At 40.1% G+C, this 288,358-nt stretch overlaps 2 protein-coding genes and 1 pseudogene across 3 annotated transcripts; 2 read left to right on the top strand and 1 right to left on the bottom strand.

The window, feature by feature from the left end:
• Positions 1 to 2,893: 2,893 nt before the first annotated feature.
• On the top strand, positions 2,894 to 10,404 carry CTXN3 (cortexin 3; the record flags this gene model as incomplete). Its single annotated transcript, XM_079797260.1, has 2 exons — positions 2,894 to 2,995; positions 10,060 to 10,404. The coding sequence occupies exon 2, from the start codon at positions 10,159 to 10,161 to the stop codon at positions 10,402 to 10,404; it is 246 nt and encodes an 81-aa protein (XP_079653386.1). The 5' UTR covers positions 2,894 to 2,995; positions 10,060 to 10,158.
• Positions 10,405 to 32,648: 22,244 nt separating this feature from the next.
• Positions 32,649 to 33,672, bottom strand: LOC307109817 (26S proteasome non-ATPase regulatory subunit 7-like; annotated as a pseudogene). The gene has a single exon. The product of its transcript is annotated as a 26S proteasome non-ATPase regulatory subunit 7-like (transcript).
• A 23,071-nt stretch (positions 33,673 to 56,743) lies between these two features.
• CCDC192 (coiled-coil domain containing 192) lies at positions 56,744 to 262,721 on the top strand (the record flags this gene model as incomplete). Its single annotated transcript, XM_079795696.1, has 7 exons — positions 56,744 to 56,805; positions 61,696 to 61,747; positions 84,071 to 84,178; positions 118,890 to 119,021; positions 119,864 to 119,920; positions 192,557 to 192,689; positions 262,435 to 262,721. The coding sequence occupies 7 exons, from the start codon at positions 56,744 to 56,746 to the stop codon at positions 262,719 to 262,721; spliced, it is 831 nt and encodes a 276-aa protein (XP_079651822.1).
• Between the last annotated feature and the right edge of the window lie 25,637 nt (positions 262,722 to 288,358).

Genomic DNA, 288,358 nt, shown 5'->3' with positions numbered 1-288,358 from the left:
ATAATAACACTGCCTGTAATGGCATAAATCTTGGTGACTCATGAAGCCTTTTTCATATTCATTGTCTATTTCTTCATGGAAAAGTGCAGTGTAGGACATTTAGGAAAGAACTGTAACCTAAAGCACATGACAGGTGAGACTTGAAATTAGAATGTAGGGAAAGTTCTTAAAATAGATTTCTAACTAGCTGAAGTCATGATGTTGTGTGGTTAAAAAGAAAGACTGAATTAACACACAAGAATAACTCGAGATCAGAATGGGTAAGAGAAGCATAGCAGGTATAACCTGCGATATCATCCCATTTCATCACAATTCCATGTTAGTCTGAGCTTTATACAGCTCTGTGTAGCAGTCTAGGCTCTCCATTTAAAAACTGGGCCAGAGGGCAAAAATTTAAGGAAGAATTCACAAAAGAGCTTTAAAGATTATTAAAGACTAAAGAAATAGGACCTACTATGAAATAGTCAAAGAACTAGACTTTTCCTAAACCCTTAGTCATTGTTTCAGAATTCATGATGATTCACATAATGTAACGGCATGGGGGAAGGGCTGATTCCAATAATCCAATTACAATTATTTTATAAAAGAAATATCCAAACTCAGCTGCAGATCTTGGTATCGGCAGATCTTTGCCCAAGGCTTTTTGGTTTGCCTGGTTCAGTTTCCTTTGGGGAAGAGCATTCTAACAAGATTTTGTGGGGGTTAATGACTGTGGGGGTTTTGCAGCAAGGGTAGAATAAAAGGAAAATGGGTTTATTTAGACTAAGTAAGCAATGGAGGAGTTAGTTTAAACAGAAGTTGTCAGAGGGGGTTGTGGAGCCTACTTCTCTGGAGAGTTTAAAAATAGGCCACGCACTCATCTTTCTGGGATGGTTTCAGCCTGCAGAGAAGCTAGAGGACAGCCACAGCCCTCTCGCGTTCCCGTCCACCTCTCTGAGTCTAGAGGCTAAAACAATATCCAAGGAGGCCGCCAGGGCAGGGTCAGTTGTTCCTAACTAGAGTACTTTCTGGCCACGTGGAATGATAAGTATATAAGGGAGAGTGGGGTCAGAATGTTCCCTGAACCTCACTCTGTCGGCATTACACCGAGGCAGGGTCTTCTACCTACCAGCACCATCTGCCGAGAAGCACAGAGGATGCCAGTTAGTACTAAATGATACTGCTCTGTCGGCTTTTATTTGTCCCATTGTAGTGTGAGTGAGTGTGTGTGTGTGTGTGTGTGTGTGTGTGTGTGAGAAAATACAGTAAACAAAACTAATTGGAAAGGAAACTCAGTTAAAAATCCAGAAAACAGACCAGTGGGTGTGGCACAGTGGTTGAGCATTGACCTATGAACCAGGAGGTCACAGTTTACTTCCCAGTCAGAGCACATGCTCAGCTTGCAGCTCGATCCCCAGGGTGGGGCGTGCAGGAGGCAGCTGATCAATGATTCTCATCATTGATGTTTCTATCTCTCTCTCCCTCTCCCTTCCTCTCTGAAATCAATAATGTGTGTGTGTGTGTGTGTGTGTGTGTGTGTGTGTGTGTGTATATATATATATATATATATATTTTTTTTTTTTTTTTTTTTTTTAATCCAGAAAACATAAATGGGGAAAAGACCTTCATGTCATTTTGAGGTTAGGGTCTAATGTCAAGCATTAGATTCTGACTTTAAAGCCTAACATTCAGTATTTGAATTTCCTTGGGTTTGAGGCCTGTGTCTAGGACTCTTTTTTGTTGCCAGCACAGGGGGGTTTCCTCTTAGAAAATGATCTGTGTTCCAGTCCCCTAAGGCTGCTGGGTAATGGCCTTCGTCTCACACCAGCTGAAGAGACAGCAGAGCCCACAGGCACAGTCAGAGTTAGCTTTAAGTATCATGTGCCCCATCATTTGGTGGGTGGGTGTTGTCGCTAACTACACTTCCACCTCAACAAAGAAAGTGGTGAGTTGCCAAAAAACAAGGATGTTCCAACTTAAGGATTATGCTGAATTCTTTCTAGAGGACCACTTTTTATAAAAAGATAAGTTTTATCCTAAAATATTTTCTAAATTTACTTAGGCACTCTATCCAAGGAAAATAGTTTAAGTATTGCACCATGTAACTACTATCTGCAGAATTGGAACAACTTTCTCTCAACAAAGGTCTATCTTTATTCATCAAGTGGTCTCAGATGGCCTGTGTGGGGTGGGGAACCTGCCAAGGTCACAATTATGCAGGTTGACCCAAGGAGACACTGGACAGGCACCCTACAGCCTGGCAAATTTATAAACAGGTGGTGAAAATACGATTTTGTTCTTTTTAAATTGTTCTTGTTGCTTCCCATAATTGCTGCTTTTCTGAAAGGTCAGTTTTGTTTCCTTTAGGAAAAGGAGACTTTTTTTTTTCCATCTCCCAAATGCTAGGTTGATGCCCTTCCCTAGAAGTCTTCCCATTAATTAAGTTGGCCTGAAGGTCATACTGGTCAACCATAATCAATATGGAGGCTGGTGGCTGCAAGGTGCTCATTGACATCCCCAAAGAGGGAGAGTGTCCACAATCAATAGGGAAGAGAGCAGAACCCTGGTAGATTTATGGCTTTGATTTTGAAAAGGTATGGGAATGCCCTGTGATGCTCCCCCTCCACCCCTGTACTCCTTTTGAATGTTAATGCTTTCTTGGGGATGATTTCAGACACACTGCTAGGATACTGCCTCTACTCACTGAAGCAGAATCCTCGGAGGAGTTGCTGAGGCAGAACTGAAATCATGGCTCGCCTCAGAGAAGCAGCCGTGTTGGCCGCTAATGATGCCTCACCCAGAAAGACGATGCTCCTTTAACTCGAGGCTTTTAATGGGAAGTTTCTAAGCCTGAAACAACAGCTTTAGATCTGGGGTGTGCCGCCAGCTGCGTGCGGCTCCCACTGTCTCCTGCTTTAACACAGCCGGGTCGGGAGAATGGAAACTAAAGAAGCTTGTAACTACCTGTAACTGTTCCACCAGGAAATGGATCAAGTGTTTGTTCAGCCAGACTCAGGTACCTGACCGAAACTGTGTCTGTGACAGGCTAGTTAAATGTTTCTCTCTAACTTTACAATTTGTGCATGAGCAATAATTGCATAGATGCCTTTTGGATCTCAGGTCTGAATTCAGAGCTCGCTGTCAGATAAAGTGTAATTAAACAGCTGCTCGGTGAAGTTAATGTGGGGGAGGCGGCGAAATGTAATGATGCCTTTATTTTTAAAGCATGCTTAAGTTTATAATGCTACTGACACTGGATAAAGGAGCAGTAAAATAGACTTATTTCTTGGTTAAGCTGCAGTAAATTATTCTTGAAAGCTATTTGGCCATGACAGTATTTCCCCCCCCCCCCCCCCCCCCTTACCTAAAATATCCTGTCTTCCAAAATGTCATAGGGATGTTTTAATTTGTTTACAAAGGATCGCAACTCAACAACTCATAATGATAGTGCTGACTGTCCCTGGTGTCCCCGGGTGATGAGCAGTGTGCAGCCTTCGCCCTTTGAGTATCAGCAGGCACTCCTTTTCACTTGGAAACATAAGGAAAACTGGGTAGCATAGTAATGTTTGTTGCTTGACGTTAAAAGTTCCAGTTTGCTAAGGGTGCCTTTTGCTACCCCCAGTTACGGACTGAGACTAGGTGGTATTTTCCTGATGTTCTCAGCTAGGCTGCAGGCTTGCCCTTCTGTCCCTTTAAGACTCTTCAAGCAGATGTTAGGAAGAAGAGGAAGATAGGGAAGAAGTAAAGATGAGGTTAGGACTCAGGCTGAAGAGAAAGGTCTCCTGCTGACTCAGAGCTGGCAGGGTCCACTCCCAAATCCAAGCCGAACTGTCTGCAGGCTGACTTTGCAGAGACGCCCGGCCCGGCCAGAGGGACTAGACCTCCCCTGCAGCAGCGGGGGCTGGCAACAGTTCTGAAACTGCCTGTTGACATTTGTAGCTGACCACATTCGCATGTCTTTAAAATCATCGTTTATGGGCTTCCTAGTAGCCTGGGGTCTATTATCTGAGTGTGTAAACTAGTATTTACTCTTAGCCGTCCTGTGAATTCTAAAGCATCAGGGCTATTGTATTGGAACTGGGGAGCTGTATTTGGAAAAAGAGGAATAGGGAAGTTGCCATGTATTTATGTGAGTCAAAAAAAGGGGGGTGGTTAAAATGCACGAAGTACCTGGAAAGAGCCAGGAAATGTTTCCCGGAAGTTCTTGGCTGGTCACCAAGAGGGCCACACATTGCATGAATTGATAGGAAACATTTTGCGTCTCTGTGTGTATCTCCTGGAATGCAAGTTACTATTCACAGGGCTCACACACAGAATTTCTGCCAGAGTCATAGGAATCCACAAGATTCATTTGCTTCTAAGTGATTTGATTGCTTAGATGATGAGGTGGATTTTGTGGAGGGCTCACAACTGTGGGGAAAGAGGTACAATAGTCCTGACTGGGATGTTCACATGTCTTGTGGCAGGGGAGTGGAGGGGGGTGGGCCTCCCGAGGCGCCAGTTATGTAAACGGCAATGCAGCCGAGGCTTCTTTTAGCTCTGAAAGTAGAGAATAACTTTATTGAGCATCAGTCTCAGGACATGTATTATTTTAATCACTGAAAGCCACGTTAACATTTCAACAGTGAGCTTCAGAACTGTGGCGGAATAATGCTGCACTTTGAGGAAGGCTGTCTCTGCCAGTTGTTGCAAATTCAGTCCTGCTCACCTAGTCAGTTCCCTGCCTGTAGCAGCCCAAGACTGGGCTCGCTAGTCTGCTGGGTAATTATAAATAAGGCACACAGGGTGTCTCTGCAGGACAACGCGTCCTGTCTGACACGTGTGAAAGTAAACTGGACAAGCCTGCGAGTGTTCTTGCTCAATGGACGAACTGTTTTTACACCTACTTTTGAAAACATGTCAAGTCACATAACTAGGTTTCTGGCCTAGAAGTTTTAAAAAATCAGGCACAGCAATTATGTGGTTGAGGAGTACTTGAATACAGACAGCGGTGCTTAACTGCACCCTGCATGCCCTTAGCGGCCAAGAGAGTTAGCGGCCGAGAGACGACGACTTTCTATTCGCTCCAACGTGCCAGAGAGAAACTTGCGACCCAGCATCCTTAGGCGGATGCTGCTCTCTTGGTAAAGGATGTTTCTTTTTATTTGGGGCAATTGACTTAGAATCTCTCTTGCTTTGTGTGCTTACTTGCATAACAGAAGTCAGAAATAAATCTTATTTTGCACAAAAATGGTCTAAAGAGAATACACTCATTCGTCTTTGCCTGTTTACGGACCACTCACTGTGCCAGGCAGGACTGCACATGTGCTGCATCTGCCGCAACTATTATTGCAACCGACTGCAGGAGGGCTGGCCCCCGGGCCGGGCCGAGGACCACAAAAGTGAGATGGCGGAATGAAATGCCAGTGTGTTTGCCAAATGCACTTAACGATTCTACTGATGTCACTTCAAAAATGAAAAGAAACATGTCATTGCGTTAAGGATATATTTTCTTCAGATAACGTACGTTTCCTTACTGTGAAATTGTTTCATGAGATGCTAGTGAAATGAAATGGCCGAAGGAAGGACCCAAGCTTGAGAAGGTACATGTTGACATTTATAGTTTCCATGTAAGACATTTGCACTCAGGATATTTTAAAATGGCTGCCCTTCCAGGCCAGAGAAGCAGATTAGGGTGGAAGGGGCTGACCCCTTACGTAAGGGAAACTGCTTATCTCCAGTTGATTTTTATATTCCAGATCCCACCGATCTGCACTGAGGCCCAGGAAAATTTAAAGGGCCGAATAACTGCTTTTCAAATCATGAGATCAGTGGCTGTTAAAGTGCCATTGTGGCTCCGACTACCTGTGATTCTTGGAAACAACCTCTGTTTCAAACACAGTGGTCTGACCTCTTACTTTTACCCCCTGTCTGTGTCAGCCGGACCCTGAAGTTTGAATCCAGTTCCCTGGACTGAAAGGGGCTAGGGATTTGAGTCAGCCTCTGTTGAAAGAGGCAAAGATCCCAGAACAGCAAGAATTCCTCAAGGGGCCTGCTTTTGACTGAGGGGAAGGAGATGAACCCTGTGGAGACCTGTCCTGTAACAGGTGCTGCCACAGAGACGCAGGTGAAGTGCTCCTGGGGGCGGAGCAAAAGCACCGTTCCCTTTGGTGAAGGGCCAGGTGTAGGTCCCCCTGAGGGGGTGCTGTTTGGTGTGGCCCCTGGGGGGAGAGGAGAGACCCGCAGGTGGGAAGAGGGCAAGGAGGAGAGCATCGCGACTCGAAGCTCACAGGTGGGAAACCGCAGGTGCTCCAGCAACAGCAGGTGCTGGGTGAAGCTGCCGAGCAGGCCTTCTCCCCAGGTGGCTGCAGATTCAATTACAGGGCGGTCTGTTCTTATCAATACATTGGTCATTTCACTCAAAGCCAATGTGATTTGATGTTGGCTCCTTTTTTTTTTATTGTGAAAATAAATTAATATCTTAGAACAATTCCATTGTCAGAATATGACCTGATTTGTGATCCGAAAAACAGGGGCAACAGGTCCAAAAGGGGGTGAATGGGCGGGCTAGGGTCTTGGCCATTGGAGGACAGAGGCTTTCTGAAGGGAGGAGAGGTAAGATCTGAGCACAGAAAGATGAATCCTGATGTGGGATGGAGGAAGGATGGGAAGGAGAGAGCCTCTTTGCAAATTACCCTTAAGCACGTGGCTAATAGTGAGAACAGCTGCGGCTAAGTGGACTGCTCACAAGGGTCTTCGTAAGTAATTCAAGGTATTTTTACACTTTGTGAATATCAGGGTTCGGGAAGCCTGACTTGAGAAAAGAGATATATTATAGGATTTTTTTAATGGCATGTTTTAATTAAGGTTTCCTTGGCCCAATATTAAAATTAGACGTTATTTCCCGAGCACACAGAAATGGATTAGCAAAGGGAAGACACGGAGGTACTGTGGGAGGGGGAAGCCAGTCAGGATTAAAATGCTGCTGCAAGTAACTGCTCCTTCTTATCCTGAAATAACTGCCTTTGTTATTATTAACACAGGAAGGCTGTGTCAGAATCTTCGGCAGTAATTTACTCGCCCAGATTCCACTATTTATCTAAAAGAAGATTTCATTATTCCGCTAAAAGCAATTGTGAACATTTCCTAAGAACCATTTGTACCGAAAAGGGACATTTTAGTCTAAGATGGACATTTTTAAAATGCACGTTTTTTTAAAAAAATATTTTTGTATTGTGGTTACATGTAGTTCTTTTTGTGCATCTTATTGTATCTGATGATGTTTCCTTTAACTTGAAACATGCTGTTGAACTTTCCAAATGTGTACATTATTGATTAGCTGGTTGTGGGATTTTTAAAAGAAAAGCAGACTCTTCCAAGGATTTCAATCAGACCTGGGCAAAACTATGAAATAGCTGGCGTTTCTTCCCGGATCTCTGTGTCCCTAAATCCCTTTAAACCATTACCTATTTTCTCATCTGTACCTGTCATCTCCATCCTCCCCAAGGCTCTCCAGCTGGGTCACCTGCTCCCCCCAGTCCGCTCCAGCAGCCTCACTCCCAGCAAGATCTTCCTTCAGTCCCCTTTCTATCACCCATTTTCCCCATCCTTCAAGTTTTCATAGACAAATCCCTACTGTGCCAATGTGTCACTTTCCTTGGTAAACTACTACAATTTAATATCCTTTAGTGGTTTGACCAAATGAAGTAATTTTAATAGGAACTTGGGCACCACAGTTTCCTGGGAGGGAAGAGGCTTGTAATGTATAAAGAATTATGGAATCGTCAAAACACCTAGTCTGGCTGCAAAGAGAGTTTAGCATATCCTTGCATCAGCCTTTTAATCAGAATAAGGTGGTAAAGCTGCAAATTAAAACTGATTTTTAAATCATTCTAATCAGAATCAGATGACGAGGTTATTTGCTGGGGCTTCCTGGGATGGTTGTCCATCACTGAAGACCCCAAATGAATAGCGCAACGGCTCTAAAACCTGAGTTGTGGGAAAAGCCTAGGAAGTATGAGATGTTGCGATAGGAGAAAAGAATTTGGCATTTGCCTCGTACTAAGGACAACGCTGGGGAAAACTGCACCTGGGTGTCAACATGGCTCTTAACAGGAGGAGGTGAGGGGTGGGAAGGGAGGGACTGAACAAGGTATTACTATCCTTGTCAGCCAGCCCATGGATCGGGAGTAATTATCACAGGCTCATAAGGCCCTATACCCCATTCTTTACTTTGAATTCCACAAATCTAGGAATATATTTTGTACATTTATCCGGGGGTGGGGAACGTCCAGCCCGTGGGCCGTATAAGGCCCATGAAATCATTTGGTCTGGCCCTGCCGAGGCATTCAGGGTGAGTTAATTAAATGTCTGACCAAATGCAACAGGTTAATTTTTAAGGTGATAATTTTGTATGGCCCGTGAATGATGTTATAAATATCCAAATGGCCCTTGGCAGGAAACAGGTTCCCTACCCCTGATGTACACAGTTAATGATCTTTACTTTTTCTATATTTCCTTTTTGATTCATGGAGTGTTTTCATAAGAGATTTCCTGAAAATGCAAACCTGTATTGAGAATAGAAAAAGAAGGACTCTGCCCTCATTTGGGAAAATGGACCTAGACTGGGACCTAGTAAGTGGGCGGGAGGGAGGGCAGGGATGGAAGTGTGGGGATCCTCAGAGGGACACGAAAAGGCAAGAGGGAACATGGCTAGGACATCTATTCTTCTGCCACGACATGGCTTTCTCTTGACCCAGCCCCGGGAGAATTTTACACTTGGTATGAGTAAGTCCAGCCTGGGCACTTGGGGAGAGTACAGGTGGCCCCAGTCAGAAGCAGTAAGGGGAGCTGCATGGGAAGCTCTGGCCACATTTCCTGCCCCCTCCCCACGCCTCAGTTACCTAGCGATTAGCAGCCACGCAAACCAAAACCAAGCCCAACCCATGAACATCCTCTATAGTCCTAAGGAACTTATTTTTTAAAAATACAGTCAAATTTTATTCCAGTCTTACTTCAAACTAAAAATGAAGCATAAATGAATCCATTGCAACTATTTCGGTCTGAATTTTTTTTTAAAATTCAGTCATGGAACTGCAAAATAGTCTTTCCCCCCCAAACTGGTAACTCCTTCCTCCCACGTACTGCTTGCCATTCCCTTTATAAGCTGGTTTTTTAAACTGTGATTTTATTAACTGTGAAGTGTCAACATTCATGCAAACTGCCGTGATAACTACTGCCATACTTCAATGTAATGATTATAAGTTAGCTAAAGAAATATTGCATTAATGCCTTAGCTCATAATTTCTAGTTTATTTGGTTGCTTATTTTTATTGAGCATAATTTTTTGAATCCATGTTAATTTTCATACCTGACTACTCTGCTATGCAATTTTTCCAATAGACAGATTTATAAATCAATGCATCATATGATTTTTTCTATAGAGTAATGTGTAATATAGATGCTCTTCTTTACACACTTTGAGTTAAATAGATTGAGTTCAATATCTGGAGCTTTTAGTGGTCTTTGTGTATACTTCAATTTGTCTTGCAAGACAAACAGTAATACCCATAATCCTTAGTTTTTTCCCACCAGTAAAATGTCCTACTCTTTTCTCTCCACCAAATGGTCTTAAACAGTAGGAAGCCACTGTAAGCTTTAACAAGAAGGCAGTCAATCAATTCCTTTTTCCTAGCTCAGTTCTCTGAGTGCTTCCCAGGGTCGGGTACTGAACCTGGCCTGGGCTTTCTGCAGAGAAAAGCAGCTGCAGGACCGTGATGGTTTGGACATCTGAGATGCCTCCTTTCTCTCTTGGCTCAGGCAAGAGAAAGCAAAGAAGCACCACAGCTCCTTAGTCATGTCCTAAGTGAAGCAACACTTTGTTGTTCTTCTCTGTGTACTTTTCAAAGGCATTCATCCTCATTATAGCAATCGGAGATACACAGGCACTTCTTCTTCCATCCTTACAGTGTAGTGACCTCTCCAAGGTCCCACACTTACTTAGCAATAAAGTTGAGGACAGAGGCTGGAGCCCAGGACCTAGAAGTAAAGTTGCTCTTTGTTAGCTACTTCCTTTTCCCACCTCTTTCTTTCTTCCTGCAGAGAACTCAGCCTCTGCCAGGTGCAAACACCATGATCTCAGCAGACTGACGATGGAAGGAGAGGACACGGGGCGATCCTGCGCTCGGGTTTCCCTGGACAATGGGTGGAGGACAGCCCGTCCCTTCGCCCCCAGTGCCCTTTGGGAACACACTGTCAGATTCTAGCATGTCTCTGGAGCAAAAAACCACATTTGCTTTTGTGATTTTGCTGTTTATTTTCTTGGGCGTCCTCATCGTCAGGTGCTTCCGGATTCTTCTGGACCCATATCGGAGCATGCCAACCTCGACGTGGACGGATGGACTAGAAGGCCTGGAGAAAGGGCAGTTTGACCATGCCCTGGCTTAGCAGGGCGGGAGCAGGACCCCCTACTGAGGAGGGGAACTGCTTCATGTCTTGGCAAGGAACTCTCTATCGTCAATGTTCTCAACAAATAATCAAGTCTTAGTGACATCTGGTCCTAAGACCACAACCCATTACTCAGTAAACATGCTGTTGGGTTAAGACATTTAAGCATATTGGAAATGGAGACTTATATTACTAACCCAAAATAGAAAGGTTTCAATTTCTGTGTTTACTCAATGAATGAATGTTGTCCCATGTGGGATGGTGAAACCAAGAGCACCGATGCTGACATAAACTTTGCCATAAAACTTTGAAGCACTATCCGGCCTGATCAGAGAATAAAGACTAGAAAGGGTCGGACCTGAATCTGGTGACAGGGCCAAGAAGAGACTTCCTTGCTTTAATCGTGTCCCTCACATTATTTTATTTTCATGGACATCTGGGTCCCAGGCAGAGAGTGAGGAAGATTATGCTGAGTGGACCAAAGTATGGGGAGGCCAGGGGAGGGCTGAGAAGACCTGGTTCCATCCTGGGAAAATACTGAGGATGATATTTTATTTTTAAAATAAAACTGAGTTCAAAGGCTTATAGAGGTTTAAAACTGTTTACCAGGCCAGGTACATTCTATATATTCATATTAATAACATGTATAGAGGTAGCTATACATAACCTGAATTTACTTTCTTTATACAAATAAGTGAAATAATAGGTTAGAAGGGCAGCTTCAAGTTGTGGGGGTTTTGTGTGTGTGTGTGTTGCTTTTTTTAAATAAAAAGTTAAGTGTTTAGAGGAGGAGACTTTTACAGTCTCAAGAGAACTGTGTGTTTATGACTGAATATAGAAACCAAATAAAACTCTTCAAGGCACAGAAGCGGCTCCTCTTTTATTTCTCTGAGACTACGTGCCTGGAGGCCATGTGGTATACCCAGTGCCGAGGGTCTGAGTGTTCTGAGAGTGAGAGAAAAAGCAAAGACCATGAAAGGTCATCGGATTCGTCCCTCTGCCCTTTCAGGAAAGGCTCCTACAAATGGTCTGGTACCTATAAAACCTATTTAAGCACTATTTAATTCCACCAAAAGGAGAGATGTAAAAACCTCTTATTCTGACTTCCCTTGGTGAGAAAAACCTTGTGTCTAAACTAAACCCCTCAGGCTGTATTTATAGTCTATGTCTTTTAATTTTCTCCTCAGCTAGCCATCATTTTTTTTTTAATAAAACAAAAATTAAAAAGATAATTATGCCTAAAAAGGCAGCCCTTAGTAAAACTGCTTTCTTGTTTCCTTTTTTAAAAAACATTCTTTGGGGATCCTGCTGCCTAGATTTCTCCCTCCCCATGTCCCCTTGATTTTCTTCCTTTACTTAAATAAAATAGCTTTATTGCAATATAATTTGCATACATAACATTTACCTTTTTAAAGTCTACAATTCAGGCTGAAACTGGTTTGGCTCAGTGGATAGAGCATCGGCCTGCGGACTCAAGGGTCCCGGGTTCGATTCCGGTCAAGGGCATGTACCTTGGTTGCGGGCACATCCCCAGTAGGGGGTGTGCAAGAGGCAGCTGATCGATGTTTCTCTCTCATCAATGTTTCTAACTCTCTATCACTCTCTCTTCCTCTCTGTAAAAAATCAATAAAATATATATTTTTTAAAGTCTACAATTCAGGCCCTGGCCAGTGTGGCTCTGTGGGTGGAGCATCATTCCATGTACCAGAAGGTCATGGGTTCATACCTAGTCAGGGCACATACCTAGGTTGCAGGTTGGATCCCTAGTCTAGACAATATGGAAGATAACCAATGTTTCTCTCTCTCTCTCTCTCGCTCTCTCTCCCTCCCTACATCCCTCCCTCCCTCCCTCCCTCCCTCCCTCCCTCCCTCCTTCCCTTTCTAAAAATCAATTTTAAAACATTTAAAGTATACAATTCAGGACTTTTATTATATTCACAGAATTGTGCAATTATCACCACTAATTCTAGAATTTAGAATTCTATATCTACTAGCAGTCATATCCCCCTTCCTCTCAGCCCCTAGCAATCTCTAATCTGCTTTCTGTCTCCATGGATTTGCTAATTCTGGATATTTCATACAAATGAAGTTGTAGAATATGTGGCCTTTTATGTCTGGTTTCTTTCACTAGCATGTTTTCAAGGTAAGTTAATTTATGTTGTAGCATGCTCAGTATTTCATTCCTCTGTATGGCCAAATAATATTCCATTGTTTGGCTATACCATGTTTTGTTTACTCATTGGCTATCCTGTTTACTCATTGGCTAGTGTGAAGAATGCTGCTATGAACATTTGTGCATGTTTCTGTATGGATATGTATTTTCAATTCTTGTGTCTATTCCTAGGAATGGATTTGCTGGGTGACATGCTAACTCTATGTTTAACTTTTTGAAGAACTGTGAGACTATTTCTCAAAGTGGCTGCATCATTTAAATTCCCATCAGGAATGTAGGAGAGTTTTGATTCATTTCTTATCTCTCTCCAACTACTCAAATTTCTTCTTTTGCTATAGAATTTATAATTAAACACATTGCTTCAAGAATGAGTCCGATGAAAAAGAGCAAACCACCTTGTGGGTTTCTACATGCTAAAAGTTTAGTGATGCCTTCCAAGATCCTTTGCTTCTAGATCTAAAGCAAAACACTGATGCTGATATGTGGTCATCCTGTGGTTGATTAAGCCACCTGAGTATTTTTGGTGTCTTAACAATACATAGTTCCTTTACCCACTAATTATAACGTTTTCTTTTTTTTCCCTTCAAATGTACCATGCCATGTATGTCCTTATTAATTTTTTTCTTATTTTATTGGGAGGCTAATCAAACCCATTCACATATTTACTGAGTACCTGCTTTGAGCCTGGCATTTCTAGCACTGGAGAGAGAGAAAAAGCAGAGGGTTAGTTCCTGCTCTTGAGTACCTCTCTACCTTGTTGAAGAGCTAAGCCATGAAAGAAGGTATGTGCTTGAATCATTGTTCAAATGATTAAGATGGACCAATGGTTGTCATAGCATTAGAATCATCTGGGAATTATATATATCTCCACAAACTAATTTTTATTTTACAAGTTGTACATTGTCATGGTAAAAAAGATGTAGAAACAATATGGAAAAATATCAAGTAAATGGCAACAGTCAAAATTCTGCTTCCTTAGGTCACTCCTCGGTTTCTCCCAGGGAGCTTGGTGAAAATGTAGATTACTACAGCCTCCCATCCCTAGAGGTTGATTCTAGTAGAATTAGGTCAGTGAACAAATGCTTTAGGAGATAGAATATGGGAAAGATGAATGTAGGCTAAGATAGGCAAGGAAATGTTGTGGGAGACTATGGTTTGGATATGATAGTACATATTTAAGTGTTTGGTATAAAGCTTTATGCCCATGTAAGTTGTCATTATTATGAAAAAAATATTTTGACCAAGGAGATGGAGGTGTTTTAGATATGTGCAAAGGAAGAGAGGAGGTAAAACCAAAGAATAAGGAAAAGGAGGTTAGGTGTGGGACTTACAGCTTAGCTGGAGAACATGGTTGGAGGCGTAGCTGGAGCTCACGTGGGAAGGATAAAGTGGAGCTGAACATCAGAGGGTCCTAAACGGCAAAACAAAGTGTGGGAGTCGCTGTAGATTCATGAGAAAGAACATGACATGAAGCGTGGTTGTCAACTTCAGTTTCCACCCTTCCTCGGGGCAACACTAGAATCCAGGTCTATAACGGGAACAGACTGAAATAGCCACCTGCCCTCTATGAGGCCTGTGGGCACAGGACCGCCAACAAGTGCCATAGGGCCTCCCGAAGCCTGCTCTTCTTTCTTTCCTCCCTGTATTCCCCGCTCTATTTTTGTTTTTCCTTCTCAGATTACTGCTCCTGTTCATCCTCCCCTCACTGGGTCTCTGTCTCCATCCCTCCCTTGTCCAGATCAAGAGTACCATAACAAGTGAGAAAAGGCTTTGGGCTAGTCAGAGTAAATTGATCCCTCCTGTGTGAAGTGCTAACACTGTTTTAATTACTCAGGGCTTCTTGGGGCGAACAGAATATTCTGGAAAGGTCACATAAGCCGTCTCTGTCCTGGCTTTCTGGCTACAGGAGTTACAGTACAGCGTTTTGCCTACCTTACAAGATATTTATAACGAGTGCAGCTGCCCTCTACCGTTTATATCTGCATCCCAGGATGAAAAAAGTACTTTCCCAAGGTTACTCTGGAAGACAGCTGCCTTTTGATTCAGAAAAATGTGGCAAACTCATTCTCAGTCTGAGTCCTGGACTGGTTTTGCCCCCAAGAGACCCCAAGTTCTAGGTCAACAGTGCTCTCTCCAAGAGAGCTTTTTAAAATATCTTAAATACTGAGTAAAGTAAGTCTAACACGGGGTGTGAAAGAGATTAACTTGACTCCTGCTGTTAAACTAATGAACATTCCAAGCCAGATCATTCTCTCACTATTTCTAAGGGTTAAAGCTGAAACAAAATAAGCAACAGTTTTAGGAGGCAGAAGTTAGATCAGATGCTTATAAATATATAAGAAAAAAAAAAGCATTCTAATTCCTTTTTTATTGGACTCATTACATCATCTTTTACTGAAACACTGAGGCTTTTATATTGTAAGTATATTGATAAATTTGATGTGATGAGAAATTTTGCTTTTCCACCATAAATCATTTTTAAAAAACTTTGTAGTTTCAAGATGTCGACTTTCAGAATTGACATGTAGAATATACTGAAACACAATTATTTAAAAAAAATACTTTAAGCCCCAAAGAATTGAGTAAATTGTGAGACATGATCTGTGACATCTGAGATGTGTGTCTTCTGAGACAAATTGTGCAAGAGGAGTCTCTCAATTATTGATTAATCACAAAGTTGTAGAGTAGGGCCATGATCTCCAGAAAAAGTACCCAAATTACTATATGTGCATATGCAATCTGGGAGCAAGCTGGCCTGTGTCAGAAGAGGTTATTTGTTTTGAGATGCAAAAGAAGGACCTGGTAAACTTTGTATCTCCTATTTCTTTTTTTTTTTTCTCCCTCCCTCTCCCTCTCCCTCTTCTCCTGTTTCTTAAAAGAATAAATGAATTATTTTCAGATAGATGTCTACCTCTTCAGAAGCAAGGCCTCCTCATCCTACACGGCCCAACACATCAGCCAGTCTGGGGCCTTTTCCAAGGTTATTATTATTATTTTTTTTAAGAATAGGATTCCCTGTGGAATTTAATATAGAGTGAAAATTTTCCATTATTTCCTGACATAAATTGCACTCATGTCTTGTTCTAAAGCACTACAAGAAACTCTATATCCCTCCATCCCAGAGCCTTTCCCAGTAGCCTGATGGATGTTCCTATGCTTTAGGATAAGGGAGATTCCTTTTAAACCATAATTTCCATCCTTATTTTCTCCTAAGCCCTGTTACCTACTTCCCTAGAGCTCCAAATTTATGGCAGCTTTTAAGAAAAGAAGGTAAGTCTTCCTAGATCCTTTGGAGTTTGAAAAGCTGGAAAGAAACACTGCTATCATCTATTTCAACTCCCTCACTTTACATATAAAAAATAGAGAATCAAAGAGGTCAAATAGCATGCCCACAGTCTCTTCTCCACCTATTTGTTATAGTTTCATCATCTTATATATGTGGTATACAGTTGTCTTCAAAGAGCATGAGTAGTTAATAAATCCACGAAGTGAAAAATGTACATTTTCTAATTGACAGGACAGTTATTCTTAAATCATATCTCTCTCTCTGTTGTTGTTGTTGTTGTTTTTTTTTTGGGGGGGGCGACAAATGTGTTTTGTTTCTTTAAAATACTCCTATGAGCAATGTATTTTCTTTTGAGATATTTCCAAACTTTGGTTTAAGTATCTAGATTACCAGAAGTATTTCCAGGTAAATTATAAAGAATTCCTTAGCAAAGATTCTATTTCTCAACACCTAGGATAATCAATCTAGAATAAAGCTTCAGACTTTCTTTATTTTCAAATAGAACTTTGAACTTTTTATCTTTTTTAACTGAAGAGGCCTGACAAAGGAGATGACAGCATGGAGTTCATAAAGGCTATGGATGTGGCTCTGTGTGTAGTTTATCAAAGAGATGTCTGGATCCTCTTGGGACACAGATAGAGCATCGGAAGACAGACAGTAAAGTATTTAAAGTTTGAAAGAAGCCTTTTTTCTTTTCTGTCGTGCATTTTTTCCTAGTTACTTCATTTCTTTCTTCCTTCTATTTTCTGAGAAGTGAAGTGCTAGAAGAAGCTTAATGTAAAATTAAATGCAGGATTTCTTTGGCATGTGACTACTTTCTCAAGTCACAACAAATGGCTGCCTGACTTCTTCCTGAACATGTCTAGCTTCTGAAGGAGTCCATCCCATTCTGAGTTTGTTCTGTTTTTTATAAACTACTAGGGCCGGGGGAGGGGGGGTCCCCCTCAGCCCAGCCTGCACCCTCTCCAATCCAGGACCCCTTGAGGGATGTCTGACAGCCAGTTCCACAGGATTGGGCCTAAACCCTAAACCAGCAATCGGACATCCCTCTCACAATCCAGGACTGCTGGCTCCTAACTTCTCACTTGCCTGCCTGCCTGATCGCACCTAACTGCCCCCGCCCCCCTGCAGGCCTGGTCACCCCCAACTGCCCCCCCTGCAGGCATAGTCATCCCCAACTGCCCCCCTGACCAGTGTGGTCGCCCCCAACTGCCCGCCCCCCCCCACCCCCCCCCGCCAACCTAGTCGCCCCACGCAGCCTGCTGCTGAGTTGTTTGGTCGCCCCTCACTAAACCCTGCTGGCCTAGTTGCCCCACGCAGCCTGCTGCTTGGTCATTTGGTTGCCCCTCACTAAACCCCCTGCTGGCCTGGTCACCCCACACAGCCTGTTTAGTCATCCGTTCAGTTGTTTCAGATGCAATGGTTGCTTAGCCTTTTACATATATAGATTTCCTTATCTGTGCATCTTTCAGTAATTTCCACCAGTTGGCCATTGTTTGTTTGTTTGTTTTTCTTAAGTGACAACGTTCTACTACTCTTTAACAAGACAACCCTTGAGGTCTTTCCTCTTTCTGCAGGTCTTTTCAGCAGAGGCACAGATAGCATTTTGTTCTTTCAGACATTTGTTTAGAGATAGTACATCCCTTCCCCTAGGGGGAAAGATTTGATTTCAGCCTATTATAAAAGACTAGAGGCCTGGTGCATGAAAATCATGCACTGGGTGGGTCCCTCAGCCCAGCCTGTGCCCTCTCGCAGTCTGGGACCCCTTGGGGGATGTCTGCCTGCCGGCTTAGGGCTGCTCCCTCTGGGGATCAGGCCTATGATGGCAGTCAGACATCCCTCTCGCAGTCCAGGACCCCTCGCTCCTTACTGCCCACCACAGCTGCTGCTTGCCAGCCATGAACCCAGCTTCTGGCTGAGCGGTGCTCCCCCATGGGAGCACACTGACCACCAGGGGGCAGCTCCTGCATTGAGCGTCTGCCTCCTGGTGGTCAGTGCACGTCATAGCGACCGGTTGTTCTGCCATTCAGTCAATTTGCATATTAGCCTTTTATTATATAGGATTGGGATTTCCTAAACTCCGGGTTCCTTTCTGCTGATGCAATCAACTGTGTGTACAAGTGTCATCTGGTCTTTTTTGTATTGCCCTGTGGGTATTGGCGCTTAAGGACCTGCCACATATTTGGGTACTGTGATCACTGTGAGTAATAAACTGTCCTCTGTCTCTAAGTCTTGTGTCTTCCACCAGCATCCATAAAACGGTGTCAGGCTAACTTGTCAGCTTGCAAATGTGGTAAAATCTTAGCTCCTTATAGTTCTTGACAGTTATGATTAATCCCCAGAATAAAAATTCCAGTTCCTTCAACCATACTTTATATTGTCATAGCTTTTGAATCATCTCTTGTTCTTATCAAACACTCTGGATGCTCTTCAGTTTAACTATGCCCCTACTACATAGAAAGGAAAATAATAGTCCATATGTAGTCTGATTAAGATGAGTGGAACCAAATGATCATTCATTTTGTTCTGAAAACCACATTTATTTTGTTCTGCAAACCACACTTCAAGATGAAATACTCTTTTTTATGGCCACATTACTGTTAACTCATATAAAATTCACAGTCAGCCTAAACTCTTGGGCATTTTTACCTATGCCAAAATAGAAATTTACCTATGCCAATGTTATGTCAAACACAAATTCCCATCCTATTCTTGTACAGTTTACACATTTTGTACCTAAGTCCAGGAATTTAAAATTTACTTTTCTTAAAATTTTACTCTATTATATTTGGCCCATATTGTAGACTTTTTACGACCTGATTCTCTCATTATCATATTCAGTGTGCTCACCATCTTTGCGTCATCTATCAGTTGGCTCAGCAAGCCATCTATATATTTATCCACATTAATGATAAAACTTTGAACATATCAGAGCCAAGGAGAAAGCCCCGAGCCAGGCTGCAGAGATTTCAATGCATTTAAGGAGTTTGTGGCAGCAGTAATTGTAAGCAACTGTTCCCCACGGGAAACTCCATGGAGATGTTTCATGTAGATACCACCGAGGGGAAATCCATGACGTCTAAGGACTCATTTTTGCCTGCAGCAAAGCTTCAGAAGACAGGAAAACCACCCAAGTGATGCTTGTGTAACTTTCTGAGCTCCGCTGAAATGGTATGGATCCAAACGGGCAAGTGGGAGTCACACAAATGGCAATGAGGGACTTGATCCACATTTGCTAGAGCTTAAAACTCAAAGGCAGTAAACAGACTTTTGTCCACATCTACCTCTCTGCCCAGCATGTATCTCTGGTTATACATAAAAATAATCATGCAATATCTGCCTGAGGAAAACTTCTGGTGACAGAGATCATCAATCATATACTAATGCACTTCAAAATAGCACGGGGCAGTGGAAGAGCACATGCCGGGACTCTGGCAGCGTGGGCTCATTACCAGTTCTGCAAGGAGCTGCTGAGGGGCTTTTTAAAGTTACTTCATTCCTCTGGGCCTCACTTTCTTCACTTGCAAATTGAGATGCTGGGACTAGTTAATCTCCAAAATACCCTTCCTAAAAAAAACCTTATAGCTAGAAATTTGGGAACCATTCACTGAATACTAACATGAAAGGGACTTGAAGAACTTAGATAGTATGCCCCAGATCACATGGCCAGTGTGAGGCAAAGTGAGCATTTGAATTCAGTTTGCCATGAATACTTTTCTATCTACAAAATAGCAGTAGGTAGAAATCAAGCCAATAGCAAAGACTCTAGCAATAGGTATAAGGGTTACTAGACATACTAAACTGAATCAACATTCTGCTGAAGTTTTTGTTGTGATTATTGTTATTTTTAAGAAACCTCTTGGAAAAGAGGTTTTGTGGGCTAAAAATAGCCTTTGACAGGCTGTGAGGTGGACTAGATATACTGAGTTTTATTTTGTTTCAGATACTCAGCTTGTTTACATTTGGCTTCCAACCCTTGCTAATTTTGTGATTGTGGGAAAATGAGCTAATTTTTTATACTTAATTTTTGCATCTGTAAAATGGGCATGATATTAATAGCATCTCCCCCATATGGTTTTTCTTACAAGGACTAAATGAGATGAAAATAGCAACTGATTCACAAGCTTTCAACAAATATTGGCTTAATATTATATTGCAGGAGGGGCCTTTTCTAAAATATATTTTTATTGATTTCAGAGAGGAAGGGAGAGGGAGAGAGAGATAGAAACATCAGTGATGGGAGAGCATCATTGATCGGCTGTCTCCTGCATGTCCCACATTGGGGATCAAGCCCGCAACATAGGCATGTGTCCTGACCAGGAATCGAACCATGACCTCCTGGTTCATAGGTCGATGCTCAACCACTGAGCCCCGCTGGCTGGGTGGGGATGGATCTTTTACATGCATACCTCCCTGAGATACTAAGTTATTTATTTATTTACTAGAGGCTGACTTTCGTGCATGGGGGGTGAGGGGGTGGGGTTTAAGGCCTAAACTGGCAGTCAGACATCCCTCTCACAATCCTGGACCACTGGCTTCTAACCACTCACCTGCCTGCCTGCCTGATCACCTCTAACCGCCCCCCCTGCCAGCCAGATCACCCCTAAATGCCTCTGTCTTCTGGCTTGATCGCCCCTAGCTGCCCCCCTGCCAGCCTGATCACCCCTAACTGCCCCCCCCTGCTGGCCTGGTCACCCCTAACTGCTCCCCCTGCTGTCTGGTTGCCCCTAACTGCCCTCCCTCCCCCCCGCCAGCCAGGTCACCCCTAACTGCCCCCGTCTACCGGCCTGGTTGCTCCTCACTGCCCCCGCTGCCGGCCTGGTCACCCCACACAGCCTGCTGTTCAGTTGTTTGGTCATCCCTCACTGCTCCCCCTGCAGGCCTGGTCATCCCACGCAGCCTGCTGTTCGGTCAAACAGTTGTTTTGGTCGTCACAGTCACTGCATTATATATATATATATATATATTTATTTCAAATTATAAGAGCAGGTTTACTCAGAAAGTTTCAGAGGCAGTAGAAGGGCCCTTGAAGCTTAGGGGAGAGAGAGAAAGTCTAAGTTATTTAAATATGTGCCCCAGACACGAAACATTGCCATTAAAATTAGACTATTAAAATTGTGCTTCTGTAATTATTTAAATTGGTTTTTGTTCAATATCAAGATATAATAAGGAAAATGGCCAATAGAAGTGAAGATTAATTTGAGCTTGGTGGCTAAAATAAAAAAGCTCTATCTAGGCATTGAAAGACAGGTTTCTCTTTTTCATTCCCAGAAGTGCTCTTTCATCACACAATTTTTTTTCTTTACATGAGCCAAGATATTTCAAAATATTTGGAAGCAGAAAGAATTCACTCTCAGGTTTCTTGTCATTGCTTTGCTGGTGACCTTGGTAAAGTCAATTGAATTCCTTCATGTTCTCCATAGAATGGAAATAATAGGACTACTTAGCAAATAAATCAATGATCTTTTGCATACTTAAAATCCTGATAAAATATTAAATATGAAAGTATAAATATTTAAAAATTATTAATTTCTGTTCTTTATTTCTTTTTATGCTCCAAAAAGAAATAAATTAAGCATACATTTTGTTGATAAAACAAGATACATTGCACATGTGACAAAAATACTACTTCATAGTCCCCAGGTAACATATTCACTGCTAAAACATTGGAGAATTTTTTGTGGACATTCTCTAGCAGTATCATCCCTGCTTCATGCCAGCCTGCTTCCCCTCTAAGATAAGTACAAGCAGTTGCAGCTATTTTTAGTTTTAAGTTAGTTTTAAATAGAGAAAATATTAATCTTGTAATTACCCTCCTGCTAGAGTTCCAAGACTGAGCTCCCATGAAGGTCACCCTGTTCCTTTGAGTAATCTGTAACTGAAGTTTCAAAGAATACCCAGCTAGTGAGTACAGGAATGAAATTATGTGTTTATTTAAATATCTCACCAAGGAGGGTAACATATGAGAATGGTATGTCCTCTAACTTCTGCAAAGGAATTCTTGGCAATCAATCTCGTTGATGCTTTAGAATTGGATAGCTCCACTCAGCATGTTCGACAGTTTTCCAGGATATCAGGTTATTGGCCACAGCTTCTGGTGGTGAGGCCTGTGGGGTAAACACCTCTGGGGGGAGATCTACAATTGGTGAGTCCTTCAGGACATCACTGGAGGTTGAATGGAGTAACCCCTGCGGTCAGCAACCTTCTCCCAGCAACTCTTCTCAAAAATATAACTTCTCTTTTTTGCCCTGGGAAACACCTGCCTATTTTCTTAGACTGTTGTGCATTACTGAGACATTCTCTATTTTTGCTTACTTTTCTGGATAAAAGAAGTAAAAGTTGCTAAATGCTACAAAGTATCAATTAATTCATTCATCCACATACATTATTTAGTGCCTATGGGTACCAGGCATTGTACTAGGCTCTCATTAGGTTCACAGAAATAAAAACAGAGAACCTTCTCTTGGGGAGTATATATTCTACTGGGTAAGCAGGAAAAGGTTCAGCTTCTGTCTATTTACTACTTAGTAGTTTTTGAAGAAGCTACAGTTTGATAAAATTTTGCTCAAGATGCCCTTTAAGTTTGATTTGTGTTTTCACTTACCTCCTAGAAACAAAATTATTCTCCAGTAGTTTTTCAGTAAATATAATTTTAAAGCATTTCATAAAACATGATACATGAGTAAATATTATTGAAATGTGAAAATGTCTAAAATGAGGTCTTTTCTTTTTTTCAACCCTCACCTGAGGATATGTTTTTATTGATTTGAGAAAGAGAGAGCAAGGGGGAGAGGGAAAGAGAAAGAGAGAGAGAAACATCAATGTGAGACACATTGACTGGATGGTTACCTCCTATATACACCCCAACTGGGGATTGAACCCTCAATCTAGGTATGTAACCTGACCAGGACTGGAACCCGCAACCTTTTAGTGTACAGGACGATGCTCCAACCAGCTGAGCAACGTGGCCAGGCCTTAAATGAGGTCTTTAGATCCCAGAACTAGCCAATGTTTCATTCCTGGAAATGTCTTTTAAGGTAAATTTAAAGAAAACCCTTGCATTTAAGCCAAATGAAGAACCATAGTTCTAGGAAGCTAAGTTAAATCAGTGAAAATGGTGACAACACAGAGTCACCCAGGTAATTCAGAGCCCTTTCCCCTCAGGAATCAGAGCTAAAATCTATATGGGGACGGAGCTGTTATTCAGAGCAGCAGATGTATAAACAGTATCCACACTGCGTGAAACCCCTGGTTAATCTGAGGATATAAATTAGTTGTAATCATCTTTATTTACCTCATATTTCCTAGCCAGCACACTGACTGAGATATAAGGATTATTCATTAATTATCCGTCCCATATCATAGAAGTAAATTTAATTAAGTGCCCAAATATCTTCTGATAAACTTGCACACTCCAGATTTGTAGGTCAAAACGTGGAAGGCCTGCCACGCCTTTTTCTTTCTTTCTCTTCACCCCTCTCGTAGGGCCTCCGTGAGAGGGTCTTGTCTTTCATATGGGGATTTTCCTCAGGGCTAATTTTCACTTGGGGATAAGTTTTACTTTCTAGCTACACCGTAAGCCCCATGTAAGCAACATTTTAAAATAGAAATAAATTGATGGTTTTGTTTCTTTTAATTCAATCTTATATGAAATTTCTGCTTTTTAAAAGTCACCCCCTCACTCTAGTTTGAAGTAGAATTTAGTATAATAAACATTTACTTAATAAGTACACCAGGGCAGAGGAATTGGGGTGATGGATGATCTCACAGTTAAACATCCACTGGCAAAAGCTAACCAACTCTTTTTCAATTTAACTTGACTGAATATATTTGGCCGGCAGCCTTTCTACACTCAGCTAACTGGCACTCTTCATATTTTAAAGAGACACATGCATTTCCAAACCAAATCTTTAAATCCCTAATAGCTTGGTCTCTGCTATAATTCACTAATTCCCCTCTGCTTGTTCTATTGAAGGAAAAGGCATAAAGAGGAGGGATGAAATTATTTTTTAAAATCAATAACAAACCTTGAAATGAATGTGGAGCCTTTTTGTTCAAGGAGATGAAAATGCATTACATTATGGCTTATACTTTTTTACATTTCCATGCATCCATTTTCTCATATGACAGAGTTAGTAGCAAAGGCTCAGAGTTGCTATGTTGCTTTCCTTTGTTCAATTGTTTACTTGACAAAAATGCATGGAGAGTTTCCTATGTGGAAGGCATTTTATGGGACATACATTGTGTCAGATAGCATCATGGCTTCAATATGTTTAAAATCCAAAAAGGGCACCAAGGATCACAACATCCAGCAAGTTACTGGCTGAGTGTGGGCAAAGAAGGATGGGTCTCTGTTGGTTAATCACAATGAAGGAGCTGCCATTTATCTTAGATCTTGAGGAACAGGTGAGACTTCAACATACAAAACCAGAAGAAAGAGGAACAAGGAATGATGTAATGTAAAAGGCACAGGACTAGAAAGTGGCAGATCTGGGTTCTGGCCACTGTGAGAAATTCACTTCATGAGCTCAGGACCTCAGGGTCTTCATTTGTAAAACAAAGAATTGGGTTAGCTGAGCTCCAACTTCCTTCCAAACTCTACCATTCTGTGGCCTTGAATGGTCTGGAATAAACAGTAATCAGAATGAGCTGGTAAAGGAAAAAGTGGTAGGTTTTGGTCTTGGAAATCAAACTGAGTCAATTACCTTAAACATAATAATAACAGAGTCTAATATTAAAATGGTATTAGATTTTAGTTTGGAAGAACAAAAACTTTTGAGTCTGCTCCACCCATCATTGGGCATTCAAAAAATAGTATTGAATGGCCAGATATTTGCATGAAGTTTTGTCACTCTTGCCTTTGTACTTCAGTTGCTCCAATTGTTTCAGAAAAGTTGGGTTATTTCTTGCTCTTCTCAGAAAGGAACCAGTCCCACTGGTGGGTAAAACTTAGGAGTTTTGGACCTTTAAGACACAAGATTATCAATTTTGGCATCTCCAAGGAGGAGCCAAGCCCCTTTAGTGGCATCAGGAATCCCTCCTTCTATCCTGTTTTTATAAAAGTTGCTGGGTTTTGTGAACAGGTTGGTGGCTTGGGAAACTCATGGAAGAAAATATATTATTTCAGCTTATAAAATATTTACAAAAGAAAACTTTCTCTGAGCCAAGTTAAAGTCGTTGACCAGCCCTTATGGAGATGCCAGTGACTCCCACTCCCCCACCCTGCCCCCGGTTGAAAAAGAAGTCTTCAAGCTAAACAGAACTTCATCTGGCCTTGCATTACCTTGTTATCCCCAGGCATCACAGCTAATATGTGAAGGAGCAACAAGCCGGGGGCTATACCTTTATTTGAGGACAGAGAGAAGCAATTGGTTTGTATTTTTTAGTAGGGAATGGTTTGATTTGAACCTTTCATTAGGAAGATGGATTTGGAGCCAGCATGCAGCATGGATGAGGACGCTGGAGGAGAGAGATTGTGCAGGCAGAGAAACCTGCAAGGATGCACTGTAAGAAGCTGGAACAGACATTAGTGTGAGACTGAAATGGGAGAGATCCAAGAAATGTTGCGAAGGAAAATGCTGCCCAATAGAAATATAAAGCAATCCATATGTAATTTAAATGTTATGATGGCTACATTAAAACAAAACAAAAAGAAATAGGAAAAAATTAATTTTAAAAATATATATGATTCAATCCAATATATCCAAAATATTATCATTTCAACATATAATTAATATAAAAAATTGAGATATTTTATATTCTTATTTACTGTACTAAGAGAAGAGTTCAAAATCTGCTGTGCACTTCACACTTACAGCTCATCTCAGTTCAGACCAGCCGCGTTTCAAGTGCTCAACAGCTGTGTGTGGCTGGTGGCTGCCATGCTATTCGGTGCCGCTCCAGAATGACAGCAAGTCACACATAGATTGGAGGCTGGAGGGAGAGAGGGGAGAGCATCTGAGGGCTTGAGTCTAAGGAAGTAGGACCTTTATTAAAACTGGAAATGTTAGAAGATGCCTCTGGCTGAGGAAAGAAAATGGAGAGAGAGAAAACAAGTAATGATTCCATCATTTCGATTTAAAAGTGCCAGTAAAACAGCTACTGGGAAATATGTAGCAGGTAAATGCAAAGGCAGGGTTAGAAGACAGCATGGAAGACGGAATCAGAATGGGGATACAGACTTGGGAACTGATTGGAATGGCGATATTCAATGTGGTTACCAAGTGCAGGGAGAGGGGGGAGCCTTGGCAACACTCAATTGGAGGTCACAAGAAGGAAGGCAAACTGGTAAACAAAAGGGTCACAGCCAGAGGCCTGGAAGGAGAGCCAGGTCAGGCAGTGCCAGAGTGAGGGGCCACTGAGCTGAAGTCCACCCAGGGTTCAGAAGGCATAGAAAACAGGAGGAAAATGGAGGCACAGTAGGGACGTTGTGGTAAGAAATGCATGTTTCAAGTTTAAGTTTCATTCTGCCATGAACTGACTTCAGAGTAACTACTGTTTTTCTGAGTTTTCATTTTCAATGTAATCATCCTATATAATAAAAGCCTAATATGCAAATCGACCGAACGGCAGAACAACCAGTGGAATGACTGGTCACTATGATGCCCACTGACCACCAGGGGGCAGACACTCAATGCAGGAGCTGCCCCCAGCCCGCAGGCCCCAGGCCAGCCAAGGTGGGTGCCAGCAGGGGCCCCCCAATCACCCTGCTGTTTGCCCCGCAGATCAGCCCTGATCACAGCCCAGGCCTAGGGACCCTACCCATGCATGATTTTCGTGCAGCAGGCCTCTAGTAAAATAATAAAAGATAACACATATTACTTGCTTCCTCTTCTAGGTGGCAAACACTGTGCTAAGAGCTTTATAAACATTGTCTTATTTAGCTTTCACAAATGCCTTATGAAATACACTAGAAGCCCATTGCATGAAGTTTCGTGCAATAGACTTTCCTTCACCTGGCTGCCAGCACCAGTTTTCCGCCAGCACCAGTTTTTGTCTGGCCATCCCTGATCGAAGCGCCTCCTGAAGGCTGAGGGCGGGACCCGGGAGGCGCGCCGATGGGGGGCGGTGGCCAGAGGAAAACTGGTGCTGGCGGAAAACTGGTGCCGGCAGCCATGCAATCGGCCACCGGTGTCTTCCGCCGCCACCAGCGTCTTCCGCGGGCCCCATGGGTCCTCCCGCAGCACCAGCCGTTTAGGCCTGCGGGAGGAGCGGGGAACGGGGACTCGCGAGTCCCCGCCCCCTGCTCCTACTGCCAGCCAATCGGCCACCCTGAGTCCCGCCCCCCGCACCTCCAGCCGGCCCAATTGTGGGCGTAGCGGAGTGATGCAATTTGCATATTGCCTTTTTATTATGTAGGATTTTAGGGGTTATGCTGTGATACGGCACTATTAGATGATGATATGGCCAAGGGATCCATTTACAACTTATCCTGGACAACTTTTCTCTGAATGAGGCTCTCAAGAGGCAGACAGTGACACATGAGATATGACAAATAGCAGATTCATAAATTTGTGAATTTATTTGTCATATATATACATATATAGGGTGTCCCCCCAAAATGTATACATACTTAATAGCTGATAGCTCAATTGATGTTTCTTTCTTTTCAGATTTAATCCATTGGAATTAATAATTATTCAAAGTGTGTATACATTTTGGGGGGAATATCCTATATATTTTATCCCCTCCCTGTAAAAATAAACACCATTCTATCAGCTTAGCTACATGCTTTCTTAGGCTATTAGGCATATTAACTCCCTAACACCAAGTTATTATATTTGGGTTGTTCCTGAAATCAACTTTGCCATACTAATTTGGTCTAAACTCTCTTAGGTAAATGTCTAGGCCTGGGGAAAGGCATGCCATTTTAGGCTTTTGGCACAGGCTAACATTGATCATTCTTGCCTTGTGTTTGGCATAAACTTCCTGTGATTAATTCAGACCTCTCTTCCCCATATCTTCTTAAATAGATTATTTATATTCTAGAAACTGAACATAAAATGATATTGTTTTTTTCAAATCACTAATAGCCAACTTTATGCAAGTTGCCAATCTCTATATATAAAAGGCTAATATGCAAATTGTCCCTGCCGAGTTCGACTGGGAGACCGATTGCTCACTATGATGTGCGCTGACCACCAGGGGGCAGCGCAGAATGAAGGAAGGCCCTGGCTGGCAGCTGGGGAAGGGAGGCCCTGGCCAGCAATGGGCAGCCAGGGAAGGGAGGCCCTGACTGGCAGCCAGCAGCTAGAGAAGGGAGGCCCCAGCCGGCAGCCTGAAGGAAGGCTCTGGCCGGCAGCTGGAAGGCCTTGATCAGCCCTGATCGCTGGCCAGGCCTAGGGACCCTACCCAGGCACGAATTTCATGCACCGGGCCTCTAGTTTATAAATAAAAAAACATGACTTTCATTCAACATGGCAGAATAGTCAGCACCTACTGAGTGCTTTCTATGTACCACATATTCTCTATGCTGAGTGTGAATTATTTTGTTTAATTATCCCAGGATTCTGTGAGTTAGATGCTCTCATTATCCCTTTTTTATAAAGCAAGTCTAGGCAGAGGACATTTATGTTACTTGCTCAAGATCACACAATTAGTAAATTGGAGATCTGGGATTCAAAAATAGTGAGGCTTTAACCACTAAGCTATATTGTATTTCAAATTAAGGACATGGGTGTCTGAAAAGAACAAAAACATTCTAAAAAGTGTAGGCCCCAATGTAAGAACCTATTTTAATTACTTAATCAAAATTACAAGCTCATCAGAATTTTGTTATTTCATTACATCAATGCTCATTTATTTAGCACCCATGACACAGCATAGCAACAGAGGATGTGACAATGCATAATGATAATAGTGAGTGCTTGCCCTTGAGTCATCTATGATCTGGTTGGGGAGACAAAACTGACACATAGGATATTCATAGAGCAATCAACATGTGTAGTAAAATGCTAAGTCATGTGTTGTATTAAATTGTATATTAGAAGGGCATCAAGAAGAGGAAGAATGCAGAGGGCCAGTGTGGGTTGGAAAATACTCACAAAGGATCTTAATGATAGAGAGAAGCTGGATGAGGAGAGGGGGTAGAAGGATACACCTGTCAAGAAGAGCAGGATGAAGACAAATGGAAGCTCAGAGAGGGGAACGAGCATGGTATGCTGGTTTCTATGCTTTACTCCTTCCTTTCCCTTTCCACCCCCTCCTCTGCTCTGTACACACATATACAAGGTGGGACAAAAGTAGGTTTACAGTTGTTTTCATGAAAAATAATACAATAATTAATAAATAATACAAGAATAGACTCTGTGTTTTGCGCTCACAACTATAAGCCTACTTTTCCCCACCCTGTATACATCCATCCATGTATACACACATGCTTTTGGCTGTATATGAGTGTGCATATAAATATATACACATAGATTTACCTCCAAATAACATTTGCCTTCCTTACATCAGTGTCAAAATGTTTCTGATAAACTCAGAAATATGATGGGTTGCTGGAGATGACAATTTGTAATTCTTAAATCTGCAATGGCTCACGCATAAAGTAAGAGGATATGAGAGAGAAATGAGGTATTGGTTACCCTTGACTATATTTAGCAAAACCATCCTCTTTTCAGAAATTGATGGCAGGTCAATACTCACACCAGGAAGATATTTTTACTAAAAAATAACTCTTTATATGGCAAATTTGATTGTTTTTTGATTGACACTCTTACTTATACACATTTTGGGTTTATTGTTAATATGGGAAATAAAAAGAAAATTGTTCTGTAATATTATTCCTCTGTGTTTAATAATAAAATTCAAGAAAAATAAAATATTCCTCCAGTACAGTGAGTTGGGTGACTAAGATGAAAACCCTCAGTTTTATGGGTTGAAGTAGAGTTCTGAGTCATGGGTGTTGTTACCAAAAAAAGCTAGGTTTCTAAGACCAGGATAAGGAATTCTTATATAAATCAATGTCTTTGCTGATTCAGTTTTGTAAAACAAAGGAACCAAAATTCTGGGTTTTAATTTTGAGACATAATGAATTGGATTTGTTTTCTATAGGATGTTTACAATTGGTAAAAATATGCTACTTCATATTTAACTGACAACAACTATAATTCAAAGACTAGGACTTAAAAGTTATCTATTCTCATGTCAATTGAATTAAATATCTTTGTTTTATTATTAGACGTTTAACAATCCTCCATGAGCAATTTGTGGGGGAATAGTCACATCTGTATTCTGCAGACATACTCAACCAGGCCAATTCTGTTTGGGCACCATCTTATCTGGGAGTTCACTCATATAGTAGAACCAGGTGGCAAAATTGATTCTCCCCTCTTATTTTTTACAAAACCCATCATGAACTTACAGATGTGATAAAAAGCATTAGTAGTAACATTGATTCTGATTTCATCAACAGAAGGTATATCTGTATGTGAATCTCTGTGTCTGGATATGTACCCAAGACATTCGCCTCTCAGCTTTAATTTCCCAAGCCACTTTTTCTTTAATATTTAACAAAAAGTTCATGACTCCTCTTCTCATATATTGTTGGAAACCCAGCATATTTTCCAATAGCTACAATGACATCTGTTGGGTTGGTTAGTAAGAGATGTCGCTTATATTTTTATGCTGACTTTTGACTTCTAGTTAGTTCTTGCTGCATTAAATTCTCGATCTTTTCTCTGCCCTTCACTTGCTATCTTTCAGGCCTCTTTCCTGCACTATTTTGCTCTGCTTTACATGGTTTTAATTACTGTACTACTAAAATGACACTGTCTAGGTTATATGTAGAGCGGGTATTTTTCTGAAAAACTTGGGGACTAAAGAAGAGTTATATAAAATATGCAGCATATTTGATGAAATCTAACCTTCAAGGTTAGACAGGCTTGTTCTTAAATGTGATCATTCCCATACAGACCCATGAAACTAAAGATCTAGCTTATCTGCTCCTCACACACTCAACACACAATAGTGGAATGGGCATAGGATAACCATTATAAACATTACTGGTCAAAAAAGGGGGGAAATAGGAGCCATAAAGGAGGCTTTGATACATAGCAGTTCTGAAATCTAAGCAGAAAATGTTGGAAATGTCCTAATTAGGTCCAGCGATCATTCTTTTGGCTCAGCCCTCTGGGCGTCTATTAATTGGCTCAGACTGCCATAACAGTCCCACAGACTGGGTGATTAAGTAACAGAAATGTATTTTTTAGCACTTCTGGAAGCCATAAGTCCAACATGTCTGCTGAGACCTGTCTTCCTGGTGTGCAGATGACTGCCTTCATGCTGTGTCCTCACCTGGCCTTTCCTCTGTGCTCGTGTAGTGAGAGAGAGAGAGAGAGAGAGAGAGAGAGAGAGAGAGAGAGATTTGGTATCCCTCCCACTTTTTAGGAAGATGCCAGTCCTATCTAATTAGGCCTTTATTTTATGACCACATATTAAACTTTAATTACCTCCTTAAAGGTCCTATCATTGAGGGCTAGGGCTTTATATAAATTTTGGGGACACAATTCAGTCCATAACAGTGCTCTTCTTGGTTCTGCCTGCTGAGTCATCTTCCCTTCTCATGAAAGACATTACTTTTGCCAATGAGTAGTTTTCCCAGGCTACTTTCCGATATTTTGGGGGATCCAGTTGCCTTTTTGTACATTTATGCTGTCCCGATACTTTTCAACTTAAGGTGGCAGTGGCACACCTTTACTTTCAAAGGGCCTTTTGTATGACTGAAGAGTTCTCTGAGGTCTTAAGAAAAGACTTTGCAGTCACACCCTTGGCTTCACCTCTAGACGAAGGGCACAATATCATGTCTTTGATATTTTTTGCCAGACATGTACAACTGTATTTAATCATGAGGAAACATCAGACAGACCCAAAGTGAAAGGTATTCTATAAAACAACTAGCCAATACTCTTCAAGAAAGTCAGGTCATGAAAGATAAAAGAGACAAAAGAGATGTGACAACTGAATACAACATGGGGTCTAGACGGGATTCTAGACTAGAAAATTGTCCAAGGAATGTGTAATCTGAAATATAGTTTAGGTTTGTGCTGTTATTCAATGTTACTCACCAATCTGATGAGTCTGAAAAAGGCACTTTTAGATAGCCCTGATTCAAAATCATAGTAGGGGTTAGATCAATATGAACCATCCAGTTTAGCCAATTGGGAGAGCACGGTACATGACTATGTTATTTTCTGGAGGATAATAATTAACTTAAAAAGGGTAGGCAGGGGTAATTAAGTATAAAATAATCATTAGAACAATTTTATCATCAAATTTGGCTATGCCCCTTTTGGATATGAGCTTTGGAATGGTAACTATTAATTCTATTTTTTTTTAAACCAAGCCATTTAATTGTCTTTAAGGTAAACAATACATGGAGCTGGATCCCAAGCCCCAAGAATGCCAGAGCTCAAGGTCCAAGTGTCCCGTGGTGTGGTATTCTCAACGGAGTTCAGAAGGGTCAGAACTCAGAGGTGTTCGAGGCAGAGCACTTTTGGAATTCATACATTCCACTAAGCAATTTTGCAAACTGCCAGAAACAGATCCCAAGAGTCTTTTGAGATGGGGAAAATTCAACTCCTGGTTTTAGAGATAAAAGAATGAAGAGCACCAAAAGTGTTGTTTACTTTTGTCACACACTCTGAAGCCTGAGCTGTCATAATCCCAATTCACAGTGTCCTATGCTGCAGTTTAGGTACGAGATCAGTCCCTCTCTCCATTCACTTCCATGTAATGTCACAGCAAGAGTGACCTGGGGCGAAGAGCTCTTACCAATACAGCTTTTTAACCAGCACTTAAGTGAAAAGAACCCTCTGGTGGCACACAAGTTAGTTTATAAGATTTTAATTTACAAATTAAAAAGCTACATGTTTTATTGTTTCTTCTTTTTCTCTTATTTATATCACTCTTTCCCTTATCTTTCTCTTTGTCATCTTTTCTATCCTTTATGCTCTCTTCTTTTTCCTGCCCTTCTTTCTTCGCTGCATCCCGGTTGGCAATCTTGTTGATGAGGTTGTGCAGGGCAACCACTGAACGGATCAGGGAGGCCAAATACACCACAACCATCTGGTCTTTGGTCTTTAGGTAAAAGGCCTTGACTAACTCCTGCAGGCTAACATCTGGCAGCAGGATGAAGACATCCTGCAGCTGGTAGATGATTTGGTGGTTGATGGGAAGCTTGCCTGTAGCTACTTTCTCCAGGTAGCCATTGATATCCAGAAGTTTGGAGTTCAGTCCCTTCAAACCATGCGCCTGGTTTGTGATCACAGTAGTGTCTTTGATGTCTCGTAACAAGTGTTCAACCCCAACTTCTTCAGCTTCCTCTGCTCCAATTTCACTGGTCACGTGCTCAAATGTTTTTGAAGTTGGAGTTCCATCATGAACTTCTTCCACTGAAATATATGCTTCTGTGGGCAGTCCCAGGTCCTTTGGTTTCACATCAATGGTGACTAATAGTTAGGGCAGTATCTTTGCATGAGTTCATTGATGGCGATGTCATTCTTGTGTAGTTTAGGGCCTATGTGGTACCATCCAACTATTCTTCCTCTGGCATTGACCTTCTTAAACATTCCATACATGTTTTCCAAATAATCATGGTCTAAAAACCAGACGGAATCATCTTTGTCATCTTCATCAAAAGGGACTGCAAAACTGTTGGATACATCCAGTACTTTCTTTTGCCATGACCCCAAAAGCACACCAACAACACGCTTCTGGTTTTCAACCTTACCTATTCGGTTAAAATGATCCACCACACTGAGCAGCACCAGGGGTGGACCACCACCTTCTGCACCGTCAGCTCCAGCATCGTGACACACCCCGCCAGCCAGGTTCCGCTCTCTGCGACCCGCAAACACAGGCAGCCACAGCGCAGGGACACTCCTGATAACTATTAATTATGACCCTTAGTCTTAGCGTAATAAAACCTACCTCAAAATTGTTGTACAGATTAAATGAAGAGTTGCATATCAAGAGTATGACACATAGTAAGCATTCAATTAAAGACAGGCTTTGTTTATAGCATGCTGATGGTGATGGTGATGGTAGGCCACATCTAAGCAGACTAGTATTTTGGGCAGAGGTATCGCACAAAGACACTAGATAACAGTACAGATAAAAGAAAAAAGTCAAAAGAACTTTCATGACAATTTGTGAATATTCTATGAGTTAAGGGCAAGAGTTATAGGTTGATGACCTTGGATGTTTCAGGGTTCCATTCAGACAATACAGATATTTGGCTGGATCCAGAAAGACTATTTCTTGTCTCTCCACCCACAGGTAGAAATGGAACTAATATGTTCATTTTATCACTCAGGAAATGAAGAGAAATTAGCTACAGCAGGGTTTCTCAACAGCGGCACTATTGATAATTTGGGTTAGATAACTCTGAGCCTTGGTCCCCTGAAGGGTGTGTGGGTGGAGAAAGCCAAAGGGGAGCGTGATGAATTTAGCAGGCTTGCATTTCAAGGGCATGGACTGAAGTTCAAAAATGTAACACTATTTTCTATAATCAAAATACATTTTCTGGCTCGAACATAATCATAATTTAGTCTAGGTATATTCTGTGAAAATACGTAATTTCTCAGGCACTCTTAGTTTATAACCAGGACACATTTTGGATGAAACTTTATCTTTGGCTTTTCTCCCTGTATTTGAGTCTAAATTGGAGGAATGGGGTAGGCTGTTAAAGAATCTTGCTCATAAGCCATTCAATAGTATTGGGAAAGAAGCCATTTGCTTCTTATTTTGATGTGTTTGATCCTATGCAGATATCTTTGAGCATTAACAAATCTGCTTTGATTTTCAGGCACACATCATGTTTTTCACCTAACAAAATGTTAATCAGAGTTTGGCCATCAGCATCTCCCCAGGGTTTACCAATTTAGAAGTTTGTGAGTTGCCATGTTCTCTGGTTGTCATGCTGCATTTTCATTGGCCCAATCTTTTGGTCTTCTTTTCCATGTCCTAGTTATCTCCCCACATCTTGAGATTCAGGGTTCAGGGATGCTGAAAGGATCTCACTGTGTCCCTAACACTGTCTCTTATCCATCTCTGCTCTATTATCAGCAATTCTATTTTCATGAAGAACATTGGCTTGATCACTAACTGGAGTTTAGACTGAACCAGTGAGGTATTTTGTTTCATCATGATGGTGCCAGGGACTTCCCTAGGAAGGTTGCTCTTTCATTGAGTCTCACCCAGGGTGCAAGAGATGTGTCTCTTTTGTTACCAGAAACCAAAATTTAAATGACAATTCTATTGTATCTTTCCCCACCTTCACTGTGGGGAGAATGATGGAGGAGAGTCAGGGTCAGGGCACAAAGGAAAAGTCTATAGGTTTTTGATTCTCTTCCAAATTTGCTCCCATTTCCTACACAGCTTAAATGGTTTTGTGGTCTGAGAGCTGGGGTAGAAGTGTGGATATATTTTGCCATATTGCTTTTTCTTTCAAATCTTTTTGAAATCATACACTACACTTGCATTGAGGCTTTTGAATTTAGAAGCCAAGAATTCAGAGTCTTTGCTCTCCAGCCTCATCAGAGAACTGGTCCTAGGTGAATGACAGCCCATATGTCAAGACCCATAATGGGCACAGAAGGAAAGAAAAAAATTAATATTTCAAATTACTTCCCTGATAAGTGAATGTTGTTAAGGTTTAACTTGGCTTCCAATAGAAATCTTTCCTTCCATTCGCAACTCTGCTAACAATAAATAGATGATAGCATGCTCTAGAAGGGGTTCCCGTATCCCATACACTTTTCTGATAAAGCACCACCAGTTCTCCCTGGGCCAGTATTCTGATTTCACTCATGCCATGTGCATTCCCCTCTCTGTTGTCAAGTTCCTTCTGTCTAATGTGCCACACCTCCTTTCATTTTCCTGGATCATATCTGTAAGACATAAGGTCAGATTCAACCACCTCATGACATCTTTCCCAAGCATCTTTTTTTTTCCTAATTAGCTAAGACTTAATTTTGAGTTGTTATTTGTTTCATAATTGTCAGTTACATTTTTTTTTTGCCCTATAAGAAATATGTTACTTGAATATACTCTACTCTACATACTGTGAAATCTTTAGCACAGTGTTGGTAGATAGTAGATGATAAATATTGATTCATTGTTCTATACTGATTTAAAAAAATACGAAAGTCTAAGAACTGTTCTAATTTATTTTCTGAGTCTTTACAACAGTTTAACTTCTATTTTCTAGAGACATAAAAGGCTTTTGAAAAATAAAAATTAATAAACCTAATTTTCTAAATTTTTATCATACAATTTACAATGAAATAATGATCATAGATATGACAAGTTTTAAAATTGCCAAGCAAACAGTCTGGTTTGCTTTGTGCATTTGCCATTGCTATTTTTCAGCATTTTATGTAGTTTTCAGAGTCAGTTGTCCTCACCATTATAAAGTTCTCTTTAACAGAGATGAGTCTGAAAATATGTTTAATAAAGAAAAGAAAGGCCAGAACAGAACAAATACAGAGATTAGAAAAACAATTAGATATATTATCAATATCAAATATAATAATAGTTTCCTAGAATGTCTTTCTTGTAGATAAAGATAAAATCACTAAAAATTTACTAGATAAATCAAAATCATGTTTAATTATAAAAAGAATTATATAATTGTATTATTATTTATATCTTACTAATAAGACTTTGTCAATATTCCATTCTTCTATTAATTCATTCAACAAATGAATATTAACCACTTACTACTTGCTGGGTATTAAAGTTACAATGATCCCTGTCTCCACTGAACTTACAAATTTCAGTTCTTAATTCTATAAAGTAATTTAATTTTTATGTAAGAAAGAACTATAATTGAAATAAGAACTTTTTCAGGCATCTTATAGACTCTCTAAATGGTTTCATTTTTGTACATACTTTTAAAAACTTACTATTTTTTAAATTTTAAAAGTATTTCATAACCATGCCTAAAAGTTAAAAGGACAATAGATATATGAATAAATTTAATTTTAATTTTAAATATATTTGCTCTTTTACTTCTGGCCAGGAAGACACTTGTGATTTATGTTGAAAAAGTAGCCCAGTGATTTGTAAGGTAATTTCCCTTATGGAAGACTCTAGAAGAAGAGAAATGCTCAGAAACCCCCTGGCTCACTGTTGCCTGAATCAAGAGCTTCGTTTGAATGTTAGCACTCGGAAGATAAACACTAGCCTCCAAGGGAGGCGATGTTCACTGGATATCATCTGACTCCACGTGGGAGGATAGAGAAACTACTGAGATGTTGACAAGTCGAGGCAAACAAACATTTATACCAGAAATGTACGCACTTACTATCATAACATCGTCCCTACTCCTCTGCCCTGGTAGGTAAATAGAGATGTTTAGATTCCTCCCAGAAATATGGCGTTGGTAGGATTTAAATTTAAATAGCTTTCTGTAGGATGTGGAAGAGGGTCTCTACACAGACAAATATTCCAGATATCTAATAATTCTTTGGATAACTTAACAGAGCCTCACCCAACATTCCTCATGGCCAGAGACTGGCATTTGACCGGGCACAACTATCCCCAGCACCTCTGTTCTTGTCAGCATGCTCTGCTCTGCTAATGTCTGGCACACAGGGTGCTCTGCTGACCTGGGAGAGTATTACTAAACACTAGGAATGCCTTGCTGCCCTACATTCATTTTGACAAATAAAACACAGTCCTAAGGAAAGAACTGCTCTTCCGCAGTCCCACCTTCTGGGCCATTACTGAATGCAGAATCCCTCTTTTCCCTTTGCTACAAATCTCACATAAATTGTTAATCTCCCTTCTAAACTTCTAACGTGATCCAACAACTAAAATGTATCTCTGTTTAAAAAGCGTTAGAGCCTAATTGCTCAGCTTTTTTCTTTTTTCTTCAAAGCTGAACTATGTATTTTTACACAGCGTTCTCATTAGAGGATTTTTTGTAAGCTTGCTTTGATGCTTTGCCTTTGATTCTCTGGATACTCAGTTGGGCCCTGGTCAAGATATTTTAGTTCATTTAACAAAGCCCACATAATGATGTTCTCAGTATAGGTAACGAGTTCTAGTTAACTAATAACATCCATGAATTGCATCCATCGCAATTACTTTTGAGATGTGACATGCTAATAACAATTCTTTAGGACCACATTAAATGGGTCATGAGTGAATGTTACACCACCTGATACATGACTATGCGAATAAGGAAAATATGCCACTGGAAGGGGGCTAAAGAATAGAGAGATTTTTCTTGAATTTATGAATACTGGTTAGATTCTTTGGTGGGAAGTATTAAATATTAAGTTGCAGGAGCCTTAATATGGCCAAGACTCTTCCCCTCACTGCAGCCACAGAAGAACAAAGGACAGATCCCCAGTTCACCTGAGTGGTGGTCTGCATTTCTCATCTCATTTGAATGGAACCACAGGTAATTTCTTTCAATCAAGTCTTCACTTTGCCAGATATCTTAGAATGGAAGAAAACAAAACTGCCATACAAGTCAGGGAAAAGGAAACATTGGTTTCTCATTGTATAGGTTGTGATGAGATCCTCTGTTTTTATCATAAACACTACGTAACATAAAATGACTGGAAGACAAATTACCAAATGTCTCAGAAGCCCATTTGAGAAAATATAAAATGAGAAAAAGCTTTTTGAAACCTCTCCTAATGTATCTCTTAGGACTAAAAGAACTATAACTGTTTTAGGCCTGCCCTTCTGACCCCACTTTCCTTCTAGCAAGTCAACGGAATTCAATAATCACAAGCTTCAAAGGATGCCAGAAAGTCTGACATCATTCCCAGGGACGGTTATTGGAGTTACTTCTGGGGAGAGACAGAAACCAGAGGTGCGTCTTTGTTGCATCTAGGTCTGACTCAAAACCAGAGGAAAACCATAAAAGCACGAGGCCAAGAAGACAACTGTATGTTTGACCTTCCTGTAGAGACAATGGTATAACGATTAGGCTTCCACATTTCAAAGCAAGTCTCTGGATTTTATTTACCAGAAATTCCATTTCTGAGACTTTCAGAGCAGCACACATTCAAGGACAAGACGCCGTGAAAAAAAAATACAAGGTTTAATTAGGAACTCAGGAGGTGGTGAAGATTTAGTATTATGCAATCAAATTAAATATTCTTCCACAGCGTTTTGTTTTCTTAGCAACTTAGGAAAGTTACTTAGAATATAATAAATCCAATGAAGAATAAAACCAAGTGATTAAATCAATAATGGCAAACCTTTTCAGAGAATACTTGGTTTTCCATTTTTGCATGGATCCATTCCAAGATGAAATAATGTGGAAAATTATTTGATCCAGTGTGTAAAACTCAGGGTTTTGTCAGAAAGAATGAAATTGTGCCTTTATGTCTGAGAATTTAGTGAGTACTATTTCAGTGAGTTAACCTTTAAAAGTTTTAAGTGTCCACTGTTGACTAACTAGGAAAGCTCTGGGATAGAGTTCTGACTTTGTTCATTAATTTGTTTCTTCACTCATTCATTCACTCACTCACCCACTCACACTACTATGTGCCAGGCACAGTGCTAGGCACCAGTGATACCATGTTGATAAAAACAGACAGCCTTTGTCCTTCAGAGATTGTCAGTCTAATGAAGAGGGAACATATGCTACCAACTGATTACTATATTATAAACTTATCTAAAGGAACATGAGACGGGAGACCTCAACCAGTCTGGGCACTGATAGAAGGTTTCCTTGAAGAAGCAAGATTTAAGCTGAGATCTGAAGGATGAGTAGGAAGAGTTCACTGTGGGGAGGAGGGAAGAGCGTTCTAGGTAGAGGGAACAACGTATACAAAAGCCTTAGGCAGGAGAGAGCATGGTGTTTTGGAAAAGTTTTTTTAAAAAAAAGCCCAGTGTGATTGGAAGCAGGAACAATCCTAAAAGTGTCTGGATCTTGGTTTCTAAATACCATTTTTCACTAACAAAAAAAAAACAGGACTCTCTGGAAAAATGGCCAGTTCCAGGGCTGGGGAAGAGAAAGGACACAATGAACTCAGGACATCTTGCTGTGTCATAAAGTAAGAAAGTGCTCTAAGAGTAGAGGGTATTGTCAAAATAATGCTGAGGCAAAGCCAGCATTATGAAGTTCCCTTTGACCAAATTCTTGGCAATTGGAATATTAAAATAAATAATGATAATAGTATATTACGAAGCATTGAATAACACAGGAAACAAGTCCATACTGATATATATGCATGAATAAATTTAAAGTTGGTGAGGAATGAGATATTTACATAGTTTCTTACTTTCCAATAAAGTATTTGTTAATCACAAAGGGAAAAAGAATACTTTACAATGGAGAACCTTGGCAGACACCAACTTAAGTAATCAAAGTTAACATGATTAGTAATCATAAAAATTGAAATTATGTGCTATTTTATAGTAATCAATGAGAAGAACACAATATTATTTCTTTAGTATTTTTGCCAAAATGAACAACTATCATACTTATAGACCAATCCAAATTGAGGGACATTATCCAAAATAACTGGCCTGTAATCCTCAAGTTTCAAGATGATGAAAGCCAAGGAGAGAATGATAAATTGTTCCAAGTGGAAGGAGATTAAAGAGGCATGACAACTAAACACAGTATGTAACTCCAAACTGGATCTCCTGCTATAAAGGAAATTGTCTGGATACTTTGTGAAAATGGAATGGGATCTGAGAGAGGAATTGATGTAAAGTTCCTGATTTCAATGACTGTATTGTAAATATGCAGGGGAATGTCTTTGTTTATAAGAAATGCACTAAAGTATCATTGGGCAACACATCAGCAATATATGTACCCACATGGTTAAGAAAAAAAACAACACACCTTCCAACTTTTCTACAAGTTTGAGATTGTTTGAAACTAAAACATAATTCAATTAATCAAAAAAGGAAAAAATCCACTAGGGCTAGAAATCTTGGCCCTCTATTTCACCATGTGAACAATAAGGAGGGTAGTTGAAATCTATGGATCTCAGTTAAAGTTATACTGTAGTGTATTAACTAGTTCCCAGGAATAACATACAAATGAAAAATTGCTGTGTAACCAATGACCCCAAACTTGGTAGCTTTAAATAATATCCCTTTATTATCTCACAGTTCTCTAATCTAGAAGTCTAGATGGCATGACTAGGTTCTCTGCTGACGGCTAAAATCAAGGTGGCAGCTCTGCATTTGCACCTGAAGCTTGGGGTGTTCTCTTACAAACTCGTTCCTGTACTATTGGCCGAATTCAGTTCCCTGAGGTTGTAGGACTGAAGTCCCATTTTCTTGTGACAAACTGCTCTCAGCTCCTAGAGAATGCTCTGAGGTCCTTGCCCCATGGCGCCTTCTATTTCAGCAACAGAGAGCCTTCCTCTCTCACATTTTGAATCTCTCGGACTTTCTCTTCCGCGACTATCTGGAAAAATATGTTCTGCTTTTAAAGGGTTTATGCTGATTAGGTTAGGCTATGCAGATCATTTTTCTATCTTGAAGTCAATGAATTAGAATAACCTTAACTATATCTGCAAAATCCCTTTTATAACAAAACACAATCATGGGAGTAACATCAGGGGGCAAAATTGTGGGGCTATCTTAGAATTCTGCCTACAGGATGGAAGAAAGAAATGTGTTTGAGTTTGCTGTCAAAAAATATATATAGGTAAAGAAGGGAAGGTAAAAATCTACTTCCTGATTCATGAATTGGGGGTTGGGGAATTCTGGACTTTGAAGACATCTTCCCCAGTGAATTCTTTGCTTTGTTGTCATGAGGCTGTAAGAGCAGGCACAGTGTGTTTCTGATTTACTATTGCATTCCCAGCACTGCTTAGAATGTCTGATACATAGTAGATACTAAAAATATGTTGAGGGTATGAAGAATAAGTGATGAGTGAATAATTAGCTGTAGCAACCAAAGATTTATTTTCTTATTTAACTCATCAAAATCGTAATTCCTGGTCCCTCGGTGAGTTATTCTTCCAGAATAGCCAGGCTAAGGAGAAACCTGACAGTTAATTTCTAGTTCCCTTTTGATTGATGGTATTTGTGTGTATAGAGAATTTGAGGTGTGTGTTGTTGTTTTTTTAAGTAAGTATATGTTTCCAAGAAGCTTGGAACATATTCATGTATCAATAGAAGTAGCTATTACATTCAGAATGAAAGGATCTCATGATGCTATGTGGTTTTGATTAACATATGATAAAAGCTTAGAACATTCCTATATAGGGTTATAGGAGGAAAGTGTATTAAATATTATTTTGAAAACAGTCCTATTGCTTTGTTTCATTATACAATGTAAATATGCTCAAAGTAAAAAAAAAAAAAAGGAAAAATATAGGAAAGTATGAAAAAGAAAATAAAGATCATCCATAACCCCACAACTCAAAGATAAACAACTATTAATATTTTGATCGATATTCTTTCAGGTTTTTTCCCTGTGTCGCAATGGATGACACCAGCACACACATATATACTTCTACATAAATAATTCTGCCTGTCACAAGATGGAAGAGTTTTTATAATCTGCCCTTTTAGTTTAGAAATATATCATAGACATAGTTCCATGATTATAAATTATATATGAACCATCTTTAACAGTTGCAATATATTTTATTATGTGGTTGTATTAACATATTTTATTTAGCTGATCCTTCCTGATGGACTTTTAAATCATCTCCATTATTTTTTAGAAGTATACATATCACTGCAACAAACAGCCTGGTACATAAATCTTTATACATTGGTTTAATGATTTCTGTAAAATAAGTACCCAGAAGTACTATTGATAAGTCAAAAGGTATGTAAATCTTGATGTTACCAGATTGCCTTCAGATGAGTTTAATCTCACAGGCAGATTATAAAGTATCTGTTTATCCTTGCCAACGAGGATTATCAATTAAATATTTAATCTTTTTAAACTTGACACATAAAGATAATTTATTGTTTCAAATGCATATCTTTTTTATGTAGCTATTTTACATCTTTGTTTGGAGTTTTATAATATATTTTAAGGTGAGGTTGTTAAAATGGCTATTAGGCATTATTTTTTCTTATTATTTGTCAAAAGTATATTTTTTTACCTCTGTAAATATTTAAGTCATTATCTGGGTGATTTTTGAAATGCATTAGTATAGTAGGCAGCCCTTAGGATGGTCTCCAATGATCCCAGCATCTGGTATTCACAACCTTCTGAAATTTTCTCCGCTTGAGTGTGAGCTAGCCCTGTGACTCTCTTCTTCGTCCTGCCAATAAAATATGGCAAAACGGGCGGGAGGGGGGATTCCACTTCCATGATTAGGTTATTAAACACTGAGACTTCCATCTTGTGAGCAGATTCTCCCTATTGCCTTCTGGGCTGCCTGATTTGATGAAACAAGCTGCCGAGTTGTAGAGACCTACCCGACAAGGAGCCAAGGGGACACTCTGGCCAAGAGCCAACAAAGAACTGATGCTGAGGAAGCGAATCCTATCAACAACCGTGTGGGCTTGGGGACAGATCTTCTCCCAGGTGCGTCTTCAGATGAGACCACAGGCCTGACCGACACTTTGACTACACCCATAGCTGTACCACCTCCATTGTACTAAACTGTCTCACAAGGAGACTCCCTCTGTGGCATATTCTCTCTCCTTACTTTACAATGTAGACTTTTCGGTGTATAGAAATGTAACTTTAACATGCTGTATCTTAAAGCACAGAGATCAAATATTGATTTTGAAATTCCTATATAATATTATCACATACTGTATGGCAACACGGGGGTTTTAGAATTGCCGAAAGGAGCCTTGGTCTCAGGTTTGTTTATTTTTGACAAAGAAGGTTGATGACAGCGCTTGTACCTGTGCTTGTTATTTTAAAGAATTAACTCCCTTCCTTTAGCACCAGGATTCTAAGGTCGCTCCTCTGGTTTGATTTCACAATAAGGATTAGAAATTCTACACTAACTTATTTGCCTGAACTTGTATTTGTATAGATTTAAGGATCTCCTTATGTATGTCCTGGCTTGTGTAGATTCTCTGATAGATAAAAAGAGATAATATCTTACTTCTTGATGCTGGGATGCACAATCCCCCTAGGAAATGTTTCTTGGGGAAGGCTGGGGCTTGTATAAGGCACACTCATTCTGCCTCCAGAGGATCCGAGGGCGCCTCTGTTTCCTCCTCTAGAATAACAATACCCACTCACCAATTCTGTGTTAATGTGGGTGAAAGATTAAAAACTTTAAGCCTTCTCCTAATGCAAGGAATTGATCCACAAATGTCTCATTTGGCCCTTTGCTTATGAGGCATCATCAGGGATCTAGAAATTTTCATTTTTGGGGAAAAGAAAGCCTCTGTTCCCATTCCACATTGTCTCCACCTCCTTGACTCCTTGACGTCTGCCTTCTCCACATTAAATGCCGTCTCAAAGGATTCCTTTGGAAGGGGAATAGCATTATTTTCTTCTGCTTATTTAAATGTTTTTTATTATGCAAGTTAGAGGAAACATTTAATAACACCCTCTAGGGATTTTATTCACACATTCATTAAGTTTAGTAAGGCACCATATTTTCACAAAACAATGAATTCAAGCAGTGAACAAAACAAGTTAATCTTTTTATCAAACAAATATTATTTTCTCAAACAAAGGAATGTGACAACACAAGAATTTGAAAGGTGAGAGTTAGAGGTAGACTGAAATGGGATGGAGGAAGATCCCAGATTGGGGAGATGGATTGAGAAGGGGGAACATACCACCTCATTTGCAATATTACCCTGGTCAAGCCACATTTGAGTGACAGCTACACATTCTGTTTAAAAAAAACACACAAAAACAACAAAAAACAGAGCAGTTGCTTCATCTTCTGCCCAAAGTCAGATTCCCTATTCATATTACCAATTTTTACTATCTTATTTTGATTAATTAAGAGAAGTCCAGAAATATGTGTGAAAGGCTAAGAGAGTTCTCAGCCTTGGCAATTCAAAAGAAATAAAACTTATGATGCCTCCTATGGAGGAGTTGATAGATTATTTTACTTGTAGACATGAGCCACAAATACGAGGGGAATGACTGTTGTCAATAGAAAGTTCAACAGAATTACACCTCCATAGAAGGCTGGGGACCGGTCCACTAAGAGTAGCTCCAGTCCTCATTCACAGAGCATTTATACTTAATCATTCCACATAAGAGAAATGCTGTCCAGGATTTTCCCTGAGGAGTGATGCAGATCTAAGTAGGGGCAATCAGAGTTTTACCTCTTCCTTCTCCATTTGGTGACTTTCAGAATGACCAGATATGCCATGCAATATAGGCAGAGAGAGGATATAACTTGGAATCAGAATACTTGGATTCCACCCAGTACTTCTACCTAGTGAGCAAGTCACTGAATCTCTTTAAACCTCAGTTTCCTCATTAGTTATAATCTCACCAGGTTGTTTTAAAATCCATTGAGTTAAAAGGTGTGAAATATATTGTCCTACAGATTATGCTTTTGATTTTTACTGCTACATATGTGTTCAAACTCCAGAAGATTCCAAGAGAAGCAACATGACTTAGCTGTCCAAACACAGATGTTATCACAGAAATGTAACTCTGCCACTCATAAGCAGCATGAAGGATTTAAATCTTCACTCCCTTCCTTTAGGATGTATCCAAAGATGTGCCTGGCACACAGTATCCCTGGGAAGTTTTTTCAGTTGACATGAAAGGAAGTCTTTCAGGTTCACTACGTAAATTTTTAAAAAAGGAATTTAACTAAAATAGTTTTCCTAAAAGTGTATTTATTTAATTCTACAATACACACACACATTCTCACACACACACACACACACACACACACACACACACACCAAACAAACACAAATAAATCTGGCCAGTTGTTTACATAAATGTCAACTCTGTTTGATGACATGAGTTTTAAGAGAAACCTAATTTGGAATTAAGTTGCCATGCCTTTTGCCTCCAACAGAAAGTAAGTGCAAAAAAAAAAAAAAAAAAGAAAGAAAGAAAGAAAGAAAAAGATACGTGAGGTCATACTTGCTAATATTTGTTTCTGAAAAGATGTGAGGGAGTGGGACTGGAGGGAAGGCAAATAAAACCCACTTCTCCGTTTCCAGAAGAATATATGTACTGTGATTATCGGGCCTCTGATTAAATATTCAGTAGATGAATTTGAGTACTCCATGACCTACAATATCTGCAGTAATATTTTGACTGGTAGAGGGCTATAGGAAATGCATTCTAGCAGAGTGATGAAGAGTATGGATTTTAGTTCCACAAAGACATGTGGTATATCGGAATTTCAGGCCCTCTAGTTACTAGCTGTAAGATCTTGGGTAAATAGTTTAACTTCTGCAGGTCTTGGTTTCTTCATGAGAATGGGAAATAATTGTAATGATTGTCACCATAGCGTTTCAAAATTTAAAATGAAATACTATAAATAGGGGTAGGAAATGTTTTTTTCTGCCTTGGGCCATACAAAATTATCAACTTAAAAATTAGCCTGCTATATTTGCTCAAACATTTAATTAACTCACCCCTAATGCCTTGTGGGGACCTTATACAGCCTGTGGGCCAGATGTTCCCCACCCCTGCTATAAATAGAACTAAGTCTGGCATATTGTATATTGTAAGATCTTAGTAGCTCTGCTTATATTGCTATCTTCTATGCACCATTAAGAATTATGTTTAAAAATAAGATATTGTAATATATTTTAATGATATTCCTAAGGTTTTGAGTTCATTTATTCTCATAATCAACACACGTATATATTTTTTCATTTTATAGCAGCATTTTTTCTTATGTGGGCATACTCTCTTTTGCAAAACAAATCAACATTTTGTAAATTATATTTGATGATGAGGGGTGGATATTACACTAAAGAAACATAATTCTTAAACTTTATTGAAACATATATTTTTTTTAAAATCTGATGACAACAGTGTATCCTCTTTCTGGCCAAATGTACAAATATTCATGTGCACAAAAGTTTGTGAATAATTAAAAAGAAACATGGACCTCCCCGGAAAAAGCTGAGATTTTTAATGACATGAATAAACTTTCAATATTGCAAATAAACCAATCCTTAATTTAGCTATTGTATAAATTCAAATTTCTATACAGTAGCTTTTAATGAAGTACCTTATATAGATTATCAATGTTTAATGCAGCCTGAAACATAGTTATATGCCATTATGTTTGCTAGATAAAGTTATTTTTAACCCAGGCTTATTAAGTATGCTGTACTTAGCAGTTTGTACACAGTGAAAAGTCACTGATATACCATTAATATTAGTGTCAGGTTGTAATATCGAATTACACCATATGGATGAATGCTTTTTTTAATGCTTTTTCTATAGCAAAGAACCAGCAAACACAATGATTGTTTTTTCAGAACAGTTTTTTTTTTACTTTATATTTTCAATAAGTATCTTTTAGAAATTCATATAAAGTACTTATTTCCCTAGCATGTCAATATCTAATGGGAGTAATTGAACATTTGAATCATAAAATCCATCAGGAAGGTGACAAGTTTACCATTAGATTCATGGCTTTGCTCCTGTGCTCAATACTATCTTAATGTAATGTAGTGTTTCAATTATTTTAAAACAACAAATGGTTAATAGATTCTGAAGAATTCCCTGCCAGCAAAATTTGATGTTTCTGCTAATAAAACAAAATCATAATAATATCTTCTAAATAAATGTTTAAAGATAAGTTTCAAAAGAGGTAAAAAAAAAAAATCTTGAGAAAATATAATTTAGCTATTAAGCAACCCAGAAAAATATTTATTTCTGAAGTTGTAAATTAACCAGAAAAATGACTTACTTTGATGAGAGGTTATCAATCTGGGATAACCTACACTATCATCTCATTTGTGATTTTGATCTCTTTTATATCTCCCAACTTCAACTAATGGAGTGCTGACTATTTGTTCATATTTTTTTTTGGTAAGTTGTGGGATTTTCATAATCCATTAATGGTGTTTTTTTGTTTGTTTTTAATGTCGTTAGGCAAATCAAGAGGCAAATGCAAGCAGTTCCTGTAGAGGCAGTGAGAAACGACCTCCACTAGCAGGAGTTTTGTCTGGTTGCTGATCGGCTGCATCTGCTGTGTGCGAAATGACGGAAGGATTATTCAGGAAATTCAATACACCCACAGAGAGAAGCCAAACATGACAGCTTATTTTGGGAACCATTCTATCATGAGGATACATTTGTTCTTGGAGCAGCCTCAGAAAGCCTCCCTTTCATCGAACTAGGTCTTGATTAAAGAGACTGCTGATGCCTGCTACATAGAGAATGATTTTCTCTTGACAAAGTTGTCTTATTTTAGTCAATTTTTTTTTACTATTATAAGGAAGATATTTTATTGTTAAATATTTGGTAATTGTTTGCAGTAGCACAGATTGGAAGATGATTCCTGGAAGGCCATAACAATCATCTGATAAATGTCAAATAGTAAATCCTTATAATAATGTTTATGGCATTTTTTTCTTGTAAATATGCTTCTAAAGGAGGCATGGCAATGTAATTGCTATATGTTCATATTTTTATTTGTAATATTTACAGTTGTAGTATAGTCCATAAACATTTATTTAGTTACTAAAATTTAGAAATCAATTCAGAAGCTGTTGTGTTTTTATCAGGACATTTATATAAAAGCAAATAATAAATAGTATGTTAGTTGTAGCTAAAAATTAAGAATGACATCTGTTAAGGCACTTAATCATGCTTTTTGCATCTTTCATTCTCTTAAATGGTTTTCTTTCTTTTACCTAAAATTGCTACCCAGTCTTGGGATTTATTGGTCATGTAACTTCTTTTGCTAATGCAGGTCAGGATGGCCAAAATAATCCTTTGTAAATTATAGCAAATGTGATATATTCGGAGTGGGTATGTAGCTCTATCTTACCAGTTTCTGGGACTCACACTTGTGGAACTGATTTCAGATTCAGCAAGCATCTCACAAATCTCACAGAATCATAAATAATAATCAACATCTTACAAACACAGCAATAATTCATTGCATTGAGATGTGTTGGTAGGTTGTGAGCATAATGAACACTAAGAACACTGACAAAACCACTTGCCTTTTTGAGTTGGTCTATTTAAAACCTTTTTCCTGGTGTTTGACTTGCCACACATTAAAACCTTTCCAAGGGTCAAATTTCTTCCTCTTTTGATTGTGTTTCAATTAATAATTCTTTTCTTCCCTAAAATTAAAGCTACAAATACAACAGTTCTCAACACTTTTTAGTTATTTCAGTTTTACTGATTTTTGAATAATTTCCATATGTTGTCTATGAAGCAAATACTGTCTGTCCTGTGCTGAAATGGGCAGATTCTAAGAAGAAGCTTTTCTCCATCAGGCTGATGGCTCAGAATGATTAATACTTTTAGAATAGCGAACAAAACGTTCCCTGCATTGAATACGTACAGATGGTGCTGATTGTCTTTTCTGCCTGTCATTTACTTTCGACTCACATTCACATCAAGTCCTAGAGTGCTGTCGTCTTGGTGAAGGATAATGATGAGGATGTGACCTCCAGGGTAAGGATGCAACTTGTTGGTCGTGTTTAGACTCTGGTATTTGGAGTTGAGAACTCAGCAGCCTGGCATTAGTACTTTTGTAAGGGGCATACGTGTACTTTTTTTTTTTTTTTATCACATCTCTGTTCTCTCCCGATTCTGAATTTTCTAACCTCTCCTTCAATGTTCTATGCACTTCAGGAAGGGTATAGAAACCTCTCAAAATCCGTGTCCATCTGTGCAAGCAACACACACACACACACACACACACACACACACACACACACACACGTACTCAGTATCTAACAGAGTGCCTGGCACAGAGTCAGTATTCAATCAAGGGAATAAACTCAATGAATGTTTGGAAAAATAAATGAATAACTAATGAAATGAACTACATTGAAATCTGAAGAAACATTTCAGTGAAATTTTGAACTGATCAAGATGTTTCGTTTTGTTGCTGGTTCTATGAAGGTAAAGAAAAAGACTCAAAATTCTTTGCAATAGAGAGATTAAAACAGATGTCATTTTTAAGTTAAATAAACACATCATTAGACATGTAAATATCAAAATAATTTCTAAACTATAACTCCACATTGATAGGTAATTTCATAAACATAATAAGATTAGTGAGTACAAAGTATTTTAATGGTAATATTATATTCTGAAAATAAAGTATATGTAAGCTACTATTAGTTACTGTTTATTGACTTCATAGTTTTGTATAACACAGAGATTCTCAAATTATATTTCAGATAACAATTGTAAGTGTCCTTCTCACCCTTTCTTTAACATTTTGTTTCCCTTTACGGTATATACCTTATTAAGAAAGAATAAAAATACAGAAACAGGGAAATAATGACCTATGAGTTTTAATAATAAATTAATCTTATTGAATATTTTCCTAGTTTATATAATATGAAAAATATGTAAAGCACTTAAATGGTAACACCCTATATTAGTAAGACATGATTGCTATTATTTCTATCATTAAATAATCAAATAAGAAATACGTATGTGAATTATACACAGATTATGTATGCAAATGTACACCTGCTTTGGATGATGTTGGAGACTCCCAAATATATTTCATCCTTCCCCACTATGCAGTAGCCACAGAATTTGAATGGAATTCATCCCACCCCCAGTTCTAAGGATGGGTTCTGATGATAATCCTTTTCCTTTGCCACAGTGGTTGGTTTGGGTGTGGGCATATATTTCAGATTTAAGTCAATCAACATTTGCCAGGTGTAGTGATCCAGCTATTTAGGATCACCCAATTAGAATAAAACATATGACTTTTGTTCCAAGGTTATGGAAGGCAACCCTCTTTCTCTATCTTTAGTCACGAACAAAGTCACCTCCAGTCTCAGTTACCACTGGCAGCCATTCTATGCCCATGAGGGAAGCAAGCCTTCAGAAGAAGCCAATCCTGTTGACAGAAGAATGGCAAGATGGAAAGATACTGTGTGCTGATAATATCACGGATTAACTTTGAAGAACCTTGAAACTTCTGGACCTTCTAGTCACATGAGCCAGCATTACTTACAACTTAACTACTATGAGTTGCTCTTTCCGTCACCTGTGAAATACCTTTCACAGCACAATATACATCAAAACATGTTCATTCATTTGGCTTTGAGCCAGGAGAAAATCCTAGTGGAGATGACTTTTCTGAAAATGGCTTCTTAAGATTCCCTACCATCACCTTGTTAAGTTTTATTTATTTGACACTAGATTCTATATTAGAATAATGAGAACATTATTAAAGAAATAAAAATATAATACTTGGATAAATTATAGTATTTAATGCTATGGCTAATGAATCTCTAAGAAATTTTAACAGTGACATAAACAGCATAGATTCTATTGAGCTTAGAGTAGCAAAGCATTAGGGAAAAAAAACCATGAAGAATATTTTAAAATATAGTAACAATAGAAACAACCTAAAAGAGAAATTTCTCAATAGTATACCAGTCTAACAAATATGTCTAGGAACTATGGCTATTATTATTATTATTATTATTATTATTGATTTCAGAGATGAAGCGAGAGGGAGAGGGAAACATCAATGATGAGAGAGAATCATTGATCGGCTGCCTCCTGCACTCCCCCTACTGGGGATCGAGCCTGCAACCTGGGCATGTGCCCTGGACCAGAATTGAACCTGGGACCTTTCAGTCCACAGGCCAATGCTCTATCCACTGAGCCAAACTGGCTAGGGCTAGGAACTATGGCTTTTTAAAATTATACCAATATCTAGCATTGTGATAGGCTCATCCATAATAATAAATGTTTTTAAATGAATAAATTATTTACTCTCAAGAAGTGAAGAAGTGTAAGAAAACACTTGAGAGAGAGAGAGAATCATTGATTGTTTATCTCCTGCATGCCCTACACTGGGAACTGAGCCCACAACCCTGGCATGTGCCCTGACCAGGAAGCAAACCAGGACCTCTTGGTTCATAGGTCTACACGCCACCACTGAATCACATCAGCTGGTGAAGTTTGTCTTTTGTTACTGCTACTTAGCATGTTTCTATGACATTGACACTGAACCACTGGAAAGAACACTCCTCCCTGCAAAAGTTCCTGGGCTGCTTCCTTCCCATGCTTCATGTCTTAGATCTATGTTACGGCTTGCTCCTAGCTGTGTACCCTTGTTGTATTTTCTGTACAGTACTAGTCCCTGTCTGAAATCACCTCCTGTACTTGTTTGATTGCCTCCATGGACTAGAGGTGGTCGGCAAACCACGGCTCGCGAGCCACATGTGGCTCTTTGGCCCCTTGAGTGTGGCTCTTCCACAAAATACCACAGCCTGGGCGAGTCTATTTTGAAGAAGTGGCATTAGAAGAAGTTTAAGTTAAAAAAATTTGGCTCTCAAAAGAAATTTCAATCGTTGTACTGTTGATATGAGTTTGCCGACCACTGGACTAGAATATGAAATTTAAAGACTGGCAACTTTGTCTTGCTTACCACTGTACCGACCACCAGCATCGAGAAAAGTGCCTGTCACGCAGCCAAGCTTCACCAAGCATTTATCAGGTAAATAAATAAGCAAACAGATAGCTAGAAATTCAACTGTTTCATCCATTCTTCTATCTCTTATTTGAGACCCAAAGTCCCAGGATCAAGTTGCTAAGTAGCCAAGTTCAGATGCTGTGCAGTCCTTTGTCTGGACAGGGATTTTCCTTCCTTGGGTTATACAGAGTGGGGCAAAAGTAGATCTACAGTTGTTCTTATGGAAAATAATACAATAATTAATACATAAAAATACAAGAATAAACACTGTGTATATGAATTTACTGTCCTATCAAAACGGAATATGTGGCGGGAGAGGCAATTCCCACTGGGAAATTAGGATTTCCTATGCTCACCGTAGTACACAACTGTAAGGAGGGAGGAGGAATGTGTTTCTTCTTGCCATTAAAAATGCCATAGATGAAAAGTTTGCATTCCTGCCCATCAATTAACAGCTTTCAATTTCTTTCCTATGTTTCCTGAAGAAAGTCTTTAGGACCTGGGGTAGGTAAGTCTCTCTGCTCACACTGATAAACATTCCTCTCCATTAAAATAGGCGGGAAGCCTGGAGATAATTACACCCACCTGTGTCAAGCAATCAGCAGCACAGGGAAGAGGTCACAAATAAACAATGATAAAAGAGCTGGCTAATACTTGAGAGAAACAGAAGGAAAACCCCTGCAATCAGCTGAAAAGTGTTTTGGTTGCTGTGGTTCATAGACTCATCTGTTATTTGTATAATGTAACTTTGGTTTCTGTCTCACCATCACCATCTTTTCTTGTCCTCCTCCAGCAAAAACACACCCAGACACCCAGGCATAGGCATAGTCATCTTATGTCCATCACAATAAAAGCATAGTGAACTTCCCTCAGTCAATTCTGTAAAAGCAGTCACTTACCTCCACAAGAGGAACACCTATGAGGTATTTCTTTTTGCTTTTATTTATTTACTAGAGGCCCAGTGCACGGATTTGTGCACTCAGCCTGGCCTGCGTCCTCTCTCAATCTGGGACACCTCAGAAATGTAGCAGTGCACAAAGTGGCAGGTGGCCAGGGAGGAGCCCAAGCTGGGGCGGGCGCCACGCAGCTCCTGCTCATCCCAGCCCCACTGTGCCTGCTGCCGACTTCGCTTAGTAGTGCTGCCGTGGAGGCGGGAGAGCTGCTGCACCTGCGCTGTCCAGCCATGAGCCCAGCTTCTGGCTGAGCAGCGCTCCTCCTATGGGAGCACACTGACCACGAGGGGACAGCTCCTGGGTTGAGCGTCTGACCCCTGGTGATCAGTGTGCATTATAGCAACTAGTCGTTCGGTCATTTGGTCATTCGGTCATTCGGTTGCTTAGGCTTTTATATATATAGACTAGAGGCCCGGTGCACGAATTCATGCACAGGTGGGGTCCCTCGGCCTGGCCAGCAATTGAGGCCTATTGGGGGGCTGGCCGGCTGCAGGGAGGGACCACAGGAGGTTGGCCAGTTGGTCACGGGGCTGGCGAACCATGGGGAGGGACCTCGGGAGGTTGGCTGGCTGGCCCCCCATCAGGGCCAAATGAAGGAGCTGGCCAGGCAGAGGAGGGGAGGAGCTGTGGGAGGTTGAGCATCTGCCCCTGGTGGTCAGTATGCATCACAGCAGCTGGTCGACAGGTCATTCCGGTTGTTTGGTCATAACGGTCGCTTAGGCTTTTAAATATATAGATAGATTCTTTTCAATGCTTGGGATACATCAAGTTTAAAGAGCCCTTTGAAAATCCAAGACCTGCTTCCTTTACTCTTTTTTCAATAGAACATTGATGGCTACTAGAATGATAACCTTGATACAATGATCAGCTCCACAAAATCAGGGACAGTAAGGTTTTACTCATGCCTAGCACCATGCTCTAGGACACAATGAGTTTTCAGTAAACATTTTGTAAATATGTGCATAAACAATGGAAAGTCAGTGGACAGATGAAGGCCACAGGGCTATTTCCCAAGCAGAGATTCTACAGACCTCCACTTCGGCTTTCTCTCCTCTCCTCAGCCCCACGACTTTATTGCAAATCTGCTGTCTGTCTGTCTTAATCTTTCCTCAATGCTATGTTTTTTCTTCTACCTTCCTTTCTGGTCTTACTAATACTTTGTCACCTAACTTTGATAAGGAATCCTGATAAACATTAGCATGAGAGCATACCAAGTATGCATATTCCTTGAGTTTTTTCCTTGTTATATACACATATATGATTTCTGATTCCAAGAAAAGATGCATTTTTGAAAAACCACAAGGTAAGTGTTTAAATTGTGCACAGTAGTCTACAAGAGCCCCCAAAAATGCACAATGTCTTTTTAATTTAAAGTACTGTTAATGGTGGAAGTGCCAATAATTTATATGTATTTCTAGAAGTGTTTTCTTTTAATCCTTACTGAGGATATGTTTTTATTGATTTATTTATTTTTAGAGAGAGAGCAGAAGAGAGAGAATGAAACATTGATTTGAGATAGAAACATTGATCTATTGCATCCCATACATGCCCCAATGAGGGATTAAACTTACAACCTAGTAAGGTTGTGTCCTGGTTGGAATCAAACCCACAATCCTTTGGTGTGTGGGATGATGCTCCAACCAACTGAGCCACCCAGTCAGGGCTATTTCTAGTTTTGTTATAATATCCCTGTTTACATTAGACTTAGAGGGAAAAATTACAGTTTTTCTTAAAATTCAGTTCCAGTTTTAAAAATAAGACCATTTCAGTGACTTCCATTCATAACTACTTTTTCTTAACTTGATCATAAAAGAAAATGATTGTTAATTTTATTATTTAGCCTCCTCATTCAAGAATTCTATAGACCAATATGTCTACGATAAACCTAATTAGTTCACCACCTTCTGAAATCCTTCCCCCATAGTATTCATTTAAGGAGTGGTAACAATGGAAAAGTCACTCTAATTTTTTCAAGGACTTTTTGAAAGTCCATGTTGGTGTCAGCCAATCTCCCCACCTCTCCTTTTGATTAGTGAGATGTAAGATAAGAGCAATAACCATTATAAATAATTAGTGCCTACACTACCTTTCACCAACCATTACTGAGATGACCTTCCTTTCATAAACTATTATGAACCAAATGCCTGATGAACATCTGCACATTCTTCTATCACATACTAAAGAATGACCAACTCTGTGGCTATTTTAATAAGATGGGCTACTAGGGAACAGAACAGAATGTTCGAGCTGGAAGAAATGACAGAAACAGCTCAAGTGAGACTTTTATAAATAAGAAAACTAGGGCCTAGACAGGTGAGCTGACTCTCTGAATTCTATACTGGCTGCTAACTGGTTGCAGCACCACAGTCCTTGTCTTTCCGCATCTACCTAGTTAGTGATTTTTCCAGCCAGACACCAACTGCTCAAGGTTCATAACTTTACTCATGGGATTGTTTTACCAAGGGGCTGGGGACTTAAAGTTCCTTTGGAGAAGTAACTGCTAATTACACTCTTTACTAATCATTGGTCAGTTCTAACTATACCCATTACTATTGCAGTTATTTGACCTATATGCTCTATCCCTAGAAACAAATTCTGTGATTTAAAAAACTGCTAACCAAGCCAATTTATTTTGGGATGGGCTGTGTGACTAGGTTTCGGTGAGCCCAAGAGACAAGGGAGTGATTTTCACCCATACACTGCAGAGCTCGCACATGTACTTCCTGCCAGAGCAGGAAACAAAGTGAATACAAGACTGACCTGGATCCACACGTGTGTCCGGGAAGAGATGTTGCAAAAGGCTGGGAGCAAGTGGCTGCTGTCTTCAGATGAACAACAGAGCAGCAGTGGCCGCAGATGAGTTGTGACAGGGAGCAGAAGTCCAGCTAATCAGGCATAATGTAGCACCTCTGCAATGCTGTGTCAAGAAAGAAGTCTTAATTAGGATATGGCCAGGTAGGGTTTCTGTCTGGGGCCAATGGGTCCCAGGGAAAATCATCACAATTAGGGAATCTGTGGCAAAAACCACTGGTAAGCCTGTAATCCAGTCCATTTCTGTGTCTGCACCTCTCTCTAACAAGCAGTATGACTATTTCCTTAGCACTGGTCCTGGCGGTAGCAGACTAAGGTTCGAGCACAAAACCACTGCTGCTGGCCACTCTGAATCCTTTTTTAATAAATAATGAATACGCAGTGATGCCTCATCTATAGTCATATCTGTGTCTGATTGGTGAGGGGTTTCTGAGGCTTTGTAATTGGGATTTTTTTTTTTCTTTGAGAAGTTAACTGTCTTTTCCACAGCCATTCTGGTCGCCTAGCAACAGGGGACAGCAGAGCAGTAACAGGGATTCTAAAACTCTAAGGAATGGGGATAGTTGATGTCTGTCCGATGGACAGGTAACCCCAGTGGGCCTGACTTGAGATGGGACAATGTTATAGTAGGAAATCTGTGGCCCCGGAGTCTGAAATCCCAGAGAGAATCAGGTGAGTCCACAGCTCTTCCTTTCCCAAAATAATTCATAGGATGTTGAGATAAAGTAGCCTTTGCTCAGTGCTTCCAGGAAAACCTCTCTGTAAAATCTGGGGGAAAACATTAGACAGACTTTTCGTCCTTTCTTGGGGAATGACCCCATTATGTGAACCAGGCTGTCTTCCCAGATCATAGGGCAGGACCTGAACACACAGTAGGTGTTCAACAAATATTTGTCAAATAAATAAGCTGTCTCTCACTTGCTCTTCTCAAAACCACATCCTCACCCCAACCATTTTACTGATGTAGGAAGGGGTATGTGTGTGTGGCGGGGCAGGGGGCGGGGGGAAGGGGGGTGCGCGGGCAGCCGACCTATGCCTTTTTTAGAGCCACAGCAATAAAATGTCACCTTCGCTGCTCTGTTGACAGGAGATATACACAAAAGAAGACAGGTCATTTCAACACTCCCCAAGTAAAAGCCCAAACCAAATCTAGCTACAAATATGGAAGCATAGTTCACCTCTATAATTGGTCTATGGTTAATCACTGGAAAACTTGCATGTTGGCACAATACTCATTTCCCCTTCAAACGTGGAAATACCTTCCATTTTGAATTTTCTTACACACCTTGGATGAGAGCTGGACCCAGGAGGGTGGTATCCTGTGTGTTATGGTCACATTAACCAAATCTGCTTTGTAAAGCTTTAAAATGTATTTTTTATGACATGAAATGTGTGGGTCTTGTTTTGTATTTTTACCCTTGAGTCTGCGGTCTGTGGGTGATGTGGGAAATTCACAAAGCCCCCCAAATTTTATGTGAAAAGTTTCCATGTGCAAAAGAGTGCATGAACCTCAAAAAATTAACAATCTTTGAGAGGGAGGAAATTTTGTCTGTTAAAGAAAATGAATTTAGCAAACACTCATTTTCTTTAAATTTCCCTGGACATTGCACCTAAAGAGATAATATGTCAATGTGCTGACAGTTGGAGAGGTGAGCATGTTACCAAATGGAAGAAAAATGCCCTGTGATTAACAAGTTTGAAATGAATAGCCCAGTGTACAGCCAGCAGGGCAGCCAGGTGGAGAGTCCGACTTTGCTCTCACTGCAGACGATCAGTGGTGTTTTTGTTTATTGGTATACGAAGTTCAGTGTTCTGCGCAAGGAGAGAGCAGGGCTTTGAGGCAGGAGACCGTGGATCACGCTACCTTGGTTAACCTTTACGTAGGTTCAGTTCAGCTCCTTCACTTCTAAGGAGGAATAAACTGGTCCCATTATCTACTTGCCTGCCCCACTTTCTTTCCCCTCTTCCTTTCTTCTCATGCCCTTGAGACAAACCTTCTCCAGAATTTATACAAACCAAATGGGAACTTGCTTCTAAGTTGTCAACATAAGGGAAGGGAAGGTCTGGGATGCAATTAACCTAGGGAATAAAAAAAAAAAGCATCTTCCCAGGAAACTCTTTCCTATAAAAATTGGGTACTCAATAGTTATATTTTAAAATTTTATTAAAATCATTTATTCAGAGGGACTAATTGGTGACTGATTACCAACTTCAACTCAGCACTAAAAACATAAGGTAAAAGGTTTGGAAAACAAAGATTTCACTTAAAGGAAGGAATAATGTTTATGTTCTTGTCAAGCACTGAGAAAAAATAACTGTAAGGCTTGCTTACAAGTCATATTATTATTCCCTGCCAGTAGAAATTTAAATAAGTTTTTTCAGTTTTCCCTTGAACAGTGAAGAAAACACTGCAATAAAAACAAGCTTTGTAATATATTTGTTAGTTTTAATTTGTTTTCTCTCAGGCTAATAGGCTTTACAAAGCTTTCCCCCCCTTAATTATGGTACAACATGACTTGTACTGTGTATGCTATGCTGCTATGGATACTCTGAGGCCATGACTCATGACCTTTAAATATTATTGTCAGGCAGCCAAAGGTCTCGGTCTCTCTCTCTCTCTCTCTCTCTCTCTCTCTCTCTCTCTCTCTCTCTCTCTCTTTTTAGCTCTCTCACTTTTAAACCAGTAGTTTTATTTCAGGCCCTATTAAGAGAAGGCGGTATCAAATAGTTTTTTCTTGTATATTTGTAGCACATCTGAATATAAATATGCACATAAGGGTTTTGTACTCAAATGTTTTGTTTTGTTTGGCTTCATTTAGTGACATAATATGAATTTCTTGTTCGGAATGTCATTGGGTGGCAAAAAATATAAATAAGGTATAGTCCTCATATTCCTATGAAGATGTCACTGAGAAATGCAAAGACATAAGCAAATAATTATATATATCGTGAAATGTAATAAGGGATATAAAACACAAACATCCAGAAACTACAGAGACAAGAAATACTTCTGATTGGTAGGGTCAAAGAGGCAGCTTTTGAATTATGGTGTGAGGAATGGATAAGGTTTTGACAAGCAGAGAAGAGAGCTTGAGCATTCTAGTTGGAAAAAACAACCCGAGAAAAGGATAAATACATACTCTGGAACTACTGGGTAGAGTTTGGTGGAAATATCAGTTTTGTGAGATTCACTCACTGATAGAAGATAAAATTAGTCAGAAGATAAGAGGGGCCAGCCTAGTAAGGTCTTTCCATTTGTTGTGTTGTCCAGCAACTGTGATAACTCTTTATCCATTTCATGATAAAGAGTTACTGTCAAGTAGAAAGCACCAAAATACTGGGGGGTTTTATTTAGGTATAGTGCAAGAAAAGTAATTACATCTATCAGAACCCCAGTGTGTCCTTTCACTAAGTGGGGATTTCATTAATTTTGTTCAGTAGTCACTGATTACTTTGTGACCATTTTTAAATGAATTTAAAACTTTTTATGAAGAGTGAGAGGCACGCACAGAAATATGGAAATAAAATAATACATTTGTTAGGGAGATAGTAGGATAGAAAATAATAAAAGTACCTCTGGTCTTTAAAGTAAGGTTTATTGGTTGGCTAAAGTAGAATGAGATTTATTAAGATTTAAGATTTATTAAATCATCTATTCATTCATTCATTGAAAAATATTTATAGACCTTCCAAGCTCTCTTCAGGATGCTAAGGAAAAAAAAAATTCTATTTTCAAGGAGTTTACATTTTCAGTAGGGAGGAGACACAATAAATTTAATAAATAAACAAATGATATAGCATGTTAGAAGGTTTTAAGTACTTCAGAAAAAAATAAGCAAAATCATGAGGATGGATATTTCAATTTTCAATGAGGTGCATATGGCAGGCCTCACTGAGAAAGTGATATTTGAGCAAAGAGACGAAGGAAGTGGGAAAGAACCAAGTAGACAGGTGTGGAGAAAGTATTCCTGGCAAAGGAACTTGAGATGGGAGTCTATATGGGTGGCTGAGGAAGAGTGAGGAGGCCAGTGTAACTTGCAGGGGAGGGGTGAGAAGAGAATATTACATAGGGTCAGGAGGGATTGGGATGGAACCCTATGGTGGATGGGAAGGGTGAATGGCAGAGACATCTGTAGGACCTTGTAGGCCATTATATGGACTTTTGATTTTATTCTGAGTGACATGAGATCTCTCGTTTGAGGGAAATGATTTTCCTTATGGTTGATGTATGGAAAACAGAATGTAGGGGGCAAAGGTGGAAGCAGAGAGAGCCATTTAGGAGGTTAATTCAATAGCCCAGGTAAGAACTAATGGCAGCTTGAACCAGGGTGTTAACAGTGCCAGTGGTGAGAATGGTCGGATATTGAACATATTTTGATGGTAGAACCAAGAATTTCCTGATGGATTGGATATGGGTTCTGAGACAAAAACAGGAGTCGATATTTTAGCCTGAGCAATGATGTCATCAGCTGAAATGGGGAAGACTGCAAGTAGAGAAGATTTGGGAGTAGGGATTAGGAATTAGGTTTTAGAAATGCTAAAATTAAGATATCTGTTCTTATCTCAAAAATAAGATATGAGATGTCAAGAAGGCAACTGAATGAGTGAATCTGGACTAGAGATATATATTTGGGAGTGATCAGCAATATTGATGATATTTAAAGCCAAGAGGTTGAATGAGATCACCAAGGGAGTGAATGTAACTAGAGAACAGAAGAAGTTCTAGAACCCACCAAAGTTGAGTGCTCAGGGAGATGGGAAAGGACCATCAAAGGAGACTGAAGAGCACAGGAAAGAAACCTAGGACTTTAGGGTGTCCTGGAGCCAAGTGAAGAAAGTATTTCCAGGAGGGAGTGATGAATCATGTCAAAACTCTGAAGTAAGGTGAGTTGTGACAAATGACCCTTGAATGTAGTAATGTGGAGATCACTGGTGAATTCAGTAAGTGCCGTTTCTGTGGATTATTTTAACAAACTGAATGGATTGGCTTTAACAAAAATTAGAAGGAAAGGAATTGGAGACTGTGAGCATATAGTTTTGCTATAAAGGCAGGGGGGATATTCAAGCAGAAACTAAAAGGTTAAGAGGGTTTGAGATGCAAGGAATAATAGTATGTTTGGGAACTATTACAAATGATGAGAGAGAGAGAGAGAGAGAGAGAGAGAGAGAGAGAGAGAGAGAGAGAGAGAAATTCCCCAAGCGTGCTATTTCATAGGATAATATGCTTCTCTCCCTCTACTTCTTTTTTTAGTGGAAAGACAAGATTTCGCAGGTTTACAGAACAGATTGTACTGTTTGGACTGCTTATTCTCAAGAGAACTTTTAAAGACTATTTATCTTCTCTGAGTAAAGTTTACATTCCATAGTTTTGACTTCCTTTGGAAATGTTCAGAAATTGACATTTGGAGGAAATACTTTAGGAAATTTATCTTCAATATTACAGTATAAAAACCTATTTGATGTGGTGTGTGTGTGTGTGTGTGTGTGTGTGTGTGTGTGTGTGTGTGTACAAGTGCATGAGCTCCTGAAATAAAATGTTGAAATTAAAACTCTTTATTTCAGCACCACATTTGGAAGTTCCGAGTCAGAGAAACAACAAAGAAACAAACTATCGGTAAGAAATAAAGTTTGCATAAACTATTTTAAAAAACATTAAAGTTAATAAAACTGTAACTTCCTTAATTAATGTTGAGATTTTCCTATGTTTCATTTTCATATTTTACTAAGTAAAGATTTTAAAAATAAAACATGGAATTTTCTTTCTCAAGAAAAACGAGGTAAAGTGGGCAGGTGCCAACTAAGGGATGTTGTTGGGCAGCAGGGAAGCTAGGGATGGTGTGGTGTGGCCTTTCCCATTTTCACTTGCTCTTGGTGGCCCTATGATATCATAGACATCCTGGGTTACTTCAAAACATTTACTTGTATATGAGGTAATCCTAGAATTCAGACATGATACAGATAGGGTAAATTACATTATTTGAGTTTAAATCACAGTCTACTCCAGAGCGTTCCAGTTCATGCTTTTTCAACTCAGCTGATGGCATGCCTAGTTCTGACCTCTGAGGTCTTCTCTCTTCCTGAGACAGCTGGGTCCTTTCTACCTGAGCCTCATCTAGACCCTCCTTAGGCCTCAGGTAACAACTGTGTAGGTTGCTGATAAATATTAAAACCGAGTGATTGCTACACGGGGGCTCATTATACTAGTTCTCTACTTTTAAGTTTGAGAGTTTCCCTTACAAAAAAAAAAAAAAAAGCTATCTGTTCACTGTGGATTCAGCTTTGGTAAGGATCCCCTAGACTCCAACCATAGACAATTCTGAAACAACCCTTTCAGCTCTAATGTAGAGGCAGTGTGATATAGAAGAATGACTGTAGGACTAGGAATTAGGCCCAAATCAGCCACCTCCAAGCTGTGTCATGATAGCCAAGCTAGTTAAGCTCTCTGAGCCTATTTTTCATCCATAGAATGAGGATGATGAGACTTTAACAGTCTCCAGGGATACCTTGGAGATACTGCAGTTTTGGTTCCAGACCACCACAATAGTAAAGTGAGTCACATGAATTTTTTGGTTTCCCAGTGCATATAAAATTATGTTCACACTCTACTGTAATCCAGTAAGTGTGCAATAGCAGTATGTCTAAAAAAATGTACATACCCTAATTTAAAACTACATTATCGCTAAATGCTAAACATTATGTGAGTTTTTGGTGAGTTTAATCTTTTCGCTGGTGGTGGGTCTTGCCTTGATGTTGATGGCTCCTGACTGATTAGGTGGTGGTTGCTGAAAGTTGGGGAGGTGCAGCAGTTTCTTAAAATAAAACAACAATCAAGCTTGCCACATCAATCGATTCTTTTTTCATGAAGGATTTCGCTGTAGCGTGGGATGCTGTTTGATAACATTTGGCCCACAGTAGAATTTTTTTTTTCAAAATTGGAGTCACTCCTTTCAAACCCTGCCGCTGCTTTGTCAACTAAGTTTATGTAATTTTCTAAATCCTTTGCCATTTCAACAATCTTCACAGCATCTTCACTAGAAATAGATTCCATGTTAAGAAAGCACTTTCTTTGCTCAGCCATAAGAAGTTTAAGTTTCTTACACTTCATTGGTTAAGGCTTTATCATGAGATTGCAGCAGTTCAGTCACAGCTTCAGGCTCCACCTCTAATCCCGGTTCACCACATCTGCAGTTACTCCTCCACCGAAGTCTTTAATCCTCAAAGTCACTCTTGAGGGTTGGAATCAACTTCTTCCAAACTCCTGTTAATGCTCATATTTTGACCTCTTCCCATGAGTCACGAATGTTCTTAATGGCATCTAGAATGGTGACTCCTTTCCAGGTTTTCAATTTGCTTTGCTCAGATCTATCAGAGGAATCACTATCTATAGCCTTACAAAATGAATTTCTTAAATAATAAGACGAAAGTCAAAACTGCTCCTGATCCAGGGGCTGCAGAATGGATGCTGTGTTAGCAGCATGAAAACAACAATAATCTTATTGTGCATCTCCCTCAGAGCTCTTGGGTGACCAGGTGCATTGTCAGTGAGCAGTAATATTCCATTTACAGAGCACAGGCAGATCAGATTTAATATAACTCTTCAAAGCCCTAGAAGTTTTGCAATGGTACATGAGCATTGGCTTCAACTTAAAGTCCCCAGCTGCATTACTCCTTAACAAGAGAGTCAGGCTGTCCTTTGAAGCTTTGAAGCCAGGCATTGACTTCTCTCTAGCTATGAAAGTCCTAGATAGCATCTTCTTCCAATATAAGGCTGTTTGTCAACATTGAAAAATCTGTGTTGATCTTGGCTAAATCATCTGGATAACTTGCTGCAGCTTCTACATTAGTACTTGCTGCTTCACTTTCTACTTTTATGTTACGGAGACACTTCTTTCCTTAAACTTTCAAACTTGTCTTCAGCAGCTTCTTGGCTTCTCTCAGCCTTCACAGAACTGAAGAAGTTAAGGTCTTGCTCTGGATTAGGTGTTGGCTTAAGGGAATGTTGTGGCTGGTTTGATCTTCTATCCAGACCACTAAAACTCTATCAGCAAGAAGGCTGTTTCACTGTCTTATGATTCATGTGCTCACTGGAGTAGCACTTTTAATTTCCTTCAGGAACTTTTCCTTTGTACGCACAAGTTGTTTGTACAAGAGGCCTAGCTTTTGGCCTACCTCAGCTTTTGACATGCCTTCCTCAGTGAATTAATCATTTCCAGCTTTTGATTTAAAGTGAGAGCATGTGACTCTTCCTTTCTCTTGAACATTTAACCATTGCAGAGTTACTAATTGGCCTAATTTTAGTACTGTTGTGTCTCAGGGAATAGGGAGACTAGAGGAGATGGAAAGAGATGGGAATGGTGGGTTAATGGAGCAGTCAGAACACACATTTATTATTTAAGTTCGCCATCTTATACGGGTGCTGTTTGGGGAGACTCAAAACAATTACAATAGGAACATCAGAGATCACTGGTCACAGATCACCATAAAAATATAATAATTATGGAAAAGTGAAATATTGTGAGAATTATCAAAATGTGACACAGAGACAGAGAGTGAGCAATGCTGTTGAAAGAATGACACTGATAGATTTGCTTGATGCAAGGTTGCCACAGACATTCAATTTGTAAAAAGTGCAGTATCTCCAAAGCTCAATAAAGCAATGTGCAATAAGATGAGGTATGCCTGTACCGCAAATGAGGTATTTGGAATGTGAAAGTTATTGGTTAAGGACCGACAAGTGTAAAGGAGTACAGGAGCATATTTATTGGAAATCTATAGCATTCAAATGGGCTCTCCTGTGGGCCAAGGCACCTTGCTCTTTGAATACTCTTGCTTCTTTCTGGATTCAGCAGTTCTGCTCGCCCAGCATCACCAGCTAAGAACAACTGATCTAGTGAGGTGCATATCCAGAACCTCACTTCTGAGCAATTATTTTGTTCATAAAATGTTAACAACTCTTTTCTAGGTATAATTTATTTAATCTGGCCCCAGAGAGAATGGATATACCTTTCAAATCCACCGTCATTTTCAGAAGGAGGGCTTTTGGAGAATAAATAAAAGTCAATTAGATTAGTAAAATATGACTTTAATTAAAAATGTATTTTCTAACTTGGAGGGATAGTTTAATCTTAGATTGCTTTTATTTTTCAGTTAGCAAAAGAAAACCTAATAATGAGTTTTTACTTTATGTAGTGGACCTACTTATGATCCCATTGCTCAAAGAAGGAATATCCCTCACTGGTGCTACATGAAACATTGATCTCTGGTTAGAACCCTTGGCTTAGCAATTGAATTGGGGTTTTGGAAATGGGAGACTTTAGCTCTCCCATCTGGTACTGCCTTTTCCTCTAACAATGCTAATCAATTAGCACTCTAGAGGTAACCCTGTCACTGAAAAGGACCAGGTGCCAATCACCACACTTAGGATTTTTGCCTAAGGCTCCCAATTAGCTTCCAGAGTTCAGAATCTATTTCCTTTCAATTTACATTTGACATAGTTGGGAGCCCTGGGGCTTGAAGTTGCTGGTTCTGCTTTAGTTACTGTATTTTTATATTTCTAAAAGAATACATTTAGCTAAAGGAGGCTAGGATTAGAGACCTCAAGACCATAGGATGTCCACAATTAGTGCTGCTCCCTCATTGCACAATCCTCTTTAAATTTTGGGACTCATAGAAGGATCACTCAGCAGAACCTATTATGGTCTGTACCATGAAGAACCAAATTGCAGGTGGACCTCAGATGCCTCTTTTAAATAGTTCTAGTTAGCTTTGGTAGGGAGGATTGAGATGAAGGGTGAAGTTTGTTCAATGCTGTAAAGAAGTCTTGAAAACTCACGCACAATGAATCACACTCTACCTTGTGGCACCACTGTCTGGAGACCTTGGTTCCTCATTTTCCTTTTCAGCACTGGTCTCAGAACACTCTTTTAACTTTTGGACTCCCCTGGTAACCTGTACATTCTTAGAATGAGGACTAGCCTTCACTCATCTCTGTGTTCCTGGGACAAAGTTTCTGGTACTAACAGCACTTAGTGAGTATGGTTTGAAATAGAACAAATGCATTGCAGTAGGTGATTGACAGATACCATCCCTCTGAATCCTTATAGCAACAGACAGGGGTGATGTTCAGAATCATCAGCTATTATATTGATACATTTCTTCTAATTATTATTAACATGTGAGAAATTAAGTAATTGAGATACAGAGAAGTTGAGGGAGATTTCAGCTGTTGAATGATCAATGAATATGTGTTCACTATACAGTATAGTAGGAATAATATGGGACAATCCAGTGAGAGTTAGTTTATTTATATCCACTTCTTGGGTTCCAGGTTGTCTCTGTTTATCTGGACCTTATTCCTTTGGGCCTGTTGAAGGATTAGAATGTTATTTGAACTGTTGCCTTTGCCCAATTTTAACATCCTCTGACAGAAAACAGCCAGTGCATGTAGATCAAGCATGTCAAACTCGTGGCCCGCGGACCGCATACCTCATTTATTTGACCCGAGTTAGCCTTTGAGTTTGACATGCTTGACATAGATCATCTCATTTGAAACTGTTTAGGAAATAAAAATTCTATTGCAAGGAGGCTTGGCCTCAACAGGATAGCTGGTCAGGATTTCTCCCCCTGAACTATTCCTGAGAACTGTGATGCATAGAAGTGAACAATGTAAAATATATGATGTCACTGGCCCTGTGGACTGGCACACAGTGAGAATGTGGGTATGAGTTCATTAATGCTAGAGCAGTGGTCAGCAAACTGTGGCTCGCGAGCCACATGCGGCTCTTTGGCCCCTTGAGTGTGGCTATACCACAGCCTGGGCGAGTCTATTTTGAAGAAGTGGCGTTAGAAGAAGTTTAAGTTTAAAAAATTTGGCTCTCAAAAGAAATTTCAATCATTGTACTGTTGATATTTGGTTCTGATGACTAATGAGTTTGCCGACCACTGTAGAGTATGTATAGAGTACTTCACTCACTGTGCAAAACTAAGCTTATAAAACCTCATTATGCCATTTAGCTTTCAAGTTATAATTTAGTGATGATTTCATTTAAAAAATCATTGTTAAGTGACAAATATATGAAAGCACTTTTAAAATTTTTAATTTGTAAGTCAAATTCATAACACATCATATAGGGAGTCAGCTTTACAAAATGACCTTAAAGTAGCTAAAACATTTTACATTTGATAAACTGGGGAAGTCAAGCAATGCCTTAAATTGTGTCAATTTTTATAAATTCTGTTCTTCTTTTAGTACTTGGTATAATACAGCATTATTTTTTAGGAAGCATATATTTGATAATATTTCTCACATTTCTAAAATTTAGCATTCTAAAGTGGCTTTTAGAAGATTTCTCCTTTTGATGAGCAAACTCTCAAATCATTAATGAATCACAGTTAGTGTATCACTTGTGCTTTCAATTGAACATTTCAAGTGGTTTAAGAAGACATTCCTATTTATACATAACATGAGGTCAATATAGAACTGTATTTCTGTATATATTCAAATACAAAGATTTGCTGCTGTTCTAGGAAATCGGTTATTTATTTATTTATTTTGCCATTCTATTAGGTGAGAAGTATCTCAAAACTTTTTGTTTTGGATCTTTTTTCCTACCTTTTTTCTCCCCTCCCCTCCCCCCTCTCCTGAAGCCTACTTGGCAAATTTAAAGTGTACAAGTTGATGAGCTTTGACATATGTTTACACACATGAAACAACAACCCCAGTCAATCAAGATAACGAAACTATCCATCGCCCCCAGAAGTTTCTCATTTTAATAACATTAGCTCTAGAATTTCTCATTTTAATAATAAGGTCTATTTAATTTGTGAGCAGAGACCATAAAAAAGACCTTAGCAGTTTAAAATGAGGCTGGCCAAAAACTAGAAAGTGTCCTTTAGAAAATGATCCTTTGCAAGCAACCAGCAAGACGACTTATTTTGTTTTTAACTTCTATGATAAGGTAAATGAATAAGTAACAAAAGGTCCTGTTTTCACATGCAGATGTGTTTCTTTATATTTTTTAAATGTCAACAGACAAATAAATTGAGAAAACATGGGCACTGAAGCAGATTGTTTACAGATAGGATGTTTTGCAGAATTTCCCCAACTGGCATGGGTGGCACAAAGGGCCTCCATAAACTGAAGCATTTGAGTGTCTGCAAATTTGTTTAATCAAATGCCCATGACATTTTCTCTCCATTTGGCTCCTTCAAATGGTAAAAACTTCCAGACAACAGGCATTATTTGGGAAAAGCGTGCTAATTTGTGCTGTGTAGTGCTGACATGTTTCATTTTCTGTGCTGGTGAAAATGTTGGTTGAGAAGTTAGTGTGTAGACGAGGAAGGAAGTAGTGAGATGTAAAAAGCCTACAGACGTCAAATGTGCCGTATACGTTTTGATACATAAAAGTTAAATATATATAGTTAGTTGAATTTAAGGATTACTCTGAACTAATATTCTGGATAAATTCAAGTTTCCCATACAATTTTCTCATCCTCTGAAACCTGAGTGTTTAGATCAGAGCAAGGGGGAAGTATGCTTTGGGGACTATCTGATCGATCAGTCTTTTAAAGAGCACATCAATTGCTGTCGTCTGAAGAAAAATACTTTCCCACACTTCCAAGTGTCCTTGAGAGAGAATATCCTCCAAAGGGCCTAGAAAATTATTCAATCTAGTCTTTCCCCAGGGAGTAAATCTCCCCTGGGGAGGTGCTCTTTGGATGCTTGGAGAAAAGGGAGAGCCTGGGGTGACCTTGGCGTGAGGAGCTCACGGATGCAGGCTCTGAGGCTAGAGCCGGGCCTCTGGCTGCCTTAGTCTCATCAGGCAGATTGGATAACACAGACTTCATTTGTTTTGATAGTTTTGTTAAACTGAAATTTGCTGCTGGAATAATAACCCCAAGTCATCATGTCAGTAGCTGAGCTGTTTGTATTAGATCAGGTATCAGAGTCAGTCGGTTATTTAAAAATATTTCTAATAATTTGAATCATTGTGGTGTGTTATCTGTACTTAAGGAGGTCCTGAGAAATGGAGCATTTCTCCAAGTTTTGGCTAGAGTTTGCTTCTTGCAAAAGTTGACTTTCTCCTCAAACAAAATTGTGCACTAATGCACAGAGATGAAAATATAATTTAGTCCTGAAAATTCTATACTTCATAAGAAAATTTACACTCACCACTATTTCAACCTACTTAAGAAGTATTTGTTAATATTTAAAATAAGTAATAGAAAATATTTGTAACATTTATTACAATATAATATTTTTAATATACTAAGTTCTCATAAAAATCAATGAGGAAAAGATTTACCCTTAAATAATAATAATAATAAAAAGGAATGGTTGAGCAGTGACCTATGAACCAGGAGGTCATTGTTCAATTCCTGGTCAGGGCACATGCCAGGGTTGTGGGCTCGATCCCCAGTGGGGGGGCGTGTAGGAGGCAGCCAATCAATGATTCTCTCTCATCATTGATGTTTTTATCTCTCTCTCCCTCTCCCTTCCTCTCTGAAATCAATAAAAAATATATTTTTTTAAATGGACTAAGGACACAAATCATAATTTACAAAAGAAGATATCCAATAAGATGTCCAAACTTGGTTTACCAAATAAAATGTCCAAACTTAATAGAAAACAGAGATTTTAAAAATTTTAAACTTAGATGTCATATTTAACTGTAACTTTGACAGCTATACGAACAGCCAATAGATATATGGAAAGATGTTCAACCTCACTGGCAATTACAGAAACGCAAATAAAAACTACAATGAGATACCACCTCACACCTGTTAGAGTGGCCATTATCAATAAGACAAGCATTGGAGAGGTTGTGAAAAAAAAGGGAACCCTCCTTCCCTGCTCGTGGGAATATAGACTGGTACAACCACTATGGAAAGCAGTCTGGCAACTTATCAAAAAATTGAGAATAGAACTACCATATGACCCAGCAATCCTCCTGGGTATATACTGGAAAACTTTGAATGTATTTGCAAAGATATATGCACCTCTATGTTCATTGCAGCATTATTCATGGTGGCCAAGACATGGAAACAGCCAAAGTACCCGGTGATAGAGGACTGGATAAAGAAGATGGGGTACATATATACAATGGAATACTACTCAGCCATAAGAAAGGATGAAATAGCGTCACTTGCAACAGCATGGATGGACCTTGAGAACATTATGCTAAGTGAAATAAGTCAGTAAAAGAAAGCTAATAACCATATTATTTCACTCACATGTGGGATATAAAAATGAAACTCCTGAACACAAACAGCAGTTTGGTGGTTGCCAGAGGAAAGGGGTGAGGGGAGAAGGAGATGCTAATATATGGTGATGGAAGAAGATTTGACTTTGGGTGGTGGCCACACAGTGCAATATACAGATCTTGTAACATAGAAACCCATACCTGAAACCTATATGATCATGTTTATCAATGTCACCCAAATAAATTCAATTTTAAAAAATAAAGAAAATTACTTTTAAAAGAGTATTGAAAATATTATTATAGGAAAATGTATAAGAAAACTATGATCCTCATATAGTATTGGTGGGAGTATTAATTTTGGTGATGCAATCTTAAATGTGTATCAAGATTATATTGATAACTGCTTTTTTCATATGTATTAAATAAAAAAACAAGTTAATAGATAATATAAATATGCTTATTATAAGGTTGTCCAATAGTAGGGAAACTGCATTTGTATCTAGTAAAATTTATTGTGAACATAAAAAGTTATGGTAATTTTTAAAGTTAAAAATTATAGAAAATGATATCTATCATCATTCAAATATAGATTGTACCTATGATATATTGTTCATTAAAAATGATCATAATTTAATCAGATATAACCATGTATAGTATGAATCAATGTTTTATATGCTGTGCATCTTACAGGCACACACACACACACACAGAAGTCTATAGAATAATGTACCAATTGTGGTCTTAGTCAGCTCAGGCTGCACTAAACAAAATACCACAGACCGGGTGGCTTAAACAATAGACATTTATGTATTTCTCACAGTCCTGAAGTCAGAGATTAGGGTACCAGCAAGAGTGGGTCCTGACTTGCAGATGGTTGCCTTGTTGCTTTACGCACATGGGGGGTTAGGGTGGGAGGCAGTGGAAGAGAGAGAAGGTAACAGAAGGAGAGAGCCCACTGATTTCTTCTTATAAGGACACTAATCCCATCATGAAGACCCCACCCTGATGACCTCATCCAAACTGAATAACTTCTCAGAGGCCCCAACTCCTACTATTATCACATTGGGAATCAGGGCTTCAACGTGTGAATGTGAGGCAGCAGGTGACACAAACATCAATCCATAACATGTTGCAATCTCTGGATGGTAGGATTATGAATGATTTTTCACTTTCATTTTTATACCTTTTATATTGTCTGGATTTGGGGGACCTAATATATAGAAAATCTGTGCCAAAGAGATGATGCTTAATACATGTATTTTCTCCTTTTTCCTCTCATTTTTATAGTATTGAAGTTCACTTATCTGAATATCTTTCCACCCTTTCTCAACCTTTATCCCACTGTGAGCTCCTGAAGGGTAGGGAATTTGATTAACTCATCTTTATCCTCCAGGGTTTGCCCTGGTACCTACACACAAAAAAGATGTGCATGATCTCATTGTTATTGAGTAGCTGAATACATCGCATTTTTCAGATAGGGAAGAAAATGCTCTTGATCCAAAACAAAATTAATTTGTAAGATATATTTAAATTAAATGTGGGTTAGAAACATTCTTCAGAAAGGAGTAAGTCCTGTTTTGCTTGCCTTGAATGTCCAAGAAAAATGCTATAACTCCTAGAACAGTCTGCTTACCCTAAGCGCTATCTCTGCTTAAGACACTTGATTAAAATAGAAATGCCTATGTCCTATTCATTTCTCTCCTTTTGAATAAAGCAGGACTTAGCCTTTGTGCCTTCAAATGTGTTCTTGTGTATTTTTTTAAATAATCACGAATATTTAGAAAAAAGTCTCCCATAATAACTTACTTTAGGACTGCTTAACATGTAATGCTGAGCTTCAAATGGTTAGATTTGAGAACTTAAAATAGTTTAGTATCCACAAGGTAACTTTCAAATTATTCAAGTTCTTAACCCTTAGTATACTAGAAAAACAGTCATCATCATTTACCATCTGGATCAAATAAACCCATCAAAAATTGTTTTAAAGTCATTTTTCAAATAATTTACATAAGGATAATGGCATAGTTTAAAAATCATTAGAAATTTTAATAAGAATTTAAACATAGTGAATCTTGTATCAAGTAACAATTTTGGCACATACTGGTATACATTTAAAAGAAAACCATCACACATCCTCTTAGCAAATAGGAAAAGTTCAAGTTCTTATCACCAACTATTGTGTGATAGTCTTTGCTGTATGAGATATCCTATTTCCTTTTCACTCACCAATTCATGAGTTTGAGGACATTCATCTAAGTTTCTAGGAGTCATGATCTGAAGATTCAGTCTGTTTCACTGACATAATTAATTCCACTGTCAACATTAGTATCTAGAAGAGCACTGTCCCTAGAAATATACTACAAGTCTTACATGTAATTTTAAATTGTCTAGTAGTCACATTAAAAAATTTAAATAGTCCTAACCAGTTTGGCTCAGTGGATAGAACATCAGCCTGCAGACTGAAAGGTCCCAGGTTCGATTCCGGTCATGGGCATGTACCTTGGTTGTGGGCACATCCCCAGTAGGAGCTATGCAGAAGGCGGCTGATCTATGTTTCTCTCTCATCCATTTATCCCTCTCCCTTCCTCTCTGTAAAAAATCAATAAAATATATATTTAAAAAAATTTTAAATAGCCCTGGCTGGTATTGCTAAGTGGTTAGATCATTGGCCTGTGCACAAAAGAGTCTTGGGTTCGATTCCTGGTCAAGGGCAGGTACCTGGGTTGCAGACTCAATCCCCAGCCCCAGTCAGGAAGCATGCAAGAGACAACCAATCCATGTATCTCTCTCATTGATGTTTCTCTCTCTTCTCCTCTCTCTCTCCCTTCTACACTCTCTAAAAACCAGTGGAAAAAAATATCATCAGATGAAGATTAACTAAATAAATAAATAAATAAATAAATAAATAAATAAATAAATAAATAGGTGAAAGTAAATTTTAATAATCCTATATAATAAAAGGCTAATATGCAAATTGTCCCCTAGACCAGGAGTTGACTGGGAGTTCAATCAGGGGGCAGGGCCAGGCGTGTGGCCCTGCTCCCTGGCCAACCCTTCCCCTGATTGCCCTTGACCCCAATTGGGGGTGGGGCCAGCTGGCCAACCTCCAGTGTCCCCTCCCCCTCGCCTGCTGCGATCTCCCCGATCAGGGTGGGCCGGCCAGACCCCACCTGTGCATGAATTCATGCACTGGGCCTCTAGTATATTATATTTAACCTAACATAAAAAATATTGTCATTTCAATATGCAATCAATATAAAAACATATTGAAGTATCTTACATTCTTATTTATTGTGCTAAGAAGTCTTCAAAACTCTGTGTATATTTTATACTTACAACACATCTCAATTAAAACTAACCACATTTCAAGTACTGACAAGTCACATATGATTAGTGGCTTCTGCATTGGTCAGTGCTGGTCAAGAATGCTGCTCTTCACATTCATCTTCTGATTTGTCTAAGAATTGTGAAATGTCCTCCTCTATCAATTTTCTTCTCTTTGTACATTACATATGGAAAAAAATGTAGTATTCACAGCTGTGTTTAATGAAAGCCAAGACTGTTCTATAAAAATGGTGTCTCCTCTTCTATACCTTGAAAGATGATACAATACTTCTGGCAGCACAATGAGAAAATGAAGGACGAGTATCAATTTTACTATTGTATTGTCCTCTAGGCAATTTCAATGGGGACCAAGCCCATAACCTGGGCATGTGCCCTGATCGGGAATGGAACTGTGAACTCCTGGTTCATAGGTCAACACTCAACCACTGAGCCACACCTGCTGGGCCACACTTTTTTCTTTTTAATCTTTAAAGTCTTCATTGAAAAGAATTGATGAATAATGATTAAAAAAACTCTGAGAATGATCAACAATGTGTTTCAAATATAGGAAAAATAAGATTACTGTGATCCCACAATACAGCCTAGATTTGAAAAGGCTCCAATATTTCGGTATTGTATTTGCAAGATAGAATGAGTTTTATTCTATATTATTTTGGTTTTTATAAGACTTCTTATAAAGAATAAAAGCCATGAAATATAGGTTTTTATTAACATAATGGCTCAAAAACAGAAACTCAAAACTACATTGGGTCCAATGAACATTGGTGGTATATTGAGGATTAAACTGCATTAATTAAACAGTATGTGGGGAAATTTTTCAGAGATATGTTTTTTAAAAATTTCTTTTTTTTTTCTATAAGCTTCTATCTCACATGACACCTTTCCCCAAATGTTCTCCTCAAAAGTTCCTTGGAAAACATATGAGAACATGCTCAAAGTCACTAATTATCCAAGAGATGCAAATCAAAACGACAATGAGATACCATCTCACACCTGTCAGAATGGCTATCATCAACAAATCAATAAACGACAAATGTTGGTGAGGATGTGGAGAAAAAGGAACCCTCGTGCACTGCTGGTGGGAATGCAGACTGGTGCAGCCACTGTGGAAGACAGTATGGAGTTTCCTCAAAAAACTAAAAATGGAACTCCCATTTAACCCAGTAATCCCACTTCTAGGAATATATCCCAAGGAGCTAGAAACAGCAATCAGAAAGGACATATGCACCCCTATGTTCATAGCAGCAAAATTTACCATAGCTAAGATTTGGAAACAGCCTAAATGCCCATCAGCAGATGAGTGGATTAAAAAACTGTGGTACATCTACACAATGGAATACTATGCTGCACTAAAAAAGAAGGAATTCCTACCATTTTCAACAACATGGATGGAACAGGAGAGCATTATGCTAAGTGAAATAAGCCAGTCAGAGAAAGATAAATAGCACATGATCTCACTCATCTATGGGAAATAATGAACAACATAAACTGATGAACAAAAGCAGATCCAGAGACAGGGAAGCATCGATCAGACTGTCAAACCTCAGAGGGAAGGTAGGGGAGGGTGGGGGTAAGGGGGAGAGATCAACCAAAGGACTTGTATGCATGTGTATAAGTCTAACCAGTGGACACAGACAACAGGGGGGTGAGGGCATGATTGGGGGGGGGGGGTGTTGGGAAGGTAATAGGGGGATGAGGACAGATATGTAAAACCTCAATCAATAAAGAAATTAAAATGAAAAAAAATGTTCCTTGGAAATGTATTTCCTGTATCCCTAGTCCATCCACACTCCTCTTCATTCTCTCCCTTTTCATTTCAAAAACTTAAAAGAACATGTCTAACAAGAAGGTCAAGAGAAGGAAGAAACAGAGCAGACCCAGTAAAAACCTTCCTTGGCAGGCAGAGAAGAGTACATTTTTTAATTTTTGTTCTTCTATTATGCATAGTGAATTACTTTTTCCACAAGGAGTAAACAGGCTACATATAGTTGCATAATGCCAAGACTACCAGCATTTCTAAGAGTTTGGAGTCTTTATGATCAATGATCTGGCTCTTTCTAGGCTGTGAGCTCCCAGAAGCTGTATCATCGAAACATAAAACCTAGAGCTTAAACAGAAGATGCTTTTCATGGCCCATGGACACAGACAATGGAGTGGTGAGGGCCTGGGTTGAGGATGTGCTGGAGTGGTCATTGGGGGGAAAAAGAGGACATGTGTAATACTTTCAACAATAAAGAATTATTAAAAAACTAGATGCTCAGTGCATGAAAATTCATGCACTGGAGTGGGGGATCCCTCAGCCCAGCCTGCACCCTCTCACAGTCCAGGAGCCCTCAGGGGCAGGAGGCAACCCGGCGATCAGGGGAAGGCAAGGCCCCCATCACACCTCTGCTGCTGCCACTGCCAGCAGTGCAAGCCTCAGCCAGCCCTGGTTACCTGAGCCTCGGGCCGGCCCTGTGCAGCTGGGCAGTTGACATCCAAGGCTTGCCTGTGCCTCGGGCTGGCCCTGGGTGGCTGGGGTGCTGAGGGGACTGCGGGACTCCAGAGGCAGGTGTACGGAGCGGCCAGACCCGCCTGGGGGCGGGCCCAGCCATGCCACATGCCTGCTGCCCTAGCAGGGCTCAGGGGATTGGGCACCACCATCTTGTGGCTGTGGGCGCCACCATCTTTGAGGGCATGGCAGTCAATTAGCATATTCCCTCCTTATTGGCTGTGGGTGCTGCCATCGTTGTGAGGGTGTGACAGTCAATTAGAATATTCCCTCTTTATTAGATAGGATAATAAATAAATAAAATCAATTTAAAAACACATATCCTTGGATAAGGATAAAAAATAAAAAAAAGTAAAAAATGAAATAAATAAAAAGAAGATGCTTTTTTAAAAGCTTACTTCTAAGGATCAGTCATTATGCTGAGCATTTTTCTGCATTACCACATTTAATCATCATAACAGCTCCTACTGAGTTATTATTTCTTCCATTTTTAGAGGTAAGGAATTGAAGTCTCAGAATAAAGTACTTGCTTAAAGTCACACAAACAATAAGTAATAATAAGTCAGATTCACATTTAAAATCAGCAGAACCCATTCCAGTTAGTATTTAGGAGGAAATTAATCTCAGAGGATCTCTAGGAGAATCAGAGAGTCAGGCTTGGAGAACATACACAATTACCCTGCCAGCTTCTGGTGAAGAACCAATTGCTGCTGCCACCAGACATAAGCCCACATTACTTGTTACTTCCCTGAGTATATTACTTCTAAGTCTTCTGTCACCTCAGCCTCAGAAAAAGGATGACTCTCTCAACTGGACCATTTCTACTTGACAACTGTTCCATATTCCTTTCTTCCATACTACAGTCTCAGGCTGGTGTGTCTGATTGGTGGAGACACATATGTACAGCTTGGCTGCAAAGGATGTTGTAAGAGGGAGTTCTTACTTATACTTTGGGATATGGGCTTCATGAAATGGGAAATTTTCCAGACAGGGAAAGACACTGGACCGTCAAAATGGAATGGCAAATGCCGACCAAGAGAGCAAGATGAATTAGCTATAACAGAGGCCCACTGAGTAGCTAATGTCGGGCACGCTACACAACCTTCTCTGATAATCTGGCCATGCCTCTTAGTAGTATTTTGACTGTGAGACCTTAAAAGAAGTGGAAATTCACAGCAAAAGAGAGCTCTCCCATCTGTTCTCTGCTTACCTTATCATATTGGAATGCACTATGGAAATTGTTGCTAAACTTTTATCTGATTTAAAAGAATGCCTAACACATTTCTCCTTCATATCTTGGTAAAGAAGGGAATCTGTGCAAATGCCAGGCTGGGTCACAGGGGAGAGGTGTCTCATGGAAAAAGGTTTCTCATGAAACATCAAGTTCATCAAGTTCAGTTAAGGATTCCCTTGCTAGGTTTTGAGAACAACATCATTAGAGTACAGAATTTCTTATCATTGCAGTTAAATTTCTTAGATCTTTTATTTTAAGTTTTCTTATTTAGAGCCTAAATTTTACTGGCAGAAATATTACCTTCATTCTGAATATTGTTAATGATAAAATATTTGATGTTGGTTATACACAGTTTAACAATAATTTATTCATAAAGCTAAGTTGAAAAGCCTTGGTTAATGTGGGTAGTAAAATTCTACCTCTTTACTTTTAAAATGACCTGAAAATCCTTCTTCCTTAGAGGCATATACATTTCCTACAACAGTGGGATTCAAGGAGAGGATGAAAACACTGTTGGTCAATACATCCAAGTACTCAAAACCTAAACTTATGTAAGATGTGTGAGAAAATAAATAATGCTGTCACAAAGTACTAAACTATTCAGAACATTGTCTTCACAAATGGGAAAAGCATTTGCATTATTATATGCTCCACTACTAGTAAACCAAAATTTTATTTAGCACAAACAGTATTTTTTGGTTGTTTTCTTTATCAAAGGGATCAAAATTCTTCCTTCAGTAAGATTACCTTATCATCTTTTTTTCTTTATAATGTTTTATTTTATAGTTATTATGTTCAATCTCCTTGTTTTATTTTGTTCTCACAACAATCCTGTGAAGTAGGTAAAGAGTAGTTTAATTAATTTAAAAACATTGGTTAATTCCTTCACCCTGTAATTTACCTGCTTTATACATATGTTTTATGTTGCTGTTGTTTTTTAATGTGGTAAAATACCTATAACATAAAATTGACTATTTTAACCATTTTAAGTGTGCAATTCAGTAGTATGAAGCATGTTCACATTTTTGTGTGCAACTAATCTCCATAATGTTTGCATCTCGCAAAACTAAAACGTTGTATTTATTAAATAATAACTCCTCATTTCCCTCTTTCCTCATTTTTTAAAGAAATCAAGTCTTTTCTTAATAAATTAAAATGCTCTGAACTGAATTAAAATAAGAGTTGGCCTTTTCAGAGTTTCGGGTAAGCCATTATTTATAGTTATTTATGAAGCTATCAAATGTCACGCAGTCATTCCTCTTTCACTTCCACGCCAACGATCTTTTTATAGGTTAAAATCTGGGTCAACAATTCCTTTCCAATACATGTTTCCTTTATTTTATCAGTGATGCTATAAAAATGGAAAAGTAGTTAAAACTTTTGTGAAAGTCTGACCATTGGAAACTTGTTTTTTCCTGGAAAAATAATATCTTGGAATCTTGTTAAAGTAACTTGATTATTAAATACAGGTCCATCTTGAACTTGGTCTAGAGGAATTGAGGGACCATAGTTCTGGAAAGACCACCTGATAAGACATTCAGTTCATTATTTAACAGATGACTCAGAGGGTCTCTATACTTTTAGATTTTACAAACCCATAAGGATTTTCATCCCCAAAATAATTAGGATTAGGTCTAATAGGACTGCCAACTTTTCCACTTTAACTCTAAAACACAATAATTTCCATATACTATCACCATCATTTTTGTTAAAGAAACATCCTTTTAACACCAAAATATGTAGGATGATCAAAATTCCAGAATAAAGGACAGTTCTCTAAATGGAATAAATTGGGCTTCATGAAAACTTCAAATTGGTCTTTTTAAATCTTCAGTTTTGTCTTTTTCTTGCTAACTGGTGAAAATGTTATCATAATCCAACACTGATCTATGGGCTGGCATTTGGGACCCACTAATATAATTAAGCCCCTTTGGCCTGAGGTGTCCATTTTCCCTTCCAGATTCACTTTCCACCCTTCCCCCTCCACCTCCCTCCATCCCCCCCAGTCCCTTCTTCCCCCTTTCTCCCCGCCCCCCAATATTTTCTAGGGAAGCTGGTTCCTCTGGACTTGTCATTCAGGCTCTCTTGTCCTCTGGCTTCTTGTTGGACAAGGGAGATACAGACAGAACAGAGGGTGAGAGATGAGGTGGGGCTATTGATTCCACTGATCCACCCACTGCCACTGCCTGGGCCAGGGTGGCAGGGGCTATATCCTCTACCAAAGGCTCAGCTCATTGGGGGTCCTCTCCGCAAGCTCCATCCTGTAATAATGCTCCCCCCCCTTACCTCTTCCCCTACCTCTTTAAGGTAAGGCAAATAGTACCTTCACTTCTAGGGGCTGCCTCACCATTCTTTGTTGGTGTCCTTAACTGTGTCCACACCTTGGTACATAGTCCCTTCATCAAATTCCCCTCAGTGATGCCACTGGAGTGGCCATCTGTTTCCCACTGGGACCTGACCAATACATCCATCATTTAAAGATGAAAAACTGAGGTTCCAAGAAGTGAAGCCCGAAAGTCACATAGTTCAAGTGAAACGCACAGTGAAGTCCAGAATGTGGCTGTCCGGAGTCCAGGGTTCTCCTTAGTCAGTGCTCATCTCTGTCACCCCATGGCCATCTCCTTCAGTCACATAGATGGGCACTTTCTAGAACCTTCTTTTTACTGGGCTTTGACAAAAGTTGTAGTTTGTTCAAGTTTTGAATAAAAAATACCTCATTAGGTAACTACTGAGGCAACCCCAAGCACAGAGGAATACTGTTTTCACTAGAATGAACTGAAATCAGGAAAACTGAGTTTTTAAATTGTTGCTTAAATAGAAATTGAAATTTTAGCCTAAGAAGCTATTGCAAAAGGTAAGCACAAAAGGGCAAGAGACTGATGAAAATTCTACTCTAACATGAATTCTGATCACCAAAGATGGGGGCAAGTATGACAGCAATCTGCCCGGGGTAAGGGGCTGAGCCAGGGCCCTGGGGAAAGAGTTTAACCTGTGTGAGAAATAGGAACAGGTTGTAGAAGAGTAAAGAATTTTAGAGCCCCCAGTGCCTGTCAAGCAGGGGGAGGGAGCAATAGACTGCAGTGGTGAGTAGGCAATTCATCAAGCAGAAGCTTGACCATTGCAAAGTGTGGTGAAGGCCCGTGTTATCTGGCAGGAAGTGACTGCATTACTGAGCAGGGGCTGCTGGAGCCCTGGACACTGGAACTTCAGATGGCTGGAAACATTTCATTGTAGCAAGCTGACCCATGTCAAATGCTCTTCTGTAAAGGTGAAATCGCCTGTAACCACATCTTTATTTAGCAATCTTGCCTTTAAATGAATGCACATATTTAACCTATTAACTTTGTTCTGACTGCATACTTGACTGGATTTCCCACTGCTGTCGTTTGATCATTTGCTGTTACAAAAGTGTCTCCTTGGGGAGTTTCTTTTACTGGGGTTTAAAAATAAGCTAGCAAGTTTTAATGTTAAATGGTTCTCTTTAAAGGAGCTAGGATAATGGAATTATTAATAATAACATTAATTGAACACTGCACCTGTCTAAGCAGTTACCTGCTTTACCTCATTTAATCCTCACAACAACCCTGCCATCATCACCCAACTTCTTGCTCTCTGCTGCCCTATCTTGCACCTGGTCTTGGCAAGCAGAATTTCCCAGGCTCAGAACCCTGTCAGCGTCCCAGGCTGATGCATGGAAAATATTGCTCATAGACGTAGCTGTGATAGCCTCTCCGCGTGACTGCTCCTTCTGGTGCAACCACCTTTTTGACTGCTGAGCCTTTAATCAAGAACAACTATTTTTTGAGCTCCTAGCAGATACTCAGGGCAGTGCTGTCTGACCTCTGCACTCAGGGGCTTTATAAGTGTCACACATGGATTCAGAGGAGGGTGGAGGATGTGGATCAATCAGAGACCGTTAACCAGTCTCAATGGGTGGAAGGGGTTTGTATGGCTGAGAAAGGAGAGCAAAGTCATTGTAAGACAAAGAAATACTAATGGGAGATATCTTTAATACTATTAACAATAAAAATATATTTTAAAAAAGACGAATACTAAGTTAAAAGTAAGGAAGGGGATTTGACATTGGGTGGTAAACACACAATATAATACACAGATGATGTACTTATAGACTTGTGCACTTGAAACCTATGTAATTTTATTAACCAATGTCACCCCTATAAATTTAAAAAATAAGAAGGGGGACAATGAAAAGATACTGACATGGGTTAGAGAAATCAAGAAAACTTAAATGAGAGAAAAAGAGGTTTTCCTTCAGATTCTCAAATGGAGAACCCGTGCAGCCAAAAAATAATCTACTCTACAATTTTGTATAAGATTTGTCAATTTGTAGACTGTCAACTTTAATACACATACTGTGATCAAAGAGTTTATTGAATTAATACTCTGCAGTAGTCATTTAGTTTGATCATCTTCATTATCTTAGCTACATGCCACCTGGATTACCAGCTTGATATTTAGATAGAAAATTTTAAGACAAAGAGTAGAAGTTAAAAACTAAAACTTCCATTGAATTGCTGGAATTTAAAATTTGAAAATACAGACACGGGCTCAATCCCCAAACACCTGTGTATATCATCTATTTTCAACATGTGATGTCATGTTGAATATAATTTATTCATCGATTATTTTAACCACCAAGACAGATTCATGTTGATAATAAACACAGATTGCTTTATGTAGGGTGTGTCCACATGTGCCTGAAGCAGAATGAACTTAATGGTATAAGTCCCACCCTTCTGCTCATCTGCCATTGCATCCTGCAAAATTGGGACATTGACTACCCCTAACTTTTTTAAGATCCTTGAAACCACACATCTACCTCCAAAACTCCTGGCCCAACGTGTTTACTTATTTCTAAAATTATTCTCAATTTAACTTTTATTCCTTTGTTTGGCTAATGGGAGTTGCGCCCCCCCCCCTCCCCCATTAAAAAGCACTTGCCTTTGTATAAGACATTTTTACCTCAGTGAAGATACATTTATGGACCTTTCCCTTAAGGGACAAGAAGGCAAGTCAGAGTGGGCAGAGTGATAGCTTGCAGCTGGGGTAAAGAAGACAGACTGCATTCTTCACTGTTTGCTCGGACTCTCTCTGTTCTACAACACATGACAATTTCTTAACTCTACCTGTACAAAAAGTCCTGTTATTTCGTAACAGTCTCCAGTCGAGCCTGTTTCATTTGGCATTATATACAATGCTTGTCTTACTGGAAATGGTAGTCTTTGGCCAGGGAAATTTGGGATGTTTGGAGAAAAAAGACCTAGAGAAACAAACTAGCCAATCTTACTTGGTCTACTCACAAAATATTTTTAAACTTTCTCTAAAGACCCTACATGATACCAGAAGATTCTCCTTGAAAACAGTAGCCTACCTCTGGGATTCCCAATCTTTTTGGACAAATTTGGCCTCTTGACAATTTCCCCTTTCTGCATATAATGTTTTTATAGCATGAACTACCTGTAAGTGTAAAAAACTTTGCTTTGAGGCTAGATTTTGGAGAAAAAAAAATTTGGGGGGGGGGCGGGGGGGAAATGACTTCAAATTATTGGAGTCATCATGGCATGATGAGGATCATTGGTTCATCTCTAGTATCACCATTCTAGCCCAAAATGTGCATCCCCCAAAGCCAACTTTTGGAGATTTGCAGCCACTGGGAGCCAAGCTGTTTGAGAGCTACTCCTTTGCCGCTCATCTCATGAGTGTCATTTCTATCCGAGGCCTGAGGCATGGCCCTAAGGGTCAGAGTGCTACATGAACAACTATAAGAACTGAATGAATGCTCTATTTTCATGGCTGGTTCCATTTGCCACCAGATGGCTCTATTGTATCATCAGGAAATGCACATACGTAAAATCGGTGGGCTCCTAAAGCAAAGGGAAAAAACCAGAGCAGCAAGTTTTCCGTTTTAACTTTTCATGTTGTGCATAACTTTAATTAATTATCTCAGTTGCCAAAGAGTAGGCAGTAAGCACTCCAGTCTCAGTGGGGCCAGCAACTGCTTTGTCCATGCCAATTTTGCATACTCTTCTGCTTTTAGATGAGAAAAAGCAACTTTTGAACCATTTTACACATCTGCTGATTTGAGCCGTATTAGCTGTGTTCTGGGGAAGGATGGTCTGATTCTAAACCGGGTGGTATATTTGCTTGAATGGAACCTCTGATAAGAAAATGACAGGAAACAAGAGAGTCTCTGAATTCAAATGACTGTTTCTCAAGATAGGTGAATGTTTAAAATTGTAGGCGTTCTTGGTGACATCTCTTATTAAGAACGTAAAATTTTAGTTGTAACCTCTTGAGGGAAAGTTGTTTTGTTTTGGGGTTTTTTCTTTTTTCTTTCTTTTTTTTTTTTGTATCAAGAATAAAAGTTGCCAAATGACCAAATTCCAACATGAGAAATTTTATTTGAACTTTTTAAAAACTATTCATTGTTATACTTTAATATGCATTTTTACCCTGCCTTTAGAAACTAAATGTTAAATAAGGCTATTGCTTTTGTAATGTTTCATGGTTTTATTACTGTGTTGAAGAAGAAAAAGAGATGATGTGTATGAGTTTATAAAGCCTATCCTTAGTCCATAAAGTTGTTTGAGACATGCTCAGGAAATTATCCATGTCAAACAGTAATACTTGGTTGTTATTTTAAAGAAAGAGTCCCTGGAAACTGGACAGATGACGTTTACTTTGGCACATCTCAAGTCCTTGGAGGTTTGCCTGAAGGAAGCGGAAGAAAAGGCTAAAGCTTTATCTGAGCAGGTAATGCCTATCATTGGTGATGGAAAGATTTTTCTTAGTGTTCAGTAGAGCAAGTGTCAATCTAAATACGTGCTGTAACCTCTGCAATTATTCACACACTCGCACACACGTGTGCACACATACATACAGCATTTCATTCATTTTACATAAAGCAATAATTACTTTAATCTGTATGGACCTTTTCAGCCTTTACAACTCCTTTTACGATTATATTTTGATTTTCGTTCACCACAGCCCATGAGTCAGGCAAGCAATCTTTAAGCAAGTGGTTTGCCTCAATACGTGAAGCATATTTGCATTATAAACAGGCCCAAAGGTAAGATAAAAACCTATAGGAACCACACAGAAGAAATTTTCCAAATACTGGCTTCCCTCTTGATCTTAGAAACTCACAGAAGTCAGGCAGGTCCTAGGAGGAGCCCCGCCCATGCTGGGCAGCCTGGTGCTTTAGAGGGGACCTGCGTGCACAGCAGGTCTCTGACGTCAGACACAGGGAGTGTGGGTATCGATAAAGCTCAGCCCAGGGCCTGGACCATTTCCCAATAGGATTACACTTCGCAACAGCACAGTGTGTGGTGCAAATCCCACGATTACTGTTGTCCTTTCTCCTGGGCAGGGAGCTCAGCCCCAGAGAACAAAGCTTCCTAGAGCCTGAGGCCTACAGAGCCCAGTGCTCACTGTTGGTGACAGGCAGTGGAGGAAAGTGGACAGCAGACACTCTGAAATGTTATAAACGTCTATTGACTTATCATGGATTGATACGTTTTAATAATATATTCTTAGACATTTTTGAAAAACAATTTTAAGAGTTGTTTTTGTTTTTCATAACAAAGGTTTGCCCAGCAAAATTTGATTGCATGACATTTTACAAGAATTTTTGCAGAAACTAGGGGGAAAGATGCTTGTGTTGTGAGAAAAATAAGTGTAATTAACATGGAAGGTAGTGGGACACACACATATGGCCTCTGTTTCTTTTTCAATTTACCAAAAAAGTGCATGTCTTAATTTGGGATGTGTTTTTGTATGTGCGTCTATTTTCATTGATTTTATTTATTGATTTTAGAGAAAGAGGAAAGAAGAGAGTGGAACATTGATTTGTTGTTCCAGTTATTTATGCTTTTATTGGTTGATTGTATGTGCCCTAACCAGGGACCTAACTCACAACTTTAGCAAATCGGGACAAAATGCTTTAACCTACTGAGGTACCTGGCCAGGGCCAGGATATGTGTATTGTTTACTGACTAAATGTGATTGATGCAAAGGGTCATGGGGGACTTACATCATTTAGTGAAAGGTGCTGCCCTAGGCCCAGAGCCATTTGGGAAAGTTTCCATGTCAGCAGCAAGCCATAACCCTGGCTGGCCAACTGGTCTTTTCTCTAAAATAAATAAAAACAAGCCTTCAAACTGTGCCAATATTATGAAAAAAATAATAATAATGAACATAGGCACCATTTCAAAGGAAAAAAAAACTAAGAATTTCTTAACCTCCATACTGGAAGAAATTTTGAATGGTTAACTAAAAGAGGGCACTCCAGCTGGTATTAACTTTTGCACTAAGATATACGTTTATTGTGTAATTGAATGTCTTTTAATTATTTCTCATTTAAATCAGTACAATTCAATTCACCCATAAAGTACTAAATCCTCTTATTCTTTATAAAATATTTTATTCAATACAAAGAGCCCCTAATATTTAAGATACTTAACTCAATGATCCCTTTATGTAACATCAAAAAATTAGATCCATTTTTTTCAGTGTTTAGAAGATTCAATATATGAAATGGAAACTGGATTTTATTTACCTTCTTTATACCTAGCAGGAGTAAGATGCTAGTTAGGTGTTTCAGGAAGGCTGACATATACTTGGGGATTCTCTACCCAAGAGGTTCACAACCAAAACAATCGATGAAAGATGTAGAGAGTAAAATCAGCATTTGCATGGCTCCCAGATAAACTGCACAATATCATTAAGTTGCAGAATTTGTGTTATTTTCCTGAAGTATTGTCCTTGGAGTTGCCAAATTTGCATAACCAAGTGAATTTGATTGGAAGTTGGCAATGTTTTGAGATAAAGGAGGGTACAATGGGTAAAAAAACAAAAGCACATGGCAAGCATTTTCAATATTACATTTTTAATTAAAAGTTGAGTATTTTACTAGGTTTGGCTGTCTCCACTGTTACTGTTAAAATGGGTTAATCAAATATAGACACTGTTCTCAGAGGATTTAATCCTGAAATTGTTGCTTCTTTCAGTGTTTTCGATTATTCTTTTTAAAAAATATATATTTTATTGATTTTTTTTTTACAGAGAGGAAGGGAGAGGGATAGAGAATCAGAAACATCGATGAGAGAGAAACATCAATCAGCTGCCTCCTGCACACTCCCTACTGGGTATGTGTCCGCAATCAAGGTACATGCCCTTGACCAGAATCGAACCTGGGACCCTTGAGTCCACTGGCCGACACTCTATCCACTGAGCCAAACCATTTAGGGCCGATTAGTCTTATTCTTGAAAAGGTAAGAACTCTAAGAACATTCCACTCCCCCTCCCCATTTTTAAATTCAGTAGATATTTTAAAAATGGGAAGACAGAAGGATAGTGAAAGGGAAGGGGAGCAACTGACACTTCTTAAGGTTAAGATATGAGAATATTTCAGCATGGAACACCTGTCTCAAACAGTCAAACATTTGTCCACTGGGTGCCACTCTCTTCCTTAGCAGACTATGCCACTAAGTGGTTGCAGAAAGAGAAACTGTCTTTAGTATTCAAGATAATGATGGATGTGTGTGTGTGTGTGTGTGTGTGTGTGTGTGTGTGTGTGTGTGTGTGTGAATACTTATGCCTGTATACATGTATACATCTTAAGTCTTCTTTTAAATATCATGATTTGTCACAAAGATGATGAGAATGCTAGCTGGCTTTCACCGGTAATAAAAATTGCCAGCCCTGTGGCTGAGCAAAGGCCAGATATGCCGGCCTAGTGGGCTAGAAATGGGTGGGTAGAGGAGAGCAGAGGAAATGGCGGGAACAAAGATTTGTGCTGTAACTAGGGAGTTGGAAGCTCATGGTGTGGTGAACCAGTGGATTCTGCCTTTGAGAAAAGGGAAATCTCACTATCAGCCAAAATGTTACCCCTGGCTTTGCCTCTTAGAGAAGAACAAAAAATTAACTCAGAATGAAAAGTATAGATGCCTGGGGTTTCATCTACAATAAGAATCTGTTGGTCCTGGGCCTCAAGACCAACATTGAACCTTTCTAAGGTTACTTTCAGCAAGATCTCTGTTGTTTCACTATGATTTTAAAAAAAGGAAGAAAGAAGCTTAGAAATAATGAGAAAATAAAGAGATTGTGAGGTCACATAGTAAACAGAACTCTTGTTGGCTCCCCTCTAGCTAACAATTATTCTTTATTTCTCTGCAGTCATGTCACCATTGTCAAACAGAAAAGAAATATGAGATCAGGATAATTTGCAATTATGGCTTATAATCTGGGCTATTCATAGCTATAATAAGCGAGTTTGCAGCAATTTAGTTAGTTGGACAGAGTAAAAAGGGTCATAAGAATCCAACTCTTGTCCTGGGTTACAATAGTAAAAAACATTACCAAGTTTTGCTAAAGAAAATACTTGATTGTATTTTCTACTAGAGGCCTGGTGCATGAAATTCGTGCGGGGGTGGGGGCGGTGGCAGAGAGGGTCCTCTCAGCCCAGCCTGAACCCTCTCCAATCTGGGACCCCTCGGGGGATGTCTGACTGCCAGTTTAGGCCCGATCCCGGGGATCAGGCCTAAACTGGCAATCGGACATCCCTCTCACAATCCTGGACCACTGGCTTCTAACCGCTCACCTGCCTGCCTGCCTGATTGCCCCTCACTGCCCCTCCCCTGCCCCCCCACCAGCCTGGTCGTCCCTAACTGCCCCCCTGCTGACCTGATCACTTCTAACTGCCTCTGCCTGCTGACCTGATCACCCCCAACTGCGCCCCCCCCCCCCCCACTGGCCTGGTTGCCCTACGCAGCCTGCTACTCAGTCGTTTGGTCATCCCTCACTAATGCCCCTGCCAGCCTGGTTACCCCACGCAGCCTGTTCAGTCATTCATTCAGTTGCGGTGGTTGCTTAGGTTTTTATATAGATAGATAGTTGAAGATCAGTGAAAGGAAATGCCTGGAAATGAGTAGTAGATAAAGAACTCGAAGTGGGGGGTAGGAAAAAGGGAATAGTATTAAGGAAGAGAAGGAAAGAAGAGTAAAAAGGTTTCTGGAGCAACTCATAGCAGTGGTTTTTGCATGTGTGCTGGCGTTTATTACCTGTGCAATGGGAGGGACAAAGCCGCGCTGGTGGGCTGCATTTTCAACCTTACACAAACAAACATCCCACAGCTTTTGTGCTGAGAAAATGTCAGGAAAACCCCAAGTTTCACAATGGAGCAGAGATGCAGAGACACCCCAGTGCACACGATGCACGGGTGAGACAGCTCCTGAGGTGCTTCTGGTTCCCAGCTCCCAGCAGCAGGCCCCAGAGAGCACAGGCTTTGTTCCTACTCCATTTCTTGCTAGCTTTATGACCTTGGACGATTCACGTAATTTCTCTGAGTCACAGCTGTCTTATCTAGAAGGGGGTAAACATACTGGTTTCATAGGGCAGTTGTGAGGATTAAATAAGTGTATCTGGCTCTTAGTAGGTTCTCAATACAGGTTCACTTATCTGTACTCAAGACAGTGGTCATAATTAAACTGTGTGATTCTTCATGTCATGGGCTGGTGTGTGTGTGTATGTAAGACATTTCTTTTTTTATTAATGTCTCTCAAAGTGTTTGAAAGCTACCCAAACATAACACAACAGCTCTTCCCCAGCCCTCACAATCTTACAGCCTTTCAACCGAGGAAAGTCACCCTCCCTACCCCAGCTCCCTTGTCTCCACTTGGCTTTCTCAGCACCTACTTTCTCTTCTTCTCTTTCTCAGCTTTTCACTTGGTAAAGGACTTACGTAGCTAATCATGTTCTTTTCTGCATCATCTCTTTGGCCTTTTGTTTGTTTCCCCCGTTCTCTGATTTTGCCCAGCCTGGGAGCTGAATGGGCAGTGCTTGTGTCTGGTCATTGCAGGGTTTTCTTAAGGAAATTGGAGAATGGGGTGGGGGGGATCTGTGATCATTCCCCACCAAGGAGGTGAGTCCAATAACAATGATGTAGTCAGAATTAGCTTCAAGCATCTTCTAGATACCATACCCAGTGAAATATTAGCTACATATTAATATTAGTTTACATAATAAACACTAGCTGGGAAAGAGATGTCATGATTTGATGCAAACACTAGGAAGTGGAATGTTTAGGTGCAGGGTGGGGCGAGGGGCGACTTGACCTTTACTCTAGCCTTTTATTTTCAGGTAGGAATGAGATAAGACACAGCAAGGAGAACCTTTATGACCTTTGGAGCATAAAAATAATGTTGCCCCTTTTGTTTTCATAAAGAGAGATGTATTGGTGATACCCAAAATACAAAGAAATTTCAATGGAGGTGACTGTGATCGTTTTATTTCCCAATTTTTGGAAAAACACATATGAACCTTTTTCTTACTTCTTAGTAATAGCTTATATGGCAGTGCAGTGTAATTTTTTTCCTTACCTGGTGAGGAACGTTGCCGAAGGCCAAAAATAAAACTTGTAACAGTGCCTTCCTGTATCCTCACTCTGTAGTGAACTTGACCATTTATGTAACATTCTAAGAAGATTCTTTTTCTTACCCTCCCTCTCCCCCCGCCCCCATCTCCCTGCCTAAGGTTCACCTCCATTTTAAAGAATAATAGGAGCCATAATGAGGACAAAGAGTGAAAGGGGATGCAGTGAGGGGGTGTCTAAGCTCGGATCCTGCAGGAATGTGTGCCTGCTATGCATCATAAATGATAGACAGTGAGTGAAGGAACTGACATTTATTAAGCATCTACAGTGTTCCAGGTACTCTGCTGAGATTTATAGATATTCCATGTGATCCACACAAGAACCCTCTGAGGGACTCTATTATTATAACCCCAGGAAGAAAATGAGACTTAAAAACATTAAGTCATTTGCCCAAGCCATACAGGTAATAAGCGGTGAAGCTGATGTTAGAACCGAAGTATTTTTAAAATTCAGTGCCCCCATTCTTAAGAACATGTGGTCACAGGCCAAAGCCATTTAAAAGAAGTTTTCTACTCAAGCAATTCTGAACAACAAGAACTTACCTTGGTTCCCAAACTGGAACCTGGAGGGCTTGTTAGACTGGGCTCTATTCCCAGAGTTTCCGACTCAGGAGATCTGGGGTGGGGGATCAGGAATTTTCATTTCTAGCAAGTTTCCACCCCAAGTTGAAGCTAAGTTCCAGCCCTAACACAATCCTACAGGCCCAGCTTCCTCTTCACCCTTGCCATGTGCCCCACAAACACAGGAACTGATGAATTAGGTAGGGTTAGTCTTGGGCACATAAAGCAAACAACTCAAATAAAAATGGCCTGAACAAGTAGATGTCTATCTTTCACTCATATAAAGTCAGTCTAGACACAGGCAGCTGAGGACAGGCGTGGTGGCCCCGCAATGCTCAGAGGCCTGGGCCTTGTCTCCTCAGGTATTCACAGACAAGGCTTCCAGCCTCAAAGTCCAAGATGCAGCTGTGGCTGCAGCCATTCTAGTCACATGTCGGGCAGCATGAAGAAGGAAAAGGCAAGTGCAAAACAGGCATAGACAGCTTCCAGCTGAGCAGCCCCTTTAAGTGCTTTTCTCAAAAACTCCCTTAGCAAATTTTGATATATCCCTGACCACTGCTATTCCCATGGACTAAAAAATGTGGATATTTACTTGGACACACTGCCATTCCGAGAGCATGGGGATTCTTTTATTATGAAGAGGAAAACAGATATTAGCCTGGCAAGTTGCAGTCTCTGCCTGGCTCATTCAACTCCTTGACCATACTGTTGTACATAGTGCTTTGTCCTGGTAACTTTAATGTTCTTTTGCATGTGGATATCCAGTTTTCCCAGAACCATTTGTTGAAGAGATAATTCTCTCCCCATTGTAGGGTCTTAGCAGCCTCATCAAAACTCAATTGTTTATAGATGTATAACACTTTAGACTCTCAATTCTATTCCATTGCTCTATAATGGTGACTTTCATGAGGTACTGTTGTTTGGAAACCCCAGGTAAATTTTTGAGGTGGAACTTAGATTCAGTCTCCCAGGTCCTTTACCCACACCCTTTCTTAGTATGAGAATCACAATGAACCTCTCCTACTTATGCAATAGCTGGGGTTTGAATAAATCTTCTAACTGATCGTTTACCTTTAGCACTCAGTATAATAAGCAAGCAAACACAAAGACAAAAAGACTAGTATGTTTGACTCTAATAACCAAAAGTTATTCATCATTTTATACCTAAGACTCTAAAACAAACTCCCATTATTTGCCTCTCCGTGTTCAATCTATACTTTCTTTTTAAAATTTTATCTTTATTGTTGAAAGTATTACAGATGCCCCTCTTTTTCCCCATTTGCCCTGATCCACCCCGCTTCTGCCCCACTTGCCACCCCCACCCAGGCCTTCACCACACTATGGTCTGTGTCCATGGGCCTATACATATATGCATATAAGTTCTTTGGCTAATCTCTTCCTGCCCCTCTACCCCCACCCCTTCCCTCTGAGATTTGTCAGTCTGTATTTCCTTAAGTTTAAGAACAGAAAGAATATAGATCTCCAGCAAATTTTTAGACTTTTGAATATGTGTATAAGTGGCTCAAAGAGATTTGCTGCATTTGATTTTAGATTGTCCACCCTGCGCCTCCCCCCCCCCAAAAAAAAAATGTCCTGGTTCTTTTTCATTGTTTAAATGCAACAGTGGATCTGTTGATGTCAAGTTTGTTTGAAATAAGTACTGTGCCCTTGGTAGGAGTATTCATTTCTGCAAATGCTCAGAAATTATGCTTGATATGCCAATCTGAAATCATGAGTTTTTGTGAATGAGTTTTTGTTTTCCAATCTATTTGGAAGTCTACTTTAATGCCATAAAATCACAAGCCATTTGTTTGACCTGGCATGGGTTTCCGTATCATCATAAAAATGTAGTTATTGGGAATTTTGTTAAATAATTTAATTCTAGTTAATTTTACAACCTAAGAGTTTCCTTTTAAAACATGTGTGAGTGTACACACACACACACACACACACACACACACACACACTCCTATCTAAGCAGATGTCAATCTTCACCCCCTTACTGGATTGTCAGACATCAATTGGCAGCCTCAGAGAATGTAAGGGAAAAAATCCAAGCTAGTGAAGAGATGTGTTGTTTTGAATAGAGTCAGGCACAATGACAAATGGGCTTCTGTTGTTATTGTTGTTACAGGCGGGATGCATGGACTGCTGGTTTGTTACATAACTAAAGACTTCCTTTTGCTTGTAAATGTCAAGATCAGAGGTTAGTTTAAAATAGCTGACTGGGTGCTAATAAATGTGACTTTCTTGTCTAAGAAAAAGCAAAAGGCCTTGTGCCTTATGAGTCAGGGCTCTGTTGATAAAAGTAGGGATCTTTTTGCATGGGCATAACCTGTATTTTCTTCATAAGATTTTCTCAAAGTTGGCAAACTTGCTTTCACTTTGCTTAATCTCTACAAGGAAATTAGTAAATTAGGTATATGCCTTGGTTCAATTATTCACATATTTATTCAATAAATATTTATTGAGCCTGTACGATGAGCTAAGCATTCTGCTTTGTCCGTTTATGCATTTCTCCTAAAATCCCTGGAAAATAGTGTCCCTACTACAACCCTGATGTCTGTTCTTTCTATACATTCTTCCTTAGAGACGTGCCTTTAGGGCACACAATCTGTTGAGAAGAACCAAGTCTTCATCATTAGTCTGATCTTCTTCTTGACCCCATACTCTGCCTACTAAATATCTCCACCAAGGTCAGAGTCAATGCAAGCTCCACCTGCACCTTAGCTTCCTGCCCCAGATCTGTTCCTCCGGCATATCTCCTAGGCCAGGGATAGGTGCCACCAGCCACCCTGTGGCTCATGTTACAAATCTGTGCTGCTCTGATCCTTTTCTCTTCCTCACCCCACACATCCAATCAATTGCTAAGTACTTGAATGATGATGCCTCTCTATAGTTCTTGAATTCATCTTCTTTTTTCTCTCTCTTCACCATCATTGCCCTTATCCAGGCCAGCAATTACAGAGGTCTCTCCTGATTTTACTCTTATAAAGGTCCTTGTTTAATGGCTTCTCAACACTACAGCCCGAGTGAAGATTCTTCCACACACACCTCATATTTTTCCTTGGCTTAAAGCCTAATTAGCACCCCCCCCTCCCCGCCCTTTTACTGTCAGGGTCAAATCTATACTCCTTAGCAGATCTCATAAGCATTGGTAGTCTGAACTCTCTGCTTGTTTTTCAGCTTTATTTTACACCACTCCCTGCATATCACAATTACACCAATTTTTTGAATGTACTATATTCTTCATTACCTTTCTCTTTTTTTAAAAATATATTTTATTGATTTTTTACAGAGAGGAAGGGAGAGGGATAGAGAACTAGAAACATCAATGAGAGAGAAACATCGACCAGCTGCCTCCTGCACACCCCCTACCGGGGATATGCCTGCAACCAAGGTACATGCCCTTGACCGGAATCGAACCTGGGACCTTTCAGTCTGCAGGCCAACGTTCTATCCACTGAGCCAAACAGTTTTCGGCCATTACCTTTCTCATGTATGAAGAAACAAAGGCCTTTTTTCTTAGAGCCAAGTTTTAATTAAACATTCTTCTCTCTCTGCTTCTGGCTATAATTACTCTGTTTCCACCACCTCCTCTTACCCACTTCCTGTCTACACTAATAAAAGAGAAACATGCAAATTGACCGTCCCTCCACTATGCCCACCAGCCAATCAGGAGTGAGTATGCAAATTAACCCAACAAAGATGACAGTGGCCACGGAGCTGGAGCAAGTAGGAGGCTTGGGTTGCCCCCGGCGATGAAGGAAGCCAAGCTTCCTGCCCGCCCTGGCCTCTGGTCAAGGAGGGGCTGGGAACCTGGGTTGCCAGGGGGCATGGCCAGCCTGAAAACACCCTCAGCCCCTTACCCAGGCTGGCCACGCCCCCATGGAGTAAGAGGTCCTGCTGAGGGGCCTGGCCAGCCTGCAAACAGCCATCATCCCCTCACCCAGGCTGGCCAGGCACCCCAGCAGGGACCCCCACCCTGCAGAGAGTGTGGCCAGCCTGAAAATAGCCCTCAGCCCCTCACCCAGGCTGGCCATGCCCCCATAGGGTGAAGGTCCCTGCTGGGGGCATGGCCAGCCTGCAAACAGCCATCAGCCCTTCACCCAGGCTGGCCAGGCACCCCAGCAGGAACCCCCACCCTGAAGGGGGTGTGGCCAGCTTGAAAACAGCTCACAGCCCCTCACCCAGGCTGGCCACACACCCCAGCGGGGGCCCTCACCCCCTGGGGGCGTGGCCAGCCTGCAAACCACCACAGGCCCCTTGCCCAGGCCGTCCCATGCCCCAAGCAGGGGAACCCCCACCCTGATCCGGGACACCCTTCAGGGAAAACCAGCCAACCCCCACCCATGCACCAGGCCTCTATCTATACTAATGAAAGGGTAGTATGCTAATTAGACTGGGAGACCTTCCAGGAGACCTTCCGGACATTCTTCTGGACAAAGCCATGGTGGTGGGGCCAAGGTAGAGGCAGTTAGAGGCCAAGAGGGGAGGGCAGTTGTGGGTGATCAAGCCAGGATGGGACGGCAGTTGTGGGTGATCAGGCCGGTGGGGGGGGGGGCATTGGGGGTGATCAGGCTGGCAGGGGTGTAGTTGGGGGTTAGAAGACCAGCAAGGGGATCAGTTGGGGGTGATCAAGACAGCAAGGGGAGCAGTTTGGAGTGATCAGGCCAGCAGGGGTCAGTTGGGGGCAAGCAGGCCAGTGGGGAGGGCAGGTGGGGGCAAGCAGGCCAGCAGGGGGGGGCAGTTGGGAGCAAGCAGGCTAGCAGGGGGGGCACTTGGGGGCAAGCACACTGGCACAGGGGGGCAGTTGGGGGTGATCAGATTGGCAGGGGGGCATTTGGGGGCGAGCAGGCTGGCAGGCAGAGTGGTTAGGGGCAATCAGGCAGGCAGGCAGGTGAGCGGTTAGGAGCCAGCAGTCCCGGATTGCGAGAGGGATGTCCAACTGCCGGTTTAGGCCCGATCCCTGTAAACCGACAGTAGGACATCCTTCGAAGGGTCCCAGATTGGAGAGGGTGTAGGCCAGGCTGAGGGACAGCCTCCCCCCCCCCCCCCCACCGCCGTGCACGTATTTCATGCACCAGGCCACTAGTTATCAAATAAATTCCAACAAATTTATCCATCAATTGCATGCTACTTCCTTCAAAATGCTTTTCTTCGTCCTTCAAGTTTCGATGTCCTTCCCAGGTGCTCTTATAATTCCTCTCCCAGTTCTCCACCCCCACCAACTATAATTGTCTATTTGTATCTCTACACCAAATGCCTCATGGAAGAAATACAGAGAATGACTTCTCTGAGGTCTCAAATCAAGTTAAGATTTATTCACTTATCTCCCTGATATCAAAGTTCATGCTCTTTCCATTATACCAACTGTAGCTGAGGAGACATTAAAGGGTGAGAAAGGGGATAGAAAGAAACTTTTCTTCTTCCCCCCATTTTTTAGTCCCTGGGATTTCAAAGAGAAAATTTTGCATGACCATTTGTGAATGAAGATCTCATTTTATTAGCCTCAAGAAGAGTTTAATGTTTATATTTGGGGTTGTATAAATGCAAGTCTCTCAGCATTATTGAATAGATATGTAGTGACAGGCAGTCCCTGATACCCTTCAGGGGATAATCAAAGTTGAAAATATTTGCGTAATAATACTAACAGGTTATTGGCCTTTTTCACGATTATTCTCTCACAAGTCTACAGAGAGGTTTTCCAAATGCCACATGAAAGATCGAATACTGAGCAGGTATGAGACTCTAGCAGTCAGACATTAGGAGGCTTGAGTAGAAAGGGAGACCTCTGAGAGAAACTCAAGGATAGCAGAATGTATTTCCTGAGTCAACCCTGAGAATCCTACCAACAGGGTAAGTCTGTGCCCTATCCCAAAAATGTGCTCTGAGAATGTGCTGGAATTAGAGAGACTGGCTACATTATTTGAATGGATCCCAGGCCCTTGCAATTGTTGGCTTCAATTTCTCAGAATCTGACATTATTGCTTTTGAACGTTTATATCACCGCACTTGACCTTTACATCAAAGCCAATGATTAATTGCTTCACGTTTTCCCATGTCTCATTTCTCTCTGGTATTCTTATCTATTCATAAGGCCCAAAGAATCTCTTTAGAAGATTAAAGGAATCTTAGGACTCTTTATACATGAGCCTTGCCACTATATTTCAATTACAGACATACCTTATTTTATTGTGCTTTTCTTTATTGCACTTTATAGATATTATATTTCTTACAAATTGAAGGTGTGTGGCTACCCTATATCAATCATCTATTGGTGCTGTTTTTCTAACAACATTTGCTCACTTTGTGTTTCTGTGTCACATTTTGGTAATTCTTACAATATGTAAAAAATTTTATTATTATTATATTAGTTATGGTGATCTGTGACCAGTTATCTCTGATGATACAATTGTAATTGTTTGGGGTGGAATGCCACCAATCTTGCCCATATAAAATAGCGATAAATGTTGTACATGTTCTGACTACTTCACCAACTGACCAGGCCCTGTCTCTCTCCATCTCCTTGGGCTTTCCTATTCCCTGAGACACAACAATATTAAAATTAGACCAAGTAATAACCTTAAAATGGCCTCTAAGTATTCAAGTGAAGGGAAGTGTTACAGGTCTCTCACTTTAAATCAAAAGCTAGAAATGCAGCTGGGGACTTTAAGTTGTAGATTAACTTAGTGAGTAAGGCATGTCAAAAGCTGAAATAGGCCAAAAGCTAGGCCTCTCATGCCAAACAGTGAGCCAAGTTTTGAAAGCAAAGAAAAAGTTCTTGAAGGAAATTAAAAGTGCTACTCCAGTGATTACACAATGATAAGAAAGTGAAACAACCTTATTGTAACAGGAAAAAAGTTTTAGTGGTCTGGAGAGTAGATTAAGCCAGCTACAACATTCCCTTAAGCCAACACCTAATCCAATTCTGAGAAGGCTGAGAGAAGTGAGGAAGCTGAAGAAGACAAGTTTTGAAGCTAGAAGAGGTTGGTTTGTGAGTTCTAAGGAAAGAAGCCATCTTCATACACAAAACTTCAAGGTGAAGCAGAAAGTGCTAATGTAGAAGCTACAGCAAGTTATCCAGAAGACCTAGCTAAGATAATGAAGGTGGCTATAATAAACAAGGGCTTTTCAATGTAGACAAACAGCCTTATATTGGAAGAAGATGCTATCTAGGACTTTCATAGCTAGAGAGAAGTCAATGCCTGGCTTCAAAGCTTCAAAGGATAGCCTGACTCTCTTGTTAAGGGGTAATGCAGCTGGGGACTTTAAGTTGAAGCCAATGCTCATGTACCATTGCAAAACTCTTATGGCTCTTAAGAGTTATATTAAATCTAATCTGCCTGTGCTCTATAGATGGAATAACAAAGCCTGGATGACAGAACATTTCTTTACAAAATGGTTTACTGAATATCTTAAGCCCAGTGTAGAGACTTATACTCAGGGAAAAATTTTTTTCAAAATATTACTGCTCATTGATAATACACCTGTTCACCCAGAGCTCTGAGGGAGATGCACAATAAGATTAGTGTTCTGCAGCACATGGATCAGGAGAAGTTTTAACTTTTAAGACTTATTATTTAAGAAATACATTTTGTAAGGCCATAGCTGCCACAGATAGTGATTCCTCTGATGGATCTGGGCAAAGTAAATTGGAAATCTGGAAAGGAGTCACCATTCTAGATGCCATTAAGGACATTCATGATTCATGAGAAGAGGTCAAACTATCAGCATTAACAGGAGTTTGGAAGAAGTTGATTCCAACCCTCATTGATGATTTTGAGGATTCAAGACTTGAGTGGAAGAGTTGTGCCGTGCCAGCATGGCCAAGGTTGAACCCGAGGAGGGGCGGTGAAGTATTGAAGAAAAGACAGACAGGAGAATACCACTGGGGCTGGGTGGATCTCTCATGTCTGGATGAAGACACAAAAGACCCAGCCTGCAAGCCTAATAAGAGTAGATTAACATGTATACAAGTGTTCTTGTTTTGACAACACTTGCTGCACCACCCACAGCCCATTAGCTACTTAGGAAGGAATTAGGGAGGGCTACAAAGTCAGGCTTAATTATGCTAGGAGAGCTCTGCCCTCCAGGCTGGGACTTGTTTGTGGCCCTGCCACAGGTCAGCCTGAAGCTTGACCCTAGAACCGCTCCCTACAAGAGTAACTGCGATGGAAACAGCAAGAAAACCAGAATTAGAAGGAAGCCCAAAGCTGTGGCTGTATTGCTGCAATCTCATGATAAAGCCTTAACCAATGAGGAGCTGCTTCTTATGGATGAGCAAAGAAAGTGGTTTCCTGAGATGAATGAAGATGCTATGAAGATTGTTGAAATGACAACTAAAGATTTAGAAAATTACATAAACTTAGTTGATAAACAGTGGTAGGGTATTGTAAGGATTGACTGCAATTTCGAAAGTTTTACTGTGGTAAAATGCTATCAAGCAGCATTGCATGCTATACAGAAGTCATTTGTGAAAGGAAGAGTTGATCAAACAGCAAACTTCATTGTTGTCTTATTTTAAGAAATTGTCGCAGCCACCCAGTCTCATGCAGCCATCACACCCATCAAAAGCAGCCATCAACATTATGTCAACATCAAGACAAGACCCTCCACCAGCGAAAAGATTCCAACTCACTGAAGGCTCAGATGATGGTTGGCAATATTTTTTTAGCAATAAAGTATTTTTAAATTAAGATCTGTACATTTTTTTAGACACAATGCTATTGCACACTTAATAGATTACAATATAATATAAACATAACTTTTATATGTACTGGGAAAACCAAACATTTGTGTGACCCCCATTATTGTGATACTCAGTGGTCTGGAACCGAACCCACAACAACTCTGAGGTATGCCTATATTTATTGACCTCTCATTAAATATTTCTGTTTTCACTCAGAGCTCAAATGTTCCTTCATTACCTTCTACATTTAGGGGTGTTATGGGTTCAATTGTGTCCCCTTCAAATTCAATCTCAGAATATGACTTTATCTGGAAATGGGGTTGTTGCAGATGCAATTCGTTTAGTTGAGGACATATTAGAGTAAGATGGGCCCCTAATCCAGTAGGGCTGTTGTCCTCATTAAAGTTGGAAATTTGGACACTGAAATACAGAGAGAGAGCCACATGAAGATGAAGGAAGACGAGGGTCATGCTTCTATAAGCCAAGGAACACCGATCCCCAAAAAATCACCAGCAGCTAGAGGAGAGACAGAGAAGAGATTCTTTTTCACAGCCCTCATAAGAGACCAACTGTCCTGACACCTTGATCTTAGACTTCTAGTCTCCAGAACTATGAACAATAAAGTTATTTTGCTTACGCCACCCAGTTTGTGGCGCTCTTTTACAGCAGCCCTAGCAAACTAACCCAGGGGGTAACTATGCGTCTAAATTATAGGCATTTGGAGGTCTACTTTAAGATATTCATGAACCTAGAAATGGCTGGAAATAACTTTCTAAAGGCAGAAATATTAATAAATGTTAAAGTTTGTTCTGTCTAGGATTGGGGTAGGATGAGGAATCCGTTGTTTGTTTTTAGCTGTAAAATTAAAATGAGACCAAACCAGTTCTGTGAACTAAGTGTGTATCTTCAGCCCCAGAGGTTCCTGCCCATTCCACAGATAGGTTAGGCCATTTTTAAAGTGCTTGCTTCTGTTATTTATTGCCAAAGAATTTCATAGTTTATAGTACTAGTCTAAGTCAGCTTGTGAAGCACTTAGCACAAGGGAAGCCTTTGTTTTAAAATGAAGTCACTCCTTTCTCTGTAGCATGAGCTCCAAAAGGTTTGCCAACTCAGTTTGTTTTTGAGTGGTTTCTGAGTGACACCAGAAACCTATTCTGCAGTATTAATTGCTGTGTATATGGGTGTGGGTTTGGAGGAGTACAGGCAATGAAAGGAGATGAACATAAAAATTTACATTACTTAATGGTGAGGTTTTAATCATTGCACTCTGTGATCAACTGGATGAATGGTGAGAGAAAGAGAAGTTTCAGATATATTGTGGTTTAAACATATGGATGGGTGGTTCTACTTATTGAGAGAGAGTAGTTTTGGGAAGATATATGGTAGAGTTCATTTTGAATACACTAATTTTTAGATGCTTAGTAGTATACATTCAAGTGACAATATTACTTGCGTGTGTGTGTGTGTGTGTGTGTGTGTGTGTGTGTCTGACACTATGTAAAAAAATTAAGTCATAAACATGTGACTAGCGTTTAAATCATGGCACCTAATGAAATCAGCTAGAGAATTAGTGCAGATAAGGGAGAGAGTTGGGCTAAGGACCAAACTCTCAGATTTCGATATTTAGAGGATTGGAAAAAAATGGGAAATCTAGCCAAGGAAACTGAGAATCAGGAAGAAATCCAGAGAATCATATCCTGGAAGCAGAAAGAAGAGAGTGTTTCAAGAGGCATGGGATGCTCAAACGTAATGTTTTACTGGGAGGTTAAAAAAGATGACCAGAAATCTGTCCATTACATTTGGTAAAATGTGGATTATCGGTTACTTTGACAAGATTAGTTGCAGTAGAGTTGTGGAGGACAGAAGCCAACTGAAGAGGTTAGGAGAGAAATATAATTCAGGTCAGCTCTCTTCCCGGACACTAGAAACTTTTTTCTGGAGAGAGAGAGGCCAATGATGGTAGAGTGAGAAAATTCTGAGAATCTAATTTGAGACTCAGAATCAGCTGTGCCTCTATTTCCTAGCTAAATGACCCAATACTTCTCTCTTTAAGCTAAGGCCGTGGTCGGCAAACTGCGGCTCGCGAGCCACATGCAGCTCTTTGGCCCCTTGAATGTGGCTCTTCCACAAAATACCACGGCCTGGGCGAGTCTATTTTGAAGAAGTAGCATTAGAAGAAGTTTAAATTTAAAAAATTTGGCTCTCAAAAGAAATTTCAATCGTTGTACTGTTGATATTTGGCTCTGTTGACTAATGAGTTTGCCAACCACTGATCTAAGGCAATGGATATTGTGTTTCTGTAACATAACTGAAATGGTCCTGGCAAATATAGGAATTAATGACATACCAAAACTCAAACTTAGTACAATCTCCACCAAAGGAATGCCCTCTAGCCTGTTTCTTGATTGTGGCCATAGAAGAAAAGGCTCCCTGAGGTCAGCAACAGAATCAAACATCAGAAACCTTCGTCACTGCGCTGCCCGGACAGGCTTTATTATCTCTGACTAGTAGAATATGGTGTTTGCAATAGCTTGCCACAAATGTAAGTTGTTTCCCTTGCCTTTTCCTGAAGGGGAATTTTAGACATATTAGGGAGATACATTTTCTATTTAATCTTTAGGTGCCATATGATGATGAGACTCATCTGGATTTGAGTCAGGGAGTATTACACTTAATATGGAGATCTAAATGTGAAGGTAGATGCAGTAACTTGAGATGACTTTGCGTTGTGTCCTTTCAGGAGGAGGTGAGTGCATTTTGGATTACATAGGATAGATGCACCATATTATGCGGGAGCATTTTAAGAATTGAATATACTTATGAACATAAAGGTGTAATTGTGCTGAACTGATATTTAACTGGCCTCTGTTTTTATGTCTACCTTTACTGAAGAATTGCTCCTCCTGGCTTCAATCTTGTAATAATTCTGTGACTGTCAACCACAGTATTCCTGACTAGAGGGAATGATCTTTGAGCATATGACATAGGTCCAGTCAATATGATATTTCATTTTCCTGACCATAAATATTGACCCAGGAGAGGTCATATGAACAGGCATGGGCCAAACCAAGTCCTTTTTCAATTTGTTACTGGAGAGCAAATTGTCTGACACGTGAGGTCATGAACCTGGAAGGCCATAGGTAACGTTTCCCACTGCGGTGAAGGAAGTTTGTCTGCACTGGGAAATAATGAGGCCAACACACAGGAGCAGAACCAAGATAGAGAGTTAAAAAGAGATGATACTATGAGTTCTTTGGAGTTTGTGAAATCTAGTTGTGAGTAAAACAAAAATCTATTTCTGACTTCCCAGTTATATAAGCCAATATTTTTAAAGAAAAAGAGTGAGAGTATGTAAGAAACAGTGTGGAGAGGCAATCATTTTAAGAAGTTTGAGTGTGAAAAGGAGCATAGAAATTGAATGATTAGAGATGGAGATGCAGAGGGTTCAACGGACAGCTTTCATACATCATGAGACTTGCTGTAACATGTTTATATGCTGAATAGAATCATCCAGAAAGAGTGAAATAGATAATGCAGAAATGGATTGAGGGAGCAGGGTGAAAATTCCAGAAGCAAAGGTGTTGTGACAAATGAGATGGGATTCAAAACCAATTGGAAGGATTGGCCTTTGATAGTCAGAACTCCTTCTCCATTTGTTCAATGAAGATGCTTTCTCCTTCCCGTAACAGAAGCCAAATTACAGTAGTGTCAGAAAGCCAGCTATCCTCTCACAAAAGAATAAGTCTGGAGGTGAGGCAGTTCCAGGGCTGGTTAATTCAGTGGCTCAAGAATGTTACCAAGAGCATAGGTGTTGGCCATCCTTGGCTCTGCCATCCTCAGTGTTGACTGTGCCACACTTGTAAGATATCTGCAGCAGTTTTAAGCATTATATTCAGTCAAAACATCCTGAGGAAAAGGGATGTGCTTCCTCCTGTGTGTCTTTTTTTACAAATCTGGTAAAATTTGTCTCCTCAGGCTCCAAGGATTACAGGCCCATGCTTAAAATACTCTTTTGCTAATATACCCGGAAATGAGACCAACATGGCTGGCTTAGTTCGTTGTGATTCATTCCCTGAGGCTAGACAAAGCCAAGCTCCTCTAAACACATGGCTGCTAGCTAATCCAAATCTACTGTCTGGTAGCAAGGGATAAATGGGAAACAACTCTTGGGAAACAGATTAGCAGTGTCTTCTGCAGCAAGGTTTATATACTGGCTGGTGGGAAGGTGAGGGAGTAGCCAGCCATCTGGCAGCTTCTATTTTTTCTGTGAATTATTGATGAGGTGGTCATCGGGGTGAGGGGTGAAGTGGAATTTTGAAGACAAAGTATGAAATGACATTAGATAAGAGTAGAGAGTAATAAATAGTTACCTCAGGGAAAGTTAATTTACTAGAAGAAAAACATAATGATATTTTGATTTCAGAGCATTGTTGAGTGCCTGAGATTTGTGTTCATTAATTTAAAATAAAACCAGTCAATTCAATTTTGTTATTTTTTTTTCTAAGAACATTCAATAAATGGATGTAATGCTAACAATTTTCTTGACCACTGAGAGCTAATTAGTAAGTCATTTTCTTCTATTTTTATGGAGATTAAGTTCACATAACATACAATTAACCATTTTGAAGGATGCAATTCAGTGGCATTTAGAGCCTTCAAATGTTGTGCAACCACCACCTCTCAAAAGTTTCAGCACTTTCTTGCCACCTCCAGAACACTTTGTACCCATTAAATAATCATTCCCCATCCCCCTCCTCCCATTCCCTGACAACCACTAATCTGCTTTCTGTCTCTACGGGTTGCCTATTCTGGATATTTCATATGAAAGGAATAACACAATATGTGACCTTTTGTGCCTGGCTTCTTTCACTTAGCATAATGTTTTTAAGGTTCATCCAAGTTATAGCAAGTGTCAATACTTCATTCCCCTTTGTGTCTGAGTAATATTCCATTGTATGTATAAGACACAATTTGTTTATCCATTCATCTGTTGATGAACATTGGATTTCCACCTTTAGGTATTATAAATAATGCTGCTATAAACATTTGTATACAAGTTTCTGTGTGAATATATGTTTTTATTTCTCTTGGGTACATACCTAGGAATGGAATTATTAGACTATATCGTAATTCTATTTTTAACTTTTTGATGACCCACCAAACTGTTTTCCACCAGCAATGGACAAGGGTTTTTATTTCTCCACATCTTCACCAACCCCTTTTAGTTTTCCTTTTTTAAATTACAGCCATCATAGTGACTGTGAAATGGAATCTCATTGCGACTTTGATTTGCATTTCCTTAATTAATGACCAAAGATGTTGACTTTTTTAAATTAAGAAACATTTCCACTAACCACTATACTGAATAGCTGAAACTAATAAAAAATAATATTAAATGTAAACTGTAACTGAAAATTTTTTTAAAGAAACATTTCCTATTCTATTCATAAAATTATTAATGAAAGTGGATTTATAGAGTTACATATTAATAACAAAATGGGAAGGAAATGAAAGATTCCAGAGATATTGAAATATGGTAGCAACTATACTTAGGTAAAAACTGCTGTTTAAATTTTAACCCTGCTATTCTGGCTTCTGCACTCACTTACTTGCTTAAACAATAGGGTAGTTACCTCAGCTCCAGATTGAGACCTGGAAACTCACAAAGGTCATTTTCCTGTGCCTGTGGACCAGAACCAGAGAAGATTGATGCCCACTGACTCAGTGGCTCCAGGAGTTGACTACCTTTAGAGATTATTAACCCTGCTCAGTTCTGGTTTTGTACAATCTGCTTTCGCAAGATAGATCCACATTCCAATGTATTTAGAATTTAGAACAAAGGGAAATTCTTGTGGTTTAGACCTTTAAAAGGACTGCCTACACCTAGGATGGCGCGGTCGTGAGGGTGGCCACCTGCGTGTGGTGCCCTCGCGGCTGTCCTGGCCAGTTCAATAAATCCTTGCCTGCTTTTTTAATCAATTAGCAGCCTCCGGTGGTCTTATTTTTGACTCCAGGGATCGACCCCACAACAGATATATTGCAAAATTAAACTTCATGGTGACATCTACCTGGCACTGGGAAGGCTCTTGAACATCTTTCCATGTGCTTTTGGCCATTTATATAACTTCTTTGGAGAAATGTTTATTCAAGTTCTCCCCCCATTTTTTTTATTGGATTGTCTTTTTGTTGTTGGATTATATAAATTCTTTATATATTCTGGATACTAAATCCTTATCAGATATATGATTTTCAAATATATTCTTTCATGCTATAGGTTTACTTTCACTATCTTGATAATGACCTTTGCTGTACACAATTTTAAAATTTTGATGAAGTTCAATTTAACTATTTTTATTTTGTTGCTTGTGCTTTTTTAATATATATTTTAGAGAGAGGGGAAGGGAGTGGGATAGAGAGATAGAAACATCCATCAGCTGCCTCCTGCATGCCCTCCACTGGGGATCGAGCCTCAATCTGGGCATGTGCCCTGACCAGGAATTGAACCGGAGACCTCTTGGTTCATGGATGGATGCTCAACCACTGAGCCACATTGGCAGGGCTTGTTGCTTGTGCTTTTAGTGTCAAAGAATCCACTGCCAAATCTGAGAGCTTGAAGACATTTTCCTGCTTTCTTCTAAAAGTCTTTTGGGTTTGCTAATTAGATTCATGTTAGTTAATATTGGTTTATGGAGTGAGGTAGGGTACACCTTCAGTATTTTGCATGTGGTTATCCAGTTGTTCCAGCAGCATTTATTGAAGAAACTCTTCTTTACCTATTGAATGGTCTTGGCACTATTGTTGAAACTTAATCAGTCATAAATATTTGGGTCTCAATTCTATTTCATTGGTCTGCATGTCTCTCTTTATGCCCAGTAAGACACCGTTTTGATTACTGTAGCTTTGTAGTAGTGCATTTTGAAATTGGGAAGTGTGAGTCCTCCAACTTTATTGTTCTTTTACAAGATTGTTTGGGCAATTCTGGGTCTTTGAGATTCCATGTGAATTTGAGGGTTGGCTTTCCATTTCTGCAAAGAAAGCCATTGTAATTTTAATAGGGGCTGCATTGACTCTGTAGTTTGCTATGGGAAGTATGGCCATCTTAACAACATTAACTTTTGCAATTCAGGAACGTGGAATATCTTTCCATTTATTTAGGTCTTCATTAATTCCTTCAACAATGTTTTATAGTTTTCAGTATATCACTCTTTCACCTCTTTGGTTATTTATTACTTGGTAATTTATTACTTGGTAATTTATTCTTTTGGATGCTATTGTGAATAGAATTGCTTCCTTTATAGTCATACCTTATTTTATTGTGCTTCGCTTTACTGCATTTCACTGATACATTTTTTTTTTTTTTTTTTTTTTACAAATTGAAGGTTTGTGGCAACCCTACATCAAACAAGTCTGTTGGCACTATTTTCCAATAGTATTTGTTTACTTTGTGTCTCTGTCACATTTTGGTTATTCTTGTAATATTTTAACTTTTTCATTATTATTATATTTGTTATGGTGATCTATGATTAGTGATTTTTGATGTTACTAATGTAATTTTCTGAGTCACCATGAACCATGCCCATTTAAGATGGCAAACTTAATCAACAAATGTGTGTGTTCTGACTGCCTTACCATCTGGCTGTTCCCCATCATTCCCCTTTCCTGGGGCCTCCCTATTCCCTGAGACACAATAATATTGAAATTAGGCCAATTAATAACACTACAGTGGCCTCTCAGTGTTCCAGTGAAAGGAAGAGTCACAGATTTGCTCCTGATGAAGATGCTATAAAGACTGTTGAAATGACAACAAAGGATTTAGAATATTACATAAACTTAGTTGATAAAACAGTAGTAATTCACTCAAAATCTGAAAGAAGTTCTACTGTGGGTAAAATGCTATCATACAGCATAACATGCTATAGGGCAGCAAATTTCATTGCTGTTTTATTTCAAGAAATTGCCACAGCCAACCATCCTTTAGCAACCATCCAACATCGATGCAAAAAGATTACAACTCACTGAAGGCTCAGACAATGGTTAGCATTTTTAGCAGCATGTTTTAATTAAGGTAAATACATTGTTGTTGTTTTTTAGATATAATATTATTGCACTTAATAGACTAGAGTATAGTATAAACATAACTTTTATATGTACTGGCAAACCAAAAAATTTGTGTGACTTGTTTCATTGCAATATTATCTTTATTGCTGTGATTTGGAACCAAACCTGCAATATCTCCAAGATATGCCTGTATCTCCTTTTGTAGAATGCTCATTTCTGCTTATATTAATTATGCTTTTTATATTCTGTAGTTCAGACTCTGTGACATCTGGGGTTTCACTGATCCTGGAGAGACTGTCCCTCCCAGGGTTAGCCAATTCCTAGGGATAGTAAATGGCTTGCCTGTGAGCCTGCTTTTAAGTGCAAACTAATCAATCCAAAATTCACACCCTCAGGTCATCTCCTTCAGGCTCCACACTCAGGGACACTATTCACCTGTCTTACTCACCACAACCAGACAACTAGGGACAAGTTACTCAAAACATCCTGCTTATCCTGACTCACCCCTTCCTTCCCACAGAAATTACAATAAATGCTCTTACCCACCATTTTCTTCTTGCTTCCCTTACCTCTTGGCTGATCCTGGTAATTCCCCACATCGTCTCTAACCCTCCCTCCCCGCCATGGTGTGGCATGAACCCCTCCTCCTAGGAACTGTAACAAACTATATTTTTGAAGCCAAACATCTCCTGATCTGTTGGCCTCACTATGCCTGAATAACATTAAAGCCTACATTTTAAAACACTAGTGTATAGCAACAAAGATTTTTGTGTGTTTACTTGTACTCTGAATCTTTACTAAAATCATTTATTAACGCTAGTTTTTGTGAATTGTTTGAAATTTTCTATATACAGAATCACATCTTCAAACAGAGTTTTATTTCTTCATTTTCAATTTAGATGCCTTGGGTTTTTTTCTTGCCTAATACCTCTGGGTAGGACTTCCAGTATGAGGTTGAAGAGCAGTGGAGAAAGCAGGCATTCTGGCTTGTTACTGATTTGAGGGGGAAAGCTATTCACTTTCCCCCCTGAGAATGAGATGAGCTGTGGGATTTTCATAAATGCCCTTTATCATGATGAGGAAGTTTCCTTCTATTCTTAGTTTGTTGAGTGTTTTTATCATGTTGAATTTTGAAAATTATTTTCCTGACCCTATTGAGATGCTCTTGTTGTGTGTGTGTGTTTTTTAATTCTATGAATGTGATGTATGAAAGTAATTGATTTTTTAAAATATTAAATCACCCTTGCATCCCTGGGATAAATTCAACTTGGTCATCGTGTACCAGTATATTATTTTTAATGTGCTGTTGATCCAGTTTGCTAGTATTTTGTTGAGAATTTTTATATTTATAGTCATAAAAGATATTGGTTTGTAGTTTTCTTTTCTTGTAGTATCTTTGCCTAGTGTTGGTATTAAGGTAAATATTTATTTTCTCTGGGTAATTTTATCATTTCCTCCAATGCTGCTTCTTTTGTGTTTGATTTTTTTTCCTAGTATACCATTTTGATTAGCTTTTACTTTTCTGTATCTTTTTAAATTACTTTTAGTTCTATAATATGTATGTTAATATGCTTTGTAGTATCCCATAGGTCCCTTAGAAAGTATTCCCTCTTCTATTTTTTTAGATGAGTTTGAGTAGGATTAGTGTTAATTGTCCTTGAAATGTTTAGTGAATTCACCAGTGAAGTCATCTGATCCTGAACTTTGTTGGGGGAAGTTTTTAATTCTGATTCTGTCTCCTTACTTTCTTTTAAAAAAAATTGAATTTATTGATGAGACATCCTATCTAATAATAGACAAATATGCAAATTGACCATACCTCCGACACACCCACAAGCCACGCCCACCATCCAATCAGAGCGAGTATGCAAATTAACCCAAACCAAGATGGCTACAGCCACAGAGAGCAATGTTTCCTAGGTAACAGAGGAAGCCAAGCTTTCTGCCAGCAGTTGCAGGCCTAAGCCTCCACTCAAGCTACAAAGTTTCAATTATAGAAGGTAAACAAATTCAAACAAATGGCGGCAGAATGGAGCTTGAGAGAGCAGGCCAGGGTTGCCGCCGGCAACAGGGGAAGCAAAGCTTTCCACACACCCTGGCCGGGCCCACCCGCTTAAGGCAACAAAGTTTCAATTATAACCCCAACACAAGTGACTTCGGGCCTCGGAGGGAGCCCCAGGCTTGGCTCTGCTCCAGGCTACAAAGTTTCAATTGTAGAAGGAAAATAAATTCCAGATACCAGGGCCTCCGCTTGGATTGCCAGGGGGCGTGGCCGGCCTGCAAACCACCACAGGCCCCTCGCTCAGGCCGCCCCATGCCCCAAGGGTACTCCACCCTGATCAGGGACACCCTTCAGGGCAAACCAGCTGGCCCCCACCCCTGTATCAGGCCTCTATCCTATCTAATAAAAGAGTACTATGCAGATTGATCATCACTGAAACACACAATATAGCTGCCCCCATGTGGTCAAAGATCCTGCCCCCATGTGGACACAGGATGGCCACCACAAGATGGCCAGCAGGAGAGGGCAGTTGGGAGGCACCTGGCCTGCAAGGGAGGGCAGTTGAGAGGGACCAAGCCTGCAAGGGAGGGCAGTTGGAAGTGATCAACCCTGCAGGAGAGGGCAGTTAGGGGTGACCAGGCCGGCAGAGGAGGGAAGTTGGGAGCAAACAGGCTGGCAGCAGAGTGGTTAGGGGGTGATCAGGCTGGCAGGCAGAAGCGGTTAGGGGCAATCAGGAAGGCAGGCAGGCAAGCAGTTGGGAGCCAGCAGTCCTGGATTGTGAGAGGGATGTCCGACTGCCCGTTTAGGCCCGATCCCTGGGATCGGGCCTAAACGGGCAGTCGGACATCCCTTGAGGGGTCCCAGATTGGAGAGGGTACAGGCTGGGCTGAGGGACAACCCCCCTCCATGCACGAATTTCGTGCACCGGGCCTCTAGTTGTTTAATAAAATTATATAGGTTTTAGGGATACACTTATACAATGCATCATCTATGTATTGTATTGTGTGTTCACCACCCCAAGTCAAGTCTCCTTCCATCACCATTGATCCCCGCCTTTACTCTTCCCTACTTCCTCCCACCTCCTTTCCCTCTGGTAATCACTGTATTGTTGTCTGTCTATGAAGTTGTTGTTCTTTCCTCTGCTTTTTCTTGAATCACTTTTGGTAAGTTGTGTGTTTCCAGGAATTTTGCACCTCATCTAGATAATCTTTGTTGGTATTCAATTGTCCACTGTATTCTTGTACTCCTTTTAATTTCTGTAAGGTTGGTAGTAATGCCTTCACTTTCACTTTTTTTTTCTAGTTATTTTTGTCTTTTCTCTCTCCTCTCTCTCTCTCTATCAATATAACTAAAGATATGTCAACTTTTTTTTATCATTTTCAAAAAAACAACTTTTGGTTTTTATTGATTCTCTCTACTGTTTTTCTTTCTCTATTTTGTTTATTTCTTCCATCTACCAGTGTTGGTTATTCTTTTTCTAGTTCTTCAAGGTGTGAAGTTAGATTGTTGATTTAACATACTTCTTTTTTATCCTAGGTGTTTTCAGCTATTAATTTTCCTCTAGCACTGCTGTTACTGCATTTTCTAAGTTTGGGTATGTTGTACTTTGTGTGTGTATGTGCACGTGTGTGCATCTAAGTATTTTCTAATTTCCCTTATGATTTCTTCTTCGACCATTGATTCTTTAAGAATGTGCTGTTTATTTCCATTTATTTTCAAGTTTTTCAGTTTTCCTTTTGTTACTGATTTCTAATTTCATTTCACTGTAGTCAGTGAAGGTACTTTTCAATCCTTTTAAATTTATTGAGAATTATTTTATGGCCTAACATATGGTTTATCCTGGAGAATATTTCATGTACAATTGAGAAGTATGTGTATTAAGATGTTGTTTGGTGGATTGTTTTTCATATATCTACTACATCTAGTTGGTTTGTAGTGTTGTTCACATATATTTCCTTATTGATTTTCTGTCTAGATGTTCTAACTTTTATTAAAAGTTGGTATTAAAGTCTCTATTACTATTTATTACTGTCTATTTCTTCCTTAAATTCTGTCAATAATCTTTTCACATATTCTGGGGATCTGTTGTCTGATGCATATATGTTAATAATTTTAGTGAATTAACCCTTTTATCAACTGTGTTTTCTAATGATTTTGACTTATTATCTATTTTGTTTAGTTTTAGTATAGTCTCCCCAGCTCTTTTTTGGCTACTAGTTGCATGGAATGTGTTTTTTCAACTTTTTACTTTCAACCTATTTGTTTCTTTGAATCTCAAGTTAGTCTCTTGTAAGCAGCATATTTAAATCATGTGTTTTTAATTCATTCTTCTAGTTCGTCTTTTTTAAAATTGATTTAGAGAGTGAGAAACATCGATTCACTGTCCCACTTATCTATTTATTCATTGGTTGATTCTTGTATGTGCTCTTTGGGGGATCAAACCCACAACCTTGCTGTATCGAGATAATACTCTAACTAATTGAGCTACCTGGCCAGGGCCTACTCTGTTTTTCTTTATTGGTGAGTCTAATCCACTTACTTTTAACATACTGCTGATAATGAAGCACATACTTCTTTTCCTTTGCTATTTGTTTTCTCTGGGTAATTTTATCAATTCCTCCAATGCTGCTTCTTTTGTGTTTGATTTTTTTTTCTGTATACCATTTTGATTAGCTTTTACTTTTCTGTATCTTTTTAAATTACTTTTAGTTTTATAATATGTATGTTAATATGCTTTGTAGTATCCCATAGGTCCCTTAGGCTCTGTTCATTTTCCTTAATTCTTTTTTTTTTTCTTTCTGCTCCTCAGACTGGATAATTTCAGCTATCATATCTTCAAGTTTGCTGGTTCTTTCATCTGCCTGCTTATATATGCTGTTGAACCTTCTAATGAATTTTTTATTTCAACTATTTTTCTTTTCAACTCCAGAATTTCTACTTGGTTTCCATAATTTCTATCCCTTTATTCTTATCCCCTACCTGCTCATACACCATTCTTCTTATTTGTTTTACTTCTTTGCCTGTGGTTTATTTAAGCTCTTTGAGCATATTTAAGGTAATTAATTTAAAGTACCTGTTCAGTAAATCCAAAAGTTCAGTGTCTGGATTTCCTAAAAAATAATTGTTTATCTCTTTCTTTCTTTCTTTTTGTAAACAGGTAATACCTGGCTTTGTAAGAATTATAACTTATTTGTTGATAATTAGAAATTTTAAATATTGTAATGTGGTAACTCTGTAAATCAGATTCTCCTCCCCGAGAATTGCTATTATTGCTTGCCAAGGGCTGCAGTTATATATTTGTTATTTTTCTAAAGTAATTTTGTAAAGACTGCATTGCTTATCATGTGTGGTCACTAAAGTTTCCTGTTCCATTATCTCTATCGTTAGCCAGTGACCTGACAGAGGTTTCCTTGCTTGCCAGTCTCTTTACTCATAATATTCTTCCCTGGATGCTACAACTATTCTAGACCCTAGAGTTCTGAAATGGTTAGTTCTGACAGTTCTTGTCAGCTCAATAGTTGTTTAAGTGGAGGGACCAATTTCTGGAGCTTCCTACTCTGCCATCTTCTGTGAAGTTCAAATCATTTTGTTTTAACTATTTTCTTGAGTACAATTCTAAGGTATATCAATACCCTTTCTTGACTGTATCAATACATTGTACAGCAGATACAATTTATCTTCTTTTGGTTTTAACTGCATTGCAATCTATATACATAAAACCCTAATATGCAAATAGACCAAACGGCGGAACAACCGAACAACCAGTCGTTATGATGTGTGCTTACCACCAGGGGGCATGCACAGAACATGGCAGGCATCAGCAGCAGGCAGCAGAGCGTGAAACATGGTGGGCATTGGCCACGGTGGGATGGTGGAGCAGGTGAGCGAGGGCGCCAGACCAAGGCGGGGCACTAGTCACTGTCATTGGGATGAACCTCTGGTGGTTACTGAAAATTCTTTGCTCCCACGTGCCACGGTCCCACCGGGCACTTGCACCTGTCACCAGCACCTGCACCTGCTGCCAGCACCAGCCCCGTTCACACCCACTGCTGGCGCCTGGCGCCGGCTCTGATCGCTTGGTGCTGTCAGCAGGTGCTGGAGCCACTGCTCACACCCACTGCCAGTGCCGGCCCTGCTCACACCTGCAGCCAGTGCCAGAGCCACTACTTGCACCTGCTGCTGGCACCCGGCATAGAGCGGGTGCAAGCAATGGCTGCCAGCCCTGATCGCCCCTGAGGGCTTTTCCACCTCCCCCTGCTCCTGAGTGGTGATCTAGGCATCAACCGCTGCCACTTGCACCTGCTGACGGTGCTAGCCCTGCTTGCACCCGCTGCTGGCACCAGCCCCAATCGCTCTGCGCTGTCAGTAGATGTGAGTGGGGCCGGCACCATCAGCACATGGGCGCGGCGGCAGAGGGGGCTGCTGGCAGACAGGGGACTGGGGGCTGTGGTGGGAGGGGCCAGTCAGAGGCACAGAGGTTGAGCTGAGATCCTCCCCTGTGCCCACTGCAGGCTCATGGCCCACAGTTCCTTTCAAGGTGCACAAATTCATGCACTGGGCCCCTAGTATTCTATAATGATCTTTATTGAACATTGAGGTACATATTGAAAGTTGAATTTTTTTTAATGGATTTACACAGCTTCAAGTGTATAATATGAAGTTGTCTATTTTACACAATTCTTAAGACAAATGTTGTTAATGCTTTTTAAATCACCTCTTCACTCCATAGTTGTTAGGATCATGAACAGAGGGGAAGGGGGCCTTGTCTTCAAAAGGAGTCAAAAGTAGAATATTATCTTCCCAGCATCATGTTAACTATCCATTCCAGCAAAGCTGGCTAATTAGGATTTATAAAAATCTATCCCTTCAAGACTAGGAGAATTTCTACTCTCTTTTTGTAAGCAGATACTTGATTCTAAGTTGGACTGAGCTTTTGTTTCTATGCTCTTTCAAAACTGTTACTCTATAAAACAAAGTAGTTCTTATGGAAAAAGTAAAAAAGAACAGAAAAGAAAAAAAGAAAGGAAGCAATGCCCAAGGTCCCCAGAGTTTTAAAGTTCAATTGTGATATCTTGTAGCTTCTAACTTGAATTTCCTCTTACTTACTTTGATGCCTTGTTTTCTATCCCATAATTTGAATTTAAATTTAGGCATAGATCCTAAGGGTTTCCTGAATTGAAAAGTTCTAAACCCCCATCAAAACAATGGAGTGAATTCAAAATCTTGGCAGCTAGCATTGTGACTTAATGTAAAGCACGATCTTTTATGCAGCGCTTACATTTTTAAAAAATTAAATGTATACTTTTTATTTTATTTTCCTCTCATCTCTTTCCTTTTGGACTATCAGGTTTATTTAATGGGCCGTTTTTCAAAGGGACTGGGGAAGTACCAATTTTCCTATGCTGATAAACAATTTCATTATTATGTAATGTAATCCAACAGTAAATTACTAGTTCTTGCCCCACATGAAGAGGAAATAATATCCCTTTATCCTGCTTTTGTGAGGTGATGATACATTTGCAAATTAAGACTCATAGTTTAAAAGTTAATAAATGGAACGATTTTAGCAAAGATTCTTCCTGGCCAATTTGATTATGTCTTGTTGTAAGTTTTAACCGAACTCTCCATTCAACCTTCTAGAAAATTTACCATCTAGTTTGAATACATATGACTAGAGAACTAGCATGTAAAAATATAGAAAGGTAGCATAGTAAAACCCTATTATGGGTACCAAGGTCATAGTGTCAGTGAGTTGTAGGGGGAAGACTAAAACATAGCTCTCCTGACTCCAAGTCAAGATGCTTTAGAGCTAAGCTGAACTGGAGATAAACGTATCTGAGTCAAAGAGATATGAAGACAGAAATCCCTGACAGGTGGAGAGGAATGAGATGGAGTTGGTGTCCATATAAAAAGGAAGTAAGATGACAGGTCAGAATTCTCAAGCCTTAAAAACAAAATTAATTAGCTTCAGGTAAATAAGTAAACAAACATGTGAGAAACAATGCTGAAGGCCACATAGTAAGAGGGGCGGGGGGAGTCACAGGCCTCGTCTTTGCAGACAGCCTCAGAGTTAGGGTTTGGATATAATACAGAACCCAGAGGTAGAAGCAAACCAATCTAGATCCAAATCCAACCTCTTCTTATTAGCCATGGGCAAGTTGATTCATCACTAAAAGCATCTAGTTCCTCAATCTTTAAATAATGATAATAAGAAGAAGTACAAATAAAAGTTCTTCTAGGGTTTTGAGCAATAGAATAAGGTAGCGCACATATAAATAGCACACAGCAGGTAGCTACCGAATAAATGTAGTTACTGCTGTTTTTCTATGGATTTTACTGACTTGTTGTCAAGAGCATGGAATTTCAGAATCAGACATCAAGTATTCTATTAGTAGAATGTAATAGAAAACTCAACTCCTACACAATAAGGAAACGTATTATCTCACTAAGTACAAGTCTCAAGGTAGGACATGCCTCAAGATTGCTTGATAAAACATTTCAATAATGTGAACCAGACCAGGTTTTTTCCATTCTTCCATTCAGAGTGTGGTTCTATCACATAACTGGTTTCCTGATATTAATAGGATGGCTACAGTAGCATTCATATCTGATAGATAAGAGAGAGCACTTCTCCAAATCATCAAAGTTCCTCCTATGTAGTGCGTGAGATCACATCTCCTCATACAAGGTTAACTGTTGCCAAAGAAAATCAAGGCTCTGATTGCTTTAGGCCTTGATTCCTGAACCAATCAGCAGCAATGAGAACAGGATTGTTGTGATTATCAGGCCCCTCGTCTTGAGCTGGGGTCAAATTTGGGTTTAGAGTATCAGACCCAATGTCCACTACCACAAGCTTGGGTTCCAACATTTACTTGGTACTTCCTTGGGCAAATTATACAACCAGATTGAACTTTTGAATTTTCTCATCTGAAGTCTTCAGATAAAATGAGTATGAAACTGAATTAAGATTAAATAAACATGAAAACAAAAGGTTTGGCAGAATGCCTGAGATGTACCCAGTAAATGTTAATTATGATTATTTATCTATACACTTTTATATAATAGTTTTTAAAATATTTGGTACAGTATGAGGTATTTGAAAATATGAACAATATCAGGGTGTTTTTTTTACATTTTTTACCTCCAAAGTCTTACATATAATAAATGTCCCACCTATCTCTTTAACAAATGAGTGAATAAATGAATATCTATTGAGTGAATGAATAAAAGCCTAAAACAATGAAGAGTAGATAGACAACCAAATGGTGACTAGAGGAATTACAGGATCAGGAGAAATATGGAAACAAAATAGGCCAGACTTAGAAAGAATATATTGTGAAAAAAAAATACTAGACCTAGAGACCTTTTCCCCTGATGTCTAGAGTGGTTGCAGGAAGTGAACAAAGCAAATACAATTTGAGTTTAGGGTAACCAGCTCATAGAGGCTGTGAAGTCTTCAGATATTTTGTTTTATAATTAGACTAGAGGCCCAGTGCACAAAATTTGTGCACGGGTGGGATCCCTAGCAGCTGCCGGCTGCCAGCCGGGGCCTCCCTTGGCACCCGCCTTGGCCTGGTGCCACCCACTCACCTGCTCCACCATCCCACCATGGTCCCACTCTCATCGGGGCCCATCAGGGCCGGCAGCGCCTCCACTGCCGCCTGCTGCCAGCGCCAAGTTGCCAACACCCACAATGTTCCACGCCGCCCCCTGGTGATCAGCCCACATCTAACTCCCGGTCAGTCGAACTCCCGCCCATAGAGACAATTTGCATATTAGCCTTTTATCATACAGGATAACTAATAAATATTTGGATAAAACCCATATGAGTGCTTACCGCAATCTAGAGGAAGTAGCTGAAATAATAATAGCTACTGAGTACTTGATATGTTCCAGACATTTTGAGTGTTTCCCTGTATAAACTCAAATAATCCTCAAAGCAAACCCATAAGGTAAGTACTATTTTTTCATCCCCATTCCCATGTACAGATAAGAAAACCAAGTCCAGAGAGACTGAACAACTTGCCCAAATCACATAGATAGCAAGTAGCAAAGAGATTTTTACCCAAAGGGTCTGACTCAAGAGTCTGTATGCTAAGCTGTTACTCTAAACTGTGTAATAAGATAGGGTGCTCAGAGAAACTAGGTTACATTCCCAAACCATCGTGCACCCAAGAGTTAAATGTGTTAGTGCCCACAAGGAGCACCACAGGCCCCCTAAGTCACTGAGAGTAGAAAGGCATGGCCAGTAGTACATGACATACCTGCTCGCACTGGTCCTTATATTTCACTTTCATAATCCCTAGCTGCCGGGATGAACAGATTACTCCGACACAGTTTCACTGTGGGAGAGAGGGTTAAGGGACGGCCCACTGAAGGAGCCAGGCCGCCTTGATTACCTGCCTCATTGGCCTTTTATTGTAGTTTTTATCTTTCGATACCATCAATAGGGTGAGCAATCTTGGGAGGACACATGTGTTTACATTGTCCTCTAGGCAAGGGCATCCAGGGATTAAGCATAAGGATTCCAGTAAACACCCAGGGGTCTGCACATGCAGTCTTGTTTGGAAAGGTCAAGGAATAATTAGGAGCACTGCCTTCGACACTCCCCTAAGTCTCCCCTAAGTTGGAATTCTGATAAACAGGGCAGGCGGCCTTCCAAAACACTTCCCTTTTATCAGAATGTCCACCTTACAACTTTCCAACCAAGTCTCGTGTGCTCCCCACCACCTAGCATATAGCATAATGGCTGCGGAAAGAGCTAACGAGACAAATATTTAAGTGGATGATTTGTGTAGATGGATGGATGGATGCCAGTTCCCACCTGATTTCCACAGCAGACCAACCTCTTTATGTTTGGTAAATTGTCATTAAATACTGGCTGCACTTTTCAAGATGCAACAATATGCTTCACAATAAAGCTTAGAGTAATATGAAAGCGGCATGCATACTCTGAGATGCCCGCCCAGGGGATATGCTGCACCTGGAATGAATGCAAGGCTGTGTGTCCCTGTCCAGGCACTCTCAGAATTGTTGCTGACCTACGGAGGACACGCACAGCAAGCTGCCTGGATGAAAGGAAAAGCTGGTCCAGGGCTCTCCAAGGGAATCAAGGGACTAGGGACTATCAAACTACCACTTGCCTCAAGAGGAATCTACAAACAGTAAAACAAAGACAGTCACTTCTAGACTTGGTTGTTGTTGTCAAGTTTAGCATAGACTAGCCTTTGATCAGACTTCAACTTGAAATTCCTGCATTTTTTTCCCCTTTAGCTCCATCTACCCAGCTGCTTATATGGTAATCATTTAAGGGGGTCAGACCTCCTCCTCTTTCTAGAGAGCTGTAGTCCCCCAAGAGTTCAGTTTCAAGAACCACATGGAAAGCACAGTACAGATTTCAGATACAGCTGTACAAATAAAGTGACTTTGAAACATAATAAAGATGACGGTTGAGATCACGGCATCAGAAATCTCTCTGCCTGCTGTAACTATTGGTCTCATCTCTTGCCCCAAAAATTTTTATTATGAAAAAATAAATAAAAGCAATGTTATTTTCCTCTCTATGATGTTGTTTCATCTGTCATCGATGAGGAATATTCAAGAAGCCATTTTCATATTTAATAGATATTGGTGGAGGTAATTAGTTTATAAATTGGACTTTTAAAAAGAAGCTTTTAAAAAAGTCACTGTGCCAATATACCCTTACAAGCAAATGTCTTTAGCTTTCAGCCTCCGAAGAAACAAAGACAAAACTGCTGGAGCAAATTTCCTGGCTGGAGGCAAAACTAAAGGCTCTGGACCACAAGGAACACAGTGGGGAACCGTACGAAAAAATGGTTCTTGAAAAAGACCAGGTGTGTAGTAGATGAAAGATCACCTTCATTTTAAAAGTTACCTAAACTGATATGAACTGACAATTCTGCAGTCCTTACTGGCTGGGTTGGAAGTTTTGGTTTAAGTTCAAGATGGCAAATAATATTTGTATTTGCTAAACATGCTAGTAATTGTATTCCCTGATAAATATTTATATAGTAATATTTTTAAAGTTTGTTTGACATGTATGCCTTTGAACCATATTATCTGAATACTTTATTTAGTAAATGGTATTAACTATACAAATGTTTCTTAGTTTTCAAGGTTTCAAGGTTTCAGTCAAGGAATAGTTTCTATGTAATACAACAGTGGATCAGAAGATTTGGCATATGCTTTTAATCAATTCCTTTATAAGAAGTTATTAACCTCTGGATCTCTGGACATTTATATATGGTTATTATATAAATTTACAATATATTATATAAATTTATATATGGTTATTATATGAATTTACAATATATTATATAAATTTACAATATTCTTAGAAAAACATATCCATATATATAAAATCCATTTGGCCTCATATACATGTATATAGAATATAAGATAGGTTAGCATTACCTACAGTATATGCACAAGCATTATTTTTCCCAATCATTTCTAACTCTTAACACACTCATGTACTTTATCATTGTGTTCTTCTATAGGATGGAAAAGAAATAGGGATGGATGCAATAATTTCTTTAATGAAAAATTTCAAAACTGCTAGCTGAGATAATGCCATTCAATGATTTGAGACCTGGTACATATTTATATCTGGAATACTTTGAAAATGTAAAAAGAATAGTTATATACCTGGTTTCTAAACTTTTCTCCATTTCAGTACATTGAGAAATTACAAGCTGAAGTGAAAGCTTCCCAGGAGCAACTCACAGCCCATGTAAGCACTTCTTTCCTTTTTCATCTCCTAATTTATACCACTGTTATCCTGGACGTGAGCAGAAAATTTTCAGAAGTTATAACTGTGGTCATTCAAGCCTTGGCTGGGTAGCTCAGTTAGTTAGAATGTTGTCCCAATATGCCAAGGTTTTGGGTTCAATCCCCAGTGAGGGCACATACAAGAATCAACCAATGAATGCATAAGTAAGGAGAACAAGAAATCTCTCTCTCTCTCTCTCTCTCTCTCTCTCTCTCCATCTCTCTCTCAAAATCAATATATAAAAATAAATACATAAATAATAACTATGGTGCTTTTGCTGCAAACCAAATCACAAGACTAAGAATCAGTATTTTTATACAGAGTTGCATAAAAGAATTCTGATTTATGTGAATGCTAAAACATAAAACTGAGTTCCTATATAACCAGGTGGTCTGATCAGGTACCACCAGGATAAAACAACTGGAAACAAAGAGTAGAAAGACAAGGAAACCAGGCCAGTTTAGTGAGTTACATGGAAGTGGAAATTTTAGACACATTGAATATAGGCCTACAGCAGTTCTTCTTAGTATAGCAAGAATTATCTTAAATCTTAGTATAGCAAGAATTATCTGGAAAACTTTTATTTTTCCTTATTTTTAATGTAGAAGATTTTTAAAAACACGTTGCCTAGAGATTCTGCTTCCTGTATACCTAGAGTGGAACCTGAGGCTTTGTACTGCTAGGTGATACTAGATTCAGGTAATGCTGAAACTGCCAGTCTTTCAACACTATTTCAAGCAGCACTGTTTACTGTTTTATATATATTCGTTCTGCCCCAGTCTTATGATTTTTAGCTGATCATAGAAACAAATCTGATACAGAATTGTCTATCTTCAACAGCAAGTGCATCCCTGAGAGAGACCCTATGAATTTCTAGGGTAGATTTCATTTATATTTTAGCCTAGCTTTACTCAGAGAACAACTAATGAGCAGCTCCTGCCACAATATCCTTGCGTATCCACGCACATAAATCTGCCATCACCCTGACGCTGTCCCTTCCCAAGGATCTGAACAACCTTGGTGCCCTAAGCGCTTCCTCAAAGACTTGCTCACATCCTTAGTGACCTCCTCTGCCTTCCTCCTGGGTGTCATGGGATGGCTTCTCAATTAAGAACACTGGCCAGTCATGTTAAGTGGCCAATATGAACAACAAACCTCTCTGGGGACTCTGAGTGAGACCTGAGAGGCTGCAGTCTAGGAGTCCCACAGAAAAAAAAAAAGAAAAAAGAAAAGAAAAGAAACACCCTGCAAAATAATAAATTCTAGTCACCATCCCTTGGGGATTTGAAATGAGCTGATCCAGATAAAATCACACTAATTGTCCCAGTTTTGTGCTGGGATGGAGAAGAGCTAACCGGCTGTGGCAGTTAGCAGAGCTTTTAACTCTAAATTCACAATCTTATTTGACCTGGTATGCTCATTGACCAATATTGAAAGTGACTGAGGCTGCTTTTGTGCCACTGTGACATCTTCAGACAGACAGAAGCCTATCTCATTAGCCCAGGGTTCTGTCCCCCAGGCTCTCCCCTGGCCTGCCCCTGAGGATGCTGGATAATAGCTCTTGTCAGAGGATGTGTCCTCTGGCCTGATTGATACCTATCAGATGCCCAGAGGGGGTTTAGCTCAGAATTTTTTAGGGAGAGCAAATAATTCACTAGGGTTCTGAATATTAGCTTCCAGCATCTCTTCATGAAAAACTGATGAAAAAACATAGTCATGGGTGCCTTAGGGAAATTCCTGTGGTGTCTTCTTCCCTTGCCTAGTTCCTGTGGATGCTATTCCTGTCCCCCACTGTTCCTGTCCCAGGCTTGTCTGAACTGAGATTGCTTCCTTGTTTGAGGGTATTAATACCAATGACTGAGATTTCTCCTACGTGATTGTTCCAACATTCAGATTCAATATAGCAATGTGATCATCAAAGTTTTGCTTCAACTCATCAACAATACTTTAAAAAACGATAATATGAATAACACTGATTATTGAGAGTAGATTATGTATATACTATGTGGTAGGTGCTTCATATATTCTATTTCAAATGTCAGCACAACCCATCAAGGTAGGCATTATTTTTCAGATAAGAAAACTAAGATTTAGAGATTAGATCACTTGTCACACATGTTAATTCTGAAACCCATTCTTTTTCTCTCACAATTTGCTGCCTCTCCAAATTATATTCATACATGCCATTTGCAGCATCAATCAGTGTTTATAAAGATTTTATCTCCAATCTTCTTTCTCTCTGGGTGACTCACCAGTTCATAATGCTTCAACTCTCACTTCCATGCAAATAAATCCCTCCACCCCTACCAAGTTCTTCCTATTTTAATCATCCCCTGATTACAGCTCCTTGGTGCTCCAATAAGCATTTCTTAAAACATTGTTCCTGGAAAAAACATTCCAAAAGATGTTAATAGATATTTTGGGGAAAATATGGGAAAGGCATTGGAAATTAAGTTAAATGGGTGTTTTCCTACAGGACTTACCAGTGTATAATCAATCTCCAAGAAAGGACCAGAGCGTGATATTTGTCTTTGGTGTTTGACCATAAATGGCATTTTAAACACACAGATTTGGCCTGTTACATCGAATTAAAGCACTATGCTTGCTAAATATCACCTGACTATCTTGCTGACATTCCAAGCTCAGCATATATAAAGTCAAAATTATCATCTTCTATTCCAATCTCTTAAAAATGCTCCTCTGTATTCCCTGGTCATGGTGAATAATACCACACTGCTGGCATTTATTCTAGATGGAAGAAGCAGTATTAGACCCCTACTTCTCTCTGCCTCCATTGCCAATTTAGCCTCTGGCTGTGCCCTCCCCTCCCAATCACAATGTAGCCCACTCACTTTCACATCATCAAGCCCTGGCTGAAGAGGAGAGAAAGGCTAAAATCAACATGGAAAGATTTGGGATGGGGCAGAAAACTAAACAGAGCCAAGAATTAGCACTCACAGGGAGAATGGGTGTCCCATGGAGTAGCAGAAAAGAGAAAGGGGATTAAGGAACCAAGGAGGTAGGAATGGACCCCATAAATGGGATGAAAGCTCTTTGGGGAGATTGAAAGGCTCCTGATAATAAAATAGAATGCTAACTGGATGCTTGAGATTAGGAAATGACGGAGAGTATTAATAAGAGTGTCAGGCAGTACGTGTCATGTGTAAAGTTTGGAATTCCCATTTGGGCCGTGCCTCCTAAATGTAACACTACCGTAGGCCTTGACCACTCTAGTAGTCTCCTTGTTTCCCTGACTCCACTCTGAGTGACATTTCCAAAAGACCATCCCTGCTCCTCTTCTCCCTCTTCTCACTCACTCCCCTCTCACTGGCTCTTGCTGAACAGGCCAGTAAAATGGACCTGCTGTCTTTACACATCCAGTGTCAGCTGGTGCTTGTGACATTGCTCTCTCTCTTCTCTTGGTCTATCCTTCCCTCTCCTCTTTATACAAGTAATTCTTACTCCTCTTGCATGGCTCATATCAGGGATCAACTTCTCCCTTCTCCCCCGAGTACCTTCTCTAGGCTGCCATAGTCTCCTGTACATACATCTGCATTAGCTCAAAATATGTTTTATTGACATTATCTGTTTATACATCCATCTGCCACTAGACGTGAAGGTCATTAAGGGCAGCACCAAGAATATGTTTCTGTATTCACTACCCCAAGTGCTGAATTGAATTGAATTTTACTCTGACCATGTCATTTCCGGTTTCAAAGCCTAGAGTAAGAAAACCTTTGCCCATTATCCCAGAATAAAGTCCAGCCTCCTGAAAATGAGGCCTGACTCCTTTTCCTGCCTCCTCTCCATCACACATTTGTGACCCCCAAGTACACCCATGCATTCCTGTCCTGGAGACTTTGCTCTTGGTATATTTTCCACCTAGAATATTTGTCCCCACCATTGTGTTTGCCAGAGTTTTCTCATCTTCACTGAGATTGTTCCTTCCAGGAAGTTTTCCCTCACCATCAAAGTAGAATTAATATCTCCTTCCTTGTTCTTCTCATAGATCTTCTCTGTCCCTCTCTTCGGCCACTTGTCACACTATGACCCCCAATAGATTATTTGATGTGGCCTAGCTCTTCCCCAAGACTCTGAGCCCCTGGAGAATAGGAGCAAGTCTGCTTATCTTTACACCTCTCACTGTGTCTGGCTCAGGGCCTTGTACAGATTTCATTGAAATGAAATGTTAAAATGGCTAAATTAAAAATAATGTTATTTTGGTATTTAAATATCTGGGAAAATTACTTTATGATATTTTATTCCTTAAAAATACCAGTTACGAGACCTTCGAAAGATGGCGACCGGCAGGAAGGTAGGGAGAGAGTGTGAGTGAGGAACCCATAGAGGAGAGTGTAGATGTGTGTGGTGTGTGTGTGTGTGTGTGTATGAGATAGGGTCAGTTAGATTCTGCAGGTCTTCCAAGGGGCTCCCGAACAGGGCAGCCCTAGACGGCGGAGCCCCGCGCACAAAGGGGACACTTCTCGGCGGCTGGTGCGGACGCAGAGACCACGCCATCTTGGGAAACAGAGCTGCCCGAGACTCGGATCCTGGCTTCTGACACAAACCAGGACCCTGCAGCCACTGGGGACAGAGAACTGCTATCACAGCTTCAGACAAACAAACAAGAATCCAGACTTCCCGGCAGATTTCCGTGAGTCAAAGAGCCTATCCCCCTCCTCGCAGGCGCTGATAGCGCCATAGTAACTGATAGACCCGCCCCTCCCCCAAGCTGCTGAGCGCCCACAGGCGTGCGGAAAGCGCCATAGTAACTGATAGACGCGCCCCTCGCCCAAGCTGCTCACAGGCGCGCGCACACAGACAGCGCCATAGTAACTGATAGACCGGCCCCTGGCCCAAGCTGCCAAGCTTTGCGCAGGGACGCGCTCCCTCTTAGGGAATTTGGCGCGCGCTAGCGCACGGGACAGAAGCAGCTCCCCGTCGGGGAAATCTGTCAGTGCGCACAGAGGGCTCCCCTTCGGGGAATTTGGGGGAATTTGGCTCACGGGGCACAGCTCCCCCTTCGGAGATTCTTAAAAGCGTGCACAGAGGGGCTTCCCTTTGGGGAATTTGGCGCGCAGGACGGACTCCGCCCCCCTTCTGGGACTTTGGGAGAGTGCACTGAGCCGGCTCACCTTCAGGTTTTTAAGAATGTGCGCTCTAGCCAGTTTGGCTCAGTAGAGAGAGCACACACAGGACGCAGCCCCACTTCAGGGAATTTGGCACGCCGGACACAGCTGCCTGGGATCCCTGACTCACAGCGCATTCACACTAAGAGCCAGCGACCCCAATTGTTGGTGCGTGCACACACAGGGACCCTGATTCTCAACGAGAAACCGCACAAGGCAACAGAGACTTTGACACTCGAGTCTTGGTGCAGACACAGGGAAACTCTGACTCCTGGCACATGCTAAGGATCTCATTCTCGGCACATACCAACAGTGTGGTGCAGACAGGGCCCCTGATTCTAAATGTGCACACGAGACCACACGGAACACTGGGGACACTGATCCTGGGCAAGTTTGGTTCCCACCAAACAAAGACAGTCACACGTCCTAGTGTCAGAGCACTTCAGTGAAACTAGGGTGGAGCGAAGTCCCCACAGCACACGGCCCAGGTCCACGCAAACAGAAGCTTGAGCTTTCTGGTAATAGCCAGAATGGGGAAACGAAATAACTCACAGAGGAAAGAAAATGTGGAGTCGCCAAGAAAGGAAATTAGTGAAAATGAAGCTTGCAACATGACCGAAAAGGAGTTCAGAGTAATGGTCATGGAATTTATACATCGGATGGATGAGAAAATCAACAACTTATGCAAGAATCAGGAAGAAATGAAAAGTGATATAGCTACAATCAAAAACACCATGGAAAGTTTCAACAGTAGATTACAAGAAGCAGAGGACCGAATTAGTGAGTTAGAAGATCAGGTACAGAAACAAGCTCAAGCTGAACAGCAATTGGAGAAAAAAATTAAAAAGCAGGAGGAAAGCCTAAGGGAGCTTCGGGACAACATGAAACGAAGTAACATGCGTATAATAGGGCTGCCAGAAGGACAAGAAGAGCAGCAGGGATTAGAAAATCTATTTGAAGAAATAATGACAGAAAACTTCCCGGATATGGGAAAGATAAAAGTTACGCAAGTAAAGAGAGTCCCAAGCAGGATCAACCCCAAAAGACCCACACCAAGACATGTCATAATTTCAATGGCAAATATAAATGATAAAGAGAGAATCCTAAAGGCGGCAAGAGAGAGACAGAGAGTTACCTACAAAGGAACACCCATCAGATTGTCAAATGATTACTCATCAGAAACACAACAAGCTAGAAGTGAATGGAAGGAGGTATACAAAGTGTTGCAAAGCAAAGGACTGAATCCAAGAATACTATATCCAGCAAGACTATCAATCAAAATTGAAGGGGAAATCAGGAGCTTTGCAGACAAAAAAAGCCTCAGGGAGTTTATCACCACCAAACCAGCAATGCAAGAATTGCTAAAGGGAATACTGTAAAAAGAAGAAATAAACAGGTAAGAAGGAATACAGACACAAAAATAGATATGACTGCAAACAAATACCTTTCAGTAATAACTTTAAATGTAAACGGACTAAATGCTCCAATCAAAAGACATCGAGTAGCTGAATGGATAAGAAAACACGACCCATATATATGCTGTCTACAAGAGACCCACCTCAGAACAAGAGACTCACACAGATTGAAAGTGAAGGGATGGAAAAATATCTTTCAGGCAAATGGAAATGAAAAAAAAGCTGGGGTAGCAATACTTATATCTGACAAAATAGACCTCAAAGTAAATGCCATAACAAGAGATAAGGAAGGCCACTTCATAATACTAAAGGGAGAAATCCAACAAGAAGAAATAATTCTGGTAAACATATACGCTCCCAATATAGGAGCACCCAAATACATAAAAAAACTCCTGGAGGATATCAAGGGAGAGATTAATAGCAACACAATCATAGTAGGAGACTTTAATACCCCACTATCACCACTGGACAAATCCTCTAAACAAAAAATCAGCAAAGAAACAGCAATCCTAAATGACTCACTAGACCAGATGGAATTAATTGACATCTTCAGAACATTTCACCCCAAAGCCACAGAATATACATTCTTCTCAAGTGCACATGGGTCATTTTCAAAGATAGACCATATGCTGGGTCACAGGCAAAGTCTCTTCAAATTCAAGAAGATAGAAATTATATCAAGCATCTTCTCAGATCACAGTGGCATAAAACTGGAAATCAACTACAATAAAAACAATCCAAAGAAATCAAACACATGGAGACTAAACAGCATGCTATTAAACAAGGACTGGGTCACCAGAGAGATCAAGGAAGAAATAAAAAACACCATGGCAACAAATGACAATGAAAACACAACAATCCAAAATCTATGGGACACAGCGAAAGCAGTCCTGAGAGGGAAGTTCATAGCTCTACAGGCCTATTGCAAAAAACAAGAAACAATGGTAATAAATTACTTAACCCTACAACTCAAAGAGCTAGAAAAAGAGCAGCAAGAAAAGCCCAGTGTAACCAGAAGGAAGGAAATAACAAAGATCAGAGCGGAGATAAATGACATAGAGACCAAAGAAACAATACATAAGATCAACAAAACCAAGAGCTGGTTCTTTGAAAGGATAAACAAGATTGATGGACCTCTAGCCAGGCTCACCAAGAAGCAAAGAGAGAGGACCCAAATAAACAAAATCAGAAATGAAAGAGGTGAAATAACAACAGACCCCTCTGAGATACAAAGGATTGTTACAAAATACTACGAACAACTCTATTCCAACAAACTGGACAATCTGGAGGAAATGGACATATTCCTAGAAAAATATAACCTTCCAAAAATCAATCAAGAAGAATCTAAACAGCTCAATAGGCCAATAACTATGGACGAAATTGAAGCAGTCATCAAAAAGCTTCCGGCAAACAAAAGCCCGGGGCCTGATGGCTTCACAGGAGAGTTTTACCAAACATTCAAGGAAGAACTAAAACCTATCCTCTTCAGACTATTCCAGAAAATTCAAGTGGAAGGAACACTTCCAAGCTCCTTCTATGAAGCCAGCATCACCCTAATACCAAAACCAGATAAAGACAACACAATGAAAGAGAATTACAGACCAATATCCCTCATGAACATAGATGCCAAAATTCTCAACAAAATTCTAGCAAATCGGCTCCAGCAGTACATCAGAAAGATCATACACCATGACCAAGTAGGATTTATCCCAGGAATGCAAGGATGGTACAATATCCGCAAATCAATAAACGTGATACATCACATAAACAAATTGAAAGATAAAAATCACATAGTCATATCAATTGATGCAGAAAAAGCATTTGACAAAATCCAACACCCTTTCTTGATAAAAGCTCTCAACAAGGTGGGAATAGATGGCTCATACCTCAACATAATAAAAGCTATATATGATAAACCCACAGCAAACATCATACTCAATGGACAAAAACTAAAGACATTTCCCCTAAGAACAGGAACAAGACAGGGATGCCCACTCTCACCACTCCTGTTTGACATAGTACTGGAAGTATTAGCCATTGCAATTAGACAAGAAGAAGAAATAAAAGGCATCCAGATTGGAAAAGAACAAGTAAAGCTGTCTTTATTTGCAGACGACATGATATTGTACATAAAAAATCCAAAAGACTCCGTCAAAAAACTCATAGACTTAATAAATGAATTCGGCAATGTAGCAGGATACAAAATTAACGCCAAGAAATCTATGGCCTTTCTATACACCAATAGTGAACTTACAGACAGAGAGACTAAAAAGGCAATCCCATTTACCATCGCACCAAAAAAATTAAGATACCTAGGAATAAACTTAACTAAGGAGGTAAAAGACCTATACACGGAAAACTACAGGACACTGAAAAAAGAGATAGAGGAAGACGTAAACAGATGGAAGAACATACCATGTTCATGGATTGGTAGAATCAACATCATTAAAATGTCCATACTACCCAAAGCAATCTATAGATTCAATGCACTCCCCATTAAAATACCAACGGCATATTTCACAGACCTTGAAAGAACTCTCCAAAAATTCATCTGGAATAAAAAAAGACCCCGAATAGCCACAGCAATCCTGAGAAAGAAGAATAAAGTAGGAGGGATCTCAATACCAGATTTCAAGCTGTATTACAAAGCCACTGTTCTCAAAACAGCCTGGTACTGGCACAAGAACAGACATATAGATCAATGGAACAGAATAGAGAATCCAGATATTGACCCAAACCACTATGCTCAATTAATATTTGACAAAGGAGGCATGAACATACAATGGAATAAAGACAGTCTCTTCAATAAATGGTGTTGGGAAAATTGGGCAGATACATGCAAAAAAATGAAGCTTGATCACCAACTTACGCCATACACAAAAATAAACTCAAAATGGATACAGGACTTAAACATAAGACGGGAAACCATAAAAATACTAGAGCAATCCACAGGCAGCAAAATGTCAGACATATGCCAAAAGAAATTCTTCACTGACACTGCCCCTAGGGCAATGGAAGCTAAAGAGAAAATTAACAAATGGGACTACATCAAAATAAAAAGCTTTTTCACAGCAAAAGAAACCATCAACAAAACAACAAGAAGGCCCACTGCATGGGAGAACATATTTGCAAATGGCATCACTGATAAAGGTTTAATCTCCAACATCTACAGGCAGCTTATACAACTTAATAAAAAGAAGATAAATGATCCAATAAAAAAATGGGCAACAGACCTAAATAGAATCTTTTCAAAAGAAGACAGAAGGAAGGCCAAGAGACACATGAAAACATGCTCAACGTCACTAATTATCCGAGAGATGCAAATCAAAACAACAATGCGGTACCATCTCACACCTGTCAGAATGGCTATCATCAACAAATCAACAAACGACAAGTGTTGGCGAGGATGCGGAGAAAAAGGAACCCTCGTGCACTGCTGGTGGGATTGCAGACTGGTGCAGCCACTGTGGAGAACAGTATGGAGTTTCCTCAAAAAACTGAAAATGGAACTCCCATTTGACCCAGTAATCCCACTCCTGGGAATATATCCGAAGAACCTAGAAACACCAATTAGAAAGGATATATGCACCCCTATGTTCATAGCAGCGCAATTCACCATAGCTAAGATTTGGAAACAGCCTAGGTGCCCGTCAGCAGATGACTGGATCAGAAAACTGTGGTACATCTACACAATGGAATACTATGCTGCCATAAAAAAGAAGGAATTCTCATCATTTGCAGCAACCTGGGAGGAATTGGAGAACATTATGTTAAGTGAAATAAGTCAGTCAATGAAAGAAAAATACCACATGATCTCACTCATTTATGGATAATAAAGAACATTATAAACTTGAACAAAAAGATAGATACAGAGACAGTAAAGCATCAAACAGACTGTCAAATTACAAGGGGAAGGTTAGGGAGAGGTGGGGGAGATAAGAGATCAATCAAAGGACTTGTATGCATGCATATAAGCATAACCAATGGATGCAAAACTCTGGGGGGTGGGGGCATATATGGGAGTGGGGTGTGGGGAGGGCAATGGTAAGATATGTACACATATAATACCTTAATAAAAAAATTGAAAAAAAAAATACCAGTTACATAAAGCATTACTTTAATCTGAAATTGATATTTTGAAAATATAACATGAAAGAAAAAAAGGTAATGATCTCTTAGAATAGAAATAAAAAGAAAAATAACACAGAAAGAAAACACAGTTGTAGTTCACTTTTCTAGAATCCAGTAATTGAATTACATTATTGTATAATTAAATCGACAGCTATGGAATAAAGAGGAAATACAAGCCTAAACATTTCAGAGTGAGTTGTCACTGCTAATATTTTGATGATTAAATTTTCTTTCCATTATCTTTGCTTTGCCTAATCACTTTGCTTATATTTTCAAAAGATTACAAAGGGTTGCCCTTCCCAACGCATACATGGGTACTCACTCTGAGCCACCCACAGGGCTAACCTGCCTGGGTGTTTTTATAACTCCCTCCCACATGATTACTTATCTGCTAAGAGACCTAGCGAGCTTAAACAATATTTGGAGTGAATGTTTACAATCACTTAAAGATAATTGTCCGTGGTGGGGCAATTTGAGTCAGGACTAGGGATTTTTAGTGGGGGGGAGAAATCCTTTTAAAATGAATGCCTTCCAAATTGTTAAATCCACTGCTTGCCTATTTTTAACATTTTGGGGGTATAAATACTCAGCCCTGTCCCTCCACTCCATCATTGATGATCTGATTATCTGCAGTAGTCCAGAGGTTTGCCTCCCCATCCTCACCTCCATCCCAATGGCCAGCTACCCCCAAGACCTGACCAGTGCCGAAATTTCTATAATATCTGATGGGATTATTTCAAAAAGAGAAATCTGGGTAACTGGGTGATAGACCCCAAGTGTTATGTTATTCTCCATACCTTTCTGTATGCTTAAAATATTTCATAACAAACTAAAATTTTAAAATGTCCTGAAGAAGGAACCCTTCCAGTGAATAATACAGCGTGCTTCAACTATAGGATAGATGAGTGTGTCTTTGAAGTGAGAAGCTCCTGGCCTACAGTTCCTGAGGACATACTTAGACTTGGTAGCAATGGTCCTGAAGCTCAGCATCAGGAATGGAGGGCATGGAGGAGCTAACAGGAAAACCCCAGAAAGTTGGTTTAACTTCTTCCTTTCCTTCTCAAAGGAAGTTCTCAACTGTCATTTTGCTTTCTAAGTTAAGAATCTACAAGAGCCCCCAATTTAGATCAAATGCAGACTTCTCTCCCCTAGAATTCCCAGCCCTCTGCTAATTGGTCTTTTCCTACTATGACAGAGGAGATGGGCTTTCTTTGTTGCCTTGCTGTTTTTGGTTGCCTAAGTATCCACTAACACTTTTAGCAACATTACCCTGATACTCTCTTCAGTGGCATCTCTCCCATTCTACACAGCCTTAGATGGCCTATACTTCAAAGTGTCCTGTCAGCCCTAAGTCAATTGGACTCTAAATATTAATTTAGGTGAAGCAAGAGAGGAAAAACAGAGGTATATTTTAACAGTGATGCCCTGGCATCATGACAAAGGAGTTGTGCTGCTGGGACCAGAACTGCTCTAATTCCTGTCTATATCTAAATCAGATTCCTGTCCTTTTAGGAACCATCTAATCACCCTAGTTAGCTTGAAGAAAATTCCCTTTTTCTTTAAGCTAGCAGATTCAGTTGTTTACTGCTGAGGGCTATAATCCTTAGGGAGAGAGAGAAACATCAATAATGAGAATCATTGATCGACTGCCTCCTGCACGCCCTTAATTGCGGATGTAGCCCACAACCTGGGCATGTGCCCTTGACCGGAATTGAACCCGGGACCCTTCAGTCTGCAGGTCGACACTCTATCCACTGAGCCAAACCAGCCTGGGCTCTTATGCTATCTATTTAAGTAGTTCTCAAACTGTGGCCCCTGGATCAGAAACATTGGAGTCACCTGGGACTTGTTTGAAATGCAAATTCTGAGGCCCTGGCACATACCTCCAGAACCAGAAACTCTGCAAGTGGGGTCCAGCAATATGTGTTCTTAAAGTCCTCCAGGTTATTCTGATCATGGCTAATGTCTGAGAAGCACTGCACTGCCTAATGAAGTCCCCACCAATTTCAACTTAGACCCTTTGTTCTCACCAGAATCATTGTCCCTGGCCAGCATCTCGCTATTGGGAGCCAGCCTCTCTGCCTCATGCTCCTGGCGCTGGGAAATCACCAGGCCTGATTTTTAGTACAACTATCTGGGATCATAGCATATAGGACATGTTCGTTCAACTCATGAGCCAAATAGCAATGATCTTCTTGCTCCTTTCCCTTCACTCCCACACTTCTGTGTGCTCTAGAAGTATCACTTCCTTCCCGAAGCTTGGCATGACGAATTCCAAGGTAAAGTGACAGTAAGTAATAACACCTTAGAGTCAGATAACAATTTACAGTTTCCTAAATGCTCCCACCCACATTGCATCATTTATTTTTCACAACAATCCTGTGAGGCAGGTATGGCTCCTCCTCTATCAGATAAAGAAAGTGAGAGTCAGGAGAGACAGTAAGAAGCCTGCCTATTCACTGCAAACAACTAGTAGGTAGCAAAGAAAAGAGTCGAATTGTAGCTATTCTGACTCTAGGTCCCGTGTTTCATAAGCTTGATTTTACTCTTAATTCAGATATTTTGTTTGCGTCAATTATTTTTTATGATCTTTTAACTTTATTGTAATCTGCAGACCTCATGGCAAAGCTAATCACCCTGAGAGACTTTGGTAGTAGAATCTAATAGAGCACTACCAGGAGCCAATGAGGAAGAGGGAAATTCCTTGCCAGCGGGCCATTCTTTTAGAGCCAGACATGTCAATCTAAATGGAAAATTCCTCAATGATTATTTATGAACAGAACCCATTGGTACTGAACAGCAGCACATGGGATAAATCTCAGAAATATTTTCATACTGTTAGTTGATTATATTACAGTTAACTCCTCTCTGCATTCCACCCTCGCTGGTTGGATTATCTGGACTGGATGACTATTTGCTTCTTTACTTTAACCCTTTAGGTAGATATTCCATGGCTCATCTCCCACCTGCTTGATCTGGAGAGGCTAAGGCTTTCAAATACCATTGTGATTGTTGCTGCCAAGCATCTCTTGTGAGCTTAGAGGGGAAGGGGGTCCAAGCTCTCACTCCACACAAGCACGTTGCTCATAACCCAGTCAGTTCTCTCAGAGCTGTGGGCATGAAACACATCCTGCCTGGTAAGGCGTGGCTAAATAGCTAATCTCTAGCACATTGATGAGTAATATTCAAAATAAAACTTTGGAGCTTTACCAGGATCTTATTTAAATACTCTCCTCTCTCTCTCTCTCTCTGCCTTAAAAAGCTAAGGCAGAATAAATTGCTGTGGGAACCACTAAATCTTAGCTGTAGGATCAACCAGTAAAGGCAGATTGAGGGGCAGGGACCCAAAGCATCAGTTTGGTTAGCACCGTGGTCGGCAAACTGCGGCTTGCAAGCCACATGTGGCTCTTTGGCCCCTTGAGTGTGGCTCTTTCACAAAATACCACAGCCTGGGCGAGTCTATTTTGAAGAAGTGGTGTTAGAAGAAGTTTAAGTTTAAAAAATTTGGCTCTCAAAAGAAATTTCAATCATTGTACTGTTGATATTTGGCTCTGTTGACTAATGAGTTTGCCGACCACTGGGTTAGCACATCACCCAAGCCTGGATTCTGGCTCACATTTTCCCCTTTCTGACCAGATTTGAGTCTGGTTTCTTTATTTTCTATAGATGACATATAAGTTCAAGTTGAACAAGTACTCAAGGACAATTCCTGTTGCTCCAGCTACTTTAGAACCACTGCATGTGTCTGAAATATGTTTAGCCACCTGATTGCACACGTGGTGTAATCAATCCTTCCACTTTTTTTGTTAAGTACTTATTAGCTAACTATGCATTTCTTCAAATATATATTTCAGTTTCTTGCTTTATAAACTTGGACTTCTCAAACCAACATCCTTTATAAAGAATAAAGAGTTTACTCCCAGTGGGCATGGCTCAGTAGTTGAGCATCTATCAATTGGATCAATTCTTGGTCAGGGCACATGCCCGGGTTGCCAGCTCCATCCCCAGTGTGGGGCATGCAGAAGGCAGCCAATCAATGATTCTCTCTCATCATTGATCTCTCTCTCTCTCTCTCTCTCTCTCTCTCTCTCTCTCTCTCTCTCTCCCTTCCTCTCTGAAATCAATAAAAATATATAGTTTAAAAAAAAAGAATATACACAGTTTAGAGGCCCAAACATTCCAATACAGATTTTTGGTATAATCTCTACTTGTCAAAAAATCAGGTGGAAATAATGTAATATTGTTCACAGCATTTTTTCCATTTGCTAATTTATATAAATTTGCAGCCATTAATGCTCACAGAGAACTCACCCTATACTATCACTACAGCATCTATCAGAAATCATGTTTTTATTATTTGTTTTCTTAATAAATGAAATCACTTTAAGATGAGTGAGTTATACCCTTTCATTATGGAGAATACAAAGATAAACTATTTATATGAATCATGAGGGGTTTTTAAAAGACCATTGGTCCTGCTCCCCAGTTACCACCAGGGAGGATAGACATGGAGAGCCAGGCACTGGGCTTGAGCCTCGGGACCTATAATGGTTACTAAAGTTCCATTCCTCTTATCTGTGGAAAGAAGCTAATTAATATCATTACTTCACCTCATAGTGTGATCTGGAGGGTACAAAAACTTGTGAAATGAGCTAATACATATGAAATAGAGTATCTGATATATACTAACTATAGTTCAAAATCTTTATTAACAGTTGTTCCAGAATGAACGGTTTCAGTAACTATTCCACAATATTTATGGGGTTGTGGTTAATGATCTGCTAGCATAAAGCAACTCACTCAGGCTGCCAGTTTATTTTATAGGAGGAGCTAGGAAATTGATTAATCAAAGACTCAAAACTACTTTCTGAGGAGAATCCTGTCATGTCTTGTCAGTACTTCCTCAGCTCATTTCTTCTCTTGGAGAATGTCTTTTTATGCCTTTGATAGAACTATCTCCTTATATTTGTCATTTTATTTGTCTTTATCCCCCATTAGGTAAATTTCTTTGGAGTAGAGCCTTGGTCTAATTTATGGTGTCTGCCATGTAGTAGGTTCTCAGTAAGTACTTGTTGAATGAATGAATGACTCAATCAATCAATGAGTCAGTGGGTTAATGAAGGTGAGCAGCCTTTCAATTCAAGAAGTATAATTTCAGGCCCCACAATTTCTAAAAGAGGATGTCACTTCCCACCCCAACCAGATGACCATTTCTACCAGAGAGCTTTGTGCTTAAGTGTACTTGGGGGGCTAACCAGAAGTATTATCTTTGGCTCAATAGTTAGCTTTGTAAAGCTTGAATGGAAGGACGCATACCACAGAGAAGTAACTGAAATACAGTTCTTTTTTGTTTTTCAAATAGATACCCCCAAATCATTCCTGAATTAAGTGATATCAGCAGGAAGCCACATTTCTAGACTACATCAAGTTTCCCTAGAATTGTTTTTATTGAATGGGGGGAGGTGGTTTGGCATGATGCTAATGACTTGGTTTGGGGAGATTTTATAAGAAACTGTCCTCTGGAGTTTATTACAGTCTTTGTTGTTAGATTGCTATTTAAAACACTTATTATTATATCAGAGAGTGTGCCTTTCTGCATCAGGAATATTGGTGCTTCAACTGTGCATTGGACTTGCTTTTACCCCATGGGTTCTATATTTTTATAAATGGTTATTCTGACTACCAGAAAAGCTAGAGTCAAGTTCTCTGTGCTTCACCTCTAACAAGTGGTCACATAGGATGTCAGGGCATGTATTGTTTGAATCAACCTTCCCACTTTCTTCCCTTAAATTCCTTTTATGTATCTTTCAAGTTTTTATATTAGTGGCTTCTAACTCAATATATACATATCTTTTCAACTACCCTAAATTCTTTCTGAAACATGTCAGTACCAAATTAAATCAATGAATCATAAGGGAAATAATCAGACTATCTCCCTAAAAGCCTTGGGCAGTTCTTCAGAGCTGGTTCCATGTTCCCCTCGTTCAGCAATTTTCAACCAGTGTGCCACAAGCTTTTTTAAAACATTCAATACCTGACCATTTAGTTAGGGCACTGACCTCTTTTCCCTTAGGTTGTCAAATAAAAAAATGACAACAGCCAACACAACAATAGCTATCCAGTGTGAATGCCTTATCTTAAATCATAAATACATAGGTCATATATTGGTTACATTGCATAATATGGTTGTGTCTGATTAGTTAATTCTTGGTAGCAGAAATTCTTACATACAAGTATAGGCACCTGATTTTTAAAAAGTCACAAGTGTATTAGTGGTGTGGGTTTTTTGTTGTTGATTTTTTTTGTTTTGTTTTTTGTTTTGTTTTTGGTAAATCAATCAAAATTATACCTTTTTTTTTTGTCAGACCAGTAAAAAATCTTTTTTTGTGTGTGTGTGCTGCAGAATTTTAATAATTAGTTTATATGTGCCATGAGATTAAAAAGGTTGCAAATCATTACTATATTTTATAGTAAATCATCCAGAAAAGATACCAAGAAATTATTTATTTATAATTTTATCCTACTTTCAAAAGGGAAGAAACAAAATCAAATAAAAATATGTGTCTCAAATGGATACAGACTGGCATTTTATGAATAAACTTTGTTTTCTTACTATAATTTTATACTGTTATTAAACATTAAAATTTAACCATACTTATTTATTTATACTCTAATTTCACAAAGAATTTTATGTAGCCCATAAGAAATGCAAGTATGAAATTGTCAAGTTGAACTTTTGAAAGTATATAAATAATAATTGAGAATACATATATTGAAACAAAATAGCAATAAAAGGAGAAAAATAGATATACATGTTTAAATCATACCTTCCCATACAACTATAGTAGAAACAGAAATATAGCTTTGATCTTCCTAATAGTCAAAAGGCAAAATGGGAAAAATAATCAGATAAATAGTTCCCATCATACTAGGGGAAGGAGAGGTTACCAATTATTTTCTAATGAGTTAATTCTGAAATGAGATTTTATGTTGGATTTTATAGAGAGAATATTGAAAGATACAGTGGGGGGGGGCATAAAAAATATCAGATCAGCAAATGCAATAGTGGGTTTTATATGCAGCCAAAGGCAAACCATGTAAATAGTGAAAGTAATCTTTCCTTACTGTAATTATAGTCTAGTTGGTATTGCATAGTTTTTTTAATCCCCAACTATTTATGATAATCTAGCTGGCAAATTCAACTGCATTCAAAGGCTGTATAAGTAATGCAGAAGAGGGAGGAGGTCAGAACAAGTCAAAGAGGGAAGAGGTCAGAACAAGTCATATGGGTCTGGAGAGTGCATGACTTACATAAAACAGAATAAAGTCCAAGTTGGCCAGATTAGCCTGTTTTTCAGAAGATGAAAATCCATATTTTTGTGTGAAATTTCCTCATTTATAAATATTGGCAACTAACTCAAATAAAATAGAATTCTCTGTGTGGTAAACAAAACACATTTATAGGAAGCCTAACTGTGAACTTTATACTGGATTTTAGGCTTAGAATGCTATTTTCTTACATCTTTGACATATAGATTGTTGGCCAAAGGAGAAGAGATCATGGAGGCATGTGCCTAGGAGGTTTCTAATGGGGAATATCTAGAAGTGGTACCTCACTTCTGCACACATTCCATTGTCTAGAACTCAGTCACAAGGCCACATTAATTGCAAGGAATGCTAGGAAAGGTATTCCAGCTATGGACCAATGAAGAAGAGGAGCGTATAGATTTTGATTGTCATTCATCTTCTCTTGGATCTATAAGTATTGACAATTTATCCCCAGAGTGAAGGATATTAGAAATTGTTTTATTATTATTATTCCTGTGAAATCTTGGATTAAAATGTATGCCCTAAATAACAATCAAATGGTATGACAGAATTACATACTATCCCTTCATGTCTTGCTCCATGATATTCAAGGGACAAAAATATCACATTTATTTTTTAAAAAAATAAATCAAATCTTATGTTATTGTTAGTAGGAAATTTGGTCTGTTATTTGGTGGAAACAGTGGCCTTCTCTCCTCCCTAGGGTTTGCCATCCAAAAGTTGAGGAACATTATTTTCGAGTCAATTGTAGCTGCCTTTTCCTCTGCTCTGTGCCCATGCTGATGAACCCATTCAAAGACCTGTGGCTCAATTTTAAATCAGTGCTAAGTCTTAACAGATTTGTAGGAGCTATCGGTCAATATACATAGCACACAGAGTCCAACCATTTCTCTGAACACCTGCCTATTTGAGGTCTTGCTACCCAATAGACGTGGGTAGAAGTGAAGTATGGTCCCTACCATCTGAAGAACCCCCAATACTTCATTTTCTTTGTTTTGGATGAACCAACTTCCTCACCTTAAGTTTGTTTATTTTCTTTCCCTTCTCAAAGCACCAGACTCTATCACCTTCCTACTTGAGGTATTTTTAGATTTTATTCATGAAACCAGGCCTCTCAACCAAAGGCTTTCCAGGTACTCAAGATTCCATAAATGAATGTTAATTTCTTCTCCTTGCATGGGAGTCAGGGGTGGTTTCACTGATGAAGTAGGGGTAATTTCTCTTTTTAATGATGAAGTTTCCAGATTGATTTATTTGAAATGTAAGGGATTGTCTACTAGTAGAGTTATGTAGAAATGTATGTCTGGATTGTTGAGTAGAAATATAATGTATTTTGTATTTTATTTCATTGATAAAGAAGTATTAAAATTAAGTGAAATAAAATCTGAGCTGTTAACTTAGCCAGTAGCATTGAGATTGACTTTGATTATTTACATGTTAAATAGCTTCTAAACCCCAATGATCAGTCTATTATCCTTACTAGGTTTATTAGGTGGTAACATCTTAAAGAGGAAATGTGAGTTCTTTACCCAATAATCATGAGGTATAATACTGACACTGACAAGTTCTGAGAAGAGGAGAGACAGGATAAACACCTCTCCTTCCCCTCCTTCTCCTCCACAATACCCCCACACTTCAACACACACACCCCTTCCCACCCCAGTAAACCGGGGAAGTTGACTAAATTTAAGAAATGTTTGAGCATCAACTGTTTGTATAAGACATTTTCCCCTCTAAGCATTCACAACAGGCTGCCTGGGGTTAAAGTCCCACATTACTAGCTTACTAGTTGTGTGACCTTGGGTTAGTTGCTCCATCTCCTTGAAGCTCAACTTCTACATCTTCAAAATGATGATGATAAATGTATCTAGCTAACAGAGTTGTCATGAGGATTAAATGAGTTAATATAAAATCTTAGATCACTACTTGCCACATCTTAAAACTTATATAGGTGCTTGCTAACTAATAAAACAAAACAAAAAACAAAACAACAACAAAAAGCCAGCAAACATTCCTATGGTGAAAAAACGCTCTGAAAATTTAGCATCATGATTATCTGTAAAACAGGATAATCATAGAACCTGACTCAGTAGAGATGTTGTGAGGATTAAATGAGATGATCCAGGTAAAGGGCTTAAAATTTTGCCTGGGACATAGCCAACCCTCATTAATGTTGAGGTTAATCGCTGCTGCTGTTACTGCTATTGCTTTATCCTGGTTATCATTTGAAATACATGCTTTGACATGTATCTAACAGTTTAAAAGCATAAATTTTCAGTACCAGACTCCATTTTGTTGAGCTTAACTCTTAAGTACTTCACTGTATTCACAATAAATACATGTCCCTGTTAAACCCAAAGATTTACTAATTCTTATAAGCACTTATTCTTTCTGCCCATGAGAAGAGAGTGTAGGAGACTGACTGCACCTGCCAAGGGAGGCCCAGAGGAACTAATACTGGCGTCTCTGCTTACCTTCACCTGAATAAGAACACTGTGATTGTGTTAGGCAGCTGTTGATGCCACAGGGAATGGAAAACTACTGCTGAGGAGTTTTCCAAGGGAAAGAGATTATCTTTGATGCTTAGAGGTAATTCTGACCACACTCTGTCCCTCTACCTTTGCCTCCCTAGTTTTTAATATCTCAGGCCCCCTGAAAAATGTCTTTCTGCCTGATTCTCTCTAGTTCTTGCTTGACCCCATAAACAAACAGCCCTACGGGGAGTTCTGGTGACGCATATTCCCCCTGTTGGAATTACAATGCAGCTAGCTGACTTGGCCAAAGTTTCTTTGACATTCATTTTTGAATGCACATTTCTGGAAACTTTAGTGCATCTTTCATGGCGGAGCCAGGAGAGAGAGGAGGGGTTCGGCTGGCAGGTACTTTCCAAGAGATCTTTTTTGATGCTATTCTTCACTTTCCTAATTTCAGTGCCCAAGATAGGACTTAAACTGTCCCTATTGTATTCGTCTGTCCCTTTTCTGCTTTGGCTTTCCCATTCTCAAATACTCTGTCAGGAATTTCTCTAGAGTAGAAGCCCCTTCAATTGAATTGAATAAGGAACTTCAGAATTGTGGAGAATTTACTTTTAAACAAGTAAATTTTAATATCGTTTCCTAGAATGTCAAACTTCTGTTTTGAAAATTAAAAGAGGGAAGTTGTTTCTAATTTTAAATGTTAATTGAAGTAACTGCTTATATGCAGATGTTTATCACTTGTAGTGTTTCAAATATAAATAATTCTATCTTTTGCCCAATCTCTCTTCCCTCTGTTTTAAGTGCCCTTTATTGAGAGCTGACATAAACCCCCCCTGGGAGCCTGCAGGGAGAAAGAAGGGGTCCAGGAGCGTTCTCTTGAGCATTTATAACCACCTTGGAACTTGTAACAGTAATCAGCAGCCATATGAATAAATGATTTAGACGGGCTTGTTTAAATGGGTATGGTTTCTCAGAGAATAATCAGGCCAAGTGTTGACAAATGGTTTAGGAATGAGTTATCTTAGAAATAAAGAAGATCTTAAAAAAAAAAATAACTCCACACCTTTTAAGCTTTTTTCATTAAACGCTTGTGGCAATAATGTAATGCAGGAACTAAGGAGGACTTGAGCTTCTCATAGAAAGGATACAAGTCGGTCACAGGATTCCAGGACAAGGCCAAGGAATGCAAAACCAAAAGAAATAGTTATTAATTGTTCTCTCTTCAACTATTTTTGCTGATCCTAACAAGTCAGTCTCTTATCCTTCAGGCTTAATAGGTGCAGGGAGGCTTGGTTGTGAGTTGTTATTGTCAGTCCTCATGGAAGAACCAGTGAAGAGGAAGGATTCGAGGAGAAGTGGGAGGAGGAGGCTTGGCGATCACACAGGGAGGCTGCTGCCAGCCCAGGGGAGAATGCAGAGCACCCCAGGGTGGGAGTGGGAGCAGGAACAATGCAACCAGTCAGACTGGAAGTTCAGAAGAGGGAATAGGCGGAAATGAGAATAGGAGGCATTATTCTGCTTTGTGGAATTGCTCATGAGAATACAGCTACATGTTTACATTAAGCATTAAAACAAGTTATGTCCAGTTTGAGCTCATGAAAATGTTTCCCCTCAACACTCTTCCAGCCCTGAAACACACCCATCCCCAGAAATAGGTTTCATGAGGTAACCAAAGGAATTAGAGCTCTACCAGAGTAACCCTTAAAAGGCCGCAGTGTTCAGCTAGTCATTGTAGACAGAAATTACACTAGATGGAAACCTAGGATTGAGGTGGAGTTCAGCCTGAACAACTAGCATGTCCAATGCTCATAAATGTAGAGTTTTTGGTATGTTGGAATAGTTCAAAGTAGAATTGGGGAGAGACCCAGTTATATACTGAGGATAGTTCCATGACCATTGCCTAGGGTGTTCACTTTGCCTTTGGCCACAGATTTCGGGATAAGAAATTAGACCTTTAGGATGACTTCCTAACAAATCAATCTTCTGCCAGTCAGTTTCAAGTCTAGCCCCAATGAAATGACATGCTTCTTGGCTATCACTGATCTCTCAATCATGTCTTATGTATGTGCATTGTATTAGATAATTGTATTAAAAAACTGCCTTTCAGTATGGCAAATTGAATTAAACTTAGAGCTTTAAAAATACTAAATCCTGGTTCCCATCCCCCAGAGACCCTGATTTCACTGGTCTAGAATGCAGACAGGGCATCTGGACTTTAAAAATCTCCTTAGATCAATCTAATGTGCAACCAAAATTTAGAACCACTGCTATAAGCAAAAGATTAACTCTGAGTAGGTTGAATCACATATTATACCAGATGGTATGTTGGTAGTAATCAAAAAATTATTATGGGAACCGAGAGGAATCATCCTCAAGCTGAAGATGGGGATTGCTCAGGGAAGCCTCCAGGTGTGGGGTGATACGTGAGCTGAGTATTAAATTATGTAGAGGAGTCAGCCAAGTAAAGAGGAGTATGAGAGAGATCTAGGAAGAGGAAGCAACCTTCAAAGGCAGGGAGAGATGAAAGAAAGGGCCTAAATGAAAGCCCAACAGACATGCCCTATAGTCCAAAGCTGGCTGCAGCCATGGGAAATTTCTTCAGAAACCCACTTGAGTTGGTAACCCTGGTATTTTCGGGTCATAGCATCTTCTTACTTTCTTACATCTGAGGAAAGGCAGCAATATCCTGTATTATGGACTCTCAGTGGGAAAAGAAAATCTAGCCGTGTTGGGCTTTTCCAGTGAAGTTAATAGCTGTTGAAATGGATCCTGGAGTTATTTGCTTTGTATGGTGTGTAATACATGTCAACTCATATCAATCACAGAGTCACTTTTCTAGAAGTGCTTGAGCCCATCATCCCAAGTAAAGATCCTCTATTGTCCCTAAATTAAGTAACCTTTGAACAGCAGGGAGGGCACAAACTAGGCAAATACTAGGAAACAAACTGAAAAGGAACTTCCTTATAGAGGAAGAGGTGCCTACTTCTTACTTATCTGACAAGAACTTTGGGGTTGAATTGTCACCACCTAATTATGTAAACAGACCCTGTTTTAGGTTCCCAGCCCTGTACTCTTTACTATCTTTCAAGACTGATTGCCATACAAATACAGGTGGTTCTCAGGTAAGATAAACAATCTATGTGTTATCTCCAGAGGAATATTTGAGGTTGTAGAAAGATTGTCTTTACCTGATGTGGTGGAGTCACTGATATGACAATATATGTTCTCTTATACTGAATCTGGGTGGTCACTTCTGTAATGTGACTTTAAAGATCTGGAATGGAAGAAGCTTACATCTTGGCAAACCTTTAACACCACAGCGAAAGTTAGCATAGAAGCCAGGTCTTCTGATGGTTTTTTTCTTTTTAGAAATCTGTATAAAATATATATATTGTATATATATAGCATCATGGCTTCTGACGTCCTTTCACAAAAAAGTTCCCTCTCTTCTTGGGTACTCCCAACTTATAGAGAGAGTCAACAGCTGGTCCAAGGTTGAAGAGTCATTGGTGTCATACTTAGAATAGGCAGAAGGACAATTAGGCTCCAGCTCCTCAGAATAAATGAATAGTCCATTGTTTATAATGTGCTTGAACTTGGTCAGGCAGCCTTAGTCTCCACTTTCTGGGATTCTTCTATCCTTTTATCGTTTTTATGAAATATTTTAAGGTTTGCATTTTAAACTTAAGCTTTGCATTTTATGTGCAATCGTCTACATATTTTTATTTATTTGTATGGCATCATGCAAACAGTCATAAAGTTCAGCTCAGAACCTACTGTCTTCAGCATCTGAAATTCAGAGTTATAGAGAAGAAAACTTGGGAGGTCAACTACCTTCTCAGGTGGCTAAACCCAGTGATGTTTGAAGAACTATGCTAATGGGTGACTATTTCCTCCATGACTATAACTGCCATAAAAACCTTCAAACACAAGATAATAACTCAGAAACCATGGGACAGAAGGGCTAACATAAAATCCAATTGATTATGAATCTTTCTATAAAACTTAATTTTAAGGTAACTATAAATATTTCCCAAGCTCTATTGACTACCTTGGTTTCAGAAACTTAAATCAGTAAAGGGAAGATTTAAAGAAATTTAAATATAGAGGAAAGTCAACAACTATTGGATTCTGGTGTTTTCTAGGGCCACATTTGAATTTGTTGTCCTTATTCTTTTTCCCTAAGGACAGGAACTTGCCATTGCCACTCCAGGGATAATATTCAGGGCTCAGTAGGACCCTGTGTCGAGAAACCTAGTCAGGAAACACTGAAAACTGCTTGCCATTCTGAGAGTAAAAAAGCTTTCCCTTTTCTTCTTGGGTACATTGATTAGCCTTGGGACTTGTCCCATTCAGGTAACATCCTTAAAAAAAAAAAAAAAAAAAAAAAAAAAGCCTTTTCTGTCATTTGCCTTGGGGTCTGAACTGCCCATGGATCTGAGAAAACTGTGATCAGACAGAGTTAAAAGCTTTGCTTAAGGACTCACTCATTCCTTTCCCAAATATTTACAGGATGCCCATGGTGAAATATAGCAGTAAACAAAATGGGCAAAATCCCTGCTTTTATGGGGCTTACATTCTAATAGGGCAAGAAAGATGATAAGCAAATAAACTAGCAAGAATATAGAGTATCAGATGGTGAGAAGGCTCAAGAGACCAATAGAATATGGAAAGGGGATAAGAATCCTAGGTATGGGGAGCTATTTTATATAGTGATAGGGAAAGACCTCATGCATAAGATGATTTCAGAGCAGAGGTGGCACCGAGTGAGAATGTGAGCTCTGGGAATGTCTGGGGGAGGGCACTCCACCAGAGGTTCCAGGAAGGGCAAAGGCCACATGCTTTGCTTCAGAGCACAGATCTCTGCAAATGAAGAGTTCCCCAAGAATGGCACCTAGCTTCAGGGTTAGACTACTTCTGTGTTGCAATCTGGATAGTTCAAGGTGTCATGCCTGAAGGCAAGATTTCCAGGAAGAGAAAGAGTGTTCCTCAACACTCCTCATGAAGTGCCTCAAACCCAGCAAAATACCTGCCTATCGGCTCTTCATTGCAAGAGGGAAATTCAGGCAAACCTTCCCTTCCCCTAAAGATGACTATTATGGTGTTTGGTTGATTTGTGCCTGTCCTTTGAGTAATTACTGACAATAGTGCAGATGGTAATTCGATCATACAGGCGTCTCTCCCACACTTTGTGTGGGTAAAATCCGTCTTTTCAAGTCTGTGGGTACAGTTGATGTTGACAAAGCCTGGGGCTGTTTGCAACCACACCTCTTTTCCCTACCATCTGCTCAGTCCTTTGGTCAGGAAGACTCTGCTTTTTACTACCAAGTGCCAGGTTGATCTATATGCCCTTGGGATAGTCCAGAAGTCTCCATTATGCCACATTATTGGAATACACATTTTAGTATGTCCATAACATATTCCTCTCCTTTCTCTACTGATTTTCCCAATTCAATTCACCACAATGAATATTATTTTACTAGTGAACTGGCTGCTCTCTACCATATGGGTTAAAGGCTGCAAAGCAATACTGGGCAACATTTCCCTCTAGTTAGCCAATACATTCTATTTTCAAGCCTTGCTGAGGTCTTTGCCTTACTTCTAAAACAGTTGATGAGAAACTATAAACTGCTCTCATTGGAAAAAGCCGTCGCCAAAGCTCTATTCCTTGTCTAACCTCTAGGGTCACCCTGAAAGTCCTTCTTATATGTTTCAAAAAGGTGATAGGGTTTCTCCCAGTGCCTCCTTACAGTCATGTTTTAGAGGTTTTATTAAAATTGGTGAAAGGCTTTCTGTTCCAACTGTGTCCATACAAAAGGATCATTATTGATTTGACCTTAGTTGCCAACTAGCCAGTTTTTTTCTTTGTTGATGAAAATCTTGGGCATTTCCAAAATGCTCAGTCCTCAGGTCACCCAGCACACCAGGCCAACCAGGTTGTCACATCAGCTGTGCACACTTCACCTGACAGCAAGACTCCTAGCCAGGAACATTCTCAGGAAAGAGGTGAGAGCAAACTAATGGAAGACTACCCTCTGAGAAATAGTAATAACACCAAGAAGAGCTGATCTTCAAGGACATGACCAAGGCCAAAAGCTCTGCTTCACTTAAGAAAAAAGTTAGCAGCTATAGTTTTCTTTGAAACATTAACAATAATATCAACAAGTTCTTTCCTAGCTTCTTGGAAGGAAAAGATAGAGAGAATAATATGACCTTTAGTTTTCATTAAGGAAGGTACCAGAATTGCTCAATGTCCCATGAAATTCATTTGAATGGATCCTGTTTAAATGTGCCAGCTGGAGGAAATATTATTTATCAAAGCAAACAAGCAACATTCAGTAAGGAAGTGGAACCTGTGAAATAATGTGGAAAATTTTCCCAAAAAAACTCCTGTTCCTAATGCTTTCCTCAATGGGGGTTCATATAAAATGAATTGGTTTTGTTTTCAAAACTCTCCAAACCTTTTTTTTTTTTTTTAATGGAGCTCTTTCTGAGGATTTTTCTCATGGAATTTCACAGACCTAAGGACAAAGACACAGTTGCCTAGAGTTTGAATAATATTTCATTTTCAACATTGTCTTAGATGAGGATGGAATCAGAATCTGAATTAAAAAATCAATTGTGATTCATGGAGATGAGGGCATATGTATTATGGGGTCACTACATAACTCACCTACCTTCTCTCCTGCCCCCCAGGTCATGCTGTCCTCCAGTCAGGGTCACTCTCTCTTGGAAGAGAAAAGTTCAGGAAGTCACAGAGCTCCTTATGAAGTAGCCTCTTTTTTCACCACCTCTGTTAAGATAAGTGAAAGTTGTGTTGGTGCCAAATCTTTCAACCCAAACATACTTGTTTCAAGAGAAACAATGGAAGTTCTTATCACAAAGTTTTAATATGGGAAAGGACAAGTTTGGTAGTTGTTCAAGCACATGAGCTGATCTTTAAGATAATCTGGATATTTTGACAGGAATACCACAATAGACCTGTCCAGCTGTTTGACCAGATTTAATAATCTTTTTAAAAATATATATATTTTTTATTGATTACAGAAAGAAAGGGAGAGAGAGAGAGCAATAGAAACATCGATGATGAGAGAGAATCATTGATCAGCTGCCTCCTGCACACCCCCTACCAGGTATCAAGTCCGCAACCTGGGCATGTGCCCTAACTGGGAATCAAAGCATAACCTCCTGGTTCATAGGTTGATGCTCAACCTCTGAGCCACACTGGCTGGGCTGGATTTAATACTCATATAAAACTAAAAATGCAGGTATCTTCATTAAATGTTTGCTTCAAGAGGCTTGTGGAGGATTGACTAAGAAGAGACAATCACTTGGCAAGGGATAGCTAATAGCACTTCTGTTTCCTCTATTAAAATTCATTCCCAATTTACAAAGAATATAAAAATGTTACCCATGATGACATCAGAGAACAGTTCAGGGACAGAGACCAGAAGCCAGCAAGTCCATTAGCGGCATCTCTCTCTAGAACGTAAATGAACTTTGAAATACAATGAACTTCAGTGATGGGGGACAGAGGAAAATGGGCCAAGATTTAAAAAATAATAATAAAGTAGAAGAACCACTGCTTTAAATCACAACATACCCTGAAATGTATTAAAGTCAGAGAGATGTGAACATTAGGGTTTTTGGGGGGAGGGGTAGAAGGGTTATTTGTTTTTGCTTTTACTAGGGACATAGTTGGCTTGCCAAAGAAACCATTTTAGCCTAGGTGAAACTAAATGAGTGACAAAATTCTTATCTTGTTTTGACTGTCCTATGCCCAACCTGAGTGTTTTCTGAAACACAGATAAAATGAGCCGTCCATTACTCTTTTAAGAGTATTTCAAAACTTTAATAACTAAGACTTGGCTTCAAGTAAATCTAGAAGCTATGTCTTCAGAGCCAACTCTCTTCACTTCTCCTGAGATTTACTAGTAAACCTGGTCACTCTTCTCCGTGCTGAGTTTTGGCCCATAATGATTTTGAAGTAAGTTTTGTAATGACCTGAGAAATAAGTGCCTTTTACTGGAGTATAAGAATAAAGACCTCTTCTCCAGTTTTTCTACCTCCAATGTCCTGATGACAACCTGGTGATAGATTTAATAAAGTAATTTTTTAAAAGAACCATGTTTTGCCGAGACTGGTTTGGCTCAGTGGATAGAGCATCAGCCTGCGGACTGAAAGGTCCCAGGTTTGATTCCGGTCAAGGGCATGTACCTTGGTTGCGGGCACATCCCCAGTAGGGGATGTGCAGGAGGCAGCTGATCGATGTTTCTCTCTCATCAATGTTTCTAGCTCTCTATCCCTCTCCCTTCCTCTCTGTAAAAAAATCAATAAAATATATAAAATAAAATAAAATAAAAGAACCATGTTTTGATCAGTGTAATTTTCTACAAATTTTATTTAAATCAAATATTAAAACATTTATACTCATTTTTAAAATATGAAAAATCAAGATAAAATGGAAATGCAGAATAAACCACTATTTGTGAAGTGGATGAATTAAGTCACCTATGTAGTGTCTCCAAGGCCTGTGTCCCAAGACCCTGGCAGTAGTAGAAGCCATATGTGTGTAGGGCTGGGCAGGCTCCACCAAGTAGCCATGAAAATTCCCCAAGTGCAGAGCCTTTCCAGAAAAGTCCATTTGTTCCTTCATTTCTTTAAGAAAAGTAAAAGGAACACAGGTTTCTCTGTGGACACCAAATACTAATCTGGTCTGTCAAGGCACTCCATCCTGGTAGCAAACTTCAAAGGGTGGTTTCTAGTTCTTTCTTTTATCATTTTCTTTTCCGGGCCCCATATCACATAACATCTACTCTGTCCTATGGGAATAAAGCCTAAGGAAGAAGAACGATGCCCTGGAGTTCTTTCTACTTCAGATGCTCTTTTTAATTTTTTTAAATGCACATAGATGTTTATTATACACTGTTTATAATAGTGAACCATGAGGAAAAATTAAATTTCTGTCAGAAGGGATCTTGTTAAACAACTAGTGTTGCATCCCTAACAAGGATACTATGCAGATGCAATAAAGAATAATATTAAAGAATCCAAATAATATAGATGCATCAGTGCAAATATGGAATGTTCTCCATGATATATCAGGGGTGGGCAAAAGTGGGCTTATAGTTGTTCATATGGAAAATTAATACAATAATCCTACCTAATAAAAGAGTAATAGGCAAATTGACTGCACCTTCACCACGCCCATCAGCCAATCAGGGTGAGTATGCAAATTAACCCAACCAAGATGGCGGTTAATTTGCATACATAGGCGCCCTGAGCGGACCCCTGTGACGGATCGCAGGGAGCTGGGGTCCACTCCGGCACCAGGCCGAAAGCCTCCGCTGGAGGCTTTCAGCCTGGTGCATGAGCGGACCCCCTGTGATTGCAGAGCTGACCCCTGCAATCGATTGCAGGGAGCTGGGTGTCCGCTCCAACACCAGGCCAAAAGCTTCCGCCGGAGGCTTTCAGCCTGGTGCACGAGTGGACCCCCTGCGATTGATTGCAGGGAGCTTCGGGTTGCTTCGACCTGGTGCACCAGCGGAGCCCCTGTGATCAATCGCAGGGAGCTGGGTGTCCACTCTGGCAGAGGCTTTTGGCCTGGTACCAGAGCAGACCCCCTGCAATCGATCGCAGGGAGCTGGGGGTTGCTTCGGCCTGGTGCACCAGCGGACCCCCTGCGATCAATCGCAGGGAGCTGGGTGTCGGCTCCAACACCAGGCCAAAAGCTTCTGCTGGAGGCTTTCGACCTGGTGCACGAGCGGACCCCCTGTGATTAATAGCAGGGAGCTGGGTGTCCGCTCCAGCCCCTTGCAATCGATCGCAGGGAGCTGGGGGTTGCTTCGGCCTGGGCAGGAGCAGACCCCTTGCAATTGATCGCAGCGAGCTGGGGGTCCACTCCTGCCCAAGAGGCTTTCGGTCTGGGCAGGCCTGGGCAGGGGCTGAGCCAATGATCAGAGGGAGCTGGGGGGGCCTGCCCAGGCCTAAAGCTTCGGCCAGAGGCTTTAGGCCTGGGCAGTTCCCAGCCCTTGATTGGTGTGAACTATAGAGGAAACACCTTTTCTGACTGCACATTGGCTAAGTTTCCTGTATGCCACTGGTAATATTCTTAGTAACTTGGGTAATAAGAATCCAAAAAGGTGATCTAGGGTTTTTCCACCACACTTCTGGAGAAAAAAATGAAGGTCCACTGCTGGAGGGGCTAAGAAATATCATATCCTGCCCTAGCCGGTTTGACTCAGTGGATAATGCCTCAGCCTGCAGACGGCAGGGTCTGGGTTCGATTCTGATCAAGGGCATGTACCTAGGTTGCAGGCTCCTCCCTGGCCAGGGCCCAGATCAGGGCTCATGCAGGAGGCAACCAATCAAAGTGTTCCTCTCACTCTGATGTTTCTCTCTGTCTTTCCCTTTCTCTTCCACATTCTCTAAAAGTCAATGGAAACATATCCTCAGGTGAGGATAAAAATAAATAAAGAAATGCATATCCTATGAAAAACACATCTTGAAAATGCCTAAAGAAAGTTGTCATTTTTTCTTGGTGAAGGGACTGGAGTCCGAGTTGATGAAAACACCTTGGTGGCTGCGGTGACTGACAGTGGCTGCAGCAGCGGGGTGATGGGGCTGGTGCCTTCCCCTGATCAGCCCAGTTGCCTCCCACAAAGTGAGGCCAGACTGCGGCTTAGGACCACTTCCCGTGGGGCGCGGGCCTAAGCCATCAGTAGGACATCCCCTGAGGGCTCCCAGTATGTGAGAGGGGGCAGGTTGGGCTGAGGGACCCCCGACCCACAGTGCCCGAATTTCATGCACCGGGCCCCTAGTTAATAAATAATAGTATAAGAGTAAACTGTGTTTTGGGTACTCAAAACCGTAAACTTACATTTGCCCTACCCTGTATTCAGTGGAAAAGCAAAAACAGTATTAAAATATGAAAATACTATGTTTACTTGCATATATACCTAGAATACGCCTGAAGGACACATGAGAAACTGGTTCATGACAGCTGGCTCTGCCACGTCAGATGTTCTTGATGGCAGCATCTAAAAACTCAGGTTCTGTTTTTAAAAATTTGTTTATTTTTATTATTATAATGGTGAATGATTAGCCTAAAGTCTTAGAGATGTCTGACATTTGAAAACTTTTCGATTTAAACTGGCACGGTTTACTGTGTCTTTAAACATTTAATCAGTTCCTAAATATTTAATCAGTGTAAAAGAATTAGGCGCGGTCAGCAGAAGAACTCCTTGTGCCGCTGGTTGTCATTAATGCTGGCACCTGTCCCCAGCACTGGCCACAGCTGTGCAATGTACAAGGACTGACCTGAAACACTGGACCAACATATAAATGTCAAAACAATAAAGAAACTATTGCCTCCAACTTATCTTTCTGTCCAATAATAACTTCCCACTCGTTTGGATTATTCCCAGCGTTCCAGGACAGAAAAACAAGAGGTGCATATACACTGAGTGGCCAGATTATTATGACCACTGGACGTTTGTAGGCAAATTAGCTATAATTTCACGCTGAAGTTGCTAGAGGGCCAGACCATTATAAATAGGGAAGCAGGTTGTTTACCATGACAGAAGTGATTTTTTTTCTGGTGGGGGCAGTGTTATGGTTTGGGGCATGTTTTCCTGACATGATTTGGGCCCTTTAATTCATGTGGAACAACATCAGAATAGCACAACATACCTAAGTATCATTGCTGATCAAGTTCATCCTATCATGTTGATGGCTTATCCCAATGGAGATGGCTTCTGCCAACAAGACAATGTGCCATGCCACAGTGCTCGTATTGTGCAGGAGTGGTTTCAAGAACATGAGGGAGACTTTACCTTGCTTAGGTGGCCCCCACAATCACCAGATCTCAATCCAATTGAGCATCTGTGGGACGAAGTTAAAAGAGCCATCAGGCAGCTGGTTCCACAACCATCAAATCTCACAGAACTGGACAGTGCTATTCATCAGGCATGGTGTCAGATTCCTCGCATCATCTTTCAACATCTCGTGGAGTCAGTGCCAAGAAGAATCGCCGCAGTATTGAAGGCAAAAGGTGGCCCAACGAAGTACTGATGGGGTGGTCATAATAATCTGGCCACTCAGTGTATATGTGGACTCTCCCTGTAAAATTCTTAACCAAGGTTGCCAATTTCCCATACATTTATTTGCTAAGAATTTTCAGGCTTGACTTGTCAACTCATTTTTAAAATCTCTATCCAATTTTTTTCAAAAAATTTAAAGTATCCTTCACTTTCTACACATGTATTCTGGGGAAAAAGACTAGATTTCTCTTAATTAGAAACTATTGGGGAAAATGCATTACACTTGAGAAGAGCAGTGAGTCATGGCACTTATTTATTTGCTCTATTATTAAGTCACAGAAATGGCCTAATGAGTCAACATTCTGATCCACTTGGAATCAGTACCACTTAATTTTCTTCCCTGCCATCACACTGTCCTTGAGAGTTGTTGAGAAAAAAAGATCAAGGTTCCTTTAAGGTAACTTCTGGATTTTCAAGCACATTTGTGTGATCTGTTATATTACTAAAACATCCTAACAAAAAGACAAAATAAGGGGTCCATCAGAAATAGCATAATCTTTCTTTACTAATTACTTTTTATTTGTTCATTTAATAAATATTTATTAATCATCTATTATGTGCCAGGCTCTGTGCATATACATCAGTGAGCAACATAAAGATTAGAGTGCCTCTGTCTTCAGGCACTTTCAGACTGGTGGAAGACACAATCAAGGCAGAAGACATTTGCAATGTAGTATGAAATGACATAGACATGGAGACATGAAGCATGCATAGATAGCAGCAGAGGGGTATAATGTTCCTTTCTTCAAGGAGGAGCATGGGCATTTTCTGAACAGAAATGTATTCAGAGATAAGGCTGGAGATGTAGGCATTACCAAGAGTAGTGGTAGTCACTGAGCAGTTTTGGATAAAATCAAATTGATATTTTAGAAATGTCAAACTGGCAGCAATGTGGAAAGTGACGTGGAGAAGATGGGCCAAGAGAACCTACTGCCGTGACCTGGGTGGGAGGGAATGGCTTCCCTGGGACAGAAAAAGGAAGCAGCGTAGCTGGGACCCCAAGAGACTGAAGATGTGCAGAGGGAGCAGGGGGAACCCGGTGCGACGCAAGAGCTTGGGCAAGAGGGCAAAGGTGGTGCCACTCACTGAGCAAAGAAACTATTGAGGAACAGGTGGGGAGGGCAACAGAATTAATTTGATTTTGTACATATTGTCTTTGATTTGCTGATGGGACATGAAAATTACACATGGTCAGGAGTAAGTTGAAAATGCAGATCTGAAGTGAAAAGTGAGAACAGGGTTGGAAACAGTTTTAAATACAAGTCAAGTAAACAACAACAACAAAGAAATTTAGATCCTCTTTTATATTTTTTTCTAGAATTATTTTGGGGATAATTAACTGTAATCTTCCACCTTTGTCCTTCAAATATGTGTGACAGCACCATAATTTCTAATTAGTTTATTTGTTTATTTTTTACACCATTGCTGGTGACCAAAGAGAAAAGATAGCAATAAGTCCAGCCGGTATGGCTCAGTGATTGAGCGTTGACCCAGGAACCAAGAGGTCACTGGCTCAATTCGGTCAGGGTACATGCCCAGGTTGTGGGCTCAGTCCCCAGTAGGGGGCATGCAGGAGGCAGCAGATCAACCAATGATGTTTCTCACTCATCAATGTTTCTATCTCACTATCCTTCTCCCTTCCTCTCTATCTAAAAATCAATAAAAACATATTTTTAAAAAAATTTTAAAAAGATAGCAATAAAACAAAAGAAATTGCTATAGGAGGAGTTGAGTGAAGAACAGTTTTGTATTTCTTTAAATACAAAACATGAAATACTTCCAATTTCATAAAATTGTTGCAATAAAAATTAGGTACATGTACACTTGAAACCTATATAATTTTATTAACCAATGTCACCTCAATAAATTTAATAAAAAATAAAAATTTAAAAAATTAGATGCATGAAAAAGTACAATATTTTACTGGGTTTTTACTTTTCAGTTCTTTAAAGGTTACATTACTTCTCAGATTAATAATATTCAGAATTAGTGCTTTGTGTCTGTTGATTTCTAAGGAGGCAATTAAATACACAAATATGCAAGATAAAATCACTGCATTTAGTTATAATGGTGTTAGAATAAGCTGTATAAAAACAATTAAGTTTCATTCTTTGTCTCTCAGGCGATTTCTTAATTTCTAACCAAGACAGAGACCTTGAACATCTTTATCACACACACACACACACACACACACACACACACACACACACTTACCCGTATTTTACTATGCATCCAAAATTAAGAGAAAATTAGAGATGAAGTCAAGAAAATTAAAATCACAATAACAAAAAGTGGGACACTTTAATATCACTTGTTACAGTACTTAAACAAATGTTACTAGTATAAACCATACAAATTTGTTCTATACTGTAACATGCTTTAATCACAGCATCTTTGCAGGCAAGGATTCAAATTGAAAAACAATCCAAAATCACCACCAGCAGAATTTTTCTTTAATGAAGCAACTGTTTTGTGCCAACAACTAACTCTCCAGAGTAGAGGCAAACAAGCCCATCCCTGAGGATAGCCTGCTAATTGCTTAAGTCTCCAATGAAGGTAAAACAGCTGTGGGTGTCTTGAACCTACACTGAGTGGCCAGATTATTATGATCTCTGAACGCATAATAATCTGGCCACTCAGTGTATATCCTATATAATAAAAGGCTAATATGCAAATTGTCCCCTCCACCAGGAATTCGACCAGCAGGCAGGCCAGCCAACCGCCCATGTCCCCTCCCCCTGGCCAGGCTGGCCGGACCCCACCCATGCATGAATTCATGCACCGGGCCTCTAATATACTGTATAACAATAACATTGCCTAATGAGTGAAGAAAATGTGTTTGCATGAAAATAAAATGGGGTAAATGTGTTGTTCTGTGCTCCGGTAGCTTAAAGTGCCCAGTGTACACTGACTTTCAAACAGCAGAGAAAGGCAGATTTTAAATTACTGGTAAACTTGATATAAAAAGGCAAAAACCACATAGCTTCAACATTTTTCTATGTCTTCAGCCAAAGTCTACCAACTGTCTGAGAATCTGCACCTTGAGAAAGGAAATAAAAATCATGATCATGACTTTAAATCCTCTTTAAACTAACATGATTGTTTCTCAAGTTAAGCTTAGTTCTTCCTACTGGGTTCTATAGTATGTATTAGGTATGCATACGCCTCATCTTATTTCACAAGAAATTCAGATGGATTCTGAAATAGGTAGCACGTTTCCTGAAATTGGAATATGAAAGGGAAAACTGGTCTCATGTACATTATCAGGAAATGTTCCACATTACTTAGTCAATCCAGAATCTTTAGAATTGCCCAAATTCACTCTGATATTTTCCCTTTTGGAGTCTTTTTTCATCATGTTCCCTTTGCCAATTTTCTAGGGATAGATTCGTAATCAGCTGCCACAGTCAGGTCCCCAGTGAGCCTCCAGTTTTTCTCACTTTTGAATGTTGGATCTCTCCCATTGCCCTCTTCTGGTGATGCCCATGTTTTGGTGACTCCGGAGAAATCTCTCTCCCCTCATTGGAATGTGCATGCTTTGTGCAGAGCAATTATGCTTTATCTCTGTGTAAGAGCCACCCTGAAGAGTGGCACCCATTAGTCTCCAAACAACTATTTATTATTTGATACTAAATTAAAAAATTAGGCCAGAGTCTAATTTTTAAAGAAATAGTTTCTAAAATGTGAACTCTAGAAAGTATTAGTAATACAAATATATTTTATCTGACTTTTACCCCCGTATACATAAAACAACTCAATTCACTCTTGTTTCATCTCCCTGATCCTTAATATACTCTTAAACTTAGCTCAGTTGATAGCCTCTGGGAAAGCAATCTTTGGACTTGGTGGTCCCTAGAGCGCCTAGCACAGTGGCACACATATAGTTTGTATCGACGAGGACAAAACAGTTCCAGATAATGGGGTACTTTAGTTTCACTTAGAAAAAGTTCTGGTTACTTAGAGAATTCTAGATTGTTCAATTAAAAATTAAAAGATGTTACTAAAAACTTTTAATGTGGGGTACTGGGAAAATATCCCTTAGTTTTCAAGAGACATCAATTTTCAAGACACATTTTAATCACAACAGCAAACATGAATGTACCCAGGAAATAAAAGCCACAATTGCCAGAGGTTATTTTCTGAAGGTGGGAATATGTACAAATGTCTTTCTGTGGATTAGTGGATGGTGGTCAGGAATGTGCAGTCATCCTATGGGACCTCGTAAATCTCCCTTTCTTAAAATTGAATTTATTGGGGTGACATTGGTTTGCAAAATCATACAGGTTTCAAGTGTACACCTCAATAAAACATCATCTGCACTCTGCATCATGTGCCTATTGCCCCAAGCAAAGTATCTTTCTGTCCCCATTTCCCCCCCACTTTATCTACCTCTGCCTAGGCTTTACCCGCCTTTCCCTCTGGTTATCACCACACTGTTGTCTGTATTTATGTGTTATAGTTATATATGGTGTTGGGGTTTTTATTTGTTTGTTTTGTTTTTTTGCTTAATCCCTTCACTTTCTTTTTTTATATATCTTTATTGTTGAAACTATTACATATGTTCCCCTTTTTCCCCCATTGGCCTCTTCAAGCCCGCCTCCACCCTTACTTTCTTTCATCCAGTTGCCAACTCCCCTCCTCTCTGACAGCTGTCAATCTGTTCCATGTATCTGTGCCTCTATTTTGTCTGTCAGTTTATTTTGTTCATTAGATTCCACATGTAAGTGAGATCATATGGTACTGGTCTTCCTCTGACTGGCTTACTTCACTTAGCTTAATAATCTCCTGGTCCATCTATGCTGTCCCAAAAGGTAACATTTCCTTCTTTTTTACAGTCAAGTAAGTATTCCATTGTGTAATGTACCACCACCTTATTTATCCACTCCTCTACTGATGGGCACTTGGGCTTTTCAGTTTACTGTGACCTTTTTAAGACTAAGCTTTGCTGTGATGATTACTGGCTGATTTTTCCTCTCTCCTGTCAGTACTGAGAAGAGGTAGAAAGAAAATGAGGCTAAGAAAGTGAAAAGCCCTGAAGGTGTTGAGATCAGATTTTCTCGTCTACAATTTCCATATCCCCTGTTTCTATGTGCCCTGCGTTCTGTAACACATCATTGAAAAGCAGTGTTCTGTCCATCATTGGAAAGCAGTATGCTGTCCTCAATGATGTGACCAGAACTTGTATGGAGCAAAGACCCTGTTTGCTATGCTAATTCAACCTCAAACACACTGACTGTCTGGGCCTTTTCTAATGAGGATAAAATCCCCTCCTAAAGAGGCTGAACAATGCCAAATAGCAACTCCCTGGGAAACCACTGGTGTTCTCTTTAGGAAATGTTTCTCACCTGAGCTCTGGATTTGGCAGACACTTCATACTCACAGCTCTTCTTCTATAGGGGAAGCACATACTCTCTTCATTCTACTGATAAGCTGAGAAGAACATGATAATTTAAAAAAAAAGTAAAACAGTTCTTGGAACCCTCAGGCAATAAGACAGTGTATTGCATGTACTTATAGTGAAACCTGACAGCAATCTAAGTGTTCAATTGTAGTACACCTCTACAATAATAAATGAGACAATCATTCAAAGTCTTGTACTCATAGAGCATGTAATAATGCTGGAAAATGCTCATCACATAATATTAAATGAAAAAAGAGGAATGCAACTGTATCACTGGTATGTTACCAATGCTATAAATATATTTGAATGTGCAGAAGAGGGGGGAAAGCCAGAGAGAAATATACCAAAATGTTGGCAATAGTAATAGCTTAGTAAGATTCAAGTTGATTTACTTTTCTTCCCTAAATTTTCTGCTTTGACAGTGACTGTGTATTAACTTTTAAATCACAAAATGAAAATAGTCATTATTTTTAAAGTAATACATTTAAATATAAAAAGAGGAAATTACAGAGAAAATAAATAGCAGGGTTGTGGTCAAGAGCGTGAGCTCTGGAATCAGACTCTATGGCTTCATGTCCTTAGACTAACTTCTCTGAGCTTGTGTTTCCTTGTCAGTTGAATTGGGATATATTTCATCAAATCTAAGAATCCATGGATTGTAACATGTACATACCATCATTTTATGTGCCAATAAGGTTTTTAAAATGCTGCCAATACTCTATGTTGGGTCACATTCCTATTTCAGAAATGTGAAATAAAAAATGTCAGGAATTTGAAATAAAAAATGTCAGAGAATCAATGAAATATCATATTTGTAACTACTTCATAAGCTTTTGTGAAGAATGAATAAAGTAGTATACATAAAGTTCTTGGAAAAGTCTATGACAATCAATGCTTAATAACTGTGAGCCCTTATGGCAGACTCATCTAAGAGGGCTAAGACAAACCCGGAGGGTGAAGGCAGAGATTTCGGTTTGAGAGGTCTGAGGATGGCAGGTAGATTGACATGGGGAAAGGGTGAAGGTATCTGAGCACTAGAGTGTCTAGTCATGAAGACCAGAAGCCAGAGCATCCTACCCTTGCTTGACTGGATGTGATAACCACAAGTAGAAAATAGAGCCATGGTTTTAAAAAGCAATATTACATAGAGTCCCAAAACTTGAAATTGTCATATAACTGGGTAAGAAGTTAAATGCTGAGCGTTGAAGAGAGAAAAAGAGGAAGAGGAAAAAAGTTTGAGATTGAGTGGCTGAAGTATTGTAGTCATCGTATTATCTCGTTCATCCACAGAGTAACACAGAGCTCCCTGCAGTTGCATGTGTGTGGGGAGATAAAACTCAAGGAAAAACACATTCAGTCTCTTTCCTTGAGAACTTTCCTAACAAGTGAACAAAATAAAAATATATATATAAGAATACATGCAATTTACATGCTTGTGATAGTAAGCATAAATTATAGAACTGAATAAAGATAACTGCAAAACTGGAGACATGCTAAAAAATATTTTCACATTTCCTAAGCTACAACAAGGCGCTAGAAAATCATTATTTTTCTTCAAGCACTTTTTTAAAAGAAGACCTACTGTGATCAGAAATCAAGTATTCATGATTATCTTGGCTTAAAAGCAATCATATGAAAAGGAGTTATTAAAAGCATTAAAAAGCAATATGTTTCATCATATTGGTCACTCAAAGAGTAAATCTGTTATGTTTTTATTTGCTCATGTATAAATTAATTACCAAATATTTACCATGTGGTTGCTTAAGTTAGATGAGTGTAAAAGTGCTGGCACCAGGCACAGCTAGGAAATGAGGTAAAGAATGTTGACCAAGAGGGAGAAATCTAGCAGAATGAGTCAACCAGAACCCTGACCATTGAACCTTTTCAGGTTTTGTATAGAACAAATCTTGTATAGAAACAAGACCTGGCCTGAAAATGGTCCAGAAAACTAAAATACTCTATCATGCCAGGAATTGCAATGAGGTCAAACAAAGGGAAAAAGGAAGTGTTGACAGAAAGATATTTTTATGTGCGCTTAGCAGGGAAATCCATTTTAGAGCACAGAACAGCACCCATAGTGCGGTCCGTAATAAACTTCAAGCTGATGGTGAATTTTGAGGCTCAAGAGAACGAAGCACATGATTTTGGAATATACAAGCATTCAGGAACAGCTAAGCCCTTCAAATATATCCTCTAACTTCCCTAAGAGCATGATGTATGTTTGTTTGTTTTCAGGAGAAAACTTCATCAGAGTACATCAGATGGGGGTCAAAGGGAATGACTGATACTCAACACTTTGCATAGGTGTTGATTTTAAAAGAGTGATTTTAAAACTAGCATTGGTGCTTGCCAATTTTGTGTTTTGTTTTAGTTTTTAGGGCAGAATCTTTCAGGTTTTCATAAAATGATAGACTTTTTTGAATCCTACCTAGAGTGAGTATGCTTCATTCACCTTCCAGTGTTGCATTATTCCATGTAATCTCCCTGGGGAAGGCAAGGTATATTGAGGTCATGGTGGAAGGACCATGCTGAGCTATGAGTCATGCTGAGCTAATTTAACATATGCTCGCCCTCCTCCCTGGATTTAGAACAAAAAATATTGTCCAACCTGTGTGGGGTGACTCCCACTTTCAATTAGCAATAAAAGCCTTGTAGGGGGTCACTGCCTCCAATGAGTGATCAATAAGCATATCTTTGTATGGTCAGTTTTAACCATTAGACCAGAGGGCACAAACTCACATTCCTACAGGGACCAGATAAGTCCTATCAATAAGCTCAGCAGGTCAGGCTGAAAAAACTCAATTGAGCAAGTACAGTGATGAATGTTGACTGACACTTGGCCTCAATGTAGGAGATAGAGGGAGGGATTAAAGGGATAGCCACCACTCTGCACCCATTGATTGCCATCTGAGAAATGTGGGCCCAATGGCCAGCTCCTCTGAATTTTCAACTGATGCTGACTTCATGGGCATGCCACTTGTGCAGTCACGCCAGACATGCACTTAGAAGGGCCCACACTTGCTTTGATGCTTCACTCTCATAAAATCATTAATAATTTTTAAAAATATTTTTTATTTTTATAAAGAGAGAGAGAAACATCGATGTGAGAGCAAAACATTGCTCAGCTGCCTCCTACATGGCCCCCTGACTGGGAATTGAACTGGCAACCTTTTGGTGCCCAACCAACTGAGCAGCACCAACCAGAGCCTTAATAATTTTTGAACAAGAGTGTCTGCATTTTTGTTTCACACTGGACTCCCAAAATGATGTAACCATTCCTATTTTAAGAGAATCTGCATCTATAATTTCCTATAATATATTCCAATTTTTAAATATTGGCAATTAATTCTTATTTTAAAATGTAATGAATGTTATACATTTGCAAGCTGAGTGGTCTAGGAGCGGGCATATTCTAGAATTTTGGAACATGGAGCTGGCCAATCCCCTTGTCCTGCAGATGAGGGAAGAGACACTAGGGATGAAAATAGAAACAGGCTGTCACATATAACACCTACTATATAGGCCTGCTGGGAGCAGCTTTTCCTGGACATCCTTCCCAGACACAAGGAGTCTGGGTTTTATGGCATCTTGGACAGTGTACACTCTCAGCTTCGTCACTTTAATTTTTTGGATGGTGATTTTACTATGAAAGATTCTTTCATCTTTTGGTGACATACTTTTTCCCGGTGATTTTATTATGATTTACATAATAAATACCCAAATAATTAATATCTCTTGACTTGACTTAGCAAGGGGCCTGTATATTTCTAGGGCCCAATCTACTGCAGAAAGTACACTACCAGATCCTACCTGAAAACTGCAGGCTTTTATGTGAGCAATTCTTTTCTTTTCTTTTTTTTTAAATATGTTTTTATTGATTTCAGAGAGAGGAAGGAAGAGAAAGAGATAGAAACATTGATGATGAGAGGTCATTATTGATTGGCTGCCTCCTGTATGCCCCCTACTGGGGATTGAGCCCAAAACCTGGGCATGTGCCTTGATCAGGAATCAAACTGTGACCTTCAGGTTCATAGGTCAAGGCTCAGCCATTGAGCACACCAGCCGGACTGTGAGCAATTCTTTTCTTTTGGCCTCTCTGTATGCCACTGGTTTTGGTAACATACTATGTGATATAAGAAGGGGGGAAAATAGCATGCACAAATGCATAATCATATTCTGCCATGACTTTTAATTTCCTTTATTGGCACATTAGAAATGTGCTCATTACTGGGATACTAGATATTACATAATTGCTATTTTTATAAATTTTAGTTTTTTGTTAGATTCAGCCCTATTTTTTAAGAATGTGAAATAAACAACAATCTCTTTTCAAGAGTTCCCGTTTATACTTCTTTGCTTTATGCTCCCATTTCTGTATCTTTCTCCTAGCCCTGCTCTATGGCATCCTATTCCTAAGCAAAGTCTGATGGGCTATCAGTAAATGAATATGTGTTTTTGACAGATCCTGGAGTGAGCAATTATTATATTTCTAACAGTGACATTACTGTATACCTGAAGCCACTAGTGTAATCATTTCAGCACCATGTGCCTCAAAGTCTCATTTTCAAAGTAGATTAAACTTTTTAATGAAGTAGTAGGATTTAGAGACAACTTAATTAAAAGGTACTGTGTTAGATCAGACAGGAGTTTTCAGGAATGGATTTGACAGACCTCAAAGTAAAATGTCAAAAACAAATAACCTGTGCCTTGAATAGAATAGAACCCTAGTCCCTGCCAGATTAAGGGTGTGATTTAATTGAGGCAGTTTTTCTTTGGAATGCTCACCCTGCCTGTGAGGGTATCTGGGCCTCCGCAGGTCACCCAGGGGGATCCAGTGGACCTTTTACACCCAGTGCTAGACTGGAGTTCCCTCTCACAGAGACAGAGGTGGGCGGAAAGGCTGTGCAGCAGACAAGAGAGATGTTTTGGGGACGCAGCAGGATGTAGATGGGGTGGCTGCTCTTTGTTCATTCATGGTGGCAGCCCGCCGGGCCGCCTGGCCAACAGTGTCCTGTGTTTGGTCCTTTGTTGTTCCGTGCCATGTGGTGCCAGCAATATGCTGGCAGCTGATACCGTCAGCAGGTGTCCCCAAAATACCCAGTAGCCCTGGGAAGACAGGCGGAAATAAAGTTTGTGGCCACACAGGGCCTTGTGCCACCATTTCACAGGAACTTGGCTTCTGTTATTTGTTTATTATTTTTAAGCCAAAGGGCACCTCCCTTCTCTTTGTGGTTCTTTGAAGACAGCAGAACTTCACTGCTTTTCTCTGTTTCTAAGAAGGGTCATGTGTGCAAGATAAATAACCCCAAGATAATGAGAGGGAGCTGGACTGACTTGAAAAGGCCACATTTGGAATAAAACAAGTGAATAGCGCTGTCCAAACAAAGCAGGAAAGATAAGTTTTCATTTTAACAAATAGCTGCTATCATTTAAAAACATGAAGTGATGTGTGTAGGTCTTGGTGTGTGCAGTGTGCTACTCTTCAAGGATGTATGATGTTGATATACAGACCATAAGAAAGGGCTCCATTCAGGATCCGGCCACAATAAGTATACCTAAGTCATTGAGCACATGACCAGCAAACTCTTCCTATTTACCTACATGTTTTGGCCTTGTTTTATTAGTGAAAACTTCTTCTGTAGTTCATAATAAGAGTACCTTCAGGCATATCTGTGACAGGCAGTGACTTCTTCTGGAAGATTATGACTTGAGGTTGAAAGCAATTTCAACCATCCTTAGTTTAATCCTGTCTCCGCATTTATTTCTATGGAATGGAGTCATCTTTCAATCAGACTCTGGTCCATCAAAGGATAGCATTTCTTTTTTCCTCTAAATTTCATTAAGTGATTGGTTCTGAGAGAAAAGATTCTTTACATCAAAAGAATGTAATCAAGTATTTAGGATGACTTACCCAATGGCAATCGTCCCCAAGGAAGAATGATGTTCTTCTATACTTCATATGGAAAAACCTTATTAATCTTACAAATTATTTAAAATATGAAAGTCACCTGGGATATTTGATTTCATTCAAGCAGTCAAACATTTTCATGTACTCAACACCTTTGGATCAGTTGTGGAAACTGGAGCCATTCTGGGGTGGGTTGAGGGGTGAGTTGGAGATGACAAGTGGAAATAGTGAGAGTAGACAACTCTTTCAAAAAGTTTGGTTTTAAAAGGATAGCTAGAAGGAGATGGAGGATGAGCACAACAGTTCATTTGTTAATTTGTTTTTAAGACAGGAAAGTCTTATGCATATTTGATAGGTGTTAAGAATAAACCTAGAGAGGGGCCGTTTGAAGCTATGGAAGCAAGGATGATCAGAAGGGAAAAGTCAGGTGGTAAACACACAATACAATATACAGATGATGTATTATAAAATTGTACACCTGAAACCTATAGAGTTTTATTAACCAACTAGGGGCCCAGTGCACGAATTCGCGCACCTTGACAGGAACTGTGGGCCGCGAGGCTGCGGTAGGCACAGGGTCGGTCTTGGCCCCTCCTCCGCACCCCCACCCGGACCCTCCTGCAGTGGCCCATGGTACCCTGTCTGCCGGCAGCCCCACTCCCGCTGCCGCCACTCCCATGACACTGGCCCCACTGGCACCCACTGATGGCACAGAGTGATTGGGGCTGGTGCCAGCAGCGGGTACAAGCAGTGGCTGCTGCCTGGATCACCCCTCAGGAGCAGGGGGAGATGGAGTAGCCCTCAGGGGCGATCGGGGCCAGCAGCCGCTGCTCATACCCACTGATGGCACTGAGTGATCGGGACCAGTGCTGGGCACAGGCAGCAGGTGCAAGCGGTGGCTCCGGCGCCAGCTGTGGGTGTGAGCAGGGTTGGTGCAGGCAGCAGGTGCGAGTGCCGGGCAGGACCGCGGCGTGCGGGAGCAAAGAATTTATGTAACCACCAGAGGCTCGCCTCCATGACAGCAACCGGTGTCCCACCTTAGTCTGGCGCTCCCACTCACCTGCTACACCATCCCTCTGCAGCCAACACCCACCATGTTCCACACACGCCCCCTGGTGGTCAGCACACGTCATAGTGACCGGTTGTTCGGTTGTTCTGGTTGTTCTGCCATTCGGTCTATTTGCATATTAGCCTTTTATTATGTCGGATGTCACCCCAATAAATTCAATTTTTTTAAAAAGGAAAAAAGTCCCTGTGAAGGTAGGAAACGCGACTCAGAGCATCTAAGGACAATGGGAGGGATGAGCCACATGCAGATGGAAGGCACCTCTTCCACTGTGACTGCAAGGCCAGGAGGAAAGGCTGATGCCTAGGCAAGTAACTCTGTGGACTTTGTGACCTGTATTGGAGGGAGCTTTTGTCTGAGTTGTTTACCCAAGTGGGTTTTTTTATTTTCCTTCTCTGTGTAGGTGAGGAAGGTCATCTGTAGAGAGTGAAAGGAGATTGATCAGTTTAGGACATTTGTGAATAGTATTGATGGCCTGACCTGGCCACTGTTAAAATCAGAGCAAGCTGCACAAATTGCTGGCCCATTCTGAGAACTCAGTTGAAATTAGAAACCAATACTACACATTGTCATTAAAGTGCAAGATCATGAGGTTTTCTCCCACAGAACTCAGCAGCACCAATGTGATAAAAATCAAGGGAAGCACCAGGGATGGAGGAAAATTGAGGCTGATATTGAGAAGAGTTGAAGTGACAGGACAAGGAAACCACACTGGACTTGACTTAGCTAAGGGAGGTGGCATTTGAGGTCATTTGCACAATCTCCTTAGTTAACAAAAAAGGAAACCAAAGCTTAGGGAGGTATGTTTAACCACCAATTTTTCTGAAGACTTTGTCATAAGACAAATCATTATAATGTATTTCCCAGATTCCAATATGACTTTGTAATAAATGAGGATGCCATTGCTGAGTTAAACCTTGGCTTCACGTGGGTAAACAGAAACAATAGTATGTAATAAAAGAAAAGAAAACTATAAATCTTCATAAATTTTTGATATACAAAAATTATGCTAAGTCAGGAGAGACATATATGTGCTATCCATATTGATTGTACAAAAGGCTTCCATGAACCTTAATGTTCCTAGCGAGTAAAAGTACTTCTTATGAATATGAAATTAATATTCTAGCTACTTTCACTTAGGATATAACTTCCGTAAAAGCCAGGACTTTGTCTTGCCTACAACAGTATCCCCAAAACCTAGAACAGCATCTGGATGAGTAGGAAGTTAATATTTGTTGAATGAATGAATATGTTAAACAAGCTGACTCTTCCCCTTAACCTCTTATAGGTACCTTACAGGCAAAATTGGACTTATTTTGTACCCTAGCTCACCCCACACAACCTTACCCCACAAAAGAATCTGATCTTTTTCTGTGTTACTTATTTCAGTTAAAGGAGTTTCTATCCACCTAAATAAAAAAGCAAAAAACAGGGAAACATCAGTGATTCCTCCCTCATTCCCTAAGGGGACTAGTGGTTTCCATAGTCTGTCAATTCTATCTTGGGAAACATCTAATCAATACTTTCCCCTCAGATCATTCCCTCAGTCCTGCTCTATGCAGGCTTTATCATTTCTCAATTTGATTATTAAATTGGTTCTATATTTATGACCCAAATTTTTTCTCCATTGGTCCAGTATTATTTCCAAATACCCATCAACTGGATAAAAATATGATCCATCACTATTTTCTACAGATTAAATTTCCTTTGTGTGGCCTTTAAAGATGCATAATCAAGTCCATTGCTATGCTTTGGGTTTTGTCCACTTCATACTGTTGCCATTCAGTATTTGTCAATAGTTTCATAATTCTACGTCCTTTCTCAGGCTGGCTTCCTCTGTTCAAGATACTTTTGCTTCCTAGTCCATCTGATAAAAATCAAAATTATTCTTTACATTTCCCCTCCATTATTAATGCATATTTCAATGAGCTACTTCCCTTGAAATGTATGTAGTGATTACTCAGTTACATTTTTGCTACTAATATTTCTCAAAAAAAACCCACTATATTCAGAAAACAACTCTGAGACCATGTGGATTCCAGCAACAGAGAGGAATCAACAGGACTACTCCAGCCATGAAGACAGAAGAGAAGCAGTCCAGAGATGGAAGACGCTGATGTGGCCTTCCCATACTAGCAGTTAGCAACTGTGCATTACTGCAGGTTGCCCAGGACCAAACCAGAGAGAGTCGGACCTGCATTACCACCATTTGTCCACCATCCAGAACTGTAATGTCAGTGCTGACATGTACACATAAGGAACTGTTGGACATTAAAATTGGGTCTCAAAAGAACTGTTGGCCAAGAAAGAAACTCATTACAGACTGATTCATTTGCCTGTCACCATAACCATTATTGCTCGTCTCATTTTTGGTTCTTATAAGTGTATTTCTAATAGCACATGATCTCACTCATCTAGGGGAAATAATGAACAACATAGACGGATGAACAAGAACAGACCCAGAAACAAGGAGGCATGGATCAGACTGTCGGGCCTCAGAGGGAGGGTAGGAGAGGGTGGGGGTAAAGGGGAGAGATCAACCAAAGGACTTGTGTGCAAGCATATGAGCCTAACCAGCGGTTAAGGACAACAGGGGGGTGGGGGCATGTGTGGGGAGGGGTGTGAAATGGGAATGGGGGGATGAGGACAAATATGTGATACCTTAATCAATAAAGAAATTTAAAAAAACCCACTATTTTAAAAAAGATATAAAATATTAGTGATATATTAAGAGTAAAATGGCCATTTTAACCTAATATTTAAACCCAATATTACAATGGACATAAATATAAAGAGATAAGACTTTTTACTTTCTGTATTATTAGATTAAAATAAGTCAATAACTATAAATAGGATGTCATTTTGCATCTTTCTAGTTGGAAAAATATAAAAAATTTGATTTTTAAAACAGGATAGGCTAGGAGATAGGCACTCTAAATACATTGTGAGATTGTAAATTGATAAAACTTTTCTGAATGGAAATTTAACATCCTTCAAATTTTTAAATGCAGGCATCAACTGGCATTTAAGATATTCTTTCTTTTGTAGGCCTGTTTGTTTCTAACTGCCCTATTGCCCCCATTTTTTTTCTTCTCATTAGAAATGGAGATTCAGACAGGAGTGGGATCCTAATGGGTACATGTAGGTACTTCAGTGAATAAATCTTGGTCACTTTGGTTGTGTGCCAGAAATTTTTTCCCCCAGACAATGTAGTTTGTGTTTCTAAAAGAAATGAAAGAGGGCCCATTACGGGTTCAAGTGAACAAGCTAACCACAGCCAGAAGATCTAGAATGTCTGGCCAGGAACTGTGAAACAGGATTTGTCTTCAGACAACATGCATTAATACATATATGCTCTTCATATCTGATAAGATTTGAAGAAAGTGGTTGGGAGACTGAAGACATTCCTTTTGCAGTATTCATATCCGTGAGAGCAGCAAAGGGTAGCTTAGAGAGTAAAGATCCCTCATCCCCCAAACCACCCATGATAAAAAACAGGAGCTAACCTAAACCTGTGTACTTTCACCAGTGCCCTGGCCACACCCTTCCATCTGGATTAGAAGTTCCAAAGCCTCATCTAGAAATTCTGGAGCCACTAAGACCTGAGTTGACTCCTCTAACAATATCACTGGAGGATCAAATCAATCACAAGAAGTGATGGAGGGAGGTCTGACCTTGTTGACTGTCTTATTTTTAATCTGATATGAACAAAACACAGGAATTTTAACTTGGGAAAACATACATCCAGTCTAATTTATCTTCCTTTAGTAAGTCCACTGTAAAAAAAAAAAAAAAAAAAGAACAAATTCCTTTTATTCTTTTCTATTTTAAGTTGATTTTTTTTTCTATATATTTGATGGCCAAACTATTGAGTGACTGCTGTTTTCTTGTCTTTGCTGGTTCTTTCTTGTGATTACCGTCTAGGAAGCATTTCTGCATCCTCCTAGAATCGTTTATAGTAAACCCTCAATATGGTCACACACTTTCACTCTTCTTATTCTGAGGGTCATAAAACAATTCACAGCAGATGGACTTTGGATGAGTTCAGCCATTGTCCAAGTTGAGAGCGAACTCTGAATTCCCTAGTTCCCTGAATCTGTTTCCATATCTTCCTTGTTTGGGTCCATGTTTGCCTCACATCCTTTGGGTATCCAATACTTGACCTTATTTACTCTAGCCTTCATCTTTTCTTCCTGGAAAGCCTGGGTTGCTCTTCTTCCTAGAGCCGGTCTGTCACAGCAATTAAAAGCCCAACCCTGGAGCCAGCATTCTAGGGTTGAAAACCCATCTCTGCCACTTAGTAAGTGTGGTCTTTTACTTAAACTCTGCATCTCACTTTGGCCAATCTTCTGTACCTCAATTTCCTCAACTACAAAATAAGGATGCCTGCCTAAACCGGTTTGGCTCAGTGGATAGAGCATCGGCCTGCAGACTGAAGGGTCCCGGGTTCGATTCCGGTCAAGGACAAGTACCTTGGTTGCGGGCGCATCCCCAGTGGGGGGGTGTGCAGGAGGCAGCTGATCGATATTTCTCTCTCATTGATGTTTCTAACTCTCTATTCCTCTCCCTTCCTCTCTGTAAAATATCAATAAAATATATTTAGAAAACAAAAAACAAACAAACAAACAAAAACAAAATAAGGATGCTAATGAGTTTTTGCCAACTAGAATTCTTATGAGGTTCTCATGAGTTAATACATGTGAAGTGCTTAACACAGTACCTGACATAGAGAAAACACTAAATAAGTGTCAACTTTCATTACTTCAAAGACCCTTAGTTCATTCTGGGAAGAAAGGTGGTACCTATTGTTTAAATAGGAAATTTCACTTGGAAGATACAACATACAATAGGAGCAAGCCACTATCTAACCTGACATAAAGGCTTCTTACAAGTTTTAAATGTACTTATCTACCTCTTACCTTGAATTTACTTGAAATTAATAAATATAATTGTTTGATTATGCCCTAATACTATAGCCAGAATTTCCACCTACAATTCCCCTTCATGGCACTTCCAGCCCAGCCACAGCCCTCAATCCACGGGTCCGGGTGCTGATTGCAGCTGGCTCATTGCTAGGGGCACACTGTGACCTAGGGCAGTCACAGGTCCAGCCAGCCCTGGCTCATCTCCATTCTAGAGAATTTCCAGAAGACTGGTAGCCTCAGCAACCCAAGATGTAGAAAGAGCTGACTTTCCTGGGATGTCGTGGTGATTCCATTGGCCCTGAGAGAGTTTTCTCTATTTCCTACTAGTACCTTAGGCTTCTATCGCTTGTCAAAGTAAAAATGTCACCAAATGATTAATTTATACCTGGCTTGGGTTAGAGGCACATAGACTCCTGAGAGGTGGGGAGAGGTACAAGACAGACAGAAAGGAAGCAAATCTTCAACTTCTCAGTAATACATTTTCCTAAAGCCAGTCCTGTTTCCTAGACTGACTCAAGACTGACAGCTTGGATTTTTTAGGCTAAGAAAAATTCCTTGTGAAGAGGAATCTCTCAAGACAGGATTCAGAAAATTCCAATAAAATCCTTCAAATCTTGAGCCAAAATAAGATTACTTGAATTTATCATACTTGGCCAGACTTTTCCAGTTACACTGATAAGGACCTGGATAATAGCAATAACAAACGAGAAAAAGGGAGTTTATTTGCCTTTTCTGATAACATCTGCCAATTGACTATGGAGCAATGTTTTATGGCTTTAAGGCTGATTGTAAAATAAAGGGCTTCTGAATTATAGAGTTTGGGATCAGAGCTGCCGCCTAAATCTGCCACTTGTGTGCATGTGGTTTTATGATCACATTTAATCCCCTTATCTTTGGCAGGTGCAGAGCCATCAGGAACACTGTATATAATTGGATAGGTTATAGCATGAATAAGGATGCCCAGCTGAGGAGCAAGGTGGCGGGGGGGGCGGGAGGGGGAGCTAATATCCAACTGCATTCTGCTTGCCTAGCTGAGCTCCTTGACTTAGGGAAGGATTCCCATAGAGGAAAGGGTACTTAAAAAATTATCTCAAAGGTATTCCAATGGCTAATGCACAAGATGCATCTACCTCCATGGGACATCTTTTAATAATGCAAATGAAAGTGCTCCAGGGGATGCAGCAGCAGTCTTGGTGGACAATTTTAGCAACCTAAACTCCTTACCTATGATGGAGGAATTCTCCATTATATAGCTCTTCAAGAGAAGCAGAGCCCGCCATGAAAACCACACAGACCAGATCACTTTCTGGCTTCCTTTGCAGCCACAGTGAAAGATCATGACCAATCAGATACACATTCCCTGGACTGGGACTCGGGGATTGGAGCTGCTCAGAGGGGCATGGAGAATCCCTTGGGGCAGCAGTAAATTCCAGTTTCCAAAGCAGCAGAGGCAGGGGCAGCAGGAGCTGTAGAAAGCATCCCTCACCCAGTGCCACAGGGAAGACTTTGCAAGCTGGGCTGCTTGTGACTTTGCAAGCTGGTTCTGTCAGAAGGTTTGGTTATTGTCTGGCCGCTGCATTGCATTCCCTTATGTCCAGCCTGTTTCCAGTCTGATACTCAAGTTTCCCAGCAGTAAATTACTTTTGTATTTAAATTTTGGTCTCAGTGGTTTACAAATAGGAACACTGAGTGCTTTGATGCTGATACCTCCATCATTTAGAGCTAAAAATTATCCTAGCAATGGTATCAGACAGAGCTCTTCACCTTCCTACTATGACACATACAAGTGTACCTACTTCTTCTGGGCCAACACTCACCTAGCTTTGGATCCAATCCTCTCCCACCATCTCAGGAATCTTAGAATAACAACTATTTCTTTCTTTCTTATATATTTAAACCCCTCCTCTCAACTAGATCCTTCCTATCAACACTTCAATATGACCACATAGCTCCCAGCTAAGTAAAATGACTTGCCTTGAGCCCACAAGTCTAACTATATTGTTCTAGCTCACCGTTTACCAACTGAAGTGCCAGAGTACTGTATGTTCCAAGACCGGGTTATAGGTGTGCCATGAGATAGTGAAGGTTGTATATATTTATGGTAACAAATATTTGGTGAATTCGAATTTCTAGGAGTAAGACACAAGGTGCCCATTTTAAACTTTTCTTGCTAGAACTCAATGAAATTTTTAAGTCTGAGGAGTTATATTTTCCTTCACTTCTGGAAATTTCTGTACTAGTTTTGCCTTTCCCTCATTCTCTTTTCTTCCTTTCCGAAAAGCATGTTAGGCTTCCAATGGAAATTCCCCTCTCTATTTTATGTCTCTTAAATGTTCTTCCACATTTTCCATCTCCTTTTCATTTCTATAGGTTCTCATGATTTTCCCCAAATTGTCTACCAATGTCTTAAGTCTCTTGTCTGCTATACCTATTCTACTCTTTAGCACAGATATTTTTCAATGATTATAGTTTTTATTTTCAAATGTTTAGTTGCTTCTTCTTCATACTTGTTTTTTCCCTGTAATGCTGTATTCTTGCCACATGATTTTCAAAATTAATTTGAACATTAAAAACCCTTCTGGATTATTAGCAGTTCCTGGGTATGAGTTCTTCTATTTGTTTTGTATGCTGACACTCCCTCTCAACGCAGCGTCAGCTTTTGTGCTTTTGTCATTTTAGTCTGTGAGTTTATCTTCAAGGAGGATTATTTCCATGGGAGCTCCTAATACTCAGTTCTACGTGTACCTCTCCTAGAACCCTCATGTTTCATTATTTCTGAACAATTTTTACATTTTTTTTGTTCATGGTTTCTGTACGGCAAGATACACATGAATCAGAACCACAAACCATACACTACATGGATTTGGGATTCAAAATTCTCCAGGATGTCTTCTTTGCCACTCATTTCCCACTTTCTTGTAATATTTTTGAGTGAGTGGGTGGTGTATTTTTTTAACCATTTTTCCCAATGGGGAAGCCTCTTCCTAGCTCAAGTTTATGTACAGGGGAAGAACAGCCCCATCCTAGCCTCTTACTATGCACAAGGCCTCCAAGGTTTGACTCCCATTCCTGACTGACTATTACAACTCTAAAGTTTATATCTGCTCACAATGTTCCTGCAGGCTGCTTCATTTCCATTCATGTCCAAAATTACATGCTTGCTTGGAGTTCCCATTGCACTTTAAATATCCAAATATTTTACTTTTGTGCTTTGCAGCTTTTTATTTTATTTTATTTATTATTTTTTTATTTGTCAAGGACACTTTTTCCATTGATTTTTAGAGTGGAAGGGAGGGAGAGAGACAGAGAGAGCAACATCAATTAGTTGCCTCCCTGTAACTGAGGTACATGCCCTTGACCAGAATCAAACCCGAGATCCTTCAGACTGCAAGCCAATGCTCTATCCACTGAGCCCAACTGGCTAGGGCTATAGCTTTTTATGTTTTTAAATCTGTAATGTATTTTTCTGTGTTATCATATGAATTGTCATTTTAATCAACAGTGTGGACATTTTTAACCAATTTACTAAGTAATCCTTACAGACGCTAACATTTGTAAATTATACATAAAAGTTTGAAAATCACTACCTTTAGGAATTCAATACTTGTTTTTTTCACCACTGCTCATTACTCACCACCCCACAAAAACCCACAGCTGATCACCCAAATTCAATTTTACTTCCTAAATATTGTCTTCCCACTACTCCTCAATTCACTTGAACTACTGAAATCCTTTCATAACTGAAATCCATACATCTAGACTTTCTCCCTTAAAATTCCACCTCATACTATCAGAGTGATCTATCTATAGCATGCATTTGTTCAAGCCTAAAATTCCTTCTATTCCCTGCAAGATAAAGCCCAAACTTCTAGAACTATATAAAAGTTTATCCATGATCCTGCCTTTATCCCTCCTGCTTTTTATCTTAATATCTGGAACTTGGCCTCATGAGGTTTTCTATATAGACAATGTTTATGAACTTTCAGTCTTATGCATGCTGAAATGACCTTATCTCTGTACCCGTTTCTTCCTAAACTATTGAATTTCTATTCATGTTTCAAGATTCAGCTCAGGGCCCTGGCCAGTTTGGCTCACTGGATAGAGCATCGGCCTGCACACTGAAGGGTCCCAGTTTTGATTCCGGTCGAAGGCGTGTACCTCGGTTGCAGGCTCCTCCCTGGCCTGGGCCCTGATCGGGGCTAGTGCAGGAGGAAACCAATCGATGTGCTTCTCCACATTGATGTTTCCCTCTGTCTTTCCCGCTCTCTTCCATTCTCTCTAAAAATCAATGAAAAAATATCCTCAGGTGAGGATTAAAAAAAAAAAAAAGATTCAGCTCAGGCAATATCTCCTCTAGGAAACCTTCTCTGAAGATATGGAAGCAACCTAAGTGCTCATCAATAGAAGACTGGGTAAAGAAGATATGTTACACATATACAAAGAAATATGACTTGGCCATAAAAAGAATGAAATCATATCATTTGCAACAACATGGTTGGACCTAGAGGATACTATGCTAAGTGAAATAAGTCACAGAAAATAACAAATACCATAGGATTTCATTTATATGTGGGACCTAAAGAACAAAATAAATGAACAAATAAAACAAAAACAGACTCAGAAATCCAGAGAACCAACTGATGGTTGCCAGAGATGAGGAGCATTGGGGGACTGGGTGAAAAGGTGAAGGGATTAAGTACAGATTGGTAGTTACAAAACAGTCAATGGGGAGGTAAAGTACAGCATAGGGAATATAGTCAATATTGTAATAAAATATGTATGGTGGCAGGTGGGTACTAGACTTATTGGGGGGATCACTTCATAAATTATATGTCTAACCACTATGCTGTACACCTGAAACTATTATAAAATAATATTTAATGTCAACTGTAATTGAAATATATATATATATATATATATATATATACACACACATATATATATATATATATATATATATATATATATATATTTTTTTTTTTTTTTGGCAAAGAAACCTTATTTGGCCCTCTAGGCAGTGCTAAGGGCCCTTCCTCTGTGCTCCCAGGGGACCCTATATCTCCTGTGCCATATAGCATTATATTGAAAATTTATCTCTGTTTCTCTCACAAGACAAGGGCTTCCAAAGGGAAGGGATTATGCATTATCTTTGTATTCCCAGCATGTGGTTCAGAGGCTGGGACATAGTAGATAACGTTTGTTGAACTGGACTAAATTATTGAGAATCTCAGAAAACCAGCTCTCTCTAATGAGCTGGATTCTCTCTTAAAATTGTATCTGCTTTGGAATGTTTAACCTGGTCAGAAAAACATATCTGAAAAAGCCCTAGACTAAAAAGATTTTCAGTAGATTATGTGCTTAGAAACTTGGGATGAGTCCAGTAGAAACGTTCAACCCTTGTTGATATGCTCACTTGGCTCTCTCAGGCCAATATAAATACCACTTCTAGTATAATTCTTTAACTAATTTACAGAACCTCCCCCATTTGCTCCATCATAGAAGACAGTAATAACAGTCTCATTGAAAAATGAAGAGACTGAAAAAAGTAATATAGAAGCAATTAGATATGATATTTTCTTGCATTAAAAATATGCCTGTATGACTCCAGCTTTGGATAGAAAAAATAAATAGAAATTACCAAAGCCTGGATAGTAACTATACACCACATTAAACCTCTTCAGATGGCTTAATAGTCTTCCTTTTCATATATTGGGATACCTTGGAGTATTTTGAGGTCCCATATACTTTTCCCTCTATGATAGACAAAAATTAGACTAGCTCTCTTTAAGATATTTAATGCCACAAAAATAGCATTTCTTTTTTCTTTTCTGGGGTGTGTGTGTGTGTGTTAAGTGCACATGGGGATTATCAAGGGATTTAATAAATTTAAAAAGTATGAGTTGCTTTAAAAAAATCTTAAGTTACATTTAAACAAAGAAAAAATATAATTTTAAGGCTAAAAGATGATTTTTTTTTAAGAAGCTTTTTCATTGTCTGTGTTCTCTACCTCACTTTGAACATTTGAAGCTCAAAGCATTTAATCAGGATGAGTTCATTCATTCATGTGTAAACCCTGAGGTGGTTTTAAAAAATTCCATTTGTCATTAGAGAAAGTGAACATCAAGCCACTTGCCTCAGATTACTGTGTTGTTGACAAAGTTGGAAACAGGATTTAGAATTTTCCTGCTAGATTTCCTTGGAGCTATGAAAGTCATTGAAATAACTTCGAACAATGTAATGAGTGTGAATGCAGGTATGGGAATTTTTCTTAGCTGTTGTAACCTGCAAAGAGTTCCAAGGAAGTTCTGAGGGGGAAATAACAATTGGGCTGGGATGTTTTTCTCCAAGTAAGAGCCAGAGCTTCGAATGTCTTGGTGCAGTCTGGTGCTTTAATTACTATCTCTTCATATTTATCCTTATAAAGAAAGCTAATGTAGTCCACAAATTTCTTAACTGTATTCCTATACTGTAGTTTGATTTCCAAAACCTGAGATTCCTTTGCTCCAACTAATTCTTTTTTTTTTTCCTACAGCTGTAATTGGCCATCTACCTTTAAAAATGCAAACATGTTACATAAACCAACCCCCACAGAAGTCGCCCCCATTTCTGGAGTTGCTCATCCACACTTGCCCAACTCACACCCATGCCTGCCTAAGTGCCCTCTTATACACACGCACGCACAAGTCCACAGGACACTCATACTGCCTTTGTGACCAGCACCTGGCTCTTGTCTACTGATATTCCTCCAATTGACCTTTACAGATGTGCACATCTGAACCAACTGGAAGACTTTAAAACCAGATTACAGTCCCACACCCAAACTCTCCCAAATTCTGATTGAGTAGCACTAGAAAGACACTTGAGCTGATGTATTTTTTAAAGACTTCTCTGATGGATCTGATGCAAAGATGTCCAACTATAGAGCAGGAGGAAACCTTTAATAGACCCATTCTGAAAGGGTAGATGAAAGAGAGAGAGAGGCTCCTCACTGAATCAGCTTGTCTTCTCCAATAAAATGGTAATATGCAAATTAACCATCACTCCGCTACATAAGCCATGCCCACCAGCCAAGCCACGCCCACCAGCCAATCAGGGCGAGTATGCAAATTAACCCAAACCAAGATGGCTACAGCCACAGAGAGCAAGGTTTCCCAGGTAACAGAGCAAGCCAAGCTTTCCATAGCCGTTGCAGGCCTAAGCCTCCACTCAAGCTACAAAGTTTCAATTATAGAAGGTAAACAAATTCAAACAAATGGCAACAGAATGGAGCTTGAGAGAGCAGGCCAGGGTTGCCGGCGGCAACAGGGGAAGCAAAGCTTTAAAGCACACCCTGGCCGGGCCCACCCACTTAAGGCAACAAAGTTTCAACTGTAGAAGGTGAATTAACTGCCACAGAAATGGCTGCCGCCCCGGAGGGAACAGCAGGCTTGGCTCTGCTCCAGGCTACAAAGTTTCAATTGTAGAAGGAAAATAAATCCCAGATACCAGGGCCTCCGCTTAGGTTGCCAGGGGGCGTGGCCAGCCTGCAAACCACCACAGGCCCCTCGCTCAGGCCACCCCACGCCCCAAGAGAACCCCACCCTGATCCAGGACACCCTTCAGGGCAAATCAGCTGGCCCCCACCCGTGCACCAGGCCTCTATCTTATCTAATAAAAGAGTAATATACAGATTGATCATCACTGCAACACACAATATAGCTGCCCCCATGTGGTCAAAGATCCTGCCCCCATGTGGACACAAGATGGCCACTACAAGATGGACAGCAGGGGAGGGCAGTTGGGAGGCACCCGGCCTGCAAGGGAGGGCAGTTGAGAGGGACCAGGCCTGCAAGGGAGGGCAGTTGGAGGTGATCCCTGCAGGAAAGGGCAGTTAGGGGTGACCAGGCTGGCAGAGGAGGGAAGTTGGGGGCAAACAGGCTGGCAGGGGAGCAGTTAAGCATCAACCAGGCTGGCAGCGGAGTGGTTAGGGGTGATCAGGCTGGTAGGCAGAAGCGGTTAGGGGCAATCAGGAAGGCAGGCAGGCAAGCAGTTGGGAGCCAGCAGTCCTGGATTGTGAGAGGGATGTCCGACTGCCCGTTTAGGCCCGATCCCTAAACGGGCAGTCGGACATCCCTCCAGGAGTCCCAGATTGGAGAGGGTACAGGCTGGGTTGAGGGTCAACCCCCCGCCGTGCACGAATTTCGTGCACCGGGCTTCTAGTCTGATAATAATCACCTATGAGTTTATTTTCTAACAACTACTGGTTATCTATTAAAATTTACCTATTTCACCCTGGCTGGTGTGGCTCAGTTGATTGGGCATCGTCCTATGCACTGACAGGTTGATGGTTCAATTCCTGGTCTGGGCACATACCTAGGTTTCGGGCTCCATGGTGGGGGGCATGCAGGAGGCAACCAATCAATGTTCTGCTCCACATGGATGTTTCTCTCTCTCTCCTCCTTTCCTCTATCTCAAAAAATAAATTTAGAAAAATATATATTTCAAAATTTACCTATTTTCTTGGGATATTGCCTTCTTGAGTAATTTTTGCTTCATAAACCCAGGCCTGTTTACCAATGGGATTTTTGCATTTCCTATTGACAGTAGTATAGACTTCTTCTTTATAAAAAAAGGAGAAATGCCCTATGTAAGACATAAAAGGAATGCCTAATTTAGAAACCTATAATAGAAACTGTCTTAAAAAATCCTATATAATAAAGAGGTAATATGCAAATTGACCATCACTCCAACACACAAGATGGCCACCCCCATGTGGTCAAAGATGGCCACCCCCATGTGGACACATGATGGCTGCCACAAGATGGCCGGCAGGGGAGGGCAGTTAGGGGTTACTGGGCTGGCAGAGGAGGGCAGTTGGGGGGGACCAGGCCTGCAGGAGAGGATTGTTGGGGGCAACCAGGCCTGCAGGGGAGGACAGTTAGGGACAACCAGGCCAGCAGGGGAGGGCAGTTGGGGGTGACCAGGCCAGCAGAGGAGGGCAGTGGGGTGAGCAGGTCGGCAGGGGAGCAGTTAGGCATCGATCAGGCTGGCAGGGGAGTGGTTAGGGGGTGATCAGGCTGGCAGGCAGAAGCAGTTAGGAGCAATTAGGCAGGCAGGCAGGTGAGTGGTTGTGAGCCAGCAGTCCTGGATCGGGCCTAAACAGGCAGTCGGACATCGCTCAAGGGGTTCCAGATTGGAGAGGGTGCAGGCTGGGCTGAGGGACACTGCCCCCCATGAACAAATTTCATGCACCAGGCCTCTAGTTATTTAATAAGACCTGAGATAGCTTCTAAATGTCTTCCCACTTTTAAACCAATGTACTTGGTTGACAACAAAAAGTAAACATTTTTGGGAAATGAAAATGCAATTGGTAACTAAAACTTGAAAGTTTTAGTTCATCTAAGACAGGCAAGTATTTTATACTAAATTATTGTGCCACTCTGATCACTATTTCAAGAAATATCTTCTGCACAGTAGCCAAGAGATAGAAGCAACTCATATGTCCATGAATGGATAAATAGACAAACAAATGTGATATATACATTTGTTGGAGCCTTAAAAAAGGAAGCACATTCTGACATATGCTAACCTGTGGAAGAACCTTGAGGCCATTATGCTAAGTGAAAAAGCCAACTTAAAAAAAAAAAAGGACAAATACTGTATGATTCCACCTATATGAGTTACTAGAGTAGTCAAATTTATAGAAGCAGAAAGTAGAATTGTGATTGGCAGGAGCTGAAAGGAGGGGGAAATGGTGAGTTGTTATTTAATGGGTATAGAGTCGTTTTCTAAGGTAAAAATGTTCTAGGGCTTGGTTGCACAACAATGTATATTTACTTAACACTACTGAACTCTATACTTTGAAATGGTTGTGATGGTAAATTTCATGCCATATGTTTTTTACCACAACTTAAAAGGAGAAAATAATGTCTTCCAGTTGAAAAGCCAAGTGCCATGCATTTGTGACTCAGCAATTGAAATTGTCAGTTTAGATAGATCACTATAGAATTGCAATTGCAGCCCAGCCAGAAGTCAGCTTTGACTTTGACACAGGATATTTGAGCAAAATTAGGGAGCTTTATTATTCAACTATTCATTCTTTTAGACTGTCAAAAAGTACTTATTTGTTGTGCATTTCCTGAGCTTTAGTTTCACAGAAGCTTGAATGGATCAGAGTCAGCCTAATTCTTATCTAGGAGGGATCAGATTCAGGCCAGGGTGTCTCAAGGATATATTTCTGAGGGCCTTACATTTCTACATCTGGTTAGTCTCCTATCAGGCCAATGTTACTCCCACTATTATTAAGGATGCCCTAGAAATTTGACTCTGAAGCATAACTCATCAAATATGGCACCTATGGGTTTTCTGGGTCAGGACCAGAATAGGCAACTCACCATTTGTCAAACTTGAGATATCTTTAACTTATTCCTGATGAATAACTCATCTGATTATCCCTATATCTTACAATCTCAGACGCTGGGAAGTTGTGACACCACAAGTCACTAGCAAGAGATGAGGCAAGTGGCTTTAAGCCCAGTCCACATGTTCCCCACCCTATCTGTTATCCTTGCATATCTTAGAGATATTGATGGAAACAGGGTTAAAGGTCTACCTCTGAAATCTACTTAAAGATTCCTGTTTGGGAATTCAAATTTATGTGTTATCTTTTCACTGCCAGCTTTCTTAATGGAATTAGAGAAAGCACCTTACAAAAGAATGAAATAAGACAGATTCTTGAGCCCAACAAAACCAAGTAATAATCGTATTTGATGACTTGTTTTGTAGCAAGCACATTTGTCTAAACTTGTTAAAATATGCAATCTGAAACTTGCTAATATCTACATAGCAAAAGTTCACATCACCACCACACCTTTTCCTCCCTCTCTGACTCTTTGCATGCTATTTTCAAGTGACAAATGCTTCTTTTATTGGGTTATGCCTTTGCAACCCCATCTTGCATGCCTATAACCCAGTTCACATACAGATTCTGAAATTGAGTATGAGGAATGAAACTGGTTTTAGGTTGCAAATGCTGCTTAATGTTCACACCATTTCCCCAAGTGCTAAACCATCCCCACAGAGCAGGACTGACACCTTTTAGTAAGAAAGTTCTCAGGTGTGGCAAATTGTGGCTATTTTACTATCATCTTTAAAGGTTTCTGGTATAGATTGCCCCAGTAATCAAGAACATAACTGCAGGAAAGCCAGGAGCGAGACTAAGCTAGGAATTGTCAACGTTTTTCATTCCATGACATACATAAACTAATTACTAAAATTCTAATTACACCAAAAAACTAATTACACCAAAAAGTATATTTCCAACCTGACAAAAAATGTAATTTTGATTCCTTCACACCAGATGGCTATTGTATTGCCCGTTTTCATTTTTTTAATTTGACAATCTAAGGGGAAAAAGTGGTCAGTGCCCCTGACTAAATACATATTCAGGTACTGCATGTTTTAAAAATTATTGCCACACACTGGTTGAAAATCACTGGACTAAGCTAATGATTGTCAGATTGTAAGATTTTAGCTAAGAAAGGCAAGGGTTAATTTGTTACAGTATTTGCAACATGTCACCAATCTATATATATAAAAAGCTAATATGCAAATTGTCCCCTCGGGAGTTTGACCGGGAGACTGGGAGTTCGATTGCCCGCTATGCTGTGCACTGACGACCAGGGAGCAGCGTGGAATGAAGGAAGGCCCTGGCTGGCAGCTGGAAGCCAGGGAAGGAAGGCCCCAGCCAGCAGCCAGAAGGCCCCAATCGGCCCTGATTGCCAGCCAGGCCTAGGGACCCTTCCAGTGCATGAATTTTGTGCACCAGGCCTCTAGTACTAGATAAAATGTCATCTATCGTCAGCAGCACACATTCATAAGAAAGCATGAATGTGAACAAAATTGGAAGAGGGTTACAAAATGTCCTTGCAATGAGACCTGCAAAGTGACCTTGCCTTGTAGCTCTTGGGCAAATGAACTTTAAGATGGTTCACTTTTGATCTTTGGGTTATATCTAGTATAGTCATCAAGACTGTATGTTTGCTTTGTACCTATAGCATCTTGAGAAACTTGGTTTGAACAATTGAAAGTCAATACACAGTTTTAGTGGCACTTGCTGTCCCCTCTGAGTCTTTTTTGCAATATGATTTCCTCTTTAGTACAGTGGATAGCTGAGAGGGAACTGAGAAGAGGAAAATCAAGAAAAGAGAATCTTTAGGGGAGCCATAACAACTGAACTGGTAATCATCTGAGGTCCTAGATAAAAGTACTTGGTCCCAGCATATGCAGACTATATATCTGTGGCTCAGTAGTGCAGTTGTGACTTCCCACCAGCTGCTTCATTAACTTACTCTGTCCACTTTAATTTATATTGCTCAATTAGTTCAATATTCAAGTGAATCCTCCCTTTCAAGTACGAGTCAAAAGGGGCAATCACTTCTTGAACTGGGAGCTTGGAGCCAAGCTTGATGCTTTACCAGTAATTTCTGGTGGTTTCTCCATATGCACTTCACTGTCCTTAATCAAATTAACTGTCAAACATTGCTTGCAATGAACCTGATTAAAAACATTCAATTTCTTAGGGGGAACTTGACTTGAGATTCTTGCCACTAATAAAACTACTTTTGTTTCCAGGCACATAGCAGTTTACAGCAACAGAGATATTAAAGAATTGACAAATTACTCATTTAATTTCAGCTTATAATATTCAACTAATAGATATTACTGTAAAGTTTTATGTTTGATAATTCATTGCCAAGAACCACTGTCTCCAAAGTTTCACTTATAAAGAATAAAAGTCCTAAAATAGTAGTAGTAACAGCATAAACTAATATCATGCTACTCAGCAGTTCACAAAACATTTGCCTAATACACTCACTCTTACTTTTTTTTAAAATATATTTTTATTGATTTTAGAGAGGAAGAGAGAGGAAGAGAGACATAGAAACATTAATGATTAAAGAGAACCATTGATTGGCTGCCTCCTGCACGCCCCACAATGGGAATCGAGCCCGCAATCCAGGAATGTGCCCTTGACCAGAATCGAACCCGGGACACTTCAGTCTACAGGCCGACGCTCTGTCCAGTGAGCCAAATCAGCCAGGGCTCACTCTTACTTTTAACATCGTAAATACTTTTAAAATATGAGATCAGGTCCATTTCTCTTTAAACAAATTTCTGCTATAAAATTGTTTCCACTTTTCATTAATAAAGCAGCAGTTTTTAAAGCATTATTTCATGGGAAAATAATACATTATCATAGAAAACTTTCCATTTCATGCCATATGAGAAACATTTCTCCTCTCCCTTGTCTCTACTTACATTTCTTTACGATTTAAGTTCTTTTAAGGCCACTATTGTACTCGCTGAGCCTGTGTCCCCTTTCATTTCTCTGCTTTCAGGGCAGAGTGGAGTTTCTGAAAGAGAGCGATATTTACTGCGAAGGTTAACTTCATTAGGCTTCCTTTACCATAGAAAGCCCTTCAAAGTGACTTAAGCACCTGCTGCTTTAGAATCTCAATTTTTTAGTTCTTGAACATCTGCCTTCACTTTATGATTCGAGGTAAGTCACAGGTGGCTAATTTCCTCCCAGAAGGCAGCCTCAGTCAAGTTCAAAACGAGTGATGGGCATAGGCACAACAACAAATGTCTGCCCAATCAAAACGTTCTCCTGGAGGAAAAGCTCTTCATTATTTTTATAATCACATTAGAGAAACTTAGCAGCACTTTTACACGGCAGGTATGGCAATACTTTGTACCACCTGTATGTTCTGTCCTCTCTGGTTTCTGTTTTCTTCCACCCACGTCTTGCTCTGGCTGTTTGCCAACGATACCAACACTGGTTGAGGTGGGGCTGAGAAACTGAAATTGCTTCACATTCAGCTTTGGCCCTGTGGGCTCTCTCTATCCCCCAGGGAGGATTGGACTGGAAAACAGCTTCCTACCAGGAGCTGATAGGTGTGACAATGTACTTCTCTCCCTGTTCTCCGGGTGTGATTTGAGATTGTAAGACCAAAGAGTAGATTTGGCTTTAGCAGGCATTGACTATATTTTCTTTTCAGAAGACTTACTGAACACTCGGTTTTGTTCTGTGCCGAGCTCAGCCAGTAATATAAAAACTCATTTACTGCACTGTAGGTCTTTTCTTTCTCAAAAAGACTGGTTGCCAGTCTGGTAAATGACTATTCGATAAGAATGATGAGGTAGAGTTACACTCACCCTCAAAAAGAGAACGCAACAGTATCCCTTAATCTCAGAAATGGGTTTGTTTGACTGAGTACAGACATTCTAATGCTACATGAAGGCAAGTTGGCTAGTGGACATTGGTCCAGCTTATTTCTTTGAAGTTAGCAGGATCTCAATTATTCTTTATTCTTTCAAATGTAACCCCAATGTGTACTACATTGAATGACCTGCGGCCAGTCTTTCTTGGTTCTCTGTGTGAGGTGGGCTTTACGAGAAGGTTGTCTGCCTCAATAACTGCTAAGGTTCCTGGGACCTTAGACCTTAGGGATCCCAGCTACTGCTCCAGGTTTCAATCATGTATTCATTCCACTGCCCTTCAGCTCTGATGGCCAAGGAGTAACATGATACAGTGGAAAAAAACACTGAGATGGGGAGTCAGAAATTCTGGCTTGAAGACCTGCTTCTTGCAGTTTTATTAGCTGTGGCTTTGGGCAAATCATGACATTTTTCTCTGCTTCCAGATTTGACTCTCTAAAATGCCATGGCTGAACAATTTGGTTTCAAAGATTGCATCCAATTCTGTGTCATCAAGATTTGGTGGTTCTATTTGATTTCCTAATTTGTACTAAGAGGGTAAGCCCCTGGCTGCAAACTTCATGATCAGAAATCAGACACTTCCTGCTTTAAGAAATGGCTTTACAGAACAGGAAATGTCATCTTATCCAAACTCACCGAAATGTAGGACACTGGGTAGGATGAGGTATGTGTAGCCCAGTGCTGGAAGGCACGGTCTGGAGCCAGATTGCTCAGATTTGAATTGAGTCACTCTTTGATTTCGGGAAAGTTACTTAAACCTCTCTGTGCTTCAGTATTTGCATCTAAAAATGGGATTATTAATAGTCCTCTTTCATCAGGTTGCTACAAAAGTGAAGTGAACTAGTACATATAAAATCCTTAACTAGTACATAACACTTACTATGTTACAGGCGGTAAGTGTTAACTTCTCTCTGGATTTCCCCCAGTAATAGTCTGTATATCATATGCAAATAAGGGCAGGCAACTTACTGTCTTTTAAGGGAACAAATTCAAACTTTGGACCATTTTATTGTTAGAAGGTTCTATCTTACAATTAGAATTCATTCCTAAATAAAGCTTATCTCTTTATCTTATATTAATTTGTAACATCTCTTACATAAACACTATACAGGCATTTCTGGGAACTAAGACATATACTGGCAAACTCTACCTCTGTCTCTAATAACTGTTTATCCCATAGAGGGAAAGAATAGAGACTTGGCTCCAAATACTAGTAAACTCTTCCCCTGTAGTGAGGCAAGACGTTTGTCTAATTACTGGGATTTTGTTTTATTTTTATTAGGAATTCCAAACCTTCTGGGTATAGGGAACAGAATTAAAATGTATTTCTATAGCAAGTTATAACATAAAATAAGTTACTCAGGAGGGAAGGATATTCCAAAGAACTGAACAGTGTCAGCTGTGATTTCTAAAGTCTGACTCCTGGCCATTAAGTATCAACAGTGGTCCTCTGGGGCCTAGTTCTTGGTCAAAACTGATGAGGCCTAAGGATTTGTGTACCAACTAGTTCCCCTACAACTTCATTAAATAAAATAAGACTAAGCTACATTTTGTGATTTGTCTTTCATTCAAGGAATTTTATATTTTTTTTATTTCTTTAATCCTCACCTAAGGATATGTTTTTATTGATTTTAGAGAGAGGAAGGGGAGGGAGGGAGGGAGGGAGAGAGAGAGAGAGAGAGAGAGAGAGAGAGAGAGAGAGAGAGAGAGAGAGAGATTAATTGCTTCCCATATGTGCCCCAACCAGGGATCAAACCCGAAACCTAGGTATGTTCCCTGAATGGAAATTAAACCCACAACCTTCTGGTGTACTGGATGATGTCCCAGTCAACTGAGCCACCTGGCCAGGGCCATTCAAGGCATTTTACAAGAAAGATTCACCTGATCCACTCTGTCACTTTAGATGACTCAGCTAACTAGAATCGTCACAATCATCAGGATCAGTTCAGGATCCTCTGATGAATGACACTAAGATGGCTCAGAACAACACCTGGCACAGCTAGCTCTTAGCTGGGTTCATCGAACTTTTCCTTTTTTTTCCTAGGTTCTCTAAAGATATCATGGTAACCCATATTATAAATGCCCTGCCACTAGACTTCAATGGTACTCTTTTAAAACCAAGTCTGTTACTAGTATAATGCCTTTCTACTTCTGCTAATTAGAGCTATTCACACTTTAACATCAAAGATTACCTTTAAATAACCTAACAAATTAATGAGCCTTGTGTTACTCTAAAAAGAAAAATCAGCATCTGGAATTGAAAGAACTTTGTTCAAGTCAATTTAGCTCTTACTAAGAGTCCATGATTAAATCTACTCAAGTGTTCTGGGGCCTTAGCTCTCTCACCTACAAAATAGACACACTGCCCTGGCCAGTGTGGTTCAGTTGGCTGAGCATCGTCCTGTGCACCAAAAGGTCACTGGTTTGATTCCTGGTCAAGGCACATGCCCATGTTGCTGGTTCAATCCCTGGTCAGGATGCACATGGGAGGAAACCAACCAATGTTTCTCACATCAATGTTTCTCTCTTTCCCCTCCCTCTCCCTTACATTCTCTCTAAAATCAATAAACACATATTTTAAAAAAACAAACAAAATAGAGACAACTAACAGAGATGACAATTAGGCTTCATCAATGAGCAGTGGCTGCTGGGAGGGTAGGTTAAGGACTCTGAAGCCAGGTGTGCAACTCAGGATGAAAGAATCTCCAAATCAAAGGTCTTCCATGAAGAAAGAAGAAACACACATGGCATATATTTGCCATCCCTGGACTTTTAAAATATTCACCCGAGGACTGTATAACTATAAAACAAAAGATAATAAGTTGATCTTTTAAGCCAAGTTGTATCCAAATACTACTATCAGATTTATTAGTTTCACTAGAGGCCTGGTGCATGAAATTCATGCACTGGGGGTTGGGGGGTGTCCTTCAGCCCAGCCTATACCCTCTCCAATCTGGGACGCCTTGGGGGATCCGACTGCTGGTTTAGGCCCGATCCCTCTCACAATCTGGGACTGCTGGCTCCCAATCACTCACCTGCCTGCCAGCCTGATCACCCCCAACCACTCCCCTGCCACCCTTATTGATGCCTAACTGCTCCCCTGCCAGCCCGGTCACCCCCAACTGCCCTCCCCTGCAGGCCCGGTCCCCCACAACTGCCCTCCCTCCCCTGCTAGCCTGGTCACCCCCAACTACCCTCCCCTGCCGGCCATCTTGTGGCGGCCATCTTTTACCACATGGGGCAGCCATCTTGTGCGAGGGTGTGAGTGTCAATTTGCATATTACCTCTTTATTATATAGGATTACTAATGATGGGCTGTTAAAAGAGAAATGAAAGGAGATAGCTGCCTATACCTTCTGTATTCAAATCAAATTCTTTGTATGGTAGCATTATAAGTGAATGAAGGTGGGGTGAATGAGGTAGATTTCAGACAAAGTGGAGAAAAACTATGCACTGGCAGGCCCAAGACAGAGATGCCATGGGAAGCGAGAGGTAGGGCCTCAGAGTGCTCCTCACATTATTCCATGTTGGCAGCCACCTACTTTGCCTAGGCATTGGGCCAGCTCTGGCAGGAGATTGGATCAAGGCTATTTGCATGTCTGTTTTCAGGACCTTAAGTTTTGTCTACCCATATAAAATGAGGAAGAAATCAATGCAATCATGCAGAGAACTTAATTTGGGAGGTGGAGGTGAAGGAAAAGAAGACAAATTGCTTGCTTTCAATGAAGTACAAATTTTATTTCCTATAAAGTATGACAAAGACATCTTTAGAAAAGATACTTCAGTGTTTTAGTGTTTCAAGAGATAATGACAAAAATAGAAACACGTATCTGCTACATTGCAAACATAGTACTGGGTACTGTCATTTCTGTGTTATGTCATTTAATCCCCATCAGCTCTATGAAATGGAATCTAGGGCCTGGAGATGTCATGTATCTGGCCCAATTTCTCAGGGCCGAAACTGGCCAAGCCCAGCCTTAGAATCTTAGGCCCTGATGCAAAGTATGTGGGAAGAACAAGAAATTTTAAATAGTGCTAGCCACTCTGTATTGAAACTCTTCTATAAATAGTTCCCTGATTATTTCTAATTCCCATTGACTTGGTATAATGCAAGCTATTCAGCAATGTAATACAGACAGATATTTCCTTTTAAAAATATTGCACAAATACATGATTTCCTGCTTCTGTCCACCCTGTAGGAGAAGTAGGAAAAGAGCAAGGTAATAGGAATTTACCTCCAAGCTATAAAACCTTCCTATTCTTTTAGTAATCAAAAAGGGGAACTCCTAGTTACCAAGGAGACCATAATATACTCCATTAGAGTCAAGTACAACACTTGGGTTGCCTGGCTAGAGAATGCCGAAAGAGCAAAGGAAAATGTTATCATTGCTGAAATCATTTGATGTCTATGACTAATAAAAAAACATGTTGGCAAATTGAATTTTTAGAAGTGCCCAAAGGGCTTGGTTAAAGCTATGAATGAATAGTATACAGTAGTTCTGTCTGGAGAAAAGAGGTGGGTGGGTGGAAGATGGTGTTAAACTATTTTAAAAAGTATCTGAATAACAAAAGGGTCCAACAGAAATCTTAAACAACCAATCTAGGTCCTTTATTCAATTTTGAAAATTTTAGGTTTCCCCTCCCCTTTTCCTTACAGCTAACTAGCAAAGTTCGGTCATTTTGAGTCACATTATCCTTGAATTCTAAAGGACCCACAGGCCTTGTTGGCCTTCTTACCTAACATCTCACAAATACCGGATTTATCCTTAAAGAATCCCTGACAACTGTACCTACCTTAGAAACTGTGAGGGCTGAGATGTCTATTCACGTATGTGCTGTGTCCCTTGGGAGTTAGAGGAAGCCAGAGGGAAAGAGTTGGGGGTAAGCCAGACCTCTAATTACCTCTTAACCCAGGTCCCAGAGGTTGCAATGGGCCTGCCTGAAGATGTTCATCCAGTCTCTGCTTGATCATTCCCAGAGCAGGAGGGCTTTGCCAGGACCCATCCTATCTTGTTATGCATGGACACAGCTCTGATTGTTGGAGGTTGCTCTCTCGTGCTGTGCCAAAATCTGCTTCCTTGTGTTTTCTAAGCATTGTTCCTCATGGTATCTCTAGAACAATGCTGTTTGACTCAACTTCCTCCCCTCTGGAATAGTCCCCTAGATAACTGAAGTCAACTGTTTTGACTCCCAGGTATACTATCTTCTCTGGACTAAATATCCTTAGTTTCTTTCTCAGATCATAAGTCAAATACACAACAGTTATAACAATATTAAGAGGCGGAACATATCTATAAGAGAAAGGTAAAGCCTGAAAAATTAGAATTTTTTTAAAAAGAGAATTAAATCTTTTAACTGAAAAGCTACAATTTTTAACTGATATTGAGAAACACTGTCTTTCCACTGAGTTCCTCCATGCTATCTATCAAGTCATCCTATCAAAACAGAAATGTAGCTTGATAAGAAATGTAGCTTTTTCTTACTAATACCATACCAGCAACTAATGATCATTCATCAGTTCTCACCAAGTTGCATTTATTTTTTGCCTTTGTTTACCGTTAATGCCTACCTTGAGAAAAGGTTCTGGAAAAGTTCTTATCTGCATAGGAATGTTTGTGGCATGATTTCAAAATTTGAATACTAACTATTAAGAATTAAGGGAAGGGCAATGCAAGAATACTAAATTTTTTAGTTCTTTTTCCCAATATTTTATTTTGAAAAATTCTAAATATACAGAAAAGTTGAAATAAATTTATAGTTAACACCACTATACTTAATAACTGGATACTACAATTATCAATTTGCTATCTTCAATTTGTCGCATATCTATCAGTTTCTTTATCCATCCATCAACCAGTCTTACTTTTATTCACAGATCAGCAGAAGTTGCCTTCATCAACACACCTAATCCCTAAAACTTCAGCATGAATATCATTATCAGTTCTTTTTTGATACTTTTAATTAGCTTTCTGTTTTGAACCCCTCTTGCTCTTCTTTTCCTCATTCCCTCCGCTTTCTCAATTTTTATTTCTGCACCCTTCCTCCTACTTTCTATCCCCAAAGTTCTAAGCTTCAAAAAGGAAAGTATGAAAAATCTGAGCATGGAGAGGTCTTGAAGTAGCATCAGAAAAGGTCACCAATGATCACAGAGGGCCCCACAGTTATTATCAACACAGACCTGGGACGGACAAGGCCCTCATGAACAAGCCTATGCAAACCAACTTACAACAGAGTGGGGTATAGATTAGCATGCCCACTTAATAATTTACTATGAGAAACCCAGCTATCAAATACCCAGTCTCCCCCTGAACTAACCTACATAACAGACCAAACTGTGAAGGGGTTTGGTGAATAGACTCAGAAGAAGGAAATTAGTTAGACGGTCCTAGTGGCATGAAGCGGAGACCTTATCCTCATTGATGTTTTGACAGCTGGCCTGCACAGGACCTGACACCAAAGGGATGCTTCAGAAATCAGTACAATGATGACATGAGTAGGTGAACACTAACTACCACTGCCACACAACCAGGCACCTCTCACCTGGATTGCTGGCTGAACCCAATTCCACCCCTCCAACTCCCTTAAGAGAAATTCCGTGACTGCCATTCCCCTTTGAGTAACACATTCTCATTTAGCCATGTGTATGCCATTAATTAAGCTTTCATCAAGTCCTGATCTTCCTGCTTTGGTCTGGAAAACAACCTGTCTTTAACATGGGAGGTCTGTGTCTTTTTAATCCCATCCTTGATAAACTGATAGTACTGGTTTTACTCTCATAAAAAGGGTGTGATCCCTTACTGCCCGAGTGTACTCCTTTCAAAGACCAGGGAACACCATCTTTCCTGGTTTGCGAGAAAAAACCATTCCTTCCCCTATCTTGAGATTTATGTCTGATAAGAAATGTTAGTGATTTCTTTTCTGGGCTTCCTAATTACCAGACCACAGAGACTTGGCAAAGTGAGCTCCTCAGTGGAAAGGCAGGACACAAAAGTGCAAATGTAGGACTTTTCACAATAATCAGCTTCTCCATAGTTGCAGGTAAATCCAATTTTAACAAATTAAATCCATTTTGAAATCCATAAAAGGATCTTCCCAGCCATAAAGTCTCAAGGTAAATCCTTTAGGTATATAACAATTTCCTAATGTAGTTCTTTCAAAGGTTTGGATGTCATAAATCATATTATTTTGCTAGTGCCCCAGTGCACAGATTCGTGCACATTGAAAGGAAATTAATTAGAAGGTGGCTAGCAGGGCGGGACTGGGCAAGATGGCCAGACATGCCCTGGAGCCAATCCCCCTCTATCCCTCCCTGGCTGGCTGCACCTGGGGCGGCACCATGGCTCGAATAGTGTCTGCGGAGTGAGCCAGGTCCCCCCTGCAGGTGGGGTCCCTCGGCCTGGCCTGCGGGGATAGGGCCAAAACCAGCTCTTTGACATCCCGCGAGATTACAAGAGGGTGGTTCTTGGGTGACGCACCCCAGAATCGGGTTCCTTCCTCTCTGGTTCCGGGGTGCATCACCTGAGGACCGCCTCTGCCAAGTCACCACAGCTCGGCAGCTCCTGCGTTGAGCGTCTGCCCCCTGGTGGTCAGTGCACATCATACCTACCAGCCGGTCGGACGGTCACTTAGCCTCTTATACATATAGATAGCAAGGAATTCCTGTTCTCTATTACAGAAAAACCATTCCTTCCCCAACCACTTTCCCTATATAAATACCATAGTAAATATCTGTAAATATCAGCATTTCATGGTAGCTTCACACCCTTTCGAATATATTTGAATGCAAGCCATTATGGTATTAGGGTGAAAATGACTCAGAATCAAGGCTTTGGCTCTTTCATGTGAATGTTTACTTACAGATTGGGAAAAAATCCAATACTTTTAGGCATTGGCACCTCAGTGGTAAAATCGCAACTGACAATGAGAGGCCTTCTCTAATTCTATCTCTTATAAGCAACCAAAACACAAGGTTCAGATCCAGATAAAAACCCTTCAAGAAGGTAAAAGAGTCCAGCCAGCGTAGCTCAGTGGTTGAGTTTCGACCTATGATTCAGCAGCCAGGTTGAATACCCCGTCAGGGCACATGCCTGGGTTGCAGGCTTGATCCCCACTAAGAGGCATGCAGGAGACAGCAATCAATGATTCTCTCTCATCATTGATGTTTCTCTCTCTCTCTCCCTCTCTCTTCCTCTCTGAAGTCAATAAAAACATATGTAAAACAAAATAAGGTAAAAGATACCACGATGCAGAAAGTAGGCTTTGATCGTTGGTGACTCAGGCTCTCTGACAGCAGCACACGCTCAGTCTCAGCCTCAAACGGGACTCAATCCAAACAAACAAGGAGCATTTCATCTGAGCCAGGCTTCAAAGGCCAGGTTCGTTCAGACATCATTAGTTCTTTTTATTCCTTTGATGCATCTGTCTCTAGTGACGGAAACTCTTATTTTTTTTTTAAGAAACTAAAGCACAAAAGGAAACTGAAAAAGCTACAAACTGATTTGGCAACAGCTAAGCAAGAGGCTGCCATCACAGTCCTGGAGCTCAATGAGAAGATAAAGGCTCTATGTGAAGGAAAGCCAGCCCCTAGAGGTCAGTATCACCACGTGACAGTCACTGGCCCACGGTCCTGGGTGGTGTATATAGTTTTATTGGCAACCAGGCAAGAAGCAAGGCCACAGTGCCAGGCGCACACTGGCCCGGCAGCATGCTGACCTGGCCTGACCTCCATTCGGCATGAATGGCGATATCACAGGAACTACTCACTCCAGACGAGGTTCCTTTCACCATAAGAGAAGCAGAGAATGAATGAATAAGCGGTTCTTTAAAGGAAAGTCTCTGAAGCTGACGAGCTGGACTGAAATAGATCTGATACATGTCTTTGCACAAGCTGGGTGGCAGGGAGGGAAAGGCAGGGCCTAAGAAGGGAGACCCAAGGCCCCCAAGAGAAGGGGCTCTGGAGCTGGGCAAGGAGAGGGGCTCATCTGAAAGTGTACATGGGTTTATAGACTAAGAAGGCACAGGGAAGGAAAGAAATCAGTGCTTTAACAATAGGCAAATGAGCCTGAAACAAGTAGGGAGGGCTGGTTGGGGATAAAATCTGGGTGGTTCAGAAAAATTTTAATAGCCACTTTGGTTTGGAATTTTTAGTGTTGTTATTGTTGTATATATTTTTTTACTTTTATTTTTAGTATTCTCTAAGAGACTATAAGCACACATTGGGGGGGGGGGGGGGAGGGGAGAATACCCAAAACCTCAGACTGTCATTAGCAATAATACAAGTTAACATTTAATATCATGTGCTAGGCATTTTGCTAAGTATTTCATGTGTATTTAATTTCCAGAAGTCAGTACATTTATGGATTCTACAAGAATAAGCAGAGGCTTAGAGATGCCCATTCCCTTGCCCCAGGTTAGATGTGTCTGAGCAACACCTGGGCACTCAGCCTCCAGACAGAAATTAACCGAGCCCAGGTGCCTGTGCAGCTCCAGGCCAGTCAGGCCTTTCGTTTCTGCTACGCAGCCGTGGTAGCGCACTTCCCCCTGCCTGCTGGGTCTCTTGCAAAACTGTGATTCCCTGGGATCAATGTCTTCCTTTGATGTGTGGCACTCTTGTAAAGCCAAAAACATGCCATTGTTCTTACTCCGGCTTCCTTTATTACTCATAAGTAATTCTGGAAAAAGAGGAGGAGCGTGGAAATAAACGGGAGGAGGAGAAAATAGGCAATGTGGTGACTTCAGAAAGTGAGACGCTCCCAGCATCCTGACCACATTGTAAAGCTTCTAATATGGATTTGGTTTTAATTTTCAGTTTTGAATAGCACTTTCCCAGGGTTGAAATGGCATGTAACGGCCACCTTGAAACATACGCTGAAGGCCAATTTGTTTTGCTCTTTCCACAGAAAATAAAGATAGTTTATGAATTTGCTTTTACCATCATGAAACCTAAAAGAATAAAATCTGTCAGAGAATCCCATCCATTTAAAGGTCTCTATTCTAAGGCATCATAGCCAGATTTCAACTCGGCTGCATAACAAGAAGCTGAGAGTGATTGTACAGCACACTGGAGAAAGCTCTCCAGCTCCCTTGAGAGAAGCTTTCAACTTCACTATATTTTTAATCTAGTGGGGAAAAATATATATTATTTCAAGGTAGCTAATTCTCATTACTCGCTTTTTGACAAAAATAATATCATTTGCTGTCTAATGATAATTTTGTCCCTTTAATATTTTGATAGGTCAAAATTAAAATAATACAGAGGTACCAGGACTCTCATGCTTTGGGAGAGAATAGGAAACATTAAATCTCACCTTTCCTTCTTTGCCCATTATTTTCTATATTTCCATTTAAAAAACAAATTTATAGTATGGGGGGCGGGGAAACTACTGTATTATGAACAGATACAAATTTCAATAAAGCCAGGTCTTCCACGTTCAATTACGGTTGAAAACAGGACTTCCTTTTGGGCCTACATGTTGCTTCTCTGATTTGGTGGTGGGAAAAACTGAGTCTGTGGACTGACATATAGGACTAAAGTCTTAAATTAAATATTTGCACATTCTTATTCTCCCAGAGGCCCCAAGCAGCCTCACCCTGAATTCAGTAGCCCAGAAGACTGTCAAGGCCGTTGTGGCCCCAGATTAATATTAGCTCTTATTCTCAGAGACTTTGGTCACCCTGCCCTACCCATCAATTCACTTCAAAGTAAAGTCCGGAATGATGTCGGTAACTCTCACATATAATGACCCCCACTTAACCACAGAATGATCAGAGCTGACCCACCTCCCATACACATTCCTCAACCAGAACACCACCCTTCCCCTAGTTATCTTCTGTCCTTTTATAAAATGTTTGTTTTCAGTTCTCAAACCTTTGTTTGCAAATGACAGATGCCCCAGTCATAACAGCTTAAGGAGAAAGGGTGATTTATTGGCACGCGTGTAAACAAACTGAGCAAGGGCATGCCATTAGTCTTGGAGTCTGATAGGTTCAGGGTCTCAAATATCACTCTGTGTCTCTCATCTCTGCTTCTCTCTGCATCGGGACTCCATTCTCTCAAGCAGGATGTCAGAAGAGACTAGAAATATGGCCCAAAGCGGTGATGGGCTGTCCTCTTTACCTGTCCTCCAGAGAGGAGAGAAAGCATTTTTTCCCAGCAGCTCCAGTTAGAAAAAAGTATAAGAAAGAAGTCTGTCCTGGCATGGGTTGGGTACCCCTGAGGGTATATGAATAATCTTTGTGGCCAGGGTAGGGAACTATGGTTGGACAAGCTTCGGTCATGCACTGGCCACTGGATGATGGTGTAGAGGGAAACAAGGGTGGGGAAGGGGAATGTTCTGACTGATTGTTACTACAGGGCTAGATTGGGAGAAAAGCACTTCCTTAGAGGAAGGGATATCCCATTACTGAAAAGAAAGAATGAAGGACCAAACCAACCTGTCCAATACATCCTCATTAGTGGTCAAATTAAAATGTAATGCTTAACGACTCACCCATCCTTAAGTATTTGTACTTTTTAAGTAGATTCTTTTTGGTGAACAAAAGAACTTAATGATCCAAGAAATAAATGTCCAATGGTATAATTTCAGACCCCATAATAGATTGAGAGTGAACCACTTTTGGAAAGGAGTCCCCTTCCAGTCTCAATCAAGTGACATCATAGTCACCTACTCCAAAAGCCTGTCTTATTGTAACATGAAACTGCAAGAGGGGAAAACAGTGCTGATTCTAAATGATATGTTAACTGGATTAACATAAAGCTACTTCTCTGTTATAGTTACAAACTGATGCCTACAGTTCTAACAAGCAAGTTTAATGAGATATTTCTAAATAAATTAGAATTTCTTTTTACCCAAATATGCACTTTTTTCTGGATGTTCCAGAATACTAGGAATACTTCTAAACATAATCAAATTGATGAAACAGTGAGCTACCAAACTTTTTTCTTAATACATAAACACAGTAAACTATTTCATTGGCTCTAAAGAAATAAATGATTTAAGTCAATGGAAAGTTCAACTGAAAAGAAAAACACCTTTATTATAAAACTGGCACAGCAGGAAACTTACTTACAGCCTCGGTGTTGTTTGTTGATTTTACTTTGTTCAAATAATCACAGCCCAGGGCAGATTCCTTCCGTCATTTCCATAGCCTGCACCTGAGGTGCTTACAGCTTTATTTACTAGAAAAATTCAGTGAAATGCCTATTGTACCCTTGCAAAACATGAGTCCATCTTTTGCTAAATCTTAGTATGCAGGAACCTAAGGTTAAATTTCAAAACAATCTTTGCTTCCTTTGGCTTAGGAGGACAAAATTACTTTGCAAAAGACCTCATTGACTACGTCCTTTTGTTGGCACAGGAGCATTAAGTCACTTGCTATGATGAAAGCTCCTATGTTTGACCAGAACATCAGGGTCCAGGTTTATAGATTTCAAGCTAGCGTACTAAAGGGAATGCACTCTTCTGGATTTTTTTTCCCTTTTAATTCTTTCCTCTTAATATGCACAATGTGTTATCTAATTCTCACTTGCACGTTCCCACTATCCCGGTGAAAGCCACATCAACTTTTAAGTCATCTCTTTGTTTGAAGAGATATTCCGAGATGGTGCAGGTGCATTCTGGGTCAGGCTGATCCAGGACTCAATGTCTGAATAGGGCCAGACACATTTTGAGGGGCGGCTTGACATCAGTGATCTTTTAGTGACACAAGACTGTTTTTAAACACTATCCCGTTAATTTTAAGAATCAGACTACTGCTGTCCTATAATTCTTAAAAGACTCAGGAGCAATATCTCTTTGTCAACACCCAGAGCCAACTTTTAATCAACATTTTAAAGAGTATCTTTTATCATGATGTTCGCCTCCAGGCACTCAGCCCAAACTTTCTGTTCCTCTTTTTATCTCTCCTCCTGCAAACTTCCTCAAGATTAAAGCTCCCATGGCTTCTAGGTGTTAAGAAAACAGTGATTTGAAGGTGTTGAAACATTCTGGAATTAGTGAAATTGGTTACATAAGAATGTTACTACAGTAAAACTAGTGAACTGTACACTTTAAAATTGGTTAACATGGTAAATTTTACGTTTTAAAATTTTATCTCAATTAGAAAAAAAAAGTTATTGAAACAATCCTCACTAAATGTAATGGCTAACACCCTGTCACGTGTAAGTGTATTTTAGTAAGTGCTTTGGGCCTAAATAAAATAATGACTTGGAAGAATTCCAAGCATTTAGAGAGAGATCATGTTAATATTTATTGGAGTAAGGCTAGTCTTGAGCAGTTGTCCATTTGTGTCTACGTTTTCTGAACAATGCCATCCTTTGCTCTTCCTACTTTCTGTCAGCCCGGCTCTTTGAAAGGCTGCTAGTCCCCAGACTAGGAACCACCTACCTGACCAGTAGTTCTGCATGCAACCTTCTTTCCCCACTGAACACACATAATTCTTTCACTAGTCTACCTAGAGTTTCCTAAGAAAGTGACAAGGAAGGTCTTGGGATCTCAGTTTCAACTGCTGGGACTTTGTCCAAAAGCACCTCTCACCACCCAGGTCATCAGACGGTATGGGGCTCAGGCTGCTGTTTAGTCAAAGCACAAGCAAGCAGCCTGCTCTTCCTCCTGCTGCCAAGAGTGTTATTGCCTTGACAGAAAGTGACAAGAACTTGAGGAAAGCAAAAGGTGGAGATTCCCCACCCACACACATTATTCTTCCCAACATTTGCAGAAAAGGGTTTTCTTTTAAGCATTTATTAAATCCTCAGAGACGGAAACCATTCCAAGGTGGAATACTTTACATTTGAACCCATAAACACCAGCAATGAATATTAGGGGAAATGAGAGAAGATAGAAGTGATCACTTCAAGGGGTGCTTTGTAAGTATACAAGTCCCTAAGGAAATAGAAATAATTATATTTATCCTTATAATATCTAGGTTCATTCAGAGATTGCCTATCTTTTCCTTTTCCAAAGGCTGTCTTTTCCTTTGTCCACTGAAGTATCCCAAAATAGAGCTGCTTTCTGAAATGGAACCCCAAAGCCAAAGGTCTTCTCACTTCTTCAGGAGTCCCCTCAAGGATAAGTGACTGCACCAGGAGTCCCTGCAAAACTTAGGGATTTATTGCACGAAGATCCCAAGAAATGCTATGTATTCAATATGTACAAATGTAGAGTGATTCTAATTTTCAAAAGGACATTCTAGACACCTCTAGGTCTAAAAATCACTGGTATAAAAACTAGGCGTTTCTCAAGAATTTGTTAGCTGCAAGTGGCAGAAACCGAAAGGAAACTAGTTCAAGCGGAAAAGAAATGGACTAGCTCCTGAGGCTGGTGGGAAGACTGAGCACAGGGTTTCTGGGTTGCTCATTTGGCTCTTGTTTCCCTGGTGGCCCCATCTGAGCTATTGCAGGCCTGGATCAGGAAAGATCCCCTGGCTGCCCTGGCTTAACAGTCTAGGGTGAACATCTGTTTCTGCCTGTTCGCAAGCATTTCCCCCTCCTTTTGAACAGAAGCATGATTTTCCTTTGGAGAAGCGTTCCTCTCCCATCCGCTGCAGTCCTGTGGGACCGTGATCCTGGTGTGTGTTTCCCTCTTGACTCAGGGGAAGGCTGTGACTAGCAGAGCCAACCACACTTGCTCTTTTTCAGAATCTTGAATCTTGAGCTGAGTTGAGTGAAAGAGGACAGAAAAAGATGAGCTGATTCATCCTGGAAGTTGGGCCTTGACCCCTGAAGAAGTTGTCTATTGCTTTTGATATCATATCCCTAAGACTGACTTTACGAGGTCTGGTTGTTAAGCTTTCCTTCAATACCGAGAGCTACCTTATATCTTTCCAATAAACTTATTTTTTTTTTTTTTTTTTTTTTTTTTTTTGCTTAAAGTAGTCAGCATTGGCTTATAATACCTGTAGCCAAAGAATCTTAATTTATTCTAGCTCCAGGGAATAAAACTTCTTTCTCATGGAACCTATACAGAAATCTCAGGGAAGGAATTTGATTGACCCTACTGGTATCACATTCTTACCTATGGATCAATCACTGTGGCCAAGGGAATGGGATATTATCATGGCCCTCACCTAGGTCATGTGCCAGAGTCCAAGGGCAAGGGAAAGTTTTCAGATAAAAGAAGGGAAATTTTTCTGGAGAGAAGACAAAAAATACCTCTCACTATGCCCTTAAATCTATTTTAGTTAAACCTCACAAACTTGGAGAAGACAGCCATGAGCTGAAAACCCCTTTTATCTTGTCAGGAAAGTACCAAATTTCTCTTCTTTCTCTTCTTTATCTCCCCCTTTTTTTTAAACTGCATATTTAGGCCCTTCCTTTGCAATAGGTCTGGAAATCTATTTATTTTATAATTAACAAAGGGTAAGAAGATCCATTCTGAAATTTTTGGTTGGGGTCCAGCATTTGCTAGCTACTCCAGCTGTGGGAATTCAATAATGTCAAGGTCCCCTCCCTCCTTTGTTTGTAAGACTAATTTTGGAATTATACAATTATCAGGAAATGGTGTTCCCTTCCTTCTGTCCATCCCTAAGGAATGCGTTTAAAAAAAAAAAAAAGTCTAGTGACTTCTGTATCCAGAGAGGTTGGATGAAAGGGCAAGCCAAGCCCCAGCTAAATGTCAGACAAGGCACATGAGAAATGGAGCTTGATCAATTGAAAGGTTTCCTCCTTAGGCCTGGAGCCTGCTTTGATTTCCAGAAGAGCACGTGCTGTTTGAGAATGCTATTACATAACCTGGATGAGAAGGAAGATGCTTCCTTTCAGGAAACTTGCAGAGAAGTAATGGGTGCTCCTTTGTCAAACATTGGCAGATGCACATTTACTTGTCAACATAAAACGAACTGGAGAATTCCGGGTCGCAAACAATTGTCAGCCAGCTGTCAGTACCTTTGCAGCTATTCCTGGTCCAAATCTCTTCATACCAAAGTAGGAAAAAATCAATGATGTTCTCTCCTATATTCCCCTAGAAATCTCAAAATTATTTTATTTAATGACTCAATGTTTCCTGACGGATGTTGAAGTTAGAGGATAACTACACTGGTCATATGGATAGTTTTGGAGGGCTTAAGCTCAGTAAATCAAATTTAGAGAGGATGCATAGAACAAGATTCCTCTGCGCAAGTCGGTACATTCTGTTTGAAGGCACAGGATTTATTTCTGGCCAGCGGGATAGGGTTAGATATGTATTCTTACATACACATTAGATAATACCACTATGTGCATTGTAGTAGCCTGCAAGAATATTTGTTTTTGAAGACACACTTCCTTGGAACAGATTACCCTACCATGTCTCTAAATTCCTCGATCAAATCAAACCACATTTTGATATTGGACAAAGAACATATAACTAAGAAGAAATAAAGAGAAAACATAAGAGGAACAGCATTATTCCTGATTTGTTTAATATGCAGATGGGTCCTGAAGAAGTGTCTTAATGGTGCTGGCATAATAATTGGTGCCTACAAGATCCAAAAACATTATTGCTCTTCTGCAGATGCTTTCTTTAATCCCAGAAATTATGGCTGTGGACATTACTCTGATTTTCCAGGAAGACCTGGAAGTCCTGCCATGCCAAACTGTCATCTCAACCTGGGCATACTGTTACATCTGCTTCACAAGGATGCTCTAAACATGTTCAGGGCCACTTTTCCCTTGGCCATTCCTAGTGAATAAGGAGGGAGCTCTGTTCCTATTTCAGGGAATTTTGGGTAGAATTTGTCAAACAGAGAAGGGAACAGCCCTCAGCCATAAACTGAATTTATATTCTTATAAATGATCAGTTATATAACTCTAAAAGGTAAATTTCTGAGGCCAAAAAAATAAAAGGATGCAAGAGAGATAGATGATGCTTCATGAATAGACAAAAACAAGAATTTGTATGAGTCCTCAAAAGCAGAACAAGTACTTACAGACTTAGGTCAAAAGGATAAAACTTACTTAGTTCTATACAATTCTAATATTACCATAACTCTTAAAAAGTTCATAGATGTATAAGATAATAGGATGACAAAATTTTGTCACACTGAGCTGCGTATAGCAGGATTCTGAGCTCACGTTAAAGTCTCCTTCTCTAAGTTGACTTGAAATATGTCAACCCATTTGACAGTTTCTTCCAGTTCCTTTATCCCAGGTGACCAGAGTAACAATTTTAATAACTTTTTAGGGTCAATAGGTCAGTCTAACTTTGAGTGGCAAAACCTCTGGTCTTATCTCAGGTTGCTAAGTAAATTTCTGACAAAAGATAGTTAATTTTCAATTTGCTTTCTTTTATTTTTGTAAGGTATGCCACCAGCAGACAGTATTCATTTTAATTTAAAGTTAGATATAATGCTAATTAATATATAATTTTTATTTACTATTTTTTAATAATTACTTGGAGGCAAGACTGGTGTGGCTCAGTGGTTCAGCATCGACCTATGAACCAGGAGGTCACAGTTTGATTCCTAGTCAGGTCACATGCCCAGGTTACAGGCTAGATTCCCAGTAGGGGGTATGCAGGAGGCAGCTGATCAACGATTCTCTCATCATTGATGTTTGTTTCTATCTCTCTCTCCCTGTCTGAAATCAATAAAAGTATTTTTTTTAATTACTTGAAGTTTTGAGAACTCTTTTAAAATGCACTTTATGTTTCCGGGTTTTAAAATCTCATATATCTATAGTGATCATATTATTAGAACTAAAAATCAAAACATAGCCTGACATTGTTCTAACATATAAAATTATATTCATACTCAAAAATATTTGAAATCAAGAGTATGCTACAGAATCCTAGATATATTATTACTATATTTATAGTTCAAATAGGGTTGCATGAGAGAGTGGAAATACCACATTTATTTGGCTGATTTTACTAGTGATCTTAGCAGCTAAGAGTCTTGTAGGGTCTTCCATGTGAAGGTTAGTAGAATGTAATTAATGCCACAAATCCAACAGACTGTCGGGAATCATTAAGGAAAACAGAGAGCTGATTACTCTGAAAGTGAGAATTGGTGCTTATCTTCATCAATTGTATCAGAAGAAAAAATATTAGAATCAGACCTTATATAATCCACCTATCTTAATGCTATAAATCACATATTCAGATGCAAGTGGCAGATTGTTTCTTTTTCATAGCCATAACTTTTCTGTATGAGTCCCAAGAGAAGGTAATTGAACTTGAGAAAAGATGTCCTTCTTTTGAGGTTGCTTTTGATCTGAAGCCAAAGGGAAGTAATTTATTTAGCAGAAGCTGTGGGTTCTAAACAATGTCTATGTGGTAATATTGGCAAACAAAATTAAATATACCTTAATTTATTTGTCAATAAAGCAGTACCAAGATGCTAAGAAGTCTCTTCAGGATAAATTCTTAAGGAAATGGAGACTGGTTGAGGTTTTCTTTTTTCCTCCCACATGAGCATAGGTTCATAAGCATTCTTATTTACTATAAAAAGGTTTTGGTCCTTCAAAACTTTCCTGAAAAACACTGATCAACCTAGCAGTCTTTTAATGCCTCATTTACATAAGCTTTTCTTCTGTTTAATTTAATCTAAGGCAATAAACAAACACTCTTGCTCTTTTTTAAATACTGATTTCACATGTATATTTCTATTTTGGTAAGATATGTATTATTCCTGGATAGATTACATGTATGCATTATATTTGGTCTTAGAAAGCTAAGCAAGCAAGAAAGAAAACCTTAATTGAACTTTAAATCAAGGAAGGGACAGAACAAAAAATAAAGATTACACTAGAGAAATAAAATCCACATGAAATGAGTAAAATCCAAACCTAATTGAAATGATATAGTGATATACACTGGAAATTTCCCCAAAAACGCCACTGGGGAACTAAAGACTTTGTACCAGTTATTTCCTCTTTCTAAGCTGCCTTAACCCTTTACCCCAGTCTGCACCCCTGCCCCATTTTTCCTTCTTATCCTTCTTCAGAGTGTCCTTTAGAACTACCTCCATCGCCACTACCATCTCTCCACCTACACCCTGGCCTTCTCATGAGTTATGCATCCATAATCCTTGTTCACACTGCAGTCATAACACCTATTATTAATATCTCTTTGTTTAGCTTTCTTTGCAAATAGACTATAGATTTCTTGAAGAGAAATAGATGGCATCTTTTTCTTTGTATCCATAGCCTAGCACAGTGCCTGACTCTTGATTGTCATGTAATGTTGAATGGACGGATATGGAATAAAATAATGGATTCTGTCCTGGCGCTCTATTGCTTAATATGTTTATGAATTACTAGGTGATGAAGAGAGTTTGCTTATTAGATTAAAATTTTAACGTCAACCCGAGTGGCAGATTTACCAGAGTGTAATTTCAGATTGCCAGGGATGCCCATGGGATCGTCAGCACAGCCTACGGGCTCCCAGGTTGAAGGAGATGATCAAATCCTAAGATTGATTGGAAGTATTCCTAGTTCTTCTGCACTGTATTGTAATAAGCTGACTTTGAGTTATTGCTGTGTTATTTTATGAATTTTCATGTTACCATTTCAACTCAATAGTGTTAGGTACTCAGGGTTCAAATCAGAGCTTTGTCGTTACTTTGGCAGATCCTGTAAAAACTAAACTGAACATTAGTTCCAAAGTCTTTTCTAAACTACTTTTAAATTGGCTGGCCTCCCTGCACTGTCTAGCACTCTGGGCCAGCACCCAGCAAGCTTGCATTGGCCATGGTGTGTGCCTTGAGCCACGCTGACACTGCCCATTGTGCACACCACTCCCTGATCTCCTCTGGCCCTATCACTAGTTGACAATTTTATGATTATTTATTTGGTTCCAAAACTCAAGGTGACTTCTTGGGTTCTTACTAATTCTGTGATTAATGGATATGTCCCCTGGCATATTTCTGCTTCCAGTTTTTAGGTAATATCTTGCCTAATCCTAGTTCAGCCTTTAGGATTCTCTCTCTTGTAGCCTGATGTTCCATTCAAGTTGGTCTGGTTCCCATATATATACCAAGATCTGTTAGGAATTTAACCTTCTATGGTCTGGCTGAAGTCAACTGTTGCTTATTTTCACTTAGATCTTGATTACCTAACCTCTGTTCCTTCACATACGGTCTTGTTGTTTCTTAATCATCTCAGTGCTTTACACTAAAGGCAGGTTAATTATTCAGGAGCGCAGGTTTGGTAAACTTACTTTCATAGTCAGAAACACTTCAATGGCTTCCAATTGCCTGTGAAGTAAAGTTTATATTTTTAGCCTGGCGTTCAGCACCCTCCATGAACTGGTTTCTACATATCTTTCTAGGTTGATTTTTTAAAACTTCCTTTTACAAACTCATATTCCTTCTCTCCATCAAAACATCTGGTAGAAGTCCTCTATCTCTTTGTCCACTCCTGCCTGTTTTCACTTTGTAGCATGACTATAGACCTCAGAGGAGCATTTAACTTTGCCCAGAAAAGCAGCCATGATTTTTTACTAGAAGGTTGCTTTCTCATTCCCCAAGACAACTATTCTGTACGTTCATATCTCTTCCCGGACTTCTTTCCCCTCCTCCACACTTACACCCAGCTGATGACCTCACCTATAATTTGCTGAGAATACACAGGTCGTCACATGGGGACTCTCTCATCTTTCCAACAAATCTAAATTCTTGCTTCATGTTGTCACCTGTGTTCTCCCGGCTGCCTTTTCTTTGTGTTCCTCTCCCATTCAAGGCTCTGTCCTCTACTAGTGCTCCAGACCCCATGGTTCTCACCTTCCTGGGTATGTCACTTATTTACCCTGTTTCACACTTGCATCATATACTCCTCTTTACAAGCTCATTCCTATCTGCATAGTTACATGTTAGCACTTTACATCTCTGCCAAAACTTTCTTTGATTTCTCATCACTCTATTCCCACTCTTATTCTAAGATAAACAACCCTACACAATGTCTTCACTTCCTCGCCTTCCTCACATTTGCTATTTAATCCACCTCAGTCTTGTTCTCTCCACCCTGGTTAGATGAGGGTATTTGACTGAAAGTCCTCAAGTCAAGGTCCCCAACAACCTTCATGATGACAGACCTAGTGTAAACTCTTCTGTGTTCATCTCACCTGAACGCAGAGCATCATACAACACAGAAGACCACTCCTCTCTTATTGATACATTTCCGATCTTGGCCTGTGTCAAACCACATGGCCCTGGTTTTTCTTCTTCCTTATTAGTTACTTCTCTAATGTGTTGAATTCTACTTTATAAAATCTCTAAATATCTTCAAGACCTAGTGCCACATCCCCTCTTCTTCTGAGTCTTCTATTATTCCCTGATTGTCTCATTCATTCTCATGGCCTTAAATATCACCTCCAGTCTAATAATTCCTAAATTTGTATCTCTAGTCCAACCTTCTTCCTTTAACTCCAAATCCATATGTTCTCAGGTGGACTTTATATTTCTGGTTGTTTAGCTAACCTTCCAACCTAATCCTGTTTCAAACATGTCTTTCCCTATCTTCTCCCATCTTAGGCAACAGCACCTCCAAACAAATTGGTAAAAAGAAAAGTTATAAATTTGGCTCAGTGTGGTAAAGAAAATAGAGTTCTATGACATAAAATATAGGTTGAAGTACAAGTGGAGAACACATTGATGATTAGGTCAGCCAAAACCTCTTTAAGAAGGACATGCCATTTCAACTGGAACATGAAATATGAGAAGGAATCATGCCTATAGAAAGGCAGAGGAAGAGCACTCTCCTAAAGGAAATAGCAAGTATAAAACTGTTTTAGGGAAACAGTTCAGTGTATTTTTTTAATAGTTACAAACAGAATATCCCAGGTGTGAAGTAAATAAGATGAAGGTAGCAGGGAATGAGTATGTAATGATAGGGACTAGATCAAATGTGAGTATTTCAATAGTCCAGGTGGTGGTTTGGACCAGAAAAGCAGAATTGGAGAGAATGAATTGAAATTCTTAAAAAAATTTTAAATTATTTTGAAAGTTTTATTGTGGTATAAAACATATAAAGTGTTTATCGTTTTAACCATTTGTAGGTGTACAACTCAATGGCATTAAATACATTCACAGTGCTGTGTAACCATCACCACTACTGATATCCAAAACTTTTTCATCATCTCCAACAAAAATTCTGTACCATTAAACAATAACTCCCTCTTCCTTGCAGCCCCTCGCAATCTCTATTCTACTGTCTGTCCCTATGAATTTGTCCAGTATAGGACTTAATATAAGTGAAATCATATAGTATTTATCCTCCTGTGGTTGGCTTATTTCACTAAGCTATGCATGTTTTCAAGGTTCATCTGTGTCGTAGCACATATTATTAAAAGTGTATCCCTTTTTATGGCTTAATAATATTCCATTTTATGTATATGTCACATTTTTTAAAATTTTAAATTGATTTCATCTTTTTTGGGGAATCACAATTAGTGAGACATGATGATGAATCAGATGTGGGGAAGAAGGAAATGAAGGTAACAAGAATGATTCCTAGGACTCTAGCTTGTGAAAACAAGAGGCAAGAGATAAGTGGGGAAGACTTGAAAAGAATATTTCTTAATCCTAATCAAACTGAGTAAGAAGTCATAATCTATTGACTAGAGGGGGATTCCTGAGGCATGAGGTCCCCATTAGGGTCTGAAATAATTAATATGAGTTAGCCATGTTAAGAGATATGCGTGGGAGGAAGTTAGATACAGAAGAAAATTTAAAAAGAGTAGACCAAATGGTAACAGTAATAAAGATATTCGTTTTATTTTGCCTGGAATACCCCCTTCTAATTCCTTATGGCCCTCTCTAAAATTTTCCTGATCTTCAAGTCCCAGGTGAAATGCCAGCTCTTCAGACCCCTTACCCATTTATTTATGCTCTTTCATTTTTTTATTATTGTTTGTTTGTTTAAAATATTACAAATAGTAGTGCATAGTCTCCTTTTCCCCCCATTGACCTCCCCCTGGCCTCCCCCGCCCCCGACACATGCCGTCATTTTGTCCATTTCTTCCTTATTATACCATAAACTCTTTGAGGGGTGTATTGTGTCTTTTGCATATTTGTATCTTCAAGACTGTTGCCTTACATAAAGAAGACTAGAAGTGTTGGTTTTTAGCAGAGTATCATTATAAAAAATGAGAATGAAAGATAATATGCAAACTACTATACTAAAACAAGCCAAGAGGCTATAATGAACATTAGTTACAAAAATTATTATTTGAAGATATTAAAGGTTTTTATATCAGAATTAAGTTGTATAATTATTTGATGCCATTACATTTTTAGAGCAATGAAGGAAGCCTCTAAGTTACAAAGTAAGCATCATAGAACCTTAGTATCCTGAAAGAAAAAGTAGACAATTCTGAGATAGTTAAGGGGCTATTTTTTTGTTGTTGTTGTTATGTTTTGTTACATGTAAATCTAATATCTAGAAAGATTAATTCCTGCATGGAACTAAGAGTACAGATATAGTCATTTCTAACTTATATAAAAACTAATAGCCCTGTGCACAAATCTGTGGGCCAGTAGCTTGCCAGTAGCTCACTGCCACCCTCCAGTAGCTCTCTGCCCACTGCCCTGCCCTCCTGTAAGTTCCCCCTCCCATCCCCTCCCCCGCTCCCTCTCCCCCCCGCCCCCCCGCCCCCCGTCTCCCCTCATAGCTTGCTGCCCTGCCCCCTCCTGTAGCTCTCCGCTGCCCCACCCTTCTGCTGATCCATGATCCGGTCGTTACACGGTCAGTCATTACCTTTCACGGCATAAGGACCATTTGCATATTACATCTTTATTATATAGGATTGGTTTAGGATCTAAGATGCTGACATTAGTTGAGATGTAGTGTAGATTTTTCAAATGCCTTAAAATAATCTATGCAAACTCAAAATATATTCTCATTATAATTTGAAGTACTTGCAAGTATGTATATAGATTTCAAATACATAGGTATAATGGAGAGGATTTAAATTATATCTTCACTAACTAATAGATAGGATACTGGTAGAGTTACTTTAAGCCACAGAGACTCAACTTGTCAAAATTCTAAACAAGAGCCCAGCCAACGTGGCTCAGTAGTTGAGCATTGACCTATGAACCAGGAGGTCACTGGTTCAATTCTCGGTCAGGGCACATGCCTGGGTTGTGGGCTTGATCCCCAGCAGGGGGCGGGCAGGAGGCAACAGATCAATGATTCTCTCTCATCATTGATGTTTCTATCTCTCTCCCTTTCCCATCCTTTCTGAAATCAATAAAAATATATATTTAAAAAATTCTAAACAAGAATATGTCAACAAATATGGAAAACAAAACAATAGCCAACAGGCTAGAAACATTTACATAATCTTTAAGAAAGAAGATGCATCCCAATTTTTAAGAAAGAAGATGCCAAGTAGTGCAGTAACTATAGGACCATTGCTCTAATTTCTCATGCAAGTAAAATGATGCTCAAGGTGATGCAACAAAGTCTTGTATCTTATATGGAGCAAGAAATGCTGGATGTTACAAGCTGGATTCGGAAAAGGAAGAGGCACTTGAGACCTAATTGTGAGCATTCATTGGATACTGAAGCGCTCCAAAGAATTTTAAAAGATTCGTGTGTTTTACAGACTACAGTAAAGCCTCTGACCGTATAGCTCATGGAAATCTAGGGGTTGCTCTAAAAGAAATTGTTGTGCCTCAGCACTTGATCGTCCTGATGGGTAACCTTTATTGTGGACTGGAAGCCACTGTCAGGACAGAAGATAGAGGGGCAGAATGGTTTCTTATAGGCAACGGTGTCAGATGAGGGTGCATCTTATCTACTTGTGTAATCTGTACACAGAACATATCATAGGAAAAACTGGCCTAGACTCAGAGAAAGGAGGAGTAAAAACTGGTGGAAGAAATATCAGTAAATTAAGATACATAGATGACACCACCTTACTGACAGAAAGTAGCAATTATTTGAAACAACTTCTGAGGAAATTGGAAGAAGAAAGTGCCAAAGCAGGACTGCCATTGGAACATCAAGACAAAAATCATGACGACAGAAGAAATATACAACGTTAACATAGACAATGAAGACATCAAAATTGTTAAAGATTTTGTTTACCTTGGTTCAGTCATCAATGCCAATGGAGACTGCAGCCAAGACATTAAGACTGAGACTCAGAAGAGCAGCAATGGAAGAATTAGGAGAGACCACTAAGAGCAAAGATGTGTCATCAGAGACCAAGGCTAAGATCATCCATATTCTCCTGTTCCCAATTTGTATGTGTGGTTGCAAAAGTTGAGCAGTGAAGAAGGCTAATAGGAACCAAATTGATTCATTTGAAATATGGTGTTGGAGAAGGGCTCTGTGGATAACCTGGACTGCCGGTCCTGGAACGATGAACGAGTGGGTCCTAGAGTTAACTAAGCCTGAAATATCACTGGAAGCAAAAATGACAAAACTGAAGCTGTCCTACCTCAGGCACATCAGGAGAAGGCAGGACTCTTTGGACAAGACAATCATGCTGGGAAAATGGAAGGCAGCAGGATAAAAGGAAGACCAAATAGGAGGTGGATTGACCTTATAAAAGAAGCACAGAACTGTTGAGGACAGGATATTGTGAACATCACTCATTCTGGGTCGCCAGGAGTCTGAGCAGACCTAACGGCATGTAACACACACAACTCTAATAGTTCACTTGGCAACTAGCAGTGTGGTCCTGACACCATCTTATCATTGTCCAGTTTTATAAAAATGTGGCATTGTTTTATATGATGTTCTAAAAAAAAAAAGCCTAGATAACTATAGCTTTTAAAGAAGCATTTAGAAATCAGTATTATAGTCAAATGTGAAAAAAAAATCAACAATCTGGTTAAATATACACCCATGGTTCAGGGTTAGAAAAAGAAACAGTATAGAGTAGGTTTATGTGAAAGTAAAATGAGAGAGAAAATAATGCTCTCCATTGTTTAGAGGGACAAAGAAGTGGCAGAAATCCAAATACCACAGGAGACAAGATTAATATTAAGTATATCTGTCAACATCCTGCTTGAAAATCTGAGCCAGGATCCGAGGTATCTAAAAACATCCAGAGGGGTTTCTCCTAAGAATGACTCATACTCTCTGCGGCAGAAAGCCCTAAAATAGGATGTTAGAAGTCAAACAGACCTAAGTGACCATCTTGTCCAACTCCCATGTTTTATAGATGAGAAAACTAGGGCCCAGAAAACCCTCTTTCCACTCTGCAGCTCTGGGAGGCACCAGGAAGTAATAGACAGAATACAGACTTTGGAACCATACAGAAGTAGGTTCAGATCCCAGCTCAGTCGCTCAGACAAGTCCTTTACTATCTCCGAGCCTCAATTTCCTCAAGTGTAATATGGGAATAGCTACTTTTTCAAGATGGTTGTGATATTAGGAATAATGTACATAAAGCATTTGGCACATAGACAATCAACAAATGCTAATTCTTATTACCCAAAATGCTGGGGTTCGTGGCAGAACAAGGACGCCCACCTCAATCCAAGCATGTCCTCATATACCTTTAGAAATCCCAATCAGCAGATCTCTTTCCAAAACAAGGGTAAGCAGAGAGGGTGGTACACTCTTCTATAAATACTTAGACCTTTAATAATCTGGAAATATCAAATGAGTCAGTATTGTAGAAAATGCCAGATGGAACTTCCAAATTTTTCCAGGACTTCCACAAAGCAAAGAATAGCTCAACACAAGGGGCCAAAATCTAATAACTTTGGGAAAACACTTCTAAATACAACTGAAGGAATATTTCTAAACCGGATCTTTCATACTTCAGTATATGTGGGGGTGGGGTATCAATGTTGCTTATATGTATGCCAAAATAGGTTTTGTAAATTACACAATGGATCTATTTTTTTTATTCAGCAAAATTGCATTAGATTTATCTAACATTTACAGCAGGGGGGGGGGGGGGGGAAGAAAAAATCCAAACCTTCAAAGACTGAATGAGTTATACAGAAAGCCAGATTCCCGAAGCCTTTATAAAACAGTGAGGCACAGCTAAAATATTCATTTGTCCTAATTAGCTACCTTATCTCCACTGTAAATGTACATGCCATGGAAATATAGGCCCTACCATGTTCAGGATAAACTTAATGAATCACAGGCATTCTGACTGCTCAGACCTGTTAGTCCTATCTAATTCTAACCCACTGGTATAACATAGTCATTAGCCATGTAAAATGAGGATGGATAATTTAAGTTTCTACAACTAGGCATCTGCTCTGCTGAATACCTTCTTAGAATCATCCCTTTGAAACTAATATGAATGTTTTACAAGGAAGCATAATTACATCTAGTAGTATAAGGAAACACCTTGTAACTAGCTTCTCCTGGTTACTACTTAGTTTGTTTCCAAGTGCCTAGAGTTGCCAATATGGTAATGAAGATCTGGATAGCTGAGAAAGGTAGGAGATATATAGGATTTTGGAACTAGAGAGGATCTTAACAAGGCCAAAAATTAGGCTACCGGCTAAATCTAGCCATCTGGAGTGTTTTAGTTGTTCTTTAAACTATTAGCCTATGCTATATGTTAGATATTTTGCATTAGCTGCAACCATTTAACAATCAGATTTCTCGTTGCAAGCAGAATCTCCAGCTTGCCTTGAAAAGTTGGACACTGGCAATCCTGCATCTGAATTCTTTCCTCTCAACATTTGGTTAGAGCAGAACAGTGGTGGCACCCTTAAGTGCATGAGCTCTCTCCAGTAGCCCCATCTCCCATCACTCCTGGTTGGTTACCCAGGCCAGTTCCACTTACCTTCCCAGCTCCTGATCCAGTCCAAACCCATATTTGACAAAAGAGAAAAACCACAGCCCAGAGAAAGCAGAAAACGGAAGCTAGCTCCAGAACCCAGATCTTCTAGTCAACTACGCCTTTGCCCATTTTAGAAAGTCTTTAATGAGTATTAGTTCACTGGCCACCTCCTAGGAGTTGAATACAACCTAGAGCAAGAGTTATAAGGAATGAAATACTTAGGTAACAATTAGTGCTGCCTCACACAAATTATTAATTACTAGTTGCTACATAGCTTGATCTTAGGTTATAAACATATTCTTAGAAGGTGGCCTAATTGGCTCTGTACAATTTTTTATTTGGATTTCAAATGTTAACATACATAAGAATCTTGGAAAATTAGTGAAATTTAAATTCCTAGGCCCTTTTAAAAGATGTTCTAATGTAGTATGCCTGTGTTGAAATGTAAAAATTTGCATCTTTGATGAGTTTCAAAGGTGATTTATTACATTTACTCATCAGAGTCAGAGGTCACTTTCACTTCTTCAGTTCTTATCTTGAGTTCCAAACCTTAACCATAGTACTCTGTACCCCTTCATTCATGGAACAGAAGTTCCCTGTAGTCCAAGCAGGTCAAACTCGTGGCCCGCGAGCCACGTGCCTCGTTTATTTGGCCTGCGTTAGCCACTGAGTTTGACATGCTTGTTGTAGTCCCTGACTCTTTTCCTTCTTTTTCTGTGTTCTCTACTTTGTAGTTTATGAAAGAAAATATCATGACTGGTACGGTACGAAGAATCCAAATGTAATTACCTACATGTAATTGCTCAATCTGAATGTTTTTACTATGGTGACTAGGTTACTAGTACGCAATATCTCCTACCCACTCTACTGACTTTGCTCCTTTTTCTAAAGAATGGTTCCTTTGAATTGGAAAAATAATTTTATTAAATTGGAAAACAAAAATTTCCTTTATTGTTCTTTTTAAAAAATATATACATATTTTTATTGATTTCAGAGAGGAAAGGAGAGGGAGGGGAGGAGAGAGGGATAGAAACATAAATGATGATAGAGAATCATTGATTGGTTGCCTTCTGCATGCCCCACACTGGGGATTGAGCCTGCAACCGGGCATGTGCCCTGACCAGGAATCAAACCATGACCTCCTGGTTCATAGGTGGATGCTCAACCACTGAACCACACTAGCCAGGCAAAATTTTCTTTATTTTTAAAGAATCAAGTTTAACTATAAGCTTTGTACAACTTTAGTTGAAAACGCAGGTCAACTTGGTTTGTGTTTCTTCCCTAAAACTTTTCTTCTTTAAACGTTTTATACTTTATCTTCTATAGCTTTTAAACAGACTTTTAATAAGACCAAACAAGAAAAATAAATACTAGTACTGTTACACAGCAGGTCCCTCACATGGTACCATTATTTGATTCCACCAAATTGAACTACATCTCATATGCTATATTATATCAGAATCCTTTTAAGTTTATCTCATTTAAAGCAATTTTTAAGAGAAAAGTCTATATTCAGTACAAAAAAGGTTTTTAAAAAAGTTTCTTAGAGGAACAAGGTTGCCAAAAAGGGATATGATCTCGGTCCCCAATCAATCCATATTGAAACACTGCAGAAGTAACACCACATTACAGAAGATAAAGAAAAACTTCATCAAAGCATTGAGTTGAATTCCCAGTAGGATAATCCTGAATGTGAACATTAAGGTTCTCAGGTTATGAGAGCTTACAATGGAGTAATTCTTGATGTGAAAGCTGGCATACTTAATCAGGCCACTCTTTTAAGAACAGGTAAGGCCTTGGAGAATATTTAACATTATTTATGGAAACCAAACTTATGTATGTATAAAATAATACAATTTTAGAAGCTGGGAATATGCTGTATAGTGCTCTCTTTTTCAGTTTTCCTCCTAGGAATTATCCTTTAGAGAATTGTCTCATTCCTTTTTATCTGTCAAAATTTTGCATTTGAATCAGATGTTCTATCTCATAAAAGCACCTTTTTAAAAAACCATTCGAGGATGTGAAACTATTTAAGACTCTTTCAGCTTCTATTGTATTTTATTTCAAAAGTAATTTTTATCATACTAGAGCATAGGATAACATGCTGCAGAAGTGATCAATTGAGGTGGCTCTATCTAGTAATTAAGACCCTCCCTCATATCAAATGAGAAGTTTAATGTATGGGGTCATATAACAGTTAGATCTTGAGTTAACTTCAGCTTTACCATTAACACAGGAATTTGGGAACCAGATAGCTTAAAAACATGCCAAAGAATATCTTAATGGCCCGAAAGGATTCCTAATATTGTCCAAATATTAGTTAACTAGAGGCCCGGTGCATGAAATTCATGCACGGGGGGGTGGGGGTCCCTCAGCCCAGCCTGCACCCTCTCCAATCCAGGACCCCTCAGGGGATGTCCGACTGCTGGTTTAGGCCCGATCCCACAGGCAGTCGGACACGCCTCTCATAATCCGGGACTGCTGGCTCCTAACCGCTCACCTGCTTGCCTGCCTGATCACCTCTAACCCCTCTGCCTGCCTGCCTGATCACCCCTAACCACCTCTGCCTGCCTGCCTGATCACCCCTAACTGCTCCCCTGCTGGCCTGATCACCCCTATCTGCCTCTGCCTCGTCCCCACACCCAGGACCCAGGATTCCCTCCTCCGGCCAGCCACAGGCACCTGGGACCCGGGCCGGCTTCACCCAGGCTGGCCACAGCTGCAGGGGACCACAGGGCGGGTGGCTTCTCCCGGGCCTGGCTTTGTCAGGAAGGACGTCTGGTCTAATTAGCATATTACCCTTTTACTAGTATAGACTAGTGGCCCAGTGCACAAAATTCATGCACGGGGGGGGGGGGGGGTGTCCCTCAGCCTGTCCTGCACCCTCTCCAATCTGGGACCCCTTGGGGGATGTCTCCTAACTGCTCGCCTACCTGCCTGCCTGATCACCCCTTACCCCTCGGCCTGCTTGCCTGATTGCCCCTAACCACCTCTGCCTGTCTGATCACCCCTAACCACTCTGCCTGCCGGCCTGATCACCTCCAACTGCCCCCCCTCCCAGTCTGCTCGCCCCCAACTGCTCCCCCTGCCAGCCTGCTCTCCTCCAACTGTCCCCCCCACCAAACTGACCACCCCCAACTGCCCTCTCCTCCTGGCCTGATCGCCCCTAACCACCTCTGCCTCAGCCCTGCCACCATGGCTTTGTCTGGAAGGACGTCCGGAAGGTCTCCCAGAAGGTCTCCTTGTCTAATTAGCATATTACCCTTTTATTAGTATAGATAGAGGAGGAGAGCTGAGTTAGTTACTTGATCCAGAGTTCCCTATATAAAAGCGTGATCGATTATATGTGCAATAATTTTAAAAAAGAAGGGGGGGCTAAAATCATGCCCTATTTTAGGCGGTAGCAGTCCTGTTTTGCAGGAATGAGGAGGTGGGGGAAGCAGGGGACAAGCAGGACAGAGAGAGAGGAGGTGGGCATGAACACAGCACAGAGCAAGAAGGTTGTTTGACCCCATGAAATGCCCAGGAGATGGAAGGTCCAGGCTTCCGGCTCCAAGCTCTGCATAGAGCACCCCTTCCTCAGCATTGGCCTGGCTGAAACGGTTCCAGGGCAAATCTGTACTTTGGACAGAATTATGATTTTCTAAATAAGCCTGTGGCCCTGGGACATATCTAATGAGGACAGATTTTCACTTGAGCAAAGGTTCCGGGCCTCAGTTGTGCTCTCTCTGTGTTGCCTGTTATGGATTCCAGGGCAGTGATAAAAGCCAGAGCATGGATTTCTTAGAGTCAACTCACTTTTTAGGAAAAATGTAAGAACTTTATAAGGAAGGAGTCACAGGCAAGCTTTGAAATTTAATTCCAAATGTTATAGAATGCTAATATTTTTAAACTCCAAAGTAAAAGATAGCTTTATTTCTGCACTTTGGGGTGGGGCTGGGGGTGTGATTCTTTCCAAAAAAAACAAAAGAAATGCTTTACACAGAAAAGAAGACCAAAAAGCAATCTTTCTAAGTAGACATTTGCCTAAGGAGAGGAATGTACAGGATAAGCAGTAGAAAGGTTATGGCACCTTTAGAAGTAGAAACCCGGGCCCTGCTCCCAGACTGAGCCCCCTCAAGCATACAATTTGCAGGAGAGGGAACAGTTGGAGAGTTTCTAGAACAACAGGGGAGCTGGCTTAGTCGTAAAGCTGCTCTGTCAACAAGCCCAGGGTCTGCTTCTGAAGTTAAAGGGCGTAAGTACAGCCTCTCAACTGCCATCCATAAATGCGAAATGTTGTCATTCTCACACACACACACACACACACACACACACAAAAAAAAAAAAAAAAAAAGGATGAGAAAAAGGAGCCTTAAACTGCAAGCCATTACGACCCAATCACCCAGCAGAGAATCTGGGGACTCAAAGCTCATCTGTGGGCTTGGGGGAGGTCAGCTGAAAGACTCAGGCGGGATCTTGATTTTGTAGGACCAGACTCACAATTTGCAGTGTTTTCAAAAATTGTAAGTTATCAAAACAACCTTCACATTTATCTTCAAACTAGAGGCCCGGTGCACGAAATTCGTGCATGGAGGGGGGTTGTCCCTCAGCCCAGCCTGTACCCTCTCCAATCTGGGACCGCTCAAGGGATGTCCGACTGCCCGTTTAGGCCCGATCCCTGGGATCGGGCCTAAACGGGCAGTCGGACATCCCTCTCACAATCCAGGACTGCTGGCTCCCAACTGCTTGCCTGCCTGCCTTCCTGATTGCCCCTAACTGCTTCTGCCTGCCAGCCTGATCACCCCCTAACCACTCTGCTGCCAGCCTGTTTGCCCCCAACTTCCCTCCTCTGCTGGCCTGGTTACCCCTAACTGCCCTCTCCTGCAGGGTTGATCACCTCCAACTGCCCTCCCTTGCAGGCCTGGTCCTTCTCAACTGCCCTCCCTTGCAGGCCAGGTGCCTCCCAACTGCCCTCTCCTGCTGGCCATCTTGTGGTGGCCATCTTGTGTCCACATGGGGGCAGGATCTTTGACCACATGGGGGCAGCTATATTGTGTGTTGCAGTGATGGTCAATCTGCATATTACTCTTTTATTAGATAGGATAGAGGCCTGGTACAGGGGTGGGGGCCAGCTGGTTTGCCCTGAAGGGTGTCCCTGATCAGGGTGGGGTTCCCTTGGGCCGTGGGGCGGCCTGAGCGAGGGGCCTGTGTTGGTTTGCAGGCGGGCCACGCCCCCTGGCAACCCAAGCGGAGGTCCTGGTATCTTATTTTCCTTCTACAATTGAAACTTTGTAGCCTGGAGCAGAGCCACGCCTGGGGCTCCCTCTGAGGCCCGCAGCCATTTGTGTTGGGGTTATAATTGAAACTTTGTTTCCTTAAGCGGGTGGGCCCGGCCAGGGTGTGTGGAAAGCTTTGCTTCCCCTGTTGCCGGCAGCAACCCTGGCCTGCTCTCTCAAGCTCCGTTCTGCCGCCATTTGTTTGAATTTGTTTACCTTCTATAATTGAAACTTTGTAGCTTGAGTGGAGGCTTAGGCCTGCAACGGTTGGCAGAAAGCTTGGCTTCCTCTGTTACCTGGGAAACCTTGCTCTCTGTGGCTGTAGCCATCTTGGTTTGGCTTAATTTGCATACTCGCTCTGATTGGATGGTGGGCGTGGCTTGTGGGTGTGTCAGATGTATGGTCAATTTGCATATTTGTCTATTATTAGATAGGATATTTACCCAATAACCTGAATGTGTGCATGTCCCATAGGAACAGCAATGGTGTAATAAGGGGGCACAGGTCTGAATTCTGTGTGGGACCACAGGTATCCTCAGTGGTTACTCTTAAGTTCATGTTTCCATTGACATTTGAGTAATGGCTTCAGATCCCTAGAGAAAACAATTCCAGAAAGCACCTGCATTCACAGGTGTTTAGCATAACGTGCAGATCTATCTGTTCTTTCTCAGAGACATTTTAACATTTACCTTGAATATCCAGTTCTCAGGAGAAAGAGTGGAGAGAAGCAGAAAAGCCGGGATCCAGATCCCAACTCTGCTAATCCCAATATGTGCTGTGCCTCAGTTTCTTCATTGCTCCAAAACTGGATTCGTGTTGCAAGATTTTGTTGGCAAAAAAACATGGAAACTCCTGCACCATTCCTTCAGCTCCTTCCTTTTTTTGGAATTGTCTGTTTCCTTCCAGAGATGCTATGCATATAATGCAGGGATGCATAATTCAATTCATCCTAAACTCGAATGTCCAAGTAAAATGGAATTATGGTTATTCTATTAGTTATAAAAGAGTACTAAGGCCAGTCCAGATTCAAGGGATGGGGTACCAGATGTCACCTCTTAATGGAGTTTGGCCAGTTCACATTTTAGAAAAGCATGTGGGGCGAGACATATTGTTGTGGACATCTTTGGAAAATATGGTCCGCCACACATGGTTTGCTGCATAACCCAATTTTGAAGGTCAAAAGCTGAGTATAGCCTGTTGGTATTTTCTTTGTAACCAATTCCAATTTCTCCTCAGGCAGACGTTGCTTACAGTGGACTAGCACAAAGGATTTGGAAATACAGGAAAACAAAAGAGAAAAGCATGCTAAATATTGTAAAACATTGTCACAGATGCACCTATGACTCATAAATGGACAAGGTTCCTGAGCCAGGACATCAGGGGCAGAACTGCTTGGCTTCCTACTGACTTAGCTAACAAGTGAGAGGGGTAGAGCAAACGCTTATATTTAACTAGGTTTTCTTTTAAAATTATTTTTTATTAAAGCAGTACTGTATAAAAGCTGATATTGCTTTGTGGCTCAAGTCTTACTAAATAGTTGATCGTTCTTCTGAAAAAGGACTGATTTGAGAAAAATCTTTAACTTCTGGGTTCAGAATAAAACTTTTTTCTCAGAGAACACATCATTTGGTTAAAAAAATGCTTAAGTCTGTACAAGTTAGTTTTTAAGCAGAAATATAAACTAGGCTAAATAATGAAACATGATTTTGTACAGTAAAGGAAGCCATCAACAAAAGAAAAAAACACCTACTGATTGGAAGGAGATATTTGCCAATGATACACTGATAAGAAGTTGATATCCACAAGGAACTCTTACAACTTAACATCAAAAAAAGCAAACAATATGATTTAAAAATCGGCAGAGGACTTGAATAGACTTTTCCAAAGAGGACATACAAATGGCCAATAAAAGAGGAAGAGGGGTAAAGGGGGGAAGGGTTGGGAGATATCTGCAATACTACCAACAATAAAAAATATTTTTTTTTAAAAAAATGGCCAATAGACATAAGAAAATATGCTCAACATCACTAACCATCATAGAAATGCAAATTAAAACCACAATGAGATATTGCCGCACACCTGCCAGAATGGATATCATCAAAAAATCAACATCAAACAAGTGTTGGCAAGGATGTGGAGAAAAAGGAACCCTCATGCACTGCTGGTGCGTATGAAGACTGGGACAGCCACTGTGGAAAACAGTATGGAGGTTCCTCAAAGAATTAAAAAATGAACTATCATATGGCCCAGCAATCTCACTTCTGGGTATCTATCCAAAGAACTCCAAAACACTGATTTCAAAAGATATATGCACCCCTATGTTCATTGCAGCATCCTATCTAATAAAAGAGTAATATGCAAATTGACCGTACCTCCACTACACCCACAAGCCATGCCCACCAGTCAATCAGGAGAGAGTATGAAAATTCACCCAACCAAGATGGCTGCAGCCACGGAGAGAGCACAAGGTTTGGGTTTCCCCAGCAATGGAGGAAGCCAAGCTTCCTGCACACCCTGGAGGGCCCAGGCCTCCACTCAAGGCTACAAAGTTTCAATTATAGAAGATAAATAAATCCCAACAAAAATGGCTGTGGCCATGGAGCTAGCAGGAGGCTTGGCTCCGCTGAAGGCTACAAAGTTTCAATTATAGAAGATAAATAAATCCCAGATACCAGGGCCTCCACTTGGGTCACCAGGGGGCATGGCAAGCCTGCAAACCTCCACAGGCCCCTCGCCCAGGATGCCCCATGCCCCAAGGAAACCCCCACCCTGATCCGGGACACCCTTCAGGGCAAACCAGCTGCCCCCACCCATGCACCAGGCCTCTATCCTATCTAATCCTATCTAATAAAAGAATAATATGCAAATTGACTGTCACTCCAAAACACAAGATGGCTGCCCCCATGTGGTCAAAGATGACTTCCCCCATGTGGACACAAGATGGCCTGCAAGGGAGGGCAATTGGGGGTGATTAAGCCTGCAGCGGAGGGCAGTTAGGGGTGACCAGGCTGGCAGAGGAGGGAAGTTGGGGGCGACCGGGCCTGCAGGGAAGGGCAGTTGGAGGGGACCCAGGCCTGCAGGGGTGAGCAGTTGGGGGGGACCAGGCCTGCAGGGGAGGGTAGTTAGGGGCAAACAGGCTGGCAGGGGAGCAGTTAGGCATCAATCACGCTGGCAGGGGAGTGGTTAGGGGGTGTTCAGGCTGGCAGGTAGAAGTGGTTAGTGGCAATCAGGAAGGCATGCAGGTGAGCAATTGGGAGCCAGCAGTCCTGGATTGTGAGAGGGATGTCCGACTGCCCATTTAGGCCCGATCCTAAACGGGCAGTCGGACATCCCTCAAGGGGTCCCAGATTGGAGAAGGTGCAGGCTGGGCTGAGGGACACTCCCTCCCCTGTGCATGAGTTTCATGCACCAGGCCTCTAGTTATTTATAATAGCCAATATATGGAAGCCACGTAAATACCTACCAATAAATGGTTAAATAAAGAATATGTGATACAGTTGATGAACATCTTTGTTGAACATGTAACATGAATGATAAACCTTGTTATGTTAAAAAATATGTGATACATTTAAACACGGGATATTACTCAGCCATAAAAAGGAATGAAATCTTACCATTTGTGAGGATAGAGCTACAGGGTATTATGCTAAGTTAATTAAGTCACAGAGAACGACAAACCCCATATGATTTCACTTATATGTGGAATCTAGAAAACAAAATAAATGAACAACAAAACAGAAACAAACTGATAGGTACAGAGAACAAACTGACTGTTGACAGAGGAGAGAGGGAGGTTAGGGGACTGGGTGACAAAGGTAAAGGAATTAAGAGGTACAAATTGGCAGTTATAAAATTACAATATCATTGACTACACTCCCTGTGCTGTATACCATAGGGAGTGTAGTCAATGATATTGTAATAACTATGTATGGTACCAGGTAGGTACTACACTTATTAGGTGATCACTTCACAAGTTATCCTCTCTAATAAAATGGTAATATGCAAATTAACCATCACTCCGCTACATAAGCCACGCCCACCAGCCAATCAGGGCGAGTATGCAAATTAACCCCAAACCAAGATGGCTACAGCCACAGAGAGCAAGGTTTCCCAGGTAACAGAGGAAGCCAAGCTTTCCATAGCCATTGCAGGCCTAAGCCTCCACTCAAGCTACAAAGTTTCAATAGTAGAAGGTAAACAAATTCAAACAAATGGTGGCAGAATGGAGCTTGAGAGAGCAGGCCAGGGTTGCCGGCGGCAACAGGGGAAGCAAAGCTTTCCGCACACCCTGGCCCGGCTCACCCGCTTAAGGCTACAAAGTTTCAATTGTAGAAGGTGAATTAACTGCCACAGAAATGGCTGCCGGAGCCCCAGGCTTGGCTCCGCTCCAGGCTACAAAGTTTCAATTGTAGAAGGAAAATAAATTCCAGATACCAGGGCCTCCCCTTGGGTTGCCAGGAGGCGTGGCCGGCCTGCAAACCACCACAGGCCCCTCGCTCAGGCCGCCCCACACCCCAAGGGAACCCCCACCCTTATCTGTGACACCCTTCAGGGCAAACCAGCTGGCCCCCACCCGTGCACCAGGCCTCTATCCTATCTAATAAAAGAGTAATATACAGATTGATCATCACTGCAACACACAATATAGCTGCCCCCATGTGGTCAAAGATCCTGCCCCCATGTGGACACAAGATGGCCAGCAGGAGAGGGCAGTTGGGAGGCACCTGGCCTGCAAGGGAGGGCAGTTGAGAAGGACCAGGCCTGCAAGGGAGGGCAGTTGGAGGTGATCAACCCTGCAGGAGAGGGCAGTTAGGAGTGACCAGGCCGGCAGAGGAGGAAAGTTGGGGGCAAACAGGCTGGCAGCAGAGTGGTTAGGGGGTGATCAGGCTGGCAGGCAGAAGCGGTTAGGGGCAATCAGGAAGGCAGGCAGGCAAGCAGTTGGGAGCCAGCAGTCCTGGATTGTGAGAGGGATGTCCCGATCCCAGTGGGATCGGGCCTAAACGGGCTGTCGGACATTCCTCGAGGGGTCCCAGATTGGAGAGGGTACAGGCTGGGCTGAGGGACAACCCCCCGCCGTGCACGAATTTCGTGCACCGGGCTTCTAGTATAAATGTATAAACACTGTGCTATACACCTGAAACTAATGTAATATTGAATTTCAACTGTAATTGAAAACATTTTTTTAATTTTAAATAGACCTTGATAAACTATTTTAAGTGAGATGATTAAATTATAGTCAATTTTATTCCACACAATAAAATTAATCATCTACTTCCAGTAAACAAAAAAGGTGTGTTCCTTGCTTTCATGAAGTTTATGTAATGAAACTCATTTGATGTTGTTTCACTGAAATATTCCTCAAGAAATTAAATGGTTTGTTAAATCATAACATTGCTAGGTAATGCCATGAAAAATCATTCTATTCCAAGTGACAAAAATCTATGATTCCAAAAACTGGAATGGCATGAATAATCATCAGTGACTTGTAGTTATTTTGGATAGACCTAGGCCAAGAAGGAATGCTTAGGAGGGTATCACCAAACCTATCTCCCATTTATATTTTTATTAATGATTAGTAAGGGTTTTACTTATAAAATATGTGTGAGTGTGTGTATGTGAAGTGAGGTGATGTGCACATTGCAAAGCTATACTCAGGTCCCTACTGAATTGGATTGATTAGAAAAGTGAACACATATAGTCTGAAAATTAATAGGGAAAATTGAAGAGTCATTAGTGTAGATATGAAAAGCAAACACAATTGAAATTAAACCAAAAATAATTTAAAAATTACTGAAAGACTGAGAGACAAGGAGGTTGTTTTGGCACCAGCTTCAAAGAAAGCTTAGGGAATACACATAACATCCAAGAATCTTAGGAGATTCTTCCAATTTGGGAATTAGGCCTTCTTTTATCTATCCCCATTCCACACATTTTTGATGGTTCATCTCAAACCCCACCACCCTGAAACTACTACAATATTCCAGTCCTCTTTCAATGTGGTCCCTTACTGACATACATTAACTCAGAACATGTGCTTCCTATTTTGGCCCCTGATTGTGTTCTATTTTGTATCATTTCCCAATTGTATTTGTAGGCTTTGAAAAACTAACTCCCAAGCACAGAAGTAACCAGTCTACCTTCAGGACTAGCGGTCAGCAACAGAAAGTCAGAGGAGAAATGAGTGACTGTTTTCTCAACATGGAAACATGTCAAGTGAAATGAGGTGCAAAGGAGAGTATTAGAATGGGCAGGACAAAATCTGAATTCTCCTTCAAGGTATTCTTTTTATAAAGATCCTTGGGGCATGTACCAAGGCCAAAGTCTCAAGTGGGCAATACTAACCAGGTACCATTCCCTGCCTTAGTCCAGCAAAAATAAACAAAACTCAGTTTTCCCTGACTTCCCTGACACACCCACACCTTGCCCAGGGAGTTGGAAGTCCGGTGTTGCACCATCCTATCTAATAAAGAGGGAATATGCTAATTGACCCTCATGACATCACAAAGATGGCATCCACAGCCAATAAGGAGGGAATATGCTAATTGACTGCCACGCCCCCAAAGATGGTGGCACCCACAGCCAATAAGGAGGGAATATGCTAATTGACTGCCCCGCCTTCAAAGATGGAGGCACCCACAGCCAATAAGGAGGGAATATGCTAATTGACTGTCACACCCTCAAAGATGGTGGCGCCCACAGCCACAAGATGGCAGCGCCCAGTCCCCTCACCCCTGCCGGGGTGGCAGGCGCGGCAAGGCGCGGCCCGCCCTCAGGCAGGCCCGGCCACTCCGCGTGCCTGCCTCCAGAGTCCCCCAGTCCCTTCAGCCCCCCAGCCACCCAGGTCCGGCCCGAGGCGCAGGCAAGCCTCGAATGGCGGCTGCCCAGCCGCCCAGGGCCACCCGAGGCTCAGGTAACCAGGGGTGGCTGAGGCTTGCACTGCTGGCAGTAGCAGCAGCAGAGGTGTGATGGGGCATCACCTTCCCCTGATCACCAGGTCGCCTCCCGCCCCTGAGGGCTCCCAGACTGTGAGAGGGGGCAGGCCGGGCTGAGGGACCCCCGCTCCAGTGCATGAATTTTCATGCACCGGGCCTCTAGTAGACAAATAATAGTCTTAAAAGGTTTAGGCAAGGTGGTCAGGGAGCTGGCAGATAGTTTACTTCTCAACTAGATGAATGCTAATGCAGGGGAGGACGAGTTTTTCCTCTACCCTCTTAGGTTTAGTGACTGGAGCCTGCAAGTTAAACTGACAGAAGACATGAACAGGGAAAAATGTATAAACATGTATTTGATGTTAATATTTTTATATGACACAGATGTTTTCATAGGAAAGAAATAAAAACCTCAAAGAACTGGTTAGGCCTGACAGCGTATATACAATTTTAAGAAAGGATGCTACATTAAAGACAAAGGGAAAGGAGTTTGAGCTTTAGGGTGGTAAATTGAGGGAAAGTAAATATATAGGGAAAATAATAGAAGATAAGGGTCATTTAGTAAGGTGTGTTTATATGGAGTAATCTCGGCATCTACCCCCTGACTCCAGTGATAATAATGGTACTGGGAGGGGGGCACCTTTCTCATGGGAAATTTATGCTCTGCTTTTAGGCAAAAAAAAGGGGAGAGGGAAGAGTATCCTCCTGACATCTGCTATTTCTCAATTTCCTTCAGCTCAAAGTAACCCATATGTGCAAGCTGCATATTTAGGGGTGTCATGTTCTGACCCCCTCAATATCTAGCAGTTAAAACCTGAAAAATTCTGTCCAGTGTCATTTAATATCTTTTAAGAGTGTTTTTCAAAGAATGATCCTGGGATCATCTGCATCAAAATGAGATAGTGTATGACACAATAAATAGGAATAATTTTTTTTTTAATGATGAAAGACACAAATTCAGAATCATGGGCCTATCCCAGACCAGCAGAATTGGAATATCTGGGGTGGGGGTGGGGTACAGAATCCACATTTAATGAGTTTCCAGGCAATTCTCAGGCGCTTGCTTTCTTTGTGCACAGGGATGGCTAGAGCCTGGTGGCAGTCTCCTTTCCTTGGGGCATATGTGGCCAAGCTCACTCCCATCCTCACCAGCCTCCTTCACTCCCTCACATTTACCTGAGTGGCCAGACCAGGAATTTACATATTCAACCTCTGGTTGAGAGCCTTCTGGGTTTTGTGATGAGAAAGGACCAGCAGCCTCTGAAATAACAGACTTGCTAACAGATGTTTCTGGAAACCTCTTCTGCCTAATTTACTTCAGTGCAGAAAAAAAAATCAAGTTAGAAAAGCAGAAACGCTACTATGGCAGATGGCTACGTTTTGTCTCCTGGGACTTGGGGAAAGCTTATGGCCTTTCTCTCTAAGGACACCTAAGAGCTGTCAGCAAGCTGTCCAGGAACTGATTTCCAGAGCTTTGTCCACATCTGATGGCTGGAACCAGGGGATCAATACAAAACATCTTTACGTCACCGCCTTACACAGCTGCTGAGAAGTCATTAGAGAATTCAAGAGGCAAAACCAGGACAGTTTCTCAAGACCATGTTAATGCTGACCCGTGGGAACAGAGGTCAGGGGAAAATGTCAGAGGAGTAAGAGGAAGGCAATGCTGCTGGAAAGTTAATGACTGCTGCAACTCAGTGACTCACAAAGAAACTGCTCATACATGCACTTAAGCGGAGCATATTGAGATCAACATTCTTACATACAAGCTGATTAGTTCTGTCTCAACCAAAAATACAGTACTTAACAATTGTTCCATTAAAAATATTAACAAATTGCCCTACCTGGTTTGGCTCAGTGGATAGTCTCGGCCTGTGGCCCGAAGGGTCCCGGGTTTAATTCTGGTCAAGGGCACATACCTCGGTTGCATGCTCCTCCCCAGCCCAGGCCCCGGTCAGGGCTCATGCAGGAGGCAGACAATAGATGTGCTTCTCTCATATCAATATCTCTCTATATATTTCCCTCTCTCTTCCACTCTAAAAATCAATGGAAAAATATCCTTGGGTGAGGGATTTTTAAGCAAGATAAAAATTACCCATAATCTTACTGCCCCAACAAATTTTTATATTAGCTCTTTGCACATATATTTATATACATATGTAATTTTATAATCAAAATATATTTTGTGTTCAGCTATTTTAATAAGATTTTTTCCATTTTAGCACTGTCAGGATGGATCCTAAACATGACGAATAAATTTTATATATGCGTGAATAATTACTGAGGAATATAAATTTTCAACAATAATAGCCAAATAATCTAGAAAGAACATGACAGCAGGAAGTTATAAAAAAGTGTGTTTTTTCCATTCTTAGATCTGGGTCCTGACATTCACAGCATGCTTGCTAAAAAAAAAAAAAAAAAAAAAGAACACTTCCTGCCCTCATTCAACATTTATTAAATGCTCTTCAATGTGCTTTCATAAAGGTTCCTTTTTTGGTCATCACCCCCAGTTTTCATATACCTCCTCTCCGTATGCATTCATGGAACATATATCATACTTGGCAGTGAATGTCAAGTGATGTACCTGCTGTTGGACTGGTCTTCAGCAGAGCATTCGACACCCTGCATGACTATGAAGTTTGAGATATATTCCTACAAGCTTGCTGCCTGCCGTGGCTGTAGATGATTTTCTGGGTTGACGTGGCATCATAGAGGGAGTAACCTACTGGGCAAATAGTGAGGGAATGGGAGGTTTTTTTTTTAAAATGACACCAGGTATTCTAGGCAGGTAAAACCTCTGAAATACTCTCGTGCCTCAACAGTGAATTTGAGCATGGGGGTCAAAATTCTTGCTCACCTACAGTTGTGCGTGTGAGTTTAACTTGACTACCTCTATTTCACTTCCTTGCCTCTATCAGTCATGCCTCATGTGGTTGCAAGTGTCAGGAACCCAAATTAAAGTTGCTTAAACAAAAAGGAGAATGTATACACTTTTGAGATAAACATGGCAGGCATGGCTAGATCCAGATGCTTGGATGATGTCAATGGGGCCAGGGCTCTGTCTGGTCCTCCAACCCTGCTTTCCTCTGCAGTGGGCTCATCCTCAGGTGTGCTCTTTCCCTCTGGAGAGAGGTGTACACCAGCAGCTCCACAGCTGCATTGTACATGCCTAACAACCCCAGCGGGATAAGATCTCCTCTTTTAGACAATCTTGTCAAGTCCTACAATTCACTGTCTTGTGGGAATTTTTTAAATGAATCATTGTGATTGGATGATGTGAAATTTTGGATGGGCCAGCGGAGCCTTGTGTAAGGTCAGTAGCACTCAAATCATACAACCTGAGAACAGAGAAGGGAGATTACCCAAACAAAATTGGGATGGTATTACTAAAAATAGCACTACCTGACGGAAACAAAACAATAGTTCTCCACTACCAATAGAAATGCTAAAAACTTGGTCTCAAGTCTGGTCTTATGTGACCAAATTATAAACCAATAGTTTGTAAAAGAGATTTTTAAAAAACACAAAGTTTTGCTCTAAAGTGGCAGCCCGTTATTAACATTATATTTTTAAAAGCAGATTTCATTATAATAAGTAGCTGCGATAGGTAGAATAATTACCCCCACCCCCATCATAACCAAAGATGTCCCTATCCCAAACCCTGGAACCTGTGACTATGTTACTTTACATGGCAAAGGGGCTTTGCCGATGTGATTAATGCTGAGGACCTTGACATGGGTAGAGTATCCTAGAATGTCCACGTGGGCCCAATGTGACCACAAGTCCTTAAAAGCAGAGAACTTGGGGAGGAACCAAGATGGCGGCAAAGTTAAACAACTAAACTGCCGCCTCGCACAACAATTTCAAAAATACAACTAAAAAACAAAACGTCTACCACCCAGAACCACGGGAAAGCTGGCTGAGTGGTAGATTTACAACTAAGAAGAGAAGGGAGTGCAAACGCTGGAGAGCTGAGGTACAGAGGCGCACGCGAAGCGGGCTGGTGGCGGGCGACTGGGCGCGCAGCTTTTCTTCAAACCGAAGGGAGACAAACTCCTGATCACTCTGAACTCCAGTTTCTGGGGACACGCGGGGGACCCAAACGCCTACGGGGAGAAGCTGGACTCTTGGCCATCGGTTGGAGAGTGAGAGTGACTTTTCTGCAGAGGTGCGCCCAGCAATCAGGGTTTGCTGTGCTGGAGCGTGGGACATGGGGACTTGGAAACGCGGAAAGGCAGAGACAGCTGAAGGCAGCCATGGCCGTTGGCCTCGCCCCAGCCTAGTGACGCCCTGAGACCCCGCCCCACCCTGAAACCCCGCCCCGCACATTCTACAAACCCGCCCAGGCTCCACACAGCGGATTTTACATATAAATGGCCTGTTCTGTGGTAGCTCAACCAAATTAACTGCAGGTCCAGTCAGACTGCTCCAAAACCGCCCAAGCAAAGAGGAGAAAACTGTAGCTCTTGCTGTCGCTCCTGCTGGGAGGCCTCAGACCTGCACCCCATTGGAGATCCAAACACTAGGGTATCTAGTGGTCGGTGTGGACGACACCAGATTTCAACCACTCTCATAAGGGACACATTCAAGAGGCAGACTCAGTGAGCACCAAAGCCCTACTGTGTCTCCAGCACAGCAATTCTTCCGTTATAGACACAGCAGGTCCTCACAGCCAATTGGCCTGGAGGTCAATTCCTCCCAGTGTACCAACAGCAATCAAGGCTTTTAACTACACCAAGACTTTCCACTCAGCCCACAAAGGAGTGTACCAAGAGCGACCACCTAAAGTGATTGGGGAAGCTGAGCTACCGGCCCCTATAGGTCACTGACCACACAAAGCCACTCCATCAACACAGGGAGGCAGCCAAAATGCGGAGACACCGAAGTATGTCACGAGTAGGAGAGATAGAGGAAAGCAAACTAATGGACGACAGTGTTCAGAACCACATTTATGAGGTTACTCAAGAATCTTCTAAAAACCGCTGAGAAACTTGAAGAGACCTTCAAGGACCTTAATGAGAATACCAAAAAAATGGAAAAGGACCAGTCAGAAATTATGCATACACTGTCTGAAATAAAGAATATACAGAAACTCAACTGTAGACCACCGTACCCAAAGAGTCAAACCAAAGATCTGGAATATGAGGAAGAAAAAAACACCCAACCAGAGAGGCGGAAAGAAAGAAGAATCCAAAAGTGTGAGGATAGCGTAAGGAGCCTCTGGGATGGCTTTAAGCGTACCAATATCCGAATTTTTGGGGTGCCAGAAGAAGAGAGAGAGCAAGATACTGAAAACCTATTTGAAGAAATAATGACAGAAAACTTCCCCCACCTGGTGAAAGAAATAGACTTACAAGTTCAGGAAGCGCACAGAAACCCAAACAAGAGGAATCCAAAGAGGACCACAGCAAGACACATCATAATTAAAATGCCAAGGGCAAAAGACAAAGAGAGAATCTTACAAGCAGCAAGAGAAAAACAGTTAGTTACCTACAAGGGAGCACCCATACGACTGTCAGCTGATTTCTCAACAGAAACTATGCAGGCCAGACGGGAATGGCAAGAAATATTCAAAGTGATTAATAGCAAGAACCTACAACCAAGATTACTCTACCCAGCAAAGTTATCATTCAGAATTGAAGGGCAGATAAAGAGCTTCACAGATAAGAAAAAGCTAAAGGAGTTCATCACCACCAAACCAGTATTATATGAAATGCTGAAAGGTATTCTTTAAAAGAGGAAAAAAGTAAAGATAAAAATTATGAACAACAAATACATATCTATCAACAAGTGATCCTAAAAATCAAGTGAATTAAAAATCTGAGGAACAGAATAAACTGGTGAACATAATAGAATCAGAGGCATAGAATGGGAGTGGATTAATAATTCTCAGGGGAAAAGGGGTGTCTGTGTCGGGGGTACAGGAAGAGACTGGACACAAATCATACACCTATGGATAAGGACAACGGGGAGGAGGTAAGGCCAGAGGGGGGGGTGGGAACTGGGTGGTGGGGAGATATGGGGGGGAAAAAGGAGAAACAATTGTAATAATCTGAACAATAAAGATTTATTAAAAATAATAATAATAATAAAGTAAAAGCAGAGAACTTTGTCTGGCTCTGGCCAAAGGGATATGTGATTCTGAAGATGAGTCAAAGAGATGCCACATTACTGGCTTTAAAGATAGAGAAAGGGAACCAGGAACCAAGGGACGTGGACAGCCTCAGGAAAATGGAAAACACTAGAAACAGATTCTCTCCTACAGCTTCCAAAAGGGAGCAGCCTAGCATCACCTTGACATTAGCCCACTGAGACCTATGTTGGACTTCGGACCTACATATGGGCTAAGCTGCTGTTTGTGGTCCTTTGTTAGACCAGCAAAAGAAAACTAATATAGCAGCTATTGGGCACTTTCATACATCCTGTGGCCTAAATTCTGAGAACGTGGCTCAGACTGAATAACCTCGTTTTGGCAGAGACATTTAATGCCTACTGAATACACACGTTGTCTACCTTTCCCAGTCTCTGTGCAGTTAGGTAGGGTCATGTGATTTTCTCTGGCCAATGGACTGTGAGTTTAAGTAAACATGACATGTCCCAGGCTGAGACAAGGAAAGGCCTCTGCACATGCTCCACCTGGGCAAGCTGGAAGGCTCATGTTGAGATGGTGGTGAACAGAAGCAAACATCCTGGATCCCCGAGACACTGCAGAAAACAAGCTGCCAGAACCACTGGACTTGCAGACGATTTTGCATGAGTGAAAAATCCATTTTTATGTTTTATGTTACTAAAGTTCTCAGATTTATTTGTTTCTGTAGAATAACCAAGTCTATTCAGAGTAGTAGTATACTTACTTAGAGTAAGACTATCCCAGGAGACAAATGACCCAACCTACCAAGTTTAACATAGAAACTATTTTCTAGTTTTATCCCTTTTATTAATCTAGTAAATTGCATCTTTTATGCTTCAGTTTCCCTGAACATACAATTTGGAGAAATGTAATTTTACATAGCAATTGGGAAAATATTGAATATTATATCAATGACTATTTCACTTATTTGTGTTGCTTACATCATATAATAATTTTAGTTTAGAAAATAAAAGTTTTTCATTTTATTATGAAATTTTTCTCTGTCATTGGCTGCTAATGATAATGTAGATACTAAGCTTTCATTCAAGTTTATATGATGAAATTTTATATTTAAATGATGAAGTGTGCTTTTTTTCAATCAATATTTTACATTTAAGACATTTGCCAAGATATTAATGAATGGTAGCAAAACAGCATGCTTATGGGTATCAAAAGGTACAGCTGACAAGGAAAAGTACACTCACAGTCTGTAATGCTTTCCTAAGAGAACTGGAATGCACAAAAGTAAACCAAAAGTATAGTCTATTTTAAATAGTCATGGCTTAATATTTTCCATTTAATGATCCAAGGTGATAATAACAGCTCAAGGAGAGCCAGAGATTACCCACTTCCTCTTCTTCATCTGATGGAAGAGAAAATTGAGGACCACAGAAATTAAGTAATAATTTCTTCCAAGTAGCCAATAGGGAGAGAGAGAACACCTGAAAGCAAATCTGAGTGCAAGCAGAAAGCAGCTATTTTGCTAAGGGAGAGCTAGATATGCATGATCAAAAATCACATTTATTAATTATGGCAAAATATACATAACATAAAATTCATCGTTTCAACCATTTTCATATGTATAATTTGGTGGCATTACATCGAATCACATTGTTGTGCAACCATCACCACCACCATCCATCTCCAGACCTTTGCCCTCATCCCAAAATGAAATTATGTACCTACTAATTTCAGTAACCATTGTTCCATTTTTGGTATCTATAATTTGACTATTTTAAATACGTCCTATAGGTGGAATTATATAGTATTTGTCTGTTTGTGACTAGTTTGTATCAGCATAACGTCTTCAAGGTTCATCCATGTTGTACCATGAATCAGTATTTCCTTCCTTTCTTAGGCAATATTCAATGTGTGCATATATCAAATTTTGGTTCGCCATTCATGTCAATGGACATTAGAGTTGTTTCCATGTTTTGGCTTCTGTGATTAATGCTGCTATGACCAGGGGTGCACATATATATCTGTTTAAGTTCCTTCTTTCAGTTCTTTTGGATATGTAACTAGGAGTGGAACTGTTGGTTCATATGGTAATTTTGTTTCCTTTTCTGAGGAACTGCCATACTACCTTCCACAGACGCTGCACCGTCTTACAGTCCCACCAGCAAGGGTCCCACTCTCCATAACCGTGCCAGCCTTTCTGGGACTTTGGGGGGCTATTGTTGCTTTGTTTGTTTTGATAATAGCTACCTTAATGGATATGATGTGTTACATCAATGTCATTTGGGGGGGGGGGGGAAATCACATCTTTTTACCACTGAGAAGTCTTAGCCCTGCCACTTTTTAAAAAATGTCATTCTTTATGAATTTGAAAATGTCTGACTTGCCACTTACAAGAGAAATCACACCAATAAACAAAGTCCAACTAACGCACAAGTTAGCAATCATTTAAATCCTTTTAAATTAACAAAAGCAGCCTTTCTGGTGTTGCTCAGTGGTTGAGCATCAACCCCTGAACCAGGAGGTCATGGTTGATTCCCAATCAGGGCACATGGGATTTCAAGCTCAGTACCCAGTAGGAGGCATACAGGAGGCAGCCAATTAATGATCTTCTCTCATTCTGGACATTTCTATCTCTCTCTCCCTCTCCCTTCCTCTCTGAAATCAATAAAAACATATTTTTTAAAAAAGCAACATTTTTTTAAGCAACATATTTTTAAAAAATTAACAAAAGCAAATAAAACAATTCCCTTCTTTGGGGGCTTTTTCAAATTTTCTCTTTGAGAATAAACTTAAACTCAAATTCACCACACTTAAAACCTCTCATTTAGATTATAAATTTATCTCAAGTCATTTAAATTATTAAATTATGTAATTGAACATTTTTTGCATGTTATATTTTTAGCTATTATCATTCAGTATCAGTATCACAGTAGTTTCAAATATGACAAAATCTTTCAATTAGTTTCTCTTGAGAGACAGCTATAGATAGATGTTAACGTCTGACAACTATTTCAAATTTTCACTTTATATTGGATTTATTTTTTTTTATTTATCTTAATCATCTATTTTAAGTCATTAAAAATAAGTTACCAAAAATCTTTGGTGTGATGCTGACTCTCCTCTAAATGGCACAGCCAAGGAAATCTCTAAGAATCCTGAACCCTTCTACAATCAGTGGGATTAAAATAAAGTGCTGAGCCAGATATTTGATTGGGTAACCCATAGCATTCTGCTTTTCTCGACACAAAAGGAGCCGTTTATCAGCTCTGCAGATAGGATAATCAGGTTATAATAAATAAGAAGTATATTGGTGAAGTAATGCAGGAAATTATTGTCTACTAAAGATTGGTACTTTCTAAGAATATCATCACAACTCAGAGTGGCTTAATGCTATCATTTTGCCCTTTTGTGAGAGTCATGCCAGCTGATGCCTCATCTTATACACACACTGACTACACACATTTCACATCTTATGCAGCTCCGAACAGCTAACTTTCAGATTCTTCCCCAGGATGGATGATTATTTTGAGGAGGAAAAGACTCAAAACATACTAATAGTCTAAGCCCAGTCATTTCCCCTGGTCATGTCATTTAGCAGTTCTTTAATGTGGGCCAAATCAGTTTCTCCTTAGGAACTTAGAGGCTTGCAGGTTTTTACTGAAAAATAAGTAAAATGTAGTTTATATGAAAGGAGTTTTTATTATGGTTTTTTACAGAAGTTTAAGGGAATATTATTCTTAAAATTACATTATCAGTCATTCTTGTCTCAGATTTCACTTTCCCAAAATAGAATAAAAATTTCAAATAAATTAGAACATAGGTAAATTTTAACATCATTTTTTCCTGAAAAAATATAACCACATTAGTGCTATCAGGTCACTTCCTCAAGGAAAATTTAAAACTATTACATGGGTCTTTGATTTGAATTTTTGTAGTGGTAGAAAAATAATGTTTTGAAATATCCTCTGATGTAATTTTGAGCCTTGGTAATTTATTTTTATTTCTCTGTCAAATTTTCTTTTGCTGTTCAAGTGTAGAGACCTTGAATCTGAGGCTTAATTCTCAGGATAGGGCAGAGTAGCAACTGTATGATACAATGAATAATTAACTCTGGCATTAAAACTAACATTTTAAAATTCCATAAGGAGATAATTGGGCTTTGAGGAGAAAGAGTAGTTTTCTCAAATTCTCAAGATCAGATTTTAATAGCTTACATCACAACCTATAATATATTCAACCATTTTTGAGCCACGAAAAAAATGAATTTTATTATTATTAAACCTATAATATATATCAAGAACCCAAGCTTGGAAAATTGGCCCTAAATTATATCATAGAGAAGGAAGGGCAATGTGAAGAAAATTCTTAACATTACTAGTGCTCAGAGGAGAAGCCAAAAAGAGAAGATAGAACAGTTCTGTGAAGACTGTGGGAGAGAGCAATGAGCAGTGGTATTAACACCCAGTTAGACTGTGGGCTGATTCACTGCTTTCCCACATGAAGTCTGAGGACTGTGCCCTTCAAGATACCCCAGGCTCCCTGGCCAGAGTAGGAGCTCTCTGGTCCCCCATGTCTCACACACACTGTCAAGGATATATAGTTCTCATGTGTCTCTACTCCAGAGGCAAAAAAGCTGAGACCTGAAGTGGTCCAGGATTGGGACAAGGAGATGGCATTCAGACCTAGAGAAGATGCGCTACTCAGAAACCAGGGCCTTTGGTGTCCAGTTCCAGCAAAACAGCAGAAAAGCAGGGGAAAGCAGTCATAGCTCGACAGACACCCATCAGCAAAGGACACAGGAGAGCCCTGTTAGATATGAACAGGAGGACTTCACAAGTATCAAGCATCTTTCTGGTATACTAGCAATGTGGTATATGAACTTCTGAAAGACTTTATCATGGAAAAGTCTAGGAGAAGGTGGGTTTTCAGAACTGACTGACCTAGATCCTAAAGGGACTGGGAAGCGACTGTTGTAAACTGCAAGGACATAGTTAACCTGAGTGGGCAAGTTCAAGTTCACTCTTTTCTCCTGCTACCATGTGAGAATAGACTAATAAAAAGAATAAATCAAATTCTGAGGTATACCACACTAGATTTAGAAAAACATGTTCTTTGAAACAGTTTGCAATTAGGAAAAGTTTGCAACTTTTAAATTTGTTGCCAAATCTGCAATCTTAGTATATGATGGTCCCAATCTCAACAGCTATAAAGCTGTAAAGTTAAACAATTTGTCCACTGTCATTAGCTAGTGAAATTTTGTCCACTGTCATTAGCTAGTGAAATTTTGTCCACTGTCATTAGCTAGTGTCATTAGCTACTTCTACTGAAAGAAGTAGAAGCAACACTCATATTTTCTGACACCTGGTCCAGGGTGCTTTTCCTGATAGTGTTTGTTTGTTTGTTTGTCTGATATATATGTTTTACTAACACCTTATTAAAAAATCATTTTATTGATTTTTGAGAGGAAGGAAGAAGGAGAGGGAGATAGAAATATCAATGATGAGAGAGAATCATTGATTGGCTGCCTCCTGCACGCCCCACACTGGGGATCAAGCCCACAACCTGGGCATGTGCCCTGACTTGGAATTGAACCGAACCATGACCCCGTGGTTCATAGTCAACGTTCAACCACTGAGTCACACCAGCCGGGCTGTTTTACTTATAAAGTGCTAAGACCACGATGCCCTGAAGTTTACTAAACTAATAACAAATGTTGTTGTTTTTCTGGTCAAGAGAGAGAAATAGAAAAATTCAAAAGACTTGATAGAATAATCTACATACACATTTTACTTCTTAGAGATGACCAGAATCTCAGTTCATATCTAAGATGGTTTTTATTCTCTCTCCTATGAAAAATAATCAATGCAAAGATCAAATGTCAGTACTTTCAAATGTGCTCATTTCAATTTGGCACAGTTTTTTCACTTCCACTGTGTCTGCCAAGACAAGTACCTGCATGAAAGGTTGTCAAACTGAGACAAAACAGAGGGTGTACATATAAGAAGAATGTTATGAAGAAAAGTTGACCTTTCTGAGGCTCCAAATCCTCAAAGACCTCAGATCTGCATCTTCTGCCTGAAGCGAGGGGCTAGACCCTTCCTGTCTTGTTTGCACATCTGCAAAATTTTATATATATTTATGGCTTTCAAGGTGATATATTGTAAAATCTTCTGTTTACCGTTAAGCTGGATCACTATGTAGTGGGTCCCAAGAAGCCTTTGGCATCCTCATTTAAATAGAAAATGCAAAAGCTCAGCAGATAAGAATGGATGACTGTGCTTTACACTGGCTTCCTAAGTAATTACAAAGAATTCATGTGCAAATGAAACCAATTCTCTACCTTTCTCAGATTTGTTAATGTTTCTATTTTTATTAGCTAGCGATTGGTATAGAATGGTGCAATATATAAAAAAAAAAAAAGTTCAGCTGAAACTGGTTTGGCTCAGTAGATAGAGCATCGGCCTGCGACTGAAAGGTCCCAGGTTCAATTCCCGTCAAGGGCATGTACCTTGGTTGCAGGCACATCCTCGGTAGGGGATGTGCAGGAGGCAGCTGGTCGATATTTCTCTCTCATTGATGTTTCTAGCTCTCTATTATATTCCTCTCTGTAAAAAATCAATAAAATATATTTATTTTAAAAAAGAAAAGTTCAGCTGAATGGTTCTGTGTATAACAGGGAAATCCAGACAACACTAAACGCCCAGTGTTGAACTAGTTTGAATAGTTGTATGTAGTACAATTCCCCCACCATTCCCATTGCTTCCCCATTGCAATAAACCTGGGGGGTTCTTTTCCCATGCAGGAGCCATAAAAAAGCTAGTATCCAGTAGGAAACAGTGGCCCATTGACTGTCCACATCACAGTATTTCACATGACCCCGGATACAGGCGAAGAGTAGTGTCCTGCCAAACCGTAGTCTATGGGGAATAGGCCTTTGAGGTTGTTTAAAAGTGGCAGACTGTGAGAGAGAAGACTATTTCCTTTCTTAGAGCCTAATTTAGCTGGAAAACAAAGATAGACAGAATGTGAGTTTCCTGTAGCTTCGTGCGTGTGTAATTTTATTAGACGTAAAAAAACTTGCTCCAAATGACTTATATTAGCCAACTGGTATGTTTACTTTCATGTAAAATGTGACCTTCAAGCTATATATAGAGAGAACATCATCCAATAAGAACACAAAATAGCTCCCAATGATGCTCCTTCACAGTCTCATCGTCAGATCCTAGATGGGAGATCCTTTAATGTCACAAGGCGCATGTTGAGTCCCACGATCTTTCAAAAATGTCAACACACGTTTGTGGAACACACATTGTGGGCCACGTGATTCAGTGAGACCTGGAAATAAGAAGTCAAGGGGTTTACATGCCAGAGGAGGAGACAGAGATGTAAGCAAGCAAATACTAACACTGATCCAGGGTGACCTGATGGATGAAGAGAAGCTGGAATAATCCGGCTGCTGTTGTGTTCTAAATGCATGTATTCTACATCCTCGCCTATAAATTGGTCATGGGAAGCTAAAAATGCATACATTGTATATGCCTGAACATCACAAGTAGGTGTGATCCTCAATTTATATGCATTTATTGATAGATATGGGTATATATAGAGAGAATTTTTTCTTCTAGATCCACAGAGAGGGTGACCATCCTATCTAATAAAAGGTAATATGTAAATTAACCATCACTCCATCACAAAGATGGCGGCACCCATAGCCACAAAATGGCAACGCCCAGTCCTCTCAGCCCCGCCGGAGTTCCCCAATCCCAGGGGGGTGGCCGCTGAGAGCAGGCAGCGTGAGCGGCCTGGCAGAATGCTTGCTTTGTCGCTGTGGCAACAAGGCAAGCGTTCCACCCCAGCCGTGGAGGGCCTCTGGGCAGCAGGCACAGAGTGGCCAAAGGTGGGGGAATGCTTGCGTCATCACCTTGGTGATGAGACAAGCATTCCATGCCCAGCTGCGGATGGGCCTCTGGGCCACGGAGAGCCTCTGGGCAGTGGGTGCGGAGCTGCCAGGCCCTGCAGAGACCTACCGGTGCATGGATTCATGCACAGGACTACTAGTGCACAATAAATGAGAAAGAAGGAGAGAATTAATACCACAATTCTCTATTTTTGCCTTATCTTAAGTCATTTATCCATTTATTTTAAGTCCTATACCCACTTTTCTCCTCCCCCCATACCTCCACTTCTCACCAAAAAAATGTTTTTGTCAGGAAACAACATCAAGTAAGGAAATGCCAGTCCTGAGACAGTGCCTCCAGGAGGCCCTCCCAGCAGCCTCCCCTGAAAGCAGAAATGGTGTGCCCACTGGGTTATAAAGATGTTTACCTGTGTTCGCCAACGAGAACAAGTTCCTGGGTTTAGGAAAAAAGGAAGGAGCTGTGCTTTACATTTTATTCAGTGTGGTGTTTAGAGATTACACCAAAGACACTGGAACTTCAAGTATTCCAGGAAGCCAAGGGCTTCTGCGCTTGCAGCCAACACAGGAGGAAACGGGCTCCTAGATCCTGGGAGGCTTCTGGTATGGGCTGGGGCCTCTCTATCTTGATCCCTTTTGGTGATAAGAAGGTGTTCACTGGCACTCTCAAGTCTCAGATACCCAGGCTTACTCAGGAAGAGGAACTCTATTCTCTAGATTTTTAAAAAAATCTTTATTGTTCAGATTATTACAGATGTCCCTCTTTTTTCCCAGCATAGCTCCACTCCACCCGGTTCCCACCCCACCCCAGGCCCTCGCCACCCCACTGTCCGTGTCCATAGGTACTGCATACATGCATATAAGATCTTTATCCAATCTTTTCCCGCACCCCCCCCCCACACCCCCTTGGCCCTGAGAATTGTCAGTCTGTTCCATTTCCATGCCCCTGATTCTATTACATTCACCAGTTTATTCTGTTCATCAGATTTTTTATTCATTTGATTTTTAGATTCACTTGTTGATAGATATGTATTTGTTGTCACTTTGTTGTTCATAATTTTTTATCTTTACCTGTTTCTTCTTCTTTCTCTTCTTAAACAATACTCTTCAGCATTTCATATAATACTGGTTTAGTTGTGATGAACTCCTTTAGCTTTTTCTTGTCTGTGAAGCTCTTTATCTGACCTTCAATTATAAATGAGAGCTTTGCTGGGTAGAGTAATCTTGGTTGTAGGTTCTTGCTATTCATCACTTTGAATATTTCTTGCTACTCCCTTCTGGCCTGCATAGTTTCTGTTGAAAAATCAGCTGACAGTCGTATGGGTACTCCCTTGTAGATAACTAACTGTTTTTCTCTTGCTGCTTTTAAGATTCTCTCTTTTTCTTTTGCCCGTGGCATTTTCATTATGATGTGTCTTGGTGTGGTCCTCTTTGGATTCCTTTGTTTGGGGTTCTCTGCACTTCCTGAATTTGTAAGTCTATTTCTTTCACCAGATAGGAGAAGTTTTCTGTCATTATTTCTTCAAATAGGTTTTCAATATCTTGCTCTCTCTCTTCTTCTGGCACCCCCATAATTTGGATATTGGTACGCTTGAAGTTGTCCCTGAGGCTCCTTACATTATCTTCATATTTTTTTTCATTTTTTTCTTTTTCTCTTCTAGTTGGGTGTTTTTGCTTCCTTATATTTCAAATCTATGACTTGATTCTTGGGATCCTTTAATCTGCTGAATCTCTGTATATTATTCTTTATTTCAGTCAGTATATGCTTAATTTCTGACTGGTCCTTTACCATTTTTTTTTTTTTTTTTTTTTTTTTTTTTTTTTGTATTCTCACTAAGATCCTTAAGGGTCTCAGTAAGTTCCTTGGAGGTTTCTAGAAGATTCTTGAGTAACCTTATAACTGGGGTTTGGAACTCTATATCCAGTAGTTTGCTTTCTTCCATTTCTTTCATTTGTGACATGTTTCTTTGTCTCCGCATTTTGGCTCCTTCCCTGTGTTTGTTTCTATGTACTGGGTAGTTGCTAAGTCTCCTTGAGTTGATAGAGTGGCCTTGTGTAGTAGGTGTCCTATAGGGCCCAGTGGCTCAGCCTCCCCAATCACCTGAGGTGGACACTCTTGGTGCATCCCTTTGTGGGCTGTGTGCACAGTTTTGTTGTAGTTGAGCCTTGATTGTTGTTGGTATCACTAAGAGGAATTGACCTCCAGGCCAATTGGCTGTGAGGACCAGCTATGTCTACAATGGAAGAGCTGCCATTCAGGAGACACCCTTATGGGGTAGGACTTGCTTCAGTGGGGCTTTGGTGCTCACTGAGTCTGCCCCTTGAGTGTGTCACTTATGGATGTGAAGAGTTGTAATCTGGTACAGTCTCACACTGACCACTGGGTACACTGGCTCTTGGATCTCCAAGGACGTGCAAAGTCAGCCACTGCCTGGGGTCACCCAGCAGGAGCTACAGAGAGATCTGCAGATTGCTCCTCTTTGTATCAAGTTTGGAAGTGCCCAGACAAGGCCCAGCAGTGAAGCAAGGCAGGCTGGTACTGGTGCGGCCTTGGGCCTTCTTTTGATACCTTTGGGGCTCCCTGAGCTGCAGCTTTTTTGACCGGTTTTAGGCTGAGAAAGGACAAGCCATTCATATGCAAAGCTGCTGCACACAGCTTGGGTGGGGTTGTAAAATTGGGTGGGGCAGGGTCTCAGGGAATCACCATGGTGGAGCAAAAAGCAATGGCTGTCAGTCAGCCCTGCACCAGGGAGGTCCCAGCACAGGAACAATGACCGTTGCAAGCACCTCCATCTGGAAGAAAGCCACCCCCGCATTCCTGCCCTGATGCCAGATAGTCCAGTTTCTCCCTGTATGTGTCTAGGTCCCCCCGAGTCTCACCAGGCATTGCAGCTCAGAGCTAGTGGGAGCTTGTATCTCCCTTCCGATTAAAAAAGCAGCACACCCGGGTGCCAGCCTGTTCCGTGCCTCTGCACCTCCTCCAGTCTCAATGCACTTTCTTCTTTACCTCTCTAGTAGTAGAACTTCCACTCAGCCAGCTTTCCTGTTGTTCTCTATGATAGTTGTTATGTATTTTAATTGTAATTTTGATGTGGTTGTGGGAGGCAGCAAGTACAGGTGTTTACCTATGCCGCCATCTTGGTTCTCCTCTAGATTTTTTTAAGCAACAGAAATTTCTGCTATCATTTCTCCTCTTCTGCTCAGCTCTCAGTGAGCTCCACGATGCTTCCAATAACATTTTTTAAGGCTTCTTATGTGGTTCCACAGGTTTACATCTCACCACAGAAGAACCACAGCCCGCTTCAGATTGCCCCTCCTGCCACCCTGGTATTTACTAGTAGGTCAAAGGAAGTATTTTCCATTTAACTTCGCAGCTGTGCTCTGCATAGGGAGCCCTGACCAACACCAGGTCCCATCATCAAAATTAAAACATCCAAAAGCTCTTCATCACTATGGTAGTAGCTAGCCGTGGCTGTTCAGAGCAGAGGGAATATTCTGTTTTACATGTGAACTTTCTAGAGTCATCATGACACAAGGACATATTCAGTGTTTTTGGAATCAAACAGATATACATCTGAATTCCAGCACAGTCATTTTCTGCTGTGACCTGGGGTAATTCTGCTAAAGGCATTACGATGCCTATGGTACTGACCGAGAAAATGAAGCCCAGATAAATTAAGTGGTTTGCTCCAAGGCACACAATGAGTAATGGCCCAAGGAGAATTCCAATGTGCTTTACCATATTTCCTTCGGAATGGGGTCTTCACCTCACTGGGGCTGGAAAGCTTTACCTGTTTGGATTAGTATCTGCTATAAACCTATATTTACCTCTTCACAGTTAGCCACCTTGGTAAGTAAGTAGTTCTACATCTTGAGGCCTCCCTGGCCGCAAAAGAGAAAGAAAACATCCTGAGTACCCTGGAAAAGAGATTTTCAGGATCATTTCTACCTAGACTGCTGCTTTCTATTAGTAAACCCAGCTGTGTTTCTGTGGTTAAATATAATGTGGAGATTAAGTCTATTTGGAGAATTTTTAAACACATGACTTTAGACTCCCTGGAGTTAAAGAGGAAGGAGCCTTAGAAGAATTTTCTCCCAGACATCTCTGGCGATCTTAGGGCTCTTTTAATAAGAATAGGTATTTTAGATTGGGATCTACTGTCAACTTCCTGAAATAAAACCAGATGGACTGTCTGGAGACTAGACAGTTCTTCTAACCGGTGGCGCAGGCATCACAGAGACATATGCTGGAGGGCAAAGTGAAGTGAACAGCTCCGCAAGACTCATCCTTCTTGATTCCTTGACTTATCCCAGGTGCGGAAAGTGGAAAAAGTAATCAAGAACACCCAACAATTTGAATTTGTTTTGACCTGTCCTTGATGGTGTAATTGTGTGAATGTGGATGGAGATTGGGGGGAAGGGGTATGACATTAAAATAATTGCAGGAGAGTTAGAATTATTATAACTTGATAAATGTTCCAAAACTAAAATAACTGCTTCTTGAAAATTATAGTAGAGGGAACAAGTAGGAGGGGAGATTGACCTAGTGATAATAAATACCATGGGGGAAACAAGGTTCACATTTTTTTGGATTTGGAGAGCTGATTGGGACAGGATGTTTAAAGAAACTTACATTCTTGCTTTAATAAATCTTGTTAGAGCCACAGATGGAAATGTCTTCTATACTGTCTACCCTGACTAGTATAGGTCTATAATTTCTTATCTGAAAATTGGGGGCCAAATATGTTTCAGAATGCAGAATTTTTCACATTTAAAAGGGTCTGGGACAATATTCCATAATCAAATATATCAATATTTATACTGAATCAGATGTATAAATACCATAAATAGCTTCCCATTAGTTCAGATCAGATTTTGCTGCCAATAAATTAAGATCAGGTCAGGTCAGATTTTGCCACCAGATGAACCATGAAAAACTCATTTTGCACAGCATTTAGGATTTTGGAAATAAAGCTATGGAACTGTGAACTGTACTGTACAAATGGAAACTTCTACTTGACCATTCTACTGAAAAGAAACATGAGCTGATTTACAGGAAGATGGGGAATTTAGATTTGGGGAATGTGCTTAGAAATCATAGGTAAACAATAAAAAAAATATAGTTAACATTTCTTGAGCAATTATTATCTGCCAGGCGTTATTCTAAGAGCTTAACATGAACTAACCCATGTACATCTCTTATAATACTGTGAGGTACTGTATTTATGTACTGATAGACCTATTTACAGATGAACAAACTGAAGCATATAGCAAGTGATCATAGATAGATAGATAGATAGATACATATATATGTGCATGTGTATTTATAACTTACATATGTGCACAGATTGATATCTTTCCTGAACAATAATACTTCAGTTTTATGTTCTGTACAAAGAAACCAGTTCTTATATATCATTCTACTCACATTCCTTTTAACTATAGGAAGCTAAGGGATACATTTTACATTTAAAGTTATTATATACTTCTCAAGATGCTTGCTTTCTTCAGGGAATGTCTTTTGAATTAGAAAATACATGTAATTCTTTATCTTGAAACTAGGCCGATTAACAGATTATAGACACAAACAAGCATATTATAAAAGTTTAAGAAGAATTGAGCATTAGAATATTTCCTTAAGGGTTGAGACTGGCTTAGAATCACTGCTTTATCCCCGAGGACTTAGATGCTTGTGTATAATAGACACTTTGTGGGATAAATGAGTGAGTCCAAATCTCAAAAAAAAAAAAAAAAAAACACACAGAAAAACAACAAAATAACTGAGTCCCATTAAAAAATGTGAATTTGTTTTATCTTACTTACTTTTTTATCTTAGTTGATGCTAATCCTTAGACTTTTTTATGAAACCAAGTTTTATGTTGGCTTTTTTATAAAAGTATAGTATTCTTGATGGAGGAGTGGTTGACAACTTTGTATTTCCTTGAATATATTATTTTAGCTGATCTCTACTGGCTCTGGTCATGCTTATATGTATGTGACCTGGGGGAATTCTGGTTGTGGGAGAATTATGCATATGGAATGTGTGACACAGCCAGATAGGATCAGGCCTTATTCAAGCAGCACTTGGAAAATGATGCTGCTTATCCAGTTTTACCACTCCAGGTACTTGATTGCTAGGGTCAGATGCTTCCACCTGGTTCCCATGTCTATCTCCAACAAGATCTGAAGGCTTTTTGGACTAAGAACTTTGTCAAGATGAGTGGATTGATAAGGCCTGAAACCATACTATAAAACACACTATATACAGTTTTCTAAATTTACCTTAAGCAAACTATGTAGTTCTCATATTAATATCCAATCCTAGTCATCAAATAATTTGTAGATAAACACCAGCTCCTTTCTGATCCTGTTCATATTTTGTATCATTGCCATGATTCTGCAGGATTCACTGTTCTCGCCTGTCCTGCACTGTCCCAGTTTCAGATTGTATATGGTAGAGTCACTCTTTTGTATCAGGGCTTCTGTACTCAAAGCAGAGAATTCTCCGTCTATCAGCAGTTGTTCAAAATTCTCCCTCAAAGCACAAAGTTTTTCTCACTGAAATTAGACATAGGATTCTACATTACAACTGCATAAGACAGTTCTGGGAATCACTATTTTTCAAAGAATCCTCGTAAAATTGCCCAAGGATTGCTCATTCCTGTAGCTTTTCCCTCAACGCTGCCTCACTACATCTCCCTCTCCCTCTCTCCCTCTTTCTTTCTGTACCTTTGTTTCTTCTATCCTGTGCTGCAAGAGCAGGGTGGGCCATTTTGGCAGAGTGCAACTTTCAGGTGGGGTAAGTTCACATAAAAGATTACCCCATTGAATTCTTTATCTGGACTTACCCTCTGTTACTTTCTGTGTCACATTATCTACTTCCTCTCTGGATATTCTTGGACCACACAGACAACATTTACACATGCAGAGACACACACATCTGCACACCTATACCATCCTTCCAGACAGATAATGATTTGAGGATTTATGCTATCTTATTGGCTTTTCAAACATTTATTATACCAATTATTAACATTAAACCAATTGTAAGAATCTTTTCAATTTTAATTAAAATTCCTACTTGAGAATTTCACTCATGTGCAAATATGTAACTTAGTGGTTTATCATAAATAGGGCTCATAGTTTCCAGGAAGCTAAAAAAGCCTACAAAGTATTAACCAAGTTATTTCTGCCCACCTTTTGTCCTTTTTGGTTGTTTTCCGATATTTGGGGTCATAGTGACATTAGATGGATACTCAATAAACTGTTCACTCCTACCCACCATTTGCTGAAGAAGACAGAGTCTCAATCATCATCATTGTCTCCAATTTAACTCAGCAAGAATCCAGCACTTATTATGAACCCACTACTGGGCAATTTCGATGTCTAGTGGGTTGTTATACCAGGTATACAAAGCTTAAGTGCCAACATGTAAACTAACAACACAATACAGTATGTTAAGTACCAAAATAGTTTAGACTATATGCCCAGAAGTTCAAAGTCCCTAGTACAATTATAGAATTATAGAAAATTTTTCATTGATTACATAGGTTCATATTTTTATTTTATAAATAAAGAGGTGGACACACAGAGGGGCTGATTTGACCAAGACTTTAGGAAATTATTGTAGTGGCCATCCATGTACGTGTAGGCCCTGAACCTTCCTCTTGCATCTTTTGGAAGCTGCCTTTCTTCTCATACTGAATCATATCATTCACTTCCTGGCTCTTAGGTACTATTAATTAGATACTATTAATTATATATATAAGTTTACTTTGTGATGTATACAGTAGCCATTTTGGAAATGTTGACATTCTGGCATTAAACATCACTATGCACTAAACAATACATGCTACTAAAAATATTTCTTCTTAGTTAGATTTAAAAAGTCTCTTCAAATGAAAAACAAATATCAGAGCCAAATTTGAACCTAAACTAATTGAATTCTGTGTGAGTTTTTTAGCCAAAAAAAAAAAAATTAATTCAATTTCCCCAATATCAAAATGTCACAAAAATAACTTCTTAATCTTTTTCAAAACCAATAAATGGTATTCAAAATTATCATCTTCTTATTCCGCTAGAATTTTGATACTGGTGTAGCTTTTATTACATGTTTCCTATAGATTTGATTCTTATTATTTGCTTTACATTAAGCTATCGTCTAGACAAGAATTATTCAGTTTATTGAAACTCTTATTAGCAAAATGGCTACAATATGAAATTCATAATAATTGGAAGAGATCTTTCTTTATTCATTATTCATTCATTCACTTCTCTTCCTGACTTCCTTTCACTTCTGTCAGAAAATTACTGTTATACAAACAAAATAGAAACAGACTCATAGATACATAGAACAGACTGACAGCTGCCAGAGAGGAAGGGGTTATGGGGCTGGATGAAAAATGGTGAAGGGATTAAGTGACAGGGGTTGGGAGAAGAGGGAAGGAACAAAACAAAAACCTCAGACAATGATAACAGTATTGTGATTACCAGAGGGAAAGGGGGGTGAGGGGAGGTAGTAGAGGGTAAAGAGGAGATAAATGGCGATGGAAGGAAACTTGTCTTGTGGTGGTGAACACACAATATAATATACAAATGATGTATTACAGGATTGTACCCCTGAAACCTATATAATTTTATTAAATAGTCACCCCAATAAGTTCAATAAAAGTAGATATATAAAAAAGAAAATTACTGTTTAAATGCATTACAATGTTATAAGCTTCAACATCAATTGCATATCCCATCCATTGGTTCAGAGATTAGTTTATAATCTAATATAATCTGCCTCACCTATCCCAGAATGTTAATGTGTATTAGTCTTAACCAATCATAATTATTCTATTTCTTTGTCTAGAGCCAATGGACTGTGAGGGATATTTATGGAAGCTTATGGGAAAGAAAAGCCTCCTATTTTTTCTGTAGTAGATATTTAAGGACATTCTTCGACACTAGATAGAAAGAAGGAGGTTTACCCCTGGAAGACAGTGGCATCATCATCTGGCTACCAGAATAGTACCAGGCTTAGAAAGAAGCTGACATTGTAAAGAAAGAGCAGAGAGTCCAAAAAACCTTCAGTTGTTTAACTGAGTCTATCTACTGGTTCAAGTCTTGCCTGCAACTAGCCCTATCTCAATTTTGTTCTCTTTATTGCTTAGGCCATTTAGAGTTGGGCTTCCAGGTTTTTTTGGCAACATAAATGGTAGTGAATGACCCTCTATTATTGGCATTTTGTATAAAAACAGTTTTGTTCACAATGGCAGACTGATAGTCACCTACACAAAAGACACTATTTTTTTTTAATAAGAACCCCAATTGTATTCATAATTTAGTCATATAATGTATTTCAGGCATTCTCCCCACCCACCCCAGAATGTTAATGTTTATTAGTTTTAACCAATCGTGGTGATTCTATTACCTTGTCAAGGGCTGCTTTAGGAATATAATATAACCATAGATGAAATATATATATATGTAGTAAATTCTGCTGTGATCATCATAGAAGCTTTCCTAAATCTTCATGGGGAGATGAGACAAAACTTTCCTTTCTCTTTCAACTTTTAGACAATGCCCTGTGAAGAATATAGCCACCTCAACAAATAGAGAAAAACAAGAGAATCTAACAAAGCCAACCTGGCTTTCTTGAGCCACAGAATGAGCTAAGCCTGGAATTCCCCTGACTTCACCCAGTGCAATAAAAGACTCCCTATTGTCTAAGTTGCTGATAGTCACTTGTCCTGTTATGTGGAGTTAAAATCACTCTGACTGACATAGTCACAAATGATACTGATTCTTTGAGGCCAACTGCAAGTAAAAGTTCACCTTACTTGATTGACTAAACCCAACCTGAGTCTTAAAAAAAAAAAAAAGAGAGACTTTTAACAATTTTAGGCACACTTTCTTATTTGAAAGTTTAAGTGGTTGAAAGAATAGAATTGACCAATTAATACATAATACAGATTAAATTTAAACAATTCCTATATCTTAAACCAAAGACAAAACTGAAACCTTGGCCTGCTGAAAATTAATGTGTCCCTAAGCCTTTGTTTATCCAGGTGGCTAGAACCAGAAGACACTGGGAGGATCATCTTGGGAAGTAGCCAGAACAAATGCCCACAAGTCTTAATGGTAATCCTGCTGCCAATTCTTAAGATTCCTATTACCTTAGCATTTTCTAGTTCAGAAATTAATAATAGTTAGAAACAAAAAAGAATGAGACACCTAACCTGTTGTTTTATTCAGGAATATTTCATAAACAATTGAGAAATACTTAGAATATGACCCCCATGGATATGCTATAACCCAAGACCAGGAGAATATGTTGATGCAACAAAAATTACATGGCTTACGTGGATACCTGACACTAGGGAGGGGGTGGTATGAAGTTGAAAAGCAGCCTAAACATTTCAGACCCGCTGTTTTTTTTTTTAAAAAATACATTTTTATTGATTTCAGAGAGGAATGGAGAGGGAGAGAGATATAGAAACATTAATGATGAGAAAGAATCATTGATTGGCTGCCTCCTGCACTCCCCCTACTGGGAATCAAGTCTACAACCCGGGCATGTGCCCTGACTGGTAATCGAACCATGACCTCTTGGTTCAAAGATCAATGCTCAACCATGCTCAACCACTGAGCCAAGTTGGCCAGGCCAGACCCACTCTTATGTAAGAATTTGGGTACTATTGGTCATAATAATAGATATGATGTAAACATTTACTCTGTTTTAGTGTGATTGCTAAACAAGTTCTTAGTAAAATGTCATAAAGTATGAGCTCTGTAAGTATTCATTTCTTTCCTCACTTCCCTTTCTTCCACTCTTTACCTCTTGTCTTATGATTATAACTAGAGGCCCAGTGTACAAATTCGTGCACAGGTGGGGTCCCTCGGCCTGGCCGGCGATCAGGGCCATCAGGGGGGCTGGCTGGGGAGGAGAAGCCACGGGAGGTTGGCTGTGGGAGCATATTGACCACCAGGGGGCAGTTCCTGCATTGAGTGTCCGCCCCCTGGTGGTCAGTGCGCATCATAGCGACTAGTCGACCAGTCATTCCAGTCCTAACAGTCACTTAGGCTTTTATATATATAGATTACAAAGGGGAGGAGGGTTAGTAAAAGGAAAACCATAGTTATAGAAGTTCTTTGACAACTCTAAAATTATAAATACTTTTTCTCATATTTTTGTATAATATGTTCAAAATACATACAACGAAACTTCCCAGTATAAGCCTGGAAGCCTTTTGCTGAATATTGTACTTAATCTCCTAGACCCAGCAGTCGCCAACCTTTCAGACCTCACAGACCATCAGTGGTCCCCAGACCACTGGTTGGTAACCACTGTCCTAGACAATATTTTGTGCTTCTCTAGAGTGCATTAGATTTAAGCTCAACCAGAAAAGAACTTCTTTACCATTAGCTTTAACAATGTTCTTGAGGCATATAATTTATGTGGTCAAGTATGTAACTAATGGGAAACCATCTATGAAAATTAATGCTTGTACCAAATATTAGAAGATTTTCTACATAAAGAAAAGCTTGTTTGTGTTCCCTCTTAGGAAATTTCTCCATCACTTTTGAATTATCTTTTGAATTACATGTTGAAATTTCAAAAAATATATAATCAACTGATAAAATTGGAATGGCATTTCACTGGGAGGAGGAATGGAAAGGACTGTGTTCCATAGGCTGTCCTCAAGAACAGGGCATTTTTATGTTGCCCATTTAGCAACGTAGCAGAGACATCCCTGGCCCTCATCCATTTCTGAGTCAGTTTTTACTGTTGTCTTATTACTATAAAATTTAAAGTAACAGCAAGTTGCACAAAATAAAAGGGAAAGAGTTAATTTTAAAAAAACACACACAAGTAGATATGATTACCTGTAACACTGATAAGCAGTGCTGGTTCCTGTGAGCAATTTCTGTCAAGTGCGCAAGGGCCCTCCCACTTTGATGCTTTTTTACCCACTTTGACTCTGCTATTTCTTCTTATGCACTTAATCCACTTTTATGTATCCTTCTCTACAACCTACTTCCCCTTGATCTCTTCTGAATTGAACCCTGTATGTCCAAGTGCTCAATGAATGTCCAAGCGCCCAAGTGGGCCACTTTAAAGCCCATTTGTGTCATCTGATAAGTGGTCCTCACCAGCTTGTTAGTTTCATGACAAATTACTATTTTTATAATGTGACTAAAGCTGGGAAGGAAATAATGGAGTTTGAGAAAGTCCTTAATAAAATAGTACCTCAGCCCTGGCCAGTTTTCTCAGTGGTTAGAGCATAAGCCCACAGACTGAGGGTCTTGGGTTTGATTCTGGGTCAAGGACACATACCTGGGTTTCAGGTTTGATCCCTGACCCTGGTCAGGACATGTGCAGGAGGCAACCAAACAATGTGTCTCTCACAAGGATGTTTCTCCTTCTCTCTCTCTTTTCCCCCTTCCCTCCATTCCACTCTCTCTAAAAATCAATTGAAAAAAAATATATCCTCAGGTGAGGATTAACAACAACAACAATAGTACCCTAGAAAGATTAAGAATGTAATTTTTTAATGAGAATTACAAAGCACAGAGGTGAAGGATTTTGCAGGAGCCTGACCTAATGGGTGTGGACCCTATTAGATAAAGTTAGGAGTTTAAATCAACAGGACTCTGTAATAAGATGGATGGAAGAGCAAAGGAGGAATCCAATGTAAATCTCAGATATGATGTTAGCACATAGATGCACGATGATGCCATTTTACTCAACTAGTGAACACTGGAAGGAGATCAATTTTGGAAGTTAGATAATGAGTCCAGTCTTGTACATATTGCATCTGAGATGTTTATGAGATATATCATTGGAGTGGTGCAGAGTCCAGAGCTTAGATCTAACCTAGAGTGGTAAGTGTGGGCCTCATTCACACAAATAGATTGCAACCAAGGCCACAGGAGCTACTGAAATTACCTATGGAGAGAAAGAAGAAAGTTTAAGACCAAGAATATAGGGATCTCCATATAGTAATTGCTCTGAGAAGGAGCCCACAAAATGATACCATAGGAGTAGTCACAAAGTTTGGAGGAAGAGTGTCATATTACAGAAGTGAAGGGAAGGGTGTTTTAAGGGGACCTGTCAACAGTGACAAATATTCAGAGGTCGTTCAAGATGATCCTGCTTTCCAAACCTCCCTATTTCTCAAGCACTCTGACAAGCTTGCTGAGAATTATGGATGGAGCCTTAAGAGCTTCCACTACTTGATGTTTTACATAAGTAAAAATGTCGGTAATGAATTTCAGCAAGATCATTCTCAAATGACGGAGTGTTCAACACTTGGAGAATTTGTTCTGGGTGATGTGAGGATCCCACTTAGCAAGAGTTGATTTCATCATTTTAAATGTTCCAGGGCAAAATAAATGAACAACCCAAATAAATTCTTGTGATCCTTCAGCTGCTATTTTTAAAGAAAACATTATTCTGACACTTGTTAAAACGGCAAGGACGACTATATTCAGGACTAATGGGATAGACTATCACATTAGGGAAGAGAGGTTGGCTCAACTCTCAATATAACAAGGAAAAGTGGGGATTTGTAGCCAAAGAGCCAAGTGGTGGGATGCACAGATAGAAGATGGCTAAGAGGAGAAGGAAGGTGGGCCACAATGATCAGGTATCACCTGAAGGGTTAGTGGAAGATGAGAAATTGCATCAGATATTGAGAATGATCAGATATCAAGGATGGGGGGGGGGCGTGTTTCTCTCTAAAATGACTTAGCAAGGTTCTTGCTACAACTGGGCTCTTGAGGATTAGTCAAGACAAGGCTCAGAGGAGCCTGATTAAAGTTTGGTGAAGGAGAAAGTCTTTGTCACTACAGTATTATTTGCAATTTATTACATCTTATGCACTGACTCCTTAACTCCAGCCAAGCAGTAATGAGTCTAGACCTAGCACTCTATCTGGGGAACTCATAAAATTCAATGTTGCTATCACTATCGTCCTAAAGCTACTCAAAAGGAAGAAAATGAGAAAGATTTAAGGAAGAGAGGGAGCCATGTATTGTGAGGTTTAGTTGTCCATGTCACTCAAAATTTTGCACACAAAAATGAGTGTACCCAAGTGTCCTGTTGTCGGGAACATTTAAGAGCAGTGTCAAGTCAGCAAAATCAAAATGACTTGTTACCCGTCTTCACAAACCACGTTCCCTTGCATAGTTTAAACAAGCAAATCCTGATCACCAAAATGATGAATCCTTTATCCCATCTTTCAGCACACATGCACACAGAACAACCAATTTTCATTGTCATTATCAAAAAATAACTAACCCTGACAATACTATTATTACTAGAGCATCATTTTATTTCTCAATGCCACACAACACAGAAACTGTGACATCTTCTGAAAATTAATACAAATAAACTAAATTGGCATTTCTCATTTTATCTGTGCATCAGGAAGAAAAGCAGGGAAAAGTCTCACTGTTAGATGCTCTAGTGCAACATGCAGTCCAAATAATGTTACATAACCTCTACTCATATTCCTCCGATTGACCTGAGTCCATACTGATCCCATGTCAGATAGGCATAGAAACAGTCCTCATCTATTCTCTTCTTTTCCTTCCTTTCTCACAATCTCTTAGGTCTCTCTCTCTCTTGAATTTCCTATTCTCCTATCAGGATCCATTTTTACCTTGTTGGCCTCTGGCCAGGCTGTCAGTCATTGGGCTCATTCATTATTCTATTCAAAGGGGACTTCAAGTCCAGCTAAAAGGAAAAGGTAGAAGAGCTGCCCGCCACCCCCCCTTCCCCCTGCCCCCAAAAAACACCTTTCTTCTGCTTAGATTGATTTTTCTCTTGCCATACCTCAGGTGAATTGTTATAACAGTGTTTGTGTCTTTTCTCAACCTTGTCAAAGAACTCCTGTAGAATAATCTGATGTGATCCGAGACCCTGGAGGGGCTGGGAAGGAACCCTGCCCAGGAAGGGAGCTATTAGGCCAAGTTATCCTGTGCTGTTCTACCCTCACCCGAGTAAAACATTTCACCCCAGTGGTGTAGACAGAAGGTGGAAAACAGCACTGCAATCTGCCCAGCAGGCAGTGTGTGGCCACTGTTCCATATACAAGCCTATATTCATTTACTTATATTCCTTTTTAAACATCCTCGCTCGCTTTTCCACACAAATGCCTCTCCCGGCCTCCTGCACTACTGCCAAGATTTCACACAGCCTTCTGTGATAATGTTCTTATCAGTCCTCTTGGACACAGTAGCTAGTAGCTGATTCTAGCATGCTCCAGGCAGAAAACCCTTGATTCAGAGCTGCAGAAAGGGATTCTCTTTCTCCCTGTGTGGCAGGGGTAGCTGTTAGCCTAATGGAAGCTGGGGAGCCACTGTGCTTCCACCCGAAGGCGTGCTCTCTCCCTTCCCCACCCACTCCTCGTGATGAGGAAAAGATAGACTCCTCTCCAGACCACTCGTGAGCAAAGGCGTCCATCCCTTCCCTGGGAAACAGAAACAGAAGCCAAAACAGAAACAAACCCTAAAGCATTCCTCATTTTCTCTGGATATTCTGGAAATAATTCCGGAAGTTAGAACTGACAAGGTGCTGCTGAGCTTTAAGCTAATGAGAGGAGGAGTGGATGCCAGAAGGACCATGGATGGATGCCAGAAGGACCATGGATGCATTTGGTCAGCGAGTAACATTTACAGGCTGAGCCATGTCAGGTGACAGGGCAGAGGCACAAGGAGTGTATTAGAGGTGCTCTCTCTCTTCTCACTGTGGGGATGGCAGTCTTGTCAAGAAGAGACTTGCCTGGGAGATTTCTGGCCTACCTTTTAGGATTTAACCAAAAGCTTAGTTCATCATGCCTTGTTACAGGTCAGCAGAAAGTAAACTGCAAAAACCTGGCTGATCATCAGAATTACCTGGAGAGCTTCGTAAAGATATAGATTCCCAGACACCCTCCTGGATTCAACTCAGCAGAATTTCAGCAGCGAGGCCTGATTCTCCGCATAAATGAAGCTTTCAGCTGCCAGCTTGGAGAACCATTTTTATAGCTCATAGAATCTAAGTCAGATCTGGGAGAGATCTATTCTAACTTTTCCATTTTTTTTAATTAAAAAAAAAATCCTAAACTCAGAGTTGTTAAGTGCAATGTTGTACAATAATGACAATTTATTATCTGGAAAAAAATATGCAGTTATGAAAAACTGTGTGTGAAAAAAAAATGTGCCTGTTGAGGAAATGTAGGAACCAAACTAATGATACACCAATTAAAACCTTTGGGCCAGCCATTGCTATCATATATGCACTTAACTTTCATTCCTTTATTCACTTAAAAAATGACAATAGCCCTGGATGGTTTGGCTCAGTGGATAGAGCATCAGCCTGCTGGCTGAAGGGTCCTGGGTTCGATTTTGATCAAGGTCACATGCCCGGGTTGCAGGCTCAATCCCCAGTAGGGGTCATGCAGAAGGCAGCCGATCAATGATTCTCTCTCATCATTGATGTTTCTATCTCTCTCTCCCTCTTTCTTCCTCTCTGAAATCAATATAATAAGCCAGGCAATGAAAGAAAAATACCATACAATTTCACTCATTTATGGAAAATAAAGAACATTATAACCTGATGAACAAAAAGATAGATACTGAGGCAGTAAAGCACCAAACAGACCTTTAAATTACAGCGGGAAGGCTGGGGAGTGTTCGAGGGGGGGTGGGAGGGAGAGATCAATCAAAGGACTTGTATGCATGCATATAAGCACACCAATGGACACAAGACACGGGGTCGGGGGGGGGGGATGAGGGCATGCGACAGGAGGTAGGGGAGGCTGGGGGAAGGTCAATGGGGGGAAAAAAGGAGATATATGTACTACTATATGTAATACTTTAAACAAATTTTAAAAATGACAAAAAGCTCTGCCCTCATGGAGCTTTCATCCTAGTGTGTGGTGAGAGACTACCAACAAGGGAGAAACAAAGTACAGAGTAGTCAGAAACAGCATGTCAGTGAAAACAAACCAGGAAACAGTGGCCAAGGAAGGGCTTCATTGTGTGAAGGTTACTTTGGAAAGGAAGGACCTGAAGGAACTGAGCGCTAACCATGTATGTATCAGGGGTACAATTATCCAGGCAGAGGAAATAGCAAATACGAAGGCCCTGGGGTAGGAACACACCTGGTCTGTTAGGGCTGAGGACAGTGGGAATGTAGCAGAATGACTGAGGAGAGGAGGAATAGGAGAGGTGTCAGAGAGGTAAAGGGGGGCAGGGGGGGAACCATATAGGACCTTGCAGGGTAAGCACTTGGGTTTTTAGTCTTGCCTGAGATGAAAAATCAGTAGAGGATTTTGGACACAAGAGTGTCAAGACCCAACATATATTTGAATGAGACCTCTCCGTGCAGAGCTGCAACCAGACTGAAGGGGCAGTAACAGAAGTAGGGTGGCCAGATATGAAGCAACTGCAATACTTTAACTACATGTGCTGGGCAAGAGAATTAACATATGCCTCAGAGTGACATAGGAAGGAGGCCAGGAGTCTGCAGTTCCCTCCGTCTGCTTAGCTCCCCCACATCCTACCATGAGAGCATTCTGCCACCACCGGAGTGATGCTAGCAGTTACAGGTGAGTGATTATCTTCCTCCCTGGTCTCCAAACACCAAACAAGTCCTCAAAGCATCCACATCAGTCAGACCCCTTGTGCTGGTTCTGGGGACAGGTGAGGGCACAGCATCAGCATCTGTTTGCGGCCCTATGAACTTGAGGCAACAAGTGCTTCCTACAGTCTTTCTTGCGCTTCTTGTTTTTCCCCAAGTGTTTTTGCATCAAGTGTTCTATAAGCTCTCTGATCTCATTGCTCCCGGAGAAACTAACTTATCCATGTAATTAGGGCTGCAGCCTTTCCATCATTGTTGCAACTAAGTATCTTGTCCCCTCCAAAGCACTTATTAAAACAGATAATTTTAAGCATTTAGGTATGGAGCTGTTGGGCTGTTTCTAGGTGAAAATATATATTTGCTCCAGTCTGCCACTGCACTTCAAATTTTTCCTCTAAAGCATAATCCTGTAATATGAATGGTTATCAGCCCTGACCAGTGTTCTCAGTGGTCAGAGCATCGCCCCACACACCGAAGAGTCGCAGGTTCAATTCCTGGTCCAGGGCAAGTACCTGGATTGTAGGTTCAATCCACACTGCCCCAGTTGTGGTGTGTGTGGGAGGAAACTAATCAATAGGTCTCTCTCACATCTATGTTTCTCTCTGTCTGTCTGTCTCGCTCTCTCTCTCTTTCCTCCCTCCTTCTTCCTTCCCACTCTCTCTAAAAAAATCAACGAAAAAAATATCCTCATGTGAGGATTAACAACAACAACAAAAAGAATGGCTATCATTATGAAATGGAAAGTTTTGTAATACATATGGAAAATTTCTAGCAAATATCACAGTATTTTAATCCTTTTAACTGACCATATTTATTTGCCAATCAAATCTGTTCTTATAATGCTGCTTGTTTTTCCCAAATCCACAAACACCTGCCAACTTCAGATGTATTTTAAGTGTTCGCAGCATTAGTGGAAAGACATCGAAAACCCTTCCAACTCAATCATTTGCCACTATGGAGAGACTGGTCTCTATACAAATTAAAACACTGAAGGGGGAAGGTAGAGAAGTCTTCAAGAAGTAAAACTAATCTGATTTCCAAGAAGTAAAATATCTGTGCAAAAACTAAGTGAATCATTTATTCGAGAGAATTACCATTCTCAAGTGTTCACTGTAAAAGTCTAGAGAAGGATAGAAAACTAGGAAGGTTTTTATTGTCATTTTGTTTTTTGTGCAAGCAGTGAGAGGAATGTCTTGACAAGGATGTGCCAGTTTTCAAGTCCAAGTATGACAATAGTTGAAACTGGACTCCCTTGTGGTTACTGAGAAATATACACAGCTTTCAAAACCAACATGTAGGTGAGTCAGAGTGATGGGCATTTTACAGAGGAGGAAGCTGACATAGTCTTTCAGGCCAAACAGTAAACCTGGGTGGCTCTGGCAGAATGAGGTATTTAATCACCTCACCCTTAAGAGTCTTTCTTCTTGAGTAAATAGTTGGCAGCCTTGGTCATTAGCTTGAAAGGCAGAGAGAAAAGTAAAGGTTCACAAGTGAGTACCCAGCAGAGGTGTTTTGTTTAGGCTAAATCCTAAATGTCCTGTGGGGCCTAACTCAGTGTTGCCTCTTCCCTGCACGACTGTGACTGTAGGAGCCATCGCAACTGATTCATTCTCTATGTGCCCCTGTGTCCAATTACTGAATAAATGAAAGAAGATGACCGTGGAGGATACTTGAGACCCAACTGGGAACATGTGTGCTTCCCATTGCTAGAGATATTTGAATCAGAAACTAGATCAGCATTTCTCTGTTCAATGAAGGGATCAAACGGGAAACACCCTTTTTAGAAATATTTAGGAAAATCTAAAAAAAGTTCTCCAACCATTCGCTGGGCCACCCGTCAGCACTGTATCACTGTTTACACAGAACTATTAACTTCCTGGATTCCCCAGGCAATGCTTTCAGGTACCATAGGTTCTTGGACCTGCCTCTCCAATTAGCAAGTTGTAGCCGGCTTTCCTCTCCTATGTCCCTCCCAGCCTTCCACACCTGTCGGATATCTCTGGAACAGCGGGTAGCTGCATGATGACAAAACACAAATTTTATTCATTGATTCCAATTGGCAGATGACCTATGAAGAGCTGGAGGGACACCAGTGTCTGAGAGCCACTCACTTAGAAAATAATCAGCTGGAGATGTTGTAGAAAAAACTCCTAAACAAATGGGACCATATCGCTCACAAAATGCACATTCCAATTCTCAGTGTCTAAGATACTCCTTAAACTATCATTTGTTCTGCTATGAATTATTTAGTAATTTTGACAGAATTCTCACGTGGCACTTTGCTAAGAGTATTGAGAGTATGAAGAAGGAGAAGTTGGAAATGGTCAAAGGCAAATGTCACAATTTCTTCTGGGCCTTTTTTCTTTCAAGGCTGACATTACAGAACTAAGCATAGCCTGGCCCAGCTGTGGGCAGAGGGTTCAATTATCTATCCTCTTTCTGAACCTTTCTAAACCTGTGCAACTACATCACCCCTTCTATCTCCTCTTTGCTATGCCCGAAAGCCCTCATTCTCACTCTTGGAGGCAGAGAGAGAAGAATTCATGAAAAATGGTGTGTGCTTGTGAAAACCTCCACAACAGTAGCAATTTTAATGAGTTCATATTCTGACTGTGGCTAATCAGATTTGCCCCCTCTCTCTGACAGATGAGAAGAATTTCTCTTGTCTCCGGTTCTCTTTGAGCCCCTGGTATGGGTTACACCTAAGATTATCTGCTCAGATGACAAAACCTCACACTTCAGGTTGGCCATGGCCTTGGCAAGGCTACCTGAGCAGCCAGGGAAAGCCTAGGAGACCACAGGTGTTTGAGATTTGGGGACATGCATGTAACACTGCCAGGACCTTAGGGTCACACATCCCTTCCAGATTAGGGACCCTCAACTAGGAGACAGCAGGTCATGAGAAGGTTAGTGGTAGAGTCTGGAAAACTGTGGCCTTGGGTCATTTCCAATACAAATAGGATATGAGACTCCTGGAGTCCCCCACTTTGTTGAAGAGCTTAGAACACTTTTGATATTTGTAATGTGTTTAGAAACAGACAAAAATATTTTTGTTTTGTGTGTAAAGAGGTTATTTAGTAGTAAAATACACTTGTTATGAGAAATTGCTTTTTTGGTGTATATATTCTTTAACTTATCACATCATCATTTTCATTTGATACATAAAAACAGTGCAGTAGGAATCAAAGGCCTCATGCCATCTCTCCTTTTCTTACCTTCACATTCCTTCTCTACTCCTTTGCAACTGTCTTCACCCTGTGCTACAGTCTGAATGCGCCCACCCCCATATTCATGTGTTGTATCCCTAACCCCCCATGTAGTAGTAGGAATTGGTGCCTTTGGAAATTAATCAGGTTTAAACGAGGTCAGGAGGATGAGTCTCTCTTACTAAGATTAGTGCCCCTATAAGAAGAAACATCAAAGAGCTTGTGGTTTCTCTCTCTACCAGGTGAGGACACACAGAAAGGTGGCTATCTGCACACCAGTAAGGGAGTTTTCACCAGAACTCAATCATGCTGGAACCATAATCTTGGACATCCAGCCTCTAGAACTCTGACAAAACAAATTTCTGTTGATTAAGTCCCCCAGTCTATGGTATTTTGTTATGGGAGCCTGAGCTGACCAAGACACCCGGCCTCTCTTTCCCTACTACCCTCTTCTGGGAGGGCAGAGACAGACATGTAGACCTACTGACAACAATGCCTATGGAATGCCACCTGCTGCATTTTTGCCCCTTTATCATTAGAATGAGGTGAACAAACTATTCTACCTACATTGCAAACTTTTCTACCCTTTTGACCAGATTGCCTTCTGGAGTGACAGTAAACCCTTTCTTCATTGTGCCAATTGGTAGAGATAACTTTTTCTGAAAGGAAGGGGGAAACTGGGGAAAGAAAAGTTTGGAGGAGCCTGGCCGGTATGGCTCAGTGATTGAGAGTTGACCTAGGAACCAAGAGGTCACCGATTTGATTCCTGGTTAGGGCACATGCCCAGGTTGCGGGCTCCAACTCCAGTAGGGGTGTGTGCAGGAGGCAGCCAACCATAGATGTTTCTATCTCTCTATCCCTCTTCCTTCCTCTCTCTCTAAATAATTAATTTAAAAAAAAAACATTTTAAAAAAGAAAAGATTGAAGGAGAGGTCAGAGAGAAGGTGGCAGGCCCATACAAGGCGAGAGGCTCCTGATGCACCCCTCCATTCCTAAGCCTCACTGGGGCCCAGGTTTCCCCATCCTGCATGTCATTCCTTTCCTTAGCATCTTCCCATTGCCTCTTGCTGCCACTCCCATCTTTTTTCTTTTCTCTCCTGTTGAAATTCACTGTAATACAAAAACCCATTCTTCCAAGCCCAATTTTCCATGCCTCTACCCTCTGGGGTAACAGAAAGGCCATCTATGTATGTGCTAAGGGTTGAGGACCAGTCCTCGTCCCTCCCAAAGAACAACTGTACACATTAACTAGAGCCATGTACAAGGAACACATTCACCTGGGCCTCAGAGAGTAGTCGTCCAAAAAGAAACTCTGGATGCAAAAGGTGTAGAGAATGAGAAGTACCAATTGGCAGTTACAAAGTATTCTTGTGTATGTAAAGTACAGGATAGGGAATATAGTCGATAATATTGTAATAACTATGTATGGTGCCAAGTGGGTACTGGAAATATCAGGGGGAACACAGTGATTAGTACATGATTACCTAACCACTATGCTATACACCTGAAATTAACACAAAATAATATGAATGTAAACTGTAATTGAAAAAAATTGTTTAATAAAAATAAAAGGAAACTCTAGTCCAGTCACTATTCAATAGAAAAATGATGAGCAACAAATAATATTTTAAATTTTTCAGTAGCCACATTTTTTAAAAAGTAAAAACAAATGAGTGAAATTAATCTTTGAAATGTATTTTAACACAATAGATCCCAAATATTATCATTTTAACACATAATCCTTAAAATTTAATGAGATATTTCACATTTTTTAAAACTAAGTCTTTTTAAAAATGTATTTTTTTTTATTAATTTCAGAGAGGAAGGGAGAGGGAGAGAGAGATAGAAACATCAATGATGAAAGAGAATCATTGATTGGCTGCCTCCTCCATACCCCACACAGGGGATAGAGGCACAACCTGGCATGTGCCCCAACCTATAATGGAACCATGACCTCCTGGTCCATAGGTTGATGCTTAACCACTGTGGCCAAGCTAAACTAAGTCTTTTCAATCAAATGTGCATCTCAATTATAGCATATCTCAATTCAGACTAGCCACATTCAATTGGTTAATGGCCATATCTGATTAGTGGCTATCATATTGGACAGCACAGCCCTGGCAGGTAAAAGGAAAGGTGAGGCCCTGGCCTATTGCCATATGGACTCCCATCTGGGCATAAAAGCACAGGCCTATTGCAGAGGCAACAAACTAAATGCTCCTTTGAGATCTGAGATTTTTTCATGGCTTTTAAAGAAAGGTAATAAAAGAAAAATATATATATTTCTTAAATATTATTGTTAGAATTTCAAATGTTCAGAACAAAAATTTCTCCATGATTCCTTGAAAGCTAGTACATTGCTAATAATAATTTCTAGGAGCAGAAACAGTCTGATCTCTCCTCCCATCCGTTTTATGAGGCCAAAAGCACCTTGCCCACTGTGTAATTCAGTGCACAAGCTTTCACCCTGGGCTCCCTCAGGAAACTGATGACTTCAAATTAGTCATATTTGCTGAGAAATGGGTGATTACCTGCCTTCATGACTACCACAGCTAAGCTGTCTCAGACTTTTTTATTCTCAATTAGAAGTGCAGCTGTGGGGTTTGTTCTCACTGGGGATTGAGTGAATGCTGAACCTTCTACTGTAACAACTAGCTATCAAGACCATCAGATTCATCTATATGCTACTGGCTCTATTATTCCTACAATTGTACCCAAATGTTGGTGTCTCTTCCTATCGCTGAAATCTGCATTTTTATATAATGCAAGAAATAATTTTAATGGTTTTTGGAAATTTCAGGATGAGAGTGTTAAAGAAGATGTTGCTAAAGTCTAATGGGATGAGGTTTGCTTTCAGCAGCTAAATTTTTTGATGGTCTAGTGAGATTTCTTTTCAAGGATTTCCTGCTGCCGGCCACTAATCTTTCACCTATTTATTGGAGCCTTTCCCTCCTTACTCGGGGCTTTATCCTTATCTGGGGAGTTAAAATGATAGAAATTGATAAAGGATAAGTTTTTATGTCCAGGAAGTATTTGTGATTTTCATTAAGAAATGCTCAGAAGCCTTCAGACCTAAAAGAAACGAATCTCTATGGGACCCCATGCTGATAGAGTTTTTCTAGATCAGCTCAAATTATGCTCTGCCAATGCTAAAGAAACTAGTCTTTTCTCATTACCACTTCTCCCAGAAGGAACAATGACCTTCTCCTCCCCCCTCCCCCCAACCCCCATTGAATTAAAATTCAAATTGAAGCATATTTCTACTTGAATGTAGCTTTTGTGAAAAATCTTAGGAAAGGGATAACGAAACTTGGGACGGCTTTTGTTTTTAGATTGGATTTTCAAGGACCACCCATTCCCAGGGTTAATTGGGAGTTAAATGCGCATTAGAAAGAGTTGGCAAAGACTGAGTCTGCTCCCTCTCCAGGGGCTTCCAAGTTCTTTTTTCATGAGCACCCAGAATCTCTCCCCCTCAGTGGGATCCAGATTCTATTCTCAGTATCTTTGACCAGATGATGCAACATCTGTGTTGTCTTTTAAGAACGTGAGAAAAGAAGCTTTTCATCTTCCCTCTCTTTGAGTTCTGGGAAATTCAATTAAAACTGCTCAGACTTTCCTTTTCCTGTTTGTTTTAGAAGACTACTCGCCGGAAGAGTACTGTGGCAGTCTCCCGCCTGTGGAAGAAGGTGACAGAAGAATGAGCCTGATTATGGAGTTGTCAACCCAGATTTCCCTTCAGACTGAGAAGATAACTCAGTTGGAAGAAGTTTTAGAGGAAAAGGAAAGGAAGATTCAGCAACTGGAAGCTGAGCGGGGGGCTCATCCTGCCCAAGAGGTCCAGGACTCTCCAGAATGCTTACAAGAAGCCCCAAATTTATTTAATAATAGCATTATTTCTGTGGTCTCTGATAAGGATATGTAAAGATTCCCAGTAAAATAAATAAATAAAAGTTTATTGTTATCAAGGTAAAGACCAGAACCCAAGTAGACTCCTCATTGGCAAGCTCAAGTTCAAATTCATGGGTTTCAGTACATCTTATAATGTTCATACTGGAAGGAAACAAACAAACAAACAAAAGTATTCAGAAGCAAACACTGAATGTTTCCCCTGTAGGCATCAGTAGTCATGTAATCCATACTACATTTTCAGGCATTCCTGATAACAGTGCGAGAGGGAAAAACCACAAAACTAGACAGAGTCGAAGAACTTAGCATCATCCTCTTATGAGAGGCTTGTCACACTGCAAGGGAGGGGTGCCACCTGTCCCATTTTAGTATACAGCTCAATTGTGAACAGTGTCATGGAAGTCAAGCTTCAAACAAATGGCCAGGAGGTCTATCCTTTCTTGTCCTCTAGAATGTATTTGTTTACAGCATTCAGTGTTTTATTAACACTTAGCAAGGGTAGAAATGAAATAAAACCAAAGCAATTGAAAAAAAGAAAGAATGGATGGATGAATCAGAGCTGCAGTCCTTTGGGAAAAGTGTCCTGGGACAGCATCTCCTTCGGAAAACACAAAAACACTGACTTTTCCCTTAGGAACAAGACCAAGAGCAGAGCAAAATATAGTGCTCTGTTCTGATTGTACCAAGAAGTTGTGAACAGCACAAAATAATATCAGGAAAAATAGAGGATGGGCAAAGGAAAGCTACCTTGTAATCAATCAGTGGAATAGAATGAGTCATATTTCTTCTCCATGTATCCCCCTCAAATGAACTATTTTTCATCCAAACGGAGCAGTTAGGCACTAACTTTAAGGAAGACTTTGGTACCTAATTCTTACTGTCCTAATACAGCATGACTTAGGCTAAAGCTCTAGCTCTCCCATTATTCTGACTGTATTACTACCTCTCTATTTAATTCAACCAGTTCAACAAATACTCATTAAAACTCTTCTATCTACCAGGCATAGCAATAGATGCTAGAAAAAACACAGCAAACATGAGTGTCACAACTTTTATCATTCAGGAGTTCATAGAAACACAAGAGTCTCCTTAAATGTAGGGGTGATTGTAATGAGAGATGGGAAATGGAGAAGAGAATGTGGGGGGTGACTGTGGGTAAACCTGATTAGCACAGCTTTATTATAGGTTCTCAAATTTATAAGCATGGGTGATCAGTAAGAATGCATAATCCTGGGCTTACGTGTACAGCCTGGGAGTATGCATTTTAACAAACACCTGTGGCATTCCTGATGAATGTATTTCAGGAATTACATTTTATTTTTATTTTTTTAACTTTTTTTTCCATCACCATTTATCTTTCCTATACCTTCTTCTACCTCTGCCCTGCCCCAGTCACCATGCTATTGTCCATGGTGAGTTATTTCTCTCTTCTTTGCTCAATCCCTACACACACACACACACACACACACACACACACACACACACACACACACCAAGAATTACCTTTTAAAACCCATTGGTTTAGGGCTGGCTTCAAGCAAAGCTTTCACTCGTTTGCTCCCAGATTGAAAGACTATCCCCCTCCCTCCTCCCCTCCCCCCCCCCCCCCCCCCCCCCCAGCAAAGGAGAACCATTCCTTGCAAACCAGGGTGAGGAGTCTTCTACCATATTTTAACTAGTTTAAAATCTGATTACTACATATCCTGACTATCTGCAAAACAAAGTTTCTAAACTTGACCTTTTTTCTTAAGGATTTAATTGAGTTTGGGACTCAAAATAGTTTTGCAACATTGACTCTAGAGTTTCACTTAAACAAACAAGCAAACATGAGTTTGACCAGTAGGTTCTGTTTTCATACAAAGCTAGAATCTGCCTATATTTGTTTATAACCTCAGAGTTTCACCTGAACTGTCTGCAAGTATGCATAGGCACAGTCCATCATCAGAAACGGAACCAAGGTGCAACTTCCAGATCATGAGTACATACCTCGCCCAAAAAGTGACTCAAAGCGCTTTCCCATGGAATCTACTTTAACCCCTACAGAATCCACTTCAGAAATCCCTTCTCTCTGGTTCCTCCTTTTTATCTCCTTAAATTCTATGACCTCTTTTCTCCCAATTCCAGGCCTGAAGTTATGCCTATTGCTTCTAACACCAGGGTGAGGCCGAAGGTTGGCATGTCCTTACTGTGAGAAGGCTTTAAATCTGTTAAGAGTGGACTGTCTCCAAGACAAACTACCATCTCTGCCATTTTGATATGTCATGATAATCAAGGCTCCATCACTTTATTTTACCAAAGATTGTCTCAATCCCATGAAATATTGAGAGTGAGTTAAATGGAAAGGGAGGGAGAGAAAATCCTATTACTTCCCAGACAGGGTGATGGTAACTTCTAGATCCATTTCCCCTGGCTCATGCCCTGGCTGGCCCTCGGCAGGAAAGCCGCAGAGATAAAATAACAGGCAGAGCTGAAACTGCTGTTAATAATTAATTGAGCCTGTCATCTCTCAATAGGCAAGGACCAGCCAATGAAGAAGAAAGCCTCCAGGGTCATATTACCCTGCAGAGTTATCTTTACAAGAAGCTGATCTTGACTGAGGTCTAGGTTATCTCCAAATCAGAAGTGGGAAGGAGATTTGGCCCAACAATGAATATACTAATCTCTATTAGTGACACCTTGGTAATAAGAATTCTTTAAATATCCAGGTTTTATTGAGGTATGGGGGTGGTAAGAAACAGTGTTACTGGACTCTAAGGCATTTCTAAGTAAAAAATTTCACATTCCCAGTGGAACATTTATGCCATTGTATGCCCCCAAAGTTTATTTTTATTTTTCTACCTTTTTTCTCCCCAGGGATTTGAAGAGTAAGCTTCCAGTTGTTCTATAGGCCTGATTCAGACAAACTAAAAATCATATTATAGCCCATATTATAAGTCAAAATCTCATTTTCTCGCCTGGCCAGTGTAGCTCAGTGATTGAGCATCATCCTATGAATCAGGAGGTCACAGTTTGATTCGTGCTCAGGGCACATGCCCCAGTTACAGGATTGATCCCCAGTAGGGGGCTTGCAGGAGGCAGCCAATCAATGATTCTCTCTCATCATTGATGTTTCAATCTCTCCGTTCTTCTCTGAAATCAATATATATATATATGCACACACACACACACACACACACACACACACACACACACACACATATATATATATATATATATATATATATGTTTTTAAGTTTCATTTTCTCAGGAACAATCTGGGTTGTTGAAATAGTCTACTGATCTTTAAAATACCTGGTGTAAATAGCACAAAGCAATTAGCATAATGATGAACCTATTTCTTAATGAAAATGTGATAAATCATCAGGTTATCTGGCTTGAAAATAACTAGGAAATCCAGAAAAATATTTAACAAGTAACTTAAGCCATTCTCTAATATTCTCAAAACATTTAAATAAATATATGCATAATTTTAATCTTCCTTTTTTACTATTCATTAACTTTTCTCAGAAAGTTAAATTGAATGTGTGATATGTCTAAATAAATGTTGAAGTTAACAACTTAGTTTCTCTATTATGTACATGGTAAGCTGAAATCATAACAACACGCTTGTTAAAGTGTAGCAGAAAAGCAAGTTATTGAAGAAAAAATGCCCAGAAATCTGGAGGCAGGGAGTGGGAGAGCAAAGTTTAGCAAAAGCAAAGAAATTCTAATACTTTATGCCTAAATGCATTTCTGGGAAAGAATGATTCAGTCAAGTTATAATTATCTCCTAAACTGCTGTGCTTATCCCAAAACACAATCATTTGTTTTTACATTACACTGAAGTAAAGAATTTTTCCTTTAATGTGACAAATAGAGAAGTGTTGATGAATGTTGCAGGCCTAAGTTAAAATAATATTTACTTGACAATTATCAAGTATAGGGATTGCAGAGACAGTTCCAAAAGATATAAGAAAACACTTTTGAAGGACTCAGAAAATCAAAAGTCTGAGATTCAAAAAGTCTGGCTCTCATAATTTGAAAAATTCAGACAAAAACCAAAAAATAATAAATTGTAAAGAATAAATTATTAGTATAAGTTCCCCCTGCTATTACAATGAAATCTTTTCTAAAGATTTCCCAGAGAAAAAAAATATATTTCCTAGATTTCCCAGACACAAGAGAGCTTTTTTGCTAATAGAGGAGAATCAAGTTCAAATAGGAAATAACCTTTTTTAAAATAAAAGTACTTGTACACTCAGACAAAGTTCACAGCAACAGACAGAGCTGGCCATGAGATTTCTCATACCTAACAAAAGTGGGACTTTTCTGAAATAAAACAAAACCAAAAACAGTTCTTATTCCCAGCTTCCCAGAGAAATTGACCATCTGGAGTCAGATACTCAATACATATCCAATAACATGAGCCCGTGGCAAAAGGACCATTTTCATCTATAAGGTTTGCATTTGTGTGTGTGTGTGTGTGTGTGTGTGTGTGTGTGTGTGTGTGTGTGTTTTAATGGCTCTTACTGCTCAAATTCAATAATACCCAATTCTTTGTTCTTGGATGCAAAAACCATACAGCATATGGTCTAATAATTCTCTTAAATCCATTTTCCTAAATGTCACAAGTCATATTTGCCAAGAGTTTATTATCTGATGTCACCTTTTTCACAGAATGAAATCATAGGTAAAGAACGAAAGCAAAAAGGAAGAGAAAGAATGAGTCCAGAACAAATTTTTTGTCATATGAGGTCCAAACCATAACAAGAGTGAGTTCTAGTTAAAAGAAAAAGCTGATAATATAATCCTTGGCCTTATAGTAAAAGGTATACCTTATTGATTAGCTCCTATTTCAATGAAGTTGATATGATTATGGTGAAAGAGAGAAGCAGCTACAGTGGATGCCTTATAATCTTGTTAGGGACCAGCATTTACGAGCCATCAGTTTTTGTTTTCGGGGTGTAGCAGGCCCTCAGTGGGATCACCCACATGGAACATGAGGCAGATGAATTCTGAGGCCCAGGGGCCCAGGCCCTGCTAAGAGTCCCAACCCCCATGTGTGGCTTGGATAAAACCAAGCAGCAGATCTGAGGGGACCAAGCTGACTAGGAAGATAAGGGACTCAACATCATCAGAGGACAGAAGGGTCTCAGAACCAAGACTCCTGGCATGAAGCCAGTGAGAGAAGAGACCCAGAATGACTGAGGTCAAACTTCCTGCCCCCCGGTGAGACAGGGACTCCAAGTCCATATTTAGATAACTCATAGAAAATAAAGAAAAAGAATTCGTGCAGATTTGAGTTTGCAGATTGAGATTCACATGAGCCACACTATTAAAAGTCTCCATTAAAAGTGTAAATCACAAAGACTCTACACTTCCATCCAGAAATTCCTGCTGGGTCCAACTTTCTGTTAAGTTCTGCTTCCCAAAAAATGTATGGAAATCCCACTGTGTTGGTGATTAAACACCTCAGTCTGCCTTTCTCACCCTGACCCACTGCAGCTTGCGAGGGCAATCTCCTGCCATGTTCTTACTGAACACCCCATGTCCCCACACTTTCCCTCTGGTACCCTGATGAGCTCAAGACACCATCAGAAGCATCTCCCTTAACTCCCCGAAGCATAACCAAGCCATGCTATGGTATTTAACAAGACTTTATTAAATGCTTGGGAATAATCAAGATACAGTGCAAAAAATGACACAGTTAATTTAATTTAATCATAGTCCTAAACTTAAGATCACAAGTTCTTGCTTTGTTCTCAGTAAACACCAGCTCATCTATTACCCTTGTAATATCATTACAGATACCCTAACTACTCTTCCTCCAGAGAGAGGAACAGGTCTCCACTTCCCCTAGTCCAAAACTGTTCATTTTGAATCTCAGGATGACTAATTACCATAATATTCTTCTTCAGGAGAAAACTCCACCCTGTCCACAGGGTGGGGTCTGACTTAATGAACTCCAACCATATGTCCTAGAACCTGGTTTATTCAAGCTTAAATAACACCCACTGTGGGATACCAACGGTCCTATAAATATCTATGCTTTGGAGGAAGTATTCTCAATATATACTACTTTACAGAGGTGCTAAGAATCAGCCTGCACATCTCCAATCATATATGTAGCGACTTCATTCTCAAGGAGAAATAGGTACTTGCTTTACATTTCTGTAATTAAATGAGCATTTCTGTCATTTTTCTAACATAAAGGCAGGCATCCTCCGAGATGAATTAAAATCATGACTCTAGAAATCCAGCTACTGATTTCTAGAGCTCTTGTGTTCAAATAAATAAAGTCACTTTATCTGCCATATCATCCTCTACCATTCCAAGGACTAGGCAGAGCAGCACCACTATAAATCAAAGTAGCCATCTTTTCACCACAATGCCATTTCCGGTAAAAGTTCCCATTTTCTTTAAAAGAAAATAAGAGCCAGAGTATATGTTCTGTCATTCACTCAACAAATACTTACTGAGTACTTATTATGTACTTGTACTTAATATATGCTCTATCAATCATGTCAAATGTCTAGATTTAGCTCGTATTTACATATACAATAATAGAACGTTTATTATTGCCTCAGATGTTTACTGTAACATTTAAGTTTGTTAAATAGTAAGTTCAAGAAATGTCTGGTAAAAAGAAATCAGGAGAGAGGCTTTCTACACCACAATTCCTTTTATAAACACATTTGGGATTGAACAGAGGAATTTTTTTTAACTCTCCATGGGCTTTCTTGAGTGGATGAATGCAGTGAACAACCTTCAGAGAGTCGGGTCATGTACAATCTGCTGCAGACTGCAGATTGAGACACCTGGAGGAAGGTCTAGGGATAGAGAAAGCTGTGACTCTTTGTTCTCCATTTTACCTCCAACCTAGCTAAGATGCCAAGATTTAAATTAACCTGAGTATACTCTGGGAGTTGCTCAATCTTAGTATTTTACCACATAAATTTAAGCCCATTCCTTGAGCTTTTTCACTAGATTGAATCTTGCTAAAAACTTTAATAAACTGAGATCCTAAAGACAAAGAGAGAGTTTTTTTCCATCTTGTTGTTTACTCCACAATTTCTAATCACAGCAGTTATCACCTAAAATGTTAGAGAGCCTGAGAATCAGGAGCTCAGGCTATAATGGTGGGAGTTGTTTTCAGCATCAGCCCACTGACAGATCCCTAAAACCTAATCAAATATGGAAATTGAATAGGCCCCTAGAGTGATATATAATTTCACAGAACACATTCCCATCTGCTATTTTTTTTTGTAAGAACTGGAAAGCTCAATGCCTACTGAGAAAACAGAATTAGACTTAAAAAGAAAGCCTGTGTTTATGTTGAAACTTCTTTTCTTTAGTAATTAAAATCAGAAAATAAAATACTTGCATTTCAAAACAAAGATATGGAAAACTCTTCTGGAGATTAAAGCCCAAGAAACCCCATCTGTTCCACTGCTTCACTAAACTCTCTAGAGGAGTAATAAATCACTTTTTTAAATTTTTATTGAATTTATTGGGGGCAGATTGGTTAATAAAATTATAAATGTTTCAGGTGTCAATTCTATAATACATCATCTGTGTATTGCATTTGTATATACTACCCCAAGTCAAGTCTCTTTCCATCACTGTTTATCCTCTTTACCCTTTTCTACATCACTCCACCCCCGTTTCCTTCTAGTAATCACCATACTGTTGTCTGTGCCTAAGAGGTTGTTTTTTTTCTTAATTCCTTTATTTTTTAAATATATTTTTATTGATTTCATAGAGGAAGGGAAAGGGGAGGAGAGATAGAAACATTAATGATGAGAGAGAATCATTTACTGGCTGCCTCCTGCACACCTCCCACTAGGCATCAAGCCCACAACCCGGGCATGTGCCCTGCCCTAACCTGGAATCCAACTGTGACCTCCTCGTTCCTAGACTGATGCTTAACCACTGAGTCACACAGCTTTTTTACCCACTTATCTACTGCTGGGCACTTGCTTCCAAATCTTGTCTATTATAAATAATGCTACAATGAAAATAGGGGTGCATATTTCCTTCCAATTAGTGTTTTAGTTTCTTTAGATATATTCACAGAAAAGAAATTGCTGGGTCATCAGGCAGTTCCATTATTTTTTCAGATAACTCCATACTGCTTTCCACAGTGGCTACATCAATCTGTATTCCCATCTACAGTGCATAAGGGTTCCCTTTTCTCCACACCCTTGCCTACACTTTTTGTTTGTTGATTTATTGATAATAGTCATTCTGACAGTTGTGAGATGATATCTCATTGTGGTTTTCACTTGTATTTCTCTGATGATTAGGGATGTTGAACATCTTTTCATTTGTCTGTTGGTCATCTGTATGTCTATTGGAGAAGTATCTATTCAGGTCCTTCACCCATTTTTTAATTTGTTTTTTTGGTGTTGAGTTGTATAAGTTCTTAATAAATTTTGGATATTAACCTCTTACCAGATGTATCATTGGTAAATATGTTCTCCCATTCAATGGGTCGTCTTTTCACTTTGTTGATAGTTTCCTTTGCTGTACAAAAACTTTCCAGTTTGATGTAGTCTCATTTGTTTATGTTTTCTTTTGTTTCTCTTGCCCAAGAAGATATATCAGAAAAAAATATTACTATGAGAAATGTCTGAAATTTTACTGCCTATGTTTTCTTCTAGGATTTTTACAGTTTCGAATCTAACATTTGTCTTTGGTCCATTTTGAGTTTATTCTTGTGTATGATGGAAGAAAGTAGTCTAGTTTCATTATTTTGCAGATATCTGTCCAATTTTCCCAACACCATTTATTAACTAGACTGTCATTCCTCCCATTGTATGTTCTTGCCTCCTTTTTCAAACATTAATTGACCATAAAATTGTGGGTTTATTTCTGGACTCTACCTGTTCCATTGATCTATGTATCTGTCATTATACCAGTGGCATACTGTTTTGATTACTATTGCCTTGTAGTATAGTTTGATATCAGGTATTGTGACACCTCCAACTTTGTTCTTCTTTCTCAAGATTACTGTGGCTATTTGGGATCTTTTGTAGTACCATATAAATTTTTGAAATATTTGTTCTAGTTCTGTGAAATATGCCATTGATATCTTGATAGGAATTGCATTGAATCTATAGACTACTTTGGGTAATATGAACATTTTAATGATGTTAATTCTTCATATCCTTGAACACAGTGTATGCTTCCACTTATTTGTATCTTCTTCAATTTCTTCCTTCAGTGTCTTATAATTTTTTGAATGCAGGTCTTTTACATCTTTGATTACATTTATTATTAGATATTTTATTTTTTTGATGCAATTGTGAATGGGATTATTTATTTAGTTTCCTTTTTTGATAGCTCATTATCCTCTCTAATAAAATGATAATATGCAAATTAACCATCACTCTGCTACATAAGCCACGCCCACCAGCCAAGCCACGCCCACCAGCCAATCAGGGCAAGTATGCAAATTAACCCCAATCCAAGATGGCTACAGCCACAGAGAGCAAGGTTTCCCAGGTAACAGAGGAAGCCAAGCTTTCCATAGCTGTTGCAGGCCTAAGCCTCCACTCAAGCTACAAAGTTTCAATTATAGAAGGTAAACAAATTCAAACAAATGGCGGCAGAATGGAGCTTGAGAGAGCAGGCCAGGGTTGCCGGTGGCAACAGGGGAAGCAAAGCTTTCCACACACCCTGGCCGGGCTCACCCGCTTAAGGCTACAAAGTTTCAATTGTAGAAGGTGAATTAACTGCCACAGAAATGGCTGCCGCCCCAGAAATGGCTGCCGCCCCAGAAAACAAAGTTTCAATTGTAGAAGGAAAATAAATTCCAGATACCAGGGCCTCCGCTTGGGTTGCCAGGGGGCATGGCCGGCCTTCAAACCACCACAGGCCCCTCTCCCAGGCCGTCCCACACCCCAAGGGAACCCCCACCCTTATCTGTGACACCCTTCAGGGCAAACCAGCTGGCCCCCACCCGTGCACCAGGCCTCTATCCTATCTAATAAAAGAGTAATATACAGATTGATCATCACTGCAACACACAATATAGCTGCCCCCATGTGGTCAAAGATCCTGCCCCCATGTGGACACAAGATGGCCACCACAAGATGGCCAGCAGGAGAGGGCAGTTGGGAGGCACCCGGCCTGCAAGGGAGGGCAGTTGGAGGTGATCAACCCTGCAGGAGAGGGCAGTTAGGGGTGACCAGGCTGGCAGAGGAGGGAAGTTGGGGGCAAACAGGCTGGCAGGGGAGCAGTTAAGCATCAACCAGGCTGGCAGCGGAGTGGTTAGGGGGTGATCAGGCTGGCAGGCAGAAGCGGTTAGGGGCAATCAGGAAGGAAGGCAGGCAAGCAGTTGGGAGCCAGCAGTCCTGGATTGTGAGAGGGATGTCTGACTGCCCCTTTAGGCCCGATCCCAGGTGGGATCGGGCCTAAACGGGCAGTCGGACATCCCTCCAGGAGTCCCAGATTGGAGAGGGTATAGGCTGGGCTGAGGGACAACCCCCCGCCGTGCACGAATTTCGTGCACCGGGCTTCTAGTTTATGTATAAAAATATAACTGATTTCTGTATATTTATTTTGTATCAAGCTACTTTACTGAATTCATTTATCAGTTCTAGTAGTTTATTGGTGCAGTCTTTAGGGTTCTCTATATACAGCGTCATTTCATCTGCAAGAATAATAAATCTTTAGATGAAATGAAAATTTCTATGTTACTATGGAAAATAAAGACAATTTTTTTCTTGATATACTATAGTTTGTACTTTGTTTTATTAAGTCATGGTCATTCCATCTGTCTTGAGCTTGATTAAATTACAGTTGTTCAATTAGATTATGGTTGTTCCAGATGTGATTTGAGTAGACACAATTAATTATGATAGCTAAAGACAGAACAGGGAACTGCCAATTTGAACTTCTCAGCACTTCTCCAGATATAGGAAAACACAGTCTTTAATGTGTTTGCATTATTTCCAACAAACACTAATGACAGTGAGGTTTGTTATAAGATGAACTGGGGGGAATTTTCCTCAGGGTAAAGTTGATTAAAATTTTCCCTAAAGAGAGACAACTTGGAAAAGCACATGTCTTACATATAGTAGATACTCAGAGATGCTTCTTCATTCTTCCTGGTGACCTAAGTCATATACTAAAGGGAGTATTGTGGCAACTTTATAAAATAAACAACTTAATTTTCCTCCCTGTTGGAGAGTACTTCATGATACTTTTAATTCTATTACATTTCTTTGAAGAATTTTCCAGCATCAGAGTGGGGTTGGATCATGAAATGGCACTAATATACCTTTCACCTTAAAAATAACCCACAGATGATTAAGAGAATTATCATTTAAAATATACTTGTAAACAAGTGGGACTACATCAAACTTAAAAGCTTCTACACAGCCAAGGAAACCACCAACAAAATGAAAAGGCAACCTACTGAACAGAAGAAAATATTTGCAAATTATGTATCTGATAAGGGGCTAATATCCAAAATACATAAAGAACTCATAAGTCCATAGCAAAAAGAGAAAAAAAAACAGTTTAGTTTAAAAATGGGCAGAGGAGGATCTCAATAGACATTTTTTTAAATAAGATATACAGATGGCCAACAAGTACATGAAAAGATGCTCAACATCGCTAATCACCAGGGAAATGAAAATCAAAATCACAATGAGACAGCACCTCACACCAGTTATAATGGCTATTATCAAAAAGACAAGAAATAATAAGTGTTTGTGAGGATATGGAGCAAAGGGAACCATTGTGCACGGTTGGTTGGAATGTAAATTGGTACAGATGCTTTTAAGTTTGATGTGGTGGGCGGTCGTGGGGTAATTTAAGGAATTGGCTCATGTGATTACAGAGGCTGGCAAGTCCAAAATCTGCAGGGTAAGCTGGCAGCCTGGAGACTCATGGAGAAGTTAATGTTGCAGTTTAAGTCCAAAGGCTTTCAGCTGACAGAAGTCTCTTCCTTCATGGGAGGTCAGTCTTTTTCTATGAAGACCTTTAGCAGCTTGGATGAGGGCCACCCATACTATGGAGGGTAATCTGCTTTACCTAAAGTCTGCTGCTTTAAATGTTAATCTCATTTAAAATATACTTTCACAGAAACATCTAGAATGATGTTTGACCAAATATCTGGGTACTATAGTCTAGCCAAGTTGAAACATAAAATTAACCACTGCAAGGAGAGAACACTTTCCAACTCATTTTATAAAGTTAGTATTACCTCAATGTCAAAATCAGACAAAGAACACTAAGACCAATATCAGCCATGATTAAAATAAAAGATCCTTAACAAAATATTAGCAATATAGTATTCAGCAAAATTATACATCATGACCTAGTGAGGTTATTTCAGGGATGCAAGACTGGTGTGATATTCAAAACCTAAACAATGTAATCCAGCATATTAACAAGCTAAAACAGAAAAATCACATAACCCTATTCATTAATGTACAGAAAGCATTTGACAAAAATTTAATACCCACTTATGATCAAATACTCTCACAGAAATTGTGATAGAGGGAAATTTATTCAACTTATTCTCTTATGAAGAATTCTCCATTTGCAGATTTTTAGAAAATTCCAGGATCTTAAAAAGAAAAAAAGAAAAACTTCTAGGACTAGTAAATAAATTCAGCAAGGTCTCAGGCTACAAAATAAAGATACAAAAATAAAATTAGTTGTTTTGCTATGTAATAGCAATGAACATGTATTAAAACACTGAAATTAAAAAATGCATTACCATTTACATCACTTTATTTTATAATTTAAAAGGTTTTCTAGTAAATTTAATCAAACATGTACAGGATTTGTATACAGAAAACTGTAAAATGCTAATAAAAGTAATCAAAGAAGACTTAAATAAAGGGAAAGTCATATTGTGTTCATGGATTGGAAGACTCAACATAGTAAAGATATCAACTCTCCCCAAATGGATATACAAGTTTAACCCAATGCTTATCAAATCTCAGCAATATTTTTTGGATATATAGAAGAAATTACTCTAAAATTTATATGTAAAGTCTAACTAGAATAGCTAAACAATTTGAAAATATCTGAAGTAAAAATGGCTGAGAACTTTCCTAAATTAATAACAGACACCAAAACAGATCCATAAGCTCACAGTCTACCAAGGAGGAGAAATCCAACACACACACACACTCTCACACACACACACACACACACACACACACACACACTCACACTCACACACACTCACACTTATGCATATTATACTCAGACTCAAAGATCAAACAAAGAGAAAATCTTAAATTAAGTCAAAGGAAAACAACACTTTACCTACAGAGGAGCAAGGATAAGAATTATATTGGACTTGTCACTTCCAGCAAGCAAGAAGATAGTAAAATGAAATATTTAAAGTGTTGAAAGAAAAAAGCCACTAATCTATAATTTTATATCAGCAACATTCTTCCTCAAAGGTGAAGGAGAAATAAAGAGTTCTCATAAAAGCAAAATTATAGAAATGGAGAACAGATTAGTGGTTGCCAGATGTTAAGGGCTGGAGAGGAGAGTGTGTTGTTATAAGAGGGCAACATGAGGGATCCTTGTGGTGATGGGAATGTTCTGTATCTTGACTGTCAATGTACTGGCTGTGATATTATACTGCAGTTTTGCAAGTTGTTGCCATTGGAGAGACTGGGTAAAGGATATACAGCATCTCTCTTTATTATTTCTGACAACAGCATGTGAATCTAAGTTATCTCAAGTAAAAAAATTAATAGGAAAAATAAACTCAGTCTGTTTTTCTTTTTAAATCAAGAATATTTCTTATATTGTAGAATATAATGAACAACATAAACTGATAAACAAAAATAGATCCAGAGACAGAGAAGCATCAAACAGACCGTCAAACCTCAGAGGGAAGGCAGGGGGTGGGGGGTAAGAGATCAACCAAAGGACTTGTATGCATGAATATACGCATAACCAAGGGACACAAACACTAGGGCGGGTGAGGGTATGTGTAGGGGGGTGGGAGTGGCTGGGGAGAGGACAATGGGGGAAAAAGGAGATATATGTAATACTTTAAGTTAAACAATAAAGAATTTTTTTAAAAAAAGAATATTTATTTGTCCTCATCCTCAGGTTGATGCTAATAGACTCTGAGAGGATATAAGCAGATGGCACTCCCTCAGCAGCCAACAGGAGGTGTCTATTTCTGTGTCAGGCCCATGCTGGCCTCTCAGGTGTGACTCACCCTGTCTTATTTCCATGGTACTTGTGGAGACTGCAGACCTTGATCTGGTCCCCACATAGTACCCTGGTATCTGCAAGCATGAAACTATGTGGCCTTGATCCCCTGCTAAAGATGTAACCCTTCATCCTGCCACAAGACCCGTAGAGCCCAGAGGCTTCCCCCAGCTTATATCAGTGACCTGCTCTTAGACTTTTGAGTGCCTTCGCCCACATCTTCAAATGCAGGTACAGTTGAGGAAACTGCCTCTGGCCCCCTACTGCCTAGATAAACTATGCCACCAGTTCCCATCAGTACCTACCAGCTGTCACATCAGAATGGCATGGGAGGGAGGGGTCAACTCCCTGAGAATCACTGTTCTGTTTTCTAAACTGCACACTTACTCATATCTACATTCTCCCGGCTTGACCACAAGAGAAACAGGTTCTACAAGGATACAAGGATACTTGTGATTTGTTCCATCTTTCATTTAAACCGGCAGCTTTGAACCTAAGAACTGAGAATATGCTACCTTTGTTATTCAGGTTCCAAAACAACTACCTTACCCGAGGCAATGTGTAACTTATGTCTCATTTACCTGGACTGCCCGGAAACCTCTTGGGGTAAAAAAAGGAGAAAGTTCAAGAGCTGGGCAAAAAGGACAAAGTACATCAATTAACACATGGGGGGCTATGTCTGTAAAGTATCTATATTGTATGAAGGGCACACATCAGCAATGCTCCCGAAATAACATCCTTCCATAGCCTGCAGGGCTGCAGCTCTAGGCCTCAGCTGTGATTGCTGCACACAATTTATCTTCCAAAGACCATCCAAACCTGCTATGGACCTTCAGACTCAAGAGGCTCTTTGGAAAGATTTATTAATGTAAATGTTTTCAGGTTTCTTTAAAAAACAAAAAAGGAAGAAATACATGGAAGAAAAAAAAAAGCAAAAGCAGAAAACCTTGAACACAAAACCTGAGGGAAATGGACCATTAGCAAACTGTTGTCTCAATTTTATCTTGACAATAAGGCTTTCCTTTTCCTTCCCTCCATGCTGCCCTCCAGCTTCCTGATAACTTCCACTGAGCTGAGTCTGCTTCCACACAGGCCCTTCGTGATGCCTTCACTCCGCACACAAAGGCCCTTTTCAGGAACTCTGGCAATATACTTGTTTGCTACTAACCAGCTGCTTGCTAAGTCACCGCACATCCTGGTGCACAGAGCACTATAGATCATTTAAGTTGTAAATTCCCTGTAAAAATCCAAGCCCATGTCCCTTTGGTCAAAGATTTCAAATACAAGAAAATCCTTTGTGTGAACAGGAAACTGATTTGCGTACTTACTGTTAACTAGACAAACAACTTGTCAGTGAATTGCATTTGTTCTCTTGGCGGCTCTGTTTGTCTAAAGAGGCTTACCTGAAGATTAAGACAAATTCTATCTTAAAATATTGTGCTGTAAAACCATACACCTGCTCGGAGTTCAAAGGACTGTAGTTATTTATTACAGATTGCATGAGCATCAGGAAAAATTTACATGGAAAACGGTTCAGAGTAACAAACCTAGACAATCTAAGGCCAAGCCTCCCCAAATCCAAGGTTTCCTGGGCTGGTAAATTGGAAAGACAAAGCCAGACTTACCAGCTTCTTAAGGAAGGCCAGCCAGACAGATAGTGCGAGCTTTGAAAACTTCCAAGTATTACTGAGAGGGACCGGTGAGTTCTAGAGGGTCGAGAAAACATAAAGCCTCTTTAGGATTCTATGACAAGGATTCTGCTAATTCCAGAATAATTGTGGTTTTGGAAAAAACGCTACTTCCTAACCCATGTGGTGATTACCCTTTATTTACTATCAAAGATAACTGTGGGCCGAGAGAAACCGTAGGTACTAGGAAATGTAGGAGAAGTTTTAGAGAAGCAACAGGATGTTCAAGCTTTCACCAACATTGAAACTTTCTGGAAACTACCCACCCACAAGATAACAGTAATACAACCCAGGTGTGCAGTGGGTGTCGCAGGGAGAGGCCCATTCATCCAGGTGTTAAGAAAATGCTGTTTTTCTTGCTACCTGCAATTTTCAAATTAATGACCTAATGCTGCCCAGGATGAATAGACCACCTCTTAGAGGATAGTTGGATTTATTTTTTTAACCCAAAGCAGGAAATGCTCTTTCTGGGCTCTGTCCATCTCCTGAAGCTGCTCCGGGCAGCCTGCCAAGGATTGCTCACCAGGCCCCTATTGTCCTTTTTTGAGCTCATTCAACCCTTTTGCCTTATGTTCTCACTTCTTTTCCCATTTTTCTCTTTATTGTACCTCCTGCATGTTAGGTAATAGAAGTGACCTGCTTTCCCTGCCTGCCTGCTTAGCGCAGGCCAAGATCAGCTGGGCAGATGAAAAAAATCAGTTGTTGGCTTCGTCTTCAAGATACTGGAACACATAAAAATCCACTAAATGGTGAGACTAAACTGGGCATTCATGGGGCTCTAGCGTGACTGCTTTTCTTTTGGACGACACAAATGATCTTCGGGAACTTGAGTTATTCCTGTGGCTCCTTCCTGTGGGAGTGCACACAGGTGGGTCACGTGTGGGCTGGATGCCAATGAGTCCTCCCGGGGGAATTCGCTGAGTGCACAGCGGGCAGCTTTCAATCTCTGGTCACATACAGAACAAGATACCTGATCTCCTGGTAAATTAGGCTCTGTTTATTTCACTGAAAGAATTATGTCTTAATTACTCACTTTCCAGAGAAACTTTCTTTACATAAGCTCCCAAATTTAAGCCTCTTAGCAGCTTCTTGTCAGTTTCAGCAGCAATTTCAAATGAACTGAACTCAGAAACACACTCATTATCCAGTCTCTCTCCCAAGCTCCCCCTCTCTTCGAATGTCTCTTCTGGGTGACTAACATATCTACAGTACTTTTATAACTCCAGCTGAAATCGCCTAAAAATAAAACTTGCAGGGCGTTAGCTCAGGTAGGTGGAATCATGACAGTTGCGTAGAATGCCACCTGTTGAGTTTGCTTTGCTTTGACTCAAGGAGAAGTCAGCACTGTGGGAGCCGTTCGCCAGGAAGCACCCTCTACAGAGCACCATGCTGTCCACTCTTTCACTTCCTGCTACTTCCAAGGGCAGCAGAGCATCCTGGTTCAAATCCCCAGTATACCACTTTCTAGCCCTGTAACTTTGGGGATTCGTTAGCTCCCTTTACCTCTCTAAGCCTTGGTTTCTGGCTTAGCATCATGCCAAACTGTCTTATCTGGTCTTCCTCTCTGGGTTTTCCCTGGGAGTTCGAGGCCATTTCCACCTAAACTGAAAAAGACAAAGCACTGCCACACAACTAACGAAGAATTGAGGCCTTTCCCGTGACCCTGCCTTTAAAAGATTTCCCATTTCCTGCTACAGCTGCTAAAATTAGGAATTTACTGACTTGAACAGTTGCTATTGACTCATTTCTCCTCTTCCTGTAATATCCATAACACTTGTTATACGTCTATGAATGACTTTTACACTTTGCCACACTTTGTAATATCAGAATTACACACCAAAATGACCAGCTGATGTCACTGAACAGGTTTAGTGTTTTGAACAGGAATTTTCCTTGGCCCTCAGGTTCTCCTATCCATGTTGTTCAATGATGTACCCAGTGAGGCCTGATTTTCCGGGTTGAAGGAGGTCAGACTGTCTTGTCTGTGACTTGTCAGATGTTTCCTCATGCCATGTGTCAAAAGCTATTTTTATGCAGGCTCAGAAGTCTCGTGTTGCTAGAGTAAAGAACAAAATCCAACTACGAAATGACTTAGAAAACATTAAAAGTATAAAAACTGATAACAATAGCTATCTCATATGGTCATGGCAAGGATTAAATGAGGTCATATATGTTATATACCGAGCACAGAGCCCATGCATAGTAAGCTCTCAGTAAACATTAGCCGTTATTTTTACCGAAGTGTAAAACAGCATTTTGAAATCTCACAGAGACTGCAACTAAGCTAAAAGTATGCAACAATGCATATATATATATATATATATATATATATATATATATATATATGAGAAAGTTAAGAAAAGGGAAGGGTAAAAGCAGAACAAGGATGTGGGCTCAGAGGAAGTCTAGTCTTGCCTTGATCCACAGGGAGGCTCTGGAGCTTAAATGGCACCACCTACCACCTTGCCTCAAGGGGGCTGGCCATTTGTATTCCCATATCCATCAGCCATTTGCTGTGAGCTGCACCTCCTTCCCCTCACAAAAAGATGGGTCTTAATCCCTAGGACATTGCAGTCCCCTTCTACTGAGGGCAATTCATCAGAAAAAGGGAGGTATCAGAGAGCATTTGGCAGCTAACATTCACAGAAGCAGAGGCATGGGTATAATAAATAGGTATGCTAGACTGTTTGCAAAAATGAGGCCAATATTCTCCTTTCTGTATCCATGCCCCTTCCAATATGACTTTGAAGATTCCTACCCTTTGTATCTGGATTGGATTTCTGACTTATTTTGACGAACAAAATATAGTGGAGCCTGGCTGGTGTTTCTCAATGGTTAAAGCACCAGCCTGTGACCCAAAGGGTTGCAGGTTTGATTCCAGGACAAGGGCACGAACGTGGGTTGCAGGTTCGCTCCCTGCCCCCAGTTGGGGTACATGAGGGAGGCAACCATTTGATGTATCGCTCTCACATCGGTGTTTCTCTCTCTCTCTCTCTCTCTCTCTCTCTCTCTCTCTCTCTCTCTCTCTCTCTCTCCTCTCTCTCTCTCTCTCTCTCTCTCTCTCTCTCTCTCTCTCTCTCTCCCTCTCTCTCTCCCTTTCTCCCTCCCTCCCTCCCTCTCTTCCACTCTCTCTGAAAAGCAATAGGAAAAATATCCTCAGGTGAAGATTAAAAACAACAACAACAAAAATAGTGAAAATGACATTTGGCCAGTTATAATCCTAGGGCTCAAGAGGCCTGGTGAGCTTTCACGTCTGGTGCTAACACATGAACAAGCCTGGTTGGCCTGCTGGATGATGAAAGACACTGCTCCAGCCAACAGCCAACCAGCCAACCATCAGACAGTGAGTAGAGTAGCCAGATCCCAGTCACCACTCAAGCTGAACATAGACACTTGAGTGAACCCAGCTGAGCTCAGCTGAGCCTGGACAGATCAACAGAACTGCCAGCTGACTGGTAGACTTAGGAAGAATAACAAATGGTGGTTGTTTTAAACTACTAACCTTGGGGGGGAGTGTGCTTTTAAAAACAACAGTAGATAACTAATACACCCAATAAAGGGAACATGGACAATAATATGGAGTTAATGTAGGTGATCAAGCATCTTAAAGCAATAATTTCTATAATCATGCTTGTAATTGTTTGTTTGTTTTTTTCAGGAATAATTGCTTCTATGACCTTTAAAAATATAAAAATCTGATGTGTCAGAATCAGGCACTTTTTATTTTCAGTAAATATTGAGTCCAGCCCCTGCAATCTAGTTTAATTCCTGTCTAGCCTCGGGGATACATATCTAGACTTAAAATCAGCTTTTGTCTAAAGACACTGATCCCACTTTAGTTATTAAAGAAATCCACATGGGGTGTACTCAGAGGAAAAATTTCAGGGTTTGATATTTTATTTGTATAATTTGGCACCAAAAAAAGAAAGAGAAAAGAAAAACTTGTCTGGATCAATTTTGTCATGTGTTACATGAGGATAATATTCCACGTCTCCTGAGAAAATTTGTCAAGAGGCTCAAATGAAATATCAACATGAAAGTCTAGGTAAAGTGGAAAAATGTTCCATACACATAAGTGAATTTAAGGGGACTTAATCTTATTTATTTGTTTGTTTATTTATTTATTTATTTATTTTAGAGAAAGGAGAAGGAAGGGAAGGAGGGAGAGGGGAAGAGAGAGGGAGCGAGAAAAAACAACAACACATAGATTTGTTGTTCCACTTATTTATGCATTCACTGGTTGCTTTTGTATGTGCCCTGGATCTAATCTCTTACATCTCCTCAGGAACTCTGGGATAAAAAGATAAACAATCTGGAGTCCTTGTTGTATGAAGGTCCTGAAATTCCCTGAGATAAATGTGAAGTGGATTTTGAGATAACATGTTCAAAGTTTGAGAGTCTGTGGTTATATTCCCTGAAAGGTGAGACAAGGTGGTCTGCCCATTCTCACCCCAAGGAAGAAGACATCTAAGACGTGCCTCAGCAAGAGACTCTGATTAATCATGTCCAAGGAAGAGCCTTGGGGCAAAGCCCGGAATACTTCTGACCTGACCTTGAGACATTTGTTTTAAATTCTTCAACAGAGGGAACAATAAAATTGAAAAGTCCTGGTTACATATTGAAGACTTAAACAGTTGATTTTCCAGTTCAAGTTTGGCTAACTGAACACAAGCTTTTCTCTCTCTCTTAAAAAAAAAAAAAAAATCCCACTAAAATGACGGAAAAGTATACATAAAAAGAATAAATCTTAGCAGAGTGGTAAATTTGAAAGAGATGTCACTGACCGAATTTCTGCAAGATATAGCCATTCAGACCAGATTGAAAGTAAAACCTACTAAAACTAAGGAAGTCACAATCGCATATAGAAGAAAGAGAAGGTCAAAGGCAGTGTGTTTTCTCCACTGTGTACCAAAATAATCCAAAGAGCAGAAACAGTGGGAACTAGGGGAAAGAGCAGTTGGCAAGGTGATTCAGTAAGAGTGACAAAATATTTACATCAATATCCACCCCCCATCTTCCTGTTGTTGTGAAGAGAGTGGCTACTTCTTAGCGCTATAGATCTTGATTGGTCTTCAGATTCAAGCCATGAGGGTGGCTCTCTAAAGTGGCAGTTGAGGCACAGGGAACTCTAGAGTAGAGGAAACTGGAAAAGCAAAGCAAGGACTAGACAGCCTGTGCTTACAGGAGGGCATGGGACGATGGTCCTCCACACACACTTCCCCACACTACCTCCTGGAGCCCAGCTCCTATAATCAGAACCTGTTTCAGTGTTTCATGAGCGGTGATGTTTATTTTGGCTAGAAATCACCTCTTCCTCTGGGAACAGACATCTACAATGTATAAATATTTGAAGAAAACCAACATAAAAAATCATAATATATATGATTTATATATATATATATATATATATATATATATATATATATATATATATACATACACATATATATTTAAAATAAGTTCTAAACTGAACAAGGACAAGAATTAACCCCTGAGGGAAAACATGGAATCCAGCAAATGAAAGAAAACTACAAAATAATATAAACAAAGGAAATTAAATGAAGCTGCAAAATAAATATAATAAATTTCCTCAAACTGATTAGAAGGGGTATTGTGATCAAAAGAAAATAACACATGGCAATACAAAGAAAACAACAGGGAGAAGTTAAAAATATGACCAAAATATAATGGACCAAATAGCAAACTGCACATAGCTGAAGAGTCAAATAGTTATCTGGAAGATAAAGAAGAATGATTAATGCAGAAAGAAAAAGGGGGAAAATGATAGGAAAAACCTAAGGAACATGAGAAAAAGATCTGGAAAAATAATCACCCATTTAATAGAAATCCTAAAAAGAACAGAAGGAAAGGAAAGGAGAGGAAGAAGTAATAAAAATAATAATAGAGATAAAGGCTCTTATCAGATCTTCAGGTGAAAAGTCCCAAATTAAACATTTAAACAAAACACAATGCTAGGCTTGCCCTGGTGAAATTTCAGAATCCAAACAATAAAGAGACTATCCTAAAACATGTTAGAGAGACAAAAACTGTACCCATAAGGAAATAATCGGATGAACACTGAACTTCTGATCTGCAAATAGGGTTGCTAGAGAACAAAATAACAATATCTCCCCAATTCTGAGAGCCATCCTGAACCTAGAATTCTGTCCTAGCCAAAATCTCACTGAAAGAAAAGAACAAGGGAAATAATTGGGGAGCATGCACGTACATCCTTAGTCAGAAAAGGTGCCACTGAAAAACTCTTCCAGAACGAATATCTGAATGTCACAATAAATATGTTTCACTTAATACATATGGAGAGAACAGTATACTTAATAGTGAAAGAAAATACATTCTTTTTATGCTCTATGGAATATTTACAAAGATTGGCCATGATTAGTCAGCACACACACGTACACGAATGCTCCATAATTTCAAGATGGAAAATTTATTTCAGCCACATTTTTCTGACTCTAATTCATAATAAATGAACAACAAAAAAGAGGAAAATGTATCTATTTACCTGAAAATTGTTAAGCATCTTTCTGTAATAAATCCTGAGTAAAATCCAAAGTAAAAATCAAAAGTATAAACAAGTTAGAGCAGAATGACAAGGAGAACATGAATTATAGAATGTGACCAAAGCAATATGCAAAAGAAAATCCTGAGCTGTAAAAACATTTATGAGAACATTAAAACTGAAAATAAATTATCTGCATATCAAATTTTAAAAGTTAATAAAGACAAAGAAATTAGAAATAAAAGAAGATAAAAATATATGTCTTTATGAAAGACAAATAACTAAGTGAAAACTTCAGAAAATATAAAATCAGGAAAGAAGTCAGCACCTCTGGAAAGGTAGGTACAGATGAGTGAAAAGGATCTTACAAGCTGAGGTGAGAGGCTTGAAATGAATTCTAACCGTCATGGGAGAGTCTTTATAGGGATTGGTAAGTAGAGGAATGATGTGGTCAGATTCATGGTTTTGAGAGAAATCCTTCTTACAGCACTGTGTAAGCAAGCAGGTTTTACAAGATCTGAACAAAGCAGTGACAGTAGGTATGAAGGTAGCAGGAGTCAAGAAGGATTCAAGAAGAAATAAAGTGCAGGCTTTGGTGACTAATTGGAGTGAAAGTGCAAGGAAGACAGAGAAGAAGCAGGTTTGGGGGTAAAAAGGAGGATTTTGCTTAGACATGTTGAAATCAAGGTATTTAAGTCATCTAGGTAGAGATAGGCTGTGAGACATTCAGAAACACAGTTTGGGGGTTCATCTGGGTCCAAGACTGATGAACTGTGTGTTTGAAAATAGATTTGGTGCCAATTTTGATCAATCTAGGGATTAGATTTAAGATGTGTGTTGAGGCCAAAACCGGTTTGGCTCAGTGGATAGAGCGTCGGCCTGTGGACTGAAGGGTCCCAGGTTCAATTCCGGTCAAGGGCACGTGTACCTTGGTTGCGGGCACATCCCCAGTAGGGGGCATGCAGGAGGCAGCTGATCGATGTTTCTAGCTCTCTAGCTCTCTCCCTCCTTCTCTGTAAAAAAAAATCAATAAAATATATATTTTTTAAAAAAGATGTGTGTTGAGATGTACAGAGTACCAGGACAAACCAGCAATATGTACCATGGGCATAGGCCAGAGGTGACAGCAGGCATACAGTATATTCACTCATCCTGTTATAAATAGTAGCTGAGGTCATGATGAGGATGAGTTTGCCCCCAGACAGCATGTAGCTCGAGAAGAAAATAGTGATTAAGAGGAATCCAAGAGATCACTAACATTTAAGGAGTAGAAAAATTCTGTCTTCACACAGATTCAGCAAGTTTTATCAACCTCGGTTTTTAGCATTTTACTCTTATCACATGGAGCCACAGGAGCTGCGCCTATAAATTAGTGAGGCAATTTGAAAACTGTATGCATTAACTGACTTCACTGCTTTCTAACTACATCTATAAGAATTTGAGCTGGAAGAATTGTTAATAACAATGCTTGGGTTAATTGTCCCAAATTTATTAATAGAACAGAACACCTAACCATTGCCTTATGTCTGTTATCTAAGCCTCATATATTTTAGACCCTCTAACTATAATCCTAAATGAATTTCCAAAACAAATGCTGTCTTTGGCTAACCTCAATATACTTCATCGATTTTTTTTCTCTCCATCCAATGAAGACAGAAATAGCCTACTATCCTTATTACATTTTAATTAGGCTAAAATTTTATATACTAATACAGAGTTCTTAGGGATATGATGGCCTACATCAGAAGTGGGAGAAGACTTTCATAAACATCCTAGAACATAAAGTCAAACTGATATTACAGTACTCTAGAATTTTAACATGTTGCTCATGAATGAGGAGATATTTTTATTGCATTATGTTGTCATATGAAAGACCTTATTCTAGAAGACAGAAAGCATGGATTTTAGTCTGCAGTGTATGAAAGTTTGAGCTAGTTAACTGGTTGTTGGGTGGCCGACATCCTCATCTGCTTCGGGCTTTCCCAGGTTCCCTCTGAAAGCATTGCCATCTGGATGGCTGGTTGGTCACCATATTGGTTGCTGTCCAAGAACCTCAATTTTCTCATTTGTAAAGTGGGAAAACTAGAATGATCTGTAAAATCTGTTTGCTCTAAAATTCTAAACACAGATAAATTATATATACTCAAAACAGTGGCTATTTGCATGCCACAATTTTCCCAGCATCAAAAGGCCAACCTATTGATCACACTTCCTCTGCTATGTAACACAATATTTTAAATCCATAAGATTTATACAACAAGATTATAGAGATGGGTCACAACCTCCAAACAAACAGAACGGGATTGACATTTTGGGGGAACCTAAATCTGGGAGAAACTATGAGCTGCTTCTCCTAGCGTTAGAGGCAAGGAGGGGCCAGTAGAGAGCCCCGTTTTGAAACTAAGAGACTTCCGCTTCACAGTTCTGCCCATCCTGGCCCAGCCAACATCAGATCCCTTTTCTTTTATTCGGTGGTCATCAACAACAAAGATCCTGAACAGAGATCAGCCTCCAATTAGGATGAAAGCAGGGCTTTGTGAAGCCATGAATGCAGGATGCAGTGACCTGCTTAGTATAGGGCTGGCTAAGATAAAAGGAAAGCTTTCTCTAGCTGAGACCACAAGGTTGCTTATCTTTGCGACTCCCAGTATTGAGTCACTCAGAAAGATAGCAGGTCCAAAGGAGTGTATTTTGTTGTTTTCCTGCTCCTCTTCCCATGCACAACCAACTTCAGACATTTCCATTCTTCTGAGACACAAGCAGTTCTCAGTAGGGCCATCTTTTTATTAGCATCTCTCTGGGAGGCATTTTACAGCACCAAAAGAAAACTGGCCTGTTTCTTGCCAATGAAGAGTTCATCAGGTATAAAAAAAAGTTTTCTAGCCCTGGCCAGTGTGCCTCAGTTGGTTCGGCATCCTCCTGTGCACCAAAGGCTGCCGGTTTGATTCCTGGATAGGGCACAGGCCCTGGTTGCGGGCTCCATCCCCAGTAGGGGGTGTGCAGGAGGCAGCCGATTAATGTTTCACTCTCACATCAATGTTTTTTTTCTCTCTCTCCCTCTCCTTTCTTCTCTCTCTAAAAATCAATTTAAATTTTTTTTATATAGGAAAAAATAAAGGAAAACTAAATATCAAACATTAGGGTCCTATAGTTCATGTCTCACCACCACTGATTTCAGACAGCTTAATAACTAAGAGTTGAGTCAGATGTTCTTACCTGGACATCTCCAGCAGCAAAGCAAATACAACAGTGTCTTCTCAAGGC

This window comes from Cnephaeus nilssonii (genome assembly GCF_951640355.1).
Source record: "Cnephaeus nilssonii genome assembly, chromosome: 2".
In the NCBI taxonomy this organism is placed as follows: domain Eukaryota; kingdom Metazoa; phylum Chordata; class Mammalia; order Chiroptera; family Vespertilionidae; genus Cnephaeus; species Cnephaeus nilssonii.
The sequence above is the reverse complement of the archived record's forward strand: the minus strand, read 5'-3'. Positions and strand labels throughout refer to the sequence as shown.